Below are 234,424 nucleotides of genomic sequence, written 5' to 3' on the forward strand. Positions count from 1 at the left end.
TCAAATCCGATAGTTCAGATTTTTTGCAGACTTGTTTACGTATAATGTTGCCCCAAACTTGTTAACTTTGTCAAAAATTGAAAACGCCGCAAAAATTGCGGTATTTATTCCGATTTGGGTGATTTTAAACCTAAAGGACTAATTTTTGGTAGTACCTTCTCAGGACATTTTTAAAGTACATTAAATTTTCTACAATACGAGAGTAGATTTGTCTCTAGACCTACTAGTTTCCGACCTCTAGTTACCTGAAAAGGTACTATCAAAAGCTAGTCTTTTAGAGTTTTAATCGCCCAAATCTGAAAAAAACCGAAATTACCGCGCGTTTTTCGATTTTTGAAAACTTGATTTCATCCCTGGAGGTCACAAACTTGGATTATTTATTGGGCACATCATAATATAAACAAGTCTGCAAAAAATCAGAACAACCAGATTTGAAGCATGTTACGCTAATGTATAAAGTTACTGTTTTGCTACGTTTGTTGACGCTTCTTTTGTGTAAAAAGGACTGATCCATTTCATTTTTGATCTGCTGCCATTATATTAACTGCTGCTTACATTACAATCACGCCTTTGATTTTGAGCATTTTATTGCCTTTGGTAACATTGCACATATACTACTACTTTACAATTTTAACTGTTTTGAAACATATAAAACTGACATTCGACAACTTTTTAGTGTAAACAATAATGCACTGCACATAACATGTTAAATGATACACATATAATCATTGTGTTACTGTTCTTTAATTTTTAAGTAAGGTTTTTGAGAGCGTCCTTTCTCATACTCTCTAATAACCCAAAAAGCTGTTCTAATTATCCCAATGCACCTTATTGAGTTATACAGTAGTTTTATCGTGTAATTGCCACCATAAATACTACAACTTCTCGCTAGCTAAGCCTTACCCCAAGGCCCGGCAAACCCTGTACGCTGAGTACGATAGCGAGTTAGCGTTATGTTTTATACAATGTTCTTGTCTTCCAATACAAAGCAACGCAGCATACAGTGTCAACCAGAGAACCCTTGGCCTTAGAATCTTTATTTAAACAATAGACACAGCCGGACGTTGCAATCATAGCCAACGTGATTATAGGTACCTACGGGTACCTAATAATACGATTTTTTTGGAATGTCAGTATCATTTATGTTAAGAGGATAGGCCACGGCCACTTCTCCATCCAAACGTAGTCCCCATTTCCTTTTTACATATTTTGATGTATATATTAACCATAGCTAATTATACATGCTAATACATACACTATGCCCCTATGTTTGACTTATTTAGATTTTTTATTTGTGTAAAAAATAGGAGCGAAAAACAGATTTCATCAAAAAAATTTATACTCCTAATTTTTATAATAACTAAAGATTCGAAAATATCAAACATAGGGCCATAGCTGTGATTGATATCAAAGAGAATTTATTTGAAACAGAGCTGTATTGACAAAGAAAACTTTGTAGCCACGTAAATTTACTGCCATGTTTCGACACATGGTTAAAACTTTTAGAACGCCATTTGACAATGATTCTTATTCTTTTAGAGCTATGTGTTACATTAGTTAAATATCAAAAAGTGGCGCCATCTTACCGGGCCTAACCTAATGGTTATGGCGCCATCGCTCAAAACGACCTTTGATCGATTAGTTGGCGCCTCTTTTTGATATTTAACAAATTTAACACATATCAGTAACAGAACAAGGATTAAAGTCAAATGGCGTTCTAAATTAAAGTTATAATCATGTGTCGAAAGATGGCAGTAAATTTAATGTGGCTACAAAGTTTTCTTTGACTATACACCTCTATTTTAAATTCTCTTTGTTGATATACAATAAACTATGTCAAAATATTTTTAATAATATTAATATCCGGAAAGGAAAATGAGGACTACGTTTATATGAAAATGCGGTTTCGGGGCGGCCATGGCCTGTCTTCTTAAGTTGATGATTATTTTCATCACTTTATATTATAAATCATAATATAACTAAATTACTAGTTCGTTTTTCATTAAACGAAATGTGTGTTCGTATCTTACAATAACTGCGCTGGGTTGGCGCTATTGATGCATTGCTTGTGTTGTTAGTACGCGGAGTCGGACCAAGTTAACTCTGCACAGACTTTTCAATAACAAAGCGTGGCAGTGTGACACTAAACGTTAAATATCTATGATAATAATGCGTTCTTAACTTGTTATCTCCACACTTTGTTTTGTCATACTCGGTGGATAGTTCGACGGACTCTATCTAATTGATTTTTTTAATTGAGCACTATGATGAGATATTGTTTTGTTGTGCACTTTGGCATTTTGAACAGCTTAAAGGTTTGTGTGAGAAGTGAATCTTGTATTTTCGGCGCTGTTCATCTCCATACATTTTGCGGTAACTCTGATTGTCAGTGATCACAAAACATATGGCGCAGTACAGCGACATCTGTTTTGGATGTCAAACTTAGGGGCACTTTACCTCTCTATTACAATCAATTCTCTTTGATACAGATAATGATATCCATAATTACAGTTACCAGATCACGATTTCTTTATTTATAAGTTTTTATTTTAAGTGTTTTTACCACTCGTGATTTTTTTAAATAGTTAACACATTTCAAATTAGGAAACCAAACGGCAATTAAAATTAACCATCAAAATAAAGATAACTAGCGAGGAGAGAACTGGCACAAGAACAATCTAGGCTCTGACCACGCTAGCTTTGCATCAACTTGGCAGTAAGAATGCATACGTATCCCTCCATCTATTGGTACTGGACGAAGTAATAATCATTATTTCATAGAAGTTTGACGTTTAAAATAACACTTGCTCTGAGTGTGCTATCAAAATCGTTGCAGATTTGTCTTGGTCTGACTCTATTACCTTTTGACGTATATACATACTTAAGCATGGTTTGCCACGATTCACGCGATTTCATAGGTAATGTCACGTCGAGCTCGATTGACCTTGGTACAACAGAGTCCTTTCCAATAGACTAAAGTGTCATAGTGTCATTATAAACGTTATATTTCCATAGGAATTTGACATTCATGATGGCATTGCAAATGTCACGCAGCTTAGTCCGACTCTATGAAATCGCGCGATTATTTAGTCGAAAGTGCAAAACGCAAGAAAAGGTCAAATACGGCGTCGTCTGAGGGCTTCTCTACACGATGGCCCATCGTAGGCCAGTCTAAGGGACGCAGCTATGCATCCCTCTAACGCATAAATGCGTCCCTTGGACTGGCCTGCGCTGGGCCATCGTGTAGAGGAGCCATGAAACAAAAGATTAATAATCTTTGTGTTCATAAGATAAATTTAAGAAGTGGAGCCACTGATATTTTTGATGCATGGGAATTTGGGTCGGCGACTTATGAGGTTAATAGATTTAGATTAAGTTTTTTTTTCATAATATTAAATTATAATATAAATTATATCAAGCTACTCTATATGAATTTATATTATGATCGTTAACTATTTATTATATACAATGTCAAGACAGAAAAAAGCATCAAATGCCAATAGCAAAATAAATTCATCACAATGTCAAATAAATATTGGAAAATAATTATACAATGCCAAATAAAATACTTACGGAAAAAATGTCAGTATGGCTACTTACCTATAACTTAACAAATAAATAAATAAATATTATAGAACATTATTACACAATTTGATTAGAGTTCCATAGAAAGCTCAATAAGACTTGTGTTATGGGTACTTAGACAACGATATATATAATATGGAGAAAAGCCCATGATCGGGAACTTTGGAGAAACTTGGGGGAGGCCTATGCTGGAAAGCAAGACAATCTCGGCTCCGATGTCTGAAACTGAGCATCGATATATAGTAATAGTTTTAAAGTATAAGATAAGTGAAACTAGGAAATAAGATGTTTATTATATTTTTGTAAACTAGAATAAGATTGTTAAATAAAGGCTTATTGAATTGTATTGAATATATAATATATAATTATTTATAAATACATAAACAAACCCATAACAGGAACAAATATCTCTTACCAGGATAATTGTTTAAGGTTAGGTTCTAAGTCAAGTTTGGTATCATTTTTAACTAAATCAAAGATATAGACGTAGATTTAAGCTTAAGGCTAACTAGAACCCCAAATTCATCATTTTTCTTAGTGAGCTAACATAACCCACTTGTCAGCGAAGGCGTCGTCTGAGGTTAATGATAGGTTCTAAATCAAGTTTGGCAAACATGTAGACGTAGATTTCCTCTAAATCGGTTGAGCAGTATACAAACCTACACTTGCTTTTTCACTTTTAAGGGAAAATTTTGGGATAAAAACTATCTCATGTTCATTCTCGAGACTCAAACTATCTTTATACCATATTTAACCTAAATTGGTTCAGCGATTTTAGCGTGAAGACGAATAAAAAAAAATGTGGTTATTTTCATATTTTATATATTTTTACTGCGGAATGGTGTCAATATGATACTGTAAATGAATTCGGCATCCCCGATTTATACGAAAATGATACCAAACTTGGCCTAGTAGTAGTATATAATATAGATATAAAGATAAAGTTGAGAGCCCCCCCCCCCCCTTAAAAATTTACATCAAAAATCTTAGTGGCTCCAATTCTTAAAACCATTCTTGGTTTCTAAAGACTTTATGAGACTTCACAAAACGCCGTATTTTATGAGCTGCACTTTCGACTAATTGGTAGTAAAATATATAAGACGTGCTGAGCCCCTAGTGTAAATTTATTCGATTTCGTAACGTGACGTACGCGTTTGCGTTAAGTCTCATTTAGTATTATGGGATCTTGAGTTTCCAAAACGTCCCGTTTGGCGCGCTGTTTCTAAATCTCGTACAAAATGAGAAAATGACACTTAAAGCAAACGCGTACGTCACGTTTCGCTATCGAATAAATTTACACTAGGGGCTCCTATTTCGCCATTTTGACAGTTAGTACTGTGTCTGACATCGTCGTTGATGTCTGCGTGATTGCAGTAGGTATTATTTCAGGCGCGGGTATGGTATTATGTAATATGTACTCGTATAAAAATAATCTAAAAAAAAAAGACAACAGTTTTTGGCAACAGTCATCGCTAAAGAAAACGATCTCTTCCATCTAAAACTTTGGAACTAAGGACAAGGACAGTTTAATAATATGTATTACGGATTTGAAAAAATATATAAATATGTAAGTATTATGTAAGTATAGTAAACTGCACGGTGAATATATAAAATAATACGTAATATATTTGCGGGAATGGGATGGTAATATATAAACTTATTGAGAAGAAATAATAAATGCTTAAAGGATGACTCACGCTAGACCGGCCCGGGGCCGGGGCCGGAGCATCCGGCGCTTCGTTTTCTACAGAAAGCACCACGTGATCACCGATCAGCCATCATATAAAATGACGTGTCGGTCTAGCGTGAGTCAACCCTAAGGATGAGTCACGCTACAACGGTCCGGGCCTGGGCCGGGGCGCCCGACACTTCTTTTTCTATGACAGGTGACGGTGATCACGTGATGCTTACTATAGAAAAGCGAAGTGCCGTGCGCCCCGGCCCGGGCCCGAACCGTTGTAGCGTGACTCATCCTTTAAATGAAAGTTCTCTAATATAATCTATTTCAGCTAAGATGTTTTGGTTTAGGAAATCTACGGTGTCATATGAATGTTTGTAAGTTTATGTGTACTTAATCGTTTTTATTTACCGAAATCGTAGGTACATTATCACTCTTTTGTAAAACGAAAAGGCTTGATTTTGTTTGGCTTGTGTTGTAACAGTACTAAAGAAATAGGGAAAATAGACAAATCATACATATATGTAGTTATTCTTTTTTGATGTCCGAATGCTATCATCCGAATGTATCATTTTTATAGATGTTAACATCTATAAAAATTATAGGCAAGTACTCAATGTGAGGGTTAAACAGTATAAGTATCTCTAAGGTCACCAATGTCACCATCAGATAAGAACAACCAACCAGAACCGAACAGGAGAACCGAGGTATAATTACGATTTGGGGTAAATGCGCTTTCTCTAAACTGACTAACAGACAGCGTTCGATGATTTTATCCCTCAACATCTCGACTGACATTTTGATATTTATTTAAGGTTAGTTTTATTGTTCCGTACCCAGAAGGTAAAAAGGGACCCTATTACTAAGACTCCGCTGTCCGTCCGTCTGTAACCAGGCTGTATCTTATGAACCGTGATAGACAGTTGAAATATTCACAGAATCACAGATGATGTATTTCTGTTGCCGGTATAACAACAAATATTAAAAAGTACGGAACCCTCGGTGGGCGAGTCCGACTCGCACTTGTCCGATTTTTTTATAGTTAGAAAGATATACTGGGAGAGGACTGTAACAGGAGCAATACATTTGTTCAGCGATTGTTAAAAATAACTTGTGTTATGACTTCTAGTACACTTTAAAGTTTATTAAGTTTATTCTAGACGCAATGTATTGTTAATTTTGGTCTCCTACTCGTACCAGTCACGTCATTACGTCAGTACCAGATACGTCATTTAAAAAAAATCCGTCTAGTATCCTAAGCTGCAGGGTGTACTGAATCATCAGTACTTAAACCCATGACGTTATTTTCTGGTCAAGTCGCAGTCGATTAAAATGTTAATATTGGGTTAGATCACGTACAAATGTATAGTTAAAAGTGGAATTCATATTCCTACAAGTTTCCTATTAAGAGAATGTCGCCTGGAAGTGTATAAGCGTTAAACTTCGATTCAGCAAGTATTTTCTATAACAAGATGTATTTTTTCCGCAAAGATATCAAGGACATTTTTGTGTAGAATTTAATAAGCTTTAAAGTTGCCATACACTATATTTTCACAAAGAATGTAGATTTAGAGTAAAACGTGAATTTCTCCTGGATGGTACACATTTTCTAAGATGGCTGCGATTCCTCGAGGTCCGCAAAGGTCAAATGGTGTGGGCATAAAAAAGGGGACTTTAATTAATATACATACCAAATTTCATGACTGTTCTAGAGATTGCGAGGTTGGTCTTAATCCGATTGTGCTAATGATAAATTGATGATAGCGTACAATTGAAGATAATATTTAATTTGTATGAAAAATAAGAAAACTAAAGACTTCATAATTTTTAAATTTATTTAACAAAAGTGCTCTACCGTTTGAAGAGTAAAATCTATATTTTAACTATTTGCTCGTATTACTGGTCCCACATGGTACCTATATACCGTAAGAGTAGCACATACGGGTCCTTTTATGGATTTCGCTAACTTCAAGAGAACTTTCCTTAGTTAAATTATATGTTGTCTCTAAGATTCCGATAACGGTTCCATTAACAGTTCCACTTTACCTTGAGCATTAAATCATTACAAAGAAACCTGTACAAAGGAAAAAATGCCTTACATAACGACTAACTAAAGGAGTTTAGTTATGGTCTTCATCAGCAGTGCACTTCTCAAATGCACAGCATGTTAAAATGACATTTACCAATTAGAATCATTAATTAATATAATTTTCCATCGTTAGCATCATATGTGATGACTGAACTTATTATTGACGAGGTATAGATATTTTTCAAACATATACCAATGTTAATTATGGTTTCGCGCCATGAAACTCCATAGTAGTCATAGTGACGTGACGCACGCATCTGGGTGTCGTCTGGAGAGTGAAAATACGGTAGCCCCCATTCGGTTCGGGATAGACGGAGTTCTGAGGTAGCACGTAAGTTTTGAGGTAATTTAATAAAAATAATATAATAAAAAACATTCAACCGTATTATAAACCTTGTTAGAATTTTTGAAGTCTCTCAAAAGATCTACCGTTGTAAAATTTAATTAATTATTTAAAGTATTTAAACGGTAAGCACGAATAATTTCGTACATTGACCCGCTATTTGCTATCTCTATCGCACGCGATAACTATGTATATTGCTGTGTCCCGCTCGCGGTATACTCTTGGCTCGTCTCAGTCGTTTTTTGTCACGTTCTTAAATTCGTCCCTTTCTGCTTTCGTCACCCATTCTTCATTCGTCACTGTCGATATTTGGCTATTTCTTATTCCGACTTAGTTCGGTATTCGTCAACATCATCTTTAGGCATGTTCAATGTTAGTCTATGTTGTTTTTAGACTCACTCGTTATTCGTATTTTTTTTCACGGCACGTTCGTTGTTGGTCCTATTCGATTTTTGGCAAGTTCTTAATTCATCTTATTCTGCATTCGTCACTTACGCTGGAAGTCTTTGTCATCTTTGGTCATGTTTGCTGTTTGTCTTTTCCTAGCGTAGCGTTGGGTATTAGTAATGAAGGAAGCCATAAACAAGAAACTTTATGTTTTCATTTCCTGATGTTATCGCCTACATTTCGGAACTGATTTGAAACAATATACAGGATGGAAAGATCGAATGCCACACAAATGGCAACTGCCTTAATCATTGTAAATAGCACATTATGTGTAAAGGAGACCTACCAGTCACGGGACAGTAGTGTCCGGACCTTTGGAAGGCGTTAGCTTCGTTATTATTATGCTTTGTAATTTTTCATTCATGCCGCCTAAAACAAACCAATAAACTATATAGTCAAATAGTGAGTGGGGCGAATATCGAAAGAGATAAACAGAGAATGTGTTCAACAAAGTAAATAATAAATAAATAATAAATAAATAAATATTATAGGACATTATTACACAAATTGACTAAGTCCCACAGTAAGCTCAATAAGGCTTGTGTTGAGGGTACTTAGACAACGATATATATAATATATAAATATTTATAAATACTTAAATACATAGAAAACACCCATGACTCAGGAACAAATATCCATGCTCATCACACGAATAAATGCCCTTACCAGGATTTGAACCCGGGACCATCGGCTTCATAGGCAGGGTCACTACCCACTAGGCCAAACCGGTCGTCGTGTGTCTAAAAACAACATAGACTAACATTGAACAAGCCGAAAGATGATGTTGACGAATACCGAACTAAGCCGGAATAAGAAATAGCCAAATATCGACAGTGACGAATGAAGAATGGGTTACGAAAGCAGAAACGGACGAATTTAAGAACGTGACAAAAAACGACTGAGACGAGCCAAGAGTATACCCCGCTCGCACAGTGGCAGTAATCGCCGGCATCATCAGCGGGACAGCAAGATAATTATGTGCATGCGATAAAGATAGAAAAAGACGGGTCAATGTATCAATTTTTTTGTGCTTAGCATCCTTACTTTAATATGTATTTTGAAAACTAAACATTTAGCCTTAATTAGCTAATAATCGTGTGTCTTAGTCTGACATGTGTAAGAAAGGGGTAAAACATAAATTATTAACTCATTGAGTCTTGTAACGCATTTGTGAACATGGGCGTTAGTTTCCATGTATGTACCAGAGTTAATGGAATCCTAGAAAAATATCCGCTATAATAGGTGTATGATGGGAGTGTTACTATTTTATTAGATAATATATATACATTTATAAAACCCAAATTCAGGAAAATTATATTCAACAGGAAACCGAATCTTACAAAATTGATATATCGACTGAGAAAAAAAGTTTGATGTTTACGGAAATACGTTTTCTAACTGGAATATAATTTATATACAAATTAGCTAAGTAAAATGTCATCATTTATTTTAAATGGTGAACAATAATGAAGTAAATCTTACAATGTTCATTTTCATTTTTCAGAATTTTATGATACATTTTTATTCTTTAGGTACTTGACTGCACTCCTACTAAATACATGTCATGTCACATCCGATGTTCTACTGTTTAAAATACAATACTGACTAGGTACCTACAATAATCACCAAACATTGGGTACAGCTTGCAGGCGATCGTCGTCACTAGTTAGGAATAGGTACCGATATATTTTTGTCATATCATGTAACAACTATTTCAATGAATTGCTTTAAGAAGCTTATAAAACACTGGAGGTTGTATGTGGATCAGATATTTCAGGCAAAGAAAATAGACATTGAATAACGGACACGCATTTTTTACCGTCTCTTTCCCTTGATAGTAGTTTATGCAATAGCTATTTTTAAGCTTATATTACAACCTAAAGCTGTGTATCTTTTTGCAGAAAACGACGGCAATAAATGCAAGCTTGTAATTCAAGGTGCCTTACCTTGAATGCTATGTTTTATATTATTGTGTAAGTTTCAGTGTTTTTATTAGCTTCTTGCAAATTACCTTATCGTTGCGCTCCAAAACCAAGTCAACGCCACGGCGAAACCTGCTGTGGCCTATAGATAGATATACGCGCGAATACGTACATACTTACTTTCTTTTGCCTACACGATATTTATACATTAAAAATTAATACCATTAAAATTTTATTGTAATCCTAAATAAATAATTCTACTTAATTAATGAGTATCTATTATTTACAACATTCTTTGATAAAAGACTAGTCTTGCGTTTCACAATTCACTCTTTATTTTTTCTCACAATAAAAACAATTTAACTAGGGAAGTTGGCAACCATAACATTTTGTCTCTTTACTCGTCTTGATACTTGATTTACGCGGTTTGATATAGATATTACATAAAAACAAAAATGTAAGAAGCATAATCGTAAAGTTATTAGTATACGCAATGGAAATATATTACTTACAGAGACCTTCCACATAAATTATTTTAACGGAAAACATAATTATACATTCTTGGTGGTTGTATAGCTGTAGGAATTCATTATTAATTGGAACAAGTGACTGTGGATTCGACATTGTTTATTTACAAGCCGAGGTTCGATTTGTATTTTTTTCCTAGTCCAATATGTCAAAGGAATAAATACACATTTATTTTACATATAATTCTTACAATATACAAAATACCCTTCACAGTCAACAGCGTTACATTGTCGCTAATTCCCCTCCCCCCCACAAGGTTGCTACTCTGAGAAACCCTCTTCAATACCCATTCACTTTGGTTTTTGTTTGTTTTCCAGTCAACTGAACCTTATCAATACCACAGACCAGGTGTACCGAGAACCGTCCTCGTGGGCATTATAACAAGTGTTTGGCAAAATATAGCTAATAACGAGTTAAAAGTTAACCGTAGGTACATAGACAAGAGAAGCGTAAAAAATTATAAATAATAATTAACAAAAAGTATATCCATATTACAGTCGTCGTTTGGTGTATCGTCGAATTATATGGCTGGTCATGCGTAGTGCGGATACGAGCCCAGATGCGACGTCACGTGGGGTGGGGCCATAGAGTGGGGGGAGTAGAGGTTGCTCCCCCCACCGCCCCAGTTGCTCCACGACGCCGACGGGAAAATCGACGCTGCAACAATAGTTTGCCAGCTTACTTGGTAGAAAGAGGATCAATACACGCCAGCGAAATTGTTAGTTGACAACCACCCGACGTATGAGAAGAGAGTTTTATAACTGTTCCAAATTGTGAAAATCGCCGGGTAAAAGATACAAAACATGTTTAAAAACACAACAATAAAAGTCGATAAAATTCACAAAAAGATACACTCGCATAAAATATATATTCTGCATGACGCACCAAAATTATTTCTTATTTAAATTTATTCATTGGGTACCTAAATAAATTACTGAAAATAATACTGGTCTACATTCTTAACTTTATATTTCATCAGTATATTTAATCAGGTCGAATAGAGTTTAACACAGCCTTCCATTAAGTCAAGAGTGCTAAATCGAGTCGTGCCACTGACAACCCATTTCGAGTACCGTGCCAATATTTGCACAAGTGAGTGTACCGCCGTATTAGCACTGAGAAATGCAGATTCTCTCAAGTGCGTATTGCGTTTGAAGGGTGCATGACATTAACTCTATCATTATACCACTTACAAGTATGTTGACATGTTTTTTTAGCAGTCGCACTTTGAGTAAAGAAATGATTTTGGCACGTAGCATTAGTTCGCATTGAATAAATTTCGCTTAGAGCCGTTATTATAATAGTGTGTCTAGTTACCTGTTGATGTTGGCATGGCTGCGTGGGGAGCCATAAACGACGAGAGCTTTGCCGAGTGGTGGTAAGAGCTCATGAAAAGATCGCTTTGATATTTATATGCCGGATCGCTCGCCGCCGGTTGCGTGGCCGCTGCTAGCCCTTGGAAGTCGAATTTATAGGCATAGCGTTTGCCATGGACCTTAGTCATGATGTTCTTGTCATAGTAGTATCTGGACAAAGGTGAAATATTAGAAACGATCTATCAAAACACAAAAAAATATTCTATATACACTGTCGCTTTAGGGTGAACTCGCACAGCAAATTAAACGGGTACCCGACAAGTCGCTTAGCAACACGTTTCGATCTAGGTCTATGTTACCTGAGGGCCCTGCTCAGTTTGTCGTAGTTCATGTTGGGCTTGGACTTGCGCTCGCCCCACCGACGCGCCACCTCATCCGGGTCGGTCAGCTTGAACTCGCCGTTGGTGCCTTCCCAGGTGATGCAGCCTGCGTTGCTCGAGTCACTCAAAAGTTCCAGCAGGAACTGCCAGAGTTGTATTTGACCTGACCCTGAAATTAAAAGCGTAATAAGTTACAGTTCAGTCATATATTTCATATATTTTTGAGTTGCTACTACAAAAATGAATCAGAGTAGGTACCAGCTGCTAAAACACAGTGGCAGTGCTATGTTGCTATATTGTCGCAATGCGACCTGGGATTTGATAGCAGCACTTAAACGATTTTTAAAGCGTTTAAATAAGCGACAAGCTACTTTTGCTAATCGCAGTCATTAGCGTGGTGAGTGATGGCCGTCCCAAACCCTATCATTAGGTACCGCACATAAAATGAGCATTTCACCGCGCCCCCGGCGACTTGCCCTCGATATTTACTCGCAATGATTCAGATTCATTCAGACATTATTAAATATACTGAAGACCCGGTATAGAAGATATAGAAAACTACGCAGGCTAAGAAATAGATTTGCGTTAGATTTTTAGTTATAGCGCCACAAGGTAGCTTATGCTACCTACTTTCTCTTTACTCCAGGTTACCTTAAATTTGAACTTAAATATTTGAACTACGTCGCTATTCATGAATGTTGGGCCATCATTCTCATGCTACCGTGAAACGATCATGGAGCGTACAAAGATGAAAAGTGCACTCCCAGTTGACCCTAACACCTCACTTCTCATTTCGCTGGATCGATTAAGTTTTATATTAATATAAGAAAATGTAACGTACCTAAATATAGTTTTAAAAGTACGCAAAATCGTGGCAAATATATCCACAAGCGTAAAATCAAACCAAGATAAGTTGGCAGCGGTTTTGACAGCCTAGATAGTGCAAGTGTTATTTTAAACGTCAAACTTCTATGAAATTATGACTATGGAAGGTAGAGGTAAGGAACGCAATCTCCATAACCAGAACTGATGCAAGTGTCCAGTTGTCAGCTATAAACAATAATAGTTCCAAATCTCTCCAGAGTAGCGCTAGAGTAGCTAAGAACCTAGGCGTTATTGACGGAGTGAAGTGCGCTGTCTATGATTCCATTTTTTTCAAGTATTCTAGGTATTGTAGCGCCACCTATTTAAGGTTTTTTGATGACACTTTTTGGTATATGGAGATTTCATTCCTTACCTCCACCTTCCATAATTATGACGTTTACTTAACACCAAAGAGATTTTGAAATAGAGGTGTATTGTCAAAGAAAACTTTATAGCGACGTAAATTTACTACCATCTTTCGACACATAATTAAAAATTTTAGAACGCCATTTGACTTTGATCCTTATTCTTATACTGATATGAGTTAAATTTGTTAAATACCAAAGAGTGGCGCCATCTTATAGTATAGATCTGAGGCCAAAGGTATAGCAGCATCGTTTCGAGCGAGGGCGCCATAACCTTTAGGTAGTGCCCGGTAAGATGGCGTCACTTTTAGATATTTAACAAATTGAACACATATTAGTGAAAGAATAAGGATCAAAGTCAAATGGCGTTCTAAAAGTTTTAATTATGTGTCGAAAGATGGCAGTAAATTTACGTCGCTACAATGTTTTCTTTTACATCTCTATTTCAAATTCTCTTTGTTAAATCTCTGCCAACTTAGCTTGGTCTCTAGGTACAAAGTGATTAAATGCAAACCGTGGTTTAATTTAACTGGTAGGTTGAAATTAGAAGCGGTTATATTCGATTTGTAATTAGAAGCAATTATATATTCGATGTGTGTTTGTTTAATCGTATATAGTTTGTTTGCCTTTCGTGCCGTTAAACCTTTGGATCATAATTCAGCTTTTTGTAGGAAAGAAGATATTTTAAATTGTAAATGTATAATACGAGTAAATAGCACGAGAAGAAAACAACAAGTTTGATTCTACAGTTAATAGCACATAAATAACTATAATCATTATACGAAAGTGTTATTTACCCACATTTTTAATAAGTACATATTACCTACTTACACAAAAAATATGAAACTTTAATGAAAGTGAACAAATTGTGGCATAAAGGATCCGTTGCCAATTACGGGCACTCGGTATGAAGTGTAAAATGACAGTATTCCCCTTCAAGCTTTGGTAGATGCAGTCGGCAAATGCACCACCAAGCGTGAGCTGCTCGCAGCGCAGGCCGCAGATGGTTTATTATTACAATAGTTTTGCACAACTTTTAGTGTGCGTTCGAATTGGCATGTGAGAGTTTATCCCACTTTTTAGGAACATAGTGAAACAAATAAAAAAAACATTTTTAATTTTCCGTGTTAGCCTTGTTTATAACTATTCCTGAAATCGACGATAGCGTAAGTAGTTCCCGGGATCTTTAGAGTAACAGACAGACGGATAGAGTCGTAACAAGTTGTTCCTTTTTACCTTATGGTATGGAAACCTAAAAACAAAAGTCGGTGACAAAACGTGCCTCGATGCCACGATGCCTCTTTTCTTAAAGATGTTTGTATTGCGTACCTACTAACTATCTTAAAATTTTATTTTCATTCCAACTATTTCATAAAGTTCAGATAAATGATCGTATACTTTACGTGTTATCGTTTCAGATTAAACTAGCGCAGAAAACTATCCGAAAAAAGGCATAGAAAGTGAAGCATAAGCCACTGTGTAACGCTTGATCGAAGGCCCATGTAAGTAGAAGATTTAGTATTCGACATTGGTTTACTTATGTTCGGGGTGACGTAGGAGCATGTCGCGATATTGGGCGGGCTTGTTCAAGCCCGCACGACTGGCGAGGAAGCCCAGTCGAGTGTAACGGGCCGTGCCCGACTGGCGGAACAGAGTGTATTACGTTTGTATTTATACATCACTGATACAATGGAAAAATAAAGCGTATACTATACCTACTCTTGAGCAACAGCGATTTCTTTTTGCGCATTCAACGGAAGTTACATATGCGGTGTAGCGGCTTCGCAAGTGACATCATGCTATATTATAATCGTGAAACTTGCAAATGTACCGCTTTTATTTAAATGGTTATAACTTATAAAATAAAAGTAGGTACTTGTAATGCATGGGTTGATTTGAGTTGGTGAAAGGTTGGTAAGGGTAGGACTATAGGTAGGCATTTACTGAATAAATTAGAGCTACATTTTCGTCATAAAAATTGGCATTTACCCTTTTTAGGGTTACGTAGTCAACTAGGAACCCCTATAGTTTTGCCGTGTCCATCTGTCTGTCCGCGGTGTTGCTTCAGGCATGAATATATAAACCAATCAATTAAAAAAAGAGGTAAAATAAAATCACAAATGTTGTGGGAAGTCGTTGGATAGGTCTTCCAAAAAGAATAGGGGTCTTCAACAACCATTTCTTGATAAAATTAATATAAAAAGAAATAACCGCTACGAAAGGAAAAAATGGGTAAGAAATCAAAATCAAAATCAAAATCAAAATAGTTTATTAATACAGTGAAACTTATAATTAAAACAAGGTTAAGTAAACTTATTCCAGTTAAACACTGCTAAATGTTGTATCAAGTTATAGAAATTGCCCGTGACACCTGCACTAGGCTATGCCTGTCTCGCAGGATGGCACTTTTCCTAGTTTGCCAGTTTTTATTGACTATAGGCGCTAAAGAATTCACTATCAGCTAAAAATAACAAATTGCATGCTACATTACAGTTAACTACAAATTATACGACAATTTATGTCTTGTATTTTTAACAATAAAAAATAAAATTAAAAATTAGTGCTAATCAATTACAAAGAAAAAGAACCAAGGCAAGGAATTTGGAGGAATTATGAGTACGTATTTGAGGAAGAGTACGTGTATGTTATGTGTATGTGTGTGTGTGTGTGTGTGTGTGTGTCTATTAGTATGTTAATATTTTTTCTGTTTCAACATAATTTAGAGTGCTTAACCATATTTTGACTTTATATTGAGCCTCTCTTACCGAGCAGGTTTTAATGTCGCAATTTTTGTTGACTATCTTGTATACTGCTAAATGATTGTGTATACCAAATCTTTTAGCAAAGTGTGACTTAAGTGCAGGTAAGGGAAAGACAAAGTTGCGTTTTTTCAGTAATTGTTCATAATTAGGCATATTAAGTATATGTTTGTGTGCTATGATAGAACTACGTAATATGAAAAGTTGGCGTACAGTGAGGACCTCACTTTCTGTATACAAGCATTGAGTTGAGAATCTTCTCGATTTTGAAAAAATAACCTTTAGTAACGATCGTTGGGCTCTCTCTAGAAGAATTAGATAAGTGCTTGCTGCACTACCCCACACTGAGATGCAATACGTTATTACGGACTGAGCTAGAACAATATAAGTCGATTTAAGCAGTGGCTTATCCATGACATCTCGAAGATTTTTAAAGGTATATATTAATTTCCTGACACGATTCGCTGTGGCTTGTATGTGCTCTGTAAAGTTGAGTTTCTCGTCTAGGATAATACCTAAATATTTTATAGACGAAGCTCTTTCTATAGATTGACAATCACATGGCGTCTGGTTAACAGTGCACGAGTGAACTTTTAAGACTTTTAGAGATTGCGGAGCGGAAGCAGCTGTTTTGTGGAAACATAAATATTTAATTTTGTCTGCATTCAGGGTCAGTAAATTGTTTTGAAGCCATTTTGTCACCGAAGCTAGACCGCTTTCTGCAGAGGTGATTACTTCATCCCACGAAGCACCGTGAAATAGGATTGCCGTGTCGTCTGCGTAGCATACAATGTCTGCATTAATCAAGTCCAAGAAAGTCAGATCGTTAATGTAGATCAGGAACAAAGTTGGGCCAAGTATACTGCCTTGTGGCACACCAAAAGTTATTTGTCTAAGATTACTGACTTGTTCATTAACCCTGACACATTGTGTGCGACCCGACAAGTAGCTATGCATCCATTTTAATGGAGTTCCTCGTATCCCGGACATCTCCAATTTCCTAATCAAGATAGGGATCGACACAGTGTCGAAGGCTTTGGCTAGGTCAAGGAACACTCCGACACAGGTCTTTCCTTGATCTAAATGCTCAGCGACCTTGTCTGTCAATTGAGATATAGCACCTTCGGTAGATTTCCCGTTTCTGAATCCAAATTGCTTTTGCGACAATATATTATTTTTTTCTAGGAAATTGATTACGCGATTACGATTAGAAATGATGTAATAAATCGTGAAAATAGCACTTAATAAAGACATTCAATGCAAACTATAGCAAACATGATCAGTTTTCATAAAGATGACCGAGGGATAAACACTAACGAATGTAATGTAAATTTACAGTACATGTGGTGCTACTTTACCCTGTCGAAAATTTAAAGGGCCATATGTACTGTAAAACGTTGTACTCCCTTCGGTCGTGTTTTAATTCATCGTCACTCGTTTCGAATTTCCTCTTCTTCGCACTTGTATCGTAATGTACTAAAATATTTGTCCAATGTCTTCGACGAATCATTTTTGCAGCAGGATGGAAAAATATTTGAAACACATTGGAGGAGTGTATAAGTACCTCCTCACATCACCGATCAATACGGCTTGGTCCATTTTAAAAACGATTGGTAGATTATAACATAATTATTTTAAAAAATGCATCTTTGTTTTGAAGTTCAATAAGTCGTGTTTAATTGACAATCTCAAAGACAATATTATCGTCGTGATAAATGGCAGCATTTCACATATTGCGCCTTAGATATGGTAAAATCACAACATTTTTTTATCTTCTTCCTCGCGTTGTCCCGGCATATTGCCACGGCTCATGGCAGCCAAATCATTTATAAAATTTCAGGTTTTATTAAAATGAAATATTGTCATTATATGATCGTGGCTCCTACATTTTTTTTAAGTTTCTGTTTTATTTTGCAATATAACAGCAGTTCCCTAAAAAGGTAGTATATAAGTACACTGCATTATTATACTTCTGGAATTTTGTTAAAAATTAGTTATTAATAATTACTTTGTCTAATCTCGATCTCGAGTCTGGCTGTTGAGACCTCGAAAGACTTACTCGATTCAACTTTTTCGCGCGAGATATCGAATCGCCAATCATGGTTTTAGATTGCATTCTCTAATTAGTCACCAGTAGGTAAACAAACTCTTCGGTTTTGCAATACAATTTTAAACAGATATGGATATAAGAAAAAGAGAATAGAGATACATCTATTATTCGGTATCTATATATGGGTAGTAAGTAACATGTAAGCAATAAAAGCCAATGCCGATTGAATGATCTTGAGCCACATTCGTTGCATAGTGACAACTCGCCTTGATCTATTGTTAGATCGCGACGCGCGTATGATGAGTGATAGTAAGGTGCCTGGGATATTCATCTATTGGATATGTATGTTCTCATATTTATTAGTGACTGTAGAAATGGCAAATAGGTAAAAGAACAGCAGTGGAAAAGTTTGTATTATAAATCAATCTGATGGGCGAAGAATAACAAACGTTTTAGTTATGAATTTGTAGATGATTGCAGTAGGTGAACAGCAAACAGGCATAAGCGTGTGCCGTGTAAGCTATTTTGTTATGGAAAGTTAGAAAAGTCAAGACAGGTAAATTACACGGTACGGGAGTCCGTCCATGGGAACTTTGACTCGCAATTAGTGTTCGGGTCTGCCACGTGGCTTTAATTGTCTTTATGCGTTTAAATTGCAGGCAGTCAGCGGGGAGATTGATTCAGGGGTACAGTCATAAAAAAACTTAATTATTTAAGTAAATAATATGGTTCTTTCCTACTAGTCAAATTACTTTTATTTTTCGAACTATCGTAACGATTAGCCACTATGGAACTTATGAAAACTGAATTGTGACGTCACGGTCAAGTCACCTACTTTATTAATTCTATCCTTAAATAGAAATTGTGTCAAAAATATCAACTCTCTACGTTTTTCTAATAATTGTCTTGTGCTTTACTTCGTCCATGGTGTGAAATAATTTACTTTAAACACAGGAAACAACCCTATTGTACCATATTAATGATTATGAAACTTAGATTTCCAGAAATTATACTGAAAAGTGGAAGAAGCGGTGGTGGCCGAGTGGATATGACGTCCGGCTTTCAATCCGGAGGTCGTGGGTTCAAATCCTGGCTCGTACCAATGAGTTTTTCGGAACTTATGTACGAAATATCATTTGATATTTACCACTAGCTTTTCGGTGAAGGAAAACATCGTGAGGAAACCTGCATACATCTGCGAAGAAATTCAAAGGTGTATGTGAAGTCCCCAATCCGCATTGGGCTAGCGTGGGGACTATAGCCCGAGCCCTCTCGCGCATGAGAGGAGGCCTGTGCCCAGCAGTGGGACGTATATAGGCTGAATTATTATTATTATACTGAAAAGTAAATAATATAAATAATTTATCAATATCATGTATTTAGATTTATCAATCTGAAATAATCGAAGAGCACTTAAAATCTATTACGTATATTTATCTACAAAAGTAATCTATACCACCCTGTGTTGAACCTCTAACTGTTATAAGTGACTTAATATAGATAAAATATCAGCAATTTACATAAAATAAGGTGGCATGATAAGTGACTGCCGCACCCCTATCCGACGAACCGCCGTCGTTAGCCTATTAACATTTGACTTTCATACAGGTTTACAAACTTAAATATATTATGAAACAAGCTATATTACACCTTTTGTTCGTGTAATAAGAATTTTGAAATGCGTAAATAAATTGATGGAATTTTAAGTACCGATTACAGAGAGATAGTGCATACAGTTACGTGGCGTACTGTTCCCACACGTACTGTGCTTTATCGGCGATCTATGTTGCATGTGGCCGAACAATTTGACTTGATTTATTTACAATTTAACCTTAGCGAGTGGTTTTAGCAGTGTCATTTTATTATGTTTTTTTTTATTTGTACGACTACTGATATAGGGCAGTCTATATTTTTCAGCGAGATGAAAATTGATAAAATGAGACAATGTTTCTTAGAGAAAGCTTGAAAACGAAGCAGTTCAAGGATCATTTAACGCCGTGCGCCATACACTCGTAAACCTGAAATCCCTTGAATGGGGTTTGTTATCGCGATCTCGCGTGCTCGCGCCGCGTGAGACCTGGTCACCCTACTTTCTCAGAGGTCAGCCTGCAGGTCACCCCTGGCCACTTTCACCTTGCCAGATATGAATTAGTCAGGATTGGATAATGAGAAATTTGATTTCAGTCGTTATTTTTAGCCCTTACTATAAAAGTGTGCCCGAGTTAGGTGTAGTTTTTATTATTTTTATGCAAACACAATTGTTACAAATGTGCCGATTGCGACCCCGTTATCCTTGGAGCTTATAGTAAGTATCTGAGGCTCTGTTATTTACTCGTAGATCTAAAAATATTTTGAAGCTCTCTCTTCAATTAAATTGCAGGTACCTACTCACTTAGTTAAATGAATGTTGCAGGAAAGACAAGTGAAACAGTACAGAAAAGACCTGTTTAGGTGATAGAAGTATGTTTTCATCAATTTCTTAAATCCTGTTTCAGTCGGACAGATGCCGATTGAGTGCTGACTGCATTTCTAATACGCAGTACTAAGCGATCTTCCTTTTTATTTTACAAACATTACCAAGTACTTTTTTAGGGTTCCGTACCAAAAAGGTACAAAAGGAACACTTATGGGGCGACTCTGTCCGTCCGTACGTCTGACTGTCATAACGCGAACCACTGAACCACTCGAGAACCACCCACCACCACTTAAGCTATCGATTTGAAATTTGGAATAGTTATCTATCAACAACGCTAACCCAGAAGTATTTTTTTTTAAATTACCTGAATTCGCCAGACGACTACTCGTTGGACCAAACATTTGATAAGGATCTGGAACAAACAAAACAATATTAACAATGCATTTCTTGTTGTAATCAGTCGTGTATTGGTTAGATATTTTAACACGATTCATTTGTTAGATAGTCATCTCACCTAATTTTGACGGTTGCCTTTTTCATAAATAATTGCCCGAAACCATCTAGAGACTTTTTTTGGACTATTTTTCAAAGTAAATTACTCTGATAATTTGCAATGATAGTGAACCTTTGAACTGGTCATTCAGTAGGAACTCAAATACATTTTCCCATTGCATTGTCTCTCATTGGAATTCCAACACTGTAGACATGGTTATCTCTAGATCCTGCTTTTCACGCCTGTGATACATAGGCCTACTATAGACGCGTCGAAAGATAACGTTGTCCATGGCGACCGCGCCGACAACAGCGCCCACGAAAAAACTCCGATACAGTGCATAGATTGCATTTCAAACAGGTATAATGAGAAGGGGACCTGCACCTGCCTGAATTTGCATAGATAGGCCTGCAGTAAGTTTCTGAATGTCGTTTTGCGAAGGAGTGCATGCCGTAGATTCCATGGTACTATAGTAGAGTGGTAAGATAAGCCTCACTGCGATGATCGTAGAATAAATCTTCTACGAATAAATTTCTACAAAATAAGTGTTTTAAAACTTCAAACGCGGCGGAACATATTTTTATTAACGTTGTAGTCACTGAACACTAGCCATAATCAAAAAGTTGTAATATTTAATTGTACTTGCTCGGTCTTTTTACATTCGAGATCATAAACGTTCTCCTTTATCATATTCATTAAAAGCGTAATACATGCGCTAGCGGCCGTTTCTATGCAAATTATCAATACAATAAAATTGAAACAAAGGCGTCCCCCTAACGACAATTTGCGCCTTTGTTAATGTAATAATAAAATAGTAATTTTTAACGACACTTGAATTAGCTCTCGGATTGTAAAGTGGGGTGTTTGTGACGAATTTTCGGCGGCGGAGCCGATGTATTTTATAACGACACTAATTCTGGGGTTGTGAATGTTTGTTGGTCAAGCTAAATTAATGCATTTTGAGCAAACGTCGGTATATATTATTGGATATGATAAGATACCAACAGCTGTTTTTCGCTGCTGCCCCACGCCAAGCACAGTACGCAAGCCATTTATTCTAAATAAGAGGTGGTCCATACGAGGTGGCTCCAAAGGATGTTTCTGCTTCAGTTTAGTCACGGCAAGAGTCTCGAAGGACTATAGTACCAGGGCAGCAGGGAGGGCGGCCCTATGTTTTAAATTGTCGTAAATGGGCATAATATTCACGACGGTACAAGCGTCTATACGTACGGTAATCTCTTAGGTACCGGGATCTATGCGAGTTTGCCACCAACATTGTAAAAATAGGTAATTTTTTTGCTTTCGGTTGGTCAAATCTCACGCTAATAATGACGTGTTTGTACACGCGAACGCGGTCTGGCTGTTCTACGTTTTCATAAAACACACATTAGAATAATTTTCTTTTTACCCTATTCCGCCAACTGACGTCTAAATAGGTGAGGAATGCTATTTAGTGAGACCACTTAGTTAACATGAGTTACTCGTAATGCAACTTTATCGTTATGTCTTCACTCAGAGTAGTGTAACATTTTTTTTAACCAACTATTTGTATGAGTTTTTTAACCAACTAGTTTCAAATGTTACTTCAAAGAGGTTTTATCACACCAAACATAATTTATAGATTAAATTATCTCGTAAATTACATTAATGAATAAACATAACATTTTATCGATTTGATCTCCATCCGTCGAATAGAAATACGAAAATATTAGCTTTTTACATTTTTTTAATTGGCCGTTTGTCGATTTCGTTCGCGCCTTTGCCTTGCGCGCGCATTGGACGTCGTGCGTAAAAAAAATAATGCGCCTTCCGTTTTCTGCATTTGTCATTAAATTGGAATACTTTTGCATGTTTTTAGTTTATATATTGACGAAAATGTAATTTTCAAGCATTGAAATTTGATTGACGCTGCCTGTAATACTAAGAGCTGAGAACGATAGCCTTTGACCATCAAAATCGGGTGAAAAATAATTGGCGGCATATGAAAATCAGCAAAAACGCCCAGTCTTTCTTGGAAAACGTGTTGGTAGCTTACTTCAATGAACTGGCAAATAAGTGCCTACAAGCCCAGCACGCTTTGGTGCAATTATTTGATGATAAAACTGTACCTGTAAGCACCATTTTGAAAATTGTACTTTAACTGTTTGGACAAAAAAAAAATTATAGGTTTTGTTTTTTCCTCGCAAGTGTGTTGAAAAACGTCGTATGAAACGCGTGTGCATTGGTCATTACCCTCATCGGCTTTCTTATTGCGCACTCGCTTACAGCTCGCGCGCGCAATATCACGTCGTGTGTAATGACCAACTTAGCACACTTTGCACAATAAGATGTATGTTAAAAAAAAAATGTAAGTACTTCTTTATAATTTTAGAAAGACATAAATAAACTAATTTGAGTTTTATAAAATAGATTCTAAATTATTCTTATTTGATTTTAATGTCACGAAAATTAATTTTCTCCATGTTTCCAAGCAAAATTCAGTAGAGGCTTATTTTAATGCCTATTTAGGTCTCACTAAGGTGTAACGTAAACTTCGATTACTGATATTGAAATATAAAAGTATACTTTTCATACGATAATACGCAGTAATTTTCAAAGACGGAGAGTGCACATCGAGCTGTCAAATCATCATTTGCTAGATAAAAAATGAATTTGTAACCACTCAAAATGCCTAGCGTAGCCGTGACTAAGCTTCTAACAAAAGACACGTTTGGAATCAAAAATGTTCACAATAACAGTTAAATCGAGGGTGGTTAAATGGCTCCGTTGGAGGGGCGAGGCGCGATATAATCGAGATGATTATGATAAATGACTACTTTTATGTGGGAGCGAATTGCAAGCGAAGCCGATGCGAAGCGTATTCTCGAAGCTCCTTACATAAGTAAGAATGACTGAAAAGATATGTTAATTTATTTGCAACTACTAGAATGCGAAACTTATCCCTTTTATTTACGTTGTAACGGAGTTGAAATCTAATGGACATGGACAAGTTGTTTACAAATCGCTCGCTCTGTAAATTGACAAAACGAAAGAACGAGGATTAAAAATAACTGTAAATTGGTTTGGTTAATTTCCAAAGTGTGGTGTTGCAAAGTGCAGCTAATAGATAACATAGACTGTTTATGTAACAGAGAACAGTTATCATTATTATTATTGCGAAATGGATCACTTTGATGACTCACGCTAGAACAGCCCGGGTCCGGGCCGAGGCGTCCGAGACTTCGGTGATCACGTGATGCTTTCCATAAAAACGAATTGTCGGACGCCTTGGCCCGGGACAGGGCCGTTCTAGCGTGAGTCATCCTTTATGCAACACGGAACGCACACTCCGGTAGTGCAAGGCTGCACGTTCGACGCTGCGACGCAAGCAAGACGTACAAATAAAAAACCGGCCAAGAGCATGTCGGGCCACGCTCAGTGTAGGGTTCCGTAGTTACTCTTCCGTCACAATAAGCTAAACTGGAGCTTAAAGTATAGTAAATTGTTAACCAAGGGATGAAACGGTACCTTTCACCCGAGTTAAACAAATAGGCAAATTTGCATAATCAGTACACCTAATTAAAGTAAGTCTTTTTTTTACTATGAAGGGAAAACTTTTTGCGATAACTCAAAAACAGCTAAACTGATCATGTCCGCTATAGTTTTCATTTAATGTCTTTCTTAAGCTCTACTTCCACGATTTTTTTTCATATTTATTGGACCTATGGTTCAAAAGTTAGAGGGGGGGAGACACTATTTTTTTTTCTTTCGGAGCGATTATCTTCGAATATACTCACTTTATCAAAAAATGTTACTTGAAAACCCCTATTATTTTTGAAAGACCTTTCCAACGATACCCCACGAAACGAAAAAAAAATTTCGCCCCCACTTTACGTGTAGGGGAGGTACCCTAAAAAAATTATTTTTTTAGATTTTATTGAACGACTTTGTCGGTTTTATTGATTTATATGTCCATGCCAAATTTCAGCTTTTTAGCACTAACGACCACGGAGCAAAGCCTCGGACAGACAGACAGACAGACGGACATGGCGAAACTATAAGGGTTCCTAGTTGACTACGGAACCCTAAAAAATGATTTGTAACATATTATTTTCTTCGCCATGATGAGGTAGTAGTAGTAGTAACAAGTAAATTAATATTGTACTAAACAGAGACGTCTGCAAGCGATGAAAACATATTTTTGAATAGAAAAATACCGACTTTACAACACAGTATAAAATTTGAAATGCCATTAATATCATTTACGACACTTAAATACAATTAGCCCCACGACATAAAATACTTATCTTCGAAGATTTCCATTCTGATCTTCATCAGAATTTATTTAGCAAAATAGCACTCTTTATGTAAATAATTGGTTTTAGATGAAAAAAAATCGCAATATTTTGACAAGAATGGGACCAATCTGTAAGTAAGTAGGTATATGTATAATAAAAACCTAACTTTCCAAAATCGGCTGAGAAATAACTAAGTTTTGGGGTAACTAACACCGAATTGAAATGTTTTGCTGCATATAAACGTTTGTTTGCCCCACCGCCTTAAAACTCGTTGTAGCATTGAGAGTATTGCTTGCTCTGCGGCATGCAATATTGTATAAGTAATATTTAATTCCATTTAAATTAAGAGCAGATTTTCTGTTAACAGCAACCAACCTATGAAAACACACAAGTTAAAATGCCTTCATCATTTATTCTCGATCATTGAAAACTAGCCTATAGAAGTTAATTTAAATAAAAATCTATCCGACACCTGTACATAAACGTCACAAATCAAGTTATATCCCGTGAACTCGCAAATAGAATTCTGGAAAGTGATTACGTTTTCAATTTGCGATCAAAATTGGTAGGACGAACGGCCCGGCCTTCAGTTTCGAGTTATGCCTCGCTATGATTGTTTTCGTGTATTTGCTTGAATGGGTTTCCGTTCGAGTTGTCAAATTTGTGTTTGGATGAACATACCTTCCTAGTTTACTTGTGTTATCGTACGTTAATGTTATAATTTTGTACGCTCCAAAATATCTAGTTGTTCTGAGTTGACTTAGGTACGTCAATTTACTATAATATACGTAGTTAATAAGTTAAATACAAAGTAGGTACATGCCTACTAAGACAAAGCCGTCTGTGAGAAATTACCTACATGAGCGCTTTTTTCCAAACGATTGTTATCTTCATCAACAAAGCAGTGATTAATTTTAGTTTCAGTAGTCAAAAGTAGGTGTTTGCTATTGCCTACGGTTGAAAAAAAGTAGAATATTTATCGAATTTTCCGCAGACGGATTTGGCCGCGTTTTCCTTCCATTACTTGTGTTTTAATGATGCGATATTTTTTCAATTTTTTTCCTGACTTAGACTTTATCCTCTGTTTTTTTGGGACTTCACACAACGATGTCCCGTTTTTAGGGTTCCGTACCAAAAAGGTACAAAAGGAACCCTTAAGGTGCGACTCTATCCGTCCGTCCGTCGGTCTGTCACATCGCTAAATATCTCGAGAACCACTTAAGCTATTGATTTGAAATTTGGAATAGTTATGAACAACGCTAACCCCGACGCTTTGAAAGTATTATTTTTTTATTTTGTTTTTATTAACTATGAAAAATTCCCAATATGAAGAGGGGTCAAAATTTCAAAGTGTAATTGACTAGGACAAGTAGGGTATCATTTGAAATAGCTCAAATTGTACATTTCAAAACATTTTTTTTTTAATACAGAAAAAAATGATTTATGAAGGAAAATGCGAAACAAAATACGCCCCCCTCCTTATCTCCGAAATTTACCGACAAAAAGTTATGCAATTTTTAAATTTTATTAACATTACTATAAATATTATACGAAAAATATAATCAGACCTCTATCATGCAAACTTTTTTTTAAATTAACAAGTAATAACCTTTCCGAATTCAGTTTGCAATTTAACCAACTTTACGTGTGTTTATTATACTTGAAATTTCTATAAAGGTAAATGCACCTTATTTCAAATAAAATAACAATTATTGAATGACATTTAATTTTATCCTCGAAAAACCAACATACGTGCATTACATCGCGCAAATTAGTTAGACAATTTGCCGATAGATGGCGCTGTACACAATACTTAGTATAGGTACTTATGTTTAAAAGCCTTTCGCCTTTATAGTTACACGAGATAATTCAAAGTTTGAACGGAACCCTCGGCGCGCGAGTAAAACAAACTCGCATTTGACCGGTTTTATTTAGCAAGCTTGTCGAACAATACGGCTCCCGCGGCGTGGCGTGGCATGCTCTGTCGCGTCCCCGCGCGATCTCCGCTAGATATTCCTATGGCAAACACGGCTCCCTCACTGTTTGCTGTCCTGCAAAGCTTCTGCTGTACCTACCTAAATATTCCTGGTAGTGAAAGAATCACGAGATAATATTCTGAGAAGGAAAAATGCTTTGACGGAGATCGTCGTACTTTACAAGCTTGAAGTCATTTAGTATGTAAAATTACCTGATTACAATATTATTTAATAAGATTGAAAAGTTCATTTCATATATAGGATACGTATAAATACTTATAAGTCTATAAATAGTAGCAGTAGTATTGTGTTCATTTTGTTGTTACTGTTCCCTACTGGAATTAAAGATAATATGTATTTTTCATCACTATTAACGCCCAGAACACTATAAATTTTTTGTATGAATCGACTTATCTTATTATGATCTCTTTTATAAGTGAGAACCTGTAATTGGCTCTGTATTTCTATTGTATGTTATAGAAATGTTTAAAGCTGTTGGTTTTCCATGTCTTCTTCTTCTTCCTCGCGTTGTCCCGGCATTTTGCCACGGCCCATGTGCCTGGGGTCCGCTTGACAACTAATCCCAAGATTTGGCATAGGCACTAGTTTTTACGAAAGCGACTGCCATCTGACCTTCCAACCCAGAGGGGTAAACTAGGCCTTGTTTGTTGGTTTTCCATGTATGTAATAAAAAAATTAATAAAATAAGTGAAATGTAATATAAAAATATCTTTAACCCGACATGTACATTTTTACTCTACGTTACTCTGTACCAGATTCGCGTACTGTTTGTTGATAAGTGAATCAAGCGAATCGCACCCGAGCCGAACCCCTTCAGCAAGCTTTATGGAGAAGTGATTGCTGCACACCAAATGAACCTTACGATGTTAGCCTTTTCTACTGTAATTATGCGTCCATTACCAACACTAATCTCGCTGATAGAACACACTTCCATCACGCACAAAGCAAATTAAGCTTTATATGCACGCAATACAGTATCTTATGTAACGACCGTCAAACCAGACCACCGTGAATGGTATTTTTTGACAACATCAAAATCGTTCTTATTACTTAAGCATTAAACCTAAAATCGCCAGTCATGCATAAAGGTAAGCCGAAAGAGACTCTAAGCCTTACAAGTTTACATCGGATTTAGATTTATACCGCGCATAATGGTAGGGTGTAGCTGGAGGCTTGAAGGAGTTTAACGCGTGACGCACAAAAGGCCAAATCACGGCCCTCCCGACGGCGTCAAAGAGCGAATTTGTATTCCAATTATGACACCACCATGGACATCCGTCGATCGATAGTAATGTTGGTCACTTTTTTTGGCTCTTAAATAAATATTCTTATTGGAATACTAAAGATACATTATAAAGAGATATTTAGCGATGTGACAGACAGACTAAAATGGACAAAGTAGCACGATAAGGGTTTTTTGTACGGAATCACATTTTTGATACGGAACCCTAAATCAAGGCACAATATTTATCAAGAATTGCGCTGGAATATGTTTGTAGTGACTGTTTATTTTCATTGCCACTATCTAATTAGTCTCTGCGAGATGCCTTGCGACCATGAGCTTTGCTTGTACACTTACGAATATTTTAATCAAACCCGGATGCGTAATTTCAGGGCAGTAATTAAAATATATGCGGTACTGAATCAGCGCAAGTCAGTTCCGAAAGTAAAATACTGCCTGGCAGACAATGAAGCAGTCCTAGTGGAGGCCATAAAATAATAATAAAAGGATAATTAATCGATTTCAGTACATTACTGCCGGGTAGTCCCCTAGTCGTAGTCGTTAGTGCAATTTCGAGGCCCCTATAGCATTAGCTATTTGATTGCGATTCGCCGTGCCCCAATCTCGGATTCAATAAAGTCTCCCCGCAGATATATTTTGACATTTCTATTTGTTAAGACATATGATTATTGGTTAGTAATTGTTTTCTGCGATCAATCGACCGTGATGTTACAAGTTGGCCGTGGGTTTTGATCAAACGAGTTCTGATTCTAAGCAGTTCTCTATCATTAAGTAGATTCACAAGCGAATTCCTACCACATTTCGTCAAAGTGCTTTCTACTTATTATCTATTATTATGAAATTTCGCTCATCCCTGTCGTGCTAGAGTTAGACCTAAAGGAGCCGTCCGGTGAACTGATTACCAGTTCGCCGGACGATATCGCCCTGTCAGTTATTCGCAAATGCTAACAATCGCGAATAACTTACAGGCTAATACTGACCCCTTAAGACATAATTTCATAGAACTTTGACGTTTATAATAACACTTGCACTGCGTGTGCTATCAAAATCGTTGCAAACTTGTCTTAGTCTGACTCTAATCATAATATTTATTGTTTTTATAATTTGTTACTAATTTCTCTATTATATAAACGTTAAAACTAGATAAGTAAGTCTTCATCAGGATATAGGTAAGTCTTATGATGAATATATTGAACTTTTTTCTTTATTGCATCAGACAGATCTAACTAAAATAAAGGCGAGTAGAAAAGATATTTATTTTCAGCATTAGTACCCGCACACGTTACGGGCAATGTTGTCCTTTACGCACCGCTCGTCGAAATAGCGTTTTGATTTCCTTGGGTTTTTTACTCCCTTGTTTGCATGAGTTGTTTGCCTTGTCAGCAGGTCTCTGGGTGGGCCTGATCAAACGTTGCTCAAACATTTTTTCTAATAATATTATTGTATATAGCAGCAATTAATGCTCGTGTCATAGTATCGTAGCTGGGGTGTCGAGGTGATGGATATTGACAGGGTAGCTCCCAAAACAGGTAAAAGATGACTTTCTTTATTAAACAGTAGATACATCGGCATCGCAACGTTATTAGGGCTTCCATGAGTAATTGTAATGTAAAGTCTGTTGGAATTTAGTCGTTGATTGTATTGTACCTACTTATATATGTATTGTACCTTGCTAAATTGTAGACACGTACTCGATTTGAATAAATATCACAATCTATGTTTTGAGGCGCCTTCCTTCCGACATAAATATTACGCTCCCAGTTGATACCGAACACGAGGGTTTAACAAACATAATTCTGTGCATAGGTACCTACTGATGTAAACATCGTGGGTAATGAAAATAACAAGGTAGGTTATTTTGCTGTCAGCAAAGCATTTACGGTACCTGGGTGCGTAGCCAACGAGCCAATCGTTAACGCTCCGTAACGAACGAAACGCAACTGTCACTGTCGCAATAATATGAGAGAGATGACTACGCTACGCTACGGAGTGTTAACGATTGGCACTTTGGTATTGGTTATAATACTTGTAATGCATGCAGGTATTTGCTAAGTAAATACTACTACTTATAGTACTTATATACTTTTTATGTCTTTATAATATAACTATGGGAAAGTTATGCATATAAGTAATAACCTTAGATACCTTGTAAAAAATTACACTTCAATGGCTATTAGCCACGACGAAATTTTCTGTACATGAGTAGGGAAGTAGATGCTCCTTTATAATGCGTATATTTATAAAGTCGTGATTTCGCAAATATTTTTAGTCTTCTATTATTAAACCGCGTATCTTTGCTCAAGCAAAAGCCGAAAATCAGAGCTGCCCCACGTACCGAGTAACCCGAGTCCGTGACCCCTGCGGTCGCCGGCAGACACGCGGCTGACACGCGGGCAAACACCAATGTTTTCTAATGAAATCGAGCCGAGCCCGAGCCACCCGCGCCACTCTCCGCCCGTCTCCATTTGTGCTGTTTTTCTTAATATAAAACACGCCAGTTATAGTTTATTACACCTGACTGCCTTACCTGTATATTTCTTGAACCTATAGTTGTCAAGAATAATATTTTTAGCGTCACGAATTTCTCAGGCATAAGTCAGAATAGTCGATAAAATAATAATAAGAGATCTACAAGAGCTACCGTATAAAAATACGTATAATATGGTATAGTAATACCTGTACGCATAAGTAAAAACCTATGGTGCGACGATCAACACACCTACGGTTACCATTTTTGATCGAAAAAATATAGTTTCCCTACATTTTCTTTGAGCAATCAGACTATATTTTACATTTCTATTCGTTGAGAAAAAGATCAAGGGATCCATAAACAAGAACGCGTTTTACAAGCTTTTATTTAACTTGCAATATTTCCGTGTAAGTATGTATGTATGCACATATGTTCGAGTCTAATCCTGCAAGCTAAACCTGAATACCATCGAGCAGATCTGATGATAGACACATTCCATAGAAATATATAGTCTTGAAATGTAGAATGTTCTATTATTCTAAATTAAATAAATCTAGGCACACATAGAAGATTTCTATGTTTTTTTTTTATATTGCCCTTTTCTTTAGTAAGCTATTCGAGCAATATATAAAATGAACCATAGAGACTCACTGAGAGATAAATTTAAGGAAATTGACATCATGACAGTGCACTGTCAATACATTTATGAGAATATTCTGTATGTGCATAAAAATATTGCCGATTTTAAGAAAAATTGTGACATTCATAATATTAATACTAGAAATAAACATAAGTTCGCCGTGCCCTTCACTCGGCTCCATAAAATTAAAAAATCATTCATGGGTAATTGTGTGAGATTTTATAATAAACTTCCAAACCATATTACTGAGTTACCAATTAATAAATTTAAGAATCATGTAAAGCGTAAACTTATTTCTAAAGCTTATTATACCACACAAGACTACATGAATGATAAAACAACGTGGGATTAATTGTGATTCGAAATGATTAATTATTTATTATATTTGAATAATGATGATGAAATGGATATTCCAATGCATGTATTTCCTTTGTTGTTTTTATTATATTTGTTTGACATTTAGAATTTATTCTAGAAACAATCTAGACTAGTATTTTTTATACATTTTTTTTGTATGACTATATTTTGTGAAAGTTTTAGTATTAAATTTGATCTATGAATTATATTCATTAGTATTATATATGGAATAATATTTACAACATCAATAAATTGCTCTGATAATTAGATTAAGATAATTATATGTAATACTGTCTTACTATTCATAAGTGTTTGTTGCTAGGCCTACATGAATAAAGTATATTTGAATTGTAAAAAATTGTAAGGTACATCATAATGAAAGAGACAGCAATGGCGGCTACAGCGCCACTATAAACTTAAAAATATCTTGTAAGTACAAATGGTCAAAAATAAATAAAGGTCACGCTCAGCGAGCATTAAGTTATAATAAGTACTTGTACTAGTAATTCGTACCTAGGCAAGGTACACTATTTCTATCCGCATTAGACGCGAGCTCATAAGACAAACCCGTCACGTATCGGAGAGAGCGTGCGCCCTTAGCTGGATGGCTCTCAGGATGCGGCTTAATAAGATGCCTCTTCGTTAGCCTTAGTAATGAGAATTTAGTCGAAAGTAAATCTTTATTCTTTTTATTTTTATAATTACAGTAAGTACTTACTTCTTTTAACAAGAAAAACTTAATATTTTGTCTCACTAGTATTATATTATATTGAACTACATTTCAATATACTTTCATTATCCTGAACTACATGTCAACACATCTATTGTTTTTTTTTTCTATTTACCGTTTGTCCCAGTTTATTGCCACGGCTCATGGGAACCTGGGGTCTTCTTAACTATAGTTATAATATAATATTTCACTTTTTATTGACCGAGCGTTAGTGAAGGTCTCTATTTCAGTTTGGGCAAAAATGCTTTCGTATGTCCGGATGTTCTCCTCTACAGTTCTTTATCAATCGATTGTCGTGAAATTTTGTGAGTACATTCGATGATTTAAATACGTATATTATTATTGTCTACTCAGTTTTTGGATTTTCCTCAAAATGGTGGAGTCATTCATTTATGGAGTTTTAGGCGGGAGATTTACAGAGCGACTACCTTTAGTTTTTATTGATATACATAATAATAAGGCATCATCATAGTGGTAATAAATTAGTAACACCAGCACTTAACATTATGACATAATAAATAATATATATGGCAGTCCTAATATTTTGTTTAATGTAATAATTAATTTATCATTTGATAAAATTATATTTTTATGAGTGCTGATTTATATAAAATTATTTCTAACACTACAATTATCACGTAAGGTTTATTTAGTTATGAGTCGTAAAAAATATATACAAAAACTGCACTTCCCGAATCCAGTACACTTGGTTAAAAGCTCATTGGGAGATAAAATGACGAAAGAGAAGTCACTCCAGGGAATCATTGAATCTTTGTTTCTAACGTTGCAATAAACGATATAACAGGTGCAATAAAAAAAGATTTAATTTCTTTATGAATCATTTTCTAAAATCCAAAGTTGCTTTCAATTTAATTTTCAAACGAATTTCACGAACAGTTCAGAACAAAAGTCAGGCCCTTCACAAGCTGCGACCCGCGTCCGGCTCGAAAAGAATATGTTTGGACACAATAAAGTCGAGACACAAATAAGCTTTTATGTGCCCTGGGTAACTGACCGTGGACAACAAACAGTGAGTGTTTGGCGAGCGCCCCCGCGCCTGACCATGCCTAATGGCCGAACAAAATTTATAGTTCGTTAGATATTCCAACTTACCTAACGTAGTAGCTGAAATATGATGCTATGTAAGTTCGTAAAGAAAATTCGGTGTGATTCTTATTAAGTAAGTACGCCCTGTGTTAAAGTGCCGCCGGTTATTTGGGATAATGGTACGTGCAGTCGCAGCAAAAGTATCAAATATTTTACATCATCGTAATTTTGAAAAGATTCTCATCATCACACATTGTAGTTTACACGAATAAGAAGAAGAAGCTGGATTATTTCAAGCATTATACATAGTTATTTAAACTCTAAATAAATTTTTAGCTTGGTCGCTTGGACAATGTTAGACATTATGAAAACATACGACCCTTGCACATTTGGTTGACAGTTTTGTATAAGATCATGTAAAATAGGGCATACACATTAATTAATACACATTAATTTTGTGAACGCAAAACTGAGATAAAATAGTAGATGTATGAATATACACGGTATCGCTTTCAGTACCCCTAGTGTAAATATTTTCGACAGCGAAACGTGACGTACGCGTTTGCGTTAAGTGTCATTTTGTATGAGATTTTTGACTTTCCAAAACGTCCCGCTTGGCGTGCTGTTCAAAAACCCATACAAAATGAGACTAAACGCAAACGCGTACGTTACGTTTCAAAATCGAATTTATTTACACTAGGGGTACAGTACGGATCAAACCAAGACCAATAAACTTTTAGAACTACCGATTTGGTCGCCATGTATCTTTAGCCAAAATGAATGGTTATAGATAATTCTACGCAATCGAAGTCACGGGAAGAAAGTAGTTAGAGTATACATAATATTAGGAAATAAGTTTTATTATAACTTATTAAAATCAGTTAGTTCATACTCATAAGGTTCATAACCCATTTGAATGCTACGCTGCGTAGCAATCGTAGCCCGTAGCAACATGTATTTAATATGTAGCGAAAATCGAATATTCGTACAGCAGGCCTTGATGAACATTCCCATTTGATTCACTTCTATTCATGAGACCTACTCGAACGTACATTTTGACATCAAAATGATATTATATATGATTTAGGTATTGTCGCGAGCGGCCGCGCGGGCGATTGATAACAAAATAATAACATTTCGATGTCAAAATGTAAGTTTGATTTGGCCTCCATGTATCGAGCGCGCACTAATTCGTGCGTGAGAGTGAGATGCACTGAGATTTATGTCAGATGATGACATAATATTGAAATCTAAATACGACTTTTATGCTCTTCATGGGCCTTCATTGGCTGTGTAAAGTTTAGTGCACTCACCAGGCTGACGAAGATGCGTGTGCGCGTCGAGTGAGGACTTTGACATGGCGGACAACGAGTTGGTGCCATAGCCTGGAACAACACAAAATTTACATATTATGGTTCAGATAATGTATAAAGTCAGTACCAATGGAATCACCTTGACCTTAAATTAAGTAACATTCCCAAAGACACCATTATTCTAATTAACTCTATTTCGGAGATAATCGTTAATTTTTTTTATCCGATAAGGCCCCTACGTGCGTATATACTTGAATTAGGGCCTGTTTACATATTCATTAGTGTTTAGTACGAGTTAATACATTTGCTACTACATGTAAGTTACTTTTTGATGTAATAAACACTCAGACTCCAAGCTATCTATACAAAAAACTGGTTTGGTCAACAAACAGAAGCTGTCACTTGGTTAGAGCCTCGCGTATTCTGATGCTGCAGCCTCAAAAATACCGCGCTGCTGCCTTTAGGGGAGGTTTTAGGTATCGGGCCACCAAATGTTGGAACAACATACCTCCACCAATCAGATTATTAAAAAGTAAACCTCAATTGAAAATAAAATTACGCGAATAACAATTAGAAATCCAAAAACGAAGTGCCTGAAACTTAACCCCATCTGACCACACCATTACCTGCCGTTACCTATCCACTTGCGCTCACATCTTATAAATTAATAAGTATAATAACTACGTGTCATACTTTTTTGCAATTATTTACAGTACCTACATACTTACAGTACAAATATACGTAATATGCATATATATTTATACATATAAGTACATTGACTAGCGCTGCACTGGTCGTTTATTAGTGTAGGTTTTAAGGTTCTGACGGAAGAACAGCGCTGTGGTCTCCGCAGCATTTATGCTGAGTCAGCGCCTATTCTTTACCACAAGACATGACCCTCTTCTAATACTTCTACTAATCTAAAAATAAGACACGTAATACATTGTTATTGATATTAGTGTCAAATTGTATGTTACTTTTTCTTTGTCTCTTGTCAATTTTCTTTTTTCTATGTTATTTGTTTGTGTCACAAAGCATGTAAGTTGTGGTTGAATAAAGATTTTATCTATCTATCTATCTATCTAGGACGATCGATGTTCGAAATGAAATTGATAAGTAACAGTTTTCAATTGTTTGGTAGAGTTAAATTTAATACCTGTGTTGTAACGCAACGCTATGTGCAACATTTAATTATTTTGTAGGTATATAAATAAATACATTTTTTTAATTAACTATGTCTCTCAGTTTCCTTAAACGTACTTACCCATTCCCTGAAGATAACGAAATTTAATAAAAACACGGTGTATACATACGTATAAGCACATCAGCCTGCATCAAAAGGATTGATGACCATTGATCATTGACACATGATTGATCATTGTCGACATCACGGTCTACGTTGATGAGAAACGAGAATTTTATCTTATTATTGAATCTACGTCATTGTGATGACTTCAATCAAGTAACTTCTGTAGGGCTATTATGGTCGGTGTTTTATCATCTGTCATCATGCCTGTCCCGTTCTAACAAGTATGCAAATGCGAGAGTGACGCATAATATGACAAGTGATAAAAATGCGACCATGATACCGCCGCAGCAATCGCGCAATATGCAACAAAAAATAAAATTTTGGATAGGAGTTATTGGGAATTTGAGAACCGTTAGGTTTTGAATAGGTGCTTATTAGATTATTAATAGTCACAACACTAATAATAGTGATAGTAAGTATTTTTCACATAGCTTGGGTTCGGTGACAGCTGTACCTAATCTCCATGCAATTTACATCCTTAAAACCAGGGGGGGGCACTTAGAAATGTAGTTAACATTAGTAAAGGTGGCGGCGATTTCTATTAATGGGATCCGATAACCTACTTTTGCGCAAAGTTGACTACCGATTGTGCAAACTACATCACCAGATGTCACTTTAAAATTGCTACAATTTAAAGCCATGAATACAACATTAAGACCTATCTTTATTCATAATGTTGTTACCTAGCAACTGTAGTTTACTGTCAAAAAAATGAAAATAGAGATATGATTGATATGAACTTATTATTTCTCTATTCATTTTAAAGTGCAGAGCAGAGCAGAGTAAAATCTGAGCAAGCATTAAACACGAGTCAATAACAAATAGGGAAATTAGAATCCCAATAGTTCCAATGTTACAAAACCTGGAGGTTTAAAATTTTAACAGTGTTCAATGCAGTGCCGGGAGGTTTAGATATTTTCGAAGGTAAGAAGAAAATACCATCCTTCTTAGCGCTCATGCAGCGATGAAAACAAGCGATGATTATTTTAATTTTGTTTACGACAGTCGTGTCCGATGACACTCTGCGAAGATTTTTGATTCCGCTAAGTTAGACGAGATAGAGTGCATCTATGGAGGTACGTGCGTAGACAGACATACGTCTTACGCCTGAAATTCATTAGTACAAGAAGAAACCGAACCACAACATCATTACTCATGTGTTTATTTTAAAGAATATCTGGAACGAATTATTTACGGAGCTAAAGAGCGAGACGAAATTACCAGGAATTCTCCTAATGTGCACTTTACCTCCGGAATTTCTTGAATTCAAGTCCAGTTGGATGTTAAGGTCAAAGAAGAAACGCTCAGTTGAGAACTAGGCAAGTCAGTTATGCGCACATGAAAGCGTTCTAAGTCAGATTGAGACACAAGTCACAGAAGACGGTGCTAATGCAGCATTGTACACAAAGATGAACAAAGGTAAAAAAAGAACAATTCAAGTACATACAACACCTAGGTTATACTATCTTGTATACCAAATTGAAAGCAATAAACATATACTTGCTTTTGAGACACAAGTTACAGAAGACGATGCTAATGCAGCTTTGTACACAAAGATGAACAAAGGTTTTTTTTTTTTTTTTTTTTTTTTTTCATTTATTTTACCTGGGAGTTTTAGCTTTACGCTAAGCCACCCCCGTAATCCAAAAAATTACATGTATGACTCTAGGTAACATTTAACAATGAGGAAAAATAAATTTTAAGCAGTTCCTTAGCATCATCTGATGATGGTGAGGCCAAGGCACTGTTACACCATCCTACGTTACTACCATTACCACTGACACGATCGCGTCGCTGGGCAGCGCTCCGGACACATTCCGTCAGTACGTGTACAACATCCTCAACCATATTGCAATCTAGGCAATTAGATGAATCTGATAACTTCATAAGATATTTGAATTTATTAGAAGGTATGTGTCCAGTACGCAGTCGAAGCAGTGATACAATGTACTTGCGTTTTATTTTTAATTTTTCAAACCATGGGTAACGAGGAAGATCGTGTTGAATGGTTTTATACCAAATTCCTTTAGTTAATGACCGCTCATCGTAATATTCCTTCCATTGTAGACGGCACTTTTCTTTTGCTGCTCTCAAGATCTCATTGTGCATTGGTAAACATTCATAATCATTTCCTTCACTGATGGCTAGTTTGGCGGCGAGGTCTGCTTCCTCGTTACCCATTAGGCCTATATGTGAGGGTACCCACTGCATCACAACTTTTTTATTCGCAGCTTGGATTTTACCGATGGTTACCAAGATATGATAGGCTATCGGTAGACCTCGACTTCTCGAGGTTAACCGAGCCAAATGTAATAAAGCACTTTTAGAGTCAGATAAGATGACAAATTGATTATAGTCCACCGATAATATATACGCTAAAGATTCTGAAACAGCAATTAATTCAGTATGCATTATTGATATGTTTGCACTTATTTTAAATTTAGCACGTAGGTCTAATTGCGGGTCGAAGAAAGCCGCGCCAGAACCGGTTTCCTCCCTGGAACCATCGGTAAAAATCTTGTAATATGTAGCATACTCCCTACCCAGTAACATACTGCATTTGTTTTTTAAAGTGACTGCGCATAACTGTTTTTTAGCAACGTTAACCCCTTCAATATTCAACCTAATGTTTTGCGATAAATCAAAAGAAGTAATCCATTTACTCAAAGAATACATAGGTAATTTACTCGCCGATTGAATTGGGTACTGTTTATAGGCTCTAAGTGTACTAACCAAAAGAGGTATTTTTTTTCTAACCCAGTATCTATGGTTACACGAACTGTCTAACTGTTTAACAACCTCACTTGTTATGTTGTTTTTAAACGCTTGAGATCTCAGCCAAAATTTAACCGCTAAATACCTTCTACGCATGTGTAAAGGAGGGAGACACAGCTCACTCTCCATCGCTTGTATGGGAGTTGTTCTGATAAAACCCCCAATTACGCGCATTGCTAGGTTTTGCACCGTGTTAAGTTTGTTTAAATGGTTATTGATGCTAGTATCATATAAGAAACTGCAATAATCGATCCTACTGCGAATAATCGTTATGTATAGGCGCCTCAAATGTGTAGGATGAATGCCCCAGTTACCCCCAGCGAGTACCTTAAATACATTGATATATGTAAATAGTTTGTCTCTAGTCTCGTTAATATGTCTACCCCACTTTAAACTTCTGTCTAGCCACATGCCCAAGTATCTGACGCTGTCCACCTGTTGAATGATGTTAGCATTATTCAAATATAGTTTTACATCAGTCTTTCTTTTTCCCCTGCTAAAAAGACATACTTTTGTCTTTCTATGAGATATATCTAACCCCAGGTCCTCTATTAACTTGGAAAATACGCGCAATGCACATTGTACGTCAGCGATGGCTCGTGATAAGTTTTTGTTCGAGCTGTAAAGGACAAAGTCATCAGCGTACTGTGAAATGAACACCTGTTTTATGTTATGACATATTTTGCTTGTGGCAGCATTAAACAGGGTCGGCGATAACGGGTCACCCTGTGCTATGCCCATTCCTGTGGTGCGTATAAGAGTTTCCTGCCCGGTTTCTATTATTAGATTTCTTTGATTCAAAAAATCCCACAAGTAGTTACACAAGCTGCCTCCGACTCCTATACTATCTAGGATAGATAGAAGGCTAGCTACGTTAATTTTATTATAAGCGCTATTTATGTCTATAAAGCAGCCAACGGTGGGGGTTCCTGTGGTAAGACCTATTTGTATTCGAGTTACTATCCTCACTAAGTTGTCCAGACACGACCTAGATCTTCTAAAACCTATAGTTTCCCCAGACAAACATTCATTTTTTTCGATGTACCATTCAAGTCGGCGAGTAATAATTGTATGGAAAACTTTACAATAACATGATAACAAGGCTATTGGTCGAATACCTGCTGAACTCTGATTCCCATTTCCCGGCTTCGGTACAGGAATAATGTTTACTAACCTCCACTGTTTGGGCACAAAACTGGATTCTAAAAATCGATTATACAATGCAACCAGAGTCTTCTTCCCAACTTCCGGTAGGTTGTAAATCATAGAATATGAAGCATTGTCGGGTCCAGGAGCTGTGTCTGAGCGTTTAACACAATTGTTTAGTTCCTGTATCGTAACCGGTGAATTCAGCAATATGTTACTTGAGTAAAATATAGGCTTCTCGGGCGATACAAAGTCTGGTGCTAATTCATTGAGTAAAACCTCTAACTTATCTTTGTTTACACTAGGTCTTGAAGATTTATAGCCTTTGATCCATCTCATTTTTGACCACATTTCTCTGGAAGAGGTAACATTGTCAATATCGTCGCAAAACTTTTGCCAAGACTTCTGTTTCTGTCGTTTAATCGCTGCCCGAGCATTATTCACTTTAATCTGTAAGACGTGGAGTTTGTCGGGTGTAGGATTTTTCCTGAACTGAGCTAGAGCTAAGCGTCTTTCTGCCACCAATTTTGATAGATCTTGCGTCCAGTAAGGCTTGGGCGAAAATTTTGCTGGGTTTAATGGAGTTCTGGGTATTCTAGTTACAGGTATGAATTCGTCCGCCACTTCGTCTATGACCTCTATAAATTTGTCATACGCAGTTTGGTGATCCAAAGGTAAGAGAAACCCCGATAATTTCTCATCAATTTTATTACTATATCCAGCCCAATCAGCTTGACCGAAGATCCTGCGCCGTTTAGAATGTTTGTAAGCCATGCCTCCGATAGTAATTTTAATCATCATATGATCGCTGCCTAGGTTTTCGTTCATAACTTTCCATTCGAACCTGAGCGCAATATCTGCAGAGCAAAATGAGATATCGGGCGCTGATTTCTGTACTACGTTCATGAGCTTTATACGAGTTGGATTGCCATTGTTGAGTGACACATAGTCATTATCTATAGCAGAGTCAAATACACGGTTCCCTCTCGTATCTGTTTTTGATGACCAATTAGTATGGTGTGCATTAAAATCCCCGGCTATCAGAGATTGTTGATTGGACTGTGAAAAAATATAGTTCCAATCTTCCATTGAAGTATTTACATTAGGAGGACAATACACTGATATAATATTTTTGAGGTGTTCACAGTTCTCTAACTTGACGCTCACTAGTTCAATTTGTTCGTTACGTGTTCTGGATTCAGCTCTTTGAGCCTTTAATGACCAATGAGTTATTATAGCTACACCCCCGTATCCGTCCTGACGATCATTTCGAAATATGTTGTAACCTTTGATTCTAAATGAACTGTCCGGCTCCAGCCAGGTCTCGCTTACTAATGCTACATGAATTTTTTCCTGATATAAAAGTGCCTCGAACTCTGTTTTCTTTGGCCTAAGGCTTTGCGCATTCCATTGAAGTACGTTTACTGAGGAGGTTCTGTCTTTACTATCCATAACTGTTCAAAAAACTAAGACAAGGAATTTCCGATAGGTACTGTACTGCAAAGGATATAGCCGCTTTCCAAATTATGTCAATACATTTCTTTATCCTGTCCTCCAAGGGTGCCGCTTCATTTAACAATTGTGTTTTAAGTTTATTCCAAAGCACTATCCACGAAAACGTACGCTTTCTTTCCGGCCTATTTCGGGCTCCCGCTGGTTCCTGTTCTCTTACTGTATGGGAACCACCTTCTATTGATGAACTTCTATCAGTCGCTTCGAGAATATAAGCATTACAATCTAATTCGCGGTTTCCTGTCTTCTTACCTTTTTGCTTTTTTTCCTTCCTTTCTTTCGCTGTCTGAGCATACGATTGGGGCGTTTTTGATGCTGTATCTGAAGTGTTCGTAGAACTGCTGGTTGAAGATGACGGCGCCACCGTATCATCTGCTTCTTTTTCAGATTCAGGAATCGGGAAGTTACTTTCAACGCTTCTTGAAGGAGGAGGCGAGGGAGGAACGTATAAGGTCAGCGCTCTTTTGTATGAGCAATTAAACTCGGACATCAGATCACGAATTTTTCGTTCTCTTATATATATTGGACAATCTTTGGACAGTGCCATGTGTCTACCGCCGCAATTGCTGCACGTAAAATCGATCTTTTCGCAGTTTTCATGATTTTTCCCACATTTTGGACAAATTGGTCGATTGGCCGGGCACAGGCGCACCATATGACCAAATCTCCAGCAGCGGGAACACTGTGTTACTGGGTATCTATAAGACTCAATTTTCACTTTTGCATCAAATAAATAAACATGCGGTGGTACTGACGCCCCTTCAAAACAAATCCTTATTGCTTCACTATTCTCCCATTTACCGGATTCTGTTCTACGCTTGAGTCGTTTAACGCTAAGAATAATAGCAGAGTTGCAGCTTAAACTTGCTAAAATTTCGTCTTCAGCGTATTCACGATCAATATCCCGTATTACACCGTATGAATGGTTTATATCTAATGTTTTTTGGCATTTTAATCCACCTTCGTTGAATATCTTGGAATTTATGAGTGCTTCTGCACATTCTTCTGTCGAGAACTGAATTAACACTTTATACAAGTTAACGTATTTTATTTGCACAACACCCCTTATTTTTTCCGCTTTTAACGTTTTTGCAAGCTTAAATTGTTTAGGCAGTATTTCCGTTCCCGTCATGCTAACTTCGAATTTATTTTCTGGTACCCTCGTGGAGTCGTCACAATCTGAGTTTACGACTCGAGCAAGCAGTTTTCCTCGTCTACCTGCCTGTATCCATAATTCTTCCGGATCTACACCCCTACTTCTCTTCTCTGCTCTGCTCGTTTCCTCTTGGTTGGTAAAACTCTTCACTTGATCATGTTCAGTCATCTCCATGTCATTCAACTTTTCATTACTCTTACTACTTGTCATTCTGTTCTCGTGATTTGGTAAGCTGGTAGATTCATTTAACTCATCTTGCTCATTTTCAATAGGCTTATCGCCTTTATTCATATAAAAGAACAACTAAGCGCATCGAACCTATTGTGCGGAGCGGCGACACGACCGGTTTTTATAAATACCGACAGGACGCGTCTTACAATAACAAGCGCCCGCGCGCAACTGATGAACAAAGGTAAAAAAAGAACAATTCAAGTAACAACACCTATGTTATACTATCTTGTAGACCAAATTGAAACCAATAAACATATACTTGCTTTAGTATAAAGTATGTCTTTTTATTCTATCCTTTCAAACTTTTCTGCATAATATTAGTTTTACTTGGGCGGCTTATAAGTTAATATTTTGTTTGATAACAAAAAAAACTATCAAAGTTATAAGAAATCAAACAAAAAATTAACTTTCACGACTCTACGGCCCCAGGGTCTCTTCCGCGAACGCGGCAAATATGTGGTTGTTTGTAAGACCAGCATATTTGCGGCGGTTTAGGATTTCGGCTGCTGCCGCTGCTCCGGCGGCTCTCATAGACGTGGCGGCTAGATGGGACGGCGCTAAGGTATCTACATATGTTGCATCCCAGATAAGAGGCCGTCCTATTTAACATGGGATTAGAGTCATTCCATCGGGCCTCTTACCGTCGTCGTGCACCAGGCCAGGTGGTTCTAACGCAGCCGGCACGCCCACGCTGGTAAGGGCTCGATAGATGACGATATTTAATTTTAGTAATATATAGTTTATAAGTTTTATTATTGTTTCTCTCACCGTTACATATGCATAGTACTTACTTAATAAATAAGTTTTAATGAAAATGCTCGAATCGAAATAAATATCAAGTTGGTGATTCAATTATTTATGATAAACATGCCCGGGATACTCAAGTTCACACTGCAATGAATATTCGAACAATGCCGTTCCGTATTTCATAGGTTTGTGTAAGTAGTATTCAGAAAGAAAAAAAAAACCGGTTCAAGGCGAAAGACTTTTGATCAGAAGTACCTATACTAAGTATAATTGTGTACAGCGCCATCTATCGGCAAATTGTCTAACTAATTTGCGCGATGTAATGGACGTACGTTCGTTTTTCGAGGATAATTCTCTATCATCTGAATCGATTTCAAAAATTCTTGTTTTATTTGAAATACATTAATAGTTTAAAAAACACTAGAAAAACACGCTTTTATAAATGCACGTAATAAGATAACTGAAAAACTTCCAAGTCAATATATAATAGGTTTGTTATAACCTTGAAACCTCAAAGTCCATTACGTGACCTTTCTCACAAGTGCAAACATGACTGCCAGTGCCTATCTTCCGGCTTCATCATCAGACCTTGAAACCTAATCGTGGTCAAAGTTCATTACAAGACTTTTCTAACAAATCCAAACACAGCTATGATACGATGTTCCATCATGAAGTTCCAGTTCATATCTTCCGGCTCCATCATCAAATTAGTTCGACTGTACCATATTATTGTATTGTAATCAGAACTACATACAGCTTCCAATTTTCATGACGCTACGATCCTTGGAAGATGGTTAAATTAGTTACCTTAGATTCCATTACATAGGTTACATACAGGTCGACCTAATATTAAAAAGGTGTCTTTAATGTAATCTCATAGAAATTACAAGGATAATAAACACACTTAAAGTTGGTTAAGTTGCAAACTGAATTCGGAAATGTTATATAATAATTTTAAAAAAGTTACCAAGATAGAGGTCTGATTATATTTTTCCTGTAAAATTTATAGAGATGTTAATGTTGTGTGGAAATTTTATTATTTTACTTCGGTAAACTTCGGAGATAAGGGGGGGGGGGGGGGGGGGGTATTTTCACATTTTCCTTCATAAATAATTTTTTTCCACTACAAAAAAAAATTAAAAATCGGATTGGAATGTACATTCTGAATTTAACCTAGTCACTGGACTTTGAAATTTTGCCCCCTTCATATTGGGCATTTTCCATACTTAATAAAAAAAATACTTTCAATGTGTTTGAGTTAGTGTTGTTCATAACTATTCCAAATTTGAAATCGATAGCTTAAGAGGTTCTCGAGATATTTAGCGTTGTGCCAGATAGACGGATGGGCGGACAGAGTCGCACCATAAGGTTTTCTTTTGTACCTTTTTGGTACGTAACCCTAATAATGTTAGACTAATCACCGAATAATCTTAAACTATTCTTCGATAGCATTGGCCATTTGTGAACAATGCCGCAGGCTGCGAGGGATGACGTGTATTAGTAAATTGCACCTTATTCTGTTGGCAACACAGCACATTTCCAATTGGCAGTGTACGTGGAAGAATTAGATTGTCTCTTTGAAGTCTGCAATCAGATTTCACGCATTGTTAGTGTTAGAGCAACATGCTGGAAGGTTCTTTTGATTTGGGTGTTTCTCGCGCGGTCTTTGATTTTAGGGGTGTGTTGTATTATTTTTGTCCGTAAATATTTGTCGTTAACTACAAAATGTTATTTTTTATTGGTTGTATTTTCATAGAGGACTTATTGTTTTCTATTTTACCTGTAGGTATACATTACATTGCTTCTAGAAGTTTTATGTGGTTATACTGGTCAAATGTCACACTTCGTGACTCTAAAGTTTGCTACGTGTGCCAAGAAATATTTAAAAAATAAGTCGAATATTGCCCCAGGCGATCTCCGCGCGATGTCAACATCGATCATGCGAAACACAATATCTACTTGTGATAACGGCGCACGTAAAAGCACTATCTACTATCTTTACGAACAATGTAGGCGGTATTGCGTTTCGTGGGTAGGATTTTTTATTTCGAGGGTTTTACACTTTTTCCTGCATTATACATTTCTGGGATTCTGGAAATGTATGTAAAATGATTAAATAAGAAGATATTATTATTAATGCACCCTTAACAATGAATATAAAAGCGATGTTTGTCCATGTCCAACTTTAGCCAACCACCTCAGCTGAGGACGTCCAGTCAGCTTCAATAGCATCGGATACAACTACAAGTAACTAAAAATATCTGACATTCCCTAGCAGCTTTACAGTCAGATACATAATCTTTTGTACTTTAACTGTTATGCATAGGTATAAATAGATACGGAATCTCACTGAGGAATCAGTAATCAACACTTCTATTTTTACAGCCTCTTATTTAACTTGATCTGTTAGTATGTTGGTTTATTGGTCTAGTAACACAACAAGCATTATAACATTAAAAGCACTTTTAACTGCTAAGTAAATGCCTATTACTATTGAAAAGCATAAATGTGAATATATGTGAATATTGAATTATTATAGTACTTTTAAAGATCAACTGAGTTCTGTTGTGTACCTACTGTGATTTATCAAAAGTCTTCTATCTGAATTGCTTAATAATTGTTCTCAAGTGTGTATTAAATACAGGCGGCATTAATAAGCACTTTTGTAATGCGATTGGCAACTTTTTTAACCGTAGGTATTAATGGTTTTGTAGTGCGTTTGGTAACTTTATAGACCGTTGTAATGCTTTTTAATGCGTTTGGCAACTTCTTCGACCATAATAGTGCTGGTATAGTGTGCCTGTAATGCCATTATATAACTATTGTGAACATTTGTGGGATCAAAAGCAGTATAATTTGATCTGATGATGGAAACAGGAGATATAGGAAGGCTAGTAGGTACCAAAAATTATTTTTTTGCTAGAAACTTATTCATCCAAGAAAGTAAGGGTAGGGAACCGATCTCCTAATACGGCAACATTGTGCAGCTACCACACAGTGTTGCTACATTAAGAAATTGGCTTCCTACCCTTAGTTTCTTGGATAAAACATAGAAGTGTCGGGTACTGGTTCCCTGTCGTCACTGGTGCCACTACGTTATATGTTTTCATACCGTTTTGCATATCTTGTGTCAGTAAAGCTGTTAGAGAATGGCAGATACTTTTGACACGTAGTCTCATATGCTACTGACATTTGGCTGATCTGATTGATGGTGACCAACTGACTGCCCATCATTCGGGAAATACGTAAACACATTAATTATACGTACATAAGTTGTCACATGACCACAAGAATAAAACGCTTCTCATAAAATCCCTGTAGGTATGGCCTAAAAATACTATGTCTTTTCAAAAGGTCGCAATTACTTAATCACAAGGTTATTTTAAGGCGTGACTACAACCAGCAAAACAATCGGAAGCCGGCGTCGCATGCCCCTTAAAAATACAAATTTAAACCGGCGCGTGAGGGCCCGTCACCACCACAAATTAAATTCTCATTACGCAAGATCAAAGGATGCTCGTGCCAAAACTATTTGTCAAAGGCGGCGACTGGAGCGCGCTGCACAAACATGCCCGACAGTAATCAAATCTACCGCAGATTGAACTATCGCCCTATGTATGTGTTAGGTACAGGAATTTATAAATTAGGTTTTAAGTTGTATTTTTTGTACCTACCCGAAATGTAAGGATGCCTGTAAACCAGTTTGGTACCGGCCATAGCGAACTAAACGAAATTAGGGCTAAGATGGTCGGCTCTTCATCATTTGTCACCATGCCTGTCACGTTCTAACAAGTATGTAAGTGCGAAAGTGACGGGCATAGTGACAAGTGATAAAAATGGAACCATGCTGCCACCGCAGAGCGGTTTAAACAGAGTGATTAATTGTGGCTCTCTATCAGAATTTAAGTCGGGATTTCAGAAAAAAAGGACCTTATTGCACTTGAAGCATAAAGACCTTTCTGTGATGGAAAGCCACAATTAATACCAGAAGGCTGTAGTACCTACCTCTTAGATTAAGAACATACCATAGTCAGGATCTGTTATATGAGTATTTATAATGTGCATCATCAATTCATCGTGCCACGATAAATCTAATTCATGTATCTACAAGTATAAGGTACTTCGTGTTATAATTCGCAAGTTTATTTGGAATTATGTTTTCTTATGTTTGAGCCAGATAAGTTTGTATCTAGCTGGCTTATTTACAACAATACTTTGAATTCACTGTTTATTTTGAAATCATATTTCCACCATTTGACACTCACATTTAACTGAAACGAAATGCCTTTTTAGCTGAGCTCCTCTACTTACGTATAATATTCTCCGCGTTCGCGCTTCAGAGAATGCAAAACAATGGGGTGCTCAAAGTTTCCCTCCAAGCGCCTCCGGCATTTTCCTTGTCCTGCATCCTCCTCTACGATTGAGCTTGTTTGTAAGTGCAAGCGAGACGGAGAATTGTGGATGAAAGCCACTTTTAGCTAATTTTTGCCGTCGCTGCCGGGTTCTTCTCATTTCGAATCTAACCACAATGGAGCGTAATGTGTAAAAAATATCATTTATTTTAAATAGAAAACACTGATATTTCAATTACAACACATACCTACATTGGAATTGAACATTTTGTAGTAAGTGTAACAGTTAAATATTTAATATATTCATGTAAAAAATCATTAACAGAAAAAAAGCATTTCAATACATTTTATAGTATTTTTCACATTCGTCCGCTCAATACAGTATTGCTTTATAAGTAGTTATAAGGTTATATATTGCATGGAGATGACAGCTGTCACCGTACCAAAGATATGTTAAAAATGTCATAATTATGATTAATCCCTGTTAATTACACAATAATCATTAGCGTTTACTCGTAATGCGCCACCACCTCATTCTCGGCAAATAAGCGCCGTTTAGTTTTAAATAACGCTATAGGTCAGTTAATGTTAGCTTATATCGTGATTGCAGGGGGAGCAAAACTATGGGGCTCACTGCTTTGGGGAACTATTTTGATGCCAATGATTTTGTCGGTTTGCAGTTTTATTTTTTAAAGTCATATTGACATTGAAAGCAAAAAGATCTTCTGTGCTCGTACAAATTTATGTTCCATATTTTAGGTTAGATACGAGTATTAACCGCAGCTAGGCCAAACACTAAAAATTACAATTACAAGTCTCGCGGTGTACAGGTTTTCGCAGTATTTCTTACAAAAACTGATTCAATAGAAAATCAGGTGGATTTTAGTAATATAAACTACACGACATATTATAGAGATGTTTAAGGATCGACCTCCAGTATTATCGGTCCCCGGGGTGCGGCAACTAAATCATTTACAACTTTTGTGCGGGGCATTAAGTCGTCACGGTTTGACGCCGCGGTCTCCCGGGGCCTATAACGACTTATCATTATTTTATTGATATCCCTGGATGCTGTTTAACATAGGGTCAATTATCTAATAGATATTACTTTAAGGTGTAGCGTTTTTAGCGACCTAAAAATTTATTTTATGAAATCAAAACTGCATACTTAATGTTCTTTTCTTCATTACAGGTACCTACTTAATAAAATATATTTCTAATTAATATTAAACGTAACATTTCAACGAGATTATCTTCAATTAAATTTGGACAAATATCGAAGTCGAGAGCTGGCACCGGCGACAATGCGTGCCGACTGAAGCATGCGATGCGATAATGGAGTCCCTCTGCTCCGCTCGCTGCGCTATATGATGATAATCATCAAAATATTGCATCACTTACCGAAATATTGTAAGTGTCAATCAAAGAATTAGGTGGGTATTGTTGAGCCAGGGCGGCACGTGGCGCGCGCGCGACCGACGCGCGGCGCCCAAGCTCGCGTGTTATAATTTTAGGGACTATTGTTTTGATTTTTACGCTGCACAAAAAAAATTACATGACATGGTTACGCGTTTTACGAGTGAACGACCTAAAATTGTTGAACTACCTCTATAATTCGATGACTGGGAAGCAGATCAGCTTGAATATTTTACTTTGCGACTTTAATTTAGCGTAGTATCCTTTAAAATTTTATTGACTCTACTTTTTATCTGTAGGTTATTAAGTGGATTTTTTGTTACGACAATCTGAAGTAGGACTGTACCGTATTCTGGAGAACTTGTAGGCTAAAAGTTTTGTTTCTAGTAACCAAATCGGTAATTCGAGTCAGGCCTCACGCTAGGCCGTGACAGGGATGGCGAGTTGAACTCGACATCTATTGATACATGCCGCCGTCAGACGGGTCAGACCCAGTGCACCTCGAAAAGAGTCTTACACATTAGTGAACAGTCTATGGCCAATCAATCAGTCTATGGTCAAAGGCTCCAATAAAGTTGTGTTTTATGGCCGATAAAATACAACTATAATGGAGCTAAAGACTGCGATCGAACAAGAATGGGCTGGCCACCCTGAAGACACTTTAAAAAATTAATAAGATCGATGAAAAACCGTATGACTGCATGTCGTATGGCTAGAGGAGGCAATACACGGTGTTACGAGTAAAATGCTGAAAATGGCTTTGATTTTTCTTCAATTTCCTTATAATCACAGTTTTCCCATTATCCATAAGTTTTACTCCAGTACGCATTTTTAGGGCGGCAACGTTCAGGCAAAGCACATCAATTTCTAGAGGAAAATCCAACCTTTCATTAGGTAGTTATATAATATGCGCTTACAGCTTTTACAGAAATTGAAAAAACGATAAAAATGCTGGGGTGGTCCGATTTCTTTGCACCCGAGTGTAGATATAAAGTGTATAAATCGTCACTTGATGACTAAATATGTCTGAAGATATGTTTAAACAATTTCGCTTTCCCTAAAAATAATGATCGGTGTGTGTAGCCGGTTTTGATAGGATCATTGTCGTTAAATCAATGTGTGTGTATCATTAAATTAAGGCGTGTGAAACCAAAAAGTCATGGGCCTGTGTGGAATCGTAAAATGTTACGACTTTTAGCTTAATACGGTAGATAATTTGTCTCACCTTGTGATCCCTGGGATGATGCATGTGTAGACCAAGTGCTTTTGTATGAGGCATCTGAAAAACAGGTTAACATATCAAACTGGCACATCTTGAGGTTTAGGAGGGCTTATTTAATGTAAACCTTTTGAGACTTTTGCAACAAGTAAATATAGTATTTGTGGGTGGGTGAAATATCATTTGGCAAGTAAATAAGTGCTTCAGTTATGTTTTAAATAGAAAAATCAGTTGATTATGTGCAATAAAATAGGCTACTATTCGCAAACTCACAGTTTGTCAACGATCTACGAACTGTATCTAATAGGGGCAAGTAGGGGAAAGAGGGATGACATAGGATTATTATTATTATTTTTTGGTAGCTTAGTTTGGATCGATTTTTAAACAAATTGTATTAATTGACTTTTCAACTATACTAATTAACTTACATTTGGCAAAACACAAATCCTATTTTATCCTCTGGTATCGGGTGAAACCGGATACCAAAATGTTAAAGACATAAACACTTTATTTATTAATAGGTCAAAAGTGTATTTACGAGTACAAACCAAGTTTAGTATAAACTAACTATCACTACTCTTTATTGCTGATACTAAAAAAATATACTGAATTATTATTATTATTATTTATTTATTATTATATTATATGGTCATATTTTTACAAATCAAAAGTTTTACGCAACAATTATACCTAACGAACACATTGAGGAAAATAAACGATTAAAATGAACAAAGGGAAAATATCGTTAAGAAAATGTCATGTCCGATCAAATAATTAGTTATATAAAAATTTTAATTATATGTGTAAGACATTATATTGATAAGGATAAGTTTGAGATTATCAGTACCAAAGTACTAACCTAAACCTAACCTAACCCTCTTTTCTGGTAGCAGTTTGTTTCTGTGAGGGTCGCAGTTCTAACGTAATCTAACCAAATTTTCTGGAAACAGTTTGGTTCTCTAAGCTTAGGGTCGTAGGTCTAGATGGATTAGTTAGGTTCCACAGATGTATAGCGCGCGTTGTTTTAATAAAATATTTACTTAATGAATGTTTTCCTATAAACACATTCGCTACCAACGTTTTCGTAGCGCTACGCTTGTAGGCGATCCCAGAGCGGGTTCCCGGTACTCGACTGACTGACTGACTGGCCTAATGGGTAGTGAGACTAGTGACCCTGTCTATGAAGCCGATGGTCCCGGGTTCAAATCTTGGTAAAGGCATTTATTCGTATGATGAGCACGGATATTTGTTCTTGAGTCATGGGTGTTTTTTTATGTATTTACGAGTAAGTATTTATAAATATTTATGTATTATATATCGTTATCTAAGTACCCATAACACAAGGCCTATTGAGCTTACTGTGGGACAATCAATTTGTGTAAGAATGTCCTATAATATTTATTTATTTACTTATAGTAATTATGGCTTTTTGTTAATAAAATATATTGTCAAATGAGTTTGTTATATAAACAGTATTTTATGAAAAGTCATTTTGGGCCCAGGGAAAAACCACCGTATATATCTTAGAGGTAGATTATAGGGTAAAATACTTACATACGCATTTCATTACGGAAATATACATAATACTGGGTGTAAAGTGTAAATGAGACAGGAATTGGAAATATATAATAAATATACAATTTATTGTTCCTTTCTGTGATTCTATATATTTTACTGAGTACGTGATGCTGTAGGTTAAAATATGTATTCATAACGACGGATTTTTCACTATGAATTTACATCTTCTTTGCTCTAAACTTGTTTATGACGGGTAGAAAAGTCAGTATTCTGGTTTGACAACAACTGCCAATATCTAGCACAAAACAAACGCTATTAAGACGAGATGACGATGAAATTACGTATATCACATGATGGCTAATAATAAAACCATTTGCAAGTTCGGGCGATGATGTTGCACAAATAAGAAATTAACGTGTGAATTATGATATAATAATATATGATATTCTATGAGATAGTCATGGTTCATAATCATAAGAAGGGTGAAACCTTGGGTGAAACAGATCAGAGACTCTATCTTGTCATGGAACTGTTCGTTGACAGCAGGAAAATGACGGCGATAAATATTAAGGATTCTTATTATTTATTTCAGTTATGCTCTTGGCACGTTTACGCTGCTCAACAGTATATTTTTTATTATTAATTGTTATTAATAAATATTTTTTTAATACCACGGCGGTGGCAAGCAAGCATACGGCCCGCCTGGCGGTAAGCAGTCACCGCACCCTATGGACGCCTGCAACTCCAGAGGTGTTACATGCGCGTTGCCGACCCTTTAAAAACCTGTACACTCCTTTTTTGAAGAACCCCATACTGTAGACCCTCGGGAAAACTTCGGAAGGGAGCTCATTCAGCATCAGGGAGCGACAGCCGGAGCATCCATGGGAGGAAATTCCTCTTGAACCGCACTGTACGCGACCATTTAGGTCCTAAGGTGTGAGAATGAACACCCTGCCGACAGCGAGCGGTCATCGAGCGGTGCGGTGATAGAAAGTGGCCGTTGGCATCATGTCAAATAATTCCTCAGAGCACAGCCCATTGTAAAAGCGGTAGAAAACACACAAGGAGGCAAAGTTTCTCCTTAGACTTAAAGGTTTAATACCGCTAGTGAGTTTGGGATCGCCAACGATGCGTACAGTGCGCCTTTGGACTGAGTCGAAGGGTCCAAGCTGGCATGCAGGTGCTCCTGCCCAAAGGTGATAGCAATACTCCATATGGGGTCTGACGGTCTCTCATTTAGTTACTAATGTATTTTTTTTCTCTAGAAAGCCAAAATTAACTGTATATAGGTAGCTCTTGTTGAACCCATGTTGTATGACTACCGGCTGTGGGTTATATTAAGGCGGGTTTCCACCAGTGTGCGGCACTGCGTGGCACAAGCATATTCAGCACAATAATGCTTGTGCCGCACAATGCGGGACACTGGTGCAATCTCGCCTTTACACGAACCATTCCGTAGCACTTTTGACCTCCCATAACTTAATATCTATTTGACCAACACAGTTGGAATTTTACAAGTCTTGTTAAACTACCTTCTAGTTACCAAATTCTGAATTTCAGTATAAATCCTCTGACTGTTCACGAGATTTTGACGTCTAAAAATCACTATTTTACTACTGACTGACTTACTTCCTCATTAAAAAGTTTGATTACTTCGAGATGTCCTAGAAAGTTGAAATTTGGCATCCAGCTAGGTAATTGTGTGTAGACAAAAGAAAAAAAATGAAATCTGCGAATTTACATATTTTTAATATCTGTTGACCAAAAATAATGGTCTCCCACCATATACATATGTGAAAGAATACCAAGTTAGTTAACAGTTTCGCTAATAACAGATGTGAGATCTAACTAGAAACCTAGTTCTTTCAAAGCCACTTAGACTACAACTCATGTTATACATAACGTGCTGCAATTTGCTAAAATGATTTGTTGTGTTATTTGCTACTCTATAGTGCAACTTGGCAATTTTTTATCCACTGGTTTTAACTTTCTTGATTATTGTACATTATTATGATTTATAATGGGACTCGATCCCTTCAAAAATTACCTCCGACGCTTCGAAGACAGCATTGGCCGTCAAAAATCATCATGTGAACAAGTCTGCCGTTGATGAGCATTATTTACTAGTGTCAGGACCAAGTCACCGGGCTGGTCCCACCAAATTTAATCATTGAGTCGGAGTACAATATTATATAGTCTAGTAGGTATCTAGTATGCCATTGACAAAAATATAGTCAAGTGTTAAGTAATAGTATAAGTGTGTCGAAGAGCAGTTAAAGAAATAAATACTTCACTACTTTCAGATCAATTTAGTAAAGGAATTTGGAAAAGAGAAAACTTTTTATGTCGCATTATTGAATATCTATGAACACTAGGGTATTTTTAATTTTACGGAATAGTATGAATATTATGCGCTTTACTTTATTAAAGGTTTTTTTCTCATCGCAGGGTTTCTCAATATTCCCCTTACATTTCGTGATTCTGTTTTCACCATCATAATCTAGAAATGATGACGATTCATTTGAGGTCCTTTGCAATTTCAAACGCTCCAGTATGTTCTGGGCCGAAATGCGTAACAATATCAATTGTCTCCTTTAAAATATTGTTTTTGTAAGTTTCATATCTGAGTAAACCAGGTAACACAATATAAAAAAATACAGCTGGCATTAATACGGTCGGAATTAGTACATAACTTAAGCTTAAGGGTGCCTTTCGACCAGAGATGTGCTACTCGTATGATTGCTATGCTATGTTTTCATATTTGAAGCTCCAGCTACTCGTACAGTTACGTTTCAAATGTATGAAAACATAGCATAGCACAGCATAGCACATCTCTGGTCGAAGGGTACTCTAAGACTTCTTTAAACAGTTTGTGTACTCGTATATTACGAGATCTACAATCTAAATAAGTTGTTGCGTCGTATAAGGTACGCTTATATTTTGGGGCCAGGCCGATGGCCGATAAGCTGTGTATTATTGTCCTTAAATATTTATTATCATTATTCAACTATTTACATTCAAGAATATCAGAAGTTGGCAACCCAATATGCCCTGAACCGTAAAAATGCAAAAACACATGTAACTTCCATCAAAGGTACTCGACAGTTTCAATACGCCAATAGCTTCAAATGACACAAGAAAGCGTTAAAGGCAGAGGTGGTGAGCTCTCAGAGGTGTCAATAGCCAGGAGGGGTCGCGAGCACCCTTAACCCTCTCCGGGCCGACAGCCGGCAATTGCCGTGAGCCGTGTTTTTGCCGTAATACTTGACGCCCTAGGGCTCTGCGCGTCAATATTCGACTGTTCTAATTTTCACAAAACTTTATTTAAAAATGGTGTGTGTTTTTAGGTAAATTTAATTTTAGTAGATTCTTGTGGATAAATTAGGCATTAACTTTTCTGTGCATTCATAAAAGTTCATTGTATGTTATCGTCATTTACTTTGCAGCTTTGTAGGTATTACATTTATAATGTATTTAATACGAAGTTCACCCACACCCGTACAAATTATGTACAATTTGATAGTAAAATGTATACTTTACCCAGTTTCATATACACATGTTAAACCATATTAGACTTAACTTAATGCCCTAAACATGTGTCTGTGAAAAGAAAATTGTACATTTCAATGCAAGTGTGCAAAGTGTGTCATTACCCGTAGGCGAATAATAGACAGGGGACAAGTAAATAATGACACTTGCACACGTACATTAAACGACGTTTTTTAAAACATTTGCGAAAAAATCACAATAAAACAAATATTGGTTACGTGAGACACGGCTTACAGACCTCACCGCTACGCTTTTTCCTTTGAACTTGTTCAGGGCAGGGGCAGGGGTATTATATATATAATATAGTTGGTTGCTATTAGCTTTCAATTGTATCATATTTATACCTTACTTTAATAACTAAGCCGGTTACATTGATATAAGTTCATTACTTTTCATGTAGGTTTTATTATGCTACAAGCCTTATTGCCTCCGGGTTAGTATTTGAGTACCTATGGGTACTTAAGCCAAAATATTTAAAAAATCTAGTTGTATACTTAAATACTTACGCTGTGCTTTCTGTGAGTTTGGGTCATTATAAAGTATTTTAAGTTTGAGCTCAGAGAAGATAGTATTGTTTGCATTTATGACAGTCGAAGACATCAATTGTAGTTTTCATCACACTTGCTCGAAAAAGTTCTTATTTCATGCAGGTGTACTGAAGGATAAAGGCCTATTTTGTTGCCGCAGGAGTTATAGCTTTTTTTTTTATTATGCCACTTTTTCATACAAACTAAGTAGCATAAATGAGTTTTACTATTAAAATACTGACGTTTATAATTTAATATTTTTGTTTATGTTTAAAATTAAATAATTCGATTAATTTAACAGCCGTTCAAATTTTTTTTACATAATTATTAATTGTGGCTGAATGCTGGATAGGTCTGTCCCCTTGATGCTAACCTGTCAAGAAATTACAAAATGGCGGACGAATGTTTGATATGTCACCGTATTTAAGAATTATTTCGTTTAAATTTTAGTTTTTTCTTCGCAAGTGTTCATCACACTGTGTGTAACTCCGGGGGTAAGAATATTGCAAACTCGGGTCTTTAATGCCTCCAGCCTTCGGCTGTCGGGAATAATCACCCTCGTATCCAAAATTTCACTTACCCCCCTCGTTGCACAATGTACTATTGTTTGACGCGTGTTTTTTTTCAGTTTTCAAAAGCCTAGGTAGTTACTATGTAAAGCCTGACCAGAAATATATGATCATTGTCAAGAGGGCGCTATTTTTCTCATTAATATGGCAAAAGTTCAGCATAGTCTGAACAATGTGGATTGGCAACTCGTTATTTTGACTTACATACTTTTATTCACCGTTATCAAAATCAGAATCCAAATATTTGGTGTCCCCTTTATTTTAATTGTCGGGTTTTTTGTTAAAAATTCATGTATTTTCTTACGTATCACACATAGGTCGAAATAGTCTAAGTGTATCTTCTTTTTTATTTTTGGCTTTGGCAGCCCAAATTCTTAGGAGGAACGACCTTCTCTCTTAATCCGCGTAATCGATGCCCCTGATTTATCTAGAAATTTTATTAATGACTAATTACTGCAGAGACTTACCCATATTTAATTAAGTCACAACATGCCATATGGTGTGGCCACTATTAGCCACACCATCTGCTCAGCTCAGCTCTACAGCTTATTATTTCGTCTTTCATGTTACTACATCCGAGATTGGCTCACAAAAAGGCCATTATGATGTTAGTTGGTAGGTATATTCCGTAACCTTGCATAGGTTCTGGTACATAGTCAATGAATAAGATTGATCGTCTCCAAAGTCTAGTAAATATTTTTCAAACTCATTCTTGTTACTGTATTTCCTCGCTTGTGTAACATGTTGTCGTCCTATGGTACCCCATTGGTCCAGAGGGCCTTCGTGAGACGTTGCCATGCGCTCCTGTCCTGTGCCTCGCGCTCCGCGTCCCTCCAACTCAGTCCGGCTGCCCGCAATTTTATAACACAATACTATAATAACCAAGTCGTAATAACCAGACTATTATGACATTTTGATTTGTTTACCTGTCAGCTCTGATGTTAATTTGGAAATGTTTCGCAGCGAAATAGTTTAATTTCCCGAAAGGTTCTTTTCCAGCAGTTTATTATTTACATAATTTACAATGTTTCGATCTTGATTATGTATAGTTTTGGGCATTTTTGTCATTTATTATTTAATATTCAACACTTAAGTATTATTCAAGTAAACCGCCACAATGACACTGACAGCGGTGACAACCTATCATTAAAATGATTGCCAGTGTAAGAAATTAGTTGCAATGAAATTCCGTAACATGGCGCATGATCATATATTCCTGGTCAGGCTTTATATCACGACTAGAAATTTACTGTCTGCCGTCTTTATTAAAATAAATGAAGTTAGAACGATTTTCAATGTTTTTTTATTTGATACAACACGCGATGCATAAGTAATAAACAATACTTAAAATCTTATGAGGACACACATACCTAATTAGACACATTCCTTCAAGGATAGGTATACTTATATATTATTATGTAGTATGCTGTATTAGCTCCTTGGAGGAATACGTTACATGAGATATTATCACCATCATGATATTATAATTCTACATAGGTTATAGGCGTTCCAAAATTGAGGTGCCTAAATACAGTTGTTCTTTAGTCACGCCCTGGCAAGCTAAAGGTGTGTAGGAGAGTGCTAACGAGCACACCGAAAGGGAACAAAGACGAATGCGAAAATTAATCAACAGAAACAGATTCATTCCTAGGTGATGAAATAAATATGGAAGTATTTTTTGTGCTCCTTATGTACAAGTACAATCAAACTATAGTTATATAATATAATTGGATTTAAGTGATATTTTAGCAACCTAATACCTAAAAGAAACATTTAGGTCATTCTTGCCGTCGGCTGATTATAGTGCTGGTTAAGACTTGCGTCCTCTGCTTTAAGGCTTGATGACTCAGTTCTTTATACTCCTATAATTATCTTGAAATTCATGTTCTTTCAACTTATATTTAATTTTGTTATATTTAATTTTGTATAAGTGAGAATCTGTAATTGGCTCTGTATTTCTATTGTATCTTATAATATATAAATGTTTAAAGCTGTTGGTTTTCCATGTAGGTAATAAAAATAAATAAAATAAAATAACTTGTTAGAGACCCGAGTCTTTTGTAAAGACGTGAGTCCTTTTCAGAGAACTTAATTTTTTTTTTTACAAAAAGCGGCCAAGTGCGAGTCGGACTCGCCCATGAAGGGTTCCGTACTAAAAAACTTCTTACTAGATCTCTGTAATGTATATCATATATTTTTATTAGTTTCATCATTCTGTTATTTTAGAAGTTACGGGGGGGGCACACATTTTACCACTTTGAAAGTGTCGTATTAAAAAAAAAGTACTTACTAGATCACTTTCAAACCAATTTTCGGTGTAAGTTTACATGGTAATGTACATCATATATTTTTTTAGGTTATCATTCTCTTATTTTAGAAGTTACGGGGGGGGGGGGGGGGCACACATTTTACCACTTTGGAAGTGTCTCTCGCGCAAACTATTCAGTTTAGAAATCAGTGATCAGTTTAGAAATGGGAAGCCCCAAAAAAAAAATTTTTTTTCTATTTTTGTGTGAAAATCTTAATGCGGTTCATAGAATACATCTACTTACCAAGTTTGAACAGTATAGTTCTTATAGTTTCGGAAAAAAGTGGCTGTGACATAAACGGACAGACAGACGGACAGTGAGTGAAATCAACACTTTTCTTAGTCATCTCATCTAGCGTTTGTCCCGGCTTATTGCCACGGCTCATGGGAGCTGGGGGTCCACTTGGCAACTAATTCCAAGAATTGGCGTACGCACTAATTTTGACGAAAGCGACTGCCATCTGACCTTCAAACCCAGAGGGCAAACTAGGCCATATTGGGATTAGAAAAGGAGGGAAAAGCTACTGGTAAATATCAAATGATATTTCCTACATAACTTCCGAAAAACTCATTGGTACGAGCCGGTGTTCAAACCACCGACCTCCGGATTGCAAGTCGCTCTTACCGCTAGGCCCCCAGCGCTTTCCAACACTTTTCTTAGCAAGAACGAAAAAATACTAAAATATACCATATTTCAATATATTATTTAAATTACGGTCAATAAATGGCTTGAATGATATCTCATTAGTATTTTACGCTAAATAAAAAAAAAACAACTTTGGTTAGCGTGATTTAGTGCCATGAAAACGATGAATCTCTTGGGAGTAGGTAATATTTTACTTTTAATCCATGCACTCACTCACTTTTTAAGGTCCAAAAACTAGAAATTTTGTGTGAGGTAATTTAATAAATTAAATAAATTGTTTGTAAGGATTTGTGTAAAAATGTGCCTATAATATTTTTAGGGTTCCGTAGCCAAATGGCAAAAAACGGAACCCTTATAGATTCGTCATGTCCGTCTGTCTGTCCGATTCTGTCACAGCCACTTTTTTCCGAAACTATAAAAGCTATACTGTTCAAACTTGGTAAGTAGATGTATTCTATGAACCGCATTATGATGTTTACACAAAAATAGAAAAAAAACAATAAATTTTGGGGGTTCCCCATACTTAGAACTGAAACTCAAAAAAACTTTTTTCATCAAACCCATACGTGTGGGGTATCTATGGATAGGTCTTTAAAAATGATATTGAGGTTTCTAATATCATTTTTTTCTAAACTGAATAGTTTGCGCGAGAGACACTTCCAAAGTGGTAAAAAGTGTCCCCCCCCTCCCCGTAACTTCTAAAATAACAGAATGAAAAATCTAAAAAAAATATATGATATACATTGCCATGCAAACTTCCACCGAAAATTGGTTCGAACGAGATCTAGTAAGTAGTTTTTTTTTAATACGTCATATAAATTTAAAAAAAAAATTTTTTTCATCAAACCCATACGTGTGGGGTATCTAAGGATAGGTCTTCAAAAATGATATTTAGGTTTCTAATATCATTTTTTTCTAAACTGAATAGTTTGCGCGAGAGACACTTCCAAAGTGAAAAAAAGTGTGTCCCCCCCCCCCCCCCCCTGTAACTTCTAAAATAACGGAATGAAAAATCTAAAAAAAATATATGATATACATTACCATGCAAACTTCCAACGAAAATTGGTTTGAACCAGATCTAGTAAGTATTTTTTTTAATAATAATAATAATAATAAAACATTTATTTCAGACCAAATTGATCCATATATGGTTAGTTACAGCGTATCTTAATAACTATGTTAGTAGCACAGAACAAAAACAAAAGCAAAAAATCAAAAAATCAAAATAAAAATACGTCATACATGGTACGGAACCCTTCATGGGCGAGTCCGACTCGCACTTGGCCGCTTTTTTTTATGTTTACCACTATATTATAAAAAAGTAATGTGCCAAAAAAATGGTCACTTTATTTAATGTAAATGCTTGATTTGTTGATGAAAATATAAAAATCACTATATGTATATAAGATTCAAGGAGTTCCCTTGATTCCTCATGGATCCCATCATTAAAACTGGGTTTTGGCGAAAATTGGACCAATCTCTATAATATACTTTCAATGAAAAAAAAATGATCAAAATCAGTAGACGTTACGGAGTTATGAAGTAGCACACATTTAAAAAAAATCATCCGAACTGAGAACCTCTCGTTTTGAAATCTCGAAGTCGGTTATAAGTGTGGTTGAAATCTGTTTACCTGCTTTTCTTGTACCTACTTTCTAGAAAGATCCAAAGGAAATGTAAGCCGGACAAGAACTTAAAATAACAGTTATTACTAATTTCAACGTCATTGCACGTTAAAAATAAGTACAAGCAGGCTTAACGTCTTAGGTAAGGCAATTTTAAAATAATTTTATTGAACATATGGATGTAGACTTTTCTTACACATGTCCAAATTAGCCGTTAGTATTATGCAAAAGTGATAAAATATCTGTATAAATATTTTCTAATAGTATATATTATCTAAGAGTGAAAATTACTTATTAATATTTCATTGATAATTAGCGATCAAATAAGTTCAACACTTCTTAACGTACCCAGGTGTAGGTTCTATTTTCCTTATTACAATTTATATTTTATAGTCACTTCTCAATAAAGCGGTTTATTATATTTATTTCTATAAAACACTCGATATTAAGAATTTTTTTTGTTGCTTTCAGGTATTTGGTATATAACGATTGCGTAAACAAAAAAACTATTAGGTACGACCGTCTTCTTGTGTTTAACAATTAAATGTGATAATTACTTGTTTACACAACAACGCTCTAATAGCCTGGTATTTAAAATACGGAAAAATTACAAGTTAACTTGGAAATCATAACCTAAAAATCTAGTTAAGTTGGTATATTAACATAAATATGTGCACAGTACTACATATGTATACAGACGTAACGAAGAGCTTGGAACGTAGTGAAACGGGTGACTTCAAGACATTTTTAACAGAACCATTAGGAAACACAACACAGCACAAACAAACACTTCACTCACGTCACTTATCGATAATTATAATAATGGATATTCACCCGCAAACAGCATAGAGAAGTTGGTAAAGGTGCCCGACCGACTGAGGTAGTCGGCGGAGCTTTTAATATCGAGCATGGCGCGGCTCACGAGCTGTGCTGCCTCATGTCGGACTCTAGCGGTCGGGCCGGCGACGGCGGCACACTCGCGGGCGCCGGCGCCGGCGGGGCGGGCCCAGCGCGGCCCCGCCCTGGCCCGCCCCCGCGCACCCCAGCGACCCACCCCGCCAATCGCGCGCCACTCCGGCTAATCTTTATCTCAGAAAAATAAACAGGGTGGGCGGGAGATAATGACGAGGAGTTCCTACGGCGCCGGTAATCAGCAGGCTTTGTGGCCCGCGACAGCCTGTTAGCCACCGGCTTATAATGCCGACGGTTTGACAAAAAATTGAATGCGCTGTGAATTTCGATTTTCGATTTCGCGCTGTTTTTGGGGCGCACGTATAAACGGCGGACGATTGCGGACCGGCAAAGAATTGGGTGCACTTGCCCGCTCGGGGGCACTCGTTTGTCACGGCCGCATATTGTTTCTATTTTTTTAATTCAGCCATTCGGTATTTTCATTTCGACACAATGACAGCGGCGGCCGCCGCTTTTGTGCTCGGTTACATTTTTTAAATTGTTTCACTGTCCGGCGGCGGCTATCTTGATAATTGTCCATGTAATTGGGCGAATTTAAGCATATTGTATTTTGAATTAATATTTCTTCTGATTTGAAAGAATACACATAACATAATAAGCATTGTATGCAAAATACTTTAGGTTGAGCTAATAGTGATTTTAAAAACCTAGACTGGGAAGGTAGTGCCAGTCGTAGGCTGTAGCCGGTGCCGGTCGTAGGCCGTAGCCGGTGCCGTGCTACGCACGAACGGTGCTGCTACGCAAGGCCGCCGCTTGACGGAGCGTGACGCGCTGTCTACATACTAGTTAGCCGGCGTAACACTCATATGGTAGTACGCAGTCAAGTGTAAAAGTATGGGTACACACAGTTGCTCAAAAATATGTCCCATAACTCATATGTCGGCGCTATAAAGAGCTATGGGACATAGTTTTGAGTAAGTTGCGTGGAAACATAGGTATTTTTACATCTGACTGTACCTACATATACTCGCCACGATGTAGTGTAAACCGTCAAGTGAAATACACATATTTTATTTCTTTTAATTTCTTTTCTACACAATACACTAATGTTTAATCTTGTTTATTTAGATCTTATACTAAAATTGCATGATATTATTATTGTTGAAAAAATGAACTTTTAAATAACGTTATCGAAATTATGTTGCCCTCCCCTACTGAAATTCTGCATGCATGGGCTCGAAAAAAACTTGAAAGTAAATACATTGGCAGAGCCGTGTTGCTTTCCCAAGTAATAGCCCTTTCTACATCTTTTAAATCCCTAATCGAGATAATTTAAAGTAGAAAATCATTTTTCACCACACCAACTGGTAAGGGCCCTCTTGGTTGTTCAAAAACGAATGAGAAAGTTGCGTTTTATCCATATGTTGGGCAAAGTAATCAGATGAAAATTTTGAGTTATTTCCTTTAGCTGGTAGAATTGACTTTTAAATGAAGATTTTGAATTATATTTTTTTTGTTACGTTCATTCGGATTTGATTTAGTTTGTTTTTTATAGTATTTCATATTTATTATTTTCCTTGCGTTGGTGTGGTGAAAAGTTTTGTGTTTCACTCGGAGGCAAAGTTTGTTTAACCCTCGTGCCTTGAAACGCTCGCAACGCTCAAGATTCAAATTCCAATTATGGAATCTTTCGCTTGCTCGGGTATCAATATTAGCACTAAATCCTCGGAATACACGAAAATATATGCATCGCGGCCCGTTATATGTACGGCTACAAGGCCACAACGTAAGAAACATAAACGCTACCTCGTTGCTTTATGTCAAACGAACAGCAGCACGATAAGTGGTTGTTTACCAACAATGATTTTGTTTCACAAATCCTCCATTCGCTAATTTTGTATTCCGGGAGGCGACACGCAAATTGGAACGAGCAAATGTTACAAATTATTTTTGTAGCATTTCGCAAAACTTTGTGACAGGTGATATTCGTATTTGACGAGACGAGGGTTTGTACTTGGCACAGTGGATTGCTAGGGAAATATATGAATGCCAAGAGGAAAACGACGTGTACACCTGTATCTAGTGTATTTCAATATATAGCATATAAAGATATACATACCTACCGATACCGAATATTCTAGATAAACATAAAGAATAACAATGACAAAAAACCGGACAAGTAGTTATAGCGGCAACAGAAATACATTATCTGAACTAGCTATTACGGTTCATGAGATACAGTCTGGTGACGGACGGACGGACAGCGGAGTCTTAGTAATGGGGTCCCGTTTTACCTTTTGTGTACGGAACCCTAAAAAACTATGAACTCTAAGTATAAAAAATTTAAATAAGTAGAATGTTACTGAGTTACAATACCAACAAAACTATTTTTTCGGTTTGGTGAATATTTTCGGAAATAATCGTTCCTAAAGAAAAAAATATGTGTATCCCCCTCTAACTTATCATCCATGGCTCCAAAATGTAGAAAGAATCGTAAAACAAATACTTCATAATTTTTTTCAAAAAAAATATAGCTAATATATATATATAGCCGTTTTTTAATTATTGCAAAAAGTCTTCCCCTCTCTGTAAAAAAACGTTACAGTTACAAAGCGCTGCGAAGGTATTCCCTTTACGCTTGTAATGTACATGATACTAAGAGCCTCTATTTAGCCAGTTCTGGTAGAATTGTAACTATGGAACCCTACACTGAGCATGGCCCGACATGCTCTTGGCCGACTTTTTTGTGTTTATCAGATTAAATCATAAAGTAATATTTTCTGGTTATTGGGAATAACTACGCATGAATTGCTTTTTCATACCTTATGCCGGATGAGCCTTAACGTCCACGTCAAAGAATGAACAAATGGCGGACGATATTCGCTTAAACCTTTATTTTATCTTCGGAAATGTTATGGAACACATTGTGTACACGGTAGGTATGTAAATTATAAAATTAAGTCATTACAACAGTCTGCGCATCGCGCATCGTGTTTTTCTCTCTCTCTTGTAATCCTGAGCGTTACCCACATTCTTTGGATGATACTGAGCCAGTTGTTTGATGACTGGGTAATGTGGGTGTTACGTAGATCACACCCAAAATTAGGCTCTAAATTGCCTTTCCTCTTCCTGAACATTAAGGATTGGGTTAGCGACATTGGATAAGTAGTTATTCTCAAACATTAGGCTCAAGGCATCTACCTTGACTACCTTATCTTCATTGGACATGTATTGCTTTAGTTTTCATTTAATTTATCTGGTTTAGGTCCAAGGAAGATGAGGAATTAGTTATTAATTGTGTTATTGTAAAGTATGTAAACATTTATTCAATTACCACTTTTCCCATTAAATTCACATAGACACTTCATAATTTGCAGTTTCTAAAGTAAATAAACATCGGAGTTATTTATTAGTCGGTGACGGCTAACCTGAGACGGCTCGGCGTCGAGCAGAGTGTTAATGGAGAGCTATAGCCCCGTCGCGACCCTCGCTGGGCTCGGGCAGGGCGCCCGGCGTGCCGCAACGGACACAGTGTCGTTTGTGATCTACTCCACGCGGCTGATATGGTGTTTAGTTATAAGTAGCTAAAATTGTTCCTAATGTCAATTTTTTTAGTGTCTTCAAATGATATGCCATGGCAGATACAGAAATTACGTAGTTCACTTTTTGTAATCATTGATTTCCAAATATAACGAGGTTTAACCATATTTTTGGTTTCTAAAATCAAGATGAACGCTCAAATGCGAAAATATGTTCCTATAAACAGTACTATTTAATCAATAAAATGAATCTCGCAATCAGCTACATGCATGATTTTTTGAAAGCTTTAAAAATATATTTACTTAAGATTCAAATGTTTCTAACAATCGCTTTCAATTGTACACCAAAAAACTATCAAACAGCAAAAATAAAATGTGGCGCGTGCACCGCTAGTAAAAGCGTGCGGCCTGTGACGTCACACAGACATCCTGAAGAAAATATGAAAAAAAGTGTTTAATTGGTAAAAAAAAAATGTTTTTGAACTAACATGTCATTCCAAAAATGTTACAAAATAATTGTTGATTACGCATTTTTGCATTGGTTTGGAATTATTGAATAATTATATTTAATGAACAAACATAATAAAATATACTCGTACCCCATTATTCCAATTTAATGAGCCCGATTCTATCTATCTAACTGCATATCAAATTTATTTAAAGATGTTCCCATGTTTATATATAGCTATATCCACAAAATATGTAATTATTTGATCTATTTCCAATAAAAGCACTACCTAAAGTGACGGTCGAGAAAACCAATAAAATGTACAGTATAATTAAATAAATCTACGTTTATAATAACTCTGTGCCTTTATTTTCTTTGATATTTACATTGTACAAGAACTCCATTTTATAAATCTTGTTCATTATTGCTGCGTGTAAAGCTTATGGGCTAACGGGGTGAGAGTCAGAATGGCGGGTGTACCTAAATAAAATCAAATGAAAAGCATACCATATTTTTGTACCTAATTTGTACTATTAACTTAAAGTAATTATTTGTACTAATCATGTCTTAAAAATGATTTTTCTTAGGAAGATTTCTTTGTATTGGCGCCTAGCCTTTTTTAAGACATGATTTACTGAGTTATTTGAACTTAACAGATTAAACATTAAAGGTACTAAATCCTGGCGTAATAAAAATAATTGTACCTTAGCGTTTTTTCTTAAAAATGAAATCGATAATTTGAAAAATTATAACGCCTGCAAAATTGTAATAGCAAGCAAAATATAAAATGAGTAAAACTTGGAAACCAAAAATAAAATGACTCGTATTATAATTGAATATGAAGGTACAAAAAAGGTACAAAAATTTGGCTTTTATAGAATTTATCAATAACCACGGGAACATAGCGTAATAAAGTACACCCGCCATTCTGACTGTCAGGATGGCGGGTGACCTGTTTTTTGGTGATAACTTTAAGTACCGTGAGGTACAATTTTTTTTAAAGGAGGTACTAAATAGTACAAATTAGGTACAAAAATATGGTATGGTTTTCATTTAATTTTATTTAGGTACACCCGCCATTCTGACTCTCACCTAACGGGCGTACAAGACACTAAGTACATAATATAAATTAAATGAGCGACAATTACTTGTACCATCGTATTAGCCAATAGCCGTAGCTATTATATAATGAATGTGTAAAAGTTTCAGCCAATTTTTTTTAAACACACGTAATGATTACTGACTGTACTCGAAGTTTCCAAAGAATTGGCTCATCAAAACGAATCATCTGAGCTCAATCTTGAGGGGTCTCCTAATAGCCACCGAAGAGTTTTTCCATACCTCGGGCATCATCGGGTCAGCTCGATGTAAAAATTTAAAATGTACTTTTAAGGTTTCATTAAATTGTTAGTTAAAAGTGAAGTTAATATAAGTGTGTCAAAAAGGGTTCAATTAGATGGAGCATTCATGCGTTCCCAAAATTGCGCCCTCGAGTCGACTGAGGGCCGTAAAAACTTAAGTGAGCTCCGTACAAGGGGCGGTGATAGCCGCGAATACAGATAATATAGTGCAAAAGCGATAGGTACTTATCAGCAAGTCGTAAAAAGTGAGTCACGTCGAACACAGCTTAGTAAATATTATACACTGGATATAATAAATTGCCTCATCTCTGATTTATAATTTGTACCGAACGCAAGTATAGCTGCTGATTTGAACCCGGAACGTCCTGCTTCGTAGATATGATATTCTCAGGATATTCTTAGCTATTTATATGGAACAAGGTAAAATGTTCCTAATCTCGTTATGACTATCACATACAAATACGTCAGAGTAGGTACTCAGAACACGAGAACCCAATACCAGGAGCTCAAAACAAGTTCCAGTAGGGTAAATACGATATCTACAGTGAAGCTGTTTAATGAGTTTTAAGTCCTCGCTTTGGCGAGATGACATCTGCCGTCCATTCGCTTTGAACGTGCCGCGGGAGATTGACATAGCCGCTCAATTTGCAGCAATCGTTTAGTGTTTGGAAAATAGTTGCACAGTCTTTTCCAAAAAAGAAATTGTACCTAAGTAGGTACTCGAGACAGTAATACATTAAATACCAACTGTGCAAATAATTAGTAACGTGTGATGAACTTAGCTTAGCTTTTGAATATAGTGGTGAGGTCTTCCGGATAACGGGCCTGTATTTGAAATAGGCAAATTCGTAAAAACAACATGTTATATAGTCGAAGTGTTCGCGGAAGGAATTTCCTTTGAAACAGCACAGAGGACAATAATTTTGGCAGAAATACTTGATTTTTTTTTTATTAAGACTAATTCAGAGCAAGAACTGAGATAGCACACACCTTTAGATGATAAAACCAGAGACACTAAAGTTATTTGTTTGTATTAAACGGACAGTACTCGCAATCAGTACGAAGCTTATGGACCACTTCGCTGAAACAGACTACAATACGACTATTGTGACCAACGTTGTGCCAGAGAAGAATAAATAAATATTGTACTAACTTACCCAAATCGACCTTTACCTAAGTCGCAAGTAAGCTACATAAATAAAGCTTGTATTGTGATTACTAGGCGATGCTATAGTTATATAATGGATGGATATTATGTATAAATATTTATATACAATAGAGAACATCCATAACTCAGATCTGATCCACAACTCAGAAAACATCCAGAACAAACATTCGTGATATTTACTGATACTCACACAAATAAATGGCTTAGAACCCGCCGGACCTCCAGTTTCGTAAGCAGGGTCACTAATGACTAGGCTATGGGGCCGTAGAAGAATAATAATTCATTATTTTTCGAATATGAGGTACAATTAGGAATCTACATGTCCAATTTATCTCAGGAAAATATTGTACGAATAAATATGTATAGGTATTTATTTATAAGCAAGTACCTTATTAGTGGAAGTTTGATATTTCACATTTACGAGTATTATAAAAGCCCTTGTGCTGTAAGGCGATGAAGTGGCAACTCCGCTTATGGTCGATTTTACATACTTACACAATTTTGAAATCAACCATTTTGTAACATCTCGATGATATTAAAAATATGTAAAAAATAGAAATAGATTTTAAATTTAATTTATTTATTCAAAAACAGTAACAGAAGAATGCCTAGGTACATGAACGTATGTTTGACAATAGCTATTTTTATTTGGGTTAGTTGTAGAGTATTTTTGATATAATTTAAGGTTTTTTGTTAGGTGCAATTGGGACATTGTTTTTAATCATTATGAACTGATTGTTTTTATTAAAGCACTTATAATTATTGATTGATATAAAAATAAATATATATATATATATGCAATAAAAGCTTTCACTCACAATGATGAATAAATAATGTACTACAAACTATAACTAGATCAGAGATATTGTGATTAACTAGAAACGTGATTATGATTATATATACATATATAAAACGAGTATAGCTATGTATTAATATTTCCTTCTCACATCAACCTTTGGTATCTACTTATTGTAATAAAAATCAAACCATGTTAATTTATATAAATTTGATAGTAGTTATGCAATTGAAAAGCAATTAAATAGACGACGACGCTCTTTACATCGGTGCGGCGTAGCGTCACGTACTGACGTAGCGCTCGGCGTAGCGCAGGTGCTACGGCCAGGCGGTTGCTGTTTTATATAATCTCAGTTATATAATATATATAAGTGTGACACAGACATAAAATAAGCACAGCTGCATTTTATGCATACAATGCACTAATAATAAATCTTTATTCCTGTTAACATTGTATTAAGCTATGTATTGACATTTTCTTATCTTAATAAAGTCAGCAAGATATAGTTTATGTTATTTATTGTTACATAAATTATTAGGCTCTCGTAGTAAATATTATGAATGCTAACAAATTGTGTAGGTAGGTACTTAATCGATTGCATCGAGGATAATTTCATTAAGTACGGAAAAGGTTGGTGTTAACTCGATGCTTCCCACTTTCTGATAGCACCTTTAAAACATTTAGCACCAACCAGGAAGGAATTGCAATAAAAAAATCTCAAGACTAAGAAGTTATTTGTGTGTGTGCCATCCACGTGGGGGTGGCTGCGTGTGTGCGTGGTGCGCCATGATCGATGCCGGGGCGTCGCTGCCGCTCCGTGTCGTTTCCGGGCGACGTTGCCGCTCTCATCGTTAGGCGGCGTTAAGCTGAATTTGTGGATTAAACCTCTTTATGATTCTAAACAAAAGTGTTACTTTTTTGGTGTCAGTTTATAACGATAAAGCTTAACCTATCTGAGGTCAAGCTTAATGGCAACGCTGCTATCGTCTAAGACGAAAGACTTAGTTGCGCATTGTACCATATTACTTACTATGACGACAATAAATTACAAAATTAGGTTGCTTTTAAAGTTACAAGTGATAATTTGTTTGGTTCATAAAAAGTAAATGGCAGTTAAGAAGTTGACACGAGCGCTGGAATCGGCTCGCGATATGTGCCGCGAACGGTTGCTTACATAGCATTCGACAGTTCGCGCCGCTTAATCCGCACTTAATTTAAAATTAATACAACCAGGCGGCGCACAGGAAATGAGCTTAGAGTTGCGGGAGAGGGGCGGGGGGAGGGCGGCAACTGGGGGAGGTACGGGCTCCGAATTAGTTGGAATCGTCGATATATAATTCGATAACCGTCTCTTATTGCGTGGCAAAGGCGAGGTTCGCGATGTTTGCCGCTAAACCGTCTTTCAGATTGTTTTTTTTCGAGTCTCCCTCAGGGAAATGGAATTTTACAGCTCGGCCCTGCCGCCGGGATGCGCCGTCGCAAAGCAGGAAATTATATAACAGAGGTGACGCTGCTTGATAAAGATTTCCTTCATTTTATCGAAACATCAATTCACCTTGTGTTATATATATTTATTCCTAAGAACAGGTTGTGTTTTTATATTTGAATGCTTAATATTACAGAGCTTTTATTTTACTAAACGCCTGCTTCTCAGGAAGAGCTGATGCTGTTATTACCTACATGATATGTCCATGTATAAGTGACTTCAACTTATAAATTCCGCTAAAGATGAATATAATTTTGAGAACATTTTGATTTTAGAAAGAGCGCATTTAAGAATAAAAAGAGAAGGGACGGGATACTCTAAAAAAGGCCGAAAAATGCTCTGGTCGTTGCTCGTTAGACCGTCGAGCGCTTGTTTGTAAAGGTCTCCTGTTCTTGACTCGAACTTGGCCGATTGCTATCGCCTATCGAAGCCAGTGGTCTGGAATGTCTGTTGTTATATTGCTACATTATAGCCGGTTTATCGTGTGCAATACAACGCTCCAGTGAATTCTACAGCCTGGAGATCCATTATACCTGCTTATACATGTTTTAAGTGTCCATCGAATGTGTATTTACCATGCATGAATGCCAATGCCGACAAAACAAACGTTCAGGGTAAATAGTAACTATCATCATTATGGGCATTCTAAAACAAATACAATTAATGTACCAGACCAACGGCAGTTGACCCGTGTTTTGAGAAATAAAAGTTTATACGCTTAAGTAGTTGTATTTTAGATTTCATAAGTCTCATAACATTAATATGTATACCTGTAGAGTGTAGGTGTATATGAAAATTATCCAAATGGTTGAAATTTTCGAGGAGAAAATCAATGGAAAAAGGAACCTCAAAATCATATTTTAAAAACAGGTTCGAAATGTTGGAATGTATTTTATATATACGCGATATAATTCATTAAAATAATTATGTTTCATGACAAACTATCGCGGTAATCGAAGACAATATTATTTTAGCTAGAAGTTCATCTATAGAGTTAACAGAGTAGAAGTTCCCAAGATTCGCAGCAGCCATTGAAAAACTTCGCACAGAGAATAGTTTAACGAGTTCCCAGAGCTAACACTGGGAACAGCTAATTTCTTGCACTGAGAATTGCACTCCGGGCGGCCGAGTGAATTCGTACCGACTTTAACATTCTATTTCTTGCTTTTGTTCACTTGAAAAGTTGTTTAAGTGTTTGTGCGCGAACTATACATTATTTGAACATAATTTAGTGAAAATAATCCAACCCACAATCTGTTAAATTAGAACCGATCGAGACGTTCTTAAAAATTTTTGTACATTCTGTTAAAAAAGGGTCTATATATTTTTTTTTAAGATGTATCATTTTTACTAAATAAAGTTTTACGTAAAACATCACGATGTAATCTCCTTACTTTTGCGAAAAAAAATCCTAGGTGTGTGTGTGTAGGCTCCCGAACCTGATTATTCCAAAAAAACTCTGCAGAAAGGAGGCATGTCCCAAGCAGTGGGATGTATATAGGCTGGTAATAACTGATAACACCTACTGAAAATGATGTAGATATTGAGTTCAGCTAGTTGTTCAGTAATTCAAGATACAATTATTTAAAAAAAAAAGTTATATTACCTAATACTTTTACTGACTGTACATATACCAAAATACACAACAGGTAGTATATGCAGATTAAATGACGTACCTAATAAAATAAATGACAAGTATCATTGACGCATTAGGTTTTTTATACTCCGCTGTTTCATAAATTGAAATGTTTATTTGGTGTATGGTTGTAACCTAGATGGTGATTGTTAGGATTACATTGCAGGACATTGAAAAATCGCAGCCTCCAACAGCTCATGTAAATCTGAGAAGCTTATAAGGGATCTAAACTAATCATATTATCAGCTACTAGATTAGCGGTAGGAAGATATAAAGGGTCCATTGTAGTTGCGGCGGCAGTGTCGCCGGAAATGCCCCCCCTCCCTCCCCATTGCCGACGGAAATGGCGGCGAGGAGCGGAGACAGCGACATCCGCCGAGGTGAAGCCAGCGGTAGTGGGTTCAGTCGACACCCGGCCTTTGTTCCCTAAGCACCTAGCCGACAAAGACCCACTTTTGGTAAATTTGTGTTATTGGCGGCGCCAGGACGCGACGGACGGATTGCCACGTGGCCTATGCTAACTTGTTAGGGTTTTGATGTCGATTCACACAGTTGCCAATCATGTTTAATGGTATTGATATACTAAAAGGTTATTTTAAATTAATAAATCGGTAGGAAAAAACTTTGCACAACCTTACAGGTTTTTTTTTACACAGAGAAAATTTTTTGCTACCTATCCTTATAAAAATTGTACCTGCTAATATTTTAGATTAAAAAAAAATATATATTATAGGACATTATTACACATAATATAAATATTCATAATATAAATGACCTAATCTGAGACCTTATAAACGAATGATAGTAATAGTTATTAAAAAAATACCTACACAGTGGGTACAGTCACGACTGAAAATATCGATACGAAAAAAGTGCTAAAAATATACCTTAATATATGGGCAATAAAGTCGTGTATACATATTTTTGGCCCTATTTTCGTATCGAGATTTTCAGACGAGTCCGTACATTATTAATCATTTTTGAAAATGAGGTATATTCATCAGGATTGCAGTAAGGAGGCCATAGGGTACTGTTTACACTAACTTGACTTATAAAGCTCCATTAGGTACCTAATTCAGTAGATCGACCAAATACCGCAATTACGAAAATCGCATTTAAGTTTCTGAACCATCTTAAAGCTGCAAACTGTGTGTACAGTCAGCTGCAAAGATAGTTGACCCTCCCCAGCAAACAAATTTATATGCCTACCTACTTACTAGGTACCTATCTAACATCTAACCTTACTCGTACTAATTGGTTTGTGTTAAACACTTATCAAACATCTACTGTTAGTAACGGATATTGATAACCTCTTTGTTTAGCTAGTAATAACCAAATACAAACCTAATAGTAACTCAACCATACTTGAATTACTGTTCGTTGTATTTTTTTTTATTAACTGTCCGATGTTGGATGGAGTCAAGCGGAAGCAGTAGGTATTTCGGTGCTTCAGACCAGAGATGAGAAAATTACCCCATATCTGGTCGAACCTACGCTTTGTATAACCAAAGCCGGTGACCTGGCGTGAAGTACTGTTTCGCTCTATTGAGCACCCCGAGCTTCTTAGAGGCCAGTTTAGCTTTTAGTTCCAAATGACCCCGAAACTGGACTACGTTCATATTGCCGACGCCAAGTATCCCGATAATGTTGGAGATGGTAAGGGGAATGTTCTATAGTTTTGGCGCTAAGACAAATGGGTTTTTATTATTTATTTAAACTTTATTGCGCACATAAAGAAATATGTACAAATGGCGAACTTAATGCCAAAAGGCATTCTCTACTGGTCAACCATTGGGTCAAACAGAGACATTTGTGTATGTTGGTGCAGGAAAAATTAATAACAAATAATAAGGAAGGTTTTTCTTAGCGGAAAACGCGCAAAATGTGTCTTACTGGTAAACTAATTATATATAAATAAATAATATTAATATGAAAAAAAAAACAAAAAGCACTGAAAACACCATACTTGGGAATCCAGTTTAAATATTACATGTTGTTCGATCGTGTTATAGTCATAAGTCTCATAACTCATCCATATGTAATTCATTCTCACATCATGGGCAAAATTAGTTACTCACGCCCTCTATTAGATTTTATAACAAACCGAAAGACTCCCAGCCAAGTTTCACACTTATGAACTGGACACTAGCAGCGCCCTCTCTTTCAAACTCCATGAACTACTACTACTATTAGCTCAACCAGGGGGTGAGCTAGTCGTACGCTACAGCGTCATTTAGCCCTCTATAAGTAAGCCGTGTAACTTGGGTAACAAATAATACTACTTACTACTACTTAGTACTTGGGCAATATGTACCTACTTGAAGGTATGAAATATTACATTTTTCACCACACCAGCTCGTAAAGGATCTGAAAGTTTCATTTTAAACACAAGAGTGGTAAAGTAAGTTGTTGCACATTTTGAGTTCTTTCGTCATGTTGATTGTCGAATAAAATTTAAATTACGGTTTTGAATAGGATTTGAATGATAAAAGTGATAAATATTGAATAGCGTTCAATTGAATTTGATTTGTAATACTTTACAGTTAGTATTTTCCTCGCGTTGGTGTGGTGAAACATATTGTGTTTAATTCGGTAGCAAAGTTTGACTCTCGAGCCTTGAAACGCTCGCGAAACGCCCAACACTTTTCCAACCACTCTCTACGCTCGTGGTTCAATTTTGGAATCTTTCGCATGCTCGATTATTTTGCCCCCTTGTAAAAGATAAAAAAAAACGAATAATATAATTTATTTTAAAATAAATATCTAAAGAATTAAAATTATGTGTCATGGAGGCCAATTCAAACTTACATTTTGTTATCAAAATAATGCAATTTTGTTATCATCCGCCCGTGTGTATCGCTCCATAGGTAGGCATAAGACGAGCGAAATGCGCGCGCGAATGATATTCGCTATGTGCACGACTGTCACGCAACCTAGTGTCCGCAAGTCTAGGGGAAAACGTCAATTCACTACATCTTATAAAACTACTCCAAAACTAAAAACTACAGAACGGATGTTCATACGACTTTCATCTATCAATAGAGTGATTCGTGAGGAAGGCTTAGGTATATAATTTGTTAAGGTTTTGTGTAAATTGGTTGAAATATAACGATGTTGTCAGAAAAAATCACGCTGGCTAGGAGCTTTAATCGAAAACGCTGCCTAACACAATGTATGGTGGGGTTGTTTCTCATTCATAGGTCTACAAAAAAGTCCGCGACATTAAATGTCCATCTTTTAAGGATAACTTACTATACACATTCTTAACTTCTAGAAAAAGATCACGTAATATGTGGCATTTACAAAGCTATTTATATGGATACATTATTAACAGTTATCAAATTAAATACGTTAGTTATATTAAGCATTTCATATAGATTCCAATGGTCACTTACACCATACAATTTAAATGAATATTTCAGGAGAAATCGTAAATCAAAGTTTCATTTCGAGCCATACAATTGTACGAAATGTTAAAGACGCTATCCGCAGTTGGATTTAATTTCTACCACCTTATGCGCTGGGATCGCTTTACTTACCCCCACCACGCACTTCGCACGGTCCCAATACCTAAGTATGTAGGTATCGGCAGAAGAGTTGAGGTGAATGATTAAGATTACACTCACAGTTACACAGTACTAATCGCAAAACCAGTTTTGAATGAATGAATGAGTGTTAATAAGCGCACCATATCAAGCTAAAAAATCGGTTGGGGGTTCATCAATTACATGATTGTGATGTTGTGTGCGTGACTTCAACCCTAGTGCCCATACGTGTACCTATAGCATTTTTCAAACGGCATGGGTAACGTGACAGATGTCATCTCCATACAATTTATAACCTTAAAACGCAAAATCTCCCAAAATATTACTGAGATGACATCTGACACCGTACCCATGCTGTTGAAAATAGTAATACTACGAATGACATAATTTGTCTCCCCCCCCCCCCCCTCTACTTCACCCCTTGTTATTAAATCGGTGCTAACCCTCAGAGTATTTAGACATATCCAGATTTAATATATTTTTAACCACAGAGACTCAGATCATTATTATACATTGTATTGTAGTAATTATTAATTTTATTATTATTATAATGTAATGTTCACCCAGGTATTGGCTGTTGTTTTTATAAAATTATAAATGTTATTATGTGTTTTTCATATCACTTTATAATGTTACTATAAATCGTCAGGTGACAAGCAAAACTCACTAATTACCACCACAAGTTCATAGCCATAATGAACCACATTGCTACTAAAATTAGGTTGATTTTTGTTTAATATTTTTTTAGTAATTAGTGAGTTTTGCTTATCACCTGACGAAATGTTGTATTGACTTGTAAAAGAGGCCTACTTGCAGAATACATTTTTGAACTTTGATTATTCTATATAGACTGGAGACGCCATGTCTGTCATTTTTTGTACAAAACTGTCTGCTGATTTTTGCGGGGGAGAGGCACGTCAAATGTGTGGCTATTTGTACGTAACGTAAAAATAGCCATGTTAGATAAATATCAGTCCATACATAAATATGCACATCGCACTGCAAACATAAACACGCAAATAAATTTAACAAACCGGTATACCTGTTTATATAAATAATAATAATTTGTTAAAGGGGTTCGAACGTTAATTTTAAGTTTAAAATAAATAAAGATATCATCATATGGAAATTATTTTTAAAAGGGGCATACAGAATTTTAAATACTTGTTCATTTATTTTTTACTTATTTTTCTTCTTGTCCGCTTTTAATTTGTACACCAATTGCGATTCCAACATTTCCTTCAGGTAGATATATTTAGTTCCCCACGGTGAGTATGATAAATACCACTCTTGGAACATTTCATAGTCAAAAGGGTCCACGTAGTTAGCTTGCCTATCCATTAGTACGGCATCTATAATTTCTTCAGGTCTAAGAGGCTTGAAGTATAGCTGGGCTATACGATCTGCGGAGAGTAACTTGTCCAGCGCACGTTTGATGGAGTTCACGTCATATCCGCGAAGCGTCTGCGCCGCGCTGTGCACGTTGAAGCTACGAGAAATCCCGTGGTATTTCATTAAAACCTTCATTAAAACCAAGCAAATGCTTCCATAATCAGATCTTGGTATTAGAATCAGCGAAGGAAAAGCTTTAGACAATAAGGCCGGTTTTGCGAGCCACGGTTCGGATGCGGTTCCTAAAACCATAATCTTGTCTGAGGGCGTTAAAGGTTTTACGATCTCTTTAAAGAAATCCTTCGAGAGCCGCTGTGGATCAAACCACTTATCCTCTTTAGGTACAGCTTTATAAAAAACTTTGTCAGCATTATCAACTAATATTACGGTGGGCTGCATAATTCGACTTATTTCGTTAATGTACTTAAACATGGTTTTTAGGGCAGGGCCAGGAAATTTATCATACACATTGGTAGGCGATAGATCTATCAAAATTGAGTTTGTCTCGGTTGCAATGGCGTACACCAAAGTTCTTTTGCCACTTCCTTTGGGGCCTACAAGCAGTTGCGAGCGAACTGCATCGGGACATGAGCAACCTGAAGTCAAAAGGCATAAAACTCTTACTTGCTCTCTGACGTCACCCAAACATGGAGGTGGAAAAGAAGGAGTCCAGAGAACTGCTCTCATATCTGCGGCCGCGTAATTTAGATCACCCCAGTAATCGTCAAGCGTTGTACGGGGGTATTTTCGAATAATACCCTCATCAACTAATGTTTGAAACATCATCGCAGGTGTAATTTTATTGCGCTTTTGGGCACCTTTTTTCCTCGGTTTTTTTCTTTTTTTACTTTGAGGAATTTCTGTAACACCGGCATCTTCGTAGTCTATTTTAAGCGATGCTTTTAACAATTGTAATTCAACCCTCATCATTTCGTCGACTATAGGGCGAAGCTGTAAATTTACGTCTTGGTATGCAGTTTCAGTTATGAACTCCTTCACAAAACCTCTCATAACATCCAATGGAGCATCTGGAGTGTCAATATCCTTCCATTGGTTTTGATATATGTTCCAGGCTTCCTGTAGACCATAAAAGTTCTTGCCAATAGAAATATATACTCCAGGATCATTATCAGGGTTTAAACGCGATTTTCTGTAATTTTCGAGTCTTTTTATTTCTTTTTCTTTTGCTTCTAATTCTAATCGTTTCTTTTCTGCTTTCGCTTCAGCTTTTTCGGCTTTTATTTGTTCAGGAGTCTTTGGATTGCCACTTTCAGCTTTTTTTCTTTTTATTTCTGCTTCTCGCCACTCTATAAATTCAGGGATTGTAAACGTTTCTCCTCGTACTACCAAAATAGAACCTCCTTCATCTGGCCATGGATACTCATCAAATACACGGACTGCATAATACCATTCACTGAACCATTGTCTAACTTCTGCAGAAATGTCTTCCATAATATCATCTTTCCTTAGCCTTAAAACATGAGTTTTTTCTTTAACATTTGCTTCCATCCATTCCTGAAAATATTTTTTACGAAATTCACGTCGGACATTTCTTACTTTTTCAAGTTCGGGTTTAGCTGATGGAGGTAACCAAGATGGAATAATCATTCCAAGCAGTCTTCTTCGTTCATTCTCTTTAGTTTTCTCCCTTTTGAGCAACATAAAACGTCTGTATACTTGTTGTATCAAGCCGGATGCTTTTATACGAAGCGATTCTCTTGCTGCAGGCTTTTTTAACCCAGCCAGTTCCAAATACAAATCAGTGTCTTTATTATACTTTTTAATTTTTTCTCTGGTAATCGTACGTGCTCTCTCCATACGTTGAATATTCCATAAATGTCCATTATATACTCTTAGAAATTCTCTTTCAGCGATTTCTTCTGGAGACAGCTGTTCAGATCCTTCTGATTCAGAAATGTCTTCACCCATAGCCAATTTTCTATGGATTTCTGCTTCTTTTTCCTCTCGTATTCTTTCCTCTTCTGCTTGTCTTTCTTCTTCCAAACGTTCTGCTTCAGAAGGAGTCGGCTCTGGATCACCTAATCGATTACCAGCAAAAATTTCGTCAATTATATATTGCATTTCTTGTTGACGTACCTCAAATGGATAAAAATAAGGAGTAATTATTTGTATATCTTGAGGCACTAAAAGCAATTGCTGTAATGCATTTTCGGGGTACGTATATTCAAACGCTTCTACTTCTTGTAATGTCCATTTTAATTCGAGAATGCGACATGTTAAAGCATCTATAATTGCTTTTATACAAGGTCTTCTTTGAACTTGTTCCATCTGATCATAGGAATCGCATAGTTTGTTGTATAGGGCGCAGTATTTGCAGTATACCCGTGCCACCAGTTCCACGGCTGTAGCCTGCGGCTTGATGCCGAGGAAGTTGTTAGCAAACTCTTGCAGGCGGGCATCTTCTATTAAAGCTACATTGAAATCCTTTTTAATTTGAAGCCACCGTTCATAATAATCTTTGTTAGCCATTACGTAGATTTTGTGATTAATTAAAACAATAAAAATAGGATCTATACACAAAAACTATGAATAAATAAATGTAATAAATACAATTTTTCTAAATCATATTTGTCACCGACTTTTCAATGACATGTTTGACATGTTGTTGATTTTTAGCAGAAAGTATACCCGTGAACTATCATGGGTGTAACAATAAAGGTAGGATTAGTATCTAAACCGGTACAGGAAAATTTCGGGTTATTTCAAGAAATTTATAAAATGACTCCAGCTTTACAACATTACTTCCACCGCTTTGCTTCCAATCATTAGGTAAATCCCGTTCTATTTCTGATATGTGTGAAGATCTGAATATACTTAACTGAACTTTCATAGAGTCCGTTTATGCTAACTCTACGCCGATTTACTGTACCAAATTGTGAAAGACTATCAATTCGTACAGTTTATTATGTATAATTAACATGGACACGTTACAATAAGAGATGCCTCGCTAAATTTGCTTTGAGGATCCACGAGGCATCAGCCTCATCGGAGATGAAATAATTTAATGGATTTTCAAAAAATACATTTTATTTCGTAATAAGACAAAAATTGCAATTTTCACTAGGTAGTCTTATTTCCGTAATACAACGATGCCCGTTTATAACACATCTGATTTCCGGCTAAAAAAAAGAGTTTGTTGAAAATCGGCGAATAGGATTTTTAGTATCTCTTCAATTGGAATCGTGTATCCTGAGAACAAATTCAACTATGCAATTGGATCTCCTAGTAAATATTATATTCTTTGATACACAGTTAGCGATACAGAGTTAGCGATATAGAGTCAATGAAACTTTTTGTATAATTGACTCTGTATACCAATTTTCAGTCCCCTATTACTTACTTCAGTTCATGCCAGTTTTGCTGAAGCGACGTAATTGGTGTTGGAGCCAAGGTTAATTGAAATCGACAAATCCCTAAGTTTGATTAAATTCATTTCTTGGAACTTACGCTTCGAGGAACCTCAAAAACCTAATTCTAACCAGTCGTACTCAAATACAGGCGTGAACAAGAAAAATAGTGTCAGGCCTAGTTTTCTCGGAATAGCAGTATAGATAGATATAGGGTTTCTTACTTATATTTATTCCTCATCTTCTACACTTTTTAGTTAGGTACGGTTCAAGAAAGATAAGGAAACGCTAAAGAATATCCTGGTTTAAACCACCCGTGGCTCGAGTGCTTATCTAATCTAAAGATATTTGTATATTACACGTAAGGTTTTTTTATTATTATTTAGACTTTAAGCACATAAGCTGGTAACAATCATAATAGTTTTTACAGTACATATGGTGCTACTTTACCGCACTAGTGCGAGAATTAGCATATTACGTTACTGTCCGGACATTTAAAGGGCCATATATACTGTAAAATGTTGTACGATACATGTGCGAATAGGTAATTCGCAACTCGTGTCGATTTAAAACACTCCCTTCAGTCGTGTTTTAATTTATCGCCACTCGTTTCGAATTTCCTATTTTTTGCACTTGTATCGAAATGTACTATTAGATAGTTCTCAACTTGAAGAATTATCATTAATGTAAATAAGTGTATTATTATAAAGTAATAACTCTCCATTCTCCATTACAATTACATAAATACATTGTATATTTGTTATAAATCATGGCTTTCAGTTTTCAGCCCTGTTTCATTCAAATCTAACAGATATCGGTGCAAAAATAGTCACATTAAAAAAAGTAAGGGTGTTCTCTGACAACAATACCCACCCCCTAGCTGGTTACAATAAAAATGTTTTAAGTGCGCCTCCGTACGTTCCATTGAACATGTGAATCGACGGCGCACGCGCTGCCGGCTACTTCCGGAGTGTGACGCGTGCCGCGCGCCTTTCTGCCGCCCGCGCCGCTGTCTAAGCGATACCCGACCAACGATGCACGTTACGACTACGTCACATCATCGACAGGTATCAACAGGCGATTACTTCGAGATTTATGATTTACCGTAGTACCTAAATAGTGACGAAACTATCTTTGATGATCCCTACGGCCAAATATGACACCTAGCGATGTCCTTTTGCAATCCTGGCAAAACTCTAATTTAGTTTGTTCGGTTTATAGATATGTAGAATTAGAATAATTTATGTTACTTACCGTCGGATGCAAGGAAAATTACAGATACAAATACCTTTGGATTTTACTTATGTTTTACCAACAATGCTGGTATAAAAAAAATATATTACCTATTCTTGATATTTTTCCACGACATCACCGCATATCGCAAGTTGATAAGTTATGAATGTCATAAAAAGGGTTTCGTAAAATTTTATTATATTCGTTTTTTATTATAGGTATAATATAATATAAGTTATTATAGTTGTTATAGTGCTAACAAAATTTATAAGCCTTTAAAAGTTGATACAAAAAGCACTCGCTTGTATCTTGCACCAACCGGGACTGTAGCTTGTCCGAAATGCAACCTAACAATGATTTATTTAGTATCCCTCCTATGTATTCATTATGGGTGTAGAAATTTAAGCCATTTATTTTGTTAACTCTGTCTCGGGCAATAAAGTTTGCTTGGGGTTGGATTAAAGGGATCACGGCACATGAATAGTTTGTAATCTTAATGTTTGTATTGAGATTATTTTTAGTTCATTTGCATAACGAGGCACACGTTGAATTTTAGAATGGGTTACAAATGGTTTTATGGTATTGCAGATGTAAAATTTGTAAGTAAATACATGTAAAATATGTAAGTAAAGTGCTTTTTTTTATTTAGTGCTTCATTCGATTTATACGTTAGCGGAGTGAGTATTTATAAGTTATTGTAACTAATGAGTAAATACAATATTTTATGTACCATCATGGTTCTTACGACGAACGGATCTTTTCATTAGCGTCCATAAAGCGGTACTCGTTAAACCGAATCCGTGACAAATTAATGCCGACTCCAGTGATCGCCGCCGCCGCCGCCGCCCAGCCGGTTAGCGATCGTGATGCGCCGGAACCGAACGGCAGAATGATTGACTGCCCGATACGAGGGAGCCTGCGAGCGGTGCGAGCACCCCGGTGCTACGCCAACTAAACGCCATTCACACTCGTCCGCAGCGTTTACTCGATTCCGAAGCATCAAAATTGTTTTTCTTTATTTTCATTGCATGATCAGAAATAACATTATTTACTACGAGATAACATTATTTAATTGATTAATTTTATGCAAGTATGTAGCATTAAATGCAACATGCGTAATGGAGTCAATCAGTTCTACTAGTTTACCCTGAAATTCAACAATGTAAGTGCAGGTGCCGGTTGTACGAGAGTAACGAGAGTGGTAGTAGCAGCTGAAGGTCCCGGCGTAGTTTTGCCTATATTTAAGTAAACAACGAGTAAAACATATAAATCTTTAAATTAATAGGAGCCTATTCGACATTAAAAATAAGTAAACGTATAAATATAATTTTAGTTTATGCCTCTACCTATTGCCTATACTTATATGATTATAACTTTTTGAATTGTAATTAGGTTTATTTAGCTAGTCAAGAGGCTTAACGCGACAATATAGTAAACAATGTAGTGTGTACAGATAACATTTTAAATTACCACTACTCTCCATGACCCATGCATGACTTGACAACTTAATTAAAACATTATTGAAATGCGGCAACAATTGCGAAGATAAGCGTGTCCCATTACACCAGCGTAGCAATTACCAGGATAGTTCAACCCCACATCTTTTGTGGACCGCGGGAAAAAATCAAAGCTCGGCACGGTTGTCACCGCGAATCGGCATTGCGCCCGCCACTCGCGCGCAGCGCAACCCTCGCCACTCGACATCGAGACACCGTAAAAAATTAAGCCACACTTACTGGCGCCTATTATTTCTAACAAATTAAGCAGTGTAGTAGTTAAGTATGCGTATTTTAGAGTAGATTATATGAGCGACCATTCGAATAAAAAACGGTCTAATGAGTCTAATGACTAAGCATCCGACACTGTTCTAAACGCGAAACTGGAATGCAATAACAAAAAAACTACTACAATGCTACCACAATGTATTCACTGACGACCGGTTTGGCCTAGTGGGTAGTGACCCTGGCTACGAAGCTGATGGTCCCGGGTTCAAATCCTGGTAAGGGCATTTATTCGTGTGATGAGCATGGATATTTGTTCCTGAGTCATGGGTGTTTTCTATGTAAGTATTTAAGTATTTATAAATATTTATATATTATATATATCGTTGTCTAATTCCCCTAAACACAAGCCTTATTTGTGTAATAATGTCGCTAAGATAATTTATTGGTACAAAGTTCCTTATGTTCGATAAGGATAAGGTTGGCGGATGGAGGCTAGGCAAAGAAAGTGTAAGATTTTTCCGTCACGGCCCACTTTTGCCTAATTTTTTTTATCGAGATTAAGTAGCCTATTTTCACCTACTTTCGATTCTCCAGTTTAGTTCAGATGGCGCAGTTGGCACAGCCGCTTAGAAACAGGTTCGATCCCCGGACATAATATGCAGATAGGGATATTACTTTATATATTGTTTTGCACTTGAATTTCATATTTTTGATTGACTAAGGGAGTATGCAGCACGAGCTAAGCGTATGAGTTTCAGCTTGTACGAAAATGTTTCTTATGTTTGGTTGTTCTCCCTGCCTGTAAGTCGCATTTCTAAACTGAATTGTGAAACTTCGTAAGCAGATTTGATAATTATTATTTTGTCGATTAAGTTTTTCTTTTGATATTGTATTTCTTAATCAATAATATAATACGTTTATCAATAATAATGTACCTACTTCGTTCCAATTTAACCGAGTGTTCCACGACACTCATGCATTGTTTTATTGGTTATTTTAATTCTATGATTTAAATACGTAATACAATTTGCTTTTTTTACATAAATACAAGACGCTCTAATAAAAATTTAAACATCCGTAATATTTGGTTGCAAAACTGGTTTGATACTTGTAGCACTTAGGTAAAATATTTTACAAAAGTGAAGAACGAACCCAGATGTAATTTATTGTGTATATGACATACATCTAGCTAATCGACAATATCGCAGAATAGTAGTGTTTATCTCGCTTTATAATTGTTATCATATGTAGCAATTTTTATCGGCTACCGCCTGTGACTCCATGGTTTGCCAATCTCACTCTAAATCTGACTGAGATAACTGGTCCGACTTTACAAACGTAAAATAGTTATTATATTACCTAAAACGTTTTTATTCATATTTTATTACAAGAGAGTATTTATGTATAAATATTCGCAACCTCGTCGAGTATATGCCGGCATGATTATTATTATTTTATCATATTAGGCAATACATTAATACATTTCTCATTCATTAAAAATACCTAATTTTTCAAAGTTTATATTATTCCCTAAATAATTCTGAGACCCTCTTTATCATGGGAATAAAGAGCCTTTTAAAAACTCGTTTCACCAACAACCTCTTCAATATCGAGGGTCCTTAATTAGCAGCAAAACATGTGACGACGCGTGCCGCTACTTACTCACCGCGTCGAGGCTCATAGGATCCACGTTACTACAATAATTTACAAAATATATGTACAGTCGAGGAAATTGATTCTTTAGCAGGTTGTGGTTCACTTTACACTGGAAAGCTCATAGCATAAGTATCTACAACCAAATTTACTTGAACCGCAAATTGCTAAAGAATCAATTTCCTCGACCGTACTTATATCAAACACCACCACGTTAAACAAAGAAACAGAACTATAAAGTAGACCTGCGTCAATTATGTAAGTACACTTGAATTATGTTTAGATGATAAGAACCTCTACGAAAATAACGACTTTGATATGCATCGACGCACTTAAATTATAACAGTCACAAATATAGAATGCTCACAGCAGTCTGTAGTCCTTAACCGCTTCACCAACCGAAATGAGTATCTCTTTGAAGTCGGGGAGGTAACTTTTAATTGTATGACAGCGACGGTTCTTTCAGATCCTCGAAGCTTTGACCGCACGCTTGGCTAGACAAATACAAGCGTCTTTACGGGGCAGCAACGACAACTTAACATGCCAACTATTTTCTGCGTAATTAACTTTTTGAGAGACAAGTTAATTCTAATAAATTTTGTAGGCTTTTGATCAGGATTTTTTCACCCCCTAGGCGAAAGTGAACCAAAGTTACATAATATTTTTTTCTTAGATTATCTTTATCGGGGCTACGCAAAATTATAGTATTTATATTTAATTGTTACACGTTTTTACAAATGCAAATGCCATTAAAAAAAACTATTAGCAGCTTTAGAGTTGTAAAAAAACACAGTCATGGATTTTAGCATTTATGGTGGCATAATATTTGATTCTAATTAGAATTAAAATGATGTTTGTCTTTCACAATGCTAATACAACTCCTTACCAAACTTCTTTTACCATACTGACTAATTCTTTTTGGGAATTTTAATCATTCCGCCTACTAAATTTTTGAGGAGAAATTACTGGGCTTATAACTTACTTACAATAAAAATAAAAACAGGTAAACAATCGTTACACATTATGGTTTCAAATCACAGTATCTGCATATGACCAGTATAGAATGATAGTAGTAGTAGTGTAGTAGTAGTAATAGTCATCAGTATGAGGTTCTTCAAAAAAGGAGTGTACAGTTTTTTAAAGGGTCGGCAACGCGCATGTAACACCTCTGGAGTTGCAGGCGTCTATAGGCTACGGTGACTGCTTACCATCAGGCGGGTCATTTTTCCATGGAACATCACAAATACTCGCTACTCGACTAAATTACTAGCGAAGTCCGAACCAGCCTTAAAGGTATTTTTAAAACTTGTTAAAAGAGGCACTTGATGCGGATTAAATTAGCTATCTCGTAATTCTACCTGCAAACCAAAGTAGGTATATCTTAAATCCATCAAGGCCCGACAAGGTGAAGGCGTAATTACTTTTTTTAATGGAATTCGTTTAAATAATTACCTGAACATTTGGTGGCACGAAGAGAATCGGACAGCGTCGGCGTGGAGTAGCCCTTTCCAAGACCGGTGGTCAGTTTGTCTGATCCTGGGGGTAAAGGTACATTTTATTTCTCATTGAATTTTTCCTAATGGTTAAAACGCGCATTTTCTTATTTAGAATTTACAACAGTGGGAATGATACCCACCTATGAAATAATTAACTGTGATGTCAAATTAAATAAGCATGACATTTCCATTCCAATTTTCATATTACCAATTACTTCAAAATAACATATCATTCTTACTGATAGTGTCTGGTCCATAAATAATATTCATAAAAAAACCCTCTCCCACGCCTGTGGCGCTACGACTCCACGAGTAATAGGTACCCATTATTCCGCACTGCTCTACGCAATATGCTTAGAGCTATTTATTTGTAGAGAATAAATAAATATGTCGCGCACTTTTCGGGTGGTCACGGGCAGCGCATAAATCTCAAAATGAAGGGGAAGAGCTCATCATTACTGGTATTTCTATCGAACAATTAAGTACACATTGTCCGGGCTACGGTTCCCATGAAATGGTGAGCACAACATACTGACGTGACAGATCTATAGGGAGTTAAGTATCAAGAGGTCGACATGATAATGTAATGTTTAACGCGACGGTGTTAAGTTGTCATTTGCTTGCGCTTTTTTCATTCGCCCTTCCTTTAGATGTACTAGCATGCGCTTGCTGATGTTTACGTCGTGCGCGGGCGCAAGGCAGCGCGCCATCTATTGTCATTGCTAGGGAGTTAAAAATGATATCACTCGACGTAATGCGCACACTATTATAGTGCTGATTTATACAAGGTTTGCGCGTGAGTGGCCATTGATTGTGTAGTAATTGTTTGTTTTTGCAGTGGGACGGGGATGATTCTGTGAGAACGCTTTCAAGTGCGGATTGACTTATTGGCTTAATGTAAGTGTTTAATGATGTGTTTTGTTGTTTGTTTTTATTAGGGGCTGCGTTGATTCGCGACATACGGGTTTTTATCCGCCAATAGGTTGTAGGTAATAGTTAATTTATTCTTTAAACAATTATTAAAAGACTAATGTTTTTTTTTAAATATCAAGTATTTGTTAAGTAGTATATACCCGTAATTTTTAGGCAGTCTCATTATCATATGAAGTATAGCTTTGCTTTCGATTACCTATTAGGTAACAATCGAAAGTGTCATCAATAAAATGGGCGTGTTTGTGTGTTGTTTACGTATACCGCAGGGTGGATAGAAGAGAGCGAGGGAATGAAAGTTTTTCTTTATTTTATACGTATTCTACCCGCAATGGCAAATTCGATTATTAATTCATTCATTATGGTATAAATAATTTCTAACAAAAAAACCTAAATTAGTTTTATAAAAAGCAGACACGTCTGCTATTGAAACTGCAATATAATAGGTACTTATCTCGGTAGCTCACCCGAGGTAGTGAATTTATCCACTATTTATTTAATTTTAAAGATTTAAGCAGGTAAGTACAGTCAGCATCAAAAGTAGCGGATCAAACAAGGTTTCAAAAGCATCTACCATTCTGTAACAGCTTAACAAAAGTTGATGGTTCTATATGTAGACAATTTAGGCTGTAAAAGATATACTTTTGTAGGCGATTCTTAGAGAATTATCTATATTTGGAAAAGTTATCCAGAATATCAGATACTTTTGGCGCGATATTTCATCCTCTACTATTGATGCTGACTGTACAATAGTTTTCAATATAGAAGGAATTAGTATTCGAAAATTTTGACACAGCATGTAAGTTGTCCATTTATTTCATCATAATAGTTGTAAATGTGTAAATAATTGCAACTTTATAGTCGGTATAACTAGTTATTTAAGTTAAAATGTAACTACCTAGTTAGAGCTATAAAATTGCTATTTAGAAATATTTCATATTGTTTAATCTTACTTGAAATATTTCATTCTTATTTTATTGCTTACAAATATTAGTTAAGGTCTGTATAGAAGCATTTCAGAGCGAAATTATTGAATGAGGATGTGTAGGTATTAGTACCATTTACATGCTATAGAAATTCCGAAGCCAGCAAATAAAACTAGTCTTTTGCATTTGATATTACATTATATTTTGATTTCATATCATACAACTAGTCAAAATTCACTACTTCCCTTTAAAATTGTGCTACATTCTACCGGGCGGCCCGTCTACACTAATGAATATAGATTGTGAAACAACAAACCGACCCCAGCCCTTTCGCTTGCAATAAACATTAAAAAATCAATAAGCTCGTATCAGGCACGTTATGAAATGATTTATTGATATATATTTTATCGCGATAGTATCTAAAGTACGGCATCATAATTGATGACAATTGGTGCGTATACTGTGTAGATACGGTGGGCGATAGGCGCGTGAGCGGCTCTAGTATTCCTGTTACTTACGGCGTACCCTCCTCAAAGGACTAGTGTAAGTGTGATTGTCTTTTACATGTCGTTATTACGTATCCAGAGATCAAACTTATTCTGGTTCGACTAAGGCTAGCCTTCGGCAAGCAACAGAAATAACCTCCCTGTTGGGGCGTTCCGCAATCATTCCTGTGTTAACAACTCTTTAGAGCTCTTAGACTTATAAATTTTAATACGGCGCTCTTAATGCCCGCGAGATTAGGGCACTACCAATGGACTCGGCGCGTGGATTCTTGCTGTTATTTGAATATTATGTAAATCGCTCTCAATGTAATACTTCTTCTTATGTTCCCTTTGTGCAGAAACGACTTTAAGCATTATAAAAATAAATTATTCTTAGAGAATTCACCAGTAGTGTCATTAATATGAATAAGTATGTACTTGCCATCATAACAAGTGTCCATAGGTTGCTATGTAAAACATCGTGATTTACATAAAAAGTAAGCTTAAAGATAAAACCGGATAAGCTATTATCTTATTAGTACAGTCATGTGTAAAAATATGGGTGTACACATCTTACTCAAAAATATGTCCCATAGCATCTTATTCCTGTGTAATAAGAGCGTAGTACCATATTTATGAGACGATTCTTTCGATACATATTTTTGCACTTGACTGTACTATGGTAGGGAAGCCGCAGATGCTCGAGCGTCGTAGAGACTTATTGAAATCGTAAGATCAGATGATAGGAAGAATGATATTTTATTTTCCAGTGGTAATAAAATCGGAATTGGACAAACCTCGAAATTTCTGGGTCAGTCCTGAAATTTGGTATGTATGTAAATTAAAGGCCCTTTTTTCATGTCCACACCATTTGACATTAGGAGACCTCGAGGAATCACAGCCATCATGGAAAATGTGTACCATCATGGAGAAATTCGCGTTTTACTCTAAATCTACGTTCTTTATTAAAATAAGGTGAAAGGTAACATTAAAATTTATTGAATACTACACTAGAAATCTTTGCGATAAATACTTGCTGAATTCAGATTTAGGGCTTATACCCTTAATTGAAACTTGGAGGAATAAGAATTTCAATTTTGTCTATACATTTGTACATGATCTACCCCAATATTACCAGACTAAACCAGAGTCACCTCATAGAAATTTGTTCTACGTTTTCAGTGAAAAAAAAAACTAACTACTAACTATTGTGGCGCAGTGATCCAAAGAGGGTCTTGGCCTCCAAAACGAGAGAACGCCACCTGTCCCGATCCTGTGCCACTTCCTGCCAGTTATCGGCTTTGAGTTGGCACAGATCCGCCTGTACACTGTCGCTCCAGCGGTATCTGGGCCGATCCACTGGACGGCGACCAGTCGGTTGTCCCAAATAAGCTCTCTTAACACCTCGATCCTCACCCATCCTCAGTAAATGGCCGAACCAGCGAAGTCATTTCGTTTCGCCGATGATATTGGGTTCGGCCACTAACTCCTCGATTTCGGCATTCTTACGCATTCTAAAAAAACATGATTATGATTGAAAAAAAAAAACATGATTTATTTATTTAGTACATCTTTTTGACTTCCGAGCCATATTTCTATTAGATGGTTTCGTTTTAGAAACAGAGTGTTGTACACCTTTTTGTGTCGAATTTTATAAGTTTTCATTTCGCCATACACGATAATCATATAAAATCTATAGCTACAGAGAAAAAAATTAAAAAAATCGTATACTTTTCCATAATTATGCCGTTTGATCATCGTGGTCTCCGAAGCTCAAATTTTAAAACACTCAAACAGGGATCCTAAAAATTATTCGCTATAATCACGACTGTCATGCAACCTAGCGTCCGCAAGTCTAGGGGAAAACGTTAATTCACTACATCTTATAAACTATTCTCTGAACTCCTTCAAGACCTAAAATCTGCTTTGGAATCACATTCTAACGTTAATTTAAGTAAGTTTGTATTGCATTACACTCGTGTACTAATTATGGATCTACTTATGTGTATTTTAATGAAATACGTTCAATAGTTTAGGCGCTAGAAGAAAAAAAAAATGATTTTATATTTGGCGTCTTCTTAAGGCGGCTGTATCGATTTTTCTTTAATGAAACAAGTGAAACAGTTTAACAAGGAATAACAAGATGTTTTTTTTTTTTTACGCAAAGATATCTAGGACATTTTTGTGTAAAATTTAACAAACGTTATTGCTGCCTTACATCGTATTTTAATAGAGAACGAAGATTAAGAATAAAAAATACATTTCTCGAGGATGGAACAGATGTTCCCAGATGGTTGCGGACATGAAAAAGGAGTCTTTAATTTACATAGCTACCTACCAAATTTAAGGACTGTTCCAGAGATTTCGAGATTTATCTACATTTTTTTTGAATTGCGGAGGGTTTCCTCCGTATATGAAACAAAAAAACTGTCAGGCAGATTGTGGATTTGGTAATTTAGATCTAAGTTAATGCTACAATTGTGCGCATTTCCTTAATCTGACGGATATTATTTCGAAACCTGATTTTCACATATTAGCCGTCAGATTTAGACACTCGTATGTTAATCTGACACGCTCGAGTAACTCCAAAAAGCTCCAAGGTTGCTGGTTTTAAAATGTTACGGGACTTCCGTAGTCAAAGAAAAATCCTTATTCGTGATATTGATTAAACAATTTAAACATTAAGTACTCACGTTTCGATTGACGTTTTCTATAACTATACAATTGCATTCGACATAACTATAAGGCCCAAAGACAAATTGAACTTAAATAACAAATACACGTATATCTAGTTTCTATCTTGTTAAATATAAATAACGGAACATAGAATCATTTTTAACAAGCACAATGTCGATAAAAAAGAAAAGGCATATTCAAAAGCAACAGCCTTTTGTTTAAAAGTATCGCCGAGGTTGCACAAATAAGTTGGCGGACAAAAGAACAGATCTCGAAAAAGAACTAACATTCTCGTCGCTGAATATTCATAAAAATGTAAATGCAAAGTAAATAACAATATTTCATTATTTTGAAGCGGTAGCTCCGGCGAGACGGCCGCAGCAGATGTTCTATCGAGTACTGAAGCCAGGATCAGAACAGACATAGTCAGGATCCATCTGATGCCGACTAATCTTTCATTTAGAAACTGTATTATTATCCTTTTGATATTGGGTATTCTTCTTGTATTTAATATTCAAATAACTATAGGTAATATAATACAAAGTAAAGTAGTTAATTAGAGATTTATTTCAGTGTTTGACACGTAATCCAACCAGGCGAAACTAACTATAGGTACATACTCGTAATATACCTACTGCGAAAGTAATGAAAACAAACACCCATCGACTGAGCCACTCAGTTTACTTTTGACAAATTTATAATTAATATAGTAGGTACTCATACCTAGGCCCAGTTTAAATTTAATTCAAACAGCGTTGCTCAGTTAAGTTGCAATGCTACGAAATGAATTCGTTCCAACCTACAATTGAAAATTGTCTCTTCCAACTTGTGCCTCGTTAAAGCCCGGGAACCGGCCCGCTTACCCTCGGCTAAGTTTTGAAATAATGAACTCGGCGGAGATAATAAAATTTTATTTTTGCGTCACAAGTAGTATTTATTAAGGCTGTGTGCCGATGCGATGATCTCTAGGGCGGTTAGTGGGCGGGCGCGTTGCCCCGGCAACGGCGGGGTAAAGTATCCCGCACGCCCCGTTTCGCTCCCTTGAGAGCGATTGTTATCTATGTAGAAGATGCTTGCTCCCCACCTTGCCTTCCGTCTCTATACCTACGCAGCATCAGAACGCTTAATCTGAAAGGGTTTCAACTTTCTTCTGACGGTAGCCTAAAATAGACTCTGTACGTGCGGGTACTACGGTCGTAATTCCAGTAAAAACTTCGTCATATTCGCACGTGAAGCAATCGATATTACGCTTCATGAATGCCGTTCGCTGTATGAAATTCTATTTGTAAAGGCAACGGAGGACTTTAAAGATGGAGATATCCGAGCTGAAAGATTGGCGGTATAAAATTTAAGATGACACTTAAAGCAAGGTTTCCCATTTTATCTTTCTAAAATTGTACGATTACTCGTATACCTAACTTTGGCGCAAATCTACAATAATGACATGAAAAATGTATTCAAGTAGTGTATTGTGTGTTGTGGCATATTATATTCGTAACTTTGAATAGTTGTTATTCCATTACCAACTTTCCTATAGTAGATATCAGATGTTTACCGAGATAGTCCCATTGTAACTACCTACAACTTATCTCGTCAAGACGAGCAAAGCGATGCCCAAGGGCACTACCTCCCTTTTCTCGAAGCGCTTCGTCGTTTTTTGAACCCTCATAACTTGGGTTTGGATTATACCAGATTAACAAAATTCTCGGGCTAGCTATAATGTCAATAGTGGACTTATTAAGCATAAAAATTCAATTGCATAACTCTCATACTTTACATTTTATTCATATCTATAAAACCCCGATTAGGTCACTGACTCACTCACTCACTCACTCACTGATGATCATCAAAACCCTTAGGGTGCTTCCTATTCGTACACAAACAACAAAATAATTCAAAAACTTGAAACTTCAGATACGTATTTCAGGATTTTTAACAGCAAATCACCCCCCACCCCTAAAATTAGGGGATGGAAGATTGATATGTAACTTACAAAAAGAAGGGAAATCCCATCAAAAACATTTTCATGTAAAATATTAAAATGTAATGTTAAAATGTAAAATGTTAATTACTTGTAGTAGATTACTTGACAATAGGTAACGCATTTTAGCACCATGCATGTAGTTAGAAGGATGTTTACCTAGAGCTTTGCTTTTATCTATAGCGCCTAGCATAGAGTCCTCTGTCCGCGAGGTCCTGCCGAAGCCAAGGGCGGTGCTGGTGGCGTCTTGGCCCAGCTGCCCACCGTAGAAGTCACCGAACGCCGTCGCCGTGCCCAGCAGTCCGGAGCGGTCTTGAAGAGCCGCTTTGGCCTTTTCGACGCTCTGTTTCAGCTGCTCGAAAGTTGATTGGTGAAGCCGGTATGGGGGCCATTCTGTGGTTGGCCAGGGTTCCTCTTTAAGTGCACTACGTTTTAGTTCCAAGGCCCCGGCGTAAGAACAACTGCTTTCGTACATTGCAGCTTTGATTCCTGCTCTGAGTGCCGTGGCTGTGGCGCACTTCAGTCCGCGGAAGTCCACCCTGTGGAGAATAACTGATATGAATAGGCGTAATAAAGCTTGAGGTAAGTCTATTAAATTTAGTGTTCCGTTCAAAACTTTATTTACGGAACACTTATGGGATCACTTTGGTCTTGCGAATTAGCTGTCGTCGCTATATATAGCGGTACCCATCACACTAAGTACTTATGCATATCATAACGATCTTCTGTTTGTGACTTTGTCTGCGTCGAATGATGATAATGATTGATATAAACTATTGGTCCGATTCAAAGTATGACTAAGACACGTTTAAGATCGTGGAAAGATCATTAAACGATCGATAGCTAAACGACTTGTCAAAATTGATGTTTATTTCGATTCCGCTGTGATCCCAATAAGATCTATCTACGATATTTCTGACGTCAAAGTGACATTGGTTGCCCGAATCGAGCTGCTTCTGTCAATTATACGATGTACAAACGATATCTAAATAAGAACTTATCTAAACCTGAACTTATCGTTATCGTATCTCATTCTTCGAATCGGGCCGTATGCCATGTCCTTCCCCGGGCTTCAAACTATATAGGTATATACCAAATTTCATCTAATCGGTTCAGTGGTTTAAGGGCCTACGCTAGCTGGCGCGGGTGCACGGAGCGGACGAGCGGATTAACGAAAAATAGTATGAGCGACGCTAACTGAAGCGGACGCGTGCGGCGGATTTCACCTACAAATAGCACCCGCGTGCGTGCGCACGCGGCGGGCGTCCGCGTCAGCTAGCGTAGGACCTAAACGTGAAAGGGTGACAGACAGATAGAGTTATTTTCGCATTTATAATATTATATTATATTAGTAGGGATACTAATAAATTTCAAGGCTTTTTTATGGTAGAAGTTGCATTCTTTGGCAGCTGAAGTACATTAGATGGCACTGTATGGTGCCATCCTCTTATTATCAATTTGGAGTCTTTGGTTTTGCTTAGTTATTTCATCTTTTATATTAAAATAAAATTTAGTTCTAAATTATCTATTCGCGGTGTTTATTATATACTTATGTTCAGATAGTAGGTACCTAAGGAAATTGGCAGAGTAAGTACCGTAAAAACTGGTGACTACTCCACCGACAATAACCATGCTCTTAAATTACGATGATGATATCGAGAAGAAGAAAGATGTCCTAACTTTTTATATAAAAAACGAATAACATAAGTAACACAACATTTAATACTTTCTTGTTTTGGACACATCTTTTTTATGATATAGGAGGCAAATGAGCAGTCGGATCACCTGATGGTAAGCAATTACCGCCGCCCATGGACACCTGCAATACCAAGGGGTTGTAAGCGCGTTGCCGGTCTTTAAGAGCAATTCCTAGCTGAGCAACTTTTCAAATCTCGAATTTTTGAAGCTGTTTCTGTCGCGCTGCGGTGGGCGGGAGCGGGAGCTATCTAAGTGTGAGTGCGCGCACACAGACGCGAGACTCGAACGCTCGCTCATTGCGCGCCGCGCCGTACCGTCGACATCGCCCGCGAGCCGGACGGAATTTATCCTGCGCTGCCCGACCGACGCAAGATGTTTTTGTTGTTATCACATAATATTGTTTTTCATTTTTATATTATACTGTATCTATTAATTACTATATAGGTAAGAGAAAAAAAAGAATGATGATGCTTCGGTCGTCGTCGTACAGTCAAGTGCAAAAATATGTATCGAAAGAATCGTCTCATAAATATGGTACTACGCTCTTATTACACTGGAATAAGATGCAACGGGACATATTTTTGAGTAAGATGTGTACACCCATATTTTTACACTTGACTGTACCTATCCGTATCAGTAAGTTGGGAGTGATCATGGTGTCTTGTGAAATTTTGTAAGTAGGTATAAATATATGTTTAAACTACAATCTATTTAACTTGTAGTACGATGGGGCTAAACTTGATGACAATGACAATCTGGGTAATGCCGGACAATTTTGGGACCAATTGAGAGAACTCGTGAAAAAATGTTTTTTCGAGATCTCAGCACGTGACAGATTCTTGAAGTACGGAGCGAATCGTTAAATAATAACCGTAGATTCGGCCTGAATTTTGGTAATCTTCAATATAGAACGGTTAGGGTAACGAGTGTTTTGCCATCAAGGGAGAACATCGAATGGTGAAAAAAAGTTGCTTCTAATGGAAAGAGAATAAGGTATCACAAAGAAATAGGTCCGGTGTCTACCCTTATCCATTGTATATAAATTACATTACAGCCACCAATAATTACAAACTTAAAAGTTGTCAACGAAAGTGTTTTTCTTCGTATTTTTGTATCCGATCTTAACCCTGATACAAAAAATGGGAAAATTGTGGCTCTCAAACATTGATACCTATGTCATAACTCATAAGGTAATTTGATAAGTAAACAATGTGCTCAGAAACCTCTTATTGTAAGGTTTACACGAAGTAATAAAATAAGAAAAACCACTAAAATAATTGATAGGTTTCGAAGTTTTGACAATTTAAGATCTCGTGAATTGTACAGGTTTAGTAAAAGTGTAAATGTATTGTTTATTGAAAGGAATGTACTGCAATATATTAAGTACTTAAGTAGGAGGGACAAAAATCAAAATAAAAAATAATCGTGCCCAATCATTTTTAATGAAGGTCGCCAAAAAAATAAGAATCAAACTTAAAAATCAAAAAGACTAAGTAGTTATTTAAAAAGGTCAAGGTCACTGCGAACCCATCTTGAAGTATGGAAAATAAGTAAAATTGCGATTTTATTGGTTTAATTTTGCAATTATGTATATAATATATGGTTGATATATAATCTTTTTTTTTTGATAAAATGTAAGGATCGTATGTAAAGAGTAAAGTAAATATATAGGAAAAGAGAGCCCTCTTGAAGCATTTTAAGGAAACTAATTTCGAAGCCCTATCTCTATTTTGTATCCGAAACTAGCAATGTATGTATGCGTGCACATCTACATATGCATCCGTATGTGTAGGTACTTTATTGCGAAAAATTGCTCATTTGCTATCTATTTTACTCGATTTTGTTATAAAATTTAACATGTATCATCATCCCTATACAATATAAATACTCTTTATTACACACCTCAATAAAGGAAAACAATACAAAAGAAAACAGAAACATAAGCACAGGTAAACAACATGCGGTCTTATCGCTAAAAAGCGATTTCTTCCAGGCAACCTTTGGGTTGCGGAAATTAAAAAAATTACATTGTCAATAAGTAAGTGTACATAGGTACACATACAACTGGATGGTACTGGATAAAAATAATGGTACGAAAGTGTGATCAAGAAAACAATAAATGTGATAATTAAGTAGGTCAGTAGGTAAATTGAAGAAAATTTAAAGTTTGACAATCACTGCTGTTTTAAATAGGTAAAGATGGGATTGTTTCTTTCCGATCTTTACCTGGATGGGTCACGATCGGATATCGGTCTACAGCAGTGCTAGGCCTGTTAACACAATTACAAAAACAAACACAGTTTCATCACAATACGCAAAATAAATTACAGGGCGAATTCAAATTCGCGAAATTTACCTTGCTCTCTGTGATTGCGCATAGCACAAACTCCCTGAGCAACGCGGGGACACTGGCAGTCGAGGCGCAATGTTGCCACCATTAAAAAATAATGCCAAATTAGGGAAAAATGAATGTCCTACGTTCTTCACCCGCATCCGGTATTTACCCAACATACCTTAATCGTTGAACCGCCGCATTTCAAAATGGCCCTTATTTTGATATCGGCTAGCCGTAATGTAATACGGCGGATTATACAATACGACTGCGATACTTATAAGCAGGGATCGGAACCGGTTTTTTGCAAAAACATCGAAATAACCATATATTTCGGTTTATTTTATACTCAAAATGTAGGACTCAGTTGTGTTTTTAGATAACGACTTCGTATTATTAGATTGCCCGATTAGGAATGAAATAATTAACAAAGAACGAAAAAATCCGAACCGTTTCGTTCCCATACAAAAAATACCGGTTTCCGATCCCTGCTTATAAGTATATAAATCCCCTCGTCAATGTAATTGCATTAAATTTGCCATCTAGTGGCAAACATCAAAGTAGTTATCTTTTACTTGTGACGCACAAGTGTGAGCAATGTAAAATACTAAGTATATTTCTTAAAAAAATTACCTTGTTTATTGATTGATTATACGTAGTAATAATAAATAAATAAAATAAAATAAAATAAAAATAATTTATTTCAGGTATATCAGGCACCCATAAGACACATTACAAAAAATACTAAAAATAGATTAAATAACAAATTTAGCAGCTACAAACATAATAAATGATTACAAAAATAAATTAAATTAATTAATTATTAGCGGCACTAGGTAGAAATCATCACTTTGTTTGGCCAGTGATGATTTCTACCCAGTGTTTTGTCATGGGGCAGTTCAAGCGCTCAGCGAACATGCTCAGGATGGTGTTGGAGCTGCCGCGTACTCTGTTCAGCAGTGACGCTACTCTCTTCCTTCTGACGGCGTGAAAGCCATCAGTGCGCGCCTCTGCGAACATAGCCGACGCACTGGAACGTCGCGGCAGCTTCATCAGCATCCTGAATATGTTATTATATAGAACCCTGAGCGTATTGTATGTGCGCTGCGTATGACTCACCCACAGGCTGCTGGTGTAGAAGGTTTGGCAATAAGCCTTAAATAATGTGATTTTTACTTCCTTCGTACACCGAGCGAACCTGCGGGCAATCATGTTACCTCGCACAGACAAGGCCCTCCTCTCCCTCTCTATATCCGCATCGTCTCGCAAGTCCGGCGTGACTATGTGCCCTAGATATTTAAATTGGTCCGCTACCTTTAGTGGAACGCCGCCCAACATTACCGGAGGCACAACTGTCGGGTTATATTTATTCGATTTAAATATCATAACTTCACTCTTTTTAGAGTTGTACCTCAAGCCATGTTGTTCGGCATAATTCTCACATTTGTTAACCAGTTGCCTAATTGCGTTGATGGAGGGTCCCAGCAGCACCATGTCATCAGCATAGCTAATATTATTGATACTGACACCGTCAATATGACATCCTACATGCATGCTGCTGAGTTCCTCGATCAACTGGTTTACATAAAGGTTGAACAGAATAGGCGACGACAACCCCCCTTGCCTGACACCACACTCAAGCCTATATTCGTCGGACATTGTATTCAACCATCTCACCTGATTGACCTGGTTGCCATACCAATATTTTAAAAGGGTAATACATTCAGCTGGCACGGTAGTACTGCTTAGCTTTTCCCACAATAGGCGGTAAGCAACCAGGTCAAAAGCCTTAGACAAGTCCAGGAAGCAGGCATAGACCGGTGTTTTCCTGTCCTTGTAGTATCCGATAGCCCGCTTAAGACACACAATTGCCGTCTCAGTGGACAAACCAGCTCTAAATCCAAATTGTGCGTCATGCAGCTTAATGTGTTTTTTGAGCTGTTCATTAAGTAGGCTATCGAACACCTTTGAGGTTACAGTAGCTAGTGATATAGGCCTATAGTTAGTGATATCAGACACGTCGCCCGTTCTGTTCTTGATAATGGGCACAACAACAGTTCTCATTAGACGATCCGGCAGATACGCATGTCGTAAACATAACGTAAAGAACATGTGATTATTAAATTATAATACGAAAAGTGGTCAAATCGCAAAATGCTGTCGTTTTATTTAAAGTAATGAAATAATTAGACCGGTTACGAAAGTACCGGTAAATCCTGGTTCTTTAAAACAGTACCGGTTCTGCAATCCCTAATAAGGATGTTATGCCCATCACTATTTCTTCTGTGTACGTATATTTAGAAACTGTCTCCGCCTCCAATTCGTGCGATAAGGACAACTGCAGCCCGGACTGAAATTCACATGCAAAAAACTCAAAAATCGAGGTTTCGCTCTCGACTGTTTCCTCCTCCAAAACGCAATCAATTTTTATGAAATTTTGGAAACTGCAAGAGGAAGAAATAATCTATGCCGCTATGTTTTGATTTTTTGGATATTTTTTGTCATATTTGTAAACTGTGCCTTTTTTTACAGCCAATTCAATTGAGCCGTTTTTGCGATTTTCGAGGCGCTGTATCTTTCTTCAAAATAAAATAATCCAAAAAAGCAAAACATAGCGGCACAGATATTGATGATATTGATCTTATTTGAAAAAATCACTGCTCTAGGTTAAAAATCCAGGGAGGAATCAGTCGAGAGCGTTTGTATGGAAAAATCGCAACTAGGAATTCCTCTTAAGATGGGAGTACGCTCTTTTCTTGAAGGTTTGAAGGTCATATCGGTCCGGAAATACCGCGGGCATGTAAAACAATTTTATTGAGTCGTCGGCGTAACTAGCTTCGATACGTCGGAAATAAAGGCAACAATTTTATTAATTTGCGATAAAACAAAGGTAAAACTACCAATGGCTTCTAAGGTTATTACTATAACTGAATAGTTTAAACTTGTCTTGTTATTATCTTGTCACTTTGATAAGTAGCTCTCATGCAAATCATGAAACTACAATGTCTAACATGATATTATTTCGTTTATGATTTAGGGGTTACTAATTTATTACATAAGATCATTATTATCACTTTTTGACTAGCTCCCTCCTAAAAATTAAGATTTATTTAAATATTCCGCCCTCATTCCATCAAAAACCTATACTAAAATGTCAAATAAAATCTTAGGATTTCAAGGAAAGAAATTTTTGCGATTCATTTAAACGTCAAGGTTTACGTTGCAGTGGGGTTTTTTTTATTTACTAGTTGCAGTAATAACAGAAAAACCCAACTGCGTTAAGGCTTTACAAGTAACTTTATTTCCATATCCTTTATTATTTCACAATAATTACATTTACTCGTATTATTAAGTTTAATAGTTTTCATTTCTGTAATCACTATCAATGCCCTTTAATTCTGATACCCCGGACAAAAACGGGAAAATTGGCATCTTTTCTGTGTACGTTACAAAAGATAACAATTTATATATGTCGGCAGTCGATCGTAATTGCCACCAGATTATAAAATTCCTAAGTAGCTAGGCGAGGCTCCTATTTCTTGACATTTTGCCCTTAGGGAATCTGAAGCAACGAACGAACGAACCTATCCTACCTATCTATTAGTTTAATGTGACTACCGTCAAAACATTAGGTACACAGGAATATCATCATACAAATTTTAATAGAGTTAGACCAAGATAAGTTGGCAGCGATTTTGACAGCCCAAACTGTGCAAGTGTTATTTTAAACGTCAAACTTCTATGACATTGTGACGTTTACTTAACACTTGCACAGGTTGGGCTATGAAAATCGCTGCTTAGCTTGGATTGACTCTAAGTAGAATAAGGCTTTAATTCATCATGGCGCTGATTAAGGAAATAAAGTACGAAAATTAGGCTTTAAATTCCGTTTGTATACAGTTGCTCAAATAGTGCCACTTTACGTAGCTGTTTAGCGTTCGCAAAGTTGTTTTTTGAGAACTAATGCTTTTTAACACGCTTTTATTAGGTCGACCTGTATGTAACTATGTAATGGAATCTAAGGTAACTAATTTAACCATCTTCCAAAGATCGTAGCGTCATGAATTGGCAGCTGTATGTAGTTCTGATGACAATACAATAATATGGTACTGTCGAACTGATCTGATGATGGAGCCGGAAGATATGAACTGGAACTTCATGATGGAACATCGTATCATAGCAGTGTTTGGATTTGTTAGAAAAGTCTTGTAATGAACTTTGACCACGATTAGGTTTCAAGGTCTGACGATGAAGCCGGAAGATAGGCACTGGCATTCCATGATGGAATATCGTATCATAGTCGTGTTTGCACTTGTGAGGAAGGTCACGTAATGGACTTTGAACACGATCTGGAAAAGCGTGTTTAGTGTTTTTTAAACTATCAATTTATTACTTTTCCAACTTTCTTAAAATAAAACCTGACTGTAATCCATACGGCCACACGAAAGTTTTTGAATGCCAAAAATTTTGTATATTTTTTATTTCGCCAGTGCACGTTTATTGCGTTCAAAAATGGGGGGGGGGGGGGGATTTTTTTACACGTTTTTCTTCATACATATTTATTTTTCTCTATGAAAAAAAAGAACAAATTGTTTTGAAATGTAATATTTGACTTACAAATGATACCCCACTTGATCCAGTCACTAGACTTTGAAATTTTGCCTCCTCTTTATATTGGGCATTTTCCATAGTTAATAAAAAAATGATATCTACTTTCAATATTAGCGTTGTTCATAACTATTCAAAATTTCAAATCGATAGCTTAAGTTGTTCTCCAGATATTTAGCGATGTGACAGACAGACGGACGGAAGGTCGGACAGAGTCCCACATAAGGGTTCCTTTTGTACCTTTTTGGTACGGAATCCTAACACTGTAAAATTAAAAAATTAAACCGGCGCCCGCTATTTTCAGTATTTTTACTTAAAATCTAGATGTATTAAAATAATTCAACTTAAACTGCAACTATGAGGGTGTTTTAGTATGAAATGATTAATTTTTGCAATAAAAATCATCGCTGAAAGTAGTGAATAGTACTGAATTAACAATATCATTCAAGTTGCAGGGAAAATTCGTAACTGTAACGTGTGTAGTGTAATACTCACGTAACCAATATTTGTTTTAATGTGTTTTTTATTTTGCAAATGTATTAAAAAACTTCATTCAATGTACGTGTAAAAGGCATCCTGGGACTCGTAAATAATGACACACTTTGCTCACTTGTATTTTTATGTACTATTATTTTATAATTTCCACAGAAATCGACTATCCCTATTTAACTTATACTAAAAAAGTTTTTGAAGCACCCGATTCAATAAGAATTTTTATTGAATTTATAAACAAAAGTTTTGTTACAAGGTTGGTTTTTCCTCCGACATTTGGTTACAAAAGTTTTTCACGTGAATTTTTAGGCGTAATATTTTGACAAGTTTATAATTAATATAGGCGTTCTAACACCACACCATATTATATTCGTGTCGTAGTAGAATTACTAACAACCGAACTGCTGGCTTGTAAGAAAAAATAATATATATTATAAGATTACTACTTACTTACTTTATTTATTATTTTGTGCAATAAATTTTTAAAGCAATTCGCTTGATAAATATATTTCATTATTTTTACCATCAAGTACGTACCTGCTTTACATAATACATAGGTAAGTAATGAATTGACCTTCCGAACCATACTCGTACCGAGAGCAATAGGCGGAAACTACTATCCGTCTGACGCGACGGGCCGTCCTCGGCCTTCCATCCATCCGATTTTATAAAAAAAAACGGCCAAGTGTGATTTCATTCAACACGTGCATCGAGGGTTCCGTACAAACTTTCAATTCTTTCATGCAACTATATGTACAGATAATACACATGAAACATTTTTTGGTACGGAACCCTAAAGACGCTTATTCTGAAATTTGAATCGCCTCACCTCATGTCGGATATCCTTTTGCGTTTCGGGCGCTTTGTCTCGTTCTTATTATTTTCCGTGGTGAATGATAACAGGTGGTATCACATGCTAGTGATACCCACCACTACAGGGAACTATTTTTATTAAATTTTAATCACTGATTTATAACTTGCAACACTTTTTAATATAGGCAATTTGGATGTTTCAAGTTTTGTTATATTCGCACTTGTTTCATTGTATCGCACTACGCAGGTGATTGTTTTTCACTTTTCTTTAGCACTCGTTTTCCTGATATCGTTTATCACGACATGTTATTTTCGGACGGATAGGGATAGTATCGTCATTTTTTCTATACTTGTGTACAAATGGATGTAGAGATGATTATTTGACAGAGTTGTTTCGTCGACTGTAGCCAGCGCTTGCGCCGTGCGCCAGAGCGTTCAAATTGATTGCATCCGGCATAAGGGAAATGTGTCGTATAACCAATTTATATGCTTGATTTGACCACGTACGGGAACTGACTCTTTTATAATGCGCGCATTTTGTACTTCTAATGAAATATCAGAAAAATTGTGAATGGTATATTATATACAGGTGTTGCAGCGTGAGGAGAGATCACGCATAGAGGTCGGCGTCGTGTACATTAAAACTACAATTTCTGCTTCAAAACTATTATCAGCAGACACATTATCTCCGTGGCCACCATATCAGCCAGAAACACCTCTTCTGGAAAAATATCGCCCTATCTACAACGACCAGTCTTGCTCTGCGCCAATGTTAGCTTATGGTACCTTGTTGGAGCCCACCTTACGCACCACCTGCCGATACGTGGTCGACACTCATAAAACTCGTTCTGCTGCCTCTCTTCTTCGTCATCTTTCAAGAAAAAGAAGAAATACGTCGAGTACGTATTGATCAGCGAGAAAAAGGAGCATTACCTCAACAACGCTCAACCCTCTTCGTATACCCTGTCTCTCCTCATTTCCAAAATTGGCTTGAGGCTGCATAGCCGGTCGATTGTATTCATCCCCTCCCGTCCCAGAGCGTACCACTCCTCACAAATTGTGTTCCCTGGTATGCCGGCTAGTCCGGAGCAAGCATGTACTTGGCCAGGTGAGGCACCTCTTATCTTTTGTTGTCTTGTGGTACCTCCCATGCAAAATATTTTTGGTCCACACCATTATCGTCAAATAGGTCTTTAGCCGAAAACCATTTTTTTATAAAGTTAATTTTTCGGAAAAAATCGCAAAAAAAAAGAATATGTCGCCTCCACTCTGTAACTTTTGAACCATGAGTCCAATTTTTAATCGTAATTAAGTGATTGATGGTGATTTATATTAAGCCATAAAATATAACTTCACATGTATTATGCTAGTATTCATAATTATGTATGTCATGTACAGGCACGCTCCGTGATTTTTGAGCTGTTTAGATTTCTAGCTTAATTGGACATTCCATAGCGTATTGTAAAAACAATTTAGCTTGGACCCCAAATGGCTCAAAAACCAGGGAGCGTGATGGTACCTATCATATCGTATAGTTTAGTGTAAAAATCTTTTTTATTTTACTCTGCATGACCTTGACTCACTCAATCTTTCGCTTTAGCTCATGGTTGTTGTAAGTAGGTTAACAGGATTTATGTCGGGTTAATGTCGGGAGGACCGGCATATACAATGTATTGCTGGGAAGACCTTCATAGGGCAAGAACTCTCGTAGGTACAGTAAAAAGGACACTATTTTGCCCTACCGACCTTCTGAAAGAGGAGTATTCTAGCCTAGTGACCCTGCCTATGAACGAATACCATGAATACAAATATTTGTTCCTTAGTCATGCATGTGTGTTTTCTCGGTATTTCAGTATATATATTTAAAATATATACATCGTTGTCTGAGTACCGACAACAAAAGCCTTCTTGACCTTACTGTGTAGTCAATCTGTGTAAAGATATAATAATTATTGATTAAAAAAAAGTATGTGTACAAACGCAAGAGTTAAAAGCGATTTATATACGGTTTTCACCACATTGACCTTCCTTTTGTTTTACTGATGGTTAAGTAGATGGCAATTCCTTCTGACTTAATATCTGCCATGTACTAAAAAAATATTACCCTGTTTAACCCATTCAGCGCTAATTACGACACAATGTCGTTATGCCCCTACAAACAATTTCCGCTACATACTGGCAGATCCTTCTGAGACCTAACTGTAGGTTTCGAGGAGCGTATTAAGGAGGCAATGGTTTCCATCGAAAAATACGTCATAATATTATATGATAGGTCAGATTTTCTGTATTTTGAAACAGATATATTGGATAATATGATCTCAAAGCTTGAACTAGAATATTGTATGCCATAATTTCGCGGACAATGATTCATTGAGATCACCCTGATCCAAGCTTAATTTTTTTTTATCTCCTATGTATCCTCAGATTTATATGATAAAATATATATTATATTTTTTTAAACTAAATAAGCTTTACGAATACTTGAAGCGTATTTGCGTTACGATTTTCCATTATACTTAAAAAAAATAGCGATTATTAAAAACAAATTACGTTTTTAGGTTATTTGGTTATCGTACTTATCGTGCGTCACGGCCGCTCCAATAGATACGTATCCGGACAAGTTCGAGTGAAATGCACGATATTTGAATGACATGCCATTCTAATATCACACAATTTCGCATAGGTTCCATGTGCCTTGAAAAAGGATTAAGGCGCAGTAGGCGCTTTTTTGGATCACATTACTCCAAATACAAATATGTACATTTATGAGACGATTCTCTCGATACATGCAGCTGACTGTACACAACATTTATTGTCAGAAAGTGGGTAATAGAAATTATGTTTATGTTACATAACGTACGTCACAATCAGCGAGTATTTGGCGTACTATACATTGTTTCTAATGCATATCATTGAATATAACGTTTGCCATAATTTTAATTAGCAAACTTGAGGCCATTCTCTAGGGACTTCAGTGATTCGAATCCTGAGTTTTTGACTTTCGCTTGATAGAATAAATTCACGAACGTAGGTCTAAAATCCACTTACTATAATAAATTTTGCACAAAAGCTCAACGTATGGAAATTATTACTAATAATGAGCAATATTTAAGTATTATGCTTGGGGAAACACAGCCATTACTTTTATTTTATTTTTAAATCACAAAAATTAAAAAAAAAACATGATATCCGCACTCTTGAGCACGCATTTTCCGCTTACGCTCAATAAGAGTGAGAGAAGAACGCGAACTTACTGCACCTTAAAAAATAGAAATAGCAAGTTTATATGATCTAGAAAGTAATGAAAGCTATAATTTATTTATTGTATCATTGCACAATACACTAAACTACGAAAGGTGGACCTAATGCCAGAAGGAATTATCTATCAGTTAACCATCAGTAATACTGAAGTACCTAACTTTTTTATTTAAACATATATCATAAAACCGGCCAAGAGCATGTCGGGCCACGCTCAGTGTAGGGTTCCGTAGTTACTTCTCCGCAACAATAAGCTAAAATGGAGCTTAAAGTATAGTAAATTGTTAACCAAGAGATGAAACGGTACCTTTCACGCGAGTTAAACAAATAGGCAAATTTGCATAATCAGTACCTAATTAAAGTAAGTCTTTTTACTATGAAGGGAAAACTTTTTGCGATAACTCAAAAACAGCAAAATTGATCATGTCCGCTATAGTTTTCATTTAATGTCTTTCTTAAGCTCTACTTCTACGATTTTTTTCATATTTTTTGGACCTATGGTTCAAAAGTTAGAGGGGGGGGGACAGATTTTTTTTTTCTTTCGGAGCGATTATCTCCGAATATATTCACTTTATCAAAAAATGTTTCTTGAAAACCCCTATTAGTTTTGAAAGACCTTTCCTACGAAACCCCACACTCTAGGGTTGAAGCGAAAAAAAAATTTCACCCCCACTTTACGTGTAGGGGAGGTACCCTAAAAAAATTACATTTTTAGATTTTATTGTACGACTTTGTCGGCTTTATTGATTTATATATCCATGCCAAATTTCAGCTTTCTAGCACTAACGACCACGGAGCAAAGCCTCGGACAGACAGACAGACAGACAGACAGACGGACATGGCGAAACTATAAGGGTTCCTAGTTGACTACGGAACCCTAAAAATGATCTCATCAGGTACTATTGTATCGTTATTTCATTTCAGGTCGGGTTTAAAACTGAGTTAAAGCATCATATTTGGTTCAAAATACGTGTGTATGATTTAATTGTTTTGCGTCAAAATGGAACTGATAGTTGCGATAATAATAATCTTAGATCTTAGCCCAATAGGTAATCTACTCCGAATTACATCCCTAAAAATTAGGTTGGCTTATTAATTTATATACATACTATCGTGCCAAAGTGTGAGTAAGTATAAAATGAAGTGAAGTAGTTGATCGCTCACGAGCATCAGCGCGCAGTAATGGCTCGCGCCACTTTGTCGCAGGAAGTCTCTAGATTACCTTATTATATGCGGTAAAAAGTGGCATCCGTATTCCTCGGAGATGATGACTACGCTACAATGTACGAGTATAGCCAAGAATTGGACAGTGTAACGCTGCTGAAGAATACATTACTACGGCAAAGTTACTAGAAACAAAACCTTAAGTTTCGGAGGGCAAAATGACTGCGGAATAAATGTTAACAGAAGTAACTTATCACGAGGCAAATCGTGCGCGAAATCGTCCCGGGTAGGGATTTTACTTTCTGCCTCTTACACATTTATTATGCCCTGAATTTACTCTGGTACAAAACGATTTATAAAACGAATGTAGGTATGTATAGAACAGCTGGAAAGAAATAATACAATGACCTGGGAATGAATCTTGCCAAAAACGGGAAACACTTACGTACACTAGTTCAATTTTGTAAACAAAGATGCTCCTACAAATTAAACAAAAATAGCTAAGAAATCTCATATTTGTTTCTTTTACGCTAATACTTGTTGTAAAAAGTAGTGTGAAGATTCTTCCCGTATGGTCACTCTAACTATTACCAAATAGAATTTGAAATAGAGGTAAATTGTCATTGTAAACTTTGTAGCCACAGTAAATTTACTGCCATATTTTGACATATGATTAAAACTTTTAGAACGCCATTTGACTTTGTTATTATTTTACTGATATGTGTCATATGTGTTAAATTTGTTATCCATCAAAAAGTGGCATAGGTCTTACCGTCTCGTCTTACCGAGCATAGGTCACAGGTATGGCGGCATCTTTTCGAGCGATGGCGCCACCACTTGCTAAAACTGCCGTGTTGCCAACAGTATAATGTTATCTCGCAACTACCCCTGTATTAATCGGTGTAACGTAATAATGTTGCCGCAGTAGAATTATTATTTATAGCATTTTCCTATGTGCTCAAGAACTGTTTTTATATTCTGTCTTCTAAAATTTCAAATAAACTTGTATTGTTTACGTTTACGTATAGTTTACATAATACATAGTAATAAGCGGTAGATTTAATAACAAGCTATGAAGATATAAAGTACCAAAAAATCAAATTATTCCAAAAGATCAACCTATTCAGAAACAATATGAATACGGAAGAATTTTCAAAGAGTTGATATGTATTAAGCATGTTATTATTAGGTTATGGCTCCATTACGGCTAGTAATGTTGGTTTAACTTGGCACACTCTTCGAGCTTGCAGTCGTTCACGCCCGCACGCAACCACGGTCCCGTTGTTGTACACGACAGATGCAACACATTCTTTGTTCGGAGAGCGTCAATACCAGCTGCATTTTACCAGTAACTAGGTCAGATAACTTCAAATGTCAAAGTTAATAAGATGAATCAATACCTACTCGTGAAGAACTGGAACGGAAATAGAAATGTCCGCTACAACATCGCCAAATTTAGTATAATTAAATTGTGTTTCACAACCTCGTACGAAACAAACTAACAGACTAAGCATCCCTATATGTTAAAAACTAGCAAGTACCTAACATAATAGAAATCTTAATCTGGAGAACGACTCATAATCATAATGCCATACGAATAAATAAATAAATAGAAATCTCAACCTAATTACCCTCTTATCTTATCTGAACCTGATATTTCTCTACTAATGATGAGAAACTCTCTGTTTACTCATGTAGAGTCAGACCAAGACAAGTCTACTACGATTTTGATAGCAAACGCAGTGCAAGTGTTATTTATACGTCATAATTTCAAAGAAATTTAATATTTAAAATAACACTTGCACAGCCTGGGCTATCTAAATCGCTGCCAACTTAGCTTGGTCTAACTCTAATGATGGTACCTAATTTAGCTATATTCAAATGATAAATGAGTGCAGTACGAGTATTGGAAGCTAACAAAGCTAAGTGATACTCATATATGAAGTATTATTACTTCACAAATTGGCTTCCTATAATTTCTAGTAAGTGCTTTTTTCACATCACGTACGCGGTTATTTCTTCACTGCTAGGAGGAATCAAAGTAACATTTTTATGTTCAAAAAAATTGTATGCATAAAAATATGAAAAGAGTGTCCTTTTCATATTTTTATGCATACATTTTTTTTATCTTAAATAATATTTTTAAACATAATAATTCGCTCCTGATGATCATCATGAGGTGATGTGAAAACCATTGTGTCACATAGTAGCAAAAATATTTCCATCTTAGGCGTAACACACTTGAATCCCTCACTACGCTCAGGATTCTATTATAGATGTACGCCCTCGCCGTAAATATGTAATTTTAATACCTTATGATACAACCTGCTATTCATTCGTCAGAATCTTTTTTATTTATGCTCCCTGATTTCTCGAAGCGGGCTATAAAATTAGTTTTTGTTTGTAGAGAACATTTACCCACCAAATTCGACGAAAAATTAATAATCGGCCTGTTGGCTGGTTCCAGTGTCGTTAGGTCCCGATATTTAACTGCCTAAGTAGAATAAGCAGGTACTTAATACTTATATAGGTATATGATTTATAATATAAAGCAGACATGTTCACAATTATTCACTTTTGTAGAGGTGTAAAAACTAAGAAATTGCGACCCAGACTGAGTTTTAAAGCTAAATGAGCTAAAGTATAATATAGTGTTGTACTCTTAACTTACACTTGTTTCTATGTAAATAGAGAGTATCAAGAAATATTGGTAAATTAAATCGTAGAGAAGTTAAATAACTTTCATCAAAGTAAAGTTGTATCTAAAATATCAGTTTTAAAACGGTACATTTCTAAGAAGAAAAAAAACTGTACAGTACATTCTATTTATGTTATTATTCTGGGAAATTATTCAATATGGAAGCCTTTCAATAATTAAAACCCGAATTTATATATATAACCTTATGAATATACATAATATTATATGTTGGGCACATTCCTGTTGCCACTTTTATTAAGGTCGACCAAGGCAATTGCAACTCTTTTTATTTCAGATCGTGCAGAAATTCGTAGAGAAACCTTATGAATAATATAATGCAAGCTTACACTTTCGCAAAAGCCTTAATATTTAAAAAATAACTGTCGCTTTATTTTATTTTCGTAATTATAATATCAGTGATTTTGAGAAATTAGCTAACTTTAATCTTAGGAATTTAGGTACCCTTGATATTAACGTAAATTCTAAAAGCACGGCGCCGGTGTATATAACTAAAAATAATTGGCTAACAACGGTCAACATTGTAAAAAAGATAACAAGATTTATATGATGGTGCTGCTAGTTAGGAAGGCAAATGTATTCGCGGCAACATCACCGCGTATTACCATACAGGCATAAATTCAGCAGCGCTGGTGCCAGGCTAGCATGTACATACTAACTGGTTGAATAATATTCGCATAAATCAACATGGAATTAATTATTGCATTCGAGCACTCGTTGTACATGTGCAGAGTGAACTTGCTGATCTATAATGTAATTTTGGTGTTTACGGTATAGTCGGCATTGCTGCTATGCTATTTGTTTTCAGCAGCATTTATGAATTAATGAGGATGTACAAACATTTATCCAAGCGACGAATAGGAAAGTATACGTACATGTTAGTGCAGCGGGTCTAGGATTGTGTTTTGACTTTTGATTCTTGCAGGCTACCAGGCTTTAAGAAACCTGTTCTTGCCAGGCTGAAAATGGTGCAGCTTCCCCACGAGTTCCTTGAGTTTCCTCTTACAATTCTCATACATTCGTCAAACTGTGAAGATTGAAATCTATCAATATAAAGGTAATTAAACATACTTAAAATGATTAATATAAAAATCAATCCTGATATTGCAATTACTCAACCACTTAAGTCCGATTTATGAAAAGGTGTGATTTTTTTAGACGGCGAATGAATGAGAATTGTACTTAGTTAGATCATAAGTTCTGTCACAAAGGTTTTGACTGATAAAATGTAATACAGAGCCTTTAATAAAAAAAAAAAAAAGCCATAATTTGAAAGCTTGTTTTATACTGATCAAAACGTAATATAATTATTTTAAAATATAGATCGCGTCTTTATTTACTACTTGTTTACTTTGGGATTTTAGTTAGACGCGAATACGCAGTTGCATTGTGAAAAATTATACTTTACAAACGGGAGTAAAACCCAGTGTCACATTAATAAAATAGGTTTAATTGTTTATTTTTATGAACCTACGTTATTAGAACGTTATTTTATTACCAGCATTTTGTACTCCGACCTGTCTGTACTTCAGCTGATACCCTTCAAACTTAAAAACGTGTTACTTTTCAGTGATACGCTAACTTTTGACTGCCATCCAATGAGTAGATTTGGCAAAACATGTGCAGTTGCAATTGGGCAATACCAATACACGTGAATTACATATTTTAAGAAAGATAAAAGGCTTTTGTTTTATGTAAGATTTAACCATGTGCAAAAGAAAATTAAATAAATAGAGATCAAAATCACCGTGAACAGAACGCGTACTTTTTGCATGATTTTACAACATTTTTCTGCATATTACATAGAACTATGCAAAACTGAGACAGCAAATTACATGAAATTATATTGTAAGTGATTCAGCATTAAATAAGGTTTTAAACCGTATGTACGAATAATAAGGGATATGTACCTAGATAGATAGATAGATAGATAAAAACTTTATTCGTTTCCACAACATACATGGTAGGTAGGTATAGACAATAAGAAGAACATGCAGCTTAGAATTATTCTTAAAACTAGTTTACAATTCTTGAATGCAAAACCATGTGTCGTGGCAGAGAATAGGCGCTGGCTCAGCATGATGACGCGGCAAGCCACATCGCTGATATTCTGCCAGGACCTTACAAAAACAAAAAAAAGACACCTACAGCTTTTTTATTAGTCAAAACCTTTTTGACAGAATTTATGACCTGACTAAGTGAAGTTCAAAAGCAGGTGGAAGGAACAGAAACATTTTCTGCCGGGCAACATCAGGTTTCTTGAAACCTGAGAGCCATATGATAAGGATATAGGTCTAATAGTTTTACATAGGACACTGTTCTATAGACCCTGCACAATGAAACTTATTGATATAGATTTTCAGTTCAAAATGAAAAAAATAGGACGGAAAATCCCTACTTTGTGAATTATATTTTAGTTAGGCTCTATTTCGCTAAATATTTCTAAAATGTTTTTGAGAGATGTTTGAATATGAACGTGTTTATGGCATCAATACTGTAACAATCAATATTAATTTACATTACTCAGTGCTACAAATTGTATACATATTAGGTAGTTTTAAGTTGATTGCATTGTGCTACGACGTGACGTCAATAGATAGATACGAAGCTAAAAATACAGGGGCCTACTTCTCTGTTGTATTTCATTAGCTTCTTAGGTAGTTTGGGATTCTTACTTGTCGAGAATAAAAATATAAATTAAAACCTAAATCGGTTACACTGATATCTAGTAACGCGATGAGCAGATACCTAATTAAGAGGGAAGAATAATGGCTTTGCGATCCTAGATCCTATTTTTTCTATGAATTTCCATTTCGGGAGAAAACGTTTTCCACTAAATCTTAACAAATCACTTTGATTTTGATGTCGATCGCTTCAGCGTATATATTCTAGACTGAATTTTTTTGCTTTAAAAAAAATTAGGTTCGTAAATATTGGAAAAAAAAATGAAAACCTAGTTGTTCATTGTGTCAATGACGTACTAAAAAATCATGGAGAATTGAAAATATTAAGAAGTGGAAAAGCGTTTTCATCTCTTTTTGTATGGATGATCGTGTAGTATATTTCCCTCTTCAAGGAAACCTTTTCCCGAACCGTACTCAAAAAAATCTTACTGTGTGGTTTACATAGACATTTTGTTGTTAATTTTAAGTTGATAATTAAACTTAAAGTAATTGTTAGTTCATAATTTAATGAAATTTATATGGATGATAACATTGGTGATAATAATAACCAATTACTTTTAAAACGGTGTGTGACTTCTTAATAGCCGCTCAAATACCTGTAACAAAACTAGCTATTTTTCGTGACTTAATATGCACAGAACGATGATGCGATACAAACATTTTTCATTTCTCATGCTTTGAAAGTGGGTTGTTGTTGTTCTAAAAACAATGTTTTTACCTAAATTGTTAATTAAAAATGCTCTCAAGAAATACTACTGAAGTTTATTCTTAGCCGTCTTTTTTTAAATGCGCATACCGTATTTTACTTTCTTCGTATTCGAAATGAGAAGTAGAGTGTAACTCGGGGGAAAGGCACGATTTTAGTCTCGAACTACTTCAACAGAATTGGATGTCTTTCATCCCTTGGTTAAAAATCTACTATAACCCTCAAAGAGCCTGTCTCCATGTCAAATATCACCTTACATTTAAGTCGATTCAGCGGTTTAAGCTTCAAGAGGTAAGATACAGAGTCATTTTTGCATTTATAATACAACATAACTTACTAACCCCTCTTTCCTTTCAATGGAGGTTAACGGTATCGGTAGTGCAACAATATCTACTCGTATTATTGGAATGTTATATGTAACATCTATGTATGTTTATCGTTCTAAATTTTTTTAGAGAGAACGAAACAGAAGTTTACTTAGCTAACGTAGGGTTGTTGTACAGTCAGCATCAATAGAGCAGATGATGCCAATGTGTAGATTTTTACTTATATAGTATTTAAATACGTTATTTAACATGCCTTTTGAATATAGCGTGTAGTATATGTACGAGGTATATTTTAGCTTGTTAGGCCACTTGCACCATCCCACTAACCCGGGGTTAACCGATTAAATTAAACCATTAACCCAGTGTCAAATTGTACTGGTAACCATGGTAACTCCTGGTTTAACCGGTTAAACCCGGGTTAGTGATTGGTGCAAACGGCCCTTACTAATTTTTAAAGTGCGTTTGAGACCTATGTTCCTGATTTTTTTCTATTGAGCGAAAGTCAAAAAATCAGGATTAGAATCTCTGAAGCCCTCGAGAAAATGCTCAAGTTTGCTAAATAAATGTTTGGCAAGAGTATTATCTAACTATAATAAAAAAGCGATAAAGATTTTTCGAGAACTCCGCTTTCTGAACCTAAGGCACCTTAATCTAAAAATAGAATCAGATTAATGCATGGTATCTTACCACCATTTAAACTGTTTATTGGGTCCACTGGTCCACACATTAACAGACTTCAAAAAAGACAGGGTTCACGATTGTTCTCTGCTTTTTTTAAATATGTATCGACTACTTTAGGCTGCGTGTCCACTTGAGATGTGCGAGGATGCACAACGAGGGATGTGTTTGTTAAGAACCAATAGAATCACTTCACGCTGAGCGAGCATAGGTAAATGAAGTGATTCTATCGACACATCCCTCGGTACACATCCTCCCACATCTCTGGTGGAAACGCGGCCATGGTGGCAGGACGGATTAGGAATAGTTATTTGTTGTACAAGGGGATAAAGTTGTTGTGCTAATTTTGTGAGAGTCAGAATGGCGGGTGTACCTAAATAAAATCAAATGAAAAGCATACCATATTTTTGTACCTAATTTGTACTATTTAGTACCTCGTTTAAAAAAAATTGTACCTCACGGTACGTAAAGTTATGATCAAAAAACAGGTCACCCGCCATCCTGACAGTCAGAATGGCGGGTGTACTTTATTACGCTATGTTCCCGTGGTTATTGATAAATTCTATAAAAGCCAAATTTTTGTACCTTTTTTGTACCTTCATATTCAATTATAATATGAGTCATTTTATTTGTGCTTTCCAAGTTTTACTCATTTTATATTTTGCTTGCTATTACAATTTTGCAGGCGTTATAATTTTTCAAGTTATCGATTTAATTTTTAAGAAAAAACGCTAAGGTACAATTATTTTTATTACGCCAGGATTTAGTACCTTTAATTTTTAATCTGTTAAGTTCAAATAACTCAGTAAATCATGTCTTAAAAATGATTTTTCTTAGGAAGATTTCTTTGAATTAGCGTCTAGCCTTTTTTAACGCTAAGGTACAATTATTTTTATTACGCCAGGATTTAGTACCTTTAATGTTTAATCTGTTAAGTTCTGATAGCTCAGAATATCATGTCTTAAAAATGATTTTTCTTAGGAAGATTTCTTTGAATTGGCGCCTAGCCTTTTTTAAGACATGATTTACCGAGTTATTTGAACTTAACAGATTAAACATTAAAGGTACTAAATCCTGGCGTAATAAAAATAATTGTACCTTAGCGTTTTTTCTTAAAAATGAAATCGATAATTTGAAAAATTATAACGCCTGCAAAATTGTAATAGCAAGCAAAATATAAAATGAGTAAAACTTGGAAACCAAAAATAAAATGACTCGTATTATAATTGAATATGAAGGTACAAAAAAGGTACAAAAATTTGGCTTTTATAGAATTTATCAATAACCACGGGAACATAGCGTAATAAAGTACACCCGCCATTCTGACTGTCAGGATGGCGGGTGACCTGTTTTTTGGTGATAACTTTTAGTACCGTGAGGTACAATTTTTTTTAAAGGAGGTACTAAATAGTACAAATTAGGTACAAAAATATGGTATGGTTTTCATTTAATTTTATTTAGGTACACCCGCCATTCTGACTCTCACCTAATTTTGGTACCCGAGCAAGCGTAAAATTCCAAAATTCTTACAGTATAATCTTGAGTGTTGCGAGGGTTTCATGGCACTTTGCTACTGACTGAAACACAAAATTTATCACCATACCAACACGAGGAAAATATTAAATGCAAAACATTACGGATTAATAGCCTATATGGTGTCCCGCTGCTGGACAAAGGCTTACCCTTTCGATCTCCATCCGTCTCGGTTTTAAGCAATCTCCTGCCAGCCGTTGAGACATGCGTCCAGATCATCCCGCTATCTCCGCCTGGGCCTGCCTGCTCTTCGCCCATTGTGCGGTACCTACATCATGGCTATTTTGGTGATGGCAGACATGGCCTGCCCAGTCCTATTTCAACTTGGCGGTCTTAGTTCCAACATCAGTAATGCTGGTTTTTGAACGCAGCGTAGAAGGGCGGACTCGGTCAATCCGTTTTACTCCTAGCATGCTGCGCTCCATAGCTCTTTGGCAGGGCTTCAATTGGGTATTTTGCGCCTCGGTGAGTAACCACGTCCAAATCCAAATTAACGTTATTAAATATTTAACATTCAAAAGCATCACTTAAATGTCAATTCTACCAGCCACCATAAAGAAACAACTCAACATTTCCATGAAACAATATTTACACCTTTGTGAATAAATACAACTCATCAATTTTTGAAAAATAAAGGAGACTTTACGAACTAGTGTGGTGAGTTTTTTTGTTTTAAAGGGTAAATTTTATGTATTTTAGAGTTGAACCCATTGCCATCACATTAGGATAAGATGATGGTATTCTGGAGGAATGAAGAGAACTCCTCAAATATTATAAGCGCATCAAGAGTAATTCGAGTATTATTTTGTAGTAACTAGTGAATTTGCTTTTGGAAATGACCACTTGGTAAATTAGAACTGCTGATAAAGTAATAAAGACCATAAATTAAACCCTTACATCGACAACGTCCGAAATACTGAACATGATCTTCTTTTTGCATGTTTTCTTAACCAGAATCATTAATACTATTGAGCCTCGAAAAGGATTCACTCAGGATAAGTATCTAGTCCGTCGATTTAAGTGTTAACGGAACTCCTTTTAGACTCTGTATTCTTACCGTGTTTACGTTCATTCAATTTGTCTTGAGATGAGATGAGAGAATATTAACCATATATTATTTTAGTGCCATATTGAACTGTTTTTATGGTACTTTTTGTTGGTTGACTAAAAAAATACCTAAAGTGACTCACCTTTACTTAATTGATAGCTCCATCTTTGGCACTAGGTGAAGGCTTAGCACTCTGCACACGGTCCATCTCGCGGCGTCGCGGCCGGCGGCCGCGCCAGCGTCCGATTTTACCGTCACGGGAGGCCACTCGGAAGTGCTACGTCCGTCTTATTTGTCGTTGTTTGCGCGGGAAAAAAAATAAACAAATCAATATATCGGAGGTGCAAGCGAGCGTTCGCGGACAGGAAGCCGGGATAATAGCGAGGCGCCTCGTCCGGTCGTCGGAGACGGAGGGCGGGGGATGTGCGGGGGAGTGCTGCGGAAGTCCTCGGCCACGCCCTCGGGCGGAGCTTGCGTCGCGTGCGCGGATTATCACCCCGGGGGAGATGCGACCGGGAGGATTCGGGGTAGTAAGGCCTCAGATGCGTCGCACCGACCCACTGATTGTGCTCTGAGCATCACACAAAACACTTATCATTATTGGCTACAGGCATGGCAATATTATCAAGTCAACATTTTCCAACACACAGTGAAAATAATGGCTGGAATAAACGTTAGTGATTTTTATAGTGCTCATATCTTATGCGTGTGCTAACTCGGGACACGAATACTAAAGTGATGTAGCAAAATATTTTAGGACAAAAAATATATCAATATTAGACGTGACAGTTTATAGTAATAAAAATATTATAACCTCTTAGTAGTAATAAAGTATCTTTATTGAGCACATGTATATAAAATGCATATATCAATATCTTATGCATAAAATCTTTAGAATGTGCTCCACGTTAGCACATGTATGGTTATCAAATTATTTCTGTCTTAAAACAAGTTAGTTGCCAAAACCCCCTTAATTTGCCAGATTGATAGATGCTGTAAGTAGGTATGTTTGAACACATATCTACAGGGTTGATTAAATCAATCCTTGGAGGGAAAGTGCCTTAAAACCTTAAGCTAACTCATTTTACTCAAATGAAACACTATTTTTTTAAGAAGAAACAAACTGTATTCAGATTTTTTGGAATAAATATTCGATTTTATGGATATGTTGTAGGTATGACAGCTAGACGGGTGTATGACTTGAGTGTTGCTTGGAAAAAAAATAACATCAACATTATGTGTAATGATCGACTAGCGGAATAAAAAAAATGTTTCTTTTTAAAAATATTAGAATGATTCCTTTTAGTAAAATGAGCAAACTTAATATTTTAAAACACTTTCCCTCCAGGGCCCATAATTTTTTTCCACACTGTATAGTTTGCTGTAGAGGCATCAACCTTAAAATAATAAAAAATATCGGACAGTAGGAACTGTCGGACTTAGCAAAGTAAGAAACCTGCCTGTATTTACCTACGCTCCAAAGCAGTGAATAAAAGACACACAGAGCGCACGTGTTTTAAAACCTGACATTTTTATAAAGCTTATATAGATAATGACCCTGGAGAGTTAAAAGTAACTATATATTTTAGTAATAGGTAAGCCAAAAGAAGCGGTATATACGTGCAAACTTTAGCAGTGGTAGGTAATTAGCGAAGCTCAATGAGAGTGCGCCGAGGGCGGGGCTATCTCGCCGCCTCTCGCGCTGTAAATGTAGGTTTAAGCGCTCTCGACTTCGTGATTTTTACAAATCCATTTAATGGTGTTGGATGACACGACCTTTTGCATTCAGATGGTATAATTAAGGGGTATTAGAGCTATAAATTATTCTTTGCTACGCGTTATTTTGAGTAAGTAACTAAAAAAGTAATTAATAGGTAAAAATGTAATGTAATGGTGTTAGGTAGGTATTCAAAAATGTTTAAACAAATTCTAGCGTGGTGACGAAGGAGTGTTACTTATAGGGCCATTTGTATTTATTATTCACTTATGAGTATGCTAGAAAATAACATATTCGTAACGCTAAAATTGCAAGCGCCCATAGGCAGCGGTGGTTGCTTAGCATTAGGTGGGCCACAAGCTTGTTTGCCACTGCCGTGGTATAAAACTAGCCTCGAGTTGCAAAAAGTCGGATGTGAAAAAAGTCAACATTTCAGGAGAACAATAACCAAATTGGCACATTTTGTTTATCAACCATTTGAGCTAGACAGGCCTATTTTTTTAAATACTAATATAAGAAAATAGTATTTTTTATTCTTTTAAAATATAATATCGTGTGATATTTATGCAAAATGTATCAGATCCGTCTTTTTATTTCTCCTAATTGAAGTGTACAATGAAAAGACTACAAAGAAGAAAATATGATACTCAAGAAATTGAAAAATGGAATGTCATCTAACACAAATTTTACGGACAAAAATCTTTACGTACACCATCCGCCCAAACCGGCACGGCATAAACTCACAACTTCCATAATACACGAAGTCATATCGTGCAAAATCTTATTCTTGCGATCCCGAAGAACGAACTCCGCGTTCGGCGGGCCAGCATTGCCAAGGTGCACTGAAAGCCCTTATTTATAGCCCCACCAGATCCTTTTCATCAAATTTTTGTTATTACGTTATCATTGTTTGTTATCATCAAGTATGAGCGAAATGTACGCGTGAATGGTAAGTAAATTACATAATTTATAATTATAATGTAGGCATCACTTCTTATAAAATAATCAAAATGATTTGTTTCCAATGCAATGCAACTTATTATCATTGATTATTTTATTAAATATTTACTCGTATTTTTAAAAGTGGTTACTCGTCTGTACTAACATATAAATTATAAACCGAAATAGATGACATATTTTAAAAAAAAAGTTGATCAGTTTTCTAACAATGAAATGGGTTTATAGCGCCTACCGACACCTCGGGCCACTAATTATGTCGGAACACCGTACGAGGCTATCACTAAACGTTGTACATACAAGTTCAAACAGACAGATATAATTGCATACTTTAGAGTTTAAGTGGCGTAAATCCTAATAATCGTAATAATAATAATCTTATTACGTATTTTATTCATGAACTAACGTCACATTCCATGCGCTCGTATACAATATTATCTTCCAGAAGGAGCTCTAATTTGAACAAATTACTTTGTCGAACACCCATCTAGAACAAAGCATCAATTTGATTAATTGACAGGCGCCTCAGCAGATTGATTTGATGCAACACCTGGTCGGGCAGGGCGCGGCCGCAGCGCACGCACCAACCCCTCGGCCCGCAGACTATCTGTTACTCGCAACCCTTACGAGACACCTCGCCACACGTGACCCGTTATGACTATCATCCACAACTACGCCACTTAGTATGAATGGCTGGGGCAAGTTATACTACGGTGAGCTAGAAACGACTAGGTACGGAATGTTTTGCGAATAAGTAAATAAAAAAATGTTTGCTAACGCGATTTAACATGACACAATATGAGAAAAGAAAAACACCTTAAACTATTGTGAGTAGACATAAACATATTGATGTGATCACGATGTGATTCAACATTCAAAACAAAGATTCAACTTACCGTATGAACTGCCCAGCTAACTTGAAGTAACTACCAACTGTTGCCTTTTGAGCACTAATTCATTTTAGGCATACTTGATGCGTCTAAGTGCACCCGACAACAAATGCAATAGAATACCCACTTTAGAATTCCGTAAGACCAGATAATCGTTAGTCGTCAAGTTAAGCATGAATTGAAATCATCTAAATGTTATTTGAAGCCAGTACAAAAACAACAAGTTTTAGTTTTCAGCTAGTTTAATCAATAATTTGAACTAAAAATAATCCTTCACCCTTCACTTTACTACTCGAATTTAAAGTGTCTCAGCAAAGAACATTATGTTATTTGTGAATAACTTGAAATCTTCATTAGTTTTACATAACGACTGTAATATAACCATGTATAAATAATGTTCACATTTCAGATCTCTTTTGTCGAGAAGACTACAGAACGATGACTATTTTTCAATTACCTACGACGAAGTCTCCTGGTCCTATGGTCAGTGTTCAATAGACGCGCGGCACTGGCGGCACCCACTCGACCTCGTTGTCCAGCGGCGTGTCGACGACAGGCCGGTAGGAGAGGTTCACGTTACCTGAACATAGGTCCATAGTGGTGAACGTGTGTTTTCGCCAATGCTCCTCTAAAGGCTTCTTTGTCTGGAACAATAATAGTTAAAATAACGGACATGTTATTTTAATACCTGAACAATATAATAAACATTTAATGAGCGCTCTCTTTCTATACAAACCCTCTTAAAGGGTTCGCACTGCGCAATGTTTACTTACTTCTTTAGAGTTGCAAGCAATCAGAAGTAACAGTCACCGTCGTGGTATTAAAATATATTATTATATTTTTATATTCTAGACAAAATTGTATTAACAAGGAAAACTTTTAAGTATATTAAGTAACTTAAGTATTGATTTCCAGTATTTAAATATAAATCAAATTAAATACAAGAAATTTATTTTATGATAATTAAATGTCAAGGATTACAATATTCAACAATACACTTGTATTACGTCAATAGATAATTATGTCATTCATTATAAATTAAACTTAAGCTAAACTAACAAACTACTCAAAGAGGCCCCCGCGAGTTGTTCCCGGGCGCAAAGGTGCCCATCATACTCGCTGCGTTACCGCGTTGAATTGCGATGGATAGCCTTTGCGCCAGGAAAGAACCCACGCGGGCATCACACCCCCTCTCCCTAGCTCGCCGCCCTATCTCCCTTATAAAATCCATAGCTTCCACCCCCCAGCACTCTGTCGTCTCACAAGCCAAGGGGATAAAGTAATAATTATTAAGTAGGGCCGAATATTTGTCGTACTTTCTCGCTGCAGCACATTCCGCAGCGGCCCCCGCTGTATGCACCGTACGGCTGAGGTGCGAGGCTACAAAAGTGCTGACACACGTGGCGTCCCACAACAGGCACTTGCCCTTCTGCCAAGGGACCAAAGTTAAGCCGTCGGGCCTGTTTCCATTCCTTCGACAGAGACCCGGCGGTTCAAGCACAAAAAGGGATAATGGCGGAAATTAAGGCACTCCGAACGATATAATTGAGGGCATGGTGACGCGGAAACCTTCCCGCACAGCGACAACAACTCAACGCGTGATGACCATTCGCTTCCACCATGGCGCCGCAGATTTTTATATTTATTACTATTTTGGTAGTCGATTAAAATTAGGCGGTGGCTAGGTTGTTGGCGAAACAGTCTAGAGGCTCCTTCAAGTGTAGATAGTGCCTACCTGGCCACTAGTGTCCGTGCTATAGTCGAGCTCGTCCAGCCTCTTGGGGAAGTCGTCTCGGAAGTGCGCCCCGCGGCTCTCGACACGGTTCCGGGCCGCTGCTACCACCTGCACAATCAGCGGGTATAATTTCAATTAATTATGATTATTTAAAAATAATTTCTAGCAGGTAGGTATGTATAATTCGTGCCATTCACGATGACACGCAGATTTGTCAAATTTAAACTTTAATAACACGAGTCAAGGCACGCGTCTTCGCGAATTACACGATCTATAAGATAAACAAATCGACCAAGTGCGTTTCGGATCATGTATAAATAGAGAGGTCGTTATCTTTTAACGATACAAAAAGCGTAACATCAAATAAGTGTACGGTTACAGTAAGTGACATTCGGCGATAACCCAGATTGTTGGTGTTAGTTGTTTTTTGAGTGTCCACCACGTACAGAGCCTCACAGTAAGTCGCAGTTAACCCACTTATTTAGTTAAAATCCAAAGTATAATGCCTGGAGCAAGTCCGACCTGAACTGCTAGTTGCAACATGTTCTGTAACTCCAAGGTTTCGATCACGTCGCTGTTCCAGTTGCATCCTTTATCCCTCACGTATATCTTCGAGAATTCGTTGTACCATTCTAGGATTTCATTTTGAGCTGCAATTCATTAGACAGTGTCTATATAATATACCTACAGGGCGTCATCCAAATAGGGCGCGGGGATAAAATATTATACATCGGTCTTTAGAAAGAGATAATTGGCTGAATAAAGTGGAATTCAATAGAAAAGACAAATAATGTAAACAAACCAGTCTACCTTAATTTCTATGTAATTTCACACTTTTTGTGGACAGCTATGATTTTGTCAACAGTTTATATACCTTTTATTTATATCAATTACTATTTAAAATGTGTGGTAATTAATAATATTTCTTTTTTTTTTAACTAAATCTATTAGGTTATACGTCAAATGGTAACAAAATCTGTCATATTTGTTTACATTCTTTTTTTTTCTATTGAACTCCACTTTACGGTTTGCGATCATCCATCAGTCATAAATGCTTTATGGACTTAATTCAATCGATCGATGACATGTAAACTAAGTATGACATCTCATGACGAACGTTACATAGGTAGTGGCGGCGACAAGGGGGATTAATTTTATTTGAATTGAATTGAATTGAAATATTTATTTCGAACTTGACGTCCATAGGGTTAGGTAACAATGACTTATGTATCTAGAGTTAGTATTACAGTTAATTAGACAAAACAAACAATTGAACAAAACAAACAAAACAAAACATTACATAATATTTATAAGTTTCGCGGCAGCACAGCAACAGGTGAGTGTAGCTGCACGTACCTACCGCTTGACTAGGGGCGAGTCCCAACGCTGCGCCAGCGTACTTAGGATGCTGTTCGTGCTGCTTCGGCTGCGAGTGAGGAGTGACGCGCATCGCTTCCTCATGATGGCGAAAAAACAGTCTGTTCGTGCCTCAGCAAACATCGCTGAGGCACTACAATACCGCGGCAACCTGAACAGCATCCTAAATGCATCATTCTATTGGACACGCAGAGCGCTATACGCCCGCTGCGTAAAGTTGGCCCACAGACCGCACGTGTAGAAAGTTTGACAAAAAGCTTTGAACAATATTAACTTTACTTCTTTACTAACACGTGCAAACCTGCGGGACAACATGTTACAGCGGACACACAGCGCCCGGCGCTCCCGCTCGATGTCCTCGATGTCAGACAGTGTGTCCGTGACCCAGTGGCCCAGGTACTTAAATTTGTCCACTCTTTTTAACGGAGTTCCACAAAGCTTAACCTCCTGCATTTGGTAACTTTTGTTACCTGATTTAAATTGCAAGAGCTCGCTTTTAGACGCATTGTACCTGAGCCCATGGGCCTCAGCATACGTTTCACAAATGCCTAACATTTTTATTACACCCCCCATCGAGGGGCTCAGCAGCACCATATCATCAGCATAGCTCAAGTTGTTGACACACATGTCCTCTATGTGACATCCGACACAATAAGCGCTGTTGAGCTCCTCGATGAAACCATTCATATATAGATTGAACAATGTAGGAGAGCTCACTCCACCCTGTCTGACCCCGCACTGCATTATGTACTCCTCAGATAAGGCGCCTGCCCATTTAACACTGTTTTTCTGGTTACCATACTAGTGCCGAAGCAGTGAGATTACGTCACGGGGGACCGTGGTATCCTTGAGTAATTTCCTCCATAATAGGTCGTAAGACACCATGTCAAACGCCTTTGACAAATCCAAAAAACAGGCAAATATCGGCGTCTCACGTGACGTATAGTAATGGACGGTCTGCTTAAGACAGAGGATTGCGCTTTCAGTCGATAAACCCGGCCTAAATCCATTGAGCATCATTTAGTTTAATATTTTTTCCTAAAATGTCATCAAGCAAACCGTCCAATACCTTAGCCACAACAGTGGCGAGAGATATAGGTTTATGGAACTTTCAGTAGGAGTAACAGAGAAAACGGTATTATTGTTCGTCCCTGTCAATCTCCTTTTTCATTACTTTCTACTTCTAATTGGAGTTGCAGGCGTCCATAGGCAACGGAAACTGCTTGTTTGCCACCGACGTTGTATAAAAAATGTCAATGGATTGTCCATCATCGTATTTAAGTAAAACAATCACTCCTTTCTCCTGTTTTCAGTTTTCTGGTAAGGACGGTACAGCATTTAGATTATAAGGGAAAAAATGTGACCTTGAGTGAGATACATACGCACTTAATTTCAAAAGGAACCAGACTCCTCTGGAGTTGCAGGCGTACATAGGCTACGGAGACTGGTTACCATCAGGTGGGCCGTATGCTTGTTTGCTACCGACGTAGTATAAAGAATTTGTTTGTTTTTGATACCTTTTTTAACCGACTTCAAGATTTCAAAAGAGGAGGTTATCAATTCGGTTGTATGTTTTTTTTTATGTTTGTTACTCCATAACTCCGTCATTGCTGAACCGATTTTCAAAATTATTTTTTTGTTTGAATTTATATATATACAGTTCTGATGATGGGATCTATGAGGAATCGAGGGAACTCTTCAAATGTGAAAGGCATACATATAATGATTTTTGTATTTTCTGTAACAAATAAAGCATTTACATTTAAAAAAGTGACATTTGATCAAGTGGAACTGCTGATGATGATCAGAATGGAACTCTTCAACGACACATAGTACACGTTTGGCGATTTCTCCTCTTCGTTGTGTTTGTTAAGTAAATTAAATTTTCAAAAGATTTTTTTGTCAAGTTCGAGGGAACTCTTCAAATATGAAAGTCATGCATATAGTGATTTTTGTATTTTCTTTAACAAATCAAGCATTTCCATTTAAAAAAGTGACATTTGATGAAGTGGAAATGCTGATGATGATCAGAATGGTACTCTTCAACGACGCATAGTACACGTTTGGCGATTTGTCCTTTTCGCTGTGTTTGTTAAGCAAATTAGATTTTCAAGACAAATTTTTGTCAAGTTTGAGTTCTGACGATGGGGTCCATGAGGACTCGAGGGAACTCCTCAAATGTTAAAGGCATATATATATAGTGATCTTAGTATTTTCATTAACAAATCAAGTATTTACATTTGTAGAAGTGACATTTGATGAAGTGGAACTGCTGATGATGAACAGAACGGAACTCTTCGATGATGCATAGTTCACGTTTTGCAATTTGTTCTCTTTGCAGTTAGGTTTTCAAGGCACATTTTTATATTTCTATCCTATTTAGTTTTTTTAATAATTATCTGGTGCTTTATTTCATGCATGGTGTGAAATAATTTATTTTAAATACAGTCGAATGGGTGAAATGTGTCAAGGTGGGTGCAGTGGCAAAAAAAAATGTTACTTCCTTTTCTACATAATTAGGCGTAGGACGCTGTCTTTTTAATTTCATTGTATGAAATCTAAAATCAACAATAATCGTTCTTTCACCGGTCTCCCTCATTGAAGTCGTTTTTTTTTTCTTATAATTTACTGAATGCGCAGAGTTGCTTATAATTTAATGAATGCGCAGAGTTGGTCCTGCTCATGCCATGTATGTACACACAGACTTTACGGATGGAATTCATTCATTAAATGGGGTATGTACTGTTGTACCTCGCGGTTCATATATATTTAGTTAGATAGCCCGAGTCTGGATTAAAAATTCCACTTTGCTCCACAATAAGCGTATAGGTATCTACTCTTAATGAAAACATGCTCGCTCGCTGTATTTGGCGGAAATATGGAGTCTGTGTGTGCTACTTTAGGTACATTACATCAATTCAAAAGAACTGGCGCTGAATGTCCATAATATATATTATTGACATATTTATTGTCAAAATCGCACCTTTAGAATGAAACTGGCATAACTCAAAAAATCATGAAATAAATATCCAAAGAAACCGGCATAGCTAAAATAATCATGAAATCAATTGAGTTAATATCCAAACGACTTAAAACATCGTATTCTACCGCTTAGTTAATCAGAATGACCCATCTGTGCAAGAATAGTACAAACTCGCCATTTTGGTCTCTATATTTCTGGGCGCAAGAAGGGCCCGGCTCGAAACGTCAACACCCTTTTAGTGTTAATCCCTCAACCGCAAACGCAACAAGTTGTCCAAACGCAAATATAATGCCTCAAGCTTGAGTCGATAATTGATTCTCCTTTTAATACGAAAATGGCATAATACCCAAAAGGCCATAAGTACATCATGTTTAAATTTGTAAAATGAAACTGACCTACTTAATTCATATTAAGTCAAACGATAACAAAGCAGTTCGCTCTATAAGTGCCCTTAATAGTGACTAGTTTCTGAATATCGTATTTTTAAACTACTACTTATTTATAAAAAAAGGAACAAAAATATTATGAACACAGTGCACGGAAACAAAATATGGAAGCATTCTGAGCCCCTAGTGTACATTTATTCGATAGCGAAACGTGACGTACGCGTTTGCGTTAAGTGTCATTTTGTATGGGATTTTGAGTTTCCAAAACGTCCCGCTAGGCGCGCTGTTTCTAAATCCCATACAAAATGAGACTTACCGCAAACGCGTACGTCACGTTTCGCTATCGAATAAATTTACACTAGGGGTACTGAACGCTCAATTATAGCCCAACATAAACTAACCTAAGGTCTGTGTCTTTGTTCTGGGTCAAAGCACATGCTGACTGGCAAAGATGGCGGCAGCCTCGACACGAAGGAAACTGGACTACGACAAGTGTCCCATCTCATTCGCCAAGCGCTTCATTCGACAGGAAACGATTGGCGAATGGGCTGAGAGATACAGTTCAGGAGAAACAGCCCCAGGGACGAAGATATTCCTCCCAGACGTGCAAATCGCATCCAGGCTGATACCAAAGATTAAGCCGTCAGGACTCATTACTCAATAGATAACGGGACACGGTGGGATCTCCTCATACTTGCACAGGTTCAAGTGTAAGGACAGCTCATCGTGCATCTGCGAACCGGACCAAAATGAAACTGTAGAGCACATAATAACGGAATGCACTGTACACACATATGACAGAATGAAGTGCGAAACAGAAATAGGTACAATAACCAGCCAAGAGCATGTCGGGCCACGCTCAGTGTAGGGTTCCGTAGTTACTTCCGTCACAATAAGCTAAACTGGAGCTTAAAGTATAGTAAATTGTTAACCAAGGGATGAAACGGTACCTTTCACCCGAGTTAAACAAATAGGCAAATTTGCATAATCAGTACCTAATTAAAGTAAGTCTTTTCACTATGAAGGGAAAACTTTTTGCGATAACTCAAAAACAGCTAAACTGATCATGTCCGCTATAGTTTTCATTTAATGTCTTTCTTAAGCTCTACTTCCACGATTTTTTTCATATTTTTTGGACCTATGGTTCAAAAGTTAGAGGGGGGGGACACATTTTGTTTTTCTTTCGGAGCGATTATCTCCGAATATATTCACTTTATCAAAAAATGTTTCTTGAAAACCCCTATTAGTTTTGAAAGACCTTTCCAACGATACCCCACACTCTAGGGTTGAAGCGAAAAAAAAATTTCACCCCTACTTTACGTGTAGGGGAGGTACCCTAAAAAAAATTATATTTTTAGATTTTATTGTACGACTTTGTCGGCTTTATTGATTTATATATCCATGCCAAATTTCAGCTTTCTTGCACTAACAACCACGGAGCAAAGCCTCGGACAGACAGACAGACAGACAGACGGACATGGCGAAACTATAAGGGTTCCGTTTTATGCCATTTGGCTACGGAACCCTAAAAATTGATATAGTAAACATACATGAAATAATAAATAACACATACAAGAGAGATATATTTTTAGAATACTGCACGAAAATAGTTAACATCAAAAACAGAAACAAGTAAATAAATAGCATATGTTCTCACTCGTATTAACATAAAAGTGTAACAATAGAAGTAAGACGGTAAGATGATGTATATAAAATAATAAAATTTTAAACATTAAGTAATAATAACAATGTAAAGAATAATAACATGTAACTATAGAAATAAGATAATAATGTACCTAAAATAAGCAAAAATCTGTAATAACAAAATTCTGACCTTTCCAATGTCGGGGGAACCAGGAAGGTATAAACGAAAAACTGGGTTTAAGCCGGTAAGAGTCCGGCACTGTCTGGGCCCCCCATTCCCAGTCGTCCGATGCAGGATTCTCTCCTGGTGGCTCGTGAATACCTCTCCCCTTTATTCGTAAATAAATGAAATAAAACCTAAGGTGGGCGGGGGTTACAAACTACTCGATTGGCAACTTCAGTTCGACCGATATGACAGTCAGTGATAGATGGCTAAATCGGTTTATAACAACAACGTTTTCTTATTTATAATTAAAAATGTCTTCATGTGGTCTTGAAGTGGTGAAGAAGTTATCCTGAACATTCCAAGAACAGTAGGATCACTTTTCACGTGTAAGTAAACAGATAACTTCAGTAAAATATGGAATAAATATGACATTTAATACTACCGTGCTAATTTAAAAGGTAAATGCATACGACTTTCATAACAACAACATACGTCTTTTTAGATTACGAGGATAATGGGGATGATGTTATGCCAAATGAAGTAGATTATTTTATAAACTTAGGTTTGATTTAGATATTTATATGATTGAGACGCAAATCTAGCTCAGAACCGTGCTGAATGAAGGAAAAGGACAGCGCAGGCCGATCCCAAATAAATGGGATAAGGTCGAGGATGATGATTATGATGTTTGATTTAGATATTTTCTATATTATAATGAATTCCTTATTACAGACTTGTATTTTCCTTTTATCTTTAATGGGATGGAGCTATAAGTTACCTAGTTATTTTTTATACTTTAGGTATAATCCGATTTCCACAAGATGCTATTCGCAGCGAATTATGGATAAAACCTGTCCAATTAGAGAGACATGAAATTGATTAAAGACATGAAATTGGCTATTCTTTGAATGCCTGGCAAGAGATCTAGAATATGTTTTATTGATTTCAAAGATGAAGATTTCAACTTGTAAAAAAAAAAGGTTCACACAGCTTAATAAAACCGCTGTTCGTTCAATGGTTTAATTGTTACGGCGGCCCTGTGAGAACCAACCCGTGAGATAACCATACCCGGTCCCCTATATGTAGTACATGTAGATATTTATTCTATCACTCTTTCAATGAATTTGTTTAACAAATACATACAATATCTGAAAATGTGGATCATTTGTATCCACCCTCTACTGTCATATATATATATATATATATATATATCCCTGTATGGCTAAGAATTTTTGTCGAAACTTGCAGTTGCCCAGAAATTATTCCTCCGTTTTGCATTTAGACAACGCACGCAGAGGTCACTATTTCCAAAAAAATACTTCCGTTGGAACTAAAAGTGGGGATGAGCCTTTATTGTCACTCAGTCTTTTCAAATATTTTTGACCCGATTCGTGTACCCATGTAACTTTTGCTGGCTGTACCTGAAGTACCTGAACGTGACTAATAAATCTAATAATAAAAATTTATCTAGCCATAAAATACTTATTATAGCGAAATATGTTAACACAACAATGAATATTTACTTATGTTGGGTTAGTCTGTCATTTCATAACATTTTAACTAGTTATGTTTTAAAATTATTATACGTGGATTATTTGACTGGTTCTTCAAACTATTATGGAATAAACCTATATCTACGTCATATTCTAATCAAAGCGGATTAATGTCGCTGATTGGTAGTTATTGACATTATATGCATTTCATCTATACTTATCTGTGTACAATAGTGAAATAGAGATGACTATTATTTCGTTTATCAGTTTTGATTACAGGCTCTGTAAACGTATCGTATTATTTAAATATCGGCGTAATTGTGTATGTGTGCTAATTGTCCCGAAAATTTGAACGGTAATGTTCTCAAATTCGGATTCCATGTTTTATTTCCGATCACTGTGGTTATGGAGCTTGATTAAAATATTTCAATTAAAAATCTTATTTAGCGGTTTCCCAAAAAGTCGAGATTTTGTTTCGTTCTAAACGTGCGAAAATATATTTTCGTGGCTAAAGGGGCCCACTGAATACCAGTTCGCCGGACGATATCAGCCTGTCAGTAATTCGCAAAAGCAATCGCATTCGCGTGGTAATCAGTGGACCCCTTTTAAGGCTCCATCTAACTAAAGTTTGCTCCTATTACAGGAATTCGTTGATAAAGTTGCCAAATACCTTCATCCAATAAACTTTGTGTGCGGAATACTCCACATTTGTGCTGCATAGTAACTCTCATTTTCGCTCTCAGTTCGTGCGGCCCCAGAGTGCCGGCTGCCGATCTGATTTTATCATAGTTATCTAAGGTTGCATCACACAAGCTCTGAAAGAACCGGTTATAAAAAAAAATTGTGCAAGTTTTTATAATCAACAAGACAAAAGAATTTATTCATAATAAATAAATCCTTAATTGAAGCTTGATCAGCTGAATAGGCTTATTAGACGCTTGCTAAGAAATATGATTCCTAAACGCACAGTAGCCGTTGTGTTGATCACGGATAAAATAAACTTACGTCCTTTAAGTCTGGCTGCTTGTCTCCGGGCACGGCTATTTTCGCAATGTTGTTCCCTATAGCCCTGCCAAACACTACGATGTCAAGGATGGAGTTCGCCCCGAGCCGGTTGGCCCCGTGGCAGTTACTGACGGCCTCGCCGGCCCCGTGTAGGCCCGGCACTACAATGTCGCACCCGTTCTTATGGTCGATCACCTGATCGTATAGAAAATTGGATTTAATGTTCACTACGACCAATAAGGTAATCAGATCGTGGGCTCGAGTAACTCGAAAGATTTTAAAGGTGTATTCTTGACCATAATTAGAGACTAAAATGTCATACAAAGTTTCATGAAATAGTTTTTTTTTAGATAATGAGTGACATGAGTTATTTATGACAATTCTTGTGAAAATTTGTTTCTGTAATAACTCAGTGAAAAACGCCTTTTTGGCTGCGAAGTTTCCACTATGTGACTTTGTTTAGACATTCATATTGACATACATTAAAGTTTCGCAAGAAACTCGCAAAATTTGTCTGTAAATTTAAATATATATATATATATATATTGCTGTGTTTGACTACAAGTCATTTAAAATGTTTTGCTTCTTATAACTTCAGGAATGCGTGGATAAAATCTGACGGGTTACTCCGAGCCCACAGTGTATAATGCAATAAAAAATAATAACTAATGCATTGCTGACGTACCGCGAACTCTTAGCTTAGCTGACCTGACTTGACTGTATTTCCCTAGACTAGAAAAATATTAAGTATAGTAGTGAGAAGTACTTCGGACAAGGCTTCAACAGATTGAACAAAGTTCACTTCTGTCTAGATTCTATCACGTTTCTGAAGATATGTTATTTTGTGACTGTGTCTACGCAAAAGGGTAATAAGATGATAAGACCTGGTTGCGCATGTTCGCTTGTGAAGCAGTTTTTGTTGAAGTAGCTAATGCAGTGGTGGTGTGTTGGTGGTAGTGTAGTGGTAGTGCTGGTATAGTGGTGTTAGTGTTGTAGTATATGTATTATTGAAAAATCGCCTGTGACCTACCGTCCTTTTTAATGAACAATATCTATTAATTATGAACTGCAGCGGTATCATGGTCGCATTTTTATCACCTGTCATTCCATGCGTCACTTTCGCACTTACATTCTTGTTAGAACGTGACAGACATGGTGATAAATGATAAAGAGCCGACCATCTTAGCCCTACTGGACAGATACCTCTCCTTTGTAATTAATAGGTATTCCTCCCATGGTGTAGTGCACAGTGGGCAGCACGGGCACCGGTTCCGTGTACACGTCGGTCCCGGTGAAGGTCTTGGCCGTCTCCGCGATGCCTGGCAGCCGCTTCTTAATGGTCTCCGCCCCGAGGTGGTGGAGCTGGAGGTAGATATGATCTTTCTTGGGTCCTACTCCGCGACCTACATTAAAAAATCGTGCGTGAGAGTTACGAAGTTGCTTCTGATATCCAAAAGGTTGTATTTTGTAACAAATACGTTATAAGTGTCAAAGCCGTAATTCATAAAATGTTACAAATTGACTCTGTGAAAAAATGTAATGGGTATTCTGATACATAATCTTCTTTGAAGTTTGTCTAAAAATAAGGTGCTTGTATATATTGTTCTGTAATTACCTTCACGTAATTCCGTAGCCATCGACCTGGATACAACATCTCTACTAGCTAGATCTTTGGCATTTGGTGCATACTTTTCCATAAAACGAGTGCCCTCGCTATTCACGAGGTAACCACCTTCACCACGACAACCTTCGGTCATGAGGCAACCTGATCCGTACATACCTGAACAAATAAATATAACGGAATTATTTTGGTATCTAGACCTCCCTTTTTTAATACAAAGCAACGCCCGATTAGGTGGTATAATTAATATACAATATCTGAAAGAGAGATAAAAAATCAAAAATGTGCGTTTTCCCAGAGATAAGCTAGAAAACCCCCGTATACCAAATATAATCGAAATTGTTAGACCCGTTTCCGAGATCCCCAATATATATATAATTGCTCGTTTAAAGGTATCAGATATGTATAAACCCAACTCATGATACTGCGCTATTATGTGATGATTCGCATGTGCATCACGATGCTAGGAGGATTTTTTCGCTACACATTATGCTTCTCGATTGACTCTTTTAGGACCTCGAATACCTTTTGATGTGGCTATACTTACAGTGTTTTTTGAAAGTTGTTAATAGTACAATTCGATGCTAGTGCGGAAAGTATGTCATTACTTCACGAGTACCGAGATATCTTGCCACGAGCCGTAGGAGAGTTTTTTAATACAGTTGCAAAAAATAAGAAAAACAACAAGTACTTTTTTTATGCATGTTCTATAAAACAGAAACAATTGTAAATATAAAATATTATACTATTATTACCTAAGTATAGTTCGAATCTACTTTGACAGGCGTTTCAGCAGCTATTCCGTTCCATTCAGACAACTTATCAAGAACGGTTTTTCAATATTCAATATTAAAAAATAAACGTGTTATAATCATGAAGAGGTACCTAAGTAATAAAATATGAAATATGCTTATGTTTATTATTTTTACATTAATGTTAATTTATATTAATTACGACTTTTAAAGGAAACTAACATTGACACTCATCAATAAGTAGTCATGAATTGGAACAAGTGGAAAAGTAAAAAGCACTAGTTCGTGAAATCCAACTTTCCGCACGCTAAACAGCTACGTAAAGTAGCACTTCTTGACCAACTGTATTAAAAAAAAATCGGACACATTCAAAGTTGGTACTACTAGGTATCGGCGTAATTCGAAGAATGATTAAGTCACGTTTAAGATATTGGAAAGATCTTTAAAAGATCGATAACTAAACAACATGTCAAAATTGACGTTTATTTCGATTCCGCTGTGATCCCAATAAGATATATCTATGATATTTCTAACGTCAAAGTGACATCGTTTGCCCGAATCGAGCTGTTTCTGTCAATTATACGACATACTAACGATATCTAAATGAGAACTTATCTAAGCCAGAACTTATCGTTATCGTATCTCATTCTTCGAATCGGGCCGTATGTGAATTGTCTTCGTAGGCTTTCAGTGAAGCATCGGAAAATGAATTGTAACGATACCAGTGGGATGGAACTGTATAAACTCCATGTCCTGTAGTGGTAGGCCGAGGCGCGTGACCATGGCGCAGCCGTCTCCCGTGCAGGTGTGCGCGGCCGTACACGAGAAGTACATGCGCGGGTACCCGCCTGTTGCTATCACTGTGTTCTTTGCCTGAAACCTGCACAAAAAGTACGGTAGAAATACTAGCACTAATCTGCATATACGAGGCTTCACTTCACGTCAAACAAAGGTATAGTCTGTGCGGAAAGAGAAACCATACATTTACGACTCTTCTCTTTCCGCACAGACTATATTAGAGACAGCAACATGCCTGTGTATACTGGAATCGTCCATGTCTATGGCAATGGCGCCAACGACAGCGCCGTCCTGGTACAGCAAATCTAACACGAAGAATTCCGAGAACAGGTTGATATTGCTGAACTGAGTGCTGTAGCCGTACAGCGTGTGGAGAAGCGCGTGGCCCGTGCTGTGGCACAATAGATACAAGTACATGCCAGGGCCCGTAGTGTGAGTTGAGTAGCATAGGTACGAATGATAAAATTAATTACTTTACGTTTCTTATAAATTTACACTGAAGTACTTAAATAGAAGTAGCCCCGCGAGTAGTAGTAGTAAGTAGTAGTAGTAGTAGTAAATAAGTATCGCTAATTCGTTAGCCCAAACTGACAGGGTTTTATGTAACAAACACTTTGGCCTTAATGTAAGTTCTGACTACTTAGTACCTACACCTACATTTATATGTAGGTGTAGGTACTAAGTACTACAATATTACGCTAGATGCAGAATCTCAATTGCAAGTTGCATGTCCTTCACGGAACTCGAATTATTTTCATTTTTTGCACCTAAATCCGTTCAGCTAGCGTAAAGATCGGCATTTCATGTATATACGATTTTACGATTGGCCGCCGACATAATATACCTACCGTGTTTTTTTTTTAAATTCCGTTATATTCAAGGGTGCATCCCTGAGCTTAAATTAAGTAACTTTCTCAAATACACCGGTATCTTAACTCCATTTCGGAGATAATCAATATTTAATTTTTATCTTATAAGGCCGTTACGAGCGTGTACGTTTACATATTGATTAGTGTTTAGTATGAGTTAATACATTTGATACTAAACGTAATAATATCTCGGACTATTGATGTTCGAAATGACATTGATATGTCACAGTTTTCAATTGTTTGATTGAGTTCAATGTAATGCCCGTGTTACAACATCACTATCTAGTTGGTTACTAAGTTCTGTTACTCGATTTGCAACCTTTTTATTTCCGTTAAAACAAATGCTACCGAAAAAATAAAAAAAATTGTGAGCTATAATTATATACCACACATAACGCTTATCTCCTCGTATCTATAATAAATTGGGGCCTAAAAGAGAATCGTATCGCAGTAATTGCTTTGCACAAATGTGGGCACCCGCCAAACATGATTTTGAATTTGCTTGAAAACCTAAAACTCAACAAACAATTTGTTTATCGCACAATTAATAGATACAATAGCACTCAGAGCTTCGATGACCGCAAGAGGTCTAGAAGACCACGCACCGTTCGGACCCCAGCTCTAATAAAGGCAGTGAAGGCGAGAATTGCAAGAAACCCCGTCCGGAAGCAAAAGTTGTTGTCAATACAGATGTCTGTGAAGAGGAGCTCCCTAAAAAAAGTTATCAATGAAGACTTTGGACTACACGCTTACCGCAGACAAAAAGGTCATTTGTGTAATGGACGATTAAAGACTATGAGGCTAGAGAGAAGTCACGTGCTATTTACAGATGAAAAAAAAATTACCATTGAAGAATGTTGTATCCGCCAGAATAACAGAGTGTATGCAAAAAACAGTCAAGAGGCGATTGCGGCTGTTCCGAGAGTGTGTCATACTCAGGGCTAACACAGGTCCATTTCTGTGAAAAAGGTGTGAAAACTGGGGCCAAAGTTTACCAGGAAACCGTTCTCGAACCAATAGTGAAGCCCTTAAACCACACCCTATTTCAAAACCAGCCATAGGTCTTTCAACAGGACTCAGCTCCTGCACATAAGGCAAAAACAACTCAAGCCTGGTTTCGAAGGAACAAAATTGACTTTATTGCCCACGAAGACTGGCCGTCCTCCAGCCGGGACCTTAACCCCCTGGATTATGCCATATGGCAGGTTCTTGAGGAGAAAGCGTGTGCTAAACCCCACACAAATTATTGCAGTAACATAATTTTGTAACCAACTAGGTATATGCAACATTTAATTAGTATAAAAATAAAAATTTATATTTTTTTTTCTTAATTAACTATGCCATTTAGTTTCTCTTAACGTACTTGCCGATACCCTGAAGTTAACGGAATTCAGTAAAAACACGGTATATACAGTGTGTTCTTAGCCATTGGCCAAACCCTGAAATCCCACGTAGGATTACTTCTCAGGAATGCTCTAACGTTAGTATTTTTTTAATTAGAACAATAGATAAAAAAAAATTTTTCGAACAAAAGTTATTTGCGATAATCGACAACAAAAAGAAACACACCGTATTAATCTTTTGACATCCTGATGACATTTTTCAAAAGTCAGATTCTTATTAGTGTCATAAATACAAAAGATAATCAAAAAGTTCTAAGAAGGTTCCATACTATTCTTTGAGCATATTACTTCAGGAGCTACTAACACATACAGGCTGCTCCAAAGTAAAAAATCGTAATTTGTTAATTTCTTTGTAACCGCTACACCGGTTGTTATGATACTTTGTACACTGGTTCTAAATACTCTAATGCATTTGTACATTTCGGCTACGTCAGTGCTGCCACAATGCTTTTTGCGCTTAAGGAAGGAACTTACACGGAAATATACAGTAGTTAAGTTACCCCATACCACCCCACAGATGGCGCGAAATTGCAGCAATGGTGTTTGTCATGAACTATCTAGTTGGTCAAGTTTTCCATAGATGGCGATTATTTATAAAATGAGGTGTATTTATAAAATGTTTGATCTCCATACAAACATTCATCCCCTTTTTTAACCCCATTCGGGTATTAAAAAACACTAAAAAAACACTAAAAAAAATACTAAAATAACATTTCTTATATTTTTATGAAATATTTTTTTCTAAAGTTTCGAGTAAATAAATAAACTATCACCCCTACAAACTTTAAACCCGTTTTTAACAACCTTAAGGGATGAATTTCTCAAAATATTTTTTTTAAACATATTTATTTTAAGACACTAGCATTACAAGAGAAGCAGTGCAATGATCCCCACACTGAATTGAACACGTTACATGTGAATCTCAGAGAAATATCGAAATGTTATTTTAAACAGAATATAATAATTATTTTTACAGCTACTGTATTATATATAAGATTTTTTATATATGTCTAACTATCTAATTAAGTACAAGGACTTAAGTCAGTTAAAAATCGCTACTTATTTCTTGTACATGATTTAAATGTAACCTGATGGTGTGCAAATATCAACTTTCTACTTTTTGTAGTTTCGGCTCTACGTTGATGAATCCGTGAGTAAGGACACACGAATTTATATACATTGAACTATTATTACTTGGTATATAATAATAACTCAGTGATAAGACTATATATAAAGACGTGCATTAGTACTCACTTTATACGTAAGGCGTTCAAGACAAGATGAGGCCACGTAGCCAATTCTGCTGCTCGTCGTCAATAAGAAGAAGGGCGCAAAAATGTAGTTAGGTATTTAATTTATTGCCTTGATCAGCAAAAAAAGGTGCATTTAAATTTGAGTTTAACAGATTGCAAATGATTTAAACAAATATGATAGACTTTGTTAGCATTTGACGTTTAACCTAAAAGGATTACGCTGGTTGTTTTCATTGAAATATTCATGGTAAATCGTGATTGTTCACAAATAGTGCGAGTTTACGAAGAAATGAAGATAAATTGGTTGGCTGACATTTTTAAAGCTTACTGCCAGTCGTTTTATGCCAGCAGTCTGTGGGTGTCATAGACTCGGAAATCCGTCAATGCGTTGCGAGTCCAGTATAATAACATCTTTAGGATGCTGATGCGGTTGCCCCGATTTTGCAGTGCGTCAGGAATGTTTGCTGAAGCACGCACGGATGGTTTTGAAGCAATCATTCGTAAAAAAGTTGCCTCATTGCTTAATCGCGCCCGTAGCAGCTGCAACGGCATCCTAAAGGTCTTAACCTGTAAATTTGACTAACCTATTTACAATAAATGGAGGACAATAATGCTTGGGCTCTAATAATTATTGATAAATAATCTTATGTAATGGTAATTGTGTAATTTAATTCTAATTTTAATTATTTTTATTGTTATTTAATGTTCATTGTTTAATTTAATTTTAATTGTATTAATTTTAATTGTATGTAACAATTTTATGGGCTCTTGGCCTGAATTAAACGTTATTATTATTATTATTATATGCCATTTCTATTGAATGCCACGTTACTAGTGATTTTCCTATACATTACGTAAGGGAAAAGGCCATGCCTTGAATTTGAACCTTATTCATAGGATTTTATTAGATACAATTGCTTCTTAAATGGGCTGGTGTTCATTTGTGGCGGAATAAGGACTAACCGCTGCATAGAAGAAACAATAACTTAAGTTTAACACATTTAAGGGTTTAAGCCAAAAAAAGGTCTCATAAAATTCCAACTATATTTTAAAAATAATATTTATGTGTTTTTCTAACATTTTTTGTTCAAAGATGAGAAGGCAAAATAATAGCTTTACATAAGCATGGTTATATCATTTTATCATATGTATAGAGAATCTCTAACACTTTTTACAGAATATTTTTACGTCGTTTTGTCACTTACAGCAGAATTTTTAGTTAGACTCGATGTCAATTGCGTCCTTCTTCCTACTGACGGCAGTGATGATATTACTAGATTGTATGTACTTAGGTAAGCGTATGATACCGGTCTTCTGCAGCACAGGTCCTCTTTGCCACTTTCTTGCCCTGATGTGTGCTGCCGCCTCCAAATTGTCTCTGATATATTTTCCCGTCCGTCGTCCTCGAAAAAGGCATGCCCATATTTTCCAGTTCGAACACAGCGTGAGGTGCCTCGCGAGTAAGGTAATGGATTGAATCCTGTTTTCAAATATTGATAGTTCAAAAGTTGTTATTATTACTTCCTGGCTAAAATAAGTACTTGTAAGTCTCTTCCTGGTTCTTCGGTACAGGTCGCGTAGCCAACATGCAAATCGCTTACGCTCCGTAGCGATCGAAACGCAACTGTCACTGCCGCACTAATATGGAAGAGCGATAGAGCGACAAGAAGCGATTGTCACCTTGGCTATGCTGGCAGTATCGAAACAGTTCAATTATTATTATATTTAGGTTATGTATTTGGAAAGCTACCAAATAAGTGAGTAGGAGATAAGGTTCAAATATACAATAAAACATTTACTTATTCCCAAAAAATGTACTCCTTGTACAGTCAAAAGATTTAATTTGTGACCCATTTCGTACATTGTCACAGAGACATTAGTATGAGATCTCTAGCAACTTTCATGTTGTTTGTCACTGCGACAAGATCGAAATAGGTCACAATTAAATCTCCTGACTGTGTAAGTTTCATACTACTTTATTGGCAGATTTGCTCTTAAGGCCCCGTAGGTTCGTGTTCTTCTCTCACTCTCACTGAGCGTAAGCGTGAGCGAATTAGGTGTGCGTGCGGTTAACATGTTTTTGAATTTTTATTTGTTGTAAATATAAAAAATAATAATCGCTGTGCTCCCTTATAAATAAAATTGCGCAGTTATGAAAGCTATTTTCATATTTTTAGCTTTTGTGCGTAAATTGTTACAAATTTTTAAAGTGCGTTTTAGTCCTATCCTCGTGATCTTTTTCTATCAAGAAAAGTAAAAAAAAAACAGGATTTATTTTAAACTTTGCTCTCTGAGCCTACGGCACCTTAATATGTAGGTTCTCTGTACATTAAACCTTGATGTTAAGGGAGTATGGATTCGTTTGTCTGCGCGTAATTTAAAAAAACTGACTAATATGTATGTATTAAATAATATTATTAAAGAATCCATTAAAAAATTTAGAATTTTGCACCTACTCTTGTTTCTTTTAGTGACCAGAACCCGTAGTGTACATTTGTTTGATAGCGTGACGTGACGTACCTGTTTGCGTTAAGTCATTTTGAAACAGCGCGCCAAACAGGACGTTTCGGAAACTCAAAATTCCATACAAAATGAGTCAACGCAAACACGTACGTCACGTCAAGCTATCGAATAAATTTACACTAGGGGTACTGTACTGTAAACAATACGTAGTATCCATTTCAAACAAGATGGCTTAGTTACTACTGTACTATTAGCGAAATTATAAAATACATAGAGTCTTTAAATAATACAAAAGCGGTAGGCTTTGATGGCGTTTCGACTCATATGGTTAAATTGTGTTCAAGAGCCATAGCACCAATTCTAACTCATTTAGTAAACGAGTCTTTTAGCCAGGGGAGGTTTCCCTCAAGGCTTAAAACTTCTGTAGTAAAACCGCTCTTTAAGAAAGACGATAAAGAAGCCGTAGGTAACTACCGTCCTATTACGCTCATATCTGTGTTTGCAAAAGTTTATGAAAAAGCTATGCACCATAGAATGTCTCAATTTTTAGAAAAACACAAAATAATTGCTAACGAACAAAATGGGTTCCAAAAGGGAAAGTCAATCACACATGCCTGTTACTCACTTGTTGAATCCATTACTCAAAGGATTGACCAAAGAACTCCCGTTACAGGAGTATTCTTTGATATGAGTAAAGCGTTCGATTTTGTTAATCATGACATATTACTAGCAAAATGCGAAAGGTACGGTTTTAGAGGAGTATCGTTAGCATGGCTTCAAAGTTACCTTCATGACAGAAAACAGTGCGTCGAAATAAATAGGTTAGATGACAAAAATGATGTAATAACATATCGTTCTATAAAAAAAGGCAACGGCACAGGAGTACCTCAGGGCAGTGTTTTAGGTCCGCTTTTATTTATTCTTTATATTAATGACTTACCAAAAACTAGTAGTTATAAGATAGTTTTATACGCTGATGACATTTCTATACTGATACCAGGTGATAATCTCGATAAAAATATGCATATGACTAGTATTAATATGACTATTAACTCTATATGTAATTGGTTAGAATTAAATAACTTGACGATTAATATAAGTAAAACAAAATATATACAGTTCTGTAACACTAGAGCTAATACATCAAATATGGACATTACTTGTAGAGGACATACGCTAGAAGAAGATACTGAAACACGGTTTCTTGGATTACTTTTAGATCGCCATTGTAGCTGGAAATCGCATATAGACAACTTGTGTATTAGATTAGAAAAATTTTCCTATGCTCTGAAACAATTACAACGCTTAACTGGCGAAAAAACCGCTATTATTGCATATCACGGCCATGTTGCTTCATTGCTTAGATTCGGACTAATTATTTGGGGAAACTCAACAGACAAAAAAAGGGTGTTTATTAGCCAGAAAAAATGTATCAGAGCTATTTGTGGGAAAGGACCTTTACAATCTTGTAGACCTCTATTTAAAAAACTTAAATTGCTGACCTTAACTAGTATGTATGTTTTAGAAGTCGGCATTTTTGTTAAGTCTAACCCTAACTTATTTACAAAACTCGTTGCAAATCCAAGGTTACGCTCCAGAGATCCTACAAAATTGATAGGACCAATGTGTAAAAGTGCATTATTTAAAAATAACTGTCGCATAATGTCAATTAAAGTATTCAATAATTTACCATTAGATATTAAGGAAATTTCTGACATAAAAAGATTCAAACGGACATTGTATAACTGGCTATTAAACAATAATTTTTACAATATTAAAGAATATTTTGACTTCCACACTAGCTAATGACATTTTCATTTTCTTTATTATTATTTTATCATTTTATTTGTTATCACTGTTAACTGATAAAAAAAAAGCATTAAATGTAAATAGATTTTTAAGATGTAATTGTACATATTTTGCATGCTATAATACGGCTAAATGTGTGATACTTATAATTATAATAAGACCTGTATTGTTAACCACATTTAATGCAAATAAAGAATTTACTTTACTTTACTTTACTTTTAACCAAATAAATAAATAACCAACAAAGATGTTACCTTAACACAGGTGATCTAATTTAAATTATTTTGCCGGAACTCCGCTCTCATATCACATTAATGTTTTTGGTGGAACATCATTACTTATTATACAGATATTATTAATATTCATCAAATTTGATTTCGAAATGTTATAGAATAATATACTTTATATATTAATAATATATTTTATATTATTCTATCACAAATTTGATAAGCGTTTAGTGTGTAAATAAAAACTGATTAATGGAAAATATTACAAATCGCTAAAAACTCACTGATTCTTTATCTTAGGTTCGTAACTACACAATTGCCCAGCTGGATGCCAAATTTAAACGCTAAGTCATCTCAAAGTGGGTTAGGCTTTTAGGTGGGTTTGATATTTTTTGCTACCTTCTAATTTTTCTGGCTTTACGCCCCCTTTTAATGCCAAGTCAGGCAAGGCATTAAAGGCTTACTGTATAAATGGAGCAGATGCAAATTCTATGATGAATTCTAAAAGTATATGAAAAATGTGGGAGTACCTATTTGTGCAAGTACTACGTTATGGCCACCTAACCTGATCGCCTAACCAGTCAGAGCCTTTGACTGTGTCATAAAAGTGCCAGCGCCAGTCGTCCTCGTGCATGCTGCCTGAAAATGTAACAACAAGAATTGGCCAGTGTCAAGTGGAGGACGCCGCGAAATCACCTTTTCATATATACTTAGTCCTCATTTTCCTCTCTGGATATTAACATTTTTGAAAATATTTTGACACAATTTATTGTATATCAGCTAGGCCCCTACGTATGTTTTATTTTTTAATTTTTAATAATTATAGGAGTTAGAAGCATTTAAAATTTTGTAAAAAATCTGTTTTTTGCTCCTAATTTTTATAATAATACAAAAATCAAAAAAAGTCAAACGTAGAGGCATAGGCTATGGTTCATCAAATTATGTTCCAAAAATATTTTCCAAAATGTCAATATTAAGAGAGGAAAATGGGGACTAACTTTGTATGGAGAATCGACCGTTCTATTTTCCTCTTAAGTCCTGTCATCACTCAGAGGACTCACTTCCCTAAACATTAATCTACCACCATTTATTTATTCTGTAAATGCGACTCTGTTTATCAAATAGAGACATTTGTTTGTTTTTAGCATTAGAAATAAATAAGGTAAACAATCTTGTCAAGTCTTTTTATTAAAAACGCTTTTAAAAAATCAGTAACTATTACTTATGAAAGCAAGAGAATGTAAATGATCGTATATGATTTTTAATTGTGACATATTTGCCGTGACTTATTTTTCAAATTCAATAAAAATACACGTCAAATTTTTTTTATTTTTATTTTTTTATTAAAAACTGATCGGCGATTGGCTCTAGTCACACCTGATGGAAAGTGAAGACAGGGCCTAAGATGGAGCTCACCGATTCAGTAGTAGCCTATTCAATTGCTTACCTTCTTTCTAATGCTAAAGAAACGAACTATAAGTAGGTATACAATAACTAAGTACTACTATCGAGAGCATTGACAGCTTAGAGCAACACCGGTTTAAGATTGACGGTGTTCCACTTACGATTTTTTTTTTTGCTTCTATCCTTGCTACCAGCTAATCTTCACCCTCCTAATACAGATAACCAATTAGGATGCACGTAGTATTATTTACGGCGACGGCAATCAACTTTACCTGAGTGCTTAGCAACCCTTTTCTTCAACACTCACATTTTTTAGTGCCATGCTTAAATTGCTTAATGTTATTTGTTATCATATCACTTGCGTGTTATCACCTGACCGCCTGCAAGACGTTTATTTCGCTTTAAAGGTGGAACTCCGTCAACGCAACGCAACACTCCCTACAGTTCCTCTGTCAGTATTATACTTGTCGCTAAGTGTGTATCAATACTCTAGCACACCTACTTTGTCAGGTAAAGGTGAGAAAATCAAATCTTTCATGGGTGGTCAACCGTTCGCGCCTACATTTTTACATTTTCCGCCTTTTTCTATTGACAAAGTGGATGAGCCAGAGCAGAATAAATCTAATAACTATAATGAGAAATCTCTAAAAATAGTATTATGGATCAATAGAAGTTGAAATAATTTAAACATATTTTAACTGGTGATATTTCAGCCCACATTTTTCAGGACTGTCGTACTGTTTAAATTTTAAATGTATAAAATTAGGTGTTTTCCCATAAGTGTTAATATACATTTCAAAACTTACCTATGGATGCATTCATCCCACCCTGTGCAGCTATAGTATGCGACCTGGTTGGGAAGAGCTTGGAGACCAAGGCCACAGAGAACTTGGCTTGCGCCAGGCCGACGGCGGCGCGCAGGCCGGCGCCGCCTGCGCCGATCACCAGGCAGTCGTGCTTGTGATATTGTATTGTTGTTTGCGTGCGTCGACACCATGGCCCTCCTACAAAAAAAAAAACAACTATGCGCTCATCACTTTGCTCCTTCTTCGATTATACACGGTGTAGCACAAGGAAACCGAAATATTATAACAGTGTATTCCTGATCACATTTAAAGACTAAAATGTCATATAAACTTTTGGATTTCACCTAGTTTCAGAGTTAATATCATTAAAAAAAATAACGTCTTCTTATTGTATTGTAACTTAGTGCAAAACACCTTTTTGATGGCGATAATGCCATTATGGGGCGTAGTCTCAATATCAATATGTCAAAAAGTGACAAATATCACATTGCAAAAACTAGGTTTAACGAAAAAATAAGTAAAAATACATTTAAAGTGCCAGTTTTATCCTAACATTTACTTTTTATGTACAAATACATTCAAAATTTAAAAAAATGCCATATTTTGAGAGTAGAAAAAGGCGGTGAATTTGAAAAGTACCTATTAAAAGCAATAGGTTAAATAAAGTTTTTCTCTAAGATCAACAATTATAGAGATTGGCGGGGTAGTAATCGTCGATTTTTAAAGGCGTTTGGGTCTTATTTAAGTGACACCCTAACATAGTACAATAGAAAAAGTTGGTTCTGTTTGATCGCAGTCAAGTTAACAAGCCCCTCCTCGATTTGCTCGTGGTCGCACCTGTCTGTTGTACCCTACCTATCTCCATACGCTGATCTTTTTTTTAAATGACAAAAGATACTTAATTTAACATTTCCTACATAATACAGCAAAAAATTGGTATTAAGTTGAGATAAAAACAACACACTGAAATATTCTGTCCCACGAACGGCCCCCGTTTCCTTTACCCCAACCATAATATTTAACCATGGACCCATATAGCCCGACAGATTTTAACCACGTATTCCTGAGGTCAAGAGTATATTTTTTTGTGTGTATGTTTTCTGCACATGACACGTTATTTCTTTTTACATCTTGGCGAAAAAAAAAACCATTGCAAGCAATAAGTAAAGTTTGTTTATTTACAGATACATTTTGGTAGTTTCTTTTAAAACTTTAATGTCTGTCAGAAGGTTTGTCTAAACCGAGTCACATAATGGCAGCGGCGCAGCCATAAAAGCGTTTTTCACTGATTTATTACAGAAACAAATTATTCACAAGAATTGTCATTATCTCTAAAACAAGACCAATTTCAGAAAACTTTGTGTGACATTTTAGTCTCTAATCTAATGCAATAATACACCTTTAACTCTTCAGATGGAATATGTCGTTTTTGCTTTGTTGGAAATTTGATTTTATTTCAATTAATCAAATTTGTAATTTAAATGACATAATCGGTCGGGAGTTAACGGCCTACGACTCCAAGGGTTAAAATCTGTCGAGTCATACGGGCCCACGGTGTATATTATACTATACATATATATATTCTAAGTTCTAGTTAACCTATTAAACATTTTATAGACTTATACTATCATGAATATTATTGAGCACGTTTACCTGTAGGTATTATTTTACTAAATCGGAGGTGATCGTATACGAAATTTAAGTGTATCTGCAAAGAACAAAAAGGGTAAAAAAGCATCCTGTCCCACAAATAACACACATTAGTTGTTTCAAAGCTACAAAAAAATACCCGTGTCTTCCACATTAATATAAGGTCGTTAGAGTTTAAGATATTATAACACAATTCAATTAAAAAAACTTTATATTTCTCAATTCTCAATCAATAATAATGGTTAATAAAAATTGACTTTGACTACCAAAGTCAGTTTTGACGATTGATGTACATTTTTTTTTATCCCCGGCGCCTTTTATAATTCAAGCCAGTAATCTGAGAGTGATTAGTAGCAAAGAGTTACTGATGTAGATCTACAATCACATACAGTCACGATAAAGCAAGGGCCCTAAATGTATGGTAACTCGTCAAAACCAATCAAATCAGTTCTATTTCGAGGGTTTTAATAGTTGCCATCGTAGAGTTCCATACAATTGTACATCTTCTGGCTCCATCATCAGAACAGCCAGCAACTATTCATTCTAAGAAAGCTTGACATTGTCACTCGGTTCTCCACCACTTAATAAGTGTTGAAGTCCCTGACTTCTGGGCTAGGTAAAAAACCTGTGTTACAGAAGTCGGTGTCCTCTCCCATATAATAGAAACTATTTCGACTTATTACTTATTAACTACATTTACCAATTATATATTAGACTGCAAGTATATAAATATGAATTTTATTTTCTTATAGTTCAACCACATTGGACGAAGATGATAAAGAGGAGTAACTGTGACGTCCCACGGGTAAGTTACCTTATGGCGGTTGGCGCTTACACTATTATTATCGCCGCTCCAATACCATTGCGGTGCTATGCGACGTAAGCACCAGCCACCATAAGGTACCGTTTCCGTGTTTTTTTTTAAATTTTGCATCCGCCATTTTAGAAAAGGTCCGCCATCTTGAATTCCAGTGGATGAAATTTGTTTTTCCTCGGACAAAATCTTTCAGATTGGTCCCTAGTATCACTCGCAAAGCGGCTTGCTTTCTGCACAAAATGCAGCTTTCGATAAACTATATAAAAATTATCGCCGTAAGCTCTATGACTGTAACCCCTTGGGTAATGAATTATCGTAAATGCGTAAATGTTTATGTAACACGTTTCAAATTCCTCGTTGGAAAAAGGTCATCCCCGAGACTAGCTTGCAACCATTTTTTGATCCTCTTTGAAGATGAATTTTCAAAAGATCTGAACTTATTCTTGTATTATAATATGTGTAATATTAATCTATTACGTTTTTCTAAGATGTTTCAAACAATTCTTACTCGAAACAAATATTTACAGACTTTGGACTGACACTGACATATCTGATCCATATCGTATCTAGTATTATTATTTGACGTATCTTAAAGTTCGATTCGGGCAGTAAGCAGTGTTGGCCGAAAGTTAATTATTAGTATTGAAAATATTTAAAAGTTACCATTACAAATTGAACCATAAACCGTATCTTGCGGTTTCAATTCACGGTTCAATTTGTAATGGTTAATTTTCAATATTTTTAATTCTAATTAACGTTCGGCCAACACTGGCAGTAAGAAGGTTCAAAGCTTTTTAACCTGATACAATTTTTCGACTATTCTATAAATAGATATGTCTTTCTAAAAAGCTTTTAACTACTTTAGAGGATACATTTTCAAAACAGGCTGATGTTACTTTTCTGATGTCTTTAATGTCTTTTATGACTTTCTAAGAAGCTTCAATTGTTACGGCAGGTGTCCGCTAGTCTCCTCCCATAGCCCATTATACAGTCCATCCAATATACAAATATGACCTATGACCCTAGTTCCCATAGCCGCCATAATGCTGCACTGCAATAGATTTGCACCTGGCGGGGATCATCTGTTTTTAGATAACTTTGTCTTAAAGGGCCTCTGTGCTGTTGGCATCGGCCCCACGCACGCCGCCCAAAGGTCCGGGACTGCATGGACCCGAGATATGGTAAGACAGACAAATAATAGTAATTATCTTAAGTCTTTACAATGAATTACAAATACTTCATTTTTTGGATGAAATAAAATAAAATTAAAAAGATTAAAACGTAATATTTAAACCAATTCTACTAATATGAAAATTGTTTGGTAGATTGCTCAGCATAATTAACTAGTTTTATGAGAGATTTAGTAATTCTACCGCAACAGCCTGGCAGGGGTTCCATCAGCCCGAGCGAAAGATCAATGCTCCCAAGGTTACACAACTTATTCCCAGAATTGCATCCGACTACCGGCCACCGATCGATTGCCAGCGAGAGTGAGAGCTGCGACGGTTGTTTACTATAGGTATGATATACTACGATCGTAGACTTGTGGCATTTCATCCGAAAAATATTGTATTCATCAAGAAACGTCCCTAATTAAATTGTACTTCAATTTGTTTTTACCAAATTTATTTTTCGTCTTCTAAAGTTTCTGCACGTAGTTTATGTCCCTTCCCTGCGTATCTCTCAGGCATCACATCACCCATTGAGGGATCAAAGCAAGAGGGGCGAGGCCGATTAGTGCTACGCTACTACGCATGCGCCCTTGGATGGCCATGCGTTTTTAATAGGGTTGTGCACGTTCCAGGATCTGTTTGTATCAGTTAGCTGTAATTTAACACGGATCGCTTAATATTTCTGCGGTGCGAGAAGAGTTATTGTACGATTCGGAGATATTTATTTTGACAGTGTTGTAAAGCAACTGTTAAATTCTGACATCCCTTGTGTCTATATAGCCGTAAGAAGGTAGCTACCACTTCTTTAGCTTCAACTTTTTAATTATATGGATGTATCGACAGATATGTTTTTATTTTTTTTGTTTGTAATTTAATCGCATGATATATTAAATGAAAGCTCTAACTGTAATAAGTTGCCTTATTAAAAAGTTGGTCCTATCCATGGTTGCCTAGATTAACCGATTTTTATCTAAAATCTTTAAAAAAATCTGTCCGTACACAATTTAACTAGGCAACGTAATTGCAATGTCTAAATATGAATATTATCTAACATATATTTCTTATACAAATAGATAACAGATAAGGGTAGATAGTCCTTATAACTTACCTTAGACCAGTTAAGTAGCTAATATAAATATATATATACACAAAAAGCAAATTGTATATTTATGTAGGTTTTTGATAATGGATTAACCTTTTTTATTTGCCTTGTCTCAGGTGACCATAATATGAGATCCTTAGAGGCATTCATAATACGAAATATTACTGATGTTCACTGTAACAAGGGTCGAAATCGTACATAATACATAAATAAAATTCCATGAATGTGCTGCCTATGTCTACAATCATGATTCTAAAAGAAGAATGTCAGAGAATGATCTAAGATCTTTGCATGAATCTGTTTTGCGGATTATAGAAAGCGGTCTTAAGCGGTCCATAGTCCTTTTTCGATTCTGAATCGAATTAGAAGGGCTTTTCCCATCACTAACTCACCCCTAGGCTAAGCGGTCACGCAACGATACTTACATTGGTTTCTTTTTTGAACGAAGCCAAAAGATAATAGTGCCTTAACCAGTGATATCAAGCCAGAATTTAGTGCTGGAAATGTAGGATTGTCCACCGCCGGTCTGTCGTTAAGGTAGGTAACCTCACTTTTACCCGCATTAGGGAACCGCTTCAATCGATACCGCGCAGTGAAGTTGTCGAGAGTGAGAGGGTTACTCACTCGCGTTTCAGATTGTCAAACTAAACAGATTTAACACAGATCATGCCAGTGCGACCCAATAGCGTAGACCAAACTATGCAGTCGTGGTTTATAGAAATTTAATTTATCTATTAACAACAGCGGGAAGCGACAGATGGAAACCCCATAAAGAAAGTAAAGGTAGGCAACTATTATTTTGTATTTCAGCGAGACTTATTTAAATAAACGCATGGAATAAAAGTTAAAATGGAATTTGGGAATACGGTATTAAACATACTTGTATGACTGTACAGAGGGGGCATGGCACTCAACAAAATTTGTAACGTTTTAGGTTATAGGGCAATGACCTCTGAATTATTTTTTTCAAGGAGATTCTTAACATGGCGAGATTTTTAACTTTTCTTTCAGCCAACAGTAAACCGTAATAATATGTGAAAAGTGGCACCACCCCCATTGAATTAATGGCGAAAAACCGAAGAAAGTTAAAGTAGTAATTAACAATCAATTTGGTAATAAGTAGCATAGATTTATATAACTTCGTATACAATTCTCTTTGTAAGTAGGTACTTACAACTTTTTGTGATACTGCTCCAAGTCGTATTTTACTTCAGGTCAGTATTTACGCTGTTAGACATGCATTTAGGTAGAGCTCAAAAAAAATGCGATTGTGATCTGCTTTGTAAAACATCCTCTTCCATTCTAACATAGTACCTTGATTCCTCCCTAGATTTGACGTTACGGAAGATATTTTAAGATATTAAAATTCACAATAGCTATGGCATTGTTTGATTTTTTCGCTATGGCAAATAAATATCGAACAAGTATTAAGTATTTAATTTAATATTTATTATTTAATTAAATAATCTTTAAGAAAAGTGAAGATAAAACAGTTCCTTAAAAAAACTAAATCAAGCCCTTCCATCCGAGACCAAATTCGACCGTACTTTCTCGCAAACGAGATTACCACCATATACGGCTCGATTCGAAGAATGATATACGATAACGATTAGTTCTGGTTTAGATAAAATCTAACTTTTATATGTCGTATAATTGAAAGAAGCAGCTCGATTCGAGCAACCAATGTAACTTTGACGTTAGAAATATCGTAGATAGATCTTATTGGGATCACAGTGGAATTGAAATAAACGTCAATTTTGACATGTCGTTTAGCTATTGATCTTTTAAAGATCTTAAACGTGTCTTAATCATTCTTCGAATCGGGCCGATAGTGGTAATCTCGTTTGACTGCGGTAGTCTTGACATCAAGACTGGTCTAATCACTTTTAGACCTTATTCCGTAACCCCCTGATGGCCCTGATCAACCCCGTTTATGTCAGAACTTACAAAATATATTTTTCTTACCATAAATCAATCAATCAATCTTACCAAATTTTATAAAGCTGAAGATAAACTTTATTAAAAATTAGTTGTTGAGGAAAACTATTACAAACTTCAAAATATACGGAAACCCTTTACTGATGTTTTACAACTTGTATGTAAGAACATTACTTCGCTCGCTCGTTCAATAAGAGCACTCAATAAAATTAAATATTATACTTAAAACTACTACTAAGAAAAAAAGGTTGTCTGGAAGAGATCGTTTCTTAGCGATAAAACCGCCTGTTGTTACCTAGTTATAAGTCTTTTTCATTTCCTTACTATTTTAACTGCATGGTGCACAATAATAGTTATTAACGATACAAGTGCAGAAAATAGGAAATTCGCAAGGAGTGGTGATAAATTAAAACACGACCGAAGGGAGTGTTTTAAATCTACACGAGTTGCAAATTACCTATTCACACGTTTATAGTACAAAATGTTACAGTACATATGGCTCTTTAAAGTTTCGACATATGCACGGAAAGTGTTCATTCCCGCACGTGTGTGGGAAAGTAGCACCATATGTACTGTAAAGAATATTTACTTACTTTACTTCCTTACTAATACCGCTATAATAATAAAACATATCTTTCTTAAATTCAAAAATAAAAATAGCAAATAATAAACATTAATAAATTCTCTCTTGCCAATCAACTGAGCCACTACCATGAGCTGCCAAAGTAAATTAGGTTTACTTTACTCAGGGGCGGATTAAGAAGGCGCGGGGCCCTTAGCACAATAGCTCGCGGGGCCCCCTGGTTTGAAAAAAAAAAAAATGAATAAGTGCGAGTCGGACTTGCATCCCGAGGATTCAGTACAATCACAACATTTTTACGATGTCTTAATTTTTGTCCACTCGTTCTCTATTAGTTTTTAACATGTTATACAGTGTATTTATTAGGGTTTCGTAGTCACCTAGAAACTCTTATATAAGTAGTTTCACCATGTCCGTCTGTCCGTCTGTCCTAGGGTTTGCTCCGTCATCTTTAGTGCTAGATAACTGTAATTTGGCATGGATACATAAATCATGCATTGCGACAGAACGGGTAAAATGAAAACTATAAAAAAAAATTAGGATACCTCTCTCCTCTCCAAAAACCTTTTTTTTAAATAAAGTTAGTATTATCGGAAATTATCGCTCCGATAGAAAAAAATAGGCCCCCCCCCCCCACCCCCCTTCTAACTTTTGAACCATAGGCCCAAAAAAAAATACGAAAAAAAATCGTGAAACAAACGCTTACTAAATACTTTCATTGAAAATAGCGAAAATGATCGGTTTAGTATCTTTTGGATTATTGCAAAAAATCTTCTCTTCTTACTAAAAAGACGTACAAAGCGCTGCAAAGGTTACTTATCAGTTAATAAATGATACTTACTAATAGCCCCCGTTTAGCTTTTTTTGACTGAATGCTAACAATAATAAATATAAAATAAAAAGAAAAATTAACGGAGCCCCTACACAAGAAATGTTTTTTTATGTGTTTGTAGTTCGTGTTATCCACCGAAGACGCGCCCCACTCCTCCTCCCAATCGCCTATAGTACCTACAAGTGTGGTGTGCAACCTTTTACTAGTATAGTAGTTCTGTCTATACACATTAATTAGCAGACATTACTACATTGCCAAAAAGTCGCAGATTTGTACTATAAGCGATTAGGAAGAAGAGCGAGGCGCGTCTTCGTGGATGACACGAACTATAGGTATATGATATCATTCAAAATCCGGAGTATTTAGCTATTTATTAATTTGAAGGAATTCCGTTTTTTTTATTCAGCCATTTTAAAAGAGCCTGATCTTAATGAAGGTGCGTTATTTTATCACAGTTCCTTTCTTTTATATAGGTTTCCTCCTTACCTTCGGTTTTAATCATCAGATCAGGTCGATTTTGCCAAATTTTGACAAATGGTCAAAAAAATAGTTTGCAGATGGTTTGCAGGTTTTGAACACAACTTACGAGTATTGTAAGTTAAATAAAAGCATTTAAGGATACTGTTTAACAACATCAATATTATGAAGTTTAATAAAAGCTTGTAAAAATAGGTGACAAGTGAGTCGGACCTAAGAAGTGGGAACTAATTAGCTAAGTGAGCCAAAAAACAAGGCCGAAGGCTGAGCCCCACGAGCTGAATATCCGGACCACCCGATTTCGTAGCGTTCCCGTGCGAAGCTTAAGGCCAAGCTGCAGGAAAGCAGAGCCTAGAATGAAACCAATGCCAGAGTGTGAACGAGGCCGTGGGCCGAGCTCCGTATAACGGCGGGCTCCGGGCCTCCACCCGGAGCGTTCTATTGCAGCGCGCCACCATGCAAAGGCTGAATTGTAGGATGACAGAGTTTGGAATTGAACCAATGTGATCTCGGCTCGCCTGCTGCTCGGCCTTAGTTCTTGCTCGAAAGTGCGACTTGCTCGGATGCTTTGGGTATCGGGCCCTATGTAGGGCTTTACATCCGGCCTATGCGAATGCAGATCCCTGCATAGGGGCCCCGCTGTTTTCTTTTTATAACATTTTGACAATTAGATCATTATGTATCACGGCTTTGCAGCAACTCGGCATATTTTGGGCGCCCGGCCAGCCGTAGAGGAGCGCATCCTTTGGCCTCCTACGGGCTCAAAGGTGATCATCATTAGGCATTAGCTGTAAGGTGCAATTTGTTATTTGAAATAATAATTAATAAATAAATCATCCTTCCTTGTTTTTCACTAATATGTTTTTAAACACAGTATCTTCTTTTGTTCGTTTCCGAACTCTGCTGTCTTCCGCAGCTTAGCCATGCACAATAGTTTTGAGATACTCTGCACCTTAGGTTTTATGCTAAACTCTGCTCTTGGTCTTTGCGTAAGCCTAAAAAATCTTTAAATTTGGTATCGTCGTAAAGAAAAATAGACGGGATAATAACAAATAATAATAATTGATCAATATTGTTACTGACTTACGAAAAAAATACATTGCAAATAAAATGTGGTAGTACAGGATCCGCGGAGTGCGAGTTCTACTTGAACTTGGCCGGTTTCGCGTGCCGAAATCGCATGGTCAGGGTCGGAGCGCGGGGCCCCCTTAGGCGCGGGGCCCTTAGCATATGCTTTTTCTGCTGTTCGGTTAATCCGCCACTGACTTTACTACAGTAGTAAACTGAATAAACGGGCCCTATGTCACGTATTTCTGTTTCTTTACGGTCTAATGTACCTAACTTCACTCCAAACGAAGATATCTTTGTCCCTTTCTAAGTATAGTAAAAAACAGTATAAGAATTATATCGTAGAATCGCACGCCTCTAGCGGTTACATAAAGAAATAAAATCTATTATAAATAAATAAATATAAATAAATTAATATTGTAGGACATTATTACAAAAATTGATTAAGTCCCACAGTAAGCACAATAAGGCATGGGTTACGGGTACAGTCAAGGTATTAAATATCGGCACAGATAAAGTGCCAAAAATATGTATACACGCCCTTATTGTCTTATTATTAAAAAAAACACAGTGTATATAATATACTTACATCACACAAATAAATGCCCTTACCAGGAGTTGAACCCGGAACCATCGGTTTCATAGGCAGGGTCACAACCCACTAGGCCAGACAGGTCGTAAAATTATGTAGAATTATTATGATGAAAGACAAATAAAAAGACATTTGTATTTTTTTATAACGATAGGCAGGCGTTTGACCACGATCTCACCTGATGGTAAGTGATGATGCGGTCTACGGTGGAGCACACTTACCTATGAGATATCTATTTACCCTAGCCTTGAAGAGACCCAGATTGTACTTATGCGGAAACACAGACTCGGGCAGGGCATTCCACTCCTTGGCAGTTCGCATAAGAAATGTTGAAGCAAAACGCTTCGTGCGTATTTGTGGAATACCAACCATGAAGCGATGCCGAAGTGGAGATTGTCTGGTAGTCCGATGGTGAAATGGGGACGGAGGAATAAGGTTGTGCAGTTCCTCGGCACACTCTCCGAAATGTATCCTGTAAAAGATCGTTAGGCTGGTAACCTTGCTACGATGCTCCAGACTTTGGAGTCGAGCATTCGTCAGATCGTCATCATTAATGATTCTCTTGGCTCTCCTCTCAACTGACTCGAGCGCCTCAAGCTGGTATTTTGCTGAACCATCCCACAGATGCGAACAGTATGGACGCACTTGTGCTAGGTAAAGGTCGAGCAGTTGCCTAGGTGTAAAATACTGCCTCACCTTGTTGAGGATGCCCAGCTTTTTTGCTGCTAACTGTGCTTTCGACTCGATGTGCGGGCCGAAGTTGAGTTTCGAAGTCAGCGAGATTCCGAGAAGCTCAAGATGGTCGGTTATCGGAAGGGATACATTTCGGAAAGTAGGAGTCAGATGGAATGGACTCCGTTTGGCGGAGATAAGGCACGCCTGGGTCTTACTAGCATTGAACGAGACCAAATTGGCTTCACCCCAATCAGAGACTGCCTTTAGTGACACGTTCATGCGTTTGACCATTGCCTCCCTGAGCGACTGTAGGTATTTGGACTCCACTAGCTCGTGAATTGGGTATGTAGCTTTCAACAACCGTAGTGTCATCTGTATATCCGAACGTACCTGGTTTCAGCAGGTCGTTTATGTGGAGCAGGAAAAGGGTCGCAGAAAGCACGGACCCCTGAGGGACTCCGGCATTGATTGCCAATTGATCGGACGAGCAGCCATTAATGACCACACGAATCGATCAATCCCTCAGAAAGTCTGATACCCAGTCACAAAAACTAGAGGGAAAACCGAAGGACGGTAGCTTGCTAATAAGGCCCTTGTGCCAGATCCTGTCAAAAACCTTCGATACATCTAGAGAGACAGCTAAAGCCTCTCCATTCTTTTCGATGGCCTCACTCTAGATGTGGGTGGCATACGCTAGAAGATCTCCAGTAGACCGGCCTCGGCGGAACCCGTACTGCCGGTTACTGAGCAGGTCGTTCGCTTCTAGATATGCCAGGAGTCGGTTATTCAGTACACGTTCCATACTCTGTGACAGAAATCGGTCTATAGTTGGCAGGGTCAGCCCGGCTACCTTTTTTCGGTACTGGTTGCACATTAGCAAGCTTCCAAGATTTCGGAACCTGACCGGTAGTCATAGAGAGGCGGAAGAGGCGCGTCAATATGGGACATAGCTCAGGAGCACAGGTTTTAAGAACTATGGCTTATTAAAGATATACATAAAAAATCCATCAACTGAAATAAATCACATTTTTTGAGTAGTACAGAAATATAACAGAATCCCGCTTCTCCCGCTGGAATAGGTACCTCGGCGGATATTCTCTGATCAGATCAAATCGTGGAAATCCCGAAGAAAGGCCAGGTCAAGCAAGAGCACCCTACAACATAATTAAAGAAAAAAGCTATAACTTCCTAGGGAACAAAATAGGCCTTTGTCCTTCAGTACACCTGCATGAAATAAGATCTTTTTCGAGCAAGTGTGATGAAAAGTCTTTTTTACGTCAGCAGCTGGAACAAGGGTAATTTGCTGCTTAAAAACAGTGAGCAAAAATCGCATTTTGCTCACTGAGTGAGACAAAATAACATTCGAGTGACCTTTATATTCGAATGTCATTTCAACGTGCGGGGCCTAATATAAGTTCGAAATATTTGTCTTTGTCCCTTTCACGTCATTAGAAAAAAGAAAGACAAAAATAAGTGCATAAGTAATTCAACGGTATATTGACGGTTTATATTAGACCCCCGAAATAAGTCAGACCGCATCGTTCCAAAACATCCTACGAGTCCTCAATCGTAATAATGAATTAATGAAATTTTAAAGGTTTCAAATTTAATAAAAACACCATATTTTATACGCATAAATAGGTACGCAATTGCTACGCAAAGTGAATAATTCTATTTTTAACGATCTCTACTATAGTTGGCAAATAGTTGTATCCGCAATTCGGACCGTATCTCTCAAAGCTTTTTTATTACAAAAAAAGTTGTCGATTGAACTGTCAATTGATGTTCGTAACTTCATTATTTCCGTATTATTGAAATTTCTTTCGTTTTGTTTTATTGCGGTAATTAAACTTAATTGTTACAATACCTTAAGAAAACATGAATGAAATAGTGATGAAGACGGATTACATTTTTTCAGGTTGTATTTATACCTTTCAAATATATTCACACTGCTGTCGTGGAAAATTTTGTGAACTACACGAGATCAAAGTTCTCGTGCGCTTTTGAGTCCCTTACTGCGCTCAAGATTCTCAATAGGATTCACTCGCTATGCTCGTGAATCTATTATATGTAGAATCTTTCGCACAGGACTCAAAATAAGCACTCGAGGAAATATCAAACTATGCTTTCTTGTTGTACAAATAACTATTAAAGTATACATGCTACAAAGACATGAGGCACGTATTATGAATCTTGAATGTTATCAGATTAGCTTGATATCAATCATTCCGTTACTTCGCAGTAGAAGTATATTTTGATGACCATAAACTTCAAATGCGATTTTTTCAACTTGTACATTTCGACAGTTTCAGTTTCAAAAAATGATAAAAAATAACGGTTGTACTTATAGATCTGGTTCTTTTTTCTTTAGGTAATTTTATCTAATTTTAGGAACTATCTATAACTCCATATCCCGAAAGTTGTACCTTTCCAGATTCAAACTATTCAAAAGCACAATTACGATAAAACGATGTTTTCTTAAGGTGGTTCGATTTTCATACAAAAAACAATCGCTATTTATTAATTAATTACACAATATTATTACATAAATAGTTGCGCATCTATCTACTTTCGAATATTCATTTGCGCTAAATTAATAGAAAAACTTTGTTTCATACAGAAATCATGCAATAATCAACGTTATATTTTGATAAATTTTACTCATGTGTGTGTGACAAATGTCGTGTACAAATACATTGCGGCGTTGCCACTCTATGCCTCGGACGGCCATCGGCGCGACGTTGCGATGTTTGACGCGTTTTTAGCTGACTCTGTCGACACTGACACTCAGTGTGACCAGGCGTACGATAATTGTCGTACATATACGATAATTTGGGTCCCGGTATGACGTAATGTTCCAAAGAGCATTATCGTACACTAAAGTACTATAATTTCAGCCCTTGTATGATGCGACCTTAAAAGTCTAGTAATTTGAAGCAAAATATGACACTTTCTCTCAGAAATAGGCTAAAATTAGTATCTTTTGGGTGTTCGGCTCCTTGGTGTAAGTTTAAAGTTTAAAATGTCTCAATTGCCTGTATACCGTTTGAGTCTATCCCAAAAATACACAAACATAAACAGATTTTTTGCGCAATTTAGACGAAAATTGTCTTTTTTTTATTATTAATTGAAAATTTAAGCTTATTTTGCTAGACATTTTTAGGGGCTGCCTTTTTGATTGGCGTACGATATTTTTTTAAACGGTACAATAATATTGACACTCAAGTACGATAATTCTCTTCCGCTCACCTGGTAACACTGCTGAAACTTGACAGGATCTGGGGGCCTACCGCGAAAACCTAAATTCGCAAATTGCGGGGATCTTTCTCTTTTACTCTCATAAGACGTAATTAGAGTGACAGAGAAAAATGCCCGAAATTGACGAATTTCGATTTTCCCGGTAGCCGCCCTGGTGATTGAGGTACTTGATAGAAAACAACGCTGCCGCATGTTCTGAATTGTGATTTTATGTGTTTTTGGATTGAAAATGATAGCAACGTCTAAATCAAGTTACAAAAGTCATCGATATTCTGGTCCGCGAAAAACCAGGAAAAGTGTAACTGTAATTGGGGTCTACAAAAATGACCCAATTCATAGAAAATATGACCTAGAAACTAGTTCACTTTTATAAAACTCAATTTTGCCCGAGATTGTACTTAGGCGAACCTAAGGGAGCTAAGTGTATTGATCTTGAATAATTAGTTGGCTAATATATGACTCCAACCACTGACCTATCACACATAGACAGTTAGTCCTCATAAGGCTAATCTGCCAAAAGTGAAGCCGAAACTCGATCGATGTGTGCGTGCGACGCTCGTGTCTTACGCTCAGCGACACACACATATATACAAAAACGGGTTGCCAGAGTTCATTTATTCCCCGTAAAATAGATGGATTTTAACCACATCCTTATACTTGGCTATCGATCATTTGGGAGTGTGTATGTAGGTATTAAATTTGTAGCAAAAACTTTCAAGGTTTCTTTTAAGGACTTTGCATTTCTGTACTTTGTGAAATAATGTTTAAATAAAAAAACGTTTATTTTTTTATTTTACAAATGTGCACAGATAATAAGCTGGTAGAATTGACTTTGGAATAATGATTTTAAATGATAAATATTTAATGACGATCATTTGGATTTGATTTGGTTTGATTTTATTTGACTAATATTTTCTTCGGGTTGGTGTGGTGAAAAGTTTTGTGTTTCACTTGGGGCAAAATTTGTTTAACTCTCGTAACTTGAAACCCTCGCAACGCTCAAGATTCCATTTTTCGACATTTTGGATCTTTATTTAGCTCGAGTAGCAATATTAGCACGAGCGGTTAAACAACAACTTTTCCACTTGTAAAACAAATAACTATTTATGGTCAGTACTAGTAATTGTACCTGCAGGCCTAGCCAAGGTGGCAATCGCTATTGCTTCGAACAACGAAACGCTTTGTGTCTCTCTATCAGTCTTCCATATAAGTGCGACAGTGACAGTTGCGTTTCGTTTTTACAGACCTTAACTGTAACACCTGTGTTCCACAAATAAAATTTACTTTACTTGCTCATCAAAATGGCGAGAGCATATTCGACTATGTTTAGTCGGTTTCCATATTGCATCGTTCCTATTTAATCTAATTTTTTCCGTCCATCTCGCAGACAGAAGCGGATCAGTCGGAAATCTAAAACGAATATCACACAAAATAAAAATATGAATTTAAACTGTAATTTTATAAAAGACAAAACATAATTTGAAATAAAAGAATGAAAAACTAAAAAAGAATATTTTCTATAGTCATACAAGGAACTTAAACTAAGCATATTTATTTTATCAATGTAATCGTCATGCCTCATTTGGAGGAAAAAAGATTAATATAACCTGGCAACATTTATAAGTAATGGCGGCTGACGAAAATTTGGATTTTTGTATTTACAATTACGTAAAAATATCACATTAAACTGGATACTTACGCATGAAATGTTATATCAGGTGGTTTGTTTTTATACACTGATGTGTTGTGACACCAATTCACCGCACAAACAACCATCTTTCTTGTATTTTTTAATTTATAACCGGGAGGTGTACACAAACCAACTCGACCTTGAGTACTGCGAGGGCCGTTCGGATACGATGACACGAGGGCGACATAATGTCATACTCGAAATGGCTTCACTAGGGATGTACAGACTAGGCATCTAGGTTAGTTATAAATCTATGACTCCAACATGATATGGACATTTACATCATAACTATTATACCTAGTTGGTTACTAAGTTCTGTTACTCGATTTCTTTCTTTCTTCCTAGCGTTGTCCCAGAATATTGCCACGGCTCAATGGAGCCTGGGGTCCGCTTTGACAACTAATCCCAAGATTTGGCGTAGGCACTAGTTTTTACGAAAGCCACTGCCATCTGACCTTCCAACCCAGAGGGTAAAACTAAGCCTTGTTGGGATTAGTCCAGTTTCCTCACAATGTTTTCCTTCACCGAAAAGCGACTGGTAAATATCAAATGATATCTGTTCTGAAGTTCTGTTACTCGATTTGCAACTTCTTTATTTCCGTTAAAACAAATGCTACCGAAAAAATAAAAAATGACATATTGTAGTGGATTTGTGAGCTATAATTATATACCACACATAACGCTTATCTCGTCGTATCTATAATGAATTGGGGCCTAAAAGAGAATCGTATTCCAATTTTTTGAAACGCTTGTATTACTTTCTATATTAACTAAAAGTTGCCTTAAAATTCAGCTTTTATACTAAAAACGGCTTTAAATATGTTAAATTAACAAAATATATTTTGACAGATGCTTTTGCGCCCAAAACGCTCTTTGATAATTGTGTGACGTCACAGTTTATGGTTTGACACATAACTACATACACGTGTAGAAGATACGAACTGTCAACTGATATTTGTCATTTGTTGTTAATCGCCTAACTGTCAACAGTGTCAATCCGAGAGTTGTGACGTCATCAGAATCTTCAATGACGTTTCGAGTTTGGTCACGTGACGTGTGCCAAAAGATATTTTAAATTCAATATTTACAAAAATATGGTCATTACAGGTCCCCTAAAAGTAGTTTAACATGTTCTTATAATCCAAAATAATTTATTGGGATACAATTATGCCCTAAGATTTGTAGATGGAAGCAACCCTATTGCGTTGCACAAATTTGGGCACCCGCCAAACATGATTTTGGGTGTGTCATACTCAGGGCTAACACAGATTCATTTCTGTGAAAAAGGTGTGAAAACCGGAAACTGAAAACCGTTCTCGAACCAATAGTGAAGCCCTTAAGCCACACCCTATTTCAAAACCAGCCATGGATCTTTGAACAGGACTCAGCTCCTGCACATAAGGCAAAAAAAAACTCAAGCCTGGTTTCGAAGGAACAAAATTGACTTTATTGCCCCCGAAGACTGGCCGTGACCCCACACAAATCTTAACTCCCTCAAGCGGGCCATAGTTAAGACAGTGACGGAATTAGACATGACAATCGTGCGTGCCGCTATTGATGACTGGCCTCGTCGTTTGAGGGCCTGTGTCAAAGCCAGAGGAGGCGATTTTGAATGATATTGTCATATGTAATTCCTGATTTTGTGTTCTTCATTTTAATATATACTTTATTAAACTTTCGTTGGTATATTTTATGTAGATAAAGATTATTTCAGTAACAGAATTTAATAACCAACTAGGTAGAAAACAATGCAATACATAAACACATAATTGGATATGATGTGATCCGTTGAATGAAATTGACAATAAATAAAATAAATAAATAATTTTCTATCTCTAGGCATTGTGTGAAACTTCTAGTTGTGTCAAAATATCGGGAAATCAATAATATAAACAAACATGGTAAATATCTCATTTCTTTTTATAATGGTTATAAATAGAAGGCCATGCAATTTTGTAACTCACTGTAATTTAATTAAATGTATCGTAAAAAAATGTTTTAATTCTACTGCAAAATAGTACCTACTTTTTTAAAGGCTGGGCAGTAAGGGATTGCTTTAATTTTAGAACAAAACAGCGTTTTTTTTTTTTAAAAAAAAATACCGGAAAATCTGACTTACAAATTTGGACTTTCTTAGGTTCATTCTACTTAGAATCTTCTCCACCCTAGCATTAAAAAAAGATATCCTAAAATATCCATACCATTACGTCACATTTTAGTATGAAAGAAATTTCAGTGTAAAACTATAATTTCAATACAAATATTCGGGTTTTTATAGCACGAGGATTGATTATTATTATTATTATTATTATTAAATCCTTTATTTCAGGCAAAAAACCCATAAAAGTGTTAGTATTACACAACATAACTTACAAGACTATTGTTAATACATACAGAGATCACAAACACAGACATAACCGGATGAGCATAAAATAATAAAATGTCAATAACTTATCTCTACAATAATTTAAATTGCTAGTGATTAAATTGATAGTGAATTATGCTAGTGATTATGATTTGGAAGAACCCAAAAATATCATGATGTGTGAGAATCAGATTATTAATAGTTTTATGGAAAAACGCTCATATTTCTCATAAAACAATTTATTAATAATAGGTACTTGATAATACTAATAAGAAAAAAAAAATTAATGAGTCTCGAACCCACATCCTCTTGCATGTATTTCCACGTACTTACCGCAACGCTATTGAAGCCTACTCACGCTGTGCCAAATTGTCTACTACAAGGATTCCAGTACGACTGTTTGAATGTGTGAGTGATACTTAGAAATAGAGTCAAGAAACATTCTGTCGACATTAAGGGGTAGTTTTTGTACAATGAAGTGTTCAATGTTTGTTTTAATAGTTCAATATTTATTTAAAGAGTGCGCTAAACATAATTTACAGTATAGAAATACCAAGACTACTCCACAAAAAAATTAAAACTCAAAATTTGCAATTGTGGCGCCATCTAGTGAGGTTTAAGCTTTGGGTAACCTAGTCGAACCACCTTAAATCGTCTATTTTTTGTCTTTGTTAATTTAAACAACCTGTAGCTCCTAAAGTATTGATCATAGAGTAAAAATAAACATCACCAAATTTGTAGGAAAATTTATGGTAAAACTTTAGGCCAAGGTAATTAAATGCTATTCGTAAAGATAGATATGAGAAAAAAATCTGAAATTAAACAAACCATCATTACACTATACTCCATAGTCAGTTCATAGCTACCTTCAGGATCAGATACATGCTATATCTGATCCTGAAGGTAGCTATGCGGCTCAATACAGGTGAATATTTCAACGGTAGTTAGTATAGGACCTAAGAAGTATATTGAGATAAACTTTGCTTAGAAATGCAATGAAAACTAAACGAAAGAAACAACCGCGCTTGTTGGCAGTTACTCTAAAAAGGTCGTAAGTCGTAATGTCACGTCATGGTATGTGTCGTAATTTTTGCAGTAAGAGGGTGATCCACAAGTAATGATAATCAGTATGAAAGACATATTTTATTTTTCTTGTCTCCTAGTTAATTTACTGACATAGACTATTGTTTCTCTAGACCTTCTTTGTCTTGTTGTCCCTGAAAAATGCCTTCACATTGGCTATAACATACCTACCTCACTGTCATCCAAAAATTTATTGCTTCTAAGCTTACTCACTGTTGTCTTTATGATTTTGTTTTTGTGATATTTGTAAGTAATGTTAAATATAAGTATAAACTCATACTTACGGGCGCAATTGCATGGCATGTATGTAAATAATTCTTCAGTCTCATTAAGCGAAATGTACATTTTTTTAGAATAATAAATATATCTAACCCAAATCTGGCTTGAACACAGCATGATTTTGAGTAATTTTGTAGCCATTTCAGAACATTGAATATAATACGTAAATAAAACATGGAAGCCGCGTTTGCGAACATTAGCGCTCAAATTCTCGGGACAATCACACATACACATTTAAATAAGACGATATGTTAACAGAGCCTGTAATCAAAACTGCTAAACACAATAATAGTCATCTCAGAATCAATAATCATCAAGTCAATAATTAAAGTATCATAAAGTTTGTAGGTATTCATGTGACATATCCATCAGACTCCAAACTAGGCTGAGCCTGTATCGTGGAAGTCTAGGAAAGGGATTAACAACTATTTATTTTCACATTAGTAGATACAGTGATTAATGCTAAAAGTAATTACTACAATACAATTCAATAACTACCAATAGCACAATCGAAATAGAACAAACCTCGAAATTTCTTGGACAGTCCTGAAATTAGGTATGAATGTAAATTAAAGGCCCCTTATTCATGTCCATACCATTTGACATTTGGAGACCTCGAGGAATCGCAACCACCTTGGAAAATGTGTACCATCCTGGAGAAATTCACGTTTTACTTAAAATCTATGTTACCTAGAAAAATATGGTGTAAGACAACATTAAAGCTTATTAAATTCTACACAAAAAAGTTCAAATATCTTTACGAAAAATATACATCTTGTTATAGAAAATACTTTCTGAATCTAGGTTTAGCGCGTATACATTTCCAGGGATATTATTTTAATAGGAAACTCGGAGGGATATGAATTTCACTTTTGTGTATACATTTGTACATGATCTACCCCAATATCAACATTTTACTTAACTGTGACTTCACCAGAAAGTAGGGTTATGGGGCTTAAGTACTGATGATTCAGTACACCCAGTAGCTTAGGATACTGGCCGGATTAAAAAAAAAGCGGCCAAGTGCGAGTCGGACTCGCGCATGAAGGGTTCCGTACCATTTATGACGTATTAAAAAAATCTACTTACTAGATCTTGTTCAACATTTTACCACTTTGGACACACATTTTACCATTGGAAGTTTGCATGGCAATGTATATCATATATTTTCTTTAGATTTTTCATTCTGTTATTTTAGAAGTTACGGGGGGGGGGGGGGGGGGGGGACACACATTTTACCACTTTGGAAGTGTCTCTTGCGCAAACTATTCAGTTTAGTAATATCATTTTTAAAGACCTATCCATAGATACCCCAGATTGCGGCCCTCAATGCGATGGACCGACCAAGTGAAGGCTCTCACCGGGTCACCTCTGAATCTGTGCGCGCGGCAGGCAATAAATAGAGAAGCATGGCGGGAAACAGCGAAAAAAGCCGTACAACGACCGCAATGACCACGACTACTCTGACAAGAGTATACGACTAAGAAGAAGATACTTAGATACCCCACACGTATGGGTTTGATGAAAAAAGATTTTTTGAGTTTCAGTTCTAAGTATGGGGAACCCCCAAAATTTATTGGTTTTTTTTTCTATTATTGTGTAAAAATCTTAATGCGGTTCATAGAATACATCTACTTACCAAGTTTGAACAGTATAGCTCTTATAGTTTCGGAAAGAAGTGGCTGTGACATAATCGGACAGACAGACGGACATGACGAATCTATAAGGGTTCCGTTTTTTGCCATTTGGATACGGAACCCTAAAAATGGGGACTAAGTTTGTATGGAGAAGTGGTCACGTTACTTAGTCCCCTTTCGTCTATTTATTTTAAATACAATCTGACCACTAGTATTCTTATTCTTATATATATTTGACGACCGGTTTGGCCTAGTGGGTAGTGACCCTGCCTACGAAGCTGATGGTCCCGGGTTCAAATCCTGGTAAGGGCATGTATTTGTGTGATGAGCATCGATATTTGTTCCTGAGTCATGGGTGTTTTCTATGTATTTAAGTATTTATAAATATTTATATATTATATATATCGTTGTCTAAGTACCCTCAACACAAGCCTTATTGAGCTTACTGTGGGGCTTAGTCAATTTGTGTAATAATGTCCCATAATATTTATTTATTTATTTATTTATATACGTAAGTATATGATTTTCTGTCAAAATAATTGTCAATATCAAATGTCATGTTATTGCGTCTTAGCGACGCTAGCTACACGTCCGCGTCTGACGAGCCCCTTCGGGCATCTGAGATAATTTGCCAATGTATGGATTTTTATAGAAGTTTACATTTACGTTACGATAGAATTTCTTACTTGGTAAGTTGGTATCTAGCATACAAAATCACATGTTTGAAAAATAAAGCATCGGAAATGATCATATATATATATGTATATATATATTTGAACTCTATACCAAATTATAGGTAATAGTAAACATATTCTTGGGGTTTAAAATAACACTTGCACAGTCTATGCTATCAAAATCGCCGCTGAGTTAGCTTGGTCTGACTCTAACAGTATTATATTGTGAACACACTCTTTGAGATGATCATTACATTTTATTTTTGAGAATTGTGCATTGTGCAGTACGTAACGGCACGAAAACAAATTTGGGCGGTCACGAACGCGGATACACACAAGGACACGAAAAAAGACGGACACGGATAATATCCAGGAATGATGGGAGAGCGACGCACTTCACTTAATCAGATTCTGAAGGCTAATCTTCATCAAACGATCATACTCAATAAGATGGTGCATGTTTTAATAATCAGATTGATATTTGATATTGAATTGAAACAAATTATAAACTTTGAGGGTGGTCTTAAAGTGATTAAATGATGGTAGAATATCTTTGCTGTATCTGTAAAATTACAACAGTAAGGTCAAAATTCTGGAAATAAACCTCATATCAAAGAAATGTTTCTAAGTCCACCTAAGATGATTTATGTGACTAATTAGATTTTATCACAGAGTAATAAGGTTTGCATAAAAACAACTTTTAAAGTTACACCTTATTGACATGATTCAAAGAATTAGTTTGTGAAAACTCCTCCTACCTACCCTTGTGTAATAAATAATGTCAAAGAGGTTTTAACTCTACTTACGCTAAAGTTTCCACGATGTTTACCAGAGCTTGGTTTTAAGTGCCTAATTATTTACGCATTTGACTTATCTCAGTCACTTTTAATAAATAAAATGTATCTTGGCGCTGAACAACAACACGTATTAAGTAGTGTGATTTTTAGCATAGAGAAATAAATAATTGCATAACCCATTTACAATAAGATACGATCTTTGCGAAGACTGATTTGTACTAAGATTGAAGCTATAAGTATTAACTTTTAATCAAGTTTTAAACTAATTAATAATACGTTTTACAACTCCCATACAACTTATTATTTACCTATTAAGTAAAGAAATTGATGTATGGAGTGAGCACTCTATAGGCTTACTTACTTTCTCTATGATGTTAGACAGTAATAAAAAGACGCCCCGCCATCGTCAGTTCGAGTGAAGCGTCAGGGCTGCACGGAGCCTGGACGAAAGTATCTCGCGCTGTTTAATTAAAAGTCTAATAATAAAATCACAGATTAGTGTGACTCAATAAGTGTGAAAATACTCTTGAATAGACAATGATTTGTGGTCGATCAGAGCTGTGGTTAGCAACCGTATAGAAATACTTTGTAAGTGGAGCCAGGAAGAAGATGTCATCAGCCGAGCTCAATAGTTTGAACCATCAAGAGTATAATATATATATTGGACGAAAACCAAAACAAGAACAAAGTAAGATTTTTGTACTATAGGTCCGTTTATACATCCCTGTGTTTTTTAACCGACTTCAAGATTTACAAAGGAGGAGGTTCTCAATTCGGTTCTATGTTTTTTTTGTTACTTCATGACTCCGTCATTTCTAAACCGATTTTGAAAATATTTTTTTTATTAAATTTATACATATATATATACAGATTGGTCCCGTTTTTGTCGAAACTCAGTTCTGATGATTACATCCATGAGGAATTGAGGGAACTCTTCAAATGTGAAAGGCATACATATAGTGATTTTTATATTTTCATCCACAAATCAAGCATTTCCATAAAAAAAGTGACATTGATGAATTGGAACTGCTGATGCTGATCGGAATGGAACTCTTCAATGACGCTTAGTTCCCGCTTGGCGATTTGTCGTCTTCGTTATGTATGTTAGGCAAATTAGGTTTTCAAGACACATTTTTGTCAAGCTCGAGATCTGATGGTAGAATCTATGAGGAGTCGAGGAAACTCCTCAAATGTTAAAGGCATATAGTGATTTTTGTATTTTCTTTTACAAATCAAGCATTTAAATTAAAATAGTACATTCCTGAGCTTAAATTAAGTAATTTATTCAATGACACCGGTATTATAATTAACTCCATTTCGGAGTTAATAATTTATTCTTATCTTATAAGGCTCTTACGAGCGTGTACACTTGCCTTCCGGCCTGTATACATTAGTGTTTGGTTCCAGTTAATACATTTTGCTACTAAACGTACTTACTATCTCGGACGATTGATGTTCGAAATGGCATTGATATGTCACATTTTTCAATTGTTTGGTTGGGTAAAATGTAATGTCCGTGTTACAACAACGCTATATGCAACATTAAAATACGTTTTACAAATAAAATAAAAAATGAAAATAAACTATGCTATGTATTTAGATTCCTTAAACGTACTTACCCATACCCTGAGTTAACGGAATTCAAAAAAAAAAACACGGTGTAAACCACTTATTGCCGAGGCTGAATATTATATATATGTCAGTTATAGTAAAATAGGTTCAACTACATAGTTTTAACTAAAAACTAACAATCTGGTGGTAGTGGTGGGTCTGGTCGTGTTTTGGTGGTGGTCTGATGTGGTTGTACTTTTTACATTTTTTTTATTAACAACAAATTTTAAAACTATGGTTTTTAGGGTTCCGCAGCCATTTGGTGACAAAGAGAACTCTTATAAGTTACATAGGTAATAAGTTCTGACACAAAGGTTTTGACTGATAAAATGGAATACAAAGCTTTTAATAAATAAAAAGCGGCCAAGTGCAAGTCGGACTAAACCATGAAGGGTTCCGTACCATTTATGACGTATTAAAAAAAACTACTTACTAGATCTCGTTCAAACCAATTTTCGGTGGAAGTATGCATGGTAATGTACATTATATATTTTTTTAGGTTGATCATTCTCTTATTTTAGAAATTACAGGGGCCGGGCACACATTTTACCACTTTGGAAGTGTCTCTCGCGCAAACTATTCAGTTTAGAAAAAAATGATATTAGAAACTTAAATATCATTTTTGAAAACCTATCCATAGATAAAAATCTTATACGTACTTTATACGTACCCCACACGTACGGGTTTGATGAAAAAAGATTTTTTGAGTTTCAGTTCTAAGTACGGGGAACCACCAAAATTTATTGTTTTTTTTTCTATTTTTGTGTAAAAATCTTAATGCGGCTCATAGAATACATCTACTTACCAAGTTTGAACAGTATAGCTCTTATAGTTTCGGAAAAAAGTGGCTGTGACATAAACGGACAGACAGACGGACATGACGAATCTATAAGGGTTTCGTTTTTTGCCATTTGGCTACGGAACCCTAAAAAGCCATGATTTGAAAGCTCGTTTAATACTGATCAAAACGTAATATAATTAGTTTGAAATTTAGATCGCGTCTTTATTTACTACTTCTTTGCTTTGGGATTATTGTTATACGCAAATACGCGCCTGGATTGTAAAAAAAATCATTTACAAGAGGGAATAAAAATCAATGTCATATTAATAAAATAGGTACAATTGTTTATTTGTATGAACTTACTTTATTAGAACGGTATTTTATCACCAGCATTTAGTTCTCCGACAAGTCTGTACTTCAACAAATATTTTTCAAACTTAGGGTACTTTAGGGTACATCCAACGAGTAGGTTTGGTAAAACACGTACAGTTGTAGTCCGTTCGTCCGTGCAGCTTTTGTTTTATGTAATAAAGAAATATAAATAAATAGGGATCAAAATCACCTTGAATAGGTCGCGTATTTGCATGTGTTTTTACAACATTTTTCCGAGTATTAAATAAAATTATGCAAAAAATGCTTATTATGTTAAATTATATTGTAAGTAATTCACCATTTATAATAAGCTTTATGAAAACGAATAATAAGGGATCTATGCATATGCCATATTTTCATTCAAAACCTTTATGACAGAACTTATGACCTGACTAAGTATTAGAAAGCTTCCACTGTGCGTCAGTGGACCTCGATTCTTCTTTAGAAATACATAAATTGTCCCAAATTTTTTATAACATAAAACATTTTAAATGTGTGATAACTCCGTAAATAGTAACGATCATGCCCTTTGGCATGGATGGAACCACATTGCGTTGGTCCACAGATCAGTGATAATTAGGTTGTTAATTAAACCGGTATTGTACAGATATTATGAATATAAAAGCCAACGTAAGTGCTAAGATAGAAAGGATTTTCTGCGAATAATAACAAAATAGTTGTTAATTAAAGAAAACCTTTTTGAGTTACGTGGGTGAAATTGACGAACTTCTTAGTACTTTCCAAGGAACGCAAAACATCATTAGCGTTCTTGTTATTTATTCCATATAAAAGAAATGTTAAAAGAAATAAAAGATAGTTTATGTTAACTACGTTCCAAATAGAGACAAGGTGACAAGATGACCTTTATAAAAAATAAAAAAATAGTTATCAACTCGAAATATAAAATAGGTAACAATGAGTATATCAAAAAAGTGTCAATCTCACGTGATCTAGGAATCCTATTCGATGATAAACTAGACTTCCAGTTGCACATAGAGCGTATCATTTCAAAAGCGTATCAAATGCTAGGTATCGTTCTGAGAACAGCAAAGGTTTTTAAAAAATCTTCAAGTTATCTTTTGCTGTATAAATCACTGGTTAGACCCCACTTGGAATATGGCTCAGTAATCTGGAATCCACTGTATAGAAAATATGCAAATGCAATAGAAATGGTTCAAAAAAGTTCTTGCGGGCATTACACAGACGATTGACAGGGAAACGACTACCATACGTTGATCTGTTGCAGAATTATAAGTTGCATTCATTAGAGACCAGACGCAAATGCTGTGACGCAATTACTCTCTATAAAATATGCAAAGGGCATTTAAACAGTATGGAACTGCTGGAGCGGATACGTTTCAGAGTCCCAGCTCGATTCAGCTCGCGCTCTAATGCTTTGTTCTCGGTTCCCACCACCTCTAGTAACGCCGGTTTGCGAGCCCCCTTACGTCGTATTTGTAACACAATAAAGAATTTACTTCCATCGATATATTCAATGTCACTAGGCCCAAATTCCGTTATCAAATACTCAATATTCTCAACGGCCAACATAATGTTCATCAGTAGTGTGTCGTCATCATTGCTAGTATCGGTACTTAATAATATATTGCGCAAATTGGTTGTCAGTACCTAATTTCGACTTTTTGCTGATTTTATTTTCTTTTCCATTTGAATTTTAGTACCTAAATTATAATATACATAAGCTTGGTCTACAACACTTGATAAACTTGTATGTTAACATACCTTTTAGTTAAGTCCGTTTATTTGATGTATGTTTTAGTGAGAGCGTTTAAGGAAGTAAGTGTTCATCTCTATATTGTTTGTACCTAACAATGTAACCTATTATCCTGTCGCATTAGATTTTCTTAATTTATTTAAGTATTATTGTAGTTAGGAGCGAAAAACAAAATGCATACTTACCTACCATTTTCTAAAAGCTCCTCTTTTAAATAATTGTACTAAATTCTCATATAATAAAAAAATGCCAAAACGCAATGTGGGGTTGCCAGAAAATATGACGTGGGGTCATATCAGAGATGGGCATTTCGTAATTGATTCCTGATTTCATGATTACTCGAAATTACTTTTGGAATCTGATTACCGGTTCCCAGATTACTTTGTAATCTGACTAGCTGATTACTAAGTACAATTACATTTGAGGAATCTGGAATCATCTGTTGGAATATTAAAATTACTAGTAATTGGGAACCAGTGTAGATTCCTTATTACATGAATGGATTACTTGATTCCTTTCAGATTACTTCAAAATATATTTTGTTATACATAAAGCTATATTTCTGACTACAGACGTAAAGTATATTTCGATTTACTATATAGATGCATCTTATTTGTATCCAGTGTGCAGATTTCGAAAATTATGCCCATTTGAAATCCAAAATGGCCATCATTTTCGAAATCTGTATTCCCTAAAACCTATAAAACGACATCCATGACGATTTTTATGGCATACTGCATGGCCGCCATCTTGGATTCCAAAATGGGCATCATTTTTCGAAATCTCCACTCCTGAAAACCTATAAAACGATATCCATGACGATTTTTATCACGTAGTGCACGGCCGCCATCTTGGATTCCAAAATAATCATTATTTTACAGTAATTATAGAGTTTCACACATAAAATGTATTTGTCTTCTGGGATAAAAACGAAGGAAATTATTTTGACATTAAGTAATTGTAATTTAGTCTGGATAATATTACGTAATCAGATTACTCGAGTAATTGATTACCGAGGAATCACGATTACACTTGTAGTTAGATATATTCAATTCCGAAGGAATCAATTACGCAAGTAATCGGCGGGATTGACTACAGTAATTTAGATTACCAAAGGAATCGATCACTAAGGAATCATGATTACTGTAATGTAATATGTAATTTCATTCCAAAAGTAATTGATTATGCCCAACTCTGATCAGCGGTAGCGGCCCGCCTTAAGGAGCGGTTGTGCAATGCACTCCCATAAATAATCATAATTATAGTACCTAATCAATGTAATAAATACGACTTATTCATAATTAAGGTTTCTATCGTAAACAAGTTAATAATAGTTAAATAAGTAATTATTATTCATTAGCATATGACTACTCGCCTACTGCTATAATATCATACGTAATGCGCGAAGTGGAGCGCTTTAGATTGCGCTCCTATGAAAAAAGATTTAGTACATTGAATCAATAGGAAATTCCATAAGAGCGAAAGAGAAGTTTCGCCACAGTTCCGCACGTGAAACAGAAGATGTTCTATGAAGAAAGACGTAAAATTGGAGCGGCGCGCCTAGCGCCTAGCCCGCTCGACGAATGCGCGCGCACTCCACGCGCCACGTCCACGTTGTCATTTGTTTGCAAATACGCGCGGGAATACAATTTTGACTGTTCTCATTCTAAATAATTAGACAAGAATTCAAAAAGTGAGTGCACATAATTTATTTGTGGTAAAGTGTTTAAAAATGAATGAATATAACGTGACATTCATATAAGAATGTGAAAAATCTTTGCAAAATTGACTCGAGTTAGATACAAAAGGACGACCTTCAACTTTCGTAAAAATGTTTGGACCGAAACTAATGTGTTAACAATTTAGCACTTATTTCCATAAAATGAAAATCATTCATATATTCATTCACGATATTCGTAAAGCATTATATTCCATTGCACATAGGTACTTACCCAAAATCTATAAGAGAGTTCAATGTCCGGGTGGACGAAAATCGATATCTATATAGGTATTTTGCGACGGTTAATAGATTTTGTAGTTTTAGATTTCCTTTATTGTAAGTGAACACCTGTAATTTTTAGTCGCCAGCCGCCGCTGTTCACCAGATGCAGATTGGAGGAAAGATTTTTAACCTTTATAATATTAAATTTTAAGGATAGAGGCAAAGAGGCCCGCAGAACTAAGTTCACCCCGAACTGAGAACTCGCCATTCGGCAAAAACCACATTACAATGGATTCATAGTCATCTATTTAATTTTCGCTGTGATTGAATAAGAAATTTATAATGGCTCCTTTTTTACGAGTTCGACTACGGATTTATGTTAAAGGGCCTTTCTGATACTCAGATATCAATTTTCATTATGATTGGGATAAAATGAAGAAATTAAAAACGGCGGCCATTTTTACAATTTTAACTACGGATTAATATTAAGGGACATTTATTTTATAGATATCAATAGGGAGAGGGGAATTCAGGAGATATCAATTTTTAACATGATTGGTCCAAAATGAGGAAGTTCAAGATGGCGGCCGTTTGTTCCAATCAAGACTACCTTCTGATTCATATTAAGCGGCCTTTACAATGATGACCATAGAATTCAAATATGAAGAATTTGTTTGAATATGAAATAAATACAAGTTTGTTTATTTTGTGTCTAAAAGGTTAAAACAATACTACTTACCTACTTATATACTGGCTGAAGTGAATATATGTACTATGTTTCTCTTTAACGGAGCCGGAGAGTGACAAATCCGTTTTGCGCAGCATGGTGAAAATTGACACTTTCCGCACGGAGAACCGAAAATGAGTTTTAATAAAACATCAGACATGAGCATGCCGGGCCATGCTCAGTGTAGCGTTTCGCAGCTACCATTCTGTCAGAACCGGCCAAACGGAAGTATCATGTACATTACAAACATAAGGGACTACTTTCGCAGCGCTTTGTACGTCTTTTTACTAAGAAGAGAAGATTTTTGCAATAACTCAAAAGCGGCTAGACCGTTCATGTTCGCGTATTCACTAAGCTTTTGTTTCTCGATTTTTTACACCCATGGTTCAGAAGTTAGAGGGGGAGAGGACACATTTTTTTTTCATAGTGATTATTTCCTAAAATATTCACTTTATCATGAAATTGTTGTTGGAGACCCGTATTCATGTTAAAATACCTATCCAACGATACCCCACACTATTGGGTCAAAGCAAAAAATAATAATAATATAATTTTACCGTTCTGTCACCATTTCTGATTTATGTACGAGTATCTATGCCAAATTGCAGCTTTCTAGCACTAACGAACACGGAGCAAAGCAGGACATGGCGGAATTATAAGGGTTTCTAGGTGACTACAAAACCCTAAAAAGCACTATTAAAGTACCTATCAAATAAAGCTTACGGAACCTTATTTTATATACCTAATAATATAAAATAACCAATTCGCAAGACCCAAGTGATCTCATAAGAGCACCGCGAACAGTTTTGTGCGGATTCACTTGTACGGCAAGAAAACTCACATAATTGTTGTAAGTAGTTGGCTTTTTTAGCAATAACCTACTAGCAAAATAAATCGTAAATCACTTTTGAACAAGAAGAAATCATTTCAACTGACTGTACTTTTGTCATTTTGCCGATAGATGGCGCTGTACACAATTATACTTTGACGACCGGTCTGGCCTAGGGGGTAGTGACTCTGCCTATGAAGCCGATTGTTCTGGATTCGAATCCCGGTCAGGGCATTTATTTGTGTTATGAGCACAGATATTTGTTCCTGAGTCATGGGTGTTTTATACCTATGTATTTAAGTATTTATATACTTATTATATATGTCGTTGTCTGAGTACTCACAACACTTTCTTGAGCTCACCGTGGGGCTTAGTCAATTTCTGTAAGAGTGTCCCTCTAATATTAATTTATTTATGCTTTAATGCGTTCGTTACATGAGATAATTGTTTTTTAGAAACCGTCTGTGCGCGGGTTAAACGAACTCGCACTTAACCGATTTTGTTGTATTTTTCTCAGTTTCAGCATACTTTGTTTCATCGCCTGTTGATAAAATTTAGTTTTTTACTTTTACAGTATCGACCCATGTCTGGCTAGCGTAAGTTAGGCTTGGAAAAATGGAAGACTCTATTATAGGCTTTTTTATATTAAGGCTAGATATAGTTCCCTTTTAAAATTTATTTTCGGGCCCAGTATTTCTTCTAAGATCAGTATACTTATTAGTCTATTTAATTTTCGTTGCTATTTGCATCAAAAGATTCCAATTTACCTAGGTATACATATTCTTTTGCATATTCTACAAGAACCGTGATAAGTTCTCCAAACTTTTTAACCCGAGGCCCACTGCCAGTCCGACGCTGCGCTGCTACGTTTTCATGAGCAGATTAAGTACATATTTACAAGAATTTGGATCGTTTCGCTGGTCGGATTAACATTATTGGCCAGGGCTGGTGTTTGGAAAACCCTTAAAATCTTTAGTGTTTTCTGTTTGTTTCAATGCTTTCCCAGTTGCATCATTCCTAAAAGATCTCAGGGTAAGTAAGCTTTTGTCAACGTCCAAAGAATCGGTGCAAGCAGTAATTATTTCGCGTTGCTTGAAGTAAATCTGGGTCTTATTGGAGGTTCGGTTTCCTCACGGTATTTTTTATTCACTGAATTGCAACTGGTAAATAAAAATAACTCAAGTACTTAACTTAAGCCGGTCCGCTTTCGTAATCAGCACTCTAAGCTACCGAACTATTTCTTACTAAATATCTTATACCTAATGTGTACGTTTTCAATACCGAAAATGTAAACCTACGACGACTACGTTCGAATTAAATGTAATTGAATATCACAGAATTATAATCCTGTAATTTATTTGTTCACAGTACGTTTTTCACCACCAACTCGCAGGAAGAACTTGCTGGATTTCGGGAGAGATATCGTATCTTTATTCCCAACGAATGCAGATCTGGTATATCAATGGTGTCAACCGATATCATATTTAAATTGTTGCGATGAGCACGCTGCAACCAATTCACCTCTACCGGTTAGGGTTACAACAGATTCTACTAGCCAGACATTACCCGAAAGTGCTACCTTAGTCGAGTGGCAAAGACAACGGTCGGAACCTGAAATAGAAGTACTAGCAAAATCACTAGAACGAACCCCAAGTAAATTACGCACTCCTCACTGGAAAAATCAACAAAAATATGCTTATGTAACAGTAAAATCAGGACGTTGTCCTTCCACTCTATCCACCACTGAAGAAAACATTCCACTTGAAAGTCACCGGAAGTATCGTGATATAGCATCAAGACACATAAGTTGTGATCAATATATTATAGGAACGGAAAAGCAAACAGACACGCGTGGGCTCGCTTTAATTAAACCGTCGTACCTGGAACTTATAACCTGCTCCACGCCAGTATGCTCTTACTGGTTTTTGGACAGCGACAAAACTAAAAATGTTAATCGATCTTTTCAAGAAATATTGACAGTCAGTAATCAAATTTCACTTGCACCTTCCGTTCCAAAAAGTTCGTGTATATTGTGCAGAGACACTTATGTTTAAATAACGCTACCTGCTTGGCAAAAGCTTGCATTTAAGTTTGCCAGCGCTTCAAAAGTTTTATTGTTACGAGCGAATGGTTGCAAATGTTGCAATGAATACCTCCCTTGATGACCATGGAAGAAAGGTCATCATTGAATTTTGCCATCTTCTCGAGAAATCGAAACAGTTATTTAACGGTTTAAGGTAATATATAATATAAATAAACACTGTTTAATAATGATTATAAGTAGGAAGTCACTTTAATAGTAGACGAGGGCCATGTACGTAAGTAAAAGTATATAAGTACGTATTTACGTAAGTTTTTATGAGTGTAAATATTTGTACAGAAAGAGATGTTACTTACCTTATTAATTACTGTTTTCTTTTAAATAATAAAAAGCCCGAATAATGTACTACCTACTTCATGATTCTAGAGAACTTCCCCAATACGGACACAAACAATGGCACTCACATTTTGGCCGAACGTTCGACGTGTATACCAAACTTTGGAAGTTTCAACAGCAACACCGCGCCATCCTTGACAGCAAATATGGTCTCAAACGGTGGCAAATTGGGGAGATTGCTTCGAAAATTGGTCAACTTTACTATCACTTCTAGTAAGTATTTCTAGTAATACAATATTACTTACTACTCAAATATACAAAGGTAAATCCTATGGCGGAATCGCATATAAAATATTTAAAATCAAAGGTCATTAGGTCACCATCACTCAACAACCACAAGTTTCTTGAAATGATGAGTAAGGGCTGAAAGAGACGGACTGCAACCCCACTGCAACCTTTATGGGAACTGCACGCCGACATTACAGTTGGGGTGCAGTCGGCGTGTAGTTCCCATACAAATAGCAATCGGGTTGCAGTCCATCTGTATCGGCTCTAATTGTAGCCCCGAGACGATCAAGCGCGCTTGTCAAATCGACATAGATAGTAGGTACGTATCTTTATACGAACCTACACCCTGTTTACCGTTAACGACTATTGAGTACGGTCGGCAAGCGGCTGAAACAAGGCGCAAAAGTGTCTGCCGCCTTGGAATATTATTCCAAATAGAGATACGTGTATGTGCATACATATCTTTACAGTTCGCCTTTCAAAGTATCGCCTATCGCCTTCATAAGCATCGCATTTTTTTAAGGTTCAGAAAACGGATTTAAAAAGTTGTAGCCCTGGTTTGGAGTAGAATACGGCCCTCATTAATCTTACGAGCAATCTTGAGGCATTTCTTTGGGACTAATTAAAATAAATTTTGCACAAAAGCTAAACATATGAAAATTGTTTCTACTACAATATTATGCTCGAGGGCTTTCAGCTAATACTTTTTATTTATTTTAGGAACAAAAAATTAAAAAAAAAAAACATGCTACCTATCCGCGCTCCCGGGCACGCTCTACCATCTCACTCAAGCGTACGCTCAGTGAGAGTGAGAAAAGAACAGGAACTTACTTATCTTAAGTTGTTAGAGGATAGTAGATACTTATGAAGTTATGACGCATATATAAGTAGTCTGCCGGCCTAGCCAGGGTGACAATCGCTATCGCTACGATAATGAAACGCTTTGTGTATCTCTATCGCTCTTCCATATTAGTGCGACAGCGACAGTTGCGTGTCGATCGCTAGGGAGAGTAAGCGATTTGCATGTTGGCTACGCGGCCTGATCCGCTACTTTCGATACTGACTGTACTACGTGGGTTGATCATCTTGGGACCCTACAACCGTTACACGCCTACCAGTTAAAACGCATTGAAAAACTAGTTTTCGAAATATCTTAGTTAATAGGCTCATTTTACGGTACTTACATATATGTATATATTCAAACCATTTGATTTTAATATCTTTGCAGCCTTAGAACAAGTGAGACCGCGTACCTCAATGAAGCGTTTTCATTTTACTATGCCATAAGAGGACGGTGCTACTATACAAAAGCATGCAAAGAAGATAAATGTGAATTAATGGTCAAAAAATTAAGATATTATGCAAGGTTTATTGTAGTATGTTTGCTTCTCAAGAAAATTAAATTAGTACGAGAGTTGATTAAGGAGTTAGATAGACAAATAATTGAATATGGGAACACGTATGACCCAGATGACCAAATGGAGTGGACGGTTGTCGTAGACGAGGTAAAAGCTTTTATTCAAGCAGAACCGGTCATATCGGTTATACATCCCGATAACCATCCTGTGATCCTTTCCCACAGGTACGGACAACATGTTGCCTTATTAAATTATATTTCTTAAGTACACATCGTTTAGCACTTAGGTATATAATTTAATAATTTCAGGCTCAGCAGTCTAACTACCCCGCCCGTAGAAAGATCTCCTCAAATGACTCTGTCTCTTCAGGAAGTTTTGATAATAGGAAGTAGTTCACTGCAAGCCAAGTTTTCTGAACTCACCATAGATATGTTCCGAATGCTTCAAACGCTCGAAAGAGAACCGTCGGGGCAGCCGCAACACATGTACGACGACTCGCCGCGGCAACGATTCATTTCGAATCCTACGCTGCCTACAAGCAAAGGTACCTTTATATTTTATGTTCACCCTAAATTATATTATTAGGCGTAAATAAGAATGAATTTAATAAATTAATATTGACTATTCATATCAGTGATTGTAAATCGGCTGTTTGCGAATTTTTAACACGTTTATTTAGTACCTATAGCAAGCGATTTTATTCTGCAACAATATGGTTTAGATTTCGGCAGGAGAGTAGAGGCGAATTATGTTTATAAAAAGCAACAAATGATCATATGAGTGAATATTTTAAGTGCATGACATCACGATATTTGAGATAAATACCTACTGGGTCGCCATCAGATATATCGGAGCGGCCGAAGTGCTCACAAATATCTGAACACACCTCTATTGCCAAGGCAAGTGCGTGATCAGATAAGATTTCAAATTTAATTTTTGTCAAGTGTATTTTATCGCCAGGCGAAGTATTTTATGTCATGTTTTATTTTAAACATTTATACCACTTTGAAATAACATTAAACTTATTATAACCTTAAAATCATAGACAAATCCATAGTTGCTTGGCTTTGTTTTGATAATGATAAATTGATAATACACATGCATTTATTCAGTAGGTGTAACCAGGGTACTAGTAGGTATGTTTACTGATTCCGAGAAATTTGTTAATGTTAATCGGGCGAATTGAACCATCGCCGACAAGCAAAACGTTTAAAAACTACGATTGACTACGGTTTATTTTCTATATAGATTTCTACATAGAAAATAAACATTACTTAGGAACAAATATTTGTTATAAACGCACAAATACATGCTCTTACCAGGATTATAACTCGGGCCCTCCTGCTCCGTAGGCAGAGTCACAGCCGCCTAGGCTAGGAGGCCGTTAATGAACCCTTTCTTAATTGTTTTAGGATACAATTTGGAGAATGGTCCGCGACGTGATAGCCCCCACAAGTTTCTACTATTCAAGCCATCGCCAAGCCAAGTGCTAGTGTATCTGGCAAGTGGTTGCAACGATCTTCCTCCCAGCGGCGCTCTGCTGTTATACATCTCTGCAGATGGACAGATAGTACCAGCCTCAAAGCACCCTGAAGAAAGTAGGCGTCTTCTTTAAATTACTGAATATTTAAGATATTTTATATACACTTATGAGTGTAGATAAATGAATATGCGGTTTTTGAACGCATTAATTCATATTTCCAAAATCTTTGAAAAACAATGGTATTTTATTTGACCTCTATTCTCATATCAATCGAGATAAGGTTGTTTCCGAAATGAAGTGTCAGTTGCAATTTAGACAAATCTCGCATGTTATTAGTGGTACATATAATTATAGAATTTTATTCGGAGCGCTACTGAACTTCAACATGCAACACATGATGCAAACATCCATACATCAATCTCCTGCTGCCGCATAAGTGCGTCCTTTACTTTTGTTGTTTGTCATTTGGCGTTGACAAATATAACGATATTTTCATTTAACTTCAAAATTTTACAATAGATAAACCTATTTCTTCAATAATTTCACATCGATGCCTTGGTTTATACGAGATTTTACATCGATGCCTTGGGATAGAGATACCTTCCCGTCATATCAGCAGATCATTCATAAACACCTCCACTACCACCATGGTTTGCCATATAACAATCCGCCAACTTGAAATTTTGGTAAACCGCGTTTAACCCATTCAGAGCTAATCGCCACATGTTGTCGTTATTAGCGCTGAATGGTTTAATACACGTTTTCTATCTGCTGAGCTGCACTACGTTCTGCTTTATTTGTTTTAATACTTATTCTTTTTTTTTTCGATAGACAAGTTATTATGTACAAATAATTTAAAATAACACCGATGTAAACAAAACTGACACTTGTATATTGATTATTTATAACAAAACAACTGGTGTTGCCAATATGTATCGTCTTTAGTTCCATTATTTTCTTTCATTTGTACAATTTCATATTCTAATCTTACTTTAAATCGAACGATACATATATCAGTTGGGGCCGACTCTAGTTTGTATCATAAACTACGGTTATGTGACATGCGTGAATAAAGGCTTAGGATTCATTGCACCTAAATATCATACAACTTAATCCCGAAATTGCTTTTATTTAAAGTTTCAAAAAAAAATTTAAAAGTTCAATATAGCTGAATGTCGTATCGACTTTTGTTCATGCGATCCAAATCGCAAAAGAGCTAAATAACAAAAAGTATGTTTCTTCGAATCCCGAATTTCCGATGGGACTTCTTTTTTTATTTTATATATTAAGTTGAACTACGTCTTAAGCGCAATTTTATAAAATATTGGACAATATACTCAATAATTTACGTAATTTGAGATTTAGTTATTATGACACTACGTCGATTAGGTTTGGGTATTTTGGGAATATGGCATTTTGAGAAAAGAAATTAGACATTCTGAGATTCAGGCATTTTCACACTATTCCGTTTTGAAATCAAGGAATTTTGGTCAATGGGTAATATTAAATTAATGCATCTTAATTTAATTTTACCCAAACCATGAAACCAAAACGAAAAATGTTTTCATTTATTGCCATTTGGCGAACGTAAAACCTGATCGTGAAAATAATTTTGTCTCAAAATAAAATTATTTTGTTGTTTAAAAGCTATTAACTATCCCACCACTTTTATGTAAAATGAGCGATCAATTATCGCTTGAGCAATCAGTGTGTAATGAGCGAGCGATATTTCGCAGACGATATAATTGTAATTTTAAATCTTGCCTCTTATTTCCAATCAAAGATCCATTACCATCTTGAATCTGCGCAGCCGACCATACTATTTCTAACGGAGACGCAAATATCCTGCCCGGCAGACATTTCATACTTTTTATACCCCGGCTACAATCTTGAATACAAGTTCATGAGACGCGCCGGTGTATATACTTATGTATGCCCGGCAGGATGTCTACTGTCGCCGCCTCCATGCCTATGAAAACAGGGACCTATCAGGTTTGTGGGTGCGTGTAGACTACAGCACTCCACACTCGCGTCTACGCGTGCCTGTACAGGTCTCATAGCGGAAACACGGAGACGACCCGACTCTTTGAGCAGCTTCAATCGACGGCTGACAGACCTCTAGAGTAGTACCCTTCCGCAGAGCTGGTGATTTTGGGGGATTTTAACGCTCACCACATTGAGTGGCTTGGTTCCCGGTCCACCACCTATGCGGGAAGGGCTGCTCATGAACTTATTCTGGCCTATGGTCTCTCACAACTGGTACTTTCTCCCACGTGGATACCAGACATCGAGGACCATACAAGCTCTCTACTGGACCTCCTGCTGACCACACGCCCGGATGGATTTTCCGTAACAGTGAACGTGCCCCTCGGTTCATCCGATCACTGCCTAATCCGGACACATGTACCATGCGCGCGGTCCGATCTACGCGGCGTACCCGTGGAGGCAGCTCTGTTTCACATCAGAAGATCCTGACTCCTGCGCAGCTAATGTCGCTGAGACAATACTGGTAGGAATGGATTGTTTCATTCTTAACTCGGTAATAGCTGCGGGAGCAAAGAGACGTCCTTGGTTTAATCGGCCCTGCAAAGAAGCTTCAGTTCGCAGGCAAGCCGCTTACAGGGCTTGGACCAAGGCCATAGCTAATAAGGATCCAAACGTTTCTGATGTGGAACGTAAATTAAACGCTGCCTCGAGGTCCAGTAAAAAAGCCATTGCCAGGGCTAAATATGAGTTCGTCGTCAGAATTGGTGAGAAACTAGTGGGCTATCCTACTAGGAGTCGCGCGGTCACTTGCCAAACTGCCGAGGGGAATTTCTGTCAGTGGTCTTTACCACCGCTGTGGAAAACTGATGGTGATCTGGCCCATAGTGCAAAAGAGAAAGCCGATCTTCTTGGTACTCTTTTTGCCTCGAACTCGACCATGAACGACGACGATAACGCCGTGCTGCCCACCATCCCGCGGTGCGCATACTCTATACCAGAAATCTCTATAAGTCGTCCATAAGTCGAGTGGGCCAGACGGTATACCTGCAGTTGTGCTTATACGGTGTGATCCTGAGTCGTGTCCCGTGTTAGCACGTCTTTTCATGCTCTCCCGCAACAAACGGCATGCTCCATCTTCGTGGAAGACGGCCCTTGTGCATCCGTGCGTAAAAAGGGCGATAGATCGGACCCATCGAATTACAGGCCTATCGCTATCACCTCCCTTCTCTCTAAGGTCATAGGGCGTATAATTAACTCGTAGCTCCTGAGATATCTAAAGGAACACGATCTGATCAGCGATCGCCAATATGGCTTTCGCCGCGGTCGCTCGACAGGTGATCTTCTAGTGTATCTCACACACCGCTGGGCTTCGGCCATTGAGAGTCAAGGTGAGGTATTGGCAGTTAGCCTGGATATAGCGAAAGCGTTCGATCGGGTCTGGCACCGGGGTCTCATGTCGAAATTACCATCATATGAACTGCCGGAGGGTCTATGCGAGTTGATCGCTAGCTTTTTTCCGGCAGACGCATACGAGCCGTAGTAGACGGAAGCTGCTCTGGTAGCATGGACATTAACGCTGGCGTTCCGCAAGGTTCTGTGCTATCCCCAACGCTGTTTCTGCACATCAATGACGTGTTGTCTATCGACGATATTCATTGCTATGCAGACGATAGCACTGGGGATGTCTTTTACACAGGCCGCGCCAACCTCCCTCGTTCTGAGGAGCTGGAGAGCCGTGAAAACCTTGTGTCGGATATTGAGAGCACTCTATCCAGAGTTTCGGTGTGGGGTCGGGATAATTTAGTCCGGTTCAACCCCACAAAGACACAAGTTTGCGCGTTTACCGCTAAGAAAACCCCATTTACTGTGGTCCCACAGTTAATGCACAGCCCTTACCATGTCAGGGAGTATTGGGATCCTCGATGTCGATATCTCCAGTGACGTCGAATTCCGTAGCCACATGGCAGGGAAGGCTGCGCTAGCATCTAAAAAACTCGATGTGCTCAGTAAAGCAAAGCGATACTTTACTCCAGGGCAAAGACTGCTGCTTTATAAATCGCAAGTCAGACCCCATATGGAGTATTGCTGTCACCTTTGGGCAGGAGCACCTGGATGCCAGCTTAGGCCCTTCGACTCAGTCCAAAAGCGTGCTGTACGAATCGTCGACGATCCCAAACTCACAAGCGGTATTGAACCTTTAAGTCTAAGGAGAGACTTTGCCTCCTTAGGTGTGTTCTACCGCTTGTACAATGGGCTATGCTCTGAAGAATTGTTTGACATGATGCCCACGGCTACTTTCTATCACCGCACCGCCCGCCGACCGCAGGGTGTTCATCCTCACAGCCTAGAACCTTAATGGTCACGCACTGTGCGGTTTAAGAGGAACTTCCTCTCGCGCACGCTCCGGTTGTGGAATGAGCTACCTGCCGAGGTTTTTCCGAGGGTCTACAGTATGAGGTTCTTCAAAAAAGGAGTGTACAGATTTTTAAAGGGTCGGCAGCGCGCATGTGACACCTCTGGAGTTGCAGGCGTCCATAGGCTACGGTTACTGCTTACCATCAGGCGGGTCGTATGCTTGTTTGCCACCGTCGTGGTATAAAAAAATCAAAACTCATGTTTTAAAAAAAAATAAACTTTAAGACGATCTTCGTGTGTGTTCATCATCTGGATTGTGTTGTTGATTTTTTTTCAAGAGAAAACTTAAGTGGTATACATATTTTTTCGCCAAACTGAGGACAGTTTGTTGGCGAATAGTGCGCTCTAAAATAAAGCTAACAATGTTGTGTCATACCTACTTATACATTATACAAACTTATTTTAGTAGGTGAGTACTGAGTTTGGTAATCATTAATTTACAATGCTTACTTGTAGGTATCAAAACTTACTTAAGTACACAACTATTTAGTTGTGTAAATAAGTTTTGCAAGCAATCTATATCTATAGTTTTATGCGAGTACAACAATAAAAGTCTGCATATATACAGCTACCTGCTTCCTGCTTCCCACGAGAGCATTGACCCTTGTTATATTATAGGTACATTTAAGATCAATAAAACCGGGTCATTTCCGTACAAGGTGATCCACTTCCAATGACTATGGATGCACATATGCATGAAGTAATTTCGTTTGGTTAGTTAAATATTATGAATTAGTATTAGTAGCCGTCATCACATCTAACCATATCTAAGAAATATAAGTACTATGTATCTATAATATTATCTAAGACCAAATACTTGGTTTTGTTAGTTTACTTGAGGCTCAAAATTATAGTGCCGCCCATAACAGCCAAGTAGTCGGTCAAACTGTGGTCAACTGGCACTTCATTTAAAATGAAACTTCATCTCGACTGATATTAAAATAAAGGACAATTCAAATTTCTTTGTTTCTGAGAGATATTCTAAATTTGAATGTAATTAATTATCGATATATTAAAGGGAAAACATATAAAATCTCAAAAATGCGCGTTTTCCCAGAGATAAGACCTAGCTAGATCGATTTTTCGCCTCCGTTAACCCCCATATCGTCGGGGATAGTGCAATACCGCGCAACTAACAAAGTCGTAAGAGTTCGAAATTCAAACAATGTACAGGGTAATTGGACCTTACTGCATTTGTTAGTTACGCGGTATTGCACTATCCCCGACGATATACCAAATTTCGTCAAAATCGTTAGAGCCGTTTCCGAGATCCCCGAAATATATATAAGAATTGCTCGTTTAAAAGCAAGATATAGGATATTACGATACATGTTTGTTAATAAAGGTCGTTATTAGTTTATCGTGTCTGAATATATTATAAGGAGGTTATGATACTGATGTAGATAAAATTATTTACATATTTTTCATTGCTTTTCGTTACAGTGGGGTACGAGGTCGGTGGACTTATCACGACCTCTCGAAGTGACATTCACAGGGACTGTGTAAAGGATCCAAAAAGCGCGGCCGCCGGCGTCTCGGCCCCCAAATTCAAGGAGCAGCAATGTTTGCACCCTGGGGACCTATACCCCTTCACGCGAAGGCCGTTGTTCATCATCATCGATTCTGACAACTCCTGTGTGTTCCAACACATACCGCGTCACTTTGGACAACCTCTTGTTATCTTAATGTCGCCTTTAGATGTCCCACAGCCGTTCCAAGGTCAGTCCATACCGCTTATATTAGTTACTACATTTATATTTACAATCGTTATGACTGTTATGACTTTTATATACTCCTTAAGCCTCGTAGTTGCAGGAATAAGGTACCTACATATTGGAGGAAATTTCTTGGCTAAATGAAACGCGATACCTAAAACCTGTTTTGCCGCATACGACCTTATATACCTAATAAGTTATTAGCGCAAAAGCAAATTCGCTATGCGTGAGGTGTTGGGCGGGCAGAGCGCGGGTTTCCGGAAGCAAGCAAGCAAGCGTCACTTTTTTAGATTTTATTGTTTAACGATGCATCACCTTAAGTACATATATATTGACTGTATTATGATCTAAACGATGATATATTTCGATACACTTAGATTTGAGCGCATTAAATGATATAATTAAACTTTTACAGAAAACAAACAGCAGGGCAACCTTTTCACCATTTTCCTAACAACACCGTTGACGGCCTTCGCATATATTTGCGACATACACACCATGTCCCTAAACCACTGGGATCGGGCGCAGGGCTTCGTTGATACCTTCATGGCTGAAGCATCACAGATTGTGACCAGAAGTCGAATTGGTACGTAATCCATTGTGATAAGGCGACCATTACTAATAAATTAGGGGGCTCTCGAATTGCGAACGTGAGCGATTCTTATTTCTATTTTTATTTTTAACGCCTTTGGAAATATGGACCTTGCTAGTTAAAGTAAGCATATCACCTGTTTTGAATTAAAATGGCGCTTTCTTGTGGACCTGTCTGGTTTTGCCATATTACGAAACCCCATACCCCATATTATACTCGTACAACCTAGACATTTGTTTTTCTACTCCAGCGCAAAGATTTATTATAACTCAAGATAGGTTATAGGTGTTTCTAAAATTGAATTGAATTAAGAAGGTAACACTTCGATTTTAGTTATTATATTTATAGGTGTGTTGCTGTCCTAGAAAACATATTGTGCGCAACGGTACATAATTACCATAATTAGGTCTTAAAATTCTCGGACCTGGGGGACTACCGCGAAAACCGAAATTCGCAATTTGCGGGGATCTTTCTCTTTTACTCTCACTAAGACCGCTTTAAGAGATCGCTTTTTAGCGATAAGACCGCCTGTTGTTACCTGGTTCTATTTTCCTTTAAAATTCATTTGTAGTTTTACATGTATGTAAAATGTATAACGACCGCATCAGAAGGAGGGTAATGTTTTTTAAGCGTATGTATGTATAGTACATATGTCCATTTTCTTCGGCAACCCCAAATACCTGGACGGTTTTTGACATATGAGGTGTCGTTGAATTCGTCAGAATTGTAGTAGTGATATAGGCTAGGTATATAAATTGATAAATAAATATGATAGTTTATGGCTCCACAAGTTACTTTTGGGATAGGCGGCGATATTGTGGCTGAACTGCCATTATACCTATCCTGTAAATCAAGACCTCTCATTGCGGAAGATATTTAATGAAGTGATTCTAATAACGTTTCGCTTATATTCCTAAATAATTATGGTAGAATGTATGCTTAAGTTGAATAGGCTACCTATACACTTTATTTTAATCCTTCGGATAAAAGTGGAAAGTTTGCTAGCTATAAAAGTTTAACATAATATTGATCCATGGTTGCATGTCAAAGTAAGCGGGCCCGTTATTTTAGTTTGATTATTTTGTTCACAGACATAATGTACATAATGTTCATGGGCGATGACTATCTGAGGCTACTGCTGCTCCGTTTCGTGTTCTGCGAAGTCACGCTGCGGCTGCACCGGGCCTTCCGCTCCCGCACACAGCTCACGCGCGCCTCGCCGCCCCTACCCGAGGAAATACTCGACCATCCCACGCTGGTGCACATAGTGCTAGACTTGGCTATGAATTTACAGGTAAAAACCGACTACGACCTAGCACGATACAATGTAAAAACACGCACCGCAATTCTATTAAGTTTCCAACAAACGGTTACGGAGTGGATACCATTTCGTCAGGTGACAAGCAAAACTCACTAATTACCACCACAAGTTCATAGCCATAATCAACCATATTACTACTGCAATTAGGTTGATGTTTGCTTATTTTTTTTTTTGTAATTAGTGAGTTTTGCTTGTCACCTGACGATTTATTCAATCTTTTTTGTTAAAAAAAACTCCTTGAAAACTATTATTATTATTATTTTAAATAACAGAAATCGTTTAAATTTTATACTTACATACATGATGAACTAGAATGGATACCTACATAAAGCAATAGGACTGAGGACTTTGTCTGAACGCTTAGATTGCCGCGTCACAGGATACTGGGTAAAAGTGGTGATAGGCAGGGCTAAATAACCCACCTGTTATCTCTTGTTCCTCTCCACTCGCAGTGATTAATGTTAATGTAGTTTTAAAGTTTAAATGTTTTTATGTAGGTAAAATATATAGATCACCTGTACCCCTAGTGTAAATAAATTCGATTTCAAAACGTGACGTACGCGTTTGCGTTTAGTCTCATTTTGTATTGGATTTAGAAAGAGCGCGCCAAGCGGGATGTTTTGGAAACTCAAAATCCTATACAAAATGAGACTTAACGCAAACGCGTTCGTCACGTTTCGAAATCGAATTTATTTACACTAGGGGTACTGGTCTAATTAAACGGATTTCATTTTATTTTATTGTATAAAAAACCAATAATATAAAGATGCAGCACTTATTTTAAAAATCAAGAACAATAAGAAAAACACCGGACAAGTGCAAGTAGGACTCGCTCATAGAGGTTTCCGTACAAATTTAACTTATGTTTTTAATTTTATAGAAATTTATAGGTTTGAGATTTTTCCCTGTATTTTTAATGTAAGAAAATATTACTTTCCAAATTACATAGTTCTAGGTCAACGGGAAGTACCATATGAATTTTGATTCCCTTGAGAGTGTCAAAATATTCATTTTTTGCGGCATAAACGACCATGTCTTTTTTACGTTAACTTCGAAGTTTGATTTTTTGACAGCTTCAAGGAGCTTGTAGACAGTATATGGTTTAATTTCAACTCGATACGTACACGCGTTCCCGAGATAAAAGGGTCTTGACAGACAGACGTACGTATGGGCGGACGGACAACCAAGTGATCATATAAGGGTTCAGTTTTTCCAATGGAGGTACGGAACCCTAAAAAGAAAAAAAAACGGCCAAGAGAGCATGTCGAGGCATGGTCAGTGTTGAGTTCCGTAGTTAGTTAGTTACCCGTCTGTCTTAAACGGTTGCTATTATTTGATGTTAGTAATATGGTTACTGTAATGTACTCGTACGCAACAAGCAAAAGGAAAAGCTTCGCAAAGCTTCGTACCTACGTCTTTTACTAAGGATGGAAGACTTAGCGATAACTCAAAAGCAGCTTAACCGTTCATATAGGTTTCATTGAAAGTCTTTACTAGTCGTTATATTTTTAGGACTCATAGTTCAAAAATTAGAGGGGGCGGGGCATATTTTATTCTTACGTAACGATTGCTTCCGAAAATATTTACGGGATAAAAAATTAGTTGTTGATGACCCCTACTTTTTTTAAAGCGCTATCCAATTATAACCCACACTATAGGTTGAATTATATTGATATATCAATATATAAACACAATTTATATACAAATAATTTTAATTAAAATATGACTATTATTACTTATACTAACTGCCTTTTGCCAGGAACTCCGTCTGTGTGGAACGATGATGATGATTGATCGAAGTATCCTATGTCCTTTCCCTGGTCTTAAACTATCTCCATATCAAATCTCATATAAGCGTAAAGAGGTAACAGACAGACAGAGTTACTTTTGCATTTATAAGTAGGGATGTAATATATATAAAAAAATTGCCAATCATGATATAAATTCGTATATTTAGATTAACTGTAGGTAGGTAATTTATATTGTAAGAATAATTATCTAAATTTAAATCTAAACCTTATAAGATTATGACCGTATTTTTCATCGTTATTTACGTCCTGCATACTCGCATATTTAACGGCAAAAGATAATAATTAACCATAAACAATGAGTAACGGCGGTTTGTTTCTTGTAGGCCCGCGGCCATTTCCACGATCCCGGGAGCGCCGGGCCGTCGCAGGGCAAGGATTGATCCAGGGTATCTTCCGTTACATTCGCCAAGCAGTGAACATTTCCTACACTTACTCTTCCCTTCATACAAATTAGAAATACCTATGCTATTTATTATACCTATGTACCGCACTTTACTTATGCCAAGGCTTTTGCAAGTCATGACGCGTTAAATTTATTCAAATATCTATGAATACAATTATGGTTCCTTATGTATCTTTATAAAGATTAAGTACCACTTTCTAGAAATTAAGAGAAAATACCTCAAACTATTGAATTCAAGTTATTCAAAGATATATATCTATATATAAATAGGTAAGCTTTAAATACTGTTACAGATTGCATTGCATAATTTTGCCGGATGTTGCAAAATAAGTAAATTATAATAAAAAATAATAGATAATAGTTATAATATAGTGAATACATAGAAGGGTAAATTTATGGAAATGTCAATAAGGAGCGTTTGTAATGTTGACTTTTGAAACCCTTTCCTGCTGTGAGGTAAGAATTTGCTCAACGGAATTGATTTGTTATGTATATAAATATAATTATTATAATTTAAGCCTAAGTATATCAAACTAGTATTGTCAGATCAAAATTATAAATTATATAATATTAGCATTACAATGAGCATAATATTATTAAGCATGTTGAAGTCGTACTTAGCAGAAAATAATAGTATGACTTTCGTAAGCATTTACAATATATCTAAGCTTGGTCAGTCAGTTGTCACTTTTTTTGTTTTATGTTACCTACAGGTATACGATGACTGCTGCGAGGAAATAAAAAGTATTTCACAAATTAATTGTTTTCATTACACTTTCCAAAACAATGCAGATTTTTTACGCTATAAATTGCTTAAATATCAAAAACTCCAATTTTACATTTCCGTTGTCATAACATTATATTCATAATATTATATTTCAATTAGATTTATCTTTTTTTGTTCCTTTCAATTATTTCTTTTTAAACAGACTCGTCTATCACAACACTGAAACAAAATAGATAATATCTGTTATAAATGTAACAATTTACTTAATGTTCTAGCCCTAAAATGCATTTGTTTCCTCGCTAATACTTATTCATATTTGTATAATACACAAAACGATTAAACAACAAGTCTTTAAGTACCCAGTACGTATTAATAAGTCAAGGCGTTTTGCCTGATTATTAAAAAAAATGTCATTACGCTTAGAGTACAGTCAGCATCAAAAGTAGCGGATCAAATAACGTTTCATAAGTATCTACCATTCTGTAACGGCTTAACAAAAAGTGATGTCTTTAACGTAGGTACATTATGCTATTAAGAAGCTATTATGAAGGTTAAAATTGTTGTGTCAAACCAGCTATAACATATTTCCTCGTATCTATTGTTGGTCTGAGCGAATGCACATTTAATTTAATTTAATATTTTTAATATATATATACAGCATTACAGTCGAGACCAAAGCACTGTACAATTCAGATTATATGATAGGATTACATACTAGGAAAAGGCCTGTTTCATTCAGGCCACATAAGGCCTGTTTCATTCAATTGTGATATTAAGCAGTTTTGTGGCATCAAATAAGCAAGCATTTACCACGACAAGTGTCATGAAAAAAGTCTATATTGATTAATGTGCGTATAAAGAGAGCAAATGAGAACTGCGAAGAATAAATTATTTTATCAGCCTCTACAGACTTACGGCGTTATGGCTTGAGCAGATGGTGCGCCGAGAATATTCGCAAGCTTCGTGAACAGTCGATGCTAACGGAATGTTTCCATTTATGTACTCAACACCATCCAGTTTGAAAGTGGGTATAAGTATTTGTAAGTAGACCATCTATCATAAACTCATACATTGCAGTTCGCCGTACAGAAAGTGAGACGTTCTCTTTTTCAGCTAGCCATCCATTTGTGTTCAGAGACACCTGAGTTGATGACCACACCAAAAGAAATTAATTACTTTGTTTTTTTGTTTCTCGGAGGACTTCAGATTTTCTCGCCATGAGTGAACTTACCTGTAAGTGAAGTTGTGTTATAGTTATACGATATACCTAGCCCGAGACATATCATATATAATATCACTTGAAAAAGTCACTTTTTGAGTGCCGTCACGTGATGTTCAGAGAGTTGACACAGCTGACAAATTCATTACTTTTAGAGCACTCCTGCAATCATTGAGCCTTACCTGTAAACTCCAACTTCCAATAAAGCGGAAAACATTATCGTAAGGAATGTACAGGGTGGGAGGGCGCCTCGTGTCTCGGGCATATCGTGTAACTGCAACAGAACTTCACTTACAGGTAAGTGCGTTTAGTTTTTCAATTATACGATACTGCCTAGCCCGAGACATATCATATATAATGTCACTTGAAGATGTCCAAAGGTTGGTTGGGAGTTACGGGAAAGAAGATCAGAATGTTGTTCTACATAAATAATGTACCGTACCTACATTAGACTCCGACATAAGGGTGAGGGTGGATGTTAAACAGTACGTAAGTTTTTATAGAGCAATAAAAGAAACAAAAATGATAATATTAAAATAAACTGTTGAAGTAAATTTAATATACAGCAATTAATGGGGTTACACATTTGGATACCGACTTAAAGACGATAATAAGCTATATCATAAAATAATGTATTCATCGAACACAGTGATAGCAAACAGCATTCTATGGCTAGAACTGTGTGAATCGTCGGGTTATAATTTAAATCAGGTAATAAAAACTTTCAAGTTAGAGTAATTGTTTTTAAAACACTTTATCCTAACACTTGAATCATTAATTTCAAGGTTGTCTAATGAAATTTCTGAAAAGAATATATTATGCTGCATACGCTCTCTATAGCTACTGTGTAGATAAGTGCTGAACGCCCATTAATGTAAGCAATATTAAAAAAAATTGTTACTATCCTTAGAATTAAAAAAAACATGACAGTACATTTTTTCTAAGAAATTAAATAGAATAGTCAACAATCACATGTACGCTTCAATCTACAAGGTTTCAACCTAGAAACCTAGATATGTCTTTAGTGCGATTTAAACCGAGGAAAGCAAGGCCAAGAAACAAAGATTATAAGAAAATAATCCACTGGATTTTAGAATAAATAAAAAAAACAGGAGAAAAAAAGCATGAAGATTGTACAGGGCCCAGTCGATTGTAAAAGCATCAAAAACGGATAAGTCTCTTTGCAAACAAATCAGTTGACTGCCTTCTCAGCAAAGAAATGTGATTAAAAACAACATTTGATTTTTCTACAACAACAATCAAGATTGTTAAAAACGAGTTTCTCAATCAGTTTCCGTATCTGCAACGGTATAATGGTCGCATTTTTATCACCTGTCACTATGCCTGTCACTTTCGCACTTACATACTTGTTAGAGCGAGACAGGCATGCTGACAAATGATAAACAGCCGACCATCTTAGCCCTACTGCTTTAGATATAGTTAGTATATAAGGCAAAAGCCAAAGATTACGAGCTTCGCAGAACTGTCTAAACGTATATGTAAAATTATTTATGTTATTAGAAATAGGCTATTGGCATCGTATTATCAATGTAGGACTCACACTTCCTGGCTTTTTCCATTGAGAAAGAGCACAAAAACCACACCAGCGTTTCCCACAATATGCCGTATTTTAACAGATATAAAATTGAGCCACCGGTTGTATATCACCATATATGAAATGATATATCGTCATAATAACTTTACAGCCTTTAGGTAATGTGCCACACGGCTTAGAAACGACAAGCTTTCTCTGATACTCCGTATCCTTGTAATTTCACTTTACTTTAGCAACCTGGACTACGCTACGGGTGCCAATCGTCTATTGTCTAACACACTGAACGCTTACTGTCCAAGAATCAAACAGATACCTAGATATATAACATGTACCGTGAAAAGCCGCTCCTGGGACCTACAGGCCGTTTTCCACACCCGTCATCACCAACGGCCTTTTTGAAAAAAAAAAAGTACAATACATACAATACTCTTTATTGCACAGCTCACATAGTTTACAATAAATGCACAATTAACGTTCTCAATCTTCTTAATAACTTCTTAGATACTTCATCATAGTTGTTCGAGAGTAATGCCTTAACGAAGTACAGGTTCGACAAAAACCCGCACTTGACCAGCATTCATTTGCGATCTTACCAAAGTCATTTAGGCAAATCAATAGACCTGATTTGTGATCCTCTCAGAATCGTTTAGACAATAAATGCGTAGTCGTTGCGATCCTACTAAAATCATTCAGACAATACATATCCATTCATTGTGATCTTACCAGAATCGTTTAGACAATACTTACATGTTTATTAATTTTCGATCCTACCAGAATCGTTCAGACAATACATATCTATTAATTTACGATCCTACCAGATTCGTTCAGCCAATACGTTCATTGTTGTGATCGAGTTTTAGTTTTTATTGCAGCCAACTCTCTGAACATCACGTGACGGCACTGAAAAAGTGACTTATTTCATTGATATTATATGATAGGTATGTCTCGGGCTAGGCATATGTGTAGATACTAATATGTACCGTACCAAATGTATTTAATAAACATTAATGGATTCAAAATACGCAACTACTTATTACCCGTGTTTACTTGCATGTTTAAAATGTACATACAATAAAATTAATATTTCTTTGTGAGTTTTTTTTTATAAGTATTTTCTTTCCCAAGCATTGTCACCGTCGAAAACAACATATCAATTCATGATAGATAGTTAACTATACCTACTTAATACGGGTCAGACACTACCACGAGTAATGACATTACTTTTAAGAAATGACATTACTAATAGTGACAGTGTAGTGATTGGAAATGGATTGGAATGAAGGAAAGACGTAAATCATGAAGTTAGATTGAATATCTTGGCTCCAGAATTGCAGTAATGTCAATGAAATGACAATACTTGCACTCCGCGCTGAGCGAGGAAAACCAATGAAGTAAGAGCAATTCCTAGCTGAGCAACTTTTCAAATTTTTGAAGCTATGTTTCTGTCGCGCTGCGGTGGGCATAGATTAGTATATATTATATTATTTATTACTGTAATAGATAAGTAACTCTTGGCGATTTCATGTTCACGACTCTACTAGTGCTGACCCTAGTGGACGTGCTCTCAACTAATCGAAACTCTATATACAGTAACACGCACACATAGACACACACACATGCACATACTTGTGTGTTCTTTACCTACAGGTAATAATTTTAATATTGAAAATTGATTTATGTAGTAATCATTGTCGTACTAATTGTCCGTTTTATATGCACAGAAAACTACATAAATCAGCTTTTAGAATAAATAAATAAAACTGATGTTGCTTCAAGTACAATATATTATCTATTGATTTACATATGTTCCAAGTGACTAAGAAAAAATGCAAATACAGCGACGCTTAAGCGCACTACTCTGTTTAAGCTGTAATATTACGTTTTAAATAATAATCAAAGGAGTGCGTGCGTGCAAAAAACTCAATAATCGAGGTTTCGCTCTCGACTGTTTTTCGATTTTTCTTTGGTAAACTTCGGAGATAATGGGGAAGAGGGGGCTGGCATTTTTTTTCACATTTTCCTTCAAATATTTTTTTTTCATAATGAAAAAACGAGAAAAATGGTTTTGCAATGTACTCAAATGATACCTCACTTGACCTAGTCACTATTAGACTGAAATTTTGCCCCATCTTCATATTGGACATTTTCCATAGTTAATAAAAAAAATTATACTTTCAATGTATCTGAGTTAGCGTTGTTCATAACTATTCCAAATTTTAAATCGATAGCTTAAGTGGTTCTAGAGATATTTTGCTATGTGACAGACAGACGGACGGACAGATTCGCACCATCAGGGTTCCTTTTGTACCTTTTTAGTACGGAATTTTAATAGAAGTAGAAACACGCCGAGAAGTTAATATTACCCCCTCTCCCCCACTTTAAAAAAAATTGGGGGCAGATATATTTTGGTAAAATATATATAATATTAAAACAGTTACACCTTAATCATAGAACAAAGGTGACAATTTAATTGTGTATTTTACTTAATAATTATAATTATCTAAACTACAAAACTATGGCAGGTTTATAGAATAAGGTCACACCGGTAAATAATGTACTAAGTACTTGATAACTCAAAATGTTTCTTATTAACGGGTGATAACAAAAAAATTAGAATTATTTCAGAGCTGTGAAAAAATGATCATATAACTTTTTACGCTATTTTGTATGTCTTTCCCACCACGAAACAATGGTGTTCCGGACTTTTGGGAGGCGTGCGCAGAGCTGAAGCCAACATGTAGAGGCCCTTTTGACACTTTAATGAAATGTAAGGGGTACGCCGAGCGGATGCTGCCCTTACACGTGTCATGAGACGCACGCAGAGGCAGCACCCGCCAGGGTGTAAGGACTATTGGAGAGTTTATGGAATCTAAAATGAACTGGGCTATTGGGTGAAAGCGATGGACTAAATACTGAGCTATGGGATAAAAAACGGGACGCCTGCCTAATAAAATGGTATTCAATTTTATTTGCCAGTGCCTCGCCTCCACCAAAATGAGCCCCCACAAAAAGCGACATCTAGGATGGCTCAAGGGCAACACCGGTGTGAGCGGCTCAGGGGTGTTGAAAGGTGTACGCCGCTTTCTACCCAGTGGCTGCGCTCACGTCTTATGTAATATTTCACTTCTACTCCCGGAGCTTATAGCTCCACTCTGGCCGGCCGGCTAAGGCAAGCCCATAGAAATAGGATAGTATAGAACGACTGTCTTCTTAAGTGTGACTAAAAATGAAATACAAGTGTGTGCGTAAATTGTCTATGTGCGAACAAAAATAGTGATGTCATGTTACAACATATTAATAATCTATCGATGTTTAACTGCTTTATCGACTACTTTTTCAAATGTGTTTGAAAAAATTGAAAATGAAAAAGTTGAAGTTGTTTGAAAATGTGTTCGCAAAGAGTTGACTTACCAAAGAAAATTTTAATTTCGCGCTTTTTCCTACTGACAAGTTGGGTTGGGTGTGTATACGCTGTGTACAAGTATACGCTGTCTTATGTTTCCGTGTGTTGGCGGCAAAGCCGTGGAAAAGTGGTTAAAATGTAAGTACTGTGTTGGATAGTGATGTTTAAATTTATCGCTAAACATGTGCACATTCAAAAAAGGTATTATAACAATCGTTATTATTTTAAGTCGGTTATAAAGGTAATATTTTAATGATGTCTTGTGAACAACTAATTCCATACCTACTAATATACCGACAAGTTATCGATACAGTCATATGAACATTTTGCATTTTGCAAACCAGCGGGCGATAGGGGTCGTCACATCACTACGCGACTTGGATACTTTGTTATGATTCGATTATTATAGGCAATATATACATGATTATTATTAACAGTAACATTAATGGATGTTAGAATAGGGCCCGTGGTCAGCTTTTTGACGTAGTTTAGATATAAAGTTCGAATAAGACCTTTGGACACCGTTTTTGTCCATTTTCGGAACACAAGTTTTAGTAATATTTTTTTCGTGGGCCCAATTTTTAGCTGTTCAATTATTTTTATGCACTCAACTACTCAAACAGCCAAAAAAACTATCTATCAGCCGACATTGTGGAAGGTTTCAAATCGCATATTATTGGAGTCCAAGAATTGTATTGTATTAGTATGTCTGCTCAAACATGTCCATAATACTTGTGTTTGATATTGCGTGGTATTGAAGAATTATTGCTAGTATAGTATCAACCCTTTCCAGGTATATCACTTTTGCTAAAAGGAAAATAACTTTCATCATCCAAAATGAAATTATTTCCTTTTGTAATTTCGAGTCATCTAGCGACACTGAGACATAATGATCGATTTCTACTGATCAGTGTATTGAGGGGCTCTTACCTTCTAGCAGCATTCCAGACCTATCTTTTATAATGATCGACAAATGTACGGTTGGTAACACTTAAAAATGTTGGCCGCATCTCATTGGCTCATGGAATTCCTATAATTAAAAAGTCAATTCAGGCTTGCTTTGGTTATTATCTTCGCTGGTCAGCCACTACCACCTCTGCAATTTATAGTCAAGTATGCAAGAATTTTATATATAGTAAAAACTGGTACATTTTCTGTTCTAGAATTACCCACTGTGTCCAAAGGGACACATGTTTAAGTTAGAATTTTTTAAATATACAATACATTTTCGCAGAGTTTCTCGTTTCGACTACATTCTAACAAAAACAAATGTTTAAAAAATAAAATATTTGAAATTAAAGTATCTCAAAAGAACTCAATAACTTTATAACAGCATTTTTTATTGATGTAGATAGTCTTGGCCCTTATTCGACATGCTAAAAGTGACGTTTCGTGTTGATTTCCATTTGATGTGAGAAATATTGTGACTTGTCGAATTGCTATTATCACCACCTGTCAGTGAACAATATCCACACTAGAGGCGGGGCGTTGTACCGGAATAGTTTTTGGAACAGGTTATTTGTAATAGACTACTTTTAGCTTGTCGAGTATTTAAAAGTACGGACTTTGATTTCTGAAATAAAACAAGTATGAAACTTTTATCACCTCGTACCTCCATTCTTACCGTTACTTTAGGTAAAATAAAATTTTGTTAACAGATGGTCGTCTGGGTGTCTGTTGTATCTAAAAATAATGTAATAATATATAACAAAAATATGACAATAGATTCATAGCCTTCACTCAAAACGTCACCATATTTCCGACCCTTACTGAAATAATAAGTCGATATTTGTATAAATAATCCTTATTTGTAAGACGCCTAAGCACGGCAAATACGTAAACTGCCTATTGGGGGTCATACTCGTAAAACTGGTATTTTAGACGTACTTTTGGTACGAGTAACAGAGACGTACTTTTGGTACGCAGTCCCAGCTCTAGTCAGGATTCTAGTTGTCAAATATAAGCGTGTCGAATACGTATTAGTTAACTGTCAAATGAAATTAGATCAACGGTAGACTTTTTTGTCGATGGGTATGGCTGCCATGTTTGGATTTATGACATTTAAAAGGGGATCCTAAGGCAGAGAGTAGTTTTACCTGTACGATTTTGATTCTTCTACTGGACGCAAGATGGAGTTAGCTGCCAAATTCCGATCAGGCTGACGCAACTAGGAAGAAAAAAGTTTTGTATGGAATTTGTTTCGCAAATCATTGCCAACGAAGAAAAAGAAAACGTCAGTGCTATTTATTCTGTCAAGTTTACATCAAGTCTACTGTCAGCCTAATTGCTTTGTTTGTTTTGAAGGCTTCAATGTTTTGTTCGGGTATTTCGTGTAATTTCTTTATTATTTAGTGCAAAAATCGAAAATAGTCAGCCGTGATCAGAGTAAAGAGCGAGTTTGTTACAATGCCAGCGAGAAAACGGTTTACTAAGTGTGAAATATGTTGCAACCGAGCCACTCGAGAAAATCACGAAAAAAGGGGTTTTATGGCGAAATTTCCCTTGGATGTAGACTGGTAAGTATTGCTTTAGATACTTTTGACCTTATTTTGGGTCAGCAGGCTATAAACACATCGAAAATTAGATATTTTACATTATTTTTCGTTGTGAACTAGGGATGTGCTATAACTATCGATAACTTTAGTTTTATTTGTATATCAGTGTAAATAATTAAATTAAATATGTGAAATTTCCTTAGAACTAGCATGCAATATGACCATAATTAATTCGTCGAAGATTAATAATGCATAAATTATCTATTACTTATGCATTAATGGTCATTAGTTAACATATTTTTTTTATCTAGTGATTATTTAATATATTAACCTAAAATGTAAGAAAATTAATCTCTGTTTTTATGATAAATAAAGAAATATTATAGGACATTATTACACAAACTGACTTAGTACTAAAGTATGAATGGCATGTGTTGTGGGTACTTAGACAACGATATATATATATATATACCCACAACACATGCCATTCATACTTTAGTACTAAGTCAGTTTGTGCAATAATGTATATATATATCTACATAGACCTAATTTATAAGTATTTATAAATACATAGAAAATACCCATGTCTCAGGAACAAATATTCATGCTCATCACACTAATAAATGCCCGTTCCAGGATTTGAACCTGGGACCATCGGCTTCATAGGCAGGGTCGCTGCCAACAAGGCCAGACCCGTTCTCATGATTAACAGACATATAAATACATAAAATTAAAGCATTGATAAAGGGTTGTTGATAACTGGATGCCGAAAAACATGATTTATAGATGCATATTAGCGCGAAATAATCAGTTGATCATCTCATTAGCAAACACATGGAATATAAACTGTAGATAAAGTCATGTTTTTCCAAGGCTGTATGTTTTCAGATGCAGGCAGTGGGCCAAATTTGTTGGGAACGAAGACCTGATACATCTTCCCATAGAAAAGTTACATTTATTCAAACATGTATGTGCACATAATTATGAAAATCAAGCATTTAATAAAATAAAAAAACACGACTTAAAAACTGTATTAAAATAATTCGGGTCCACATTAAGCCCGACCAGATAGTAGTCCAATTAAGAACTATCCACTATATAACATACAACTTAAATGTGGACTCGATGCTGACCTGATTTCGAGTACAAAATTTGTAAACAGGAGCCTATGTTTCAACCCTCCCCATTTTATCGATATCGATAAGAATCGTAAGCGTGCAGCGTACTATACTATTTAAATCGCTTATGTTGGTACTATGGTTCTTTGACAGTTCTTTGTCGTACATATTGGTAATGATTTGCGAAACAAACTGATTCCACTCGCTAGTATGGAAGTCCCGTCTCTTAAAACGTAGTGATTATATGCTCTTTGACAATGACATGCAGTTGCGTCGATGTAGATCTATCATAAAACGTACATGTGACGCATGTGACAATTGTCCAGGATGAAAGAACTATCTTGACAATTAACATAAAGCAATACAATACCACAAAATGTCAACAAGAAAACAGATTTATTATAAAAATACGAATTATATACAAAGCTTCATTTTAAAACCAATGGTCGTGGGTTCTAACCCCGGCTCTTAACAATGTGCATCTTGTAACATGTACCGATTGCTTTTCAGTAAAGTAAAATATATTATCATGAGGAAGATGGAGTAGCCCCAATAAGGTATATTTTCCCCACTGGGTTAGAAGGTCAGATAGTAGTGAGACAGGGAGATATAGTGAAGAATGCGGAAAAACAAGCATTTATTGTAAGCAACAGCATGCTCAAAGCCCCCTGTGAGTCAGAATCTGTTAAATTCAGGCTTAAGACGAAACAGGAGCTGAGCCCGTACACAAATTTGATATTTTTAGGTAAAAGGTAAAAAATATCGCAGTCGCGCTGACGAGTGTGGCACCCCGTACCTAGCTAGAGACTATCCCTTGTGTGTGTACCAACAAACCAAATTTTAGACAAATATGATACGTCTTCTTCTTCTTTGTCGTTGTACTCTTTGCAGAGCGTCGTGGTCAACTGCTGATATCAGGCGCAGATGTTGCTTGCCGTACGATTTCTCGCCATTTTTCGCGGTTGGGGGCCATTCTGGCAAATGCGTTCAGGGGACCCTTCATGGCAGATTTGATTTGGTCAGTCCATCGCATAGGTGGCCTTTTGCGTGGTCTTTTTCCGTTTGCTCTACCCTGCACCACTAGACGCTCTATGGAGTCGTTGTTCCTCCTCGAGACGTGACCGAAAAAACTGAGTATGCGGGTCTTTACGAGAGTCGAAAGGCGCTGCTTGATACGGAGTTCTTTAAGGATGGAGACATTAGTCCGAAACTCGGTCCAGAATATCCCCAGCATTTTCCTCCAGCACCATATTTCTAGGGCGTCTATCGTCTTTTCCTCTGTCTTTCGGATAGTCCAGGTCTCCGCAGCGTATAAGAATATAGGAAAAACGAGGGCCCGTACAAGCCAAACCTTCGTGGTGTTTGTGACGTTTCGGTGATACGTAGCCTATACGTAAAAACTAGCCAAGACAAATCCTTTATAATTTCAGGATTTTCTACACAGCACAGAACATGGCACCCATATAGATCTCAATTCCGTTGTCGGCGAGTCAACAACGACACATATTCTTAATATTGAACTTAATTGGCTCTCATTTCACATTTATGTTTTAAATTAATTATAGGCATAGACATACCATATCCTATTGTAAGTACAAAGTTTCAGAGCAATCTAGCAAGTCATTTTAAAATGAGAGCGTAACTACATTTGTATGGAGAACCGAATTTGCTGCGGACGCACAATGTAGCATAATCGGATTAGGACCAACCTCGAAATCTCTGTAACAGTCATGAAATTTATTATGTATATAAATTAAAGGCCCCTTTTTCATGCCCAAACCATTTAACATTTGGGGACCTCGAGGAATCCGAGCCATCTTGGAAAATGTGTACCATCAATACAACAGTCAACATTAAAACTTATTAAATTCTTCACAAAAAAGTCCTCGATATCTTTGCAGAACAATACATCTTGTTATAGAGAATACTTGCTGAATGTAAGTTTAACGCTTATACACTTCCAGGGGACATTCTCTTAAAAGGAAACTCGGAGGAATATGAATTCTATTTTTAACTATACATTTGTACGTGGTCTACCCCAATATTAACATTTTACTCTACTGTGACTAAACCAGAAAGAAGGGTTATGGGTGTAAGTACTGATGATTCAGTACACCCAGTAGCTAGGTATTAGGATACTGGACGGATTTTTTTAAATGACGTATCGTTAGATTTCTCTTGCCATTCACAACCTACTTTTACTTGTTCTATTAAAGAAAAATCAATACAGCCGCCTTGAGAGGACTCCGAATATTAAATCATATTTTTTCTTCTAGCGCCTAAACTATTGAGCGGAGTACAGTAAAACAGACATCAGTAGATCCACAGTTAGTATACAAGTGCTATGCAATACAAAGTTACTAAAATTAACGTAAGAAAAAAGTTTAGGGCTAAATAATACGTCATTTAAAAAATCCGTCCAGTATCCTAAGGTACAGGGTGTCCTGAATCCTCAGTACTTATACCCATAACCCTACTTTCTGGTTAAGTTGCAGTCAAGTAAAATATTGATATTGGGGTAGATTATGTACAAATGTATAGTTAAAAGTGGAATTTTTATTCTTCCAAGTTTCCTATTAAGAGAATATCCCATGAAAGGGTATAAGGGCTAAATCTGGGTTTAGCAAGTATTTTTTACGGCAAGATCATTTTTTTCGCAAAGATGTCTAAAACTATTTTATGTAGAATTTTATAAGCTTGAATGTTGCCTTGCACGATTATTGAATAAAGAACGTTAGATTTAGAGTAAAACGCGAATTTCTCCTGGATGGTCCACATTTTCCAAGATGGCTGCGGTTCCTCGAGGTCCCCAAATGTCAAATGGTGTGGGCATGAAAAAGGGGCCTTTAAGGGGCGTATATACATACCAAATTTCATGACTGTTCAGACATTTCGAGTTTGGTCCTAATCCGACTGTGCTAATGCCACTATGTACGTAAACTGTAACTGTACTGCGGACTCAACCTTCACGTTATAATTTTTTAAGTATTAACGTTGACATAGTAACGAAAATAATAAACACGTCAATTGAAGTAAACAATATTATTATATGCAAGAAAATTTTGCAAAATAGGTACATTAATGATTAATATGTAAAACACCATTAATTATTGAATTAAAATGATGATTTTGTGTTAAAAAATATGAGACCAATTATACAGCCCGATTACACGGGCTACATATTAAAAATGATTATCATGGAAACAGTAAATATACACAGGTGAACAAAGTTATAGTAAAATAGGTGCATAATTTCAGAGCTTGCCTGGCCCACCTGTACCACCTACCATGACCACGGCCGTCTCCTACTATTATTTTTTTCTAATACCTATGGCCTTACTAGCGAATAGTATTCCATGTTCTTGATCCAGAATTTAAACCCTTAACTACATATTTGTGGCACTTGGGGTTGAATTTGAAACTCTAGGGCACTAGCGTGGCTCTATGAGAGCGCCTTATATAGGCTTCTGGTGACCAGAGGATCAGCATTGTTAACCAGCGCGGAAATGCACCCAGCCTTCTGGGCACCCTACCGAGCGACCAGAATATAGGGCAAATATTTTATGTATACGTTTTTGACTTAAGTGTTTTTATCATGTTTTATATTTAAACTTACAGATGTCGAACTACCAGCAAAGTTTTTGAAGAGATGTAGTTATTATATTTCCTGGTACCAAACTGATACAGGAAATTGGAACATCAGTAAATAATCTACACCGAAGATAATGAAATATAGTCACAATAGTCACATAATACTTCAATGTTTTATTTTATTAAAGAAATCGGTAAAAAAATGTGTTAACTGAAAAAGATACATTTTATTTTATTTGTAGTTGAATAACAAAATATGTATTTAATCTCCTTTTAACATAGGAATTCTCTTTGTGTAGGTACATATAAATATAATAGGTACTTAGGTCTTGGTAAGTAATATAGACAGTACAGTAGGTCTTATCTTAATAATTTGAGATCTCATACATGCGTTCCGATATATCTGATGGCGACTGTACATACAATGGGGTCGCGTATACGAGTACAAAGAGCATTAAAATAGTTGTTGATAGACCAAGTGAGCGAGCTACTATGGTACCTATCTTTATATCAATTTTATGCATTATGTAATAGCGCAATACAGAATTTTTTTTTTGACAAATGTAGTATTATTTTTATAGTAATAAAGGTTATTCATGAACCATCTCGTAATTTCAGAAAAACGGACTTTATCTCTAAATCATATGCCTTATATTTACAGATGTGTTAGGTTACAACTTGGTTCGTGAACGTGGTTTAGAAGCAACTTGAGACTGGGTGCGGAGTAAATTGCATCATTTTTTTTTACAATTTTGAGCGTTTATAGGAGAATATGTGGAGCGAGCATTATTCGATGTGTAGGTGTGGGTTCAACAAAAAGATCGCATGTCAATAGTTCTTTATTGTCGTTAAAATTCAATTAATAATCGCCTTTATCGACCATCAACTGTGTGGTCACTTTTTAATTGATTGACGTTGCCAGGTACAGTTTCACTACTCGCCGCCGCATTGTTCATAGCGCATTACTTATCCTATCGAATACAAGATGTCGCTGATTCCTGTAAACTTATGTTTAAAAAAAAAAGACGCTTTACTCTATGCCATATATTGTAGGAAAGGAAGGGTATTCCCTGTCGTACGTCAAAAAATCCAAGATGGTGCCCAAGCCCATGGACAAAAAAGTCTAGCAATAAAATCAACACTTGTCAAAATTTGACATTAGCAATCCACAGTCAGGTGACAATCAAATCAAACCGAACCACTTCGAGTTCAGAGCCATTTCAAACTTTATAGTATTAATAAACAAAGTTGATTTTTGTTTGATTATTTTTTCTATGAATGAGTTTTGATTGTTCCAAATGATAATATCCACAGTTGATAGAATCAACACTTGATACAATCAACATGCGATAGAATCAAGTGTTGATTTGATGTGGACGCGAAATTTGACAGTTGTGCATCTCGAATAAGGCCCCTTGTTTATAAGTCTACAAAAAATCATTCTCATTTTTTTGTTATCACCCGTTGGGTTGGGTAAATGTTTCCCTGCACTAAGTACAGTGTATATATATAATTATATTGTATACTTCACCATAAGTATAGACATTTATTTTACGAACTGTACGCAAATCAACATTCAGTTTAGAGATACAGTATATTTCAACTCGTTAATGAAATAGTCACGCAGTGAACAGAGCTACGAGTCGATACGTAACTATTTGGACTTCGGTCAAGGGACAGTAGCAATCTTGCATCGGTATTAAATAGTAATACAGCCACTGGTTTGCTACAGGGGTATGTATTTATTATTAAATTAAGTTTTACCTGTTCAAATTATTCATCTCTGGTTACAAACCTTCAGTCGGCTCCTATAAAACGTTGTCTGGGCTTTATAGTTTTACTGATGACGCGAAATGCTTCCCAAAAATAAATTCATGCTCAATCTTATATTTAGCGCGCTTGCACGCACCACAACGCTTCGCCCAGTTGAACTGAGATTTTGTACAGGTCACAGATCTCTTTTTATATGAAAAAAAAAAACATAATCAACATTTAGTGAATCCACGCAAAAGTAAACAAACACCAAGGATGGTGGTTCGGTAGTGAAAGTGCTCGGATTGAATCAAGGTAAAGCCGCGGCAGTAGTCCAAAATAATTTGTTACACTGCACGCTACTTATTCACACCTATTTCCACACGAACCCACGCAAATTCAACGTGTTTTCATTTGCAGAGGCTCAGTCTCAAACGAAATGTAGTGTTCTTAGTTTAACGGTGAAAAGTGGAAACTTTGCTGGGTCCGCAAACAAACTATTAAGTAACTCTGTTACTATCACGATCAAACCACAATCTACTTAGTTGTTCTTATCCAGCAAAGCTTCACTTATGTGTTTTGTGAATATCTTTGATATTTAACTATTATACATATGGAATCTAAATTGTCGCCAGATAAAGAGAAAAAGGGAAATTCGCGAGAGCCAATAAATGAATACCAATGGGACGACTTGCGAAGAGATCGTGAATTGGGACATTACCCCTGGACACATCTTCTGAAGCCGCCATTAGAAGGCGAAATTACCGCAGAGGATATCATAAGAGAAACAACACCACGAAGAAGTATGTCTCGTGAATTCTCACGTTCACGAACCCATTCGCCTGTTGATGGAGGTGGTCAAAAGATTCTTAACCTTGACTCTTCGCCTGGAAGCAGCCGTAAACACGGCGATGAAGGGGAAGATGAAGGCGTGCACATACCAAACTTTTCAAAAGAAGTATCTTTAGATTCTGAGGATGATGCAGTCAATCAAGCAATGAATGCTTTCATATGTAGACAGTCAGAAAGTCCATCAAATTCTCATTTAGAAGCCCCTATTAGTGCGCCTAAAAATGTTTCCCCAAAAGGAATTCTAAAACGACGAGTACCAGACGTTTATATTGGGGTCACAGAAACCAGAGAAAAAACAAAATGTTGCCATCCCTTAGTAAATAAAATCAAACATTTGGCTGACAAAACTCTGAACAAACTTGAGAAGCATGAAGGCGAAAAATCTCCATTACCTAAGCGTAAAAAACATAAAGAAGGACAGGAAATAAGGCAGTTAAAATCTTCTCCGGGAGCAGTGCGGAGACAAAAATTTAGCGCAATTAAACTTGGCGATTCAGACGAAATGAGTAAAACAATGAGTGTCGATACCCCTCCTCCAAGAAAAAAGAAAGAACATATTTACGAGGACATAGAAGAATCAAAAAGTCAAGATCGAGACAAATCCCTTCATTTTTCTCCCGATATAGAAACAGAACGTGAATGTAACAATAAAGAAAATGAGAGCTTTTTAGAAAGAAAATCTTTAGCTTCACAGGACCCTAGTTTAGTAATGGAAGATGAAGCTTCCTTAACATCGGATGAACATGTAATGGAAAAATTGCATAAAATAAGAGATTCAAATAAAGAAGCTGTAATTTTAGACGAAGAAATGGATCCAGATGAGCCTAATGTCGATGAAATATTTCAAAATCAGTTAGAAGAGACAAGACCAAAGAACGATTCACCCAACATCACCATTACAGAAATTTTTGACGATGACATATTAGAATCAAGTCATGAACAAGCTCCAGTGCCTATTGAATCTTCTCCTACTCCGAGCCCGCAAATAAAATTGAATAAAAAAAATGGCGTTGAAATTTTTGAGAAGGAATGGTCTAAAACCTCCAGGTAACTATATATATATATTATATTTCATATAATAATTTACATTGTATCCTATTTATAATTTTTCTTTTGCTGCATACGTAATTGTGACATAACAGCTGTTTCGACACATGCAAAGCGAACGCGCTCGCTCCTTACGGTTTGTTATATATAGATTCGGCCGAACAGTCTTCCTGCACATTAGTTTAGCTCTTTGAAATTGTCATCAGTGATCCGTGCTCGCGGCTGCTTTCACGCCAGTGATTAGTTCATTTACTGCCTGGTTTTCATAAACGCGTAATGAGTCACTGCCGGTCAACAAATGCCGGTTTAACTTATTTGGTTTTCTTGAAGTCGATGACTAGATATGAACTTCTGCAATATTATTGTCGGTAGTTTATAGTAATGAGTAACCTTCGGAGATGGACATCAGAGGGAGGGACTCCTTTAGAAAAACCTGTGAGGCCTACAAGAGAGGGTAGTGTTCATGTTTATACACCTGACGTACGATGTGCTTGTCAGTTTTTCCAAAGTGATTCTTTACTACCTGAACGGGTAAATCCTATCGGAACCAGGCCGACGTCGCGAGCGAGTAATTTCATTTCAAATGAAAGGTAAGTCTACTGGCGTAAGGTTTTATATAGCATTGCGGTCATAATAATTTATGTCCGTTTAGTACATTTAAAATAATATTAAATGGATTTCGCCCGGTGACGGCTGCGGCTAAAACGAGCGCCGATCGTTGGCCTAATTATGACTCAAGAGACGTGTGTGCGTAGACAACGTTATATAAATATAACTGGAACCGTTTGCGATGAAGTATGATTATTGCGATTTAACTGTGTTACTCCTGCTATGCGAATAATACATTTTCTACCATAGGTTTTAATACCATGCGAATCAACATTATTTTGTTATCGATATTATACCTAGTATGATACATAATATGTGTATTATTTAATTTTCAGTGATCACGAATATGAAATCATCGAGAAACCGCCTCCGAATATTGTTTTTATGCCACCCGATGCTGAAACGAAGCCTTCTTTGGTGAAAACTGATGATGAATTATCTAGTACTACATCTTTGGAACGTAAATATTTACAACACCCTTCAGATGAAGAAGAACAACACGATGATAAGGAAAATGAAGGCATTCTAAACGCTGAATTACTTCAAAAGGATATCGAAGAAAGATACTTTGTTAATACGCCATCTACTATGTCACGAACTGAATGTGAAATTAGTACAAGTCAAGTAGACTCTTCAGCTTTAGAAAATTTACCTTTAAAACGTGACAGTCGTCAAAATACTGACGGCATTGACGTAAAAATACAACAACGTATCAAGGAAGGCGCTGGAAAATTAAAATCGCAGGCTGGTAAATTAAAAACAAAATTGCAAAGTATGAAAATACCGGAAAAACCAAAAATGAATATGCCTGAACGTCCAAAATTTAAAATGCCTGAGCGTCCGAAGTTCACTTTACCTGATAGACCCAAGTTTACTTTGCCCGATAAAAGAAAATTTAGCCTACCGGACCGGCCAAAGTTCAAAAAGATAAACTTGTCTGAAAAACTATCCTTTGGAGATAAAAAGAAATTTACTCTACCTGAAAGACCAAAATTCAATGTTCCTGATTTTCCTAAATTTAAAATGCCTGACAAAGCAAAAATTAATTTTCCAAGCTTAGGGAGAAGAAAGTCAAGTAAACCGGAAGCATCGATTACTGGTTCAACTCCAGATGTAAGAAATACACCCCCAGTTGAATTCGAGGCTAAAACCTATCCTAGGTTATTTAACAGAAAAAATAAAAAGGAATTACCTAAAACCTCATCATCTCCTGATTTAGATAGAGAGGAAACCCCACCTGCGACTTTTACATTTACTCGAATGAAAAAACAACCAACACAAGTTGCATCTTATATTCCAGACAGTCCTAGTGAACCACGAGAATATGGCACCACTGACAGTTTTGATGCAGATGTTGATGAAAGACGACAGTTTGAAACTACATACGACTTTGACAAATTAGATTCTCAGTATATTCAAGATGAAGAGCAACTATCGCACTTAAACGACAATACCGCAGATTTATCGACAGAACAACATTCACCGGTAAAAGAAGAATACTCTCATGTTATAAACGAAATAAACAATGACGAATTTTTTGTACGACCGCGAGGGATATCTCGTGAAAATATTCAAGTAAGAGAATACTTGAGTGACGAAATACGACAAGCCTTCAAAATTCCAAAAAACGCGCTAGCTTTGATGGGTAGTAATTCCGGCGTTAACGATGAAAATATTTATGCCAATGAACCAGAAGCTGACCCGGAGCTTATGCTAGATGATGATATGCGTTATTCAACGGAGGACTTAAACGATAGAGATGACGGCTATTACACATTCCCACCTGTACGTCCGTCACGAGCTAAAAGAAAGAAAAAGGAAGAAGAAATCGATACCGTTCAGTATATTGACGAGCACATGACAAATGATATGCAATTCAGGGAAATTGAGTTAGGTATATGTGATGACCAGGAACAACTTCATTCAAATAACAATGTGCAAGCCAATGAGCCGATTGAAATGGATACTCAACATAGCTTCGGTCCTTCCAATGAGTTACGTTCTATTCACGAATATGCCAACGATGACGTGATACAATATCCAGAGGATATACCAATCCAGTCACAAACTTTGCCAATGCCACCCCAACGAAAAAAGAAATTCGGCAAGCGGGACTTACGACATTCATCGCTGAATGATTTTAAAGATATCCCAACAACCGAATTATGGAACGAGTCCCCATTGCAAAATGAAGACGTGAGTATTTACTTTAAAAATTAATATTTACAACAAATTCATATTTAAGTACCATTATTCTATTAATCGGTTTTAATTTATTTTTTAGTACAATTGACTCACTTAACATTACCAAAGATTTAGTTATTAACAAAGATAATTGATTGTAATAGAGATGGTTTCAATTTATTTTTTAGCACAATTGACTCACTTGACATTAACAAAAATTTAGTTATTAACAAAGATAGTTGATTGTAATAGAAAGGTAAAGTCTAAGTAAATAACCGGCCAAGAGCATGTCGGGCCACGCTCAATGTAGGGTTCCTTAGTTACTCTTCCGTCACAATAAGCTAAACTGGAGCTTAAAGTATAGTAAATTGTTAGCCAAGGGATGAAACGGTACCTTTCACCCGAGTTAAACAAATAGGCAAATTTGCAAAATCACAGTACCTAATTAAAGTAAGTTGCGATAACTCAAAAACAGCTAAACTGATCATGTCCGCTATAGTTTTCATTTAATGTATTTCTTAAGCTCTACTTCCACGATTTTTTTTCATATTTTTTGGACCTATGGTTCAAAAGTTAGAGGGGGGGACACATTTTTTATTATTTCGGAGCGATTATCTCCGAATAAATTCACTTTATCAAAAAATGTTTCTTGAAAACCCCTATTATTTTGAAAGACCTTTCCAACAATACCCCACACTCTAGGGTTGAAGCGAAAAAAAAATTTCACCCCCACTTTACTTGTAGGGGAGGTACCCTAAAAAAATTAAATTTTTAGATTTTATTGTACGACTTTGTCGGCTTTATTGATTTATATATCCATGCCAAATTTCAGCTTTCTAGCACTAACGACCACGGAGCAAAGCCTCGGATAGACAGACAGACAGACAGACGGACATGGCGAAACTATAACTAGTTGACTACGGAACCCTAAAAACGTGCCCCTTAGCATGACGTCCAAAACAGATAGCGCTGTACTGCGCCATAGTTTTGCGGCATAGATGGTAGAATCGTAATAGATGTGCTATACTACATTTATGTCAGTGGCTATACCGCGTGCGCCCGTGGGGGATAAAACATAAGCAATTTGACAAAATTACAAACACATTTTAACAATCCTGACAACATACCAAAAACAACGGCACCAATCATGAGCTATTTAAGAGAAATTTGGAGCATTTTTGATATTTCTCAGACACCTGCAAAATGCCTATCGCTCTATGTGTTAAAAATGGAATGTCCTATTCGTCCTTTATGTTTTAGACGAATTTAATTATAGATATATTTGACGACCAGTTTGGCCTAGTGGGTAGTGACCCTGCCTACGAAGCCGATGGTCCCGGGTTCAAATCCTGGTAAGGGCATTTATTCGTGTGATGAGCATGGATATTTGTTCCTGAGTCATGGGTGTTTTCTATGTATTTAAGTATTTATAAATATTTATATATTATATATATCGTTGTCTAAGTACCCTCAACACAAGCCTTATTGAGCTTACTGTGGGACTTAGTCAATTTGTGTACTAATGTCCTATAATATTTATTTATTTATTATTTATACATACTGCAATTGGCTTCAATATTATTATTATTAACAGTCATGGGATGTATGACGCCAATCAATTTAAATCTAACAAAAATCAATGAAAATGGCTCTTGTTTATGGTAAAATGTTGCCAGTGTTTAATAAAAAAGCGACCAAGTGCGAGTCGGACTCGCCCATGAAGGGTTCCGTACCATTTATGACGTATTAAAAAAAACTACTTACTAGATCTCGTTCAAACCAATTTTGGGTGGAAGTTTGCATGGTAATGTATATCGTATATTTTTTTTTAGATTTATCATTCTGTTATTTTAGAAGTTACAGGGGGAGGGGCACACATTTTACCACTTTGGAAATGTCTCTCGCGCAAACTATTCAGTTTTGGAAAAAAATGATATTAGAAACCTCAATATTATTTTTAAAGACCTATCCATAGATATCCCACACGTATGGGTTGGCGAAAAAAACAAAAAAAATATGACGTATTAAAAAAAAACTACTTACTATATTTCGTTCAAACCAATATAAACCTTAATATTAATTTATAAGACCTATCCATAGATACCCCACACGTATGGGTTTTGATGAAAATTTTTGTTTGAGTTTCAGTTCTAAGTATGGGGAACCCCCAAAATTTATTGTTTTTTCTATTTTTGTATGAAAATCTTAATGCGGTTCATAGAATACATCTACTTACCAAGTTTGAACAGTATAGTTCCTATAGTTTCGGAAAAAAGTGGCTGTAACATAACCGGACAGACAGATGGACATGACGAATCTATAAAGGTTCCGTTTTTTGCCATTTGGCTACGGAACCCTAAAAACTGATGATAAAGACAAAGACTTATTTCACAGGATTAGTCAATACCATCCCATTACTGGTGAACAGAGTTACCGAAAAACATAGAGGTACAATAATATAAAGATGAATTGGGGGAGGGGGGAGATGACCGAACGAGATGCTCTTACGGAGCTTTTACTTTTCCTTTCTGCCTACTTCTAAAAAGTCCTAAGTGATGTTTTTTCTGTCCTAAGTCATGTCCGTCCGTTTGGCCGTTTATGTCACAACCACTTTTTTCCGAAACTATAAGAACTACACTGTTCAACCTTGGTAAGTAGATGTATTCTATGAACCACATTAAATTTTTCACACAAAAATAGAAAAAAAAAACATTAATTTTGGGGGTTCCTCATACTTAGAACTGAAGCTCAAATTTATTTTTTTATCAAACCCATACTTGTGTGATAGATAGGTCTTCAAAAATGATATTGAGGTTTCTAATATCATTTTTTTTCTAAACTGAATAGTTTGCGCGAGAGACACTTCCAAAGTGGTAAAATGTGTGTGTGTGTGTGTCCCTATAACTTCTAAAATAAGAGACTGATAAAATAAAATAAAAATATTTGATGTACATTACCATGCAAACTTCCACCGAAAATTGGTTTGAAAGAGATCTAGGAAGTAGTTTTTTTTAATACGTCATTAAATTAAATAAAAATTAATCAAGCCCTTACGTGTGGGGTATCTATGGACAAAAATATTAGAATGATAAAACTAAAAAAATATATGATATACATTACTATGCAAACTTCCACCGAAAAATGGTATGAACGAGATCTAGTAAGTAGTTTTTTGAAGTAAAAACTTCTTTAGCGGCGCTGTGCACTTTTTGTGATGGGGAAAAAATGTTAAACTCGCGTCAGGTGTCACGTGACCGTCAGATTAGATATTCGTCAGACGGATACGTGACATCATGGTGACGTGCAAATTGAATGTCATCGAAGCCTGGTTACTTTTGAAAAATCGTAGATCATTCAAGTGTGACATTTTATTTTCTACATAATCTAAGTGCTATCATAACGGTTAAAGAGGTTTAATCTTTGTTAATTGTGTTGTATTGTATCTTTGTGTTGTTGGGTGTCCATGATTGTATACTGTAGATACTCAAAATTTCTCCTTACCAAAGAGTTAAATAACAAAGAAGAATCGTAATTGTTTTACTTAATATGATGGTGAACTATTCATTAACATTTGCTGATTGTGTAGGCTATAGTCCTCTCACGTCTAATGAATTACTCAATATATGTTATATATTAACACTAAAATTCACATTTCAAAATATCTTCCAAACTCAGATTTATTTACGTAGGTATAATAGAGAATTTATTATCTCTTTTTATAAAACTGCTTCTCAATTTCACCAAAATATCAAAAATGCACAACGTTAATATTCAAGTTTTCACTTCTGCCGGCACTCCTGGAGTGCAACCCGTTGTTTTTTATAATACGTCATAAATGGAACCCTTCATGGGCGAGTCCGACTCGCACTTGGCCGCTTTTTTGTTTTTTGTTGTTGTGGGTAACAATGAACCCGACCAAATTACGTAGGTTGTTTTTGGTATGTTGTCAGGAATGTTAAAACCGATAAAACGTATTTTTAATTATGCCGCATTGCGTATGTTCTGTCCCTCAAGGGCGTACGTGGTATAGCACATATGGATACAATCCGTGCCATACCATCCATGCCAAATTGCAGCTTCCTAGCCCTAACGATCACGGAGCAAAGCCACGTACGGACAGATAGACGGACATGGCGAAACTATAATGGCTCCTAGTGGACTACGGAACCCTAAAAAGGCGGAAAATCATAAACTAATTCATTTGAACCTAAGTTCGGCCTAGTTTACCCTCTGAGTTGGAAGGTCAGATGGCTGCCGCTTTCGTAAAAACTAGTGCTTACGCCAATTCTCGGGATTAGTTGCCAAGGGCTCATGCATAAATCAAGTGAGGTTTTTTCAGCTAATTTTTTAAAACCCCATCCTCCTTTATAATACTTGGTGAAGTTCTTGACTACCCCTCCCGTCCCCAACATAACCTGACGTGTATTTTTTTGAAGATTTTTCATTCGACCTAATATAAAGATAAACAGTATTGTATATAATAAGGCTTGTTTATTTTTCTATTTTTGTTATGAACTTGATGTACTTATATTTATTATATGCGCTCCAAAATTTCGTAAAATACTCGCTATTTTGAAGTGCGAAGTGATGATTTATGTTTAACGAAACCAATGTGGTAGATATTTTTTCTTAATTTCGTTCAATGTAGAAAAATACACGTGAGGTCACATTATACCCTCCCTGCCCCAACGTGAAATTTGATGATGTGGATCTGATGATGATGATTTTTTGATGATAATGATGATGATATTTTGAAGGTAGTATGTGCACCGATTACTCCGACACCCGTGGTCCGATTTGAGTAATTATTTTTTTGTTTGAAAGGAGTTACCTCCAAGGTGGTCCCATAATGTTTTTGATTCTGATCTGATAATGGAATCCACGAGGAATTGAGGGAACTCCTCAATTTTTAAAGGCACATGTATGGTGATGCGACTGTATTCTTAAGCAGCTCAAGCATTTCCTCTCGAAAATTACCAACTTGATGTAGTGCAACTGTAGCCTTACCACGAGTTCGACTCTACATATTCACTAACGTGTTCGTAACTTACTTTCTATACATCTCGCTCGCACTAATAGGATTCCAGTACGAGCGAGATGCATAGAAAGAAAGTTACGCTAACGAATATGTCAGTGTCAAACTCGTGGTAAGGCTGTTTACTGATTATAAAGATCACGGGCGATATGTGGAACTTCCATCTTATAATTGGGTGTGTTATGATATTTGATGTAGGTAGTGTTGGAAATAAGAGGTGAGGGGTAGGTGTGAGAGGTTTACGACATAGACGGTGGTGGTGAAGGTAGGCGGGGGTCAGAGGTTGGGGGACTTGAGTCAGGGTTTGAGAGGTTAGGGGTTTAAAGGAGCGGTGAGTTGATGGGTTGGGGACTGGGGGGTTGAGAGTTGAGGAATCGGGGGGTAGGAGATGAGTGGTTGGGGGTTGGAAGTTGAGGAATTGGGGGTTAGGATTAGGAGTTAAATTGGTTTGGGGTTGAGAGGTTCGGGAATGGCGGTTGAAGGTTTGGTGGTTCAGGGTCAAGGCTTTCAGTGATCAGGGGTTGATGTGCTGTGAGGTTGAGCGATCGGAGGGTTGAGGGAAGATTTAGAGTAGTGGCAGGAACAATTTGCCAGGCGGTCTCAAGGAAAATCCTGACTATTTATTAAAGTTAACGAATTTATCGTAAAACGTGATTGTGATATTAATTCATGCATCATCTCATACTCATAAGCTCTTAACAATGCCTTAAACTAAAAATGGTAAAACAATAAAAACTTTTTATAAAAAAAGTAAACCGACTTCAAAAAGGATAAAATAAAATATAATCCTTTTTTAAGTATATGCGTAATCAACTGATGTTTGAAGTCGGTGCCAAACCAAATAGTAACAATACTGGTCAAAAATAATAAGCTTTATGTCTATAAATCACATTACAACTATAGTAATAGGTATTATAAACGTGGAATTAATTCTGTCTGTCCCTTTCTTACCTTTTCACGGCTAAACATCTGAATCAATTTAGGTAAAATTTGGCATGAAGGTAAAAATTTCAAGCCCTGTAGACGGTCCTTGAATTGTTTTATATTTTGAAATGATGTTCTCTGGATATGGGACTGGAAATAACGCTGAAAAAAATTAAAAAATACGACGGCAAATAAACGCATTGGATTTATACTAATATTCCGACAAACATAGTATGGACTGCGCTAAGAAGGTTCGACCGTGGGTTTTTAAGGACCTACAGAAACTATGTTCATTGCTGTCGTGTAAGGCAATCCAACGTATTGTAAATGCTTATATAGCCGCATCTTTATCGAGTCGCACCAAAATCATGGTATGCTTCAAAATTTGGCTTGGCACCGACTTCAAACATATCAGTTAGTTACGCATATACTTAAAAAAGGATCATATTTTATTTTATCCTTTTTGAAGTCGGTTTACTTTTTTTTGTAAAAATTTTTTATATTAATCGCGGGCAGAAGCTAGTTTGTATAAACATATATGTCACCGTAAAAACCCGTTTTAGTAGGAAGTACTTGGTAGACATGCAAATAAGAAGAAGTGCAGTCAGTAATAAGAACTTGTGTCACTAATTTTTTTAACAGTAACTTGTTACAACATTAAAATAACAGAACTTAAGGACCTTAGGAATGATATTTAACCATAAATGTATCAGTTTAATATACAAATCTACATACATATATACCTACCTATATATAAACAAAAATACTTCTTGTGTTTTTCAGATAATCGTGTATAGAACCGAACATGAATACGTTGTTCCTCAAACTGAGACCACAGCAACTGACCGTAGCCCACTACCGCCGCGACGAAACCGCTCGCGGAGTTCTCGGGGCACATCTCTCTGTGACGATGATCGGACATCTCATGGAGCAGAATCATTAACGATGGACACACATGCGCTTCCCACTGATTATATTGAATCTGATAAGCATGCTCGCCATGAAAGTCCAGGCTATGCTACCGTTGATAAAAGTGCTTCTGCGCCAAATAAAGGTGTTCGGCGATCCCTAAGTAAAACTCCACCTGTGAGACGTCGCAAAAGTCATAGTTCGGAGAGAAAATATTACACTGTTCAACCAGTAGATAAAAGCTTACCTGATCGTCCACCACGGAAAAAATCCTCAACGAGCCTTATGACTTTGGACAGCTTTTCTAAGCGTTCAGTAAGTGGTGATTTGACGCAATATGTCGAAATTGATGAACCACAACTTGATGAAGTTCACAAAGATTTAATCTCAGGTGAAGTAGTAAATAAAATGAAAGATAGACCGCTCCCACCACCACCAAGGCCACCCAGGGGGCCAAAACGAACAAAAAGTAATAAAAGCAGTTTTGAAGATCGATGTAATATTAATGTTGGACCAGAATCATTGACACTTACTGATAAGGGCATGAAAATTGATGATGTCGTAGAGATCGAGGTATCAACTCAGACAGATCCCCTTCCAGATGATATAGATTTTGAATTAGGGATGGAAGAAAATCTCGATTTTTCGATGTCAAGTTCCCTGAGAGATATTGTGAATGAAGAGCCTTATAGAAGTAAATCACATAGCAAAATAGGTGAAAGCCCTAGAATTTCCCGGCCTACATCGAGATCTGAAAAATCGTTCAAAATTTCGGACCCAAAAATTTCTGAATTATCAAAATCCAACATAGGCCGCACGTCTCCCACAGTAATTTTGGTAGAAAGGCGCGTTTCAAGTCCAACAAGAATAAACGAACGAGAAGAAATGTTAACTGAAGCGTCCCTAACAGTACAACATATTGACATCGATGAAGCCGATATTCCCGACGTACCTCCGCTTCCTAGGCCAAAAAGTGTGACAAACATTACTCGAACCTCTCGTAAAACAGTTCCTTCTAGTGATGATCAAGCTCTCGAAAGGGTCACTGAAGCAAGTAGAGATGTGCAACTGGATAACCTAGTAACGCAAAGATTACAGGTGAGAGATTTAGATGTGGGGCGACTTAATGTTTCAGAATTGCAAGCTAGTAAGATTTTAGTATCCGATATAGAAGGTATGACATTACAAGTAACTGAGTTAGATTCAAAATCAGGCCACATCTCAGTCAGTGGCATTGAATTTTCACAATCTGTAATTGATGAAATAGTTAAGAAATTTACTGAAATTTCAACAAGTGCAAGCGTACCACAAGCAGCGCATGAATTACCAAGACCAATGAGCAGAGAGGAACAAACACAAACCGATCAATCAGCCGGTGACACATTGGTCCCAGAAAGCAGTCAGCCCTCTACTGTTCAAACTTCGCCGCCACCACCGCCTCCTAAATATTCTAATGAAGAAGAAGCGACTGCACCTCCACAGAGACCCCCACCCCCAGATTTAACTCCTCTCTTGTATTCTTATCTTCAAGATATGACAATGCCTCCAGCTACTTATTACCATAGGCCTACAGCTTTGAGAGACAGACCCTTTACCGAATTTCACGATGCTCAACATCAATCGCCACCACCACCAACTCGGCGCGCGAAGCGTAGGCCTGCTGCCCCGCATTCTGAGTCCAGCTCTGACGAAGCCCTGACACGCCCGTCACCAAGGCGCATGCCTGCTCCAGTAAGACCACATGAACCGACGATAACTGAAGCGGGAGCTAATTTTCTGCGTGTTTGTCACAACTCTATTTCGAGAACTATAAGGAACATATTTAATTCCTTTGTCTCGTACATTAGCGGTACTGAAGATAAGAAGGATGTGCAAATGGCGCTAGTCATATTTTTGGTATTGATTGCTGGTTTGATAATGTTCGGTCTTAGCGATAGTCGCACGATTCATCACCACCACTGGGAGTTTTTCAATCCTCCTGACGGCAAACAATGATCAAACAACTGTACATAATTACTTATTACGTACAACGGCAGTCTTGGAATATTATTTCAGAAATGATACTGATTAAAGTTCCAGATACTTATATAATTATAAATACTTACATTATAATTATTACTTTAGTAAAGTCGTAGCATTTCGTTCAAATCAGACTTTCCAGCTTTCCACTACTTACTCAACCGAATGTTTAAGCGTTATTTAAGTATTTATTATAGCATTAACGATTAATTTAATTATAAAACTGTAAAAACGAATAAACAAGACATTTTACAGTACAACATATGACGTAACTTTCTCGCACTAGTGCGATAATTAGCACATTACGTAACTATGTCGAAAGTTTAAAGGGCCATATGTACTGTAAAACGTTGTACGTTACATGTGCGAATAGGTAATTCGCAGCGAGTGGCGAATAAATTAAAACATGACTGAAGGGAGTGTTTTAAATCGACACGAGTAGTTTTCGCACTTGTATCGTAATGTACTATAAAAAAAGGAGATTCAATGATAAGGACAAAAACTATTGCCTACAAAGGCCGACTTTTCAGTTAACAATATTAGTCAACTATCAACGTCTGTGGGATAGAGGGGGGTTTAAAAATAAGTATTATTTGTCTGTATAGTAATTAATAACTTTAAATATTTTTTACTAACTAAGGCAAACGACACATGTACGATAATTTATTTTAAACTTTCCAGATAAACCGTGGTGATTAGTGTCATGCTATAAAAAGGTTATATTCATCATGTACCCGTACATGTAAACCACGATAAAAGTTTCGCTGGGATTGTTACCATTAAAGCTTGACTCACCTTAGACCGGTCCGGGCCCGGGCCAGAGCTTCCGGCGCTTACATGGAAAGCCCCGAAAGCATCACGTGATCACCAGTTATCTTTTATCTGTCATAGAAAAGTAAGCGCAGGAAACTCCGGGCGGGCCCAGCCCGATCAAACGTGAGTCATCCTTTAAAAATAATAATTAAATAATTTTCACCATCAAAAGTATTATAACAGTGCTGGAATGGATTATTCAATTGAATACATAATCGTAATAAATAATGTTTTTGTCTAAGAGTCCACAGTTGTTTATCGATGTAAAAGTAGTGTGTCAGCTGATGTTTATGCATTTGTAAAGTTCTTTTTTGATGTGTATTTGTAAAAAAAAACAATAAAGTTATTAAAAATACTTTTTTTTTGTAATTTTTTGGGAGTAAGGAGATGTAAAAGTACTGCTAAAACCCGCATAATGCCCGGTTAAAACGTCTATTCCTGTGGCATTCTAATCCAGTTTTCGCATCCAGCGCCTGGAATGCTACTGGAATATATAAACTGGGGGCCTACCGCGAAAACCTAAATTCTCAAATTGCGGGGATCTTTCTCTTTTACTCTCACTAAGACGTAATTAGAGTGACCGAGAAAAATTTCCGCAATTGACGAACTTCGATTTTCACGGTTATAGCCCTGGCACTGGAATACAAAGCTGGGCACCGTTAATCCGTTGAAGCGTAACTAAAATTACGTTTTTTGTATTATTGCGATACTTGCAACAGTGATCTGCTTAAATGAATTGTTAGTTTGGGTTCAGGAAGTAATCAGTTTATTCGAAAACCCGGCCAAGAGCGTGTCAGACCACGCTCAGTGTGGGGTTCCGTATTTGCCTGTTCGTTACAACAGCCGTAACCCCATGACGTGAGGTCTTTCAATAATGTCTCCCCGTATTGTGATGAAGGACGGGCAAATACGGAACCCTACACTGAGCACGCTCTTGGCGGGTTTTTTTAACTTCCAGAACTCAAGCTAACAATGCATATAAGTAGATCACTGTCGCAAGTATCGCAACATTTAGCACAATAAGGGTCACTACCGTTTAGGCCAGACCGGTCGTGATGTATGCATGATGTATGCGTTCTTAGAGCTTGTGCACAAATCACGCGCGGTGATATTTGGTGAGGTTCTTGGCGGACAAATTATTTAAAGGAGAGGATATTATTTAATTTGATAAATTTAACAGCCGTTTATAATATTTTTACATAATTTTCAATCGTGGCTGAATGCCGAATAGGACTGTAGTGCCTTCGATGCCTAACCTGTCAAGAAATTAAAAAATGGCGGACGAATGTTTGATTTGTCACCGTATTTAAGAATTATTTCGCTTAAAATTTAGTTTTTTGTTCGCAAGTGTGATGAAAAACATTGTGTGTAACTCCGAGGGTAAGAATATTGCAAACTCGGGTCTTTAATTCCCTCTAGCCTGCGGCTGTCGGGAATTACCACCCTTGTATCCAAACTTTCACTTACCCCCATCGTTGATGCTCCTCTGCATATCTTTATTCATCAGGGCAGGGCGATAGTTCTAAATTCAAATTTATAACTGTTGCCAGTTAACTTCAAAAAGACTGCGAAGGTTAGGTTTCCAACCTTCACAATACCCACTGACATCATGTCGTTCTATACTATCCCATTTCTATGGTAAAACTACAATGAAGTTATACGTATAGTATAGTAAATAAACTGTCGCGCATACGAGTTGTTGAAACAATATCTTGGTGCGCTGTAGAATATGATCAGCTCACAAAATAAATGTGTTGAATTAACGACATCTGCTTAATAATAGTTCACCTAATAACTTTAACCAGAAGTTATCTAAATAAATATTAAGTGTACACTTTACAATAGGCGTGTCTTATGATCGTAGAGTATATATTAGCGTAAAACTCAATAAAAAACAGCACCTGTTTACTTGTGCTACTTAGGTATGCATTTAAAAACTGTTTAACCAAATCAGCATAATATTATTGGGGTCTTGTTTCTATAATGCAAAAGGGAAAAATAAGTAAAGAAACTGATACTGTCGGTGAAATTTAATCATAAAGAGTGCTAACTAATACGAGTACTCTCCAAGAAGGGAATACCTTTATGGTTGTCAATGTTGTTGTGTTAATATTGCTGGGTTCCAGCCATACAAGGAAAAAGTCCGAGTTATTGAAATCTGAACCTATGTAGAAGCTAGGGTTGATTTTTTTTGTTTTTAAATGGAACGAAAAAAAAACAGATGCAACTTTGCTTCAATTGAACATCAGTGGATTGTGAAGCAAAGGAACATGGTAACGGCGAAAGCCTACATTAAATCCTGAACGAAGCGAGGGATTCTAAAATAGAATACTGTTGGAAATTTGGACGCCTGATGTTTGCATGCAGGCAATCAGCTCGCGCGCACCTGATTGCCGACAAATTACTGTCGACTCGTCCCTGTTGTTACATACGTCAAACACATAGTTAATCCTTGTAATCTTTATCCATTTTAATATACTTAAAAGTGATATCAGAGCCTTGTTTTTATTCCTACAAATACTGAGCGTAGTGAGAGATTCAAGTGCTGATAATAATTTTGCTACCATTTGACCCATACTACTTTTTACATCACATGTGAGGAAATAAAAATAATAACAATTAAAATTATAAATCTCAAGTTCGAAATAAAGATATTTCAATTTCAGTTAACTATCCAAAGAGTTCAAAGAGTCCAAAGGGTCCAAAGGGTCTAAAGGGTCCAAAGAGTCCAAGGAGTCCAAAGACTCCAAAGAGTCCAAAGAGTCTAAATACTCCAAAGAGCTGAATACTGACACAATTCAAAAATACTTGGTCGTTTAAATCGTACATACGTACGTAACCAATAGTACGATTAGGCATTTTTTACGCGGTATACGAGAAACATAGGTACCTGTAGGTATGTAATGTTGAATGAATTCCCGGTTCTCGCTCCTAGGCTCTAGCTACGGTGCCACACATAGGTACATAGTTATCTAGGTTTAAAAAAGCTTAAGGTGTAGTAGGTTCAGAAAACTGAGTTTTTAAAAAGTCGTAGCGCTCCTTTGATCACAATACGGCTGCCATAAATTTATTAAGTAAGTAGCAATCTTGAGGCCTTTTTCGAGGGACTATACCGATTTGAATCCTAAGTTTTTGACTTTCGCTCGATAATGCACTTTGATAAAATTATGCATAAAAGCTACCCATATGAAAATTGCTTCTAAAAATCGGTAATAGCATGCTGAAGAGAACGTACCGATTACTTTTTTAAACATGCAAAAAATTATAGTTAAAAAACATGATATGCGCGCTCCCGGGCACGCACTTCTATCTCTTTGACGCTTACACTCAGTGAGAGTGAGAGAAGAACACGAACATACTGGGCCTTAAAACATTTTTAATTTCTAGCTTCAGTGGTTTCGGCTGGACAACGCGGGACAAACTATTTTTACATGTCGGGATCGGGATATGTAACGACCCCGAGCTCGAGTAAATGTGGTAGTAAATCTAAAACAAATGTGTTTTGAATGTATTAAGTGTGTTATTTATAAATAAAAGAGACACTCCTGGATTCGTGCCAAGAAACACCTAACCAGCTTCAAAACAGTTATAATTTGGATTTATTTTATATCCTTAAAGAGCCCAGCAACTATGCAATCGAGTCAATTTAATACATAATAACCATAGTAGTTTATAAACCGGGTCCGTCCTACCATTCGACCTTTATTACCCAAGTGCGGCGAATCTAAGAAAGAAGGGGTTAGGTGGTTAACCTCTAAAGGAGATGCGTTTCAAATGCTTCCGCGGGTTAAAATGATTTAAAGTCGTCGTACCTATACGCGTTATTTAATTGACGCCCTTGGTAAGAAGTTATTGAACGGGTGAGCGAAGCGAAGTTCTTAAATTCAATTTCATTCGAAATTGACCGACTAGGGGCTAGGGGCACGTCCCGGCAGTATGATAACTTTATTAAGGTAAAAGCGTAGATGAGGGAATTCTATTTTTTAAGTTCTAACATGAGCAGGATCGATTAAGGGGTTCGCTCAAGGGATCGATCAAGCTAAAAGACCCAAAGCTATTAGATGAGGGGTCTAGATATACTGGTCAATTCGTTTGCGAAAAAGTATAAATGGCCACAGCGTAGGTATAGTCGTTAGTTTTCAAGCCGGTCTTTACCGTTAATTCATTGTCTATTGTAAGTAAAACCGCACGTGCTTACTTACCGGCATAAAATAAATGTTCGATCCTCTGGAACTGCTATGGAGATTGCAATTAAATTCAAAATGTGATCCCTCTACGCTTACCGAATGCCGACGAGTCAAACGCTACAAAACCAGTCTAAAATGTGTCATCTAAATGCGTAACAAAGGCGCACTATCGAAGAGCGCACTTACACTGGTTTTTTAAACCGCTCAAGTGAATATACCATTAGAATTATACGCCAATTTCTGAACCTTTTATTGCAAGAGTAGCACATGCAGTTTTACTTACAATCGACAAAGAGTTTGCCGTGAGGGCCAGCTTGAAAACTAACGACTACCTATACATACCTACATAGCTGTATCCGCCTAATTATTTCATTTCACAAACGTAGTCCAAGCACTAACGAGTGAACAAGGCGAGATATTTTTGTCTCTGTGTCAGATATTTCTACCGCGGCCTAGATCGACGTTTATAAATACAGCTGAATACATATTAGTATTTTATGCAACAGTTGTATAAGAAGGGTCAAAAAAGGCGAGTGGCGTGAGTTACAATGTGAGCCGGAGCCGAAGGCGTAGGCGAACATTGTAAAGGAATACGCCACGAGAATTTTTTGACCTACTTATGCAACGTTGCATACAATATTTTTCCTACGAGTCAACAAAAATAAATCTTAATGTAGGTAAACAAATTACAGCAAAAGTATATAGCCAAGACGCGCGAGCATACCTTGTTACGCGCCCGGCCCGCCCCGGGCCGCGGCCAGCCGGTCAGCGACACCTCCTCGTAACTCATGAGGCCCTGGTACTTGCTACTTGCTAAATTAATTTTATGGACAGTTTTTTCTCAATTTTGGCCACCGTAGCCTACGGAGACTAACAAGCAACGCTAAGCGGTCTTCGTAGGCTATGGGTGTTGCTGTATTACGGGTGTCACATGCGTGTTTCTGACTTATGAAGTAATTATTTTTACTATGCAACCAAATGAATATTTTGTAAGTTGGCAGCAATGCACTTAGTTTAAAACTGTATTCGTTTTGGTTTTGTTAGGTTGGTAGCCATTAATCGCAGTAACATTATAGCGTATAAAAGCACAAGAGCTTTTATGAGGAATAGACAATATAGACTTTTCTTGAAATCTTTTATGTATGTTCTTATATTCGTGTTAATGAATGCATAAATGACAGATAACAGTAGAGGAGTAGGAAAAATATTATTTTCCTACTCCTCTACTGTTATTACCTATTATTATTTTCCTACGCCTTCGGCTCCGGCTCACATTGTAACTCACGCCACTCGCCTTTTTTGACCCTTCTTATACAACTGTTGCATAAAATACTATTGTAGGTATTCGAAGTTTTAGGTAGAGTTATTTTTAGCCCCCGCGGCAAAATGAGGGTTTATCGACCCTAGTCCTTCGCTAATCTTGCAGGTAAACCTGGATTCTCAAAAAATCTTGTCGATTCTTGTTTGTTTGTTCTATTCAACCTTCCATTGTTAGATATCTTACGGCTATTTAGATGAGTGCGAAACTAGAATAATTAACAAAGTAGAACCCTTTCAGTTAGTGAATCTCATAGTGTAAAAATTTTACATGATTAATTCACCTTGGTTTATTGAACTATCACCCTGATTTAAGAATGCATTGCAATCATAATAACGCTTATCACCACGAGTAACATTCGAGGTCGCTCGCAAATTGTCTTGTAACAATAGGTAAACACATCCGTAGAATGTCATACACATTAAACAAAGTGCATGTAATTTGGTATGTTACTCTCATTAACTTGTAATTTGAATTAACTAGTTCGTTCTTGTAGGTACCTACTTTCGATACAACACATCAAGGATGCCCTAATAGCCTAAGATTGCTAAGCAATTGTCACTTGAGATTTTCGAGAACCATTTGAAACTTAAATTACTGTGAGTTGGGTCGTGATTTATGAAACGCCTGTAATCTGTAATTTTGTGTCTGCAAATTATTATAATTGATATAATTGATAATGACATCCCACCTTTAAAAAACTACTTCATAAATAATAAAGTATAGTACATTAAACACCCGGGTTTGCAATATTCTAACCTGCGTCACACCTGCGAAGAAAAACATATTTTTTTAACGAGTTAATTTTGAAATACGTACAGACCTACAATTACGCTTTAAGATAGCTGAAGTGCGAAAGAGGCAGACTACAAGTGGCCGCCAATGGTTAACATTGTAGCATCATAATTTTTAAATTGAATAATTGGAACTATAATTTGATAAATCAATCGGATAGAAAACTACTAAAAAAGTGTTGCAATTAAGATAGTGTCATGTTTTGTGCTGGATTGCAGTGTAAGAGGGACAAATAATCCAAGAAATTACTCATTTTATAGGCAATGATGATACTCCAGGCTTTTCCAACCGATATGTTGCTAAACTATGGCATAAATAGTGTTTTCATCACTCTTGCTCAAAAAAGATAAGATCTTGCAGGTGTAATGAAGTAGAAAGGCCTATTTTATCCGTTAAAGTTAGGGAAATTTTAGTCGAATCGTTAGTTCTCTCACTATTCAACCATGCCGACATTGTATATGGACCGAGACTACTTGCTAAAACAAAAAAGTCCACACAGCGGGTGCAGAATGCATGTGTCCGATTCTGCTACAAAGTTCCAAGTAGGTCACACTGCATTTGGCTCGCGCTGTTCGGAAGGTGTTAGATCTTGAAAAACCCCGCTATCTGTTTGATAAAATAAAATGGGTAAAGGATACGCGCTCAAGGACGCTGAGAAAATGCACGAAACTAATAATCCCACCGCATAAAACTGCGTCCTTCAGGGGGAGTTCCAAATTTGCCGCTAGTAAAGTCTGGAATGACCTACCTCCCCCCTTGCGAGAACCTTTAACGTTCTTAAAATATAAGCGTTTAGTCCGTACACATCTATTAAATATGCAAAATAAGGCACACACAAATACACATAAAGATGTCAATATAGAGCTGTCCCTAAGAAAGGTACATCATGCAGTGACCGACCCCAATCTCTCCCGGGACCAGTCTGAAAATCAGCGCAGAGGCCTCTGGCACTGCACATGCTGAGATTGGGACCCTTTGCCACATTATAGATTATAGATTTAAGTTATAATTATTGTGTTAATTTAAGTTAATTAGTTTAAGTTATTTTGTATTTTTTTTAGCTATTTTCACAAATTGTAAATTTTGTTGTGTGGCAATAAAGATTTTTTTATTTTTTTTGTTCCCGCGGGATTATGAAAAAAAAAGCTATTACTCCCTAGGGAGTTATCGCTTTTTTTTATTATGTCACTTATTTATACAGAACAAGTAGCATAAATGAGTTTTATTTTTAAAATACTGACGTTTATAATTTAATATTTTTGTTTATGTTTATAATTGTTTAATTTAATTAATTAACAGCCGTTTAGAATATTTTAAGTTTCTATCGTGGCTGAATGCCGAATAGGACTGTGCCTTCCGAATGTCCGAATGTTTGATATGTCACCTTATTTAAGAATTATTTCGCTTTAAATTTAGTTTTTTCTTCGCAACTGCCCGATAAACCTCGATTAATTAGCTGCATAATTAATTAGCAATTAAAAAAACCCTACTTATAACATTCATGGGGTGACCACGTGACCTAATTGCAATGTGAACAACGTAATGACTTAAAGAGTCGAACCAAGATAAGTTGGCTGCGATTTTGACAGCCCAGACGGTGCACGGGTTATTTTAAACGTGAAACTTCAATAAAATTATGATGTTTACTCGACACTTGCACCTTCTATGGCTATCAAGATGGGCTGCCTACTTATCTTGGTCTGTGTGTGAAATCGATTGGTGGAAAAATAAAAGGAAAAAATATTGTGCATTGGTCCTGCGACTTGCTTGATAGGTGGAGCAGCAATCACTATTATTAATAGGCCTTGTAGGATTCCAGCCATGAAGATGGTAGTTTCCCACCCAATTTACCTATTCACTTGCGCCCTGACCTCATCAAGGTCGTTAGGCCGTCAACGAACCTATAGGTATTACGAGTAAGTGTGTTTCGGGTGCGTAGTTATGGTTTCACATACTTACACATGTATTGTTTGGTGTTACCGGCCTTAAGAAGAGTGGTTGGAATGTCTGAGTAACTACCTAACCTGCAGGACGTACTTAAGTAGCAACATGAACCATATGAATCATGAACGTCCAATGTCATCATAAATATATGTAGTTGTACATCACCTCGACCCACTAGCGTTTCTTATGATGTAATGGCAATCCTCACTAGAACATTATCCATTACCTATGTTTTGATGTCTGTATGTATTACCGTCACGGTCCAAGGATATACGCATTACATATGCATGGGATTGTGGAAAGCAAATACCTGATACGGACGAATAGTATGAAAAGTACTTCTTTGAGTAAAAGATCGAGGTATGCTATTTTCCGGCGGAATTTGGTCTTCTTTCCGTCGACATTACAGAACCACGCGCGGGCGCAACGGAGTGCAGGTAGATACATAGGTATGTCGCATGAAAATAATAGTACCTGTACCAGTAAACCTGGATAAAAGTTATTTTTATATGTGAATTTTAGATTCTCAATGATTAATGTGTTGTTCATTCCATAGTTTCAACGATAAATACATAATAGTAGGTAATCCCAGCTTACCCCGTAGTTGGGTTAGAAGGGATAGCAATGGGGTGAGATGGGAAAATTGCTATTTTCGGATTATGACAATAGATTAACTTGTCAAGATCATATTTTATTTATGTAGCAAAATTATGTTTTATTTATGCTCCTACATAAAACGATTTAATGTTTTCTGTAAGTTGTGACCGATATTATTATGTTTTTTGATTTCTTTATTACTTTTATCTATATAGAATTAGCAAGGTCAATCCCATCAAAAACATAAATGTGAAATGAATGACAGCCAAGATCAAATATTAACAATAAGCAACTTTATCGACTTCGCCGACAAGAGTATTGATACTCGTATCTATGTACATAGGTATATTGGGTGCAGAGTTCTGTGTAAAAAGTTCTCATTTTTTAGTTTTAGTATGATGCCACACAAAAGAATTTTAAATGTTAGTAGACAATTACTCAAACAGTGCGTTTGTTCACTTGGGACATGAGCATACCCCGGGGCTTTCGGTGCGTTAATTTTTGAATTTAGCCAAAGATAACAAATAGAATGTACTTTAACTTAACTGGTTAAAGTTAGTTATTGCTGTATGATATAAATAAAAGGCACATTTTAATATAACATGATACTTCAAATTAAAAAAAAAAAAAAAATTACCATTTAATCATAATGTAAGACACTTTGAGAACTCATGTAAATTGTCAACCCTGACCTACAAACACCAACTCCCCCCCACTATCATCCCGGTACACCCCGTTAGTACCACCAACTCTCCCCATTCATGACCCAACTGTCCCCGTTGTTATCCCAACTCGCCCCTCAATACATGCCTACTATTCACACAATACACCCCATAAAATTCCTCAAATGCGGTTAAATCGTTTTCTATGTTACAACCATTATAAATAAGGAAAATAAAACTTATATTTTTCTGTTTTCGTTGTTAGGCCTCGTAAGTATATAAAGCCTGAACAGGAATATATGATCATTGTCAAGAGGGCGCTATTTTTCTCATTTATATGTCAACAGTTTAGTATAGTCTGAACAATGTGGATTGGCAACTCCTTATTTTGACTTACATCCTTTTATTCACCGTAATCAAAATCAGAATCCAAGTATTTGTCCACATTTTTTTAATCGTCGGTACTTGTTTTTATCCGTATAAAATTCATGTATTTTCTTACTTATCATATAGGTAGGTATCTTCTTTTTTATTTTTGATTTGCTTTTCTTTGGTAGCCTAAAATCTTAGGAGGAACGACCTTCTGTCGTAATCCGCGTAATCGATGCCCCTGATTTATCTAGAAATTTTATTAATGACTATAATTACTGCAGATAGTTACCTATATTTAATATAGTCGTAACATACCATATGGTGTGGCCACTATTAGCCACACCAACCGCTCAGCTGCTGATGAGCTGTCTATAGCTGAAAAATTATTTCGTCTATCGTATTACTACACTTACTACATCCAAGATTGGCTCACAAGAAGGCCACTATGACGTTAGTTGGTAGGTATATTCCGTAACCTTACATAGGTTCTGGTACATAGTCAATGAATAAGATTGATCGTATCCTAAGCCTAGTAAATATTTTTCAAATTCAAACTCATTTTTGTTACCGTAAGTATTTCCTCGCTTGTATGACATGTTGTCGTCCTAGGGTACCACATTGGTCCAGAGCGCCTTCGTGAGACGTTGCCATCCGCTCCTGTCCTGTGCCTCGCGCTCCGCGTCCCTCCAACTCAATCTGGCTGCCCGCAATTGTGTAACACAATACTAATACTAAATTTTTCACCTTACGCCGATGTGTCGGTAACTCGGTAGTGAAATGGCTAATTGGCCAAGCCAGATATTTTGACTATAGAATTTGTGAATTAATCGACATTCATGCCAATATCATTTCTTCCTATTCGCAATTCTACACAGTCTAAATTCCTCACAGTAAGTATTTAACCACATTCGCTATTGTGCACAGTCATTATTTGTGTACAGTAGCGATTCAGCCTTTTCGCAATTCTGCACAATCTGAATTCTACACAACGGCATTTCACCACAGTCGCTACTGTGCACAGTCATTATTTATGCACATTAGCGATTCTCCCTGTTCGCAATCTCGCACAATCTTAATTCTACACAACGGCATTTCACCACAGTCGCTACTGTGCACAGTCATTATTTGTGCACATTAGCGATTCTCCCTGTTCGCAATCTCGCACAATCTTAATTCTACGCAATATCATTTAATCGCATTAATAGTTTATTTTTTCGTTTTTAGTCGATATATTTAGTCAACTGTAATTTTTTGGGTTTGATGGTACCTCAAAAGTTTAAATATAGTCAAGTACAAGTCAGACTCGTGCATGAAGGGTTCCATACCACTAGAAAGTGGTCAAGAGCATGTCGGGCCATGCTTAGTTGTAGGGTTCCGTGGTT

At 36.5% G+C, this 234,424-nt stretch overlaps 5 protein-coding genes across 11 annotated transcripts; 2 read left to right on the forward strand and 3 right to left on the reverse strand.

The window, feature by feature from the left end:
* Positions 1-10,376: 10,376 nt before the first annotated feature.
* LOC133527480 (DNA-binding protein D-ETS-3) lies at positions 10,377-120,247 on the reverse strand. 3 transcript variants are annotated; one of them, XM_061864514.1, is made up of 9 exons: positions 118,868-120,247; positions 94,829-95,208; positions 87,628-87,711; positions 51,179-51,232; positions 35,310-35,381; positions 21,107-21,154; positions 12,268-12,457; positions 11,910-12,118; positions 10,377-11,249 (listed from the first exon to the last, which is right to left on the reverse strand). In XM_061864514.1, the coding sequence occupies exons 2-9, from the start codon at positions 95,142-95,144 to the stop codon at positions 11,125-11,127; spliced, it is 1,098 nt and encodes a 365-aa protein (XP_061720498.1). In that variant the 5' UTR covers positions 95,145-95,208; positions 118,868-120,247; the 3' UTR covers positions 10,377-11,124. The 3 variants fall into 3 exon arrangements, with proteins under 3 accessions (XP_061720498.1, XP_061720490.1, XP_061720507.1); XM_061864506.1 differs by lacking the exon at positions 118,868-120,247 and adding an exon at positions 104,629-105,974; XM_061864523.1 differs by lacking the exons at positions 87,628-87,711; positions 94,829-95,208; positions 118,868-120,247 and adding an exon at positions 62,749-64,466.
* LOC133527205 (IQ and AAA domain-containing protein 1-like) lies at positions 77,324-86,568 on the reverse strand. Its single transcript, XM_061864108.1, has one exon. It carries the CDS (start codon positions 80,685-80,687, stop codon positions 77,985-77,987), a length of 2,703 nt encoding a protein of 900 aa, XP_061720092.1. The 5' UTR covers positions 80,688-86,568; the 3' UTR covers positions 77,324-77,984.
* Positions 120,248-122,513: 2,266 nt separating the features above from the next.
* Positions 122,514-148,628, reverse strand: LOC133527270 (succinate dehydrogenase [ubiquinone] flavoprotein subunit, mitochondrial-like). 2 transcript variants are annotated; one of them, XM_061864219.1, is made up of 14 exons: positions 148,273-148,627; positions 148,137-148,191; positions 146,484-146,681; positions 144,839-144,912; positions 141,082-141,254; positions 136,485-136,640; positions 136,174-136,331; positions 134,694-134,858; positions 134,282-134,481; positions 133,079-133,273; positions 132,744-132,888; positions 124,547-124,674; positions 124,025-124,132; positions 122,514-122,933 (listed from the first exon to the last, which is right to left on the reverse strand). In XM_061864219.1, exons 1-14 carry the CDS (start codon positions 148,285-148,287, stop codon positions 122,781-122,783), a joined length of 1,923 nt encoding a protein of 640 aa, XP_061720203.1. In that variant the 5' UTR covers positions 148,288-148,627; the 3' UTR covers positions 122,514-122,780. The 2 variants fall into 2 exon arrangements, with proteins under 2 accessions (XP_061720203.1, XP_061720195.1); XM_061864211.1 differs by having other exon boundaries at positions 148,137-148,628.
* A 2,681-nt stretch (positions 148,629-151,309) lies between these two features.
* LOC133527352 (protein SCAI) lies at positions 151,310-193,671 on the forward strand. 2 transcript variants are annotated; one of them, XM_061864306.1, is made up of 10 exons: positions 151,310-151,761; positions 178,535-179,403; positions 179,634-179,816; positions 181,060-181,413; positions 181,498-181,733; positions 182,602-182,787; positions 188,517-188,792; positions 189,204-189,374; positions 190,472-190,674; positions 192,836-193,671. In XM_061864306.1, the coding sequence occupies exons 2-10, from the start codon at positions 179,294-179,296 to the stop codon at positions 192,890-192,892; spliced, it is 1,776 nt and encodes a 591-aa protein (XP_061720290.1). In that variant the 5' UTR covers positions 151,310-151,761; positions 178,535-179,293; the 3' UTR covers positions 192,893-193,671. The 2 variants fall into 2 exon arrangements, with proteins under 2 accessions (XP_061720290.1, XP_061720298.1); XM_061864314.1 differs by lacking the exon at positions 151,310-151,761 and adding an exon at positions 151,790-152,007.
* Positions 193,672-208,611: 14,940 nt separating this feature from the next.
* LOC133517909 (uncharacterized) lies at positions 208,612-223,522 on the forward strand. 3 transcript variants are annotated; one of them, XM_061851408.1, is made up of 4 exons: positions 208,612-208,757; positions 209,411-210,674; positions 211,619-213,479; positions 220,210-223,522. In XM_061851408.1, the coding sequence occupies exons 2-4, from the start codon at positions 209,581-209,583 to the stop codon at positions 222,328-222,330; spliced, it is 5,076 nt and encodes a 1,691-aa protein (XP_061707392.1). In that variant the 5' UTR covers positions 208,612-208,757; positions 209,411-209,580; the 3' UTR covers positions 222,331-223,522. The 3 variants fall into 3 exon arrangements, with proteins under 3 accessions (XP_061707392.1, XP_061707383.1, XP_061707376.1); XM_061851399.1 differs by lacking the exon at positions 208,612-208,757 and adding an exon at positions 208,931-209,090; XM_061851392.1 differs by lacking the exon at positions 208,612-208,757 and having other exon boundaries at positions 209,223-210,674.
* The last annotated feature ends 10,902 nt before the right edge of the window (positions 223,523-234,424 follow it).

Source organism: Cydia pomonella, chromosome 1 (genome assembly GCF_033807575.1).
Source record: "Cydia pomonella isolate Wapato2018A chromosome 1, ilCydPomo1, whole genome shotgun sequence".
NCBI classification, from domain to species: Eukaryota; Metazoa; Arthropoda; class Insecta; order Lepidoptera; family Tortricidae; genus Cydia; species Cydia pomonella.

Bases quoted from the DNA above. Each gene is read 5' to 3' on its own strand.
- LOC133527205 (XM_061864108.1), bottom strand. From the start codon at position 80,687: ATGGCTAACAAAGATTATTATGAACGGTGGCTTCAAATTAAAAAGGAT.
- LOC133527480 (XM_061864506.1), bottom strand. The intron at 51,233-87,627 runs GTAATTATTTAA...CCTGTTTTTCAG, and splicing joins TCGTGCCACCAAATGTTCAG to ATGCCTCATACAAAAGCACT. The intron at 35,382-51,178 runs GTGAGACAAATT...GTGTTGTTCCAG, and splicing joins ATCATCCCAGGGATCACAAG to GCTATGGCACCAACTCGTTG.
- LOC133527270 (XM_061864211.1), bottom strand. From the start codon at position 148,287: ATGTGGAAGACACGGGTATTTTTTTGTAGCTTTGAAACAACTAATGTG. The intron at 141,255-144,838 runs GTTAGGTGGCCA...ATTTGAAAACAG, and splicing joins CTGACTGGTTAGGCGATCAG to GATTCAATCCATTACCTTAC. The intron at 134,482-134,693 runs GTAATTACAGAA...TTTTTAATGTAG, and splicing joins GGCTACGGAATTACGTGAAG to GTCGCGGAGTAGGACCCAAG.
- LOC133527352 (XM_061864306.1), top strand. From the start codon at position 179,294: ATGGTTGCAAATGTTGCAATGAATACCTCCCTTGATGACCATGGAAGA. The intron at 181,414-181,497 runs GTACGGACAACA...TAATAATTTCAG, and splicing joins CCTGTGATCCTTTCCCACAG to GCTCAGCAGTCTAACTACCC. The intron at 188,793-189,203 runs GTCAGTCCATAC...AAACTTTTACAG, and splicing joins TGTCCCACAGCCGTTCCAAG to AAAACAAACAGCAGGGCAAC.
- LOC133517909 (XM_061851392.1), top strand. From the start codon at position 209,389: ATGGAATCTAAATTGTCGCCAGATAAAGAGAAAAAGGGAAATTCGCGA. The intron at 210,675-211,618 runs GTAACTATATAT...TTTAATTTTCAG, and splicing joins GAATGGTCTAAAACCTCCAG to TGATCACGAATATGAAATCA. The intron at 213,480-220,209 runs GTGAGTATTTAC...TGTGTTTTTCAG, and splicing joins CCCCATTGCAAAATGAAGAC to ATAATCGTGTATAGAACCGA.